The sequence below is a fragment of the Pogoniulus pusillus genome, chromosome 27, assembly GCF_015220805.1.
Source record: "Pogoniulus pusillus isolate bPogPus1 chromosome 27, bPogPus1.pri, whole genome shotgun sequence".
Taxonomy (NCBI): Eukaryota; Metazoa; Chordata; class Aves; order Piciformes; family Lybiidae; genus Pogoniulus; species Pogoniulus pusillus.
The window spans coordinates 18,718,870-19,001,813 of NC_087290.1; the positions used below are offsets into that span (position 1 = coordinate 18,718,870).

The 282,944-nt window shown below is 50.4% G+C and overlaps 1 protein-coding gene across 1 annotated transcript; it reads left to right on the plus strand.

Annotated features, from left to right (window-relative positions):
- The first annotated feature begins 17,984 nt into the window (after positions 1 to 17,984).
- Positions 17,985 to 230,233, plus strand: TRHDE (thyrotropin releasing hormone degrading enzyme). Its single transcript, XM_064166663.1, has 19 exons — positions 17,985 to 19,264; positions 28,265 to 28,538; positions 54,265 to 54,391; positions 94,004 to 94,158; positions 101,635 to 101,748; positions 118,647 to 118,784; positions 134,960 to 135,025; positions 147,482 to 147,547; positions 149,422 to 149,609; positions 170,053 to 170,141; positions 180,565 to 180,698; positions 181,502 to 181,557; positions 197,189 to 197,336; positions 200,780 to 200,877; positions 201,935 to 202,042; positions 216,079 to 216,246; positions 217,540 to 217,680; positions 221,317 to 221,398; positions 224,902 to 230,233. Exons 1-19 carry the CDS (start codon positions 18,447 to 18,449, stop codon positions 225,043 to 225,045), a joined length of 3,114 nt encoding a protein of 1,037 aa, XP_064022733.1. The 5' UTR covers positions 17,985 to 18,446; the 3' UTR covers positions 225,046 to 230,233.
- The last annotated feature ends 52,711 nt before the right edge of the window (positions 230,234 to 282,944 follow it).

Sequence of the window (282,944 nt, forward strand, 5' to 3'; positions counted from 1 at the left end):
TGCCTGACAAGCATCTAATACAGCATCCTCCAGAAGCAATTTCCAGTAAGCTGCATTTGCTTGAAGAGTCTTATTAAAAACCTGAGGAAAGGGGAGAGCATATTTGACAGATAGAATTAAAAGGATGAATGGAAATGGATAATCCACTCAGATATTCAGGAGTGTGTGAAGGACCCAGCACAAAGGCACAGGGGAGGAAACACTTGAATTCAGGGGAAGTGCACGGTGTTGCTGGGTTCCTTTCTTCTTCCCTTGGCATTATGGGCTTACAGAAGTGCATACAGCAGCCCCAAGAAGTCTTAACCAAGACTGGAACCATTTGGTATTAAATGCTTTATCTATATATACTAAATGTGACACAGTCTGAGCCTTCCTTCTCCCTCCTCCCCCCAGATACCCATTCATTCACGGATTCATGCAATGGTTTGGGCACTGCTGGGGCCCTTTGGGCACTGCTGCACCCTCTCTACTAGCCCAGGTTGCTCAAGGCATCCAGGACCTCCCTGGGCAAGGAGCTCATTACCACCACCATTACTCCAAGGTTGCTCAAGGCCTCATCCAACCTGGTGCTAAACACCTCCAGAGAGGGGACATCCACGACCTCTCTGGGCAAGGAGCTCATTACCACCACCATTACTCCAAAGGATTTCTTCCTAATCTCCAGTCTAAATTGACCCTGCCCAAACTGCAGTCCATTCCCTCTAGTCCTATCACTACATGTCCTTGTAAAAACAATTCCTTCTTGGATTTCTTGTAGGTCCCTTTTAGATACTGGAAGGCTGCTAAAAGGTCTCCTAGAGCCTTCTTTTCTCCAGGCTGAACAGCTCCAACTCCTGCAGCCTGTCCTCACAGCAAGGTGCTCCAGTCCTCTGATCATCCTTGTGGCCCTCCTTTGGAGCTGCTCCAGCAGTTCCACATCCCTCTTCTGCTGGGGTCACCAGCGCTGGGGGCACCAGCACTGGGTGCAGTGCTCCAGGCAGGGTCTCCTGAGAGCAGAGTGGAGGAGGAGCATCACCTTCCTTTCCCTGCTGGTCGTGATTCTTTCAATGCAGCCCAGCACACTGCCAGCTCAAGCTGAGTTTTTCATCAGCTGACACCCCCAAGTCCTTCTCCCCAGACCACTTTGGAGCCGTTCCTTGCCCAGCCTATATTTGTGCTTGGGATCGCTCTGACCCAGGCGTAGAATCTTGCACTTGGCCTTGCCAACCGCTTCATGAGCTTATCTTGGGCACACCTCTCCAGCCTAAGTCCTTCTGGATGAGTCCCTTCACTCCATCATGTCAGCTGCACCACACAGCTTGGGGTCATCTGCAAACTTCCTGAGGCTGCCTCAGCCCAACTCTCCGTATCACAGCATCACAGAATGGTTTAGGTTGGAAGGGACCTCAAAGATCATCTAGTTCCAACCCCATGTGTACCATCGATTTGGGGAGTTAGTGCAAGAGGATAACAGCAAAGCAAACCCCACTCTGTGGCATGCCTTAGACATGGCACTGATTATGTGGCTGCAGCTCTTGCATTGTGCCCTTGTTCCTGGCACCCGTTCAAGCTCCTGACAATTATGATGCAGGTTCTTGCTCTTGCCGAGCATCCCCTTTCTATCTGTGTGAAAAGCCTTTGGCTCAGCTGGCTTCTAAACAGGTGCAGCCAGGTTTGGGTTTGTTTGCTGTACCTCATTAGGCACCTTGCCAAGCAGAGGGAGGCTGATTCCACTTCCCTGTCAAACGGTGCTCTTTTAAAACAGCGCCTTTGAGAGTGTGATCCGGTACCTGCTGTGTGCTGGGGCTCAAGTTTGGGACACAGCTTGAGCATTCCTGGGAATCTCAGAAAAGGCATTCTTAGCCTCAGAGATGGCAATGGAACAAACACAGGTCTTTGTTCCTGCATGTCTCACTGAAAGAGATCTATTGTGCTCAACAGCCCTGTGAGGAGAGGCTGAGGGAGCTGGGGGGGTGCAGCCTGCAGCAGAGGAGGCTCAGGGCAGAGCTCATTGCTGTCTGTAACTCCCTGAAGGGAGGTTGTAGCCAGGTGGGGTTGGGCTCTGCTGCCAGGCAACCAGCAACAGAATCAGGGGACACAGCCTCAAGCTGTGCCAGGGCAGGTTCAGGCTGGATGTTAGGAGGAAGTTGGTGGCAGAGAGAGTGATTGGCATTGGAATGGGCTGCCCAGGGAGGTGGCGGAGTTGCCATCCCTGGAGGTGTTGAAGGCAAGCCTGGCTGGGGCACTCAGGGCCATGGTCTGGTTGATTGTTGAGGGCTGGGTGCTGGGTTGGGCTGGCTGAGCTTGGAGCTCTCTGCCAACCTGCTTGAGTCTATGATTCTATGAAATGTGTGGGCCACAAATTCATCAGGGGGTTCATGAAGCCCTCTTATTGCTTTACAGAACCTCCTACTTGTTTCAGTAGGAGTCATCCTGCCAAGCCTGGCTTATGTGACAGCAATCTACAGACAGAAAGGAGAGAAGAAGGCAGTGCTGAAAGGGGGTCCTGATGGTAGGAGCCATAAATGCAAACTGATCAAAACTGAAGATGCTGCACATAAAAGAGAGCCCCAGAGATGGGGGCAATGGTTGCCAACACATAACCACAGATAAAGAAACCTCTCAGAGTTTTCTTTAGAGGGAATTATTCATCAAAAAAAGGAAAACAAAAAGTTCTGCAGGATATGACTTCTGGGTTTGTGTATTTGGGGAAACATTTCCTTAGCAGTGAAAGGGGCTTCAGCCCATGCAGGAGCTGAAAGGGAAAAAAAAGTGTTCATGTCAACAAGGTTATAGCTGATGTGCTTAAGAAAGAGGTCTTTAAGAGGGATATTGAGGTGCTTGAATGTTCTGGAGCCCCCAACACAAGGACGTGGAAGTGTTGGAGCCAGTGCAGAGGAGGCCACCAAGATGCTGAGAGGGCTGCAGCAGCTCTGCTCTGAGCACAGGCTGAGAGAGTTGGGGCTGTGCAGCCCGGAGAAGGCTTGGAGGAGAGCTTGGAGTGGCCTTGCAGGATGTGAAGGGGGCTGCAGGAGGGCTGGGGAGGGACTAGTGACAAGGTCTTGAAATGAGAGGATGAAGAGAAATGGGTTTGAAGTGCAGAGGGGAGCTTGAAAGTGGATGTTAGGAAGAAGTTGTTTGCAGTGAGGATGGTGAGACACTGGCACAGGTTGAGGGTGGTGAGACACTGGCACAGGCTGCCCATTCTGTGCTTCTGTGCTCCACAGCCTCCCTGGAGGTGTTCAGGGGCAGGTTGGATGAGGCCTTGAGTGACCTATTCTAGTGGGAGGTGTCCCTGCCTATGGCACAGGGGGGTTGGAACTGGCTGAGCTTTGAGGTCCCTCCCAACCTAACCCATTCTATGGCTCTGCTCCACTCACTGGAACACACAATGTGGCTGTGCCACTGCAACATCTGCACTGCTACAACCTGCTCTGGATATCCACTGCTTAAAAATTGATCATTTAAATAAAACAAAGGAGGAAAAAATGATAATCCCACAACCTCTTGATGGTGCCAGCTAATGTGGGTCTCTGTCTGGAAAGTGATTCTCTGCACAAGTTACAAAGTGTGCTTGTAAAGGTGATCATTACCCTGCACCCCTTATCAGCATCCATTGATTTGATGTGCATCCTTTCATTGAAACAGTTTTGATTTCCTGTCTGGAAGACAAAAGAGAACATTAATAGCCATTGGTTACTGAATTTACATTAGCTCCTCTGAAATGATCTTGTGCTTATGATGCTTTAAGTATTAATATTTAAAACAGTATTAAGAAGTGCTGGGGAAAAAAAAATAAGGGAATCTGAGGCAGGCAGAGAGTGGATAAATAAATGGCACATTTTATATTAATTCACCCTGTTACTTCCTATCATCCTCTATAAATTGTGTGCCTCTTGCTAAGCCCCCAATGACAATCTCTGTGTGCCAGTTTATTACCTGTATAGATATCATTATTCCCCTGTGGCAGCAAAGTCAAATTCAAGGCATTTTTCATAAACTAGGAAAAATTACCTTCCTGGTGACATATGACACAACCTTCAACTACTAAATGAATCCAGGAGAAAAAACCCTCCTCTGGGAGAAGGCCTTGCAGATGATTTGCCAGCCCTGAAAAATGTGGCTTGGTTTTGGTGGGTTTTTTTTTCTTGAGGAGGAGAAAGTTAATTCTGAGAGGCTTTACAACTGAGCAGTGATTCCCGTTCACATCTGAGCTGTCCTCTGCTGTGCTGCGTTTCAGAATCACAGCCAGAGGTGGGAGGGGGTGGGGGAAAGGGAAAATAAACCCAACCCTAAATTAAAAATTTGCTTTGCTGAATTTTAGCTCTACAAATAGGCCCTCAGGGTGAGGTCTCAGACCTTATTGGAAAGCTCAAGCCAAGATCTTATTTGTAAATGTCAGGCCATGATTTTCCAGCAGCCAGCTCTTCCAGGAGATTGATGCTGCCAGGAGGAGCCTGAGGAATGGAGACTAAAAACTCAGGTGAGATGCCTGGGGATTGACAGGGGAGTTAAAGCAAGATGAAGTGGTTGAGGCAAAAAAGCATCAGCCCTCAGCAGGAGGGGAGGACAAAAGGAGCAGTGTGGGCAGCAGGACACAGGAGGTTCTTCTGCCCCTGTGCTCAGCATTGCTCAGGACACACCTTGAGTGCTGTGTCCAGTTCTGGGCTCCTCAATTCAAGAGAGATGCTGAGGTGCTGGAAGGTGTTTGGAGAAAGGCAGCAAGGCTGGGGAGGGGCCTGGAGCACAGCCCTGTGAGGAGAGGCTGAGGGAGCTGGGGGTGTGCAGCCTGCAGCAGAGGAGGCTCAGGGCAGAGCTCACTGCTGTCTGCAGCTGCCTGAAGGGAGGCTGTAGCCAGGTGGGGTTGGGTTCTGCTGCCAGGCATCCAGCAACAGCTTTCTTGTAGCCCCCTGCAGATCCTGAAAGGCCACAAGAAGGTCCCCTGGGAGCCTTCTCCTCGTGGCCCTTCTCTGGACCCCTTGCAGCACCTCCACAGCCCTCTTGTCCGAGGGGCTCCAGCACTGGATGCAGTACTCCAGGTGGGGTCTCAGCAGTGTGGAGCAGAGGGGCAGGATCCCATTCTGTGCTTCTGTGCTCCACAACCTCCCTGGGCAATCTGTGCCAGTGTCTTACCACTCTCAACCTGTGCAGTGTCTCAAAACCCTCAACCTGTGTCAGTGTCTCACCACCCTCACTGCAAAGAACTTCTTCCTAATATCCAGTTTTAATCTCCCCTCTGCCAGTTTAAACCCATTCCTCCTCATGCTGTCATTACAAGATCTCAGTGTTTCCAGAGGTGTAGCTTCTGCACACCATGCAGCCATTAACAGCTCCTTTTCTGAAAGGTCTGTCCACTGTTTGGAAGGATCAAGCTAGCAAAAGGCTCCAGGAGCAGCAGGGTTGTGGAGCAAGGCTGCGTCTGGGTTGGGAAGTCAGCTGCTGAGATGTTGGCAGCCTGGGGTAGTGAAATACCTGTGGGAGCAGTCTTCCTACTTTGTTCTGCTGGCTTGAAGCAAACTTACTGTGTTTGAACTTCATTCAGACTCAGAGAAACTGCTGGAGACCTATCTAGCTGTTGTTGCTGTGCACATGCCTGGGAGTTTACTGGTTTCATCCTTTGGAAAGAGTTCAGCCTTTGGAAATTTCACTGAGCTCACTGAACTGCACTGCCTGCCGTGGCCTGTGCTCCTCTGCAGCTCCCTGGCCTCTCTCCATCTAAAGAACAGCTGCAGCTGGCCGTGGGAAGCTGCATCCTCTCCTCTCCGACATCCTCTGCCTCTCATTCTGTCCATGTCTTGAGGTGTTGAAGCCAAGCCTGGCTGGGGCACTTAGTGCCATGGTCTGGTTGATTGTTGAGGGCTGGGTGCTAGGTTGGGCTGGATGAGCTTGGAGCTCTCTTCCAACCTGGTTGAGTCTATGATTCTACTTCAGCCCTTACAAATCTCTTTCATTATTTAAGTGGCAACCTGATCAGTTCTATGATTAAATCTCACTTCAGCAAAACCTGAGAGCTGCCATTTACAGTGACCCACTAAAACCTAAGAACTACCACGCAGTAGTACCACCTCTCTCCTTATCAACAGGATTACCTGCTACAGGGCCACTGGATTGGCTCCAAGATATTGTCAGGGGCAGACTTACTTTCCTTTATAAGTCTGTATCTAATAATAGAAAACACAGACAGGAACTGGCCAGATAAAACCCAGAAACTCAGATTGGAGCTTTGGAAGAAGTTCTTCAGCACGAGGGTGGCGAGAGACAGCACAGCTTGCCCAGGGAGCTGGTGGAAGCCCCATCTCTGGAGGAGTTTAAGGGCAGGCTGTATGTGGCTCTGAGCAACCTGATCTAGTGTGAGGTGTGCATTCAGTTTGGGGCTCCTCAGTTGAAAATGGACAGAGATCTGCTGGAGAGGGTCCAAGGGAGGGCTGTGAGGATGATGAGGGGACTGGAGCACTGCCTGGTGAGGAGAGGCTGAGGGACCTGGGGCTGCTTAGGCTGGAGAATGAAAGACAGAGAGGGGATGTAATAAACGTTTATAACTCTCTGAGGGCTGGGGGTCAGGAGGGGGGGACAAGCTCTGCTCACTGCTCCCTGGGATAGGACAAGGAGCAGTGGATGGAAGCTTCAGCACAGCAGGTTCCAGCTCAGCACAAGGGGGAACTTCTTGAGTGTAAGGGTCCCAGAGCCCTGGCACAGGCTGCCCAGAGAGGTTGTGGAGTCTGCTTCTCTGGAGCCTTTGCAGCCCTGTCTGGATGTGTTCCTGTGTGCCCTGAGCTAGATTGTATGGCCCTGCTGTGGCAGAGAGGTTGGACTGGATGATCTCTTTGGGTCCCTTCCAACCTCCAAGCCCTGACATCCTGTGAGCTGTGGTGTTCCTGGCCATGGCAGAGGGGGTGGGAGCTGTATGATCCTTGATGTCCCCTCCAGCCCTGCCAACCCTGTGATTCTGTAATTGTAAGCTTCAGGTGGTTTGTTGTTTTCAGTGTATATGCAGAATAAAATGGAGGAGATCTTTTGTCTAGGGAAAGTACAAACCCTTCTTTCTCCCAGCTTCCAAAGTTGCTGGCATTTAAGAAAAGCCACAAAAGAAGGTTTGTCAGAAGTAGCAGAAAGGTCTCTTTAAAACAAATTAGTAACATCAGCAGCATTGTTTCTGCTCCTTTCAAGAAGACAAACTGAGCACAACTCCACTGTCCACGGTAATGTACGAGGAGATGTCTGTGCGGTTTGTGTGAGGGTAGGGAGGAGCTGACTTATTAATGCTGTGCCCCAGAAGGCGAGCTGTGACCAGGCTCCAGCCCAGCTTCCAGCTCAGCATCCTCTGCACTGCCTCTGCCCCCTGGCACCTGTAATTTTTTATGCACCTTTGGGAGTCTCTGTGCCCTGTCATCGGCAGAATCCAAAGCTGCCATGTGCGACCCCACCCTGGATTCCACAAGCAAGGATGCTAGGATGGTGCTTCTGACCACTCATCTTCTCTGGGAGGGGGGTTAGTGGGAGTGTACAATTAGCTAGCTCTGCTTCTCAAGGAGAGCTCCTGCAAAGCTAATGGCACTACGACGCAGAAGTGTTTTTCTTGTGGCAAAAAACAACAACCATGCAAGTCAGAGCTTGCCACTTACATTTTCCCAGATGAGTTTGATAGTTGTCCTGTAAATGAGCAGTGATGTATCTCTTTTTCCCCTGCAGATCCCATCACTGTCACAGAATCACAGAATCAGTCAGGGCTGGGAGGGACCACAAGGAGCAGCCAGTTCCAACTCCCCTGCCATGCCCAGGGACACCTCACACTAGAGCAGGCTGCCCACAGCCTCAGCCAGCCTGGCCTCAAACACCTCCAGGGATGAGGCTTCCACCACCTCCCTGGGCAACCCCTGCCAGACTCTCACCACCCTCATGCTCAACAACTTCTTCTTAACCTTCAGGCTGACTCTCCCCATTTCCAGCTCTGTTCCATTCCCCCCAGTCTTATCACTCCCTGACACCCTACAAAGTCCCTCCCCAGCTTTCTTGTAGCCCCCTGCAGACACTGCAAGGCCACCAGAAGGTCCCCTGGGAGCCTTCTCCTCTCCAGACTGCACAGCCCCAACTGCCTCAGGCTCTTCTCGCAGCAGAGCAGCTCCAGCCCTCTGCTCATCCTCCTGGCCCTACTCTGGAGCCCTTCCAGCACCTCAATAACTCTCTTGTAACAGCGGCTCCGGCACTGGATGCAGCACTCCAGGCGGGGAGATTGTTCTGTCCTCATGCATACCTATGGTAAATATCGCAAAGATTTCCCGTGCCCAGCGCTGACTTCTTTTGAACTTTAAAATGAAACCAGCCGCCCTGACCCCCCCAGAGCACAGCCTCTCCCTTCCCGGCGCCGCTCCGAGCGCCGGCAGCTGTCGGCAGCGCAGGCGGAGAGGGGTTTGTCATACCCGACGGGGCCACAAGGCGGCAGTAAAGAGAAAAGCGACCGCAAGCGAAGGGCAGCGGCAAACCCGCCCGGGCCGCACCGCCGCTGTCACCGGCAGCGAGTTCGGCTCCGGGCGCTTCGGTTCTGCTGCCTGCGGAGCCTCGAAGACATGCAGCAGCGTGGATGGATCGTGGGAAACAGCCCACATCGAAAGGCGAGTCATAAAGAGAATGAACCACAGGCTCACAGGTTGGAAGGGACCCAAAGAGCTCACCCAGTCCAACCCCCTGCCAGAGCAGGACCACACAACCTAGCTCAGGGCACAGGAACACATCCAGACAGGGCTGCAAAGGCTCCACAGAAGGAGACTCCACAGCCTCTCTGGGCAGCCTGTGCCAGGGCTCTGCCACCCTTCCAGTCAAGAAGTTCCCCCTTGTGTTGAGCTGGAACCTCCTGCACTGCAGCTTCCATCCATTGCTGCAGCTTCCATCCACTGCTGCTTGTCCTGTCCCAGGGAGCAGTGAGCAGAGCCTGTCCCCCCCTCCTGACCCCCAGCCCTCAGATAGTTAGAGACATTGATTCAATCCCCTCTCAGTCTTCTCTTGCCCAGACTAAGCAGCCCCAGGTCCCTCAGCCTCTCCTCACCAGGCAGTGCTCCAGTCCCCTCATCATCCTCACAGCCCTCTGCTGGACCCTCTCCAGCAGATCCCTGTCCCTCTCCAGCTGGGGAGCCCAAAGCTGCACACAGCACTCACGATGTGGTCTCACCAGACATAAGTCATCTGCTCATGGCAGCTTCAGAATCGCAGGAGGGATAACTGTGATCAAAATGAAGTTAATTAATTTTCTTCCCTACGGAAGGAAGGAATCCAGGGGAACTAAAAGCTGAAATCTTCTTTTCCATGATCAGTCATGTTGGGAAGATAAAAGCTGCAGCAGAGGAGGTTCAGCTCAGCACAAGGGGGAACTTCTTAAGTGTAAGGGTGAGAGAGCCCTGGCACAGGCTGCCCAGAGAGGCTGTGGAGTCTCCTCTGGAGCCTTTGCAGCCCTGTCTGGATGTGTTCCTGTGTGCCCTGTGCTGGATTCTCTGCTCCTGCTGTGGCAGGGGGCCTGGACTGGAATATCTCCTTGGGTCCCTTCCAATCCCTAACATCCTGTGAGCCTGTCATATGGCTTGTAATGTTATGAAACTGGTTCTCATCACTGGCACAGTGATCAAAGATCCCATTCTGTGCTTCTGTGCTCTACAACCTCCCTGGGCAACCTGTGCCAGTGTCTCACCACCCTCACTGCAAACAACTTCTTCCTGACATCCACTTTCAATCTCCCCTCTGACAGTTCAAACCCATTCCTCCTCATCCTCTCACTACAAGACCTTGTCAATAGTCCCTCAGCCCTCCTGGAGTCCCTTCAGATCCTGCAAGGCCACTCCAAGGTTGTCTGGAAGCCTGCTCTTCTCCAGATGTGTTAAAATCTGTGGTTTAATCAAGATGTCACTGGAAATAAGCCCTTGCCTTGTTCACTGTACCATGCTCCTTGGGTTTTTTTTCCAGTCAAGAAGGTGCTGAGCTGGCAGATAAGACACTCTCTACATCTGCAAGTGTTTGATTTCTCACACAATCTGGAGTTTCCACAAATTCTCCTTCTCCTTCTTCCCCCTGAGACTAACTTCTTAGCACTAATTGATTTCAATTAGCCAGCTTTAAGTGTAATTATTCAGCAAAAGGAGCAAACAGTATTATATCTGTGCTCTGCATCCCACTCCTAACAACGTGGCATTATTGAGCTGGTGGAATTGAAATGGCTCACACTTGGAAAAAGCCAACTTCAACAGGCTGTGTTTAGAAACACTGAGGAAAAAAACATCCAAACCAATGCACCAAGTCCCTTTGTGAAGAAACTGAAATGCACTTGGAGTAAAATTTGCCAGTGGAGAAGGAGGATACTTGTTTTCTGTTTGAAATTGCTGGCACAAACGAAGGACTGAAAGGAAGAAAAGAGAATAATCAGCTGCTGGAGTAGATCTGGGTAAATACAAAAAGAGGTAACAGAAATAATAATTCTCAGCCACCTGATTTGGAAACTTGAAATACTTAGTTCTCATATGAAAGTTGGCATTTTTAGACTAAAACTTGAGGTAGAAAATGTTTGGTTTTTTTTTTGAGTAGTGTGAGGAGTGGTTGTGATTTAGCAGGACAGTACTGAGTGGTTCTGAAAGGACTGAAATAGATGAAAATGCCACAGCACAGGGTGAATCATAGAACCAGAGAATCAGGCAGGTGGGAAGAGAGATCCAAGCTCATCCAGCCTGACCTAGCACCCAGCCCTGGCCAACCAACCAGACCATGGCACTAAGTGCTCCAGCCAGGCTTGGCTTCAACACCTCCAGGGACAGCCTGCTCCCTGGGCAGCCCATTCCAATGTCAATCACTCTCTCTGCCAGGAACTCCCTCCTAACATCCAGCCTAGACCTGCCCTGGCACAGCTTGAGGCTGTGTCCTCTTGATCTGTCCCTGGGTGCCTGGCAGCAGAGCCCAACCCTACCTGGCTACAAACTCCTCTCAGGTAGCTGCAGACAGCAATGAGCTCTGCCCTGAGCCTCCTCTTTTGCAGGCTGCACACCCCCAGCTCCCTCAGCCTGGGAAGCAGAAAGTGGCTACTGGGGCCCTAAGGCACAAGACTCTATTGATGCCTTCTCAGGTGCTGCTTGCAACTCAAGAGGTGACTCAAAAGTAAGAGGTGATGATTAAAGGAGCTGGTTAACTTGGAACTAGTTTGGTTGGAACACTCTCAAGCTTCCACTGGGTAGGTTTAGAGCAGTGTTAAGGAGGGGGTTTGAGTCTGGGTTAGAAGTGAATTGTAATGAGGCCAATATAAAAGTGGTAAAATAGTTTATTAAATGTAGAAAGAAAATGTCCCCAAAGCTACTTACAATTAGCACAGGCAGATTCTGTCATGTAGTTGGTAAAACTCTTTTTGCAGCACCATGGCCTTTCCTCTTGCATCTCTTCCTTTCTACAAGGAAAATGGCAATGGCCGTGGATGGAGCTGTATCTTGTGATCCATCTACCTCTACAAGGAAAACTAACAATGGCTCAGGATGGAGCTGTATCTTGTGATCCATCCACCTCTAGAAGGAAAATGGCAATGGCCGTGGATGGAGCTGTATCTTGTGATCCATCCACCTCTACAAGGAAAACTAACAATGGCTCAGGATGGAGCTGTATCTTGTGATCCATCCACCTCTAGAAGGAAAATGGCAATGGCCGTGGATGGAGCTGTATCTTGTGATCCATCCACCTCTAGAAGGAAAATGGCAGTGGCCCAGGATGGAGCTGTATGTAGTGATCCATCCACCTCTACAAGGAAAACTAACAATGGCTCAGGATGGAGCTGTATCTTGTGATCCATCCACCTCTAGAAGGAAAATGGCAATGGCCCAGGATGGACCTGTATGTAGTGATCCATCTACCTCTAATTATAAACTAAACAGAAATAGCACTTAATGCCACCGGACTGAAGTGAGAAAGAAGGCAATTTCTGCTGGTGACACGAAGGTGAAGGAGCAGAGAGGGATGGGCAGCAGGTTCCCTTTCTGGGTACACTCAAGGCAGCAGCACAAATCACTGTGTGTCAGCTTGTTTTACAATGTAGTGTTTTGGCTGCCTCGGCTTTTAATTAGAAAGTCTTTCCCTTAGCACTTTCCTTAGCAGCAATTTTTAAACTAAACAGAAGGTGTATTCCCTGGTGCCATATGTTAAACCTAACATGGTACTGAAAATGTCTTCTGGAAAAAAAAACACCACAAAACAAACCCAAACCCACAACAAAACAAAGCCAAACCCGGCTAAAGCGAGGGCCACTGTCCCCATCCACCCCCTCTGGCTCACTTGCAAGCTTCAAGGCACAATGGTCCCCTGCTAGGCAGTGAGACCTCTTTGGAGCATTAGCCACAGACTGCAAAGCTGGGCTGCTGGTTTCCTCTTTGTTTCTCTGGCAACATGTGGTGGTGTGGAAGTAGTCATCACCCAGCTGTCCTCCACTCGGTCTGGTAAGGGGCAGTTAGGTGGCAGCTGGGTATGTGAAAAGTGAGTAATTCGAGGTGCTCTCAGAGGTCACCCTGTTTAGAACACAGAATTAAGCAGCTTAGAAAGGACCTCTAAGATCATCCAGTCCAACCTAGCACCCAGCACCTTCTGATTAACTAACCCATGGCACTAAGTGCCCCAGCCAGCCTCCTTTTAAACACCTCCATGGATTGGGACTCCACCACCTCCCTGGGCAGCCCATTCCAATGCCAATCACTCTCTCTGGGAATAACTTCTTCCTAACATCCAGCCTGAACCTGCCCTGGCACAGCTTGAAGCTGTGTCCCCTTGTTCTGTTGCTGGTTGCCTGGGAGAAGAGCCCAACCCCACCTGGCTACAGCCTCCCTTCAGGCAGCTGCAGGCAGCAATGAGCTCTGCCCTGAGCCTCCTCTGCTGCAGGCTACACACCCCCAGCTCCCTCAGCCTCTCCTCACAGGTCTGTACTCCAGGCCTCTCCCCAGCCTTGCTGCCCTGCTCTGGACACCTTCCAGCACCTCAACATCTTTCTTAAATTGAGTGGCCCAGAACTGGACACAGAACTCAAGATGTGGCCTGAGCAGTGCTGAGTACAGCTCCTGGTACAGGCCAGGATGCAACTGATGCATTTTGACCCACATGTCAGCAGGCTTTGAAGTGTAGTGCAACTCCCATTAACTAGGACGCCCAGATCCTTTTCCCCTCCACTGCCTTCCAGCAGATCAGTCTCCAGGATGAAGGATGGACCACTCATGTCAAAGAGCAGAAGCCAGGCAGCCTTGGCAGAGTGCAGTACGCTGCTCCCCTGTTTGGATGAAGTGCACCCAGCTGCACGATATGCAATAAGGTTGCTCATTCATAGAGGCTTTTCTTCCAGGGCTGTACTGCACTGCTGTGAATACTGAGAGGTGTTTGTGTGCAGTCTCAAAATCACATAAACCACAGCTTTATGGAGGTCCCTCATCAGCTCTTTGCTGGCCACAGTGCCAGCTGCTATAGAAGTGGAAACTGCTCTGCCTGAAGTCGATGCACATTTCTTCTGATGCTTGTCTAGGGAGGGCCATCCCCACAGCAATTCAGTTAAGGTGAGACATGCTCTTTTATTTTGCATGAATGACTGAAATTCTATCCCATGAGCTCATAAAATGAGATTGCATACAAGATGTTGATGGCCTGGGGGAAGTTTTGAACAACTGGGAGTCATTATCAGGGTTTTGCTGGAAAAATGATCCACGATCTGATGTGTTTTCCAAGTGTCTTTGAAGAAAGACGGAAGGAGGTGCAAGTTTTGGAGGTAATATAAACGATGCTGCATCCAGCTCTGGAGCCCCTATTACAAGAGGGATGTGGAGATGCTGGAGTGTGTCCAAAGAATGGCCAGGAGGATGCTCAGAGGGCTGCAGCAGCTCTGCTGTGAGCACAGGCTGAAAGAGTTGGGGTTGCTCTGTCTGCAGAAGAGGAGGCTCCCAGGTGACCTTCTTGTGGCCTGCCAGGATCTGAAGGGGGCTACAAAGAAGCTGTGGAGGGAGTTTTTAGGCTGTCAGGGAGTGACAGGACTGGGGGGAATGGAGCAAAGCTGGAGGTGGGAGAGTCAGATGTGAGAAGGAAGTTGTTGACCATGAGAGTGGTGAGAGGCTGGAATGGGTTGCCCAGGGAGGTGGTTGAGGCCCCATGGCTGGAGGTGTTTGAGGCCAGGCTGGCTGAGGCTGTGGGCAGCCTGCTCTAGGGTAGGGTGTCCCTGGGCATGGTAGGGGGGGTGGAACTGGCTGATCCTTGTGGTCCCTTCCAACCCTGACTGATTCTATGATACCCATGTCTCTGCTCTTAACTGTGGACAAAAGGAAAACAAACCCAACAGTTTTCCCCAAATATACACAAACTGTTTCTTGGGAGCCCTGTGCCTTTGTGATTTCCCATCAAAATGGCTGCACATAGAAACTGGTACACAGAGCTACTTGCAGAGAACAAATTCATAAGTTAATACCTCCCTTGACCTGTTTCTGCACATTTAGAACCCCATCATTACTAATATGAAGAAGAGGTTAATCTAGTGATGTGCAGTTTCAGAGTGATGGATGAGTCGAGGCACATGAGCTATTTAACACAGTACCTAGCAGCACTATTTTATCATAAGTCTCCAGACTGACAAGAAGCCCAAGGAGGGGCAGAGGGGGAGCTGCAAACCTCTCAATGTGTTTTTGAGTAATGGAACCAAAGCTGGAAGTGAGTATAAACAGTCCTAACTCCCATCACTTATGCCTGGCTCCAGCACCTTGACCATGCTATTTCAGCTTGGCTTAAAGGAAGGACATCAAACTGTTGGAGGGAGTCCAGAGGAGGCCACCAAGATGCTGAGAGGGCTGCAGCAGCTCTGCTGTGAGAGTTGGGGCTGTGCAGCCTGGAGAAGAGAAGGCTTGGAGGAGACCTTGGAGTGACCTTGCAGGATCTGAAGGGGGCTACAGGAGGGACTACTGACAAGGTCTTGTAATGACCGGATGAGGAGGAATGGGTTTAAACTGGCAGAGGGGAGACTGAAAGTGGATGTCAGGAAGAAGTTGTTTGCAGTGAGGGTGGTGAGACACTGGCACAGGTTGCCCAGGGAGGCTGTGGAGCACAGAATCACTGATATTCAATCACATTCTGTGCTTCTGTGCTCCACAACCTGCCTGGAAGTGTTGAGGGCCAGATTGGATAAGGCCTTGAGCGACCTATTCTAGTGGGAGGTGTCCCTGTCTATGGCAGGGGAGGGATGGAACTGGATGAACTTTGAGCTCCATTCCAACCTAAACCATTCTATGCTTCTATAGACAGTCCTAACTCCCCTCACTCATGCCTTGCTCCAGCATTTTGACCATGATATTTCAGTCTGGTTTAAAAGGAATTGGCCTCATGGCTTCTTACTAGCATGCATCTTAAATCTTTTACACACCCTCTCCAGTATTGGCCTTTCAATTTCTAGACTGCTATAGTCAAAGCTGACTTGTGGGACTGATTCCCTCAGCTGCCCTGGAACGATCTCAGGCCTTGTACATTGAGAAGGTCAGAATGATGCCCCCTTCCTGGAGGAGTTAAAGGCTAGCTTGGATCAGGCCTTGAGCAACCTGTTCTAGTGGGAGGTGTCCCTGCCTATGGTGGAGGGTTAGAAGTGGCTGAGCTTTGAGCTCCCTCCCAACCTAAACCATCCTATGATTCATTCCATGCCCCTGTGCCATCACATGAAGCTTTATGTCCTTCCTTACACCCGGCAGAGCTGCTGAGCATCCTTCCTTAAACACAGCTGAGCCCAACTGCCTGGCACTCATCGTTCTTCTGAGGAGGCTCCACAAAACCCTTCGGCTGGGAACCTTGGAACCATTCACTTAAAAACGTGATTAAAACTCACAAAACGTTTATAAATGACACAGAAGCTGTCCCACCAGAATCCAGGAGGCTTCCACTCTGGCAGCACCCCTTGGCCTGAACGTCTCCTTGCCTTGCTGATGGGAACAAGCCTAACAAAAACCACGGCAGGGAGGCGACAGAGGGAAACATTGCCTGGTTTACTGATGCCTGATGCTGACAGCCTGCGTACCAAATCCTACCGGCACTCAGGCACGTCCTTCGTGCCCGCTTTTAAAGGGCTTAATGAAACGTACAGAAACTGACATTTTTAACCCCGTAGCTTTGGGTGCTGTTTTTGCAGTGTCAGATTGTTTCCTCTTAATTCCTTCCTCTCCAAATCACACAGCAATGGTTTTCTACCTTTCTGCCTCCAAACTTCAGGCAGCAAATAACGAAGGCTATTTAAGGGTAACAAAATGCTCCTGTTCTTTGGCCTGTTACAACAGGTGGGCAGCCAAATAATGCCACCATAAATACGTGGGAATTCCTGCTGAGGAGTAAGATCTTAGCTCTCCTGGGCCATACAAACACAGCTAACAACTCTATCACCACATAAGTAAGAACAGTTAAGATGAGGAGGCTTTGCTAGACTGTGCTGCAAGATACAAACCAAAAGACTCAGTTCCTCCCACGGAGAGCAGACCTGTATATAAAATCCTTCTATAGGAACATGCAAGGAAATGCAATGACTATGATAAAGAAACTGCTGAATTCCTTAGACTTAAAAAGTGGTATTCCACAAACCAGTTTGTCAGTAAATGAACACTCGCAGTCTGCAACAGCACACAAAGTAACATTTCCAGGAGAGGCACCAGATCGAGGGAAAGCAGAGATCAGGCATTGCTTTGGGAAGTGCAATGGCTAATGTGTTGTATTCCATGGAACACTGCAGCTTTGCTTTGTTTATGAAAATATAGGACTTTTTTTCTCCATCCACTACGGAAAATAAGGCTTTTATTCTGCACAATGTTATGTATGAATTTAACCTGACACATAGCATAGATGCCACGGGACTGAATGCTGTGCATAAACACATCCTCAACTGCCTACGAGACTGAAGCTAAAGAGCTTGAATTAAGAAAAAAGAAAATGACTAGAGTTTCTGAAATGTGCAAGAAGAGTAAAGGGGAGCGGGGATGCTTTCAAACGCTATCTAGATCCTTGCCGTGTGTACCAGTTCTGTGTTTCTGCGGTCCCTGCATGTAAGAGAATCCGAGGGCTCGGATTCCGTAATTCAGTTTTCCAGCCCGGGGATCACTCCTAGGACTACTCAAGCCACGTGTTCGTGTTATTGCCCTGGGCAGCATTTAACACAGCTTTAAATCCCTCGCACCGAGAGGCGGGCTCCAGCACGGGCGGGAGGGAGAAGGCTGTCCTGGGGCCGCGGGTAGCGGCACGGGGGGAGGTGGCTCTGAAAGCCCCAAGGCTTACAGCGCGGTTTTTTCTCCACACGTTACTTGTATCGATTTAAGGCAGTATTTACCCTTTTTTCGGCTCCGTTAGTATGACAGCGCTATTGTCGTCCAAATGCCTGCTCGGCGGCTCTTCATTAAGTCTCTATCAGTGTGATACAGTACTGGCGTTCAATATTTATGTGGAGAGCACACTCGTACGCCTGTAATCCCGGGAAGTCCTGCGGCTCGGAGGATTTGCAGCCGGTAGTCTCCCTGTCCCCAGCGCATCGCGGCTCTCGCTGTCCGCCCGGCCGGCCGGGCCGGGGCTTCCGCCGCTGCCTCAGCGACCTCCCCCGGAGCCGCCGCGTGTGACACACCGGCGAAAATCCTCCCTTGTCCCCGAGTCGCCCCCGCCCCCCGCCCCCGCCCGCTCCCCCGGGGCGCCGCCGTCACCGCCGGCAGTCGGAGCAGCCGCTGAAGCCGAGGGGCGGCGGGGCTTGCCCGCCTCTTCCCCCCTTCCCATCCCTCGCCTCTCTCCGGTGCCTATATATAGCCGCCTCTATCCGAGCCAGCCGGGAGAGCGCTCTGTACCTGCAGGAGACGCAAAAGACAGAAGAGCAGAGCCGCGAGGAGTGACTGTCAGGAGCCGGCCCCGCCAGGAGGAGGAGGACGGGCCCGACCCGGCGCCGCTGTCCGGTGCCGCCGCCCCTGGTGCCGGGCGAGGCCCGCGGGGGCAGCCCGATCTGCGCGGCGGCGCGGGGCGCGCATGGCTGGGGCGCTGCCGGGGCCGGGCGCGGAGCCCGACCCCGGCCCTGGCGGCTCGGGGCGCAGAAGGAGGAGAGCTCCCTGCGGGCGGCGGCGCTAGCGGGGGGGCCGGGGCGGCAGAGCCCTCCCCCTTGGCGCCGAGGTGCGCTCGGCGGCATGTGCTGAAGTGCCCCGCAAAAGCCGCACAAGTTGCCTGCGCGGCACGGCACCGGCGTCCGGGCGGCGGAGAGAGCCAGCAGCCGGCGACTCCTGCCCGATCCCGTCCTGTGTCCCCCCACCCCCGGCCCGGGCGGCGCTCCCCGGCGGGGCTGCCGGCAGCCAGGGTGATGTGGATCTTCGGGAAGTGAGAGGCGGTGTGGCGACGCGTTTCTTCTGGGCCGAGGGCCCCCCTGCCTCGGAGCCTCCCATGCTTTCGAGGCCCCCTCGGGGGGCGACGGCCCCACGGGAGGTGGGGGCGGCGCTACCGTGATGGCCCTGGAGGAGAAGCGGGAGAGACGTCCACCCGTCACCCCCATGATGATCGAGGAGGAGGCCGCCCTGCGGAACGGCAGCCGGGGTCTCACGCCGGGTCCCTGGGCCGAGGCGGCGGGGCCGAGACCCCGCACCACGGAGCGGCACATCGCTGTGCACAAGCGTCTGGTGTTGGGCTTCGCCGTCTCCATCCTGGCGCTGCTGGCGGTGACCATGATTGCCGTGCTGCTCAGCGTCCGCTTCGAGGAGTGCGGCACCGCCGCCGACAGTCCACCGCGGGCCAGCGGCAACGGGAGCTTCCCTGGGGCCGCCCGACAGCCGCCCGATGTAGGGCAGCCCCCCGGCCGGCCAGAGGAGGAAGCGCGGGGCGGGGAAGCGGCGGCGGAGGAGGAGGAGGACGACGAGGAGGAGGAGTGGCAGCGGCGGCGGGAGCTGCCGCCCTGGGCCCGGCCACGGCTGCCGCGACACCTGCGACCGCTTCACTACAACCTGATGCTGAGCGTCTTCATGGAGAACTTCACCTTCAGCGGGGAGGTGAACGTGCAGCTGGAGGTGCTCAACGCCAGCCGCTACATCGTGCTGCACGCCCACCGCATGCACATCGAGGCGGTCCGCGTGGCCGAAGACAAGCCGGCCGGCGGTGTGCGGGTGGCCCGCACCTTCTTCCACCCTCAGACGCAGGTCTTCGTGGTCGTCCTCAACCGCAGCCTGGAGGCGCAGAAAAGTTACAATCTCAAGATCATCTACAACGCCCTAATCGAGAACGAGCTGCTTGGCTTCTTCCGCAGTTCCTACGTCCTTCACGGCGAGAGAAGGTAGCGGGAGCGGCCGCGACACCTCCGCTCGATTCGGGTCCAAGTTGGGCAGCCCCTCCGCGAGCAGCCTGAGCCGAACTTCGGGCGGGGTGGCGCTAGGACCCGACGGGCCGCAGCGCCGCCAGGCGGGAGAGGCCGCGGGCTCCGCGCTGCTCGGCGGCGGCGGTTCCGCTGCGTGCTGCGGAGCGCGGGGCCCGGCCGGCTGCCGCGGGGGGCTGCGTGGGCTGTGCGGAGCGGAGCGGTGAGGGCCGGCCCTCACCCGACAGGTGCGTGAGAGCAGGCCGGGCTGGGCCTCGCCTCCAGCTGCAGCTTGTCTCAGGAATCCCCTCTGCCGTCCGGCTGCTGCCGCCGAGGGCTGGCGCTGGGAGGGCGGAGCTGCGAAGGGTCACGGCTCTCGGGAGCCCTTATCCTCTCCATTCACCGGCGAGGTTCGGTAGAGCAGCCGGATGGGTGGTCGGCGGCGGTGGCTGCAGGGGAGCCAGCGAGGGCAGGCCGGGCGCTGCCGGGGGAGGGCGGAGCTGCCTAGGTTGGTCCGCGCTGCGCGGCTGCATCGGGCTGGGGCCCTGCGGGTGGCTGCTCCGGTCCCTGCCGTGCTGGTGTTCTGCCGGCGCAGCCTCCAGGTGAGCGGAGTGCTTCGGCTGCGCGCCCCGCCCGGAACGGGGAGGGCTGCGGGCTGTGGCCGGCGGGACGGGAGTTGGCTCGGCGGGGCTTGGAGGCAGACGGTGGTAGAGAGTCGATTTCCACGAGTGAAGCGCAGCGTCCGCCCTTGCCCCTGCCGGGGCGATCGCGGAACGGTGATTCTGGGTCTGCTGAACAAACGCCCCCGCTATGTGCGGCTCCGCCGTGTCCTCGTGTGACCGAGCCTTGCCGGGAGACGAGCAGCAGCGTGGCGGGGAGAGGAGCGGCTCCGCCGGTGTGGTGCTGGCGGTTCATTTTTTGCAGTGAGAGCTGGCGGGATGCGGTTTGTTTTTAGGTCATGCGAATGCATTTACACCGCCCGCTCGAACTGAATTGCTGCAGATTTATACCCGGTGACGGGCAGGGCAGATCTGGTCAGTGTTTAGCTTTCACGGAAGGCAAGATTCGATCTTGATCTGTATTTACTCTTCATAGAATCGAGCAGGTTGGAAGAGACCTTCAAGCTCATCCAGTCCAGCCTAGCACCCAGCCCTATGCAATTAACTAGACCATGGCACTAAGTGCCTCATCCAGGCTTTGCTTCAACACCTCCAGGCACAGACTCCACCACCTCCCCGGGCAGCCCATTCCAATGCCAATCACTCTGCCAACAACTTCCTCCTAACATCCAGCCTGTATCTCTCCCGGTACAATTTGAGGCTGTGTCCCCTTGTTCTGTTGCTGGTTGCCTGGAAGAAGAGCCCAACCCCACCTGGCTACAGCCTCCCTTCAGGTAGCAATTTGTTGTTGTAGCCCTTGGGTTCCTGTCCAGGTGCTTGCTCCTGTGGGCAAGTTCACTGTGGAGCCCCCGATTTAGGCACTTACAGAGGTGCTGTGTTTTGTTTTCTTTCTTTCTTGAAGTAATTTTCTAACCAGAATCAGGCTTTGGCATAGAAAAGAAAGATGAGTTTGGCTTCTTGGTAGTTCTGTCTTGGTTTATAATGAATGAATCATAGTGCGGTTTAGGTTGGAATTGAGCTCAGAGATGATCCAGTTGCAGCCTGCTGCCATAACGTTAGAACTAGCTTCCTTCTAAGCTGTCCTGTCTTGCAATGTCTGTTCAGTGACAGGTTTTCTGTTCTTGAATCTTTTGTTCTGCAAAGAGTTCTGTAGTTGGAGGAAGTGGCCAAAAATAGTAAGTTGGGCAGAAAAAAAGAGGGTGCTCACCAACTCAATTTAATCAACAGCCCTTGTATTAAAACATGCTTCCATTACTGTGATTACTTTAAACAGCCTGGTGTTAGAACCACAAGCTTGGCTGAAATTAAGTTTGATTTGTCATTGCAGTGAAATAAAATGGAAATTGGAAAAATCAGGAGGGGAAAAAAGAAAAAACCCAAACCCAACCTTTTAAAATGCCCTTTTTCACGGTGGAGTGAATGTCTGTGGTAATCAGGAGTTCTTGCAGACCTGTATGGAAATGAGCAAATCAGAAAACAAACCAGTGCTGGCAGCAGGGGATGTAATTCACTTGGCAAAGCGAGGAGATTATTTAAGCAAGTTACTGCGTCTTTAGGCTTTGTGTAGGAATAATTGAACTGTCAAATAGGTGTGGCAGTGACATTTCTCCAGACTTACTCTACCGATGCCCTAGTTATTGCTTGAAAAAGTGGCAACAGTAACAACAAAAAGGCCTATTAGCTTTTTGAATCATCGTAGCTTAAGACGCAGGGTAGAAAGTGTCAGCGCTCTTGAGAAGTGAGTTGCTTTGTTTTTAATACACTTGAACACGGGCATGTGGGGTGAGAGCATTACCTGGTGAAAGGTAGCATTGCTGTGTTGAAATCAGTGCCTTTTTTTTCTCCTTATACCAAGTGGCATTTATTTCTTTTATTCAAACATTGGTTTATTAAAGCTCTGCCCTGGTGAGGCCACTTCTGGAGTACTGTGTTTGGTTCTGGGCCCCCCAGTTCAAGAGAGACATAGAACTGCTTGAGAGAGTCCAGCGTGGAGCCACAAAGATGCTGAAGGGAATGGAACATCTCTGTTAGAAGGAGAGCCTGAGGAAGCTGGGACTGTGCTGCTGGGAGAGAGGAGACTGAGAGGGGACCTCAGCAATGGTTATAGGAGGCTGGAGCCAGGCTCTGCTGGGTGATACCCAGTGCCAGCACAAGGGGCAATGGGTGGCAGCTGAGGCATAGAAGTTTCATTTCAAGCTGAGGGAGATATTTTTTTCCCTGTGTGGGTGCCAGAAGCCTGGCACAGGCTGTCCAGGGGGGCTGTGGAGCTATTCCAGAGCTGCCTGGATGTGTTCCTATGTGACCTGCTGTAGGTGACGCTGCTGTAGCAGAGGGGTTCGGCTGGGATGAGCTGTGGAGGTCCCTTCCAGCCCCTGCCATTCTATGATTGATGTATGGTTATGGTCTCAGCTGTTTGGGGCACGTATTGTTTTCAGCTGTCAGGCTTAGTGACTGTCCCAGCTTGGGGCCACGAGCCTCCTCGGGACTGGAGGACAGGAATGAGACTTCCCTCTTTCCAGGAGTAAGGATGATTGGAAGTTCAAAGAGAAATTCTATGTACAGGAGCATGTTAAGGGACACCTGGGATCCCTCAGACTGCCCCAGTGACTCACCATGATGTAAAGCAGCTGGTGCAGCTCCTAAAGCAGAGGAGCCCTGCAGTGAGTTCAGAACGTGCCCTGGCAGTGTAGCAGTTTGTATCTCGGTGAGTAACCCTTTTTTAGAGTAATACACATCACCATTTGTAGCCCTTAGACGGGGACAGTTTCTTCTGTGGTAGACAGGGCTCTTTCCTGCTCTGACAGAACTTGGCTTTCCAGCAGAGCTTTAGCGTTTTGGCATCTTTATACTTGATTAAAATACAGCAGCCTTGCTGGAGCAACAGCTGCTATAAGAAGGGGTCTAAGCCCTCATTTTTCACTGTTGCTGCAGGTGAGAAGTGAGTATCTGGCTGTGAGGCTTCCCAGACATAATATTGCCTTTACTTTATGATTTTATATCCTAAAGTTAGTACATTTCCCTGTGTTCTTCACAGGTGACAGTCATAAATCATCCTGAGACGCTGGTAGTCGTGTGGAAGTGTTTTATCTTCTCACTGAGAGTCTTTGCTGCTGTAATTGAAATGTAAAATGCAAGTGATATGCTGCAGATTTGCTTGGTGTTGTGTGCCAGGATCCACTGGCAGCAACCAACAGGCATTTAATACAGAGCTGCTGCAGAGTACCAGGGGGGTATGCACACCTAAGTGAATGTCCAACTTTGGCACAGGTGAAATGGGGGGGAGTAACTATTGCATCCTGCGGGCTAGACCAAACAGACAGCTGAGATGCCAAAAGAGAGAGGTGGTAGAGGAAACAGGTGTCTGCCTTTAACAGATGAGGTGGAATTAAAACACCTGCTGAGGAGACAGGCTGCAAGGCCTCCATTCCCAGAAGTACAACTATTTTCTGGTGATGGTTTGAGGAACTGGAGATAAAAGTGTCAGTGCTCAGAGGGGTGTGTAGAGAGATGGATGAAATCCTCAGCTTGCTCCTCATGTTTAATATCCTGTAGAAATACAGAACATCCTATAGAAATACATTCTGTCCTATAGAGATATAGAAATGTCTTCAGTACTGTGTCCAGGTCTGGGCTCCTCAACTCAAGAGAGATGTTGAGGTGCTGGAAGGTGTCCACAGGAGGGCGCCAAAGCTGGAGAGGGTCCTGGAGCACAGCCCTGTGAGGAGAGGCTGAGGGAGCTGGGGGGGTGCAGCCTGCAGCAGAGGAGGCTCAGGGCAGAGCTCATTGCTGCCTGCAGCTGCCTGCAGGGAGGCTGTAGCCAGGTGGGGTTGGGCTCTTCTAGGCACCCAGCAACAGAACAAGGGGACAGAGACAGTCTCAAGCTGTGCTGGGAGAGATACAGGCTGGATGTTAGGAGGAAGCTCTTGTGAGAAAGGCTGGCATTGGAATGGGCTGCCCAGCGATGTGGTGGAGTTGCTGTCCCTGGAGGTGTTGAAGCCAAGCCTGGCTGGGGCACTTAGTGCCATGGTCTGGTTGGTTGGGCAGGGCTGGGTGCTAGGTTGGGCTGGATGAGCTTGGAGGTCTCTTCCAACATGCTTGATTCTGTGATTCCATGATCCTACAGAAATATCTTTTTTTCCTAATTTTGCTTCCCAGTTCTAGTGGGAGGTGTCCCTGCCTGGGGCAGGATGTTGGAACTGGCTGAGCTTTGAGCTCCCTTCCAACCTAACCCATTCTGTGATTCTGACACAGACAGACAGTGTTTAGATTTTGCTTTTTTTTTAAGCATGTGTTTGTTTTGCCTCATGGAACCCCAGGCAAATTGTTGCTTGCTCCTAATGCACGTTATAAATATCACAGCTACTGATAGCTGATGTATTTTTAGGGTGGGATATTGACTGCCTAGTGTTTGCTCAGTTGTGTGCACATGGCTGTATCCTTTGTCTTTGAGAATGCAGGAGGTGCAGAATTTATCAGGGTCTGATCTTGGAGGTCTCTTCCAGCGTGGTTGATTCTATGTTTCTGTGGTGAGGGATTGTTTCAATGGCCTAAAACAAGGACAAGGAAGGTTCTTCTTCCCTTGTACTCAGCACTGCTCAGGCCACAGCTTGAGTGCTGTGTCCAGTTCTGGGCTTCCCTATTCAAGAGAGATGCTGAGGTGCTGGAAGGTGTTTGGAGCAGGGCAGCAAGGCTGGGGAGGGGCCTGGAGCAGAGCCCTGTGAGGAGAGGCTGAGGGAGCTGGGGGTGTGCAGCCTGCAGCAGAGGAGGCTCAGGTCAGAGCTCATTGCTGTCTGCAGCTGCCTGCAGGGAGGCTGTAGCCAGGTGGGGTTGGGCTCTGCTGCCAGGCAAGCAGCAACAGAAGAAGGGGACACAGCCTCAAGCTGTGCCAGGGCAGGTTCAGGCTGGATGTTAGGAGGAAGTTGTTGGCAGAGAGAGTGATTGGCATTGGAATGGGCTGCCCAGGGAGGTGGTGGAGTTGCCATCCCTGGAGGTGTTCTTGCCAAGCCTGGCTGGGGCACTTAGTGCCATGGTCTGGTTGATTGGCCAGGGCTGGGTGCTAGGATGGACTGGCTGAGCTTGGAGCTCTCTTCCAACCTGACTGATTCTATAAGAAGTTCCAGAGAATCTGCAAGAAGTGGCCAAAAAAAAAACCCAATTAAATGCTGCCTTATTTAGAGAGTGTCAGGACAGATACAGCATTCCTCAAGTATCTGTGTCTGAGCTCATTAAAATTGTTAATTGCAGAGGAAAGTTCATCATTCTTGCTTTATTAATAAGAGGCCAGTGCAGTTTTCTGTGCTCACTTGAAGCTGCTGTTGATGTCTGTAGCTGTTTACAGTGTGCCTAGAATGCAGAATCAGGTCCACTTGAAATACTTTGCATCTAAATTAAGTTGCTTTGCTTCATTTAGCTGGCTGCTTTGGCTCCAGAGTTCTAGTGTAAATCCACTGATAATGTGGAACTCTGTTGGGCTGACACCACAATACCTGGCACCAACTTTCAACCTTATATAGAACCACAGAATGGGTTAGGTTGGAAGGGAGCTCAAAGCTCAGCCAGTGCCAACCTCCTGCCATAGGCAGGGACACCTCCCACTAGAAGAGGTTGCTCAAGGCCTCATCCAACCTGGCCTTGAACACCTGCAGGGAGGGAGCAGCCACAGCCTCACCAGAATTATGATTCTGGTAATTTGTGTTTTCTAATAAGAATCAATGTGATATTATTAATTCCTTCAGTAGTTACTAGCCAAAGAATTTAGACAAAAGCCCAATGGAAGCTGATTTCATGATGGAAATTTTTTCAAGTGCAAACAATAAAAACCCAAACCACCCTTGTTTAAAAGGGGTGAGAATCACAGGATCACAAATTTAACCAGGCTGGAAAAGACCTCTAGGGTCATCGAGTCCAACTGATCCCCTAACACCTTCTGATTAGCTAACCCATGGCACCAGTGCCTCATCCAGACTCCTTTTAAACACTTCCAGGGATGGGGACTCCACCACCTCCCTGGGCAGCCCATGGGGCCTCCAGAGATCATCCAGTCCACCCCCCCTGCCAAAGCAGCATCACCCAGGGCAGTCCACACAGGAATGCAGCCAGGTGAGGTTGGGAAGGCTCCAGAGAAGGAGACTCCGCAGCCTGCTCCAGGGCTCTGGCACCCTCACTCCAAAGAAGTTTCTCCTCCTGTGGAGCTGAAACCTTCTCTGTTCCAGTTTGCATCCATTGCTGCTTGGCTTATTGCTGTGCACCACCCAAAAGAGCTTGGCCCCCTCCACTTGACCCCCACCCCTCAGCTATTGATAGACATTGCTCAGATCCCCTCTCGGCCTTCTCTTCTGCAGACTAAACAGCTCCAGGGCTCTCAGTCTCTCTCCAGAGGGGAGATGCTCAAGTTCTTCAGTCATCCTCGTGGCTCTCTGCTGGATTCTCTCCAGCTGGTCCCTGTCTCTCTTGAACTGCAGAGCCCAAAACTGGACGCAGTATTGCAGCTGTGGTCTCAGTTGTGCAGAGTAGACAGGGAGAAGAACCTCCCCAGACCTGCTGGATGCACTTCTTCATGCCTCTTAGGATGCCACTGGCTCTCTTGGCCCCAAGGGCACATTGCTGGCCCATGCAGAACTTGCTGCCCACCAGCACTTTAAAGTCATTCTCCACAGAGCTGCTCTCCAGCAGGGCAGCCCCAACCTGTACTGCTGCCTGCTGTTATTCCTCCCCAGATGCAGGACCCTGCACTTGTCCTTGTTGAACTCCATGAGGTTTGCCTTCCCGCAGCTCTCATCCTGTGCAGCTCTGGTTGGATGGCAGCACAGCCTGAGGGGTCTCAGCCACCCCCTAGTTTTGTACCATCAGAGCTTGCTGAGGCTGCTCTCAGTCCTCTTTGTGAGGTTGTTAATAAGGATGGTGACCAAAACCAGCCCCAGCACTGACCCCTGGGGAACACGACTGGCCAGGGGTTTCCCCAGAACACATCTCTCTGGTCCTCTCAGGTGTGAATGCAGTACAGCAAGAGAGAAGTGCAACATTTCAAGACCTTTGGGACACTATTTCCTTCTTTTTAAATGACACAAAGTCTGTGTCAAACCCAAGGAGGTGTAGAAGAAGTAAATGAGGTGTTTGGCTTTCCTGCTGGGCTGCTGATTTTGTTTTCCTCCCTGGGCTTTGGCGAGCATCACATTACAGAGCAATGCTTATGGATTAATTAATAAGAGGTGCCACCATTTTCAGTCTGCCAAATCTCTCCACCCATCCTCTTTCCCTCGAGGAAGGAGAGCTGATTACTCAGCCTCTGAAATCCTGATAGATGTTCACCTGCTCTATGAAATTGCATTGTTATTGCCATCGCTGGGACCTTGGCAAGGGAGGCATGAATCAGTGCGCTCGGGAAGCACAGGCTCTAGCTTCATGGTTACACAGGTGGCTCCTGGTGATGTTCTCAGCCTGTCTGCCTCCAGGGAATATTCCTCTCGAGCCAAATCATTCAGCTTTTTAAGAGGAGCTGCTTCTTTCTGCAGAGAGATCGTTGCACCTGGGTTTACTCCAAGTGTGAAAAGAAGTTTCTGCAGAGAGAAGTTCTTATTCTCTCTCCGGATTCAAATCTCTTTACAGGGAATGGGGACAGATGCCTGATGAGGAGAGGCTGAGGGGCCTGGGGCTGCTTAGTCTGGAAAAGACACAGAGGATTTAATGTTTATAACTGTCTGAGGGCTGGGGGACAGGCTCTGCTCACTGCTCCCTGGGATAGGACAAGGAGCAGTGGATGAAAGCTGCAGCACAGGAGGCTCCAGCTCAGCACCTGGCTCTGGTGAGGCCACACCTCAAGTACTGTGTTCAGTTTTGGGCACCTCATTACAGGAGATCTGTGGAGGTGCTGGAGGCAGTGCAGAGGAGGGCAAGGAAGCTGTGAAGGGCCTGCAGAATAAGTCTGATGAGGAGACACTGAGGGAGCTGGGGATGGTTAGTGTGAAACAGAGGAGGCTGAGGGCAGAGCTCAGCTGCCTGAAGGGACATTGTGCAGAGGCTGCTGCTGGGCTCTGCTCACAGATCATTGGAGACAGAACAAGGGGGAATGGCCTCAAGCTGAGTCTGGGGAGATTTAGATTGGACATTAGGAAGAAGTTTTCCATGGAGAGAGTGGTGAGGGACTGGAATGAGCTGCCCAGGGAGGTGGTGGAGTGACCCAGGCTGGATGTGTTTCAGGGTGGTTTGGCTGTGGTGCTTGGGGCTCTGGTTTAAGGTGAATCTTGTAGAGCAGGGTTCTAGGCTGGAGTTGGTGCTCCTGAGGGGCTGTGGCAGCCTGGGTGTTTGTGTGGTCCTGTGGCTCGAGTGCTGTGCAGAGTTAGTGACCTCTTGGTTTCCTTTCTAGGTTCCTGGCTGTTACACAGTTCTCTCCCACTCACGCCAGAAAAGCCTTCCCCTGCTTCGATGAGCCTATCTACAAGGCCACTTTCAAAATCAGCATCAAGCATCAGGCAACTTACCTGTCTTTGTCCAACATGCCAGTGGAAACTTCTGTTTTTGAAGAAGATGGATGGGTTACAGATCACTTCTCACAGTCCCCTCTCATGTCCACCTATTACCTAGCCTGGGCAGTCTGCAATTTCACCTACCGGGAGAGCGTCACCAAGAGCGGAGTGGTTGTAAGTATCTCTGGTGCCCTGCCAAATGCCTTTCACTGCTTGGAGAGCTCTCACTTTCCATCAGAGATCCTTAGACTCCTCATTCCTCCAACTTGCCAGTGTGTGTGCTGATACTGTATATGGTTTGAGACCTTACCTGAGGGTTTGTCTGAGCCTGCTGTGCTCTTAGCCTGGTAGCTGTGGCTGCCAGTTGAAGGGCTAAGTTTTTCAACATGCCATTTCACTTTGGCTTTCCTTGGGGAGTTTGCTCTTGGTTTCTTTTTCCTGCAGCCTTTTCAGTACTGGTGTTTATGAGGCTGTTTATTGAAAGCAAGCAGTGATACCAGCAGAGCTTTCAGTCTCCTTCCTTCAGTAGTGACATGTCCCTCGCTGTGCTTTGTGCTAGCTCAGGAGGCTGAGAAAGTAATTTCCATCATAGCTCTCTTGCTCAGGAGCAGGACTTTACAACCTGTCAGCTTCTTGTGGAGGGCTGGGTTGATGGAAGCACTAACTTTGCAGAGCTATTGTTCCCAAATATGGCACAGCCCCAAGAGTTATGTCATGATCCAGGGTGAGGTGTCCCTGCCCGTGGCACGGGGGTTGGAACTAGCTGATCTTTGTGGTCCCTTCCAACCCTGACTGGTTCTGTTATTCTATGAAAAAAAAACAACAAACCAAGAGCAACCCCTTTTCTTTATGTCAGCTTTGGTTTGGTTTGCAAGCATCAATCTCAGAACTGTGTAAGAAGCCAAAACATACATGAGAAATGCTGTCAGCTTAATAGGCTATTTCACAGGGCTGTCGCCTTGATTCTTCAGGTGAAGGTAGAGAGAAACCTTCCTGTCTTAGTTACTGTGAGTAACAGAGCCTGGAAGCAGAGGTCTAGGTGGCAGTTTAACCTGTGTGGCTGAGCAAGAGGCATGTTTACCTTAAACTTCTCCTAATGCTCTATGGCTTTGTGCTGCAGCCTGGATGAAAAACTGCAGACCTCTATTCCCTGGCTGCTCAGATCAGCAAATGTCTTCATGGCAATTTTTAGCTGGCCTAAACATTGAGCTGCAGTGGAGGGAGCTGTTACCATCTTCTCTGAGCCAAAGGTCTTCTTTGCTTTCCTTGTGCACAGGATCACAGAATCTTTGATCCACAACCTCCCTGGGCAAGCTGGGGAGGGACTATTGACAAGGTCTTGTAATGAGAGAATGAGGAGGAATGGGTTTGAAGTGGCAGAGGGGAGCTTGAAAGTGGATGTTAGGGAGAAGTTGTTTGCAATGAGGGTGGTGAGACACTGGCACAGGTTGCCCAAGGAGGTTGTGGAACACAGAAGCACAGATCAAAGATCCTATTCTGTGCTTCTGTGCTCCACGACCTCCCTGGAGGTGTTCAAGGCCAGGTTGGACGAGTCCTTGAGCAACCTGTTCTAGTGGGAGGTGTCACTGCTTATAGCAAGGGGTTGGCACTGGCTGAGCTTTGAGCTCCCTTCCAACCTAACCCATTCTGTGATTTTATGATTCCCTCATCTGCATTGCAGTGGTCAGCTGGAGGACACTAAAGAGCTGACTTCCATTAACTGCCTTAAAACACCCCCCAAACCCCAACAATACATCAGGTTGTACAACTGTTCAGACTAACATTTTCCCCAGTGGGTTCCATTATTTGTTAGCTGCTAGGAAAAAAAACCACAGCTAAACCCCATCAGTTCTCTGCAAAATAACTGCAGTTATTATACAGCTCCACTTGTAGCTCTTACAAAATTACTGTGTGTTTGAAGAATGTGTTAATATTTGTATGGAATAGCAGTAAAGCCCTCAAGACCAGGCATTTTCTGTCACTTAATGACTACCTGGGTTAAAGGCCTGAGGCTCTGCTCTTCAGCTCCCAGATTAGCTGCCAGCAAAGCCTCTCCCAGCAGTTATTATTTATTAATCAGTATTGAAGGAATTATTCACCAGGTGATTCTTTGTGGGTGAGCAAATTGGTTACAGCAGAAGGTTTTAGCTATCAAAAGTGGAATTAGTCCTCGATTAAAATGTTCTTCTTCTGCAACCTGACTTTGGTCCAGCCCCAGAGCTGAGCTCTACTTTCTAAGCCCACCCGTACCTGAAAGTTAGCTTTTTGTTAGCCCATTGCTTGCCACTGGGAGGCCACACAGGTACCTGATAGACAGCAGCTGATGCAGGGAGCACCAGGGACAGTTCTGAAGCTTGGTGCGATGCAGACTTGTAGCATTTAATCTTTGTGTGCCCTGAAGTGCTGCTCTGGTAGTGATAATGGGCCAGGCTCACAGGATGTTAAGAGTTGGAAGGGACCTCTGGAGATCAGTCCATCCCCCCTGCCAGAGTGGGAGCAGAGAATCCAGAGTGGGCTAGCAGCTCAGGTATGCCCCCAGAAAAGCTTATCAGACCTCCTGCAGTTGAAAGATTCCTACCAACGATGCAGATCCTGATGAGTTTTTCCTATTCTGTTGTCAACTGCTTCCAAGCCACTTCTTAAACCATGCTTACTGTGTGCTCATCAGATTGATCCTGCACTCAAAAGCACATCCTTATTTTGATGTCCTTCTTTAGCCATGTGGGAGTCCCTTGGATGAATGAGATGAGGTTATTCATAGGGTGGCATGACCAAGTCCTGCAGAAACATATATCCAAGTCACCCTTTCCAGCCTTCCTTCTCCACCCTGTCCAGCCTCACCTTCAGTACCTCCAGGGATGGGGTCTCAAACACCTCCCTGAGCAACACATTCCAGTGTTCTACCACATTCATAGTGCAGAACCTGTTCTAACATCCAATCTCAATCTGCTCTGCCCTAGTTTGAAGCTAAGGCTGGTTCTGCAAGTGCCTTTGTACTCAGTTCAGGGCTTACTTCTGTGGCTGGCTTTAGTTAAGTGGCAAGCTGTACAACAGTACATTAGCAATCCAAAGAAACTAGCTTTTTCAGCCTCACCCCATCAATATTTGCTTGCCCATTCTGTTTCAGGTTTGTATATTGAAAATGACTTCCACTTTATTAATTTTTAAAAGGCAGTGCTCCAAAATATGCTGCAAACAAACAAAGCTCTCTGTGATCAGCATCCATGCTAAACCTAATCTGCCAGGGAATCTGTTAAAGACATGAATTGCAAACTTGCAATCCATGATTATTGATTTCTGGGTGAATTTGCAAATCAAATGCACTAGGAAACCACTGCACATGGGCTTGCTCCTTTAAAAATCTGCTGCCTGTCAGCACTTGTAGTACAAGCAGTATTTAAATGTGGTATTTGTTTTATTAGCAGAAACTCCCAGCTGCACTCTGCAAACACTGTTATTGGGTTGAAAGATTTGAATCATAGAATCAGTCAGGGTTGGAAGGGACCACAAGGAGCAGCCAGTTCCAAGCCCCCTGCCATGCCCAGGGACACCTCACACTAGAGCAGGCTGTCCACAGCCTCATCCAGCCTGGCCTTAAACACCTCCAGGGATGAAGCTTCCAGGCTCTTACCACCCTCGTGCTGAACAAATTCTTCCTAACATCCTGAATCTACCCATTCCTTTGCTCCATTCCCCTCCAGCCTTATCACTCCCTGGCAGCCTAAGAAGTCCCTCCCCAGCTTTCTTGTAGAGCCCCTCAAGATACTGGAAGGTTTGAGTTGTGGGTTTGGCTGAGAAGATCACCTGCAAGCATCTGGTGGCAGTGGTGTGATGAACTTTGAATTGTGCTTTTCAGCAGCCTGCTTGCTGTTAGACAGCTTCTTACTTTGGGGCTGCTGTGTAGGCTTTTGGCTTGCCTGCAGTCATGAAGAGCACAGAGAGGGGGAGCAGGTGTGGTTTGTGGGGTGATGCTTATCAGAGCAGCATTCTGATCAGGTGGTGATAGGAGTAGAGGGAATGGAACCAAGCTGGAAATGGGTAGGTTCAGGCTGGATGTTAGGAAGAAGTTGTTCAGCATGAGGGTGGTGAGAGCCTAGAAGGGGTTGTCCATGGAGGTGGTGGAAGCCTCATCCCTGGAGGTGTTCAAGGCCAGGCTGGATGAGGCTGTGGACAGCCTGATCCAGTGTGAGGTGTCCCTGGCCATGGCAGGGGGATTGGAACTGGATGCTCCTTGTGGTCCCTTCCAGCCCTGGCTGATTCTATGATTGCCATTCTGGACCTTCTGGAGCAGCTCAGCTTCGTCTGGAGTCTCTCCTGAAAGGAAGTCCTGAAGCTTCGTAGTAGTTTGCACTCCTTCCTTGCTCTTTGCTCAGGGGACAGTAGAGTGAAGTCCTTGCAGTTCCTACTCTTTCCCACATTCTAGGCAGGAGAAGGAGGGAGATGGAAGCGGAAAGGCTGTTTCCTTTTTCCTTTCATGTGCTAATGAGCATATGCTTAGTGATAAGGGCTCTGACAAGGGAACTCACTGTGAAGGCTGAACACCGGAGCTGTGCTCAGCTTTCTGTACTACATTCTTTCCTGTCTCCTTATGCCTCTTATGTTCTGCTGTCGTATTTGACCTCATTAACTTACTCCTTAAGGTCTGTGTCCGTGGCATCACCACGGGTTCTGCTTTCTGACACTAAAAAGCAGGGGGAGTCCCTTACTGCATTTCCTGAGAGTCCTGCTCTTGCTACAAGGGCAGAATCCAAGTGCCAAATGATCGGCAGGAGATGTCTCACCCCGGGACAACACAGAGGTGAACACATTCCTCCAGCAGCTTCCACACCTGTCAGTCACAGCAGCCTTATCCCCTGTGCTTAGCACCGCGACTGCACTCCGTGCAGTGCCAGCGGATTACCCAGGCAGGTGGCTTAGCTGGCATCCAGCTGAATGACAGCTACAGTGTTGGGGAGGGAGGAGAGGGATGTGCACTTCTCTTTCTCGACAGACCAGTCTCTGCTCTGGGGTTTATGCAACTTTTAATCATAGTTTCCACAAAGAAGTAGAGCTTATTTGCTGCCAGTTTGAGATTTGCCACGCTTGCCAGCCCCTCCTTATGGAGGCACAGCAGGGGTGAGTTTGGAAAGGAGCTCAAACATCAGAGTTCCAACTCCATGCCATAGGCAGGGACACCTCCCACCAGAACAGGTTGCTCCAGGCCTCATCCAACCTGGCCTGGCCAATCAACCAGACCATGGCACTAAGTGCCTCATCCAGGCTTTGCTTGCACACCTCCAGGGACTGGGACTCCACCACCTCCCTGGGCAGCCCATTCCAATGCCAATCACTCTCTCTGCCAGCAACTTCCTCCTAACATCCAGCCTAGACCTGCCCTGGCACAGCTCGAGGCTGTGTCCCCTTGTTCTGCTGCTGGGTGCCTGGCAGCAGAGCCCAACCCCACCTGGCTACAGCCTCCCTTCAGGGAGCTGCAGGCAGCAATGAGCTCTGCCCTGAGCCTCCTCTGCTGCAGGCTGCACCCCCCCAGCTCCCTCAGCCTCTCCTCACAGGGCTGTGCTCTAGGCCACTCCTCAGCCTTGGTTCCTTTCTCTGGATAAGCAATTCAACATCTTTCTTAAGCTGAGGGGCCCAGTGCTGCACAGAGGACTGAAGGTCCAGCAAGTAGCCCCATCCCCTGGCATCCTTCTAGTGCAGTGAGGTGATGGCAGGTGTCAGAGAAGCAGCTGCAGTGGCCTGGTTGCACTGAACATTACCCTTAGGAGATCCTCCACTGTTCCTGCCTGGCAGCTTTCTGGCTGCTGTGTGCTGTTGAGACATAGCAAGAGCAGGCAGAGATGGGAACTGAGCCTGTTATCTGCTTATTTGGAGCAGTGTAATTTGGAAGCAGATTATGTTTCTCTTTGAAGAGTAAATGACCCTAAAGTCTATTGGAAAAAAAAGGAGTTATCCTACAGTGGATTAGCCTGAAAAATACTTAGTGATGTGTTTTTGTTTCACAGCAGAGCTGTGTGGGAACAGAGAGAGAAGTCAAATACTTTATTTTCTTGAACTTGCTGCAGTGGGGGAAGGTTAAGAAGCAGAAGATAGTTCTGAGCAGTCCCTGGGGGCTCCTCTGGAGATGCCCACACTACATTCCCTCTCTCCTTCCCTCTGAGAGCAGTGCTTGGTTTGGTAGTCTTAGTTTGAGTGCACCCTCAGCAAGTTTGCCAACGACTCCAAGGTGTGTGGTACTGCTGACAGCTGGAGAGAAGGATCCATCCCGAAGGACCTGAACAGGCTGCAGAGGTGGGCACAAGCCAACTTCATGAAGTTCAGCAAGACCAAGGGCAAGGTCCTGCAGTTGGGTCGAGGCAATCCCAAGCACCAATACAGGCTGGGCAGTGAGTGGCTGGAGAGCAGCCCTGAGGAGAGGGACTTGGGGGTGCTGCTGGAGGAGAAGCTCAACAGGAGCCAACAGTGTGCACTTGCAGCCCAGAGAGCAAGCAAAGCCTGGGCTGCAGCCAGAGCAGAGGGGCAGCAGAGCAGGGAAGGGATCCTGCCCCTCTGCTCCATGCTGCTGAGACCCCACCTGGAGTGCTGCATCCAGTGCTGGAGCCCCTGGGACAAGAGGGCTGTGGAGGTGCTGGAAGGGGTCCAGAGAAGGACTACAAGGATGAGCAGAGGGCTAGAACTGCTCTGCTGTGAGGAGAGCCTGAGGCAATTGAGGCTGTGCAGTCTGGAGAGGAGAAGGCTCCCAGGGGACCTTATTGTGGCCTTGAAGTACCTGAAGGGGGCTACAAGAAAGCTGGGGAGGGACTTTTTAGGGTGTGAGGTAATGATAGGACTGGGGGGAATGGAACCAAGCTGGAAATGGGGAGATTCTGGATGCTAGGAAGAAGCTGTTGAGCATGAGGGTGGTGAGAGCCTGGCAGGGGTTGCCCAGGGAGGTAGTGGAAGCCTCCTGCCTGGAGGTGTTTGAGGCCAGGCTGGCTGAGGCTGTGGGCAGCCTGCTCTAGTGTGAGGTATCCCTGGACATGACAGGGGGCTTGGAACTGGCTGATCCTTGTGGTCCCTTCCAACCCTGACAACTGAGTGATCAGAGAGCTCAGGACTCCTTGCTATGAAGCAGCTTTGGGATGCTTCTCTAGCTTGTATGTAAGAGCTGCTTGAGCAGCAGAAAAAGTTGAGTGAAAGCATAATTTAGGTATGGAAATGAAGCCTTGCAATCTGCACGGGTACAATAGGGTGCATTGTAACGTTTGTCTTTACTACAAAACAGTTTGATGAGTCACACATGACTAGGAATGATTATGCTACCATGAAGTATTGTGAGGATAAAAAGGATCAGTGAATCATAGTGCAGCTGGTAGGGGAGAGTTGCCTGCTTTCATAGTTGCATTATTCAGGGGTTGATGGCTAAGCAGCAATATCCTGAGCGCTGTTTTGTGTGTGTGTATCTGCTTTAGCAGCAGTTTCACCTCTTTAAATATATTTAATGACACAACCTACTCCTCTATCTGAACTTTCTCCAGTGTGAGGACCATTTGCAGTATCTACATGAGGTAGTCCAGGGAGGAACAAAATTCATTTCCCTGCAGAATCTGTCTGCTCTGAGAGGTGCTGCTCAGTTGCAGAGGAGGTTGACTGATGCTAGGTTGTGTTCATGCAGTTGCACTGCTGTAACTATTTGCAGGTCAAGGCCAGTGTTCTAACCAAATATAGGCCTATGGGCTGGGGAGGGACTTTTTAGGGTGTCAGGGAGTGACAGGACTGGGGGGAATGGAGTGAAGCTGGAGATGGGTAGGATCAGCCTGGATGTGAGGAGGAAGTTCTTCAGCATGAGGGTGGTGAGAGCCTGGCAGGGGTTGCCCAGGGAGGTGGTTGAGCCCTCATCACTGGAGGTGTTTAAGGCCAGGCTGTGGGCAGCCTGCTGTAGGGTAGCGTGTCCTTGGGCATGGCTGGGGGGTTGGAAGTGCCTGCTCCTTGTGGTCCCTTCCAACCCTGACTGATTCCATGGTTCTATGGAGATGGTTCCTCCAGAGGGTACAAGGAGCTGAGCAGTGCAGCCAGGTGGGTGGACACAGGAAACTCTTATTCCATTCCCACAATGCCTGCATCTCCCCAGCACAAGCTGTGCAGCCTCCTCTGCTCCCTCTCTCTGCCCCTTTCCCAGTGTGGGCTCCCTTATCTTTGCTATGGGGCAGAGTGGGGTGTGGAGCTGGCAAGCTGAGTTTGAGCTGTGTCACTTGGGTTTGGTTTGGGGAGTTAGAGAGGCATGATCAGGGGGGCTGAGTTTTTAGCCTGGTTTGGAGGAAGGTGGTGAGAATTTGGACATTAGGAAAAAGTTCTTCACAGAGAGAGTGGGGAGGGACTGGAATTCCCTGCCCAGGGAGGTGGTGGAGTCCCCAGCTCTGGATGTGTTTAGGGGTGGTTTGGATGTGGTGCTTGGGGCTGTGGTTTAAGGTGACTCTTGCTGAGCAGGGCTATGGGTTGGACTTGGTGCTCCTGAGGTGCTGCATGGTGCTGTGAGAAGCTTTGGCCTAAGGAGGTGTTTTTGGTGAACCATGGCTGAGGTGGGCTGTGGATTCTGTGCATTTTAGATGCTCTGTGCTGTACTATGTAGTTATGAATAGGAACTTGAGCTTTCAGTTCTTGCCAGCCTGGTTTGAGCATGGTCAGGGAGCTCTGTCTCACCCCCATAAAGCCGAGCCACAGTCGACTCCGCTTGGACAAGCTCCCTGGTGCCCACTCGCCTTAACCACAGATTTTCATGCCCTTTTCTTCTTCAGGGGCTACCCTGTGGCACAAAGTCACTTCACACTTGGCTGTTTCCAGCTCCAAGGACCTGCTTTTCGTTCAGCAGACCAAATTCACATGGTGTTGCTAAACCTTAAGGTGCAGCTTAATGCTGCGTGTAACGTGGTGGAGCCCAGAGCTGCTGCCGGAGTGGTTCCCCTCACCCTGGCCTGCTTGCTTCTGCCTTAGCACTTCTGCCAGGCCCAGGGAGCTACAGCAGTAACTTCTTCACTGCAGTGATCCAAAGGGACACTAGCAAAAACCCCAAACAAACAAAAAAACCCCAAACAAACCCCAAACTAAAAAACCAAAACTAAACCAAGCAACCAAACCCTCCCAACCCCCCCAAAAATACCAAACCAAGCAACCAAATCCTAACATAAGCAAACAAACCTTCCCAAAAATACCAAACCAAGCAACCAAACCCCAACATAAACAAACCTCTGCTCAGTGCAGAGGGAGTTGGACTGGATGAGTTTTGGAGGTCCCTTCCAACCCAGACCATTCTGTGATTCTATGAAGTCTGGTCACATTAGGAAGTGTTCATCACAGCAAGAGTGATTGGCATTGGAATGGGCTGCCTGAGGGGGTGGTGGAGTCACCATCCTGTTGGTTCTGATACGTGGAAAGCAGCTTTGGTTTGGTCAGTTTGTGTTTTGTTGTCTTGGTCTGGGAGTTGGGAAGGAGATGCTTTTGAAGGCTCCCTTGAGTGGAGTGAAGACACAAACGAGGCCATAGATCAAGATGAGACTGTTTATAAATGGAGCAAACAAGACAGAGAAAGAAAGAAAAAGGAGAGAGAGAATGGAGAAAGAGAGAGCAGGATTGAGAGTTACCACCCCATGGTCCTTCTTTGGTGGCAGGGGTAGGGAAGAGATGTCCTGGGCTGCTGTTGCCAGCCTGAGGTGTCCCCGGTGATGTTCCCTGGCATAGCTCAGGGCTTCTGTTATGTTTCTGGTTCATTCATCGTAGCTCCTCCTGGCTCACACCTTGGTCACATTCCATTCTTTCTTGTGTGCTTGCAGGGGTGGCCTCTGCCCCACTTGGCTATCCCCTGGGCAGTTTTTGGGTGGGTGGGCAGAGCTGCCACATCAGGCAGATCTGTCAGGCTGGTCTTTGTTGAGACACTGCTCGGTTCCTCACGTAGTCGTCACATCCCCACGCTCAAGAGAGGATTCTCTCATTTGTTAGTGGCAGGAAGATCATTTCTCTGCTTAATGGAGAGCATATTAGAGCCATGACTGAAGTCTCACGTCCTGGTTTGAGCACCTGTCTATGCTAGAGGGGAGCAGACAGTGAAGGACTGAACTGATCATGGCACAGATCATCCCAGAGCTGGACAATGCCAAACAGGCAGCGGCGCTGGGAAGAAAGTTGAACCTTCCAGATGTGGACTTTTAATCTGAAAGAGACTGCCTGTAGTTTTGTGCCATTTTCTGCTCATCAGCATTCAGCAACACTGCAGGATAGAGGAAAAATACAGAAGCATAAGAAAAAAGATAAAAAGAGACTGGGAGCTGAAAAAAGATAAATGACTTTGCCGTCAGTGCAGTATAATGAAAATCAAATCAGTGCCTGGCAATGCGCAGTCGCTTGGCGTGGCCAAGCCCAGCAGTGTTCAGAGTAGAATCCACTGATTGCAGGGGAAATAGATGTCCTGATCCTGTGAAGTCCTGAGAGTGACTGTGCCTTACATGTTTAGTGTCTGTGCAGTTATTGGCTTTGCCAGTAAAGGAGTTTTGTTGTTGACCAAGTGAGGTGCCTGTTACAGCCTCACTTTGCCTTCTTTAGGCTGAGTGGAAACAGATTCCTCAAGTTGGATGCACTCAAAAGTGTAGAACAGTTGTTTGTTTGTGAGACTCCACCTGCAGTCCTGTGGAAGGACAAGAAGGGCATGGAAGTGTTGGAGCCAGTGCAGAGGAGGCCACCAAGATGCTGAGAGGGCTGCAGCAGCTCTGCTGTGAGCACAGGCTGAGAGAGTTGGGGCTGTGCAGCCTGGAGAAGAGAAGGCTTGGAGGAGAGCTTGGAGTGGCCTTGCAGGATCTGAAGGGGGCTGCAGGAGGTCTGGGGAGGGACTATTGACAAGGTCTTGGAATGAGAGGATGAGGAGGAGGAATGTATTTGAAGTGTCAGAGGGGAGCTTGAAAGTGGCTGTTAGGAAGAAGTTGTTTGCAGTGAGGGTGGTGAGACACTGGCACAGGTTGAGGGTGGTGAGACACTGGCACAGGTTGCCCAGGGAGGTTGTGGAGCACAGAAGGGGATCAAAGATCCCATTCTGTGCTTCTGTGCTCCACAACCTCCCTGGAGGTGTTCAGTGCCAGGTTAGATGAAGCCTTGAGCAACCTCATCCTCATAGCCTTCTGTTGAATGCTCTCCAGTAGCATCCTGTTCCAGAGAGGATTGTTAAGCTTTGGTGGTTGGATTTCTGTGACCAAGTTGCACTGTAATGGAAAGCAGTATAAAAACATAACCTTAGCAGAATTCTTTAGCAAAAGAAATAACAAAAGCAAAAAAGAGAGAAGAAAAAAACATTTAATGGTTTATGTTAAAAGAATATTAATATTATTAATATCAATGTTAGAAGTGTTAATAACATAAATATCGATTATAATAATAAATGGTGTGGTAAATATTAATATTAATAATATTGTTTTCAAACCTAGCTGTTTCATTTAAAAGAACTAATAAAAGCCAAAGAAATAACACAAAACTTTTAGCATCTTATTTTCAGAGAATGTGAATGTAGAGAATGTTAATAATATTCATAGTTTCAGGTCTATCCATTTCATTAAAAAAATAATAAACCCCCCAAAGAAATAATAAAAACCTTTTAATGCTCTCTTTTCAATTACTGTTAGTGTAAATAATGTCAATATTAATAATATCTTCACATCTCTCCATTTCATTTTATCAGAAGGAAGAAGAAAAGCAATAGAAATAATGAAAACTTCTGATGTTTTATTTTTCAGGTAACATTAATGTGTGTAATGTTACCATTAATAACATGAATGCTTCCAAGGCTATCCATTTCATTTTATTAAAAGACATAATAAACCCACAAAAGAAGTTGCAACTTTTAATGTTTTGCTTTCAAATAGTATTAATGTATGTAATGTTAATATTAATGCCATTAATATTTTCAAGCCTATCCACTTCACTATATTAAAAGAAAGAATAAAAGCAAGAAAGAATAAACCCCAAAGAAAAAAACCAAGAAAGAATAAAACCCAAAGAGTAAAACCAAGAAAGAATAAAACCCAAAGAGTAAAACCAAGAAAGAATAAAAACCAAAGAAAAAAACCAAGAAAGAATAAAACCCAAAGAATAAAACCAAGAAAGAATAAAAAACAAAGAATAAAACCAATAAAGGATAAAAACCAAAGAATAAAACTAAGAAAGAAGAGACAACTTATGTTTTCCTTTCAAATAATATTAATGTATATAATGTTAATATTAATATCATTAATATTTTCAAGCCTATCCACTTCACTATATTAAAAGAAAGAATAAAAGCAAGAGAGAATAAAACCCAAAGAATAAAACCAAGAAAGAATAAAAAGCTTTTAATGTTTTCTTTTCAAATAATATTAATGTATATAGTGTTAATATTAATAATATTAATTTTTTCAAGCCAATCCACTTCACTATATTAAAAGAAAGAATAAAAAACTTCTAATGTTTTCTATTCAAATACTATTAATGTATATAATGTTCATATTAATAACATTAATATTTTCAAGCCTTTCCACTTCACTGTATTAAAAGGAAGAATAAGACCAAGAAAGAATAAAAAACAAAGAATAAAAGGAAGAAAGAATAAAAACCAACGAATAAAAGTAAAGAAAGAAGTAACAACTTATGTTTTCCTTTCAAATAATATTAATAATATTAAAGCCTGGATGAGGCACTTAGTGCCATGGTCTAGTTGATTGGCTATGGCTGGGTGCTAGGTTGGACTGGATGATCTTGGAAGTCTCTTCCAACCTGGTTGATTCTATGATTCTAAGGTATATAATGTTAATACTAATAATATTAATATTTTCAAGCCTATCCACTTCACTATATTAAAAGAAAGACTAAAACCAAATAAAGAACAAAAAAACTTTAAAAGATTTCTTTTTAAATAATATTAATGTATATAATGTTAACATTAATATTTTCAAGCCTATCCACTTCACTATATTAAAAGGAAGAATAAGACCAAGAAAGAATAAAACCCAAGAAAGAATAAAACCCAAAGAATAAAACCAAGAAAGAATAAAAACCTAAGAATAAACCCAAGAAAGAATAAACCCAAGAAAGAATAAAAACCTAAGAATAAACCCAAGCAAGAATAAAACCAAGAAAGAATAAAAACCTAAGAATAAACCCAAGCAAGAATAAAACCCAAAGAATAAACCCAGGAAAGAATAAAAACCTAAGAATAAACCCAAGCAAGAATAAAACCCAAAGAATAAACCCAAGAAAGAATAAAAACCTAAGAATAAACCCAAGCAAGAATAAAACCCTTTCTTGTTCCCTTATTACGTGGTGGGTGCTTGGGTTGGGGTTTTTGTTCGAGGTTCTTTGGTTTGTTTGTTTCTTTGTTTGTTTTTTTCTTTGCCCTGCCTGATAGGAAGCAGCAGCTTTGAAAACCCTCATGGGAGAAGTGTAGTAGAGATTTTCAGGGTGGCAGCAGCAGCAGCAGCAAAGTCCTTGAGAGCTGTAGGCGAAACTGGGAGCAGGATATTAGTCAGGGATGTTTATACAAGTGTTTTTCTCGAGAGCTTCTAGTAGGGTTTGGTTTAGTTTCATAGGCTGAACTGATGACTGTCAGCTTGTTATTAGTTTGTGTTTTCTCAGCTTGCCTCCTTCAGTTGCCTCCTGTTTGTAGCAGTCAGCACCAGTGAGAGCTTGCCTCTGACCAAAGGCAAATTTTCCTTCCCACTGACACTTGATTAGAGTACCCAAAAGACTACCCACAGTGTTAGAGTACTTTGTTAGAGTCCTGCTCTGGCAGAGGGGTTGAGCTTGATGATATCTTTGGGTCCCTTCCAAGCCATAACATCCTGTGGTGCTGTGTGAGTACCCCAACTGTGGGACAGGATCAGATGCTTTGTGCTTCTCTTCCATTGGCCTGCCAAGGGGAGTGTCAAGCACCAGAAACTGGGGAAAAAGAGTCAGAGAATGGCTTAGGTTGGAAGGGAGCTCAAAGCTCAGCCAGTTCCAATCCCCCATCTTAGGCAGGGGCACCTCCCACTAGATGAGGCTCAAGGCCTTGTCCAGCATGATCCTGAACACCTCCAGGGAGGTTCTGGATCACAGAATCATAGAGCAGTAGGTGCTCTGCTGTGAGCAGAGCCTAAGGCAGTTGGGGCTGTGCAGGCTGGAGAGGAGAAGGCTCCCAGGGGACCTTCTGGTGGCCTTGCAGGATCTGCAGGGGGCTACAAGAGAGCTGGGGAGGGACTTTTGAAGCTGTCAGGCAGTGATAGGACTGGGGGGAATGGAACCAAACTGTAAATGGGGAGATTCAGCCTGGATGTGAGGAAGTTGTTGTTGAGCATGAGGGTGGTGAGAGCCTGGCAGGGGTTGCACAAGGAGTTGGTGGAAGTCTCATCCCTGGAGGTGTTTCAGGCCAGGCTGGCTGAGGCTGTGGGCAGCCTGCTCTAGTGTGAGGTGTCCCTGGACATGGCAGGGGGGTTGGAACTGGATGATCTTTGTGGTCCCTTCCAACCCTGACTGATGCTATGATGATTCTAGACATAGGTTGAGAGCAAATAAAGCCTGCTGCTGCTGCAGAGGTGTACCTTGCACTGTGCAGTCAGGGTGTCCCATGGGAGGGAATGCTACCTTAGACTCTAATAGAGTGTTAAAAAGAGAGAGAAATGAAGCTCTTACCTCGATGTGAATGTCAGCTGGAGGCTAAGCAGGGCAAGAGCTTTCTTCATCAGCTAGGGAAAGAGAAGGAAGAGCTGTTCAAATGACTGCTGCCTGTTCAATGCCAGGAAAGGAACATATCTGTGCAGAGTGCTTTACCTTGCTGCCAGCACAAGAAATGATTGTGGAAGGAGTGCTCCTGTCTTCCTGTCCCCTTAATTGACAGCCCCTATAAACATTTAGTGAGAATTCAAGGCAAGGGAGGGGATTCTGCCCCTTGGCTCTGCTCTCCTCACACCCCACCTGCAGTCCTGGGGGCAGTTCTGCAGCCCCCAGCACAAGCAGCACATGGAAGTGTTGGAGCCAGTGCAGAGGAGGCCACCAAGATGCTGAGAGGGCTGCAGCAGCTCTGCTGTGAGCACAGGCTGAGAGAGTTGGGGCTCTGCAGCCTGGAGAAGAGAAGGCTTGGAGGAGAGCTTGGAGTGGCCTTGCAGGATGTGCAGGGGGCTGCAGGAGGTCTGGGGAGGGACTATTGGCAAGGTCTGGTAATGAGAGGATGATGAGGAGGAATGGGTTTGAAGTGTCAGAGGGGAGATTGAAAGTGGATGTTAGGGAGAAGTTGTTTGCAGTGAGGGTGGTGAGACACTGGCACAGGTTGGGGATGGTGAGACACTGGCACAGGCTGCCCAGGGAGGCTGTGGAGCACAGAATGGAATCTTTGATCGTTAATCCCGTGCGGTGCTTCTGTGCTCCACGACCTCCTTGGAGGTGTTCAGGACCAGGTTGGATGAGTCCTTGAGTGACCTGTTTTAGTGGGAGGTGTCTCTGCCCATGGCAGGGGGGGTGGAACTGGCTGATCCTTGTGGTCCCTTCCAGCCTGCCTGATTGTGTGCAGTGGGAGGTGTAAGCTGAGCAGTCCTGCTTGAATGATGGAATGTGCACAAATGATTTTTGGAGCCATAAACAGCTGAGCATTTCATACCTTGGAAGGGTTTTGATTAACAACCTTGCAGTTAACCACTTTATACTGCTTCATTTAAATGATTCACCTGTTGTGTTATCAGTGTGTGTTCTGCAGAGGAAAACCAGCATGCCACAGCCTCATCCCATTTGTTTGAGTTTGTGTGTGTCAGACTGCTTGAATTTTGCAGCTTCTTCTGTCTCAAGGTGCAGAAATCCTCTGTTGGAAAAATGCTCTCTTTGTCCCTTCAGATCATTTGTGTGTATGTGATCTGCCACTTCTCATCTGTGTCTCCACTGGCTGCTGGTTAGGTGGTTAATCACTTTGATCCCTGCTTCTGGCCTTGTTCTTTTTCAGATGGGACTCCTGAGATGGGAATGATTTTCTAAGTGGTTCAGCCCTTCACCTCTGCTTTCTCTATTTGTAATTGTGAGCAGCCCTTGAATTTATATTTCTTCTCTCATTCTCATGTTCTATGTTGAGATTGGTGTGCTTGGAAAGGGGCTGCAGCCCTTCAAGCCATGCCTTGGAGGTGTTTTTGATAGATGCCTGCATCCTCCCTGCTTCATCTTAGAATCACAGAATCAGCCAGGGTTGGAAGGGACCACACGCATCAGCCAGTTCCAAACTCCCTGCCATGGGAGTTTGGACCACAAGCATCAGCCAGTTCCAGCCATGGGAAGGGACACCTCACACTAGATCAGGCTGTCCAGAGCCTCATCCTGTCCTGGGATAGGACAAGCAGCAATGGATGGAAGCTGCAGCACAGGAGGCTCCAGCTCAACACAAGGGGCAACTTCTTTACTGTAAGGGTCCCAGAGCCCTGGCACAGGCTGCCCAGAGAGGTTGTGGAGTCTCCTTCTGTGGAGCCTTTCCAGCCCTGTCTGGATGTGTTCCTGTGTGCCCTGAGCTAGGTTGTATGGCCCTGCTGTGACAGGGAGTTGGACTGGATGATCTTTTTGTGTCCCTTCCAACCCCTCACACCCTGTGAGCTGTGATCCAGCCTGGCCTTAAACACCTCCACGGATGAGGCTTCCAGCACCAGTCAAAGCTTAAAATGTTGTCTGGTTTAAAGCAGTATAGAATCATAGAATCAGCCAGGTTGGAAGAGACCTCTAAGCTCAGCCAGTCCAACCTAGCACCCAGCCCTGGCCAATCAACCAGACCATGGCACTAAGTGCCCCAGCCAGGCTTGGCTTCAACACCTCCAGGCACAGAGACTCCACCACCTGCCTGGGCAGCCCATTCCAATGCCAATCACTCTCTCTGCCAACAACTTCCTCCTAACACCCAGCCTGAACTTGTCCTGGCACAGCTTGAGGCTGTGTCCCCTTGTTCTGGTGCTGCTTGCCTGGCTCCAGCCTCCCTTCAGGTAGCTGTGGACAGACTTACCTGAGACTGAGGGACATTTGAAGTATTATTTGAGAGCCATGAAGAGAGCTTTGAATGAAGTTTTCTTCGTGGATCTTAGTGTGTGTTCATACACAAAAAACTGGTTTCTTTTCTTGTTTCATGGTTTGTAGATTCTGCTTTCAGTGGCCAAATTGTGTCTCTGCTCCAACAAATTCTTAGCCTGAAGGAGCTCTCACTCTTGATGTGGTTTCTGCTCTTACTGATGTAACCTGTTTGCTGGCTTTGCCATGGACTTAGTGCTGCTCAGAGCACAAAGTGTCCCACCTGCATACTTTTTGCCCTTTTAAGGGCTCAGTACAGTTCTTCAGGAGGAATTGTGGGCTCAGCCCAGTGCCATGCAGAGTTGCCTATGGAATCCTGTTTCCACACTGCTAAGAAATTGGAAGTGGTAGTTGAAGAGGGAGTGCCTTGCACTGCTGATCTTTTCACCAGGTGTCCTGCCAAGCTGACCTGTAGCTCACAAGATACTCTCCCGAGGTCCCTTCCAACCTCTAACATTCTATGACTTTATAAATCTTCCAGAAGGATCCATCTTATCTGTTAGCTGTCTTGCTGCCTTACTTTCCAAACCCACCTGGATGCATTCCTGTGTGGGCTCCCCTCGGTGGCCCTGTTTCAGCAGGGGGTTGGACCAGATGATCTCTGGAGGACCCTTCCAACCTCTGATATCCTGTGATCCTGTGCCAGGGCAGGTCTATCTAAAGGAGGTCACACAGGTGGAGTCACCATCCCTGGAGGTGTTCAGGAAGCATCAGGATGTGGCACTTGGGGACATGGTTTAATGGCCATGATGGTGTTGGGTTGATGTGATTCCGCTCGCTTCAACAAGAGTTCTTCCCAATCTCAGCTGAGTGAGTTCAGCTCACTGTTTCTGCCTAGCTGTAGAACACAAATTCCTAACCTTCTAAAGCATTTTTGGTTCTAATTGTATGCAGAAGAAGGCTGAGTGCAGTGCTGTGTGTGGCTGCCCACTCTGGAGCAGACTCATCTCAGCAATACAGGAGCTCTGCTTTTGGTATGCAGGAAGCACATTTCATTACAGTGCAGTCTCTTTTCAGCTATTGTCCGTGATGAATAATGAATGGGAGAGGCAAACAAGGCATTTTTCTGTCATTTCTTCCCATTATCAGGTTTAACTTTGTTCACTACAGCAGAATTGATACTTCATTACAGTTACCTCTCTCTTCTTCACTCCGCAGTGTTGTAAGACTCAGTGCGTTTGAGCACCCCACTTAGGGGCTGGGCTCACAGACGTCCTTAGTGGGACTTAGCTGGGAGCCTGTTTGCATGTGTGCTGAAGAGTTGTTTCTGTGGAATTGATCACAGTTACAAACTCTTCTGAGCTGCAGTCCCTGCCATGCACATTTCCAAGCTCATCCGAGCTGTTTGCAGGAGTGACCCAGCAGGGCTCACCCCAGGCTGCTGCAGCCAGACACCAATCTGCTGTATTAAATGTGTAATGTGGACATGTATTTTGCCTCTGTCACAAGAAGAAAAGCAATACCTGTGTCTGAAACAAGAGAGTGAGCAAAATAACAATAAGGAGAGCTCAGATGATCAAGGAAACCCTTCCAAATTAAGGGGCAGAGCATGGGGTCTTAGCCCAAGAGTGTCACTTGGTGCAGCAGTGTTATGCAGCACTTTCTGTGCTTCTGTGCTCCACAGCCTCCCTGGAGGTGGAATGGGAAGAGGAATGGGTTTAAATTGGCAGAGGGGAGATTGGAAGTGGATGTTAGGAAGTTGTTTGCAGTGAGGGTGGTGAGACACTGGCACAGGTTGCCCAGGGAGGTGGTGGAGCACAGAAGCACCGAATGGGATCTTTGATCCCATTCGGTGCTTCTGTGCTCCACCACCTCCCTGGAGATGTTCAGCACCAGGTTGGATGAGTCCTTGAAGGACCTGTTGTAGTGGGAGGTGTCCCTGCCTATGGCAGGGGGTTGGAACTGGCTGAGCTTTGAACTCCCTTCCAACCTAAACCACTCTATCATAAAAATTGTGGTCTTCTGGAAGACCTAAAAGCAGGTTAGAGACATCTTTGAAATGAAACATATGCATAAGTGCTTTGCCAAAGGGAGATGCTCAGATCCCTCTGAGTGAGATCCCAGATGTGCCAGTGCTGGGTTGAGCCTGTGGGTATAGGCACACAGAGGGCTGCAGCTAGTTTGGAGCTCCCCCCAGCAAGAACAGTGCTTCAGGTGGAGTCTGCTGGCTTTGAGGGCAGGATTGAAAACCAAGCATTATTCCCAGGGTGGCATTGCTGACACCAGTTGGTGTGCAGAAACATCTGTTTGGCAAGGGGAAAGCAGTTTGAGCTGCTTTAAAACACCTGTCAAAGTTACTTCTAATTCTGCTTGAAGTAGGTGGGAGGGAAAACTGTCCTTAATTGTGAAGTGAATTCCTGCCTTGATACCTGGTTACCTAATCTATGTTTGCCTCAGAAAAGCAGCAAGATTGAAGGTTGTCAGCAGACTTCTCCTCAGTTTCTGTGCCCTTGTTTACTCCCAGCATGTTCAGATTTAGGTACATGAAGTCAAATGGACCAAAGACAGAAAGAAAAAAGGAGGAGGGGAAATCTAGACAGCAGCAAAATAGGTAGGTGCCAGCCTTGGAATGTTAGCCACATTTGCTTGGAAAGATGCCCTAAGAGTGCAAAGCTAAAGGAGAGAGGTCATAGAATGGTTTAGGTTGGAAGGGAACTCAAAGCTCAGCCAGTTCCAACCCCCTGCCATAGGCAGAGACACCTCCAACTAAAACAGGTCTTTAAAGGCTCCATCCAATCTGGTCAGGATCACCTCCAAGGAGGTTGTGGAGCACGGAAGCACAGAATGGGATCTTTGATCCACAACCTCCCTGGGCAACCCGTGCCAGTGTCTCACCACCCTCATTGCAAACAACTTCTTCCTGACATCCACTTTCAAGCTCCCCTCTGCCACTTCAAACCCATTACTCCTTGTCCTCTCATGACCAGACCTTGTCAGTTGTCCCTCCCCAGCCCTCCAGGAGCCCACTTCTGATCCTGGAAGGCCACTCCAGGGTCTCCTGGAAGCCTTCTCTTCTCCAGGCTGCAAAGCCCCAACTCTCTCAGCCTATCCTCATAACAGAGCTGTTGCAGTCCTCTGAGCATCTTCGTGGCCCTGATGTTCAGGTCTCTTGTGATGTGGTAGCATTCAGGGCTGGACATAGGCTCTCTGTGGATGAGAGTACCTTTGGGAGTGGTTTTCTGTGGTCAAATCTGTGACAGTGTCCACAGCACCAGGCAGTTTGAGCCAAAGTCTGGGGTTGTAGCTGCATCTTCTGCCCTGGTCAGCAGCAGAGCTGGCCCTGCTTTAGCTGCTGCTGTGGCAGAGGTGCAGCACTGGGTACCCCTGGGTATGTTCTGCCTCAGAGTGCTCCACAGTGAGGTGCTATTTTGCCTGCTTGCACACAGAGTGTAAAGGTAAGGCCCAGGCAGTGGTCCTGCTTCTCATGATGTGAACTGCTGATGGGTATCATGAGAGTAGTGCTCTTTCTCTCCCCCTTTTTCCCCCCTGTGCACTGCCTAACAAGGAGTTCTGAAGTGGTGATGGAAAAGCATGGATGGCAGACATGGCAGATGCTGTGGGTAAAGGTTGCTTCGGCAGCAGTCTCCCTAGCCCAGGGCCTGGGTTGGTCCTATCTCCTATGAAAGTCTGATTTAAAGCCCTTGTAGTTACCAGGAGCCATTCAGTTCAAGGCAGCAGGTGTTGTATTAGGCCATTAATGACCAATGAGCCATCTGCTTTCATAAACAGAGGTTGGCTTTATTCCCTTGGAACAGTAGTTCTCATGTAGTGAGCTGTGATCCCCCTAGGGCATCAGAGAAAGCAGTGACAGCAGCTGGAGTAGTCTTAAACTGTGGAAAAGATGGCTAAACAAAGCAGAGATGCCTTGCAGAATGAATGCAGACTAACATATGGAGTTATTGTGATCAGCAAACTTTACTGATGCAGTAAATAAGAGAATTAAAGTATGTCTTGATATCATGCAAGCTGAAACTCCCATGAAGAGATACCAACATGCTGAGAAGGAAGGGTTCAGAGGGGATGCACACATGAACCAGAAAGTTGTGTAAGGAATCACAGGCTCACAGGATATTAGGGGTTGGAAGGGACCCAAAGAGATCATTGAGTCCAACCCCCTGCCAGAGCAGGACCACACAACCTAGCTCAGGGCACACAGGAACACATCCAGACAGGCCTGGAAAGGCTCCACAGAAGGAGACTCCACAGCCTCTCTGGGCAGCCTGTGCCAGGGCTCCGTCACTCTTACACTCAAGAAGTTCCCCTTGTGTTGAGCTGCAACCTCCTGTGCTGCAGCTTCCATCCATTGCTGCTTGTCCTATCCCGGGGAGCAGTGAGCAGAGCCTGCCCCCCCCTCCTGACCCCCAGCCCTCAGAGATTTATAGACATTGATTCAATCCCCTCTCAGTCTTCTCTTGCCCAGACTAAGCAGCCCCAGGTCCCTCAGCCTCTCCTCACCAGGCAGTGCTCCAGTCCCCTCATCATCCTTGTAGCTCTCTCTTGGACCTTCTGCCACAGATCCCTGCCCCTCTTCAACTGGGTAGAACACAACTACAGGCAGTACTCAAGATGGGGTCTCCCCAGGGCAGAGCAGAGCGGGAGGAGAGCCTCCCTTGAAGAATAATGTCTTTGAGAGCAGGCTTCAGCTGTGGAAGTGCATGTTTAATTCTGAAGTAAGAGGTAGGCTCTGGTGGAAGGCATGCTTTAGGCTCACGAGCCTTTGCTGTGACATCCTGTTTGCTGCCAGCTTGTCAGCTTCCTGAACTCCTTGGGGAAGCAGGTTGGCAGGCTGTGACACCTCCAGCAAAGGTTGTTGTTGTCTTCCTCTAATGCTAGAGGGAGAACATAACTGTGTGCTTCTTTCTGGTCTTTCTTCATCTTTGGTGAAGTCTGCAGAGGGAGAAGGTTGGATGACAGTGTTCTGGTTTTTGCAATAGACAGATGTAGCTATAGACTGAGGATGAGGAGGTTTTTTTTTTCCCTGTGAGGGTGCCAGAAGCCTGGCACAGGCTGCCCAGGGGGGCTGTGGAGTCTCCCTCTGTGGAGATATTCCAGACCTACCTGGATGTGTGATCTGCTGTAGGTGATGCTGCTCTGGCAGGGGTTGGAGTGGATGAGCTTTGGAGGTCCCATCCAGCCCCTGACACTCTGTGATTCTGTGATATGCAACTCATGGATTTTTACTTCTTATTTCTACATTCAAACTGCTGAATGTGCTCCATATTCCTCCTACCTGTGAAACAGAACTGAACAGAGCCTTCAGTTTGACCTGAAGTGTTTGAGAGAATGTGAAAAAATGAGTGCAGATTTTTACTTCACTTCATTCCTCTCATCCTTGTTTTTAGTTTTTAAAGGTGGACTTTAAATGCCAAAAAAATCCAAACAAACAAAGTGGTTTAAAAACGTTACAATTGAGCAGTTCTACTGTTTTTTTCTGAACCCATTCCCCTGTTTAATAAGTGCTGAAATGATCCCTGGCCAGTACAGTGCAGACGTTTCCAGTGAGCACTCTGCTGAGCAGGAATGGAGATGTTCTCTGCTGTTCAGCTTGCCCTTGTCAGAGCTTGCACACTGTGCCTTGTGGACAGTGGCTAATGCACATTTCACAGAAGCACAGAAAGGGTCAGCTTGGCAAAGCCCCTCAGGAGCACCAAGCCCAACCCAGATCCCTGCTCCACAAGCTGCACCCCAAACCATAGCCCCAAGCTCCTCTCCCAGCAGCACAGCCTCAGCTCTCTCAGGCTCTGCTCCTAACAGAGCTGCTCCATTCCCTTCAGCGTCGTTGTGGCTCTCAAGCAGCTCCCTGTCCTCCTTGAGCTGAGGGGCCCAGAACTGAACACAGTACTCCAGCTGCAGCCTCAGCAAGGCAGAGTAGAGGGACAGGAGAGCCTCTCTCGACCTCTTAACCACAGCCCTTCTAGTCCACCCCAGGATGCCATTGGCCCTCCTGGCCAGCAGAGCACATTGCTGGCTCCTGCTCAACCTCCTATCCACCAGGACCCCCAGGTCCTTTTCCCCTTTGCTGCCTTCTCTGTTCCTGGACTTGGTGGTCTCCAGAGGTCCTTCCCAACCCCTAGCATCCTGTGGTGCTGTGTTGCCTCAAAAGCCCTGAGAGACCTGGGCCAAGGCAGGAGTGGTTTCTGAGCTGTTCTCTAGCTTAGAGCCACCTTAGTGTGAGGCACGGAGCCCTGGCAGCCTGGAGCTGTTCCAGGCAAGAGAGAGGCACCCAGGGAAGCTTCACAGGCAGATTAAAACTGTACAGAGCGTGAGGCAGGTGGCAGATGAAAGCTTGCAGCATTGTGGATTTTGAGCTTTGCCTACCTGGGTTCCAACTTGGACACCATTGGCCAAAAGAGATGTTTTATTGCAGTGAGTTGAACCCTCAGTGCTCTTTGTTTCTACCTGTAGTTTTTCCTTCCCTTCTGTTACCCATTTCTTCTTGTGGACACATTCAGCCACTCTCATAGGCAATGATTATTTTTTTTGCATACTTGGTTGGCTGCCTCTTGTATTCTTTCCTGATTTGCTGATGCAGTCACTTGTGCCAGCAAAGCAATTATGCAAACCTCTGCATAAAGCTTTAAGGACACAAACCAGTGTCCAGCACCAATCTAATCGAGGTCAACAGGAGCCAGCAGTGTGCACTTGCAGCCCAGAAAGCCAACCAGAGCTTGGGCTGCAGCAGGAGAAGTGTGGCCAGCAGGGCCAGGGAGGTGATTCTCCCCCTCTGCTCCACTCTGGTGAGACCCCACCTGGAGTACTGCATCCAGTTCTAGAGGCCCTATTATAGGAGAGTTGTGAAGATGCTGGAGAGTGTCCAGAGCAGGGCCAGGAGGATGCTCAGAGGCTGCAGCAACTCTGCTGTGAGCACAGACTGAAAGAGTTGGGGCTGTGTAGGCTGGAGCAGAGGAGGCTCCCAGGTGACCACCTTGTGGCCTTCCAGCATCTGAAGTGGGCTACAAGAGAGCTGGGGAGGGACTTTTTAGTCTGTCAGGGAGTGCCAGGACTGGGGGGAATGGAGCAAAGCTGGAGGTGGGGAGGAAGTTCTTCAGCACGAGGGTGGTGAGAGGCTGGAATGGGTTGCCCAGGGAGGTGTTTGAGGCCAGGCTGGCTGAGGCTGTGTGCAGCCTGATCTAGGGTAGGGTGTCCCTGGGCATGGCAGGGGGTTTGGAACTGGCTGATTCTTGTGGTCCCTTCCAGCCCTGACTGATTCTGTGATTCTGCTCTTCCCATCCTTTCATGAACTGAGGGTTTGGAGATGTTTGAATTAGGATCCCTGTGGTTCATATCTGTTTAACAAAAAGCAGATTGAGTTCAGCAGCTAAGAGAAGACTTAATGCACATATCCCTGCTAGCTTGGGAAAGAAGCAATAGACAAAAGGTAGGTACTTGGAGGTGTTCAGATAATGGTTTCTGTGCTTTCAGGTGGTGATTAGAAGTCTGCTGTATTACATCTCTCATTTGGTCGTGCTGTGATCTGCTTTACATTAGAAATTACAACTCTCTGTCTATTGTTTTTTTTCAAGAGGGGACAGAAATAAATTGTTTTCCTCTGGAAGGCAGTCAAATGAAAAGGCTCTTGCTGAACTGGAGTGGAGTAGCATCATAGAATCAAGCAGGTTGGAAGAGACCTCCAAGCTCATCCAGTCCAACCTAGCACCCAGCCATATCCAATCAGCTTTTTTCAATACAGGAAATTTATGTTATTTAATGTATTTAAAGATGGACAGGAAAAAGAAATGCAGAATATCTGAATCCTAAGCACCTAATAACTGGCAGAGGGGAGATTGAAAGTGGAAGAAGTTGTTTGCAGTGAGGGTGGTGAGACACTGGCACAGGTTGCCCAGGGAGGTTGTGAAGCACAGAATGAGATCAAAGATCCCATTCTGTGCTCCTCAACCTCCCTGGAGGTGTCCAGGGCCAGGTTGCATGAGTCCCTGAGTGACCTGTTTTGATGGGAGGTGTCCCTGCCTATGGCAGGGAGTTGGAACTGGCTGAGCACTTCCTGATGGCATGGGGAAATTGGGATGGAATTGGAAACTGGGGTGGACTGCTCAGGGCACCAAAGCTGGTGATGGATCTAGAGCACAGCCCTGTAAGGAACGCCTGAGGGATCTGGGCTTGGTTAGACTGGACAAGAGGAGGCTTAGGGCAGAGCTCATTGCTATCTGCAGCTACCTGAAGGGAGGCTGTAGCCAGGTGGGGTTGGGCTCTGCTGCCAGGCAGCCAGCAACAGAACAAGGGGACAGAGTCTCAAGCTGTGCCAGGGCAGGTTGAGGCTGGATGTTGTTAGGAAGTTGTTGTCAGAGAGAGTGATTGGGACTGCAATGGGCTGCCCAGGGAGGTGGTGGAGTGCCCATCCCTGGGAATACTTAAAACCAGGCTGCATGTGGCATTGGTGCCATGGTTTAGCTGATTAGCTGGTGCTGGGTGAGAGGTTGGACTTGATTGATCTCAAAGGACTTTTCCACCCTGGTTAATTTGGTGATTCTGTGGTGGAGTTGCTGTCCCTGGAGGTGTTTCAGGCAAGCTTGGCTGTGGCACTCAGTGCCATGGTCTGATGGCTGTGGTGGTGTTAGGTCCTAGGCTGGGCTGCATGATCTCAGAGCTCTGTTCCAGCCTCAATCATTCTGTGATTCTGTGATCCTCTCAGATTGTGACTTAGAATCTCTGCAGCCTTAATTTCGGAAGCTCTGCTTTTCAGCTGCCAGGTGTTTTGACAAAGGTGTGACTGTCACATTGGGCTCTAAGACAATAATCCTAGAGCCTGACAGCAACCTTTTGTCACTTTTGCAGGCAGGGTAGCTTGGCACTGCAGGTATTGAAACCATCCCTCTTCTGCCTTGTGTTTTCACAGGTGCGGTTGTATGCGAGACCCGATGCAATCCGAAGAGGATCAGGGGACTATGCCCTAAACATTACAAGGAGGCTGATTGAATTTTATGAAGATTATTTTAAAGTGCCCTATTCTCTGCCAAAATTAGGTAAGATTTCCCCTAGAACGTGAAGTTCACCCAGGTTAAGGCTGCTTTTTAGAAGGCAGTTTCAGTCTGGAATGTAGTAGATTTCCAGGTAAGGCAAGTTTGGGTTAATTTAGAAGGATATGAAGTGAGACATTTTCATTTATTCATTTGTTTTCAAGGGAAGCCAAACTGGTCCTTTTCCAGCCTCAGACTGAAAGGAAGAGGAACAAACCAGTGCTTAAATGTGTTAGGCAGTGGGGAGGGAACTTGAGACCTTTCATTGGTGTGTAGGCTTGGGGTGGTTTTTGGATCACATCCATTGTGGTCCCTACTTCCATTAGGCAGGCACTGGGAGATGTTAGTTCTCTAATGATGGCCCAGCCTTAGATGGAGAGCAGAGTTGAAAAGATTAGTAGAAATTTGGAACCTGCTGAAGTGCAAGGCTATATATATATATAGCAGGAGGAAGGACAAAGGCAATCGTAAAAGGGATGAGGTGACAGAAAGCAGTCCTGAGGAAAAGGACTTGGGGGTGCTGGTGGATGAGAAAGTGGACAGGAACAGGCAGTTCTGAGACTGCAGCATAAAAGGCCAAGGGCAGCCACTGCACCAAAGCTGTGTGGCCAGAGATGGAGAGAGAGGATCCTGCCCCACTGCTCTGCTTTGGGGAGACCTCACCTGCAGTGCTGCATCCAGCTCTGAAGCCTTCAACACAGGAAGGACATGGACCTGATGGAGAGGGTCCAGAGGAGAACACAAAAATGGTCAGGGGCTTGGAGCAGCTCTGCTACAAAGGCAGGCTGAGGGAGCTGGGGGTGTGCAGCCTGGAGAAGAGGAGGTTCCAAAGAGACCTCATAGCAGCCTGTCAGTACCTGAAGAGGCTACAAGAAGGCTGCAGAGAGACTGTTTGCAAAGGGCTGCAGGGACAGGATGAGGGCAATGGCTTCAAACCAGAGCAGAGCAGACTGAGACTGGATGTGAGGAACAGGTTCTGCAGCAAGAGGGTGGTGAACACTGCAACAGGCTGCCCAGGGAGGCGTTTGGGCCCCATCCGTGTAGATGTTCAAGATGAGGCTGGACAGGGCTGTGGGCAACCTGATCTAGTTGAGGCTGCTTCTGCTAACTGCAGAGGGGCTTGGGCTGGATGACCTTTAGAGGTCACTTCCAACCCAGAGCATTCTGTGATATATATACATGCATATTTTAATGCTGGCTTCTGTGATTTGTTAATGGTGATTAATTTGGATGCTTAATTGTGCTGGAGCCTTCTGAGAGTGTTGCTGTGAGCTTGTGCTGTTCAAGTGACCGAAATGCAGAAGCTGTCAGTATCTGCTATTTAAACAATCATTTCTTCTCCTCCTCCCTTTCCCCCACAATCAGTTCTCCTAGACAATTGACTGCTTTACACCCTATTATTACACCCTTCCTCCTTTGGAGCATGTTTGATCAAGGTACAAAGGCCTGTTGCTCAGGAGCAGGAAGGGAGCTTGTATTTGGAATGTTAAGAGCTGGAACCACAGGTGATCCTCCCAGGAACTCAGGCTCTATTTCATTAAATCCCTTGCCTGCTGGGTAGCTTTATTAGTCTTACAGCTAACAGTGTAGAAGATAGATCAAATAATTGATGCTGGTAGATGAGGGTGTGTCGTGATTTCACCCCAGCTGGCAAGAGAGCACCCTGCAGCTGCTCACTCAACCCTGCCCCCCACAGCAAGATGGGGAGGAGAAAACACAGCAGAAATGTTGGGAGTGGAGACAAGGATAGAGAGGAATCACTTGGCAGGCATGGTTGTGGGCAAAACAGATGACCTTGAGTGCTGTGCCCAGTTCTGGGCCTCTCAATTCAAGAGAAATGTCGAGGTACTGGAATGTGTCCAGAGAAGGGCACCGAGGCTGGTGAGGGGCTTGGAGCACAGCACTGGATTCTCTGCTCCTGCTATGGCAGTGGGGTTGAACTGGAAGCTCTCCAGAGGTCCCTTCCAACCCCTGATATCCTGTGAGCCTCGGTATGGATCCTGCTTTCAAAGACAGACATGACCCCAAGGGAAGCCTGCAGAAGAGGAGGCTCAGGGCAGAGCTCATTGCTGTCTACAACTACCTGAAGGGAGGCTGCAGCCAGGTGGGTTTGGGCTCTTCTGCCAGGCACCCAGGGACAGAACAAGGGGACACAGCCTCAAGCTGTGCCAGGGCAGGTTCAGGCTGGATGTTGTTAGGAAGTTGTTGGCAGAGAGAGTGATTGGCATTGGAATGGGCTGCCCAGGGAGGTGGTGGAGTCCCCATCTCTGGAGGTGTTCAAGCAAAGCCCAAGTATGGGGGCACTTAGTGCCATGCTCTGGTTGGTTGGGCAGGGCTGGGTGCTAGGTTGGGCTGGATGAGCTTGGAGCTCTCTTCCAACAGGGTTCATTCTATGACCAGGGAGGAGGGAAAATCTGATTTGTTACCAATCAAATTGGAGTAGGATTAAGAGAAATAGCAAACACCTTCCTCTGACCCCTCTCTTCTTCCAGGGCACATCTTTACTCCCAATTTATCTGCCTCTTACCTGCTCATTTGCAGAGGGAGATGGGGAATGATGGTTGCCATCAGGTCATTATGTGTTGACTCTGCTGCTTCTTCCTCCTCCAGTGAACTTCTCCACTGTGACTTCTTCTTGTGGCCTGCAGCTTTTCATGAGCTGCTGCAGTGTGGGACACTTCCATGGGGTGTAGTGATCCTTCATGAGCAGACTCTGCTCCAGTGCAGGCTTCCCTTGAGGTCATGGCTGCCTTTAAGAGCAGATAGTGTACCAAGAATCACAGGGTGTTAGGAGTTGGAAGGGACCTCTGGAGAGCTTCCAGTCCAACCCATCTGCCACAGCAGGAGCAGAGAATGCAGCGCAGATTGCACAGAACACATCCAGACCAGACAGGGCTGGAAAGGCTCCAGAGAAGGAGACTCCACAGCCTCTCTGGGCAGCCTGTGCCAGGGCTCTCTCACTCTTACACTCAAGACGTTCTCCCTCCTGCTGAGCTGGAAGGTGATCCATGCCTTCAGAGCCTTCTCCCAAGTGTTTCTGCTAATGGGCAAAGAATTTCATTTCCAGAATACTTCATGTACTGAAACTGAGAAGCTTGGAAGGTTCCAGTTATGGAAGGCTGACAAAGCTTTCTGTGTGGTGCATGAACTTGTGTGAAGATGTTTGGCTTTCAGGGCCCTGTTTTTCCTCGTCAGCAGCACTAAAGTATTGGTGTGAGTGGGATGCACATCCTGCTTCTCTGAAAACTCCTTTTACAGCTCAATTTATTCTGAGTGCTATATTTAGACACCAAAGTAATTAGTGTAAGCACTGTGAGTTGTGTAAAGGAACTTGAGTGTCTCAAAGGTTAGACACACAGTGCCTAACTCAGGGAAGGGCACTTCACTTGGAGTAATTCAGCTCCAGGTGTTCAACTGCCTGCATTAGCAAGCTGCTTCCACTAGGTTCTGTGTTCGTGAGTGGAGAGCAGATCTTCCTGAGCATAGTTTGACTATTATATGGACAGAGACTCCCTCTGGAGCTGCCTAGGGGAAAGAAATCTGTTTTACTAATCCCTGAGCTTAATTTAAGGGTCGGGGGTTCCACAGCCTCCCTGGGCAACCTGTGCCAGTGTCTCACCACCCTCACTGCAAACAACTTCTTCCTAACAGCCACTTTCAATCTCCCCTCTGCCACTTCAAACCTGTTCCTCCTCATCCTCTCATTTTAAGACCTTGTCAGTAGTCCCTCCCCAGCCCTCCTGCAGCCCCCTTCAGATCCTGCAAGGCCGCTCCAAGCTCTCCTCCAAGCCTTCCCTTCTCCAGGCTGCACAGCCCCAACTCTCTCAGCCTGTGCTCAGAGCAGAGCTGCTGCAGCCCTCTCAGCATCTTGCTGGCCTCCTCTGCACTGGCTCCAACACTTCCAGGTGAGATGCACTCACATAGGGGTATTTATCTACATCTAGTTTATAAAGTTCTGCATCAGAGACAACCTGAAGATCCCATTCTGTGCTTCTGTGCTCCACAATCCCCCTGGGCAACCTGTGCCAGTCTCTCATCACCCTCCCTGCAGACAACTTCTTCCTAACATCCACTTTCAATCTCCCCTCTGCCAGTTCAAACCCATTCCTCCCCATCCTCTCATTACAAGTTAAGTTAACAGAGAGGCTTGGATGAAAGTTACTATTTTTTGTTGGTTTTGCAGGCAGTTCTGTGTTGAAGTCAGTGCCTGTGAATCAAAATTTGACATAGTTTGAAAATGCATGCTCTAAAAAAAGAGTTCTGTACATGGGGAAGTATTTTTTGTTCTGTAGCTGTGCCACAGAGAAAACTTTTAAGTTACATCTGATATATTTTATATATATATTTTCCCCTCTCCCCCCTCCCCTTTTCTTTCAGGTATATTCAAGGCACTAATTACCTGCTTCATGCAAAAAATGGTGGGGTCTTGTTTTCATCATGCAGCATGAACCACTTTGAAGCTGTGAATGCAGAGTCTGAGGAGCTGATTTTCTAAGGGCTGCAGTCGATGTGCTGCACAATGGCAGAGCGAGATTGGAGCATTAACATTTGCTCTTTGGAGTGTTTTTGGAGAACAGGATTCTGGTCTTTAAAGTGTGTCACAGGAAAAAAAAATTAAACTCTTTTTTAGGGTGTGAAAAAATAGCTCAGCCCTGTAAAGAAAGAGTTCAACAGGGAACTGTTCTGGTTTTTAAAGGAAACTCTTCTAGCTCTGCTGCTGACTGCTGGCAGTGAATGCTTCGGTGGCAGAGGCTGCAGCTGCCTTTTGCTTGCTAGATCAAAGTGCTGGCTGGCTGTTGTGGGATGGCCAAGTGGCTTGCTGTGAGCACTAATGATTAACTGCTCCCTCTGATCGAATCTAGTTTAATGTTAGCTTCAGACTTGGACACGTTCCTAGCCTCTTCACTGCAGTGTTGCCTTCTGCCTTGCTTCATCTGCCATCATCTTCATCGGCACTATTTCTGCTGCTGCTGCTTTCTTGCTTCCCCTTCATTTGTCCTTCCTCCTCTCTCTGCTGCTTCTGTTAGGGTGAATTTTCCTATGAGAAGCTCCCCAGGAGCCAGCAGTGCCCTCATAGAATGAACCAGGCTGGAAGAGACGTCCAAGATCATCCAGCCCAACCTAGCACACAGCCCTAGCCAATCAACCAGACTATGCCCCAGCCAGGCTTGGCTTCAACACCTCCAGGCACAGAGACTCCACCACCTCCCTGGGCAGCCCATTCCAATGCCAATCACTCTCTCTGCCAACAACTTCCTCCTAACATCCAGCCTAGACCTCCCCTGGTACAACTTGAGGCTGTGTCCCCATGTTCTGTTGCTGGTTGCCTGACAGCAGAGCCCAACCCCACCTGGCTGCAGCCAGAGGAAGCCACAAAGATGATCCAAGGGCTGGAGCAGCTCTGCTGTGAGGACAGGCTGAAGGAGTTGGGTATGTGCAACCTGGAGAGGAGAAGACTCTGGGTGGACCTTAGAGCTGCTTTCCAGTAGCTGAAAGGATCCTCCAGGAAGGCTGCAGAGCAGCTTTTCATCAGTGTCTAGAGACAGGCCAAGGGGGAATGGTTTGAAGCTGAGGGAGAGCAGGGTTGGACTAGAGCTCAGGAATTTCTTCAGTAGCAGGGTGGTGAAGCTCCAAAGCAGGCTGCCCAGGGAGGATGTGGATGCCTCCTCCCTAGGGGCACTGAAGGCCAGGTTGGATGAGGCCTTGAGCAGCTGCATCTGCTTGAGAGGTGTCCTTCCCATAGCAGGGAGTTTGGAGTAGATGAGCTCTGAGGTCCCTTGAGCTTGAGCCATTCTGTGGTTCTGTATTGCATTCTCTGCTTTAGCTCTGCTCAGTTTTTCACAGTCCTTGCCCTCACACTTTGGCTTCTTAGCAGGGTGACCTCTTTCTGCCATCTGTCCAACTCTGGCTTGGAATTGCTGCATTACAGAAAGCAAGAGAGCTCAGCTTCCTTTTGTAGAGTGAAAGTAATAATTAGCACTTGCTTAGTCTTGTTTTTACAGTAGTTGAAAATGGTAATTATTTTGGTTGCCTCTTGATTAAGAGGTTGCCAGCCTGCAAATGTAAGAAATGCTGATCTGGTCTGATGAAGTTTGTGAGCTTTGTAGGTTTCTGTAGCATCTTCTAGCATCATAGCAGTGAAGGAGGATCCAGAAGGGCTGAGGAGAGACTGCTGACAAGGTCTTGGAATGAGAGGAGGAGGAGGAATGGGTTTGAACTGGCAGAGGGGAGATTGAAAGTGGCTGTTAGGAAGAAGTTGTTTGCAGTGAAGGTGGTGAGACACTGGCACAGGTTGCCCAGGGAGGTCTTCAAGGCCAGGCTGGATGAGACCAGGTTGGAATGTTAGAGTCTGGTAAGTCTGAACCAGTTGTTAGATGTGTGTACTTCTGAACCAGAAAGAAAGAAGCACAGGAAAGGAAATGTCCTGGGGGTGGGACTTGAGGAATGAGAAGGGGTGAGAGAGGAGCTACTAAGCACTTGGCTCAGGGCAGTGAAGCTGGTGAAGGGTGATCTGCTCCATCACCTTCCACAGCACTAAGGGCAGACAGGTTTGTGCTTTAAAATGCCTTGGGGTATAAATCTGATGAGGAGCGACTGAGGGAGCTGGGGATGGTTAGTGTCAAACAGAGGAGGCTGAGGGCAGAGCTCATTGCTGGGCTCTGCTCACAGGGAATTGCAGACAGATCAAGGGGGAATGGCCTCAAGCTGAGGCTGGGCAGGTTTAGGTTGGACATCAGGGGAAAGTATTTCATAGATAGTGTGGTGAGGGAGTGGAATGAGCTGCCCAGGGAGGTGGTGGAGTGACCCAGCCTGGCTGTGTTTCAGGGTGGTTTGGCTGTGCTGCTTGGGGCTATGGCTTAAGGTGAGTCTTGTAGAGCAGGGTTCTAGGCTGGGCTTGGTGCTCCTGAGGGGCTTTGGCAGCCTGCATAGTGCTGTGCTTCTGTGATTCTTAAGCCCCCCAGCTGCTGGCCTGCAGATGAGATTCTGTTGGGCCAGAGGTGAGTGCTCCAAAGGAGTTTATTTAAATCACTCTGAGCATCTCACCTGGGGCTGCCACTCCTGTTTAGGCAATAGAACTGAAACCTGCTGTTTCATTTGCCCAGGTTCTTGAAGCAAGCTTTGCACACAGAGGACTGTTTGTTGACACAGGGCATTGACACAGAATATACTGAGTCGCTTTTAGCCTGACCTTTGAAGCCTCTGTTTGGATTTTGTGGCTTTGTTTCTTCCCTTTTTTTTTAATTTTTTCCCTTTTCTTTCTCTCTTTAAATTTCTGTGCTGTGAACATTTAAACCCAGCAACTGGTCAGGACTCCAGAGAGAAGAAATGCAGCTGTCTGGAAAAGCAAGGCTTTTCTCAGCATAATGCGTTCAAACAGGAGAAAGGACTCTGAGTTACCAAGCTGAGGCAGGCTGCATGGGAATTCATTTCATACTGTGATGTTGAGAAATAAAGGAAATCATAATCTTCACTTAGTGCCCTAAATTATTTTTAATGGTAAATGAATTAATTCCAGTAATTACTATAATATAGCTCACAGTGGGCATTGAGAATGGGTTTGAAAGTGCTCGAGCAGAGAGGTCATCCCTGATTGTCTTCTCCAGGGCTGCTACCTCTTGCCACTCTGTTAGTTTAATCACACTGTTCATGAGCCAAAATGTTGGTTTCTGTGTGGCAGGTGTTTGAGAGCTACTGCTGATTGCTGCTGCAGAACAGCAGTGTTTGAAGCAGGATCCCCTGGAGGTTGCAGTCAGGTGGGTATTGGTCTCTTCTCCCTAGTGTCAAGTGATAGAATGGGAGCAAATGGCCTCAGATTGTGCAAGGAGAGGTCTAGACTGGAGATATTTATTGACTGAAGGAGTGGTCAGGCATTGGAACAGGCGGCCCAGGAAGGCTGTGACCCTGGAGGTGTTCAGCAAATGTGTAGACATGGCAATCTGGGACATGGCTTAATGGTCATGGTCCTGTCAGGTCAGTGGTTGAGCTCTGTCATCTCAAAGGTCTCTCCCAACTGAAACAGTTCTGTGGTTCTGTCATCACTCTGACCAGCAGCTGAAACCTTTTTCACCAGCTGCTCTGGCTTTGTCTTAAAAGAAGAATATGTGGAAGAAACACAAACCCAACCTCGGTCTTGCCCTCACAATGAACTTCATGACATTTGGCCTCCTGCTTGTCATTTGAGAAGTGAAGAGGACTCAGTTTCAGGGCAGATTTAGAAACAAGTTGAAATGATGCTGACAGGAGTTGTGAATGATTACAGCAGACTCTTTCTTCCTGTGTTCTGTGCTAGTGTTGGCTCTGCCTGGCATTCTGCTTGCTGCACCCTGGAGATGCTGCACTAACTCTCCAGTCCTGGCAGACCTCATGTCCTGGCCAAGCCTGGCCTGACCTTTGTTTCAGAAGCATAATTTTATGTTGCTGGAAGCTGACTGAGCAACTCCAGACTGGCCTAGTTCCTTGGTGAAGGCAGGCTAGCAAGGCTTGAAAGACTTTGCTCTTGCTTCTTTGGAGGGCTACAAGGATGCTGAAGGGGCTGCAGCACTGCCTGAGGAGGAGAGGCTGAGAGCCCTGGGGCTGCTTAGGCTGCAGAGGAGAAGGCTGAGAGGGGATCTGAGCAATGTCTGTCAAGAGCTGAGGGCTGGGGGTCAGGGAGAGAGGGACAGGGACAGCCTCTGCTCACCTGTGCCCTGCCACAGGACAAGGGGCAAGGGATGGAAAGTGCAGCACAGGAGGCTCCAGCTCAGCAGGAGGAAGAAGTTCTTGAGTGTAAGGGTGAGAGAGCCCTGGCACAGGCTGCCCAGAGAGGCTGTGGAGTCTCCTTCTCTGGAGCCTTTCCAGCCCTGTCTGGATGTGTTCCTGTGTGTCCTGTGCTGGATCCTCTGCTCCTGCTGTGGCAGGGGAATAGTCTGGAAGCTCTGCAGAGGTCTCTCCCAACCCCTAACATTCTGTGATCTTCCCTTCACTTGAGGCAACTTAGAGCTGTTACAATTTGCCTATTTCCCTCTTTCCTTCTCTTGAAGTAGTTCTGCTGTTCCAGACTTGCTAGCTAAGTGTTTTACACTGCTGGGCTGCAGTTTCAGAGCTCATCTCTTAATTTCTAGCACTTCAGGTCTCTGGATGACAGCTTCCATGCAGAAAGTCTAACAGATGAGACTGAGAGAGCTGAACAATCCCTGAGATGCACTGTTCCACGTGCAGACAGAGCAGGTTTTCACTGCACTTCTGAAGGCACTGCCACCAGGTTTCTGCTGATTAGGACCTTTAGGAATGTGTGATTTAAAGTATTTTTCACATCAGTATCATTGCTAAACTTAGGAGTACCAAATATGTTACTTGTAGAAATAGGGAGCTTCCTAGGCAGAGCTGAAGAGAAAACACTGACCACTGGCTCATTTGAGGAGAGGCTGAGGGAGCTGGGGGGGTGCAGCCTGCAGAAGAGGAGGCTCAGGACAGAGCTCATTGCAGTCTGCAGCTACCTGAAGGGAGGCTGTAGCCAGGTGGGGTTGGGCTCTGCTGCCAGGCAGCCAGGGAGAGAACAAGGGGACACAGCCTCAAGCTGTGCCAGGGCAGGTTCAGGCTGGATGTTAGGAAGAAGTTCTTCCTGGGAAGAGTGATTGGCATTGGAATGGGCTGCTTGGGGAGGTGGTGGAGTCCCCATCCCTGGAGGTGTTTAAAAGGAGGCTGCATGAGGCACTGGGTGCCATGGGTTAGTTAATTAGAAGGTGTTGGATTGGACATGATTGATCTCAGAGGTCTTTTCCAACCTGGTTAATTCTGTGATTTAAACTGCCTTCTGCTTGCTGCTGTGTATTGTCTTACAGCTATTGTGAAATATGCATATTTTTGTATAAGAAATTAGAATCATAGAATCCTGGAATGCTTTAGGTTGGAAGGGAGCTCAAAGCTCAGCCAGTTCCAACCCCTGTGCTTCTGTGCTCCTCGGCAGCCTGTGCCAGTGTCTCACCACCCTCACTGCAAACAACTTCTTAACATCCACTTTCAATCTCCCCTCTGCCACTTCAAACCCATTCCTCCTCATCCTCTTATTCCAAGCCCTTGTCAATAGTCCCTCCCCAGCCCTCCTGTAGTCCCCTTTCAGATACTGGAGACCCCCTTCAGACACTGACCTTTCAAGCTTATTCAACTCCTCAGTTGTCCCTACCAAGAACATTCTTCTTCACTGCGGATCTTTTATGCCAGAAAGAACACAGATGAGGGAAGTACACGGCCAGGAAGAAAGAAAAGAGAAGATACACAATTAATACTCTTATTTCATCATAAATATGCATTACTGGTGCAGTCAGAGTCACAAAAACCCCTAACCACTGACTGATCATGTCCTGGATATTAGAAACAGTGAAGTCTGCATGGAGGTGTATAAAATGAGCTCTGACATCTTTTTTTCTCTGCTTTTAAAAGCCATAGATAGAGACATAAAAAAGATACATTTCCATATATCATCAAAGAGCTTGAGGAGTTTCTTTCAGGAGATTATGACAATGTCTTGAAAAAGATTATAGCATATTAAAGTGGGACTTAAATAGGGCAGGAGATTTCTGTTCATACAAAAGCTGCCAAGAAGTCTGTAACTACAGAGCTGAATAAACCTATTGCTGCTGCCTGGATCCTGCTGGCTTAGTTAGACACCTTCCACCTGTACTAGCTGCCTTCTGTGAGCTACTGAAATTCAGAGGGCTGTGTGTGCTTACATTTATTGCTTGTGCTGAGCATATTGTAAGTGAAAAGATGTCCTAACACAATGGATTGTGCTACATTTGCAGCACCCTGCCTGAAGCAACTCCACTTTTGCGGTAAGGAACCCAATGGTTTCCAGTGCTGAGATGAAAATGTTAACGTGGCTGAATAACTTCTGCACAGCAAGGGAACTGTCACTCTGCATTCACAGGATTAACCAGCTTGGAAAATAGCTCTGAGATAATCAAATCCAACCTATCTAACACCTTCTAATTAACTAACCCATGACACCGAGTGCCTCGTCCAGTCCTCCTCTTAAACATTTCCAGGGATGGGCACCGCCTCCCTGGGCAGCCCATTCCAGTGCCAATCACTCTCTATGACAACAACTTCCTAACAACATCCAGCCTCAACCTGCCCTAGCACAGCATGAGGCTGTGTCCCCTTGGTCTGTCCCTGGCTGCCTGGCAGCAGAGCCCAACCCCACCTGGCTACAGCCTCCCTGCAGGCAGCTGCAGGCAGCAATGAGCTCTGCCCTGAGCCTCCTCTGCTGCAGGCTGCACACCCCCAGCTCCCTCAGCCTCTCCTCACAGGGCTGTGCTCCAGGCCCCTCCCCAGCCTTGCTGCCCTTCTCCAAACACCTTCCAGCACTTCAACATCTCTCTTGAATGGAGGAGCCCAGAACTGGACACAGCACTCCAGGTGTGTCCTGAGCAGTGCTGAGCACAGGGGCACAAGAACCTCCCTTGTCCTGCTGCCCACACTGCTCCTGAGCCAGCCTAGGATGCCATTGGCCTTCTTGGCCACCTGGGCACACTGCTGCCTCCTCTGCAGCTCCTCTCTGCCAGCACCCCCAGCTCCCTCTCTGCCTGGCTGCTCTCAGCCACTCTGGCCCCAGCCTGTAGCACTGCATGGGGTCGTGGTGGCCAAAGTGCAGATCCTGGCACTTGGCCTTGTTCAGACTCTTGGCACTGGACTATGCCCATCTGTGCAGCCTGCCCAGGTCCCTCTTCAGGCCCCACCTGCCCTCTAGCAGATCCACACTTGCTGCCAGCCTGGTGTTGTCTGCAGACTCACTGTTGGTGGACTCAATCCCCTCCTCCAGGTCATCAGTGAAGATATTGGACAGGACTGGGCTGGCTGCGTGCAGGCAAACTTCAGACAACAGTATTTAGCCACTGAACAGAAATAGTGTGAGGCTCTCTGGCACATGCTGCTAAGTTTGCCTTTCCTCTTCTCCCTTGCCATGTGTAACTGCTTTGCTTTTTTTCCTGCTTCTAATTTATTTAAATGCCATCTGCTTGTGTATTTAAAGTGTAACATTTCCAGGCTCGGGATCAGTGCTGTGAAGATTCTCTTTGCCTTGGCTCTCTCTGGTTCTTACCAGGAACACTTCTAACAAGGCTGTCCTCATGAAGATATATATTTGTCATGGTGATAGCACACTTAAGGAACTGTATTAAGCTAAAGCAACTCCCACTGCTCAACTCAAAAATATGTTCCTTGTCATATGCTACTCGTCACAGACATTAAACTCAGGAGATGTTTAAGTTAAGGAGATGCTTAGGAACCACAGAATGGCTTGAGTTGGAAGGGACCTTAAAGATCATCCTCTTCCAGCTCCACTGCCATAGGCAGGGACACCTCCCACGGGACTTACAGCTAAGCATAGATATTCTTCCCCTGTGCTCAGCACTGCTCAGGCCACACCTGGAGTGCTGTGTCCAGTTCTGGACTCCTCCATGGCAGAGAGATGTTGAGGTGCTGGAAGGTGTTTGGAGAAGGGCAGCAAGGCTGGGGAGGGTCCTGGAGCACAGCCCTGTGAGGAGAGGCTGAGGGAGCTGGGGGTGTGCAGCCTGCAGCAGAGGAGGCTCAGGGCAGAGCTCATTGCTGTCTGCAGCTGCCTGCAGGGAGGCTGTAGCCAGGTGGGGTTGGGCTCTGCTGCCAGGCAGCCAGCAACAGAACAAGGGGACACAGCCTCAAGCTGTGCCAGGACAGGTTGAGGCTGGATGTTAGGAGGAAGTTGTTGTCAGAGAGAGTGATTGGCATTGGAATGGGCTGCCCAGGGAGGTGGTGGATTTGCTGTGGCTGGAGGTGTTGAAGCCAATCCTGGCTGGGGCACTTAGTGCCATGGTCTGGTTGGTTGGGCAGGGCTGGGTGCTAGGTTGGCCTGGATGATTTTGGAGGTCTTTTCCAAGCTGCTTGGTTTTATGCCTCTCTGATTCTACAGCAGTGGGCAGTTGAATCCCCGAGAGGATGGGAGCCTGGAGACGAGGGGAAAGATACACAAAGATGGACAGAGCTTTGCAATGTGTTCTGCAGGCTCTGGTGGTAAGTTTATGGATCTCCCTCACAAACCCTTTCAGAGTAACCCCTGAGTTTCATGGAATCATGAATCAGTCAGAATTGGAAGAGACCTCCAGCATCATCCAGTTCCAACCCCCTGCCATGCCCAGGGACACCTCACACTAGAGCAGGCTGTCCAGAGCCTCATCCAGCCTGGCCTTAAACATCTCCAGGGATGAGGCTTCCACCACTTCCCTGGGCAACCCCTGCCAGGCTCTCACCACCCTCATGGTGAAGAGCTTGTTCCTAACATCCACTCCAGCTCCTTCAGCCTCTCCTCTGTTGCCTTCCCCTCCAGTCCCTTCCCCACTCTCATTGCTCTCCTCTGGCCCCGCTCCAGCCCCTCAAGATCTCTCTTGCAGTGAGTGCCCAGAGCTGCACAGAGGTTTGAATTCTCAGACACTGAAGTAGAAAAAAGCTTCCCAAGCCTGGCAGCTGTAACTTGGGTAGGGAGAAAAATGCCATCTATGTCCCTGGCTTCTTTTCTCCGTGTAGCTGAAATGTTTCAGTTTAGGCTCTGTCTGAAGGCAATTGCAGACTGAGCTTTGTGAAGCAGCAGTTGCAGGGTGACAAACAGGTTCATTAGGAATGCAGTTTTATGCTCTCCAGGTATTTCTGTAGAGCCTGTACTGCAGGGTTTAAGCCATTAAAAGGCTCTGAATTGCACAAGCTGTGATTGATACCAGAGCAGTCCTGACCCAGCTCTTAATAAAGGCTTCCAAAGATAAGAATGCTGTCAGGTGGCACCAAAGGAGATCTAGGAATTTCTGGAAGTCATTCAGAGTGACAGCTCTCTGTAATGCTTCTGTTGCATGTGAGGACAGCTGCATGAAAGTCCAGCCCCAAAAGAATTCACTGGGTTTTATCTTGGCTTGCCTATTCCTTCACACAAAAAACGTAGAGAGAAGAAAAAAGAAGAGAAATGGAAGTCTTGTTCTTTGCAGCCTGGAGTGTGGGGATACAGTGCAGAAAAGGGTCAGATCCAGTATGAATCTCTGAGGGCTGGGGGTCAGGAGGGGGGCACAGGCTCTGCTCACTGCTGCCTGGGATAGGACAAGCAGCAATGGATGGAAGCTGCAGCACAGGAGGTTCCAGCTCAACACAAGGGGGAACTTCTTGAGTGTAAGAGTGACGGAGCCCTGGCACAGGCTGCCCAGAGAGGTTGTGGAGTCTCCTTCTCTGGAGCCTTTCCAGGCCTGTCTGGATGTGTTCCTGTGTGCCCTTAGCTGGATTGTGTGGTCCTGCTGTGGCAGGGGGTTGGACTGGATGATCTATGGAGGTCCCTTCCAAGCCCTGACATCCTGTGAGCCTGTGAAATGTAACTGCTCAGCCAAAGCATGATTTGATGTTGCAGTGCTGAAGTGAAGAAAGAAGAGTACAAGTGTCCTGGTGAGATCACACCTAGGATGCTTTGTCCAGGTTTGGACTCCCCAGTTCAGGAGAAACAGGGGCCTGCTGGAGAGAGCCCAGCAGAGAGCCATGAGGATGAGTGGGGAGTTGAGCATCTCCCCTCTGGAGAGAGACTGAGAGCCCTGGGGCTGTTTAGTCTGCAGAAGAGAAGGCTGAGAGGGGATCTGAGCAATGTCTGTCAATAGCTGAGGGGTGGGGGTCAAGTGGAGGGGGCCAAGCTCTTTTGGGTAGTGAACAGCAATAAGCCAAGGAGCAATGGATGCAAACTGGGACAGAGAAGGTGTCAGCTCCACAGGAGGAGAAACTTCTTTGGAGTGAGGGTGCCAGAGCCCTGGAGCAGGCTGCCCAGAGAGGCTGTGGAGTCTCCTTCTCTGGAGCCTTTCCAACCCCACCTGGATGCCTTCCTGTGTGGACTGCCCTGGGTGATGCTGCTTTGGCAGGGGGTTGGACTGGCTGATCTCTGGAGGTCCCTTCCAACCTCTAACATTCAGTGATTTGTATGTAAAGATTCTGGTGTGCTGTATCTGTGTTATCCAAATCAGGCCCTGGGCATCAGAGCACTCCTGTTTGCTGCACGATAGCCAAATGCAGGTGTCAGAGTGAACACACCCAGAGAGAAAGAACCATCCTGTGCTCGGTCACCAGCAACTTGTTCCCATTATTCAAGTAGCCTATAAGTAAAAGCTGACAGAGAGAGAAGCTGTAAAATTGTTTCACTTCAATAATCTTATTTAGGGAGAGGGCTCCTACAGAGAGGTAATAGGACTGGAGATAATATAAATGTCTTTCTTCATATTGAAACTTTTGGCTTGACAAGCAAGCTATTGGATATTTTGGAAGGTAATTCCATGCAGAACCAGGTTTCTGACAGCATATTCTTTGATCTGTGAAAGTGGTGAGCTTCACTAAACCTCATTTTAACAGTCCTAGCTAGGAATTTGCCTTCACTGCACATCCCAGATCAAGGCCTTTTGACCTGAGAATTATCAGCAAGTCCAGGTGGTGCAGTGTTCCTTTTTATTGGTATGAGCACTGCAAATTCCTGATCATCTTGATAGAGGTTCATGGTGGTAAAGTACAGAACTGCTCACCTGGGTGTGTTTAAAAGCTTTTTCAAGTGCCTTTAGCCATCTATCATCACTTACACAGGATAATGCTTTTCTCCTCTTCAGGTTGCCTCTCTGATGCAGACCTTTATAAATTAGATGTAGATAAACACCCCCATGTGAGTGGATCTCACCTGGAGCTGTCTGAGCCTGTCCAGAGGAGGCCACCAAGATGCTGAGAGGGCTGCAGCAGCTCTGCTGTGAGCACAGGCTGAGAGAGTTGGGGCTGTGCAGCCTGGAAAGGAGAAGGCTTGGAGGAGAGCTTGGAGTGGCCTTGCAGGACGTGAAGGGGGCTGCAGGAGGGCTGGGGAGGGACAATTGAGAAGGTCTGGTAATGAGAGGATGGTGAGGAGTGGGTTTGAAGTGGCAGAGGGGGGCTTGAAAGTGGATGTTAGGGAGAAGCTGTTTGCAGTGAGGGTGGTGAGACACTGGCACAGGTTGCCCAGGGAGGCTGTGGAGCACAGAAGCACAGGATGGGATCTTTGATCCCATTCTGTGCTTCTGCGCTCCACAGCCTCCCTGGAGGTGTTCAAGGCCAGGTTGGATGAGGCTTGAGTGACCTGTTCTAGTGGGAGGTGTCCCTGCCTATGGCAGGGGACTGGAACTGGCTGAGCTTTGAGCTCCCTTCCAGCCTAACCCCCTCTGTGATTCTCTGAAGCTCAGGCTGTCTCTTTAAGCTAATCATTGGGCTTTGGTTCAAACTTCCATCTTTGTATTTTCTGCTCTTTGCTTTCCCCAGAGAGGACTGACTGCATGGACTGCTTGGCAGATGTTGCCATTATAGGGGTGATTGCCCCTGCCATGCTTTTCTCCCCTTTCTGGGTGTGCCATTCCAGGGTGGTACCATCTCTGAGCCCAGCTGTTTTCTCCTTTGTACAGCATCCTTTGCTACGCTGTTCAGACACAGGTAACAGGAAGCTGAGGCTGAGTCTTGTCTCTGATTATTTAAAGCTATCATCTGGGAGTTACTTCAGATGTAAAATATGTACTTACTCAAAATGTGAGACAGCTTGGATGGGTTTTAGCAGCATCCTGAGATTTGTGTTCTTTAAGAAGATTCTTTTATTTAACAGTTAAAATAGAGAAGGGGAAAAAAAAGACTTCTTTTCTCTCTGTTTATTTCACCTGAAACCCCAACTCATGACATTCGAGATTAGGGACTTAATTGGATTTTATCTGGAGTGTTTGGCTTGCCAGGTAGACTGAACAGTTGACTCTATGGCTAATATTAGCTTCTCTACATTACTGTCTTGAGTTCTGCATCCCTGCCAACACGATCAGGGTTGGACTTGATGATCTGTGAGGTCTCTTCCAACCCTGATGATACTGTGATACTGTGATTAGGAAGGCAGTGCAGTGGTGAAACTCATAGGATGGTAGGGGTTGGAAGGGACCTCTGGAGACAGAATCATAGAATGGTGAAGGTTGAAAGTGACCTCAAAGATCTTCAGGTCCAACTCCATTGCCAGAGCAGGTCACACAGGAACACATCCAGACAGGGCTGGAAAGGCTCCACAGAAGGAGACTCCACAGCTTCTCTGGGCAGCCTGTGCCAGGGCTCTGGGACCCCTACAGTCAACCCCCTTGTGCTGAGCTGAAACCTCCTGTGCTGCAGCTCCTTGTGCTCTTGCAGGGAGCAGTGAGCAGAGCCTGCCCCCCCCCTCCTGACCCCCAGATAGTTATGAACATTTATTGAATCCCTTCTCAGTTTTCTCTTTTCCAGCTCCCTGTGCTGCAGTTTCCTTCCCTTGCCCCATGTCTTATCCCAGGGCACAGGTAAGCAGAGGCTGTCCCTGTCCCTTCCTTCCTGACCCCCAGCCCTCAGCTATTGATAGACATTGATTAGAACTCAACAGCCAATAAATCACCTTTTGTTTACCTTCTCTGCACTCAGTGTTACATCCACTGGAGTTGTTCTGACACTGAACCCATCTCTCCACCTTTAACCCTGACTCTGCAGCTCTCTCCAACCGTGCCTTGACATTCTCCCCTCATGTTTTTATGCATGGTGACTTTGGGAATCCCGGAGTGTTATTAGCCTAGAAGCTCAGCACGTGGTTGGAGAGCTGCCAGAGGCTGGGGATGAGTTGCAGATTTGAGAATCAATGTGAGCTGCTTGGCTTTTCTTTGTGGGCTGCCAGCTGGCTTTCTTCAGACCTCAGTGTGCATGCTTGATTTATGCTTTAAGTGGGTTTGCACCAAAACATCCACTTTGAAAAGATGATTTCTGACGTGAAGATAATGCTCTGCCTGTTTGATTTAAAACAAGGTGATGTCCCACTGAAGCTTTCCTGGGTTATGAATGTGATGTAAAGAGATTTTATTCTGCTGGATCAGGCTTTATGCACTTCCTTTGTTCTTGGTGTAATTAACAAGAGCTGATTTCTTTTCTTCCTTTCGTACTCTGTACTGATGTAGGCACAAAGCTTTCTGAATGACAAGGATTGGGTTTATTTTGAGCAGGTTTCTGATGTCCTCACCTGGCTTTCTGCTGACATTTCCCATTATTGTGCACTGCAGAACATATTGAGATCAGAGCAGGTTAGATTCTCTTTTTTCACACTCCTCATCATTGATTACTGCACCGTGGCTGCTAATGGCATGTTTGTGGACTGTGGTTACCTCAGCTGGGCTGTAATCCCACCAGCTGTCAGAAATCAGGCAGGGCTAGGCATGAGCAGGGCTTGCATGGAGAGTCTCCTATTGCCACAGTGCTCTTTTAGTTCAGGTGGCCATGCTCTGCCTCCAGCCAGCTCAGTTCTCTTGCAATAGAATCACAGAAGGTCAGGGGCTGGAAGGGACCCTGAAAGATCATCTGGTCCAGTCCCCCTGCCAGAGCAGCATCACCTGCAGCAGATCACACAGCAACACATCCAGATGGTTCTTCAGTATCTCTAGAGAGGGAGACTCCACAACCCTCCTGGGCAGCCTGTGCCAGGCTTCTGGCACCCTCACAGGGAAAAAAAACTTCTTCCTCAGGTCCCCATGGAACCTCCTATGCCTCAGCTTCCACCCATTGCCCATTTGGTGAAATTCCACCCTAGTGTAAAGTGTTTGTGTATGAATGAATCTTCAACATCTCCACTAATCCAAAACAGCTTCACATAATAAGTGAAATGATTAAGTCAGCATTACAATGCTCTCAAAGTTCTCAGCACTCAGTTACCCAACCTAACTTCTGTACTTTCCAGAGTATGAAATGGGTGCTCTTGATTTTCTTCAGTGGAATTGCACTGTAGGGTATTGAATTTATTCTGTGTATTGTCTGTTGAACCTATCTAGAGCACAGGATGTGAAATGCAACTCCTTCATGGTACTAAACATTTCAGCCTCAATTGCATCCCATCTTTATTGTCTTCTGTCAGTGGCTAGGGCTGGAAAGACTTTTGTGACCAGGAATATTTGACATTCGGAAGTATGAGCTGGCATTCTGAAGTGTTGAGTCCAGCATCAGTAAGTTTGCAGATGACACCAAGCTAGGAGCAGCTGTGGAGCTGTTGGAGGGTAGGAGAGCCCTGCAGAGGGACCTGGCCAGGCTGCATGGGTGGGCAGAGGCCAAGGGGATGAGACTGAACAAAGCCAAGTGCAGGGTTCTGCACTTTGGCCACAACAACCCCAAGCAGCACTACAGGCTGGGGACAGAGTGGCTGAGAGCAGCCAGGCAGAGAGGGAGCTGGGGGTGCTGGGAGAGAGGAGCTGCAGAGGAGGCAGCAGTGCCCAGGTGGGCAGCAGAGCCAATGGCATCCTGGGCTGGCTCAGGAGCAGTGTGGGCAGCAGGACAAGGGAGGTTCTTCTGCCCCTGTGCTCAGCACTGCTCAGGCCACAGCTTGAATAGTGTGTCCAGTTCTGGGCTCCTGAATTGCAGAGAGATGTTGAGGTGCTGGAAGGTGTTTGGAGAAGGGCAGCAAGGCTGGGGAGGGGCCTGGAGCAGAGCCCTGTGAGGAGAGGCTGAGGGAGCTGGGGGTGTGCAGCCTGCAGCAGAGGAGGCTCAGGGCAGAGCTCATTGCTGTCTGCAGCTGCCTGCAGGGAGGCTGTAGCCAGGTGGGGTTGGGCTCTGCTGCCAGGCAGCCAGGGACAGACCAAGGGGACAGAGCCTCAGGTTGTGCCAGAGGAGGTCTAGATGGATGTTGTTAGGAAGTTGTTGTCAGAGAGTGATTGGCATTGGAATGAGCTGCCCAGGGAGGTGGTGGAGTGGCTGTGGCTGGAGGTGTTGAAGCCAATCCTGGCTGGGGCACTTAGTGCCATGGTCTGGTTGGTTGGGCAGGGCTGGGTGCTAGGTTGGGCTGGCTGAGCTTGGAGCTCTCTTCCAACCTGTTTGATTCTGTGATTCCATGGTTTTATGGTGGTTAGGAGGTGGTAGGTTTTACAAGCTCTTTGCACTTGCAGATCTGACTTAGAAAACAATTAACAGTGTTGCTGGAGTGCTGTTGTGTTTTTTCTGGGGTAGGCACCACTGGAGTGATACCTAAATGTGTTACAAGCATTGCTGCTGGATTACAACTGGAATAATGTTCCTGGGTTTTTGTGGTTAAAAATCATAGCAGTAAGTTTTGGGTTGGTTTTCATTGTTTTCCACGTAGCAGTTGGCACTTCAGGGAGAAAAGCAAATTTCCAGTGTATCCAGTGGGTTTCTTCAGGCCTATTAAGTGGTGTGTGGAAAAGAGCTGTTGGTTTTTTTTCCTCTGTGAGAACATAATAGGAGAAAAGGAGTTGTGCTGCCCTATACATTGCAATAAATAATGTGCCAGGGGAGATTTGAATGCAGGAGCTATTTCAGCAAGTCCTGGGTTTGAATTTAAGTGCAGGATTATTGTTACTGGCTCAAAGCTAACATGGTTAAGTACATTCTTGCCCTGGACATTTAAATACAGAATCACAGAAACTTGTTCAGGTTGGAACAGCCTCTTAGGATCACCAAGCCCAACCCAGAACCCTACTCTACAAGGTTCACCCTAAGCCATATCCCCATGTCACAGCCTAGAGTGTGGTGTTCAGTTTGGGGCACCTCAGTGCAAGAGAGCTGTGGAGGTGCTGGAGGCAGTGCAGAGGAGGGCAAGGAAGCTGGGGAAGGGCCTGGGGAATAAAGCTGCTGAGGAGAGACTGAGGGAGCTGGGGATGGGCAGTGTGAAACAGAGGAGGCTGAGGGCAGAGCTCATGGCTGTCTGCAGCTACCTGAAGAGAGGTTGTGGAGAGGCTGCTGCTGGGCTCTGCTCACAGGTCATGAGTGATAGAACAAGAGGGAACAGCCTCAAGCTGCCACTGGGTAGGTTTAGACTGGACATTAGGAGCATTTTTTTCCCAGCAAGAGTGGTCAGGCACTGGGATGAGCTGCCCAGAGAGGTGGTGGAGTCCCCAAGCCTGGCTGTGTTTCAGGGGGGTTTGGCTGTGGTGCTTGGGGCTCTGGTTTAGGGTGCAGCTTGCAGAGCAGGGATCTGGGCTTGGGGATCCTGAGGGCCTTTGCCTGCACCTTTCTGTGATCTGCTTTCCAGACTGAGGAAAACTTTTCAGCTGAGCTTTCAGATCTGTGGTCTCTGTGAGTCTGCAAGCCTGTGAAATCTTCCCTGTTGGGTCCTGCCAGGCTGCATTTTGGGGTGTGATCATGGCACAGGTTGGCTTCAGGAGCAATCTGGCTGGTGCAGCTGCTCTGCCCATTGCTGCTGGTTCCTGCTTCCTCCACACATGGGACTATTAGAGGTGTTTATTGGGTACTGCTGTAAGTCAGCTTGCTGAAATGACACAGGTTAAAATCAGCTGCCAGCAAAGATCCCTGTGGACATTTGGGAGTTTCTTTAGAAGACAAACATTGACTTTTTAAAAGATATATTAGGAAAGAAAACACCTTTTCAGCAGATAATTTTCCTCCCCCAGTGCTCGTGGCCTGTGCTGTGAAATGAGGCAGCATCTCAGGGAAGAGTGTCCAGAATCACTTATTCAAAGCACAAAAAGCAATGGGCTGAAGTCAGCAGTTCTCTAAACCAGATTTATAAACATTGTGTTGTTCTTTGTCAGCTCCTTTTTGAGGAGTCATATTTTTCCTCTGACTGCTTTTTCCCCCCTTCCTGCCAACGAAGTGATGTTTTATTTGTTTTCAGATGCTGCTGTGTGCACACTTACCCCTTCTGTGCAAAAGCTTAGGGGGCTGAAAATTGCCTTTCCCTGTGCAAGTGAGCCTGAAGTGAGTCACAGCTTTTCACTGTGCCAAGCAGGTGGCTGAAGGAATGGAAGGGACAGGTTGTTATTGTTGCCAAAAAGTTGTTTATCAGCTCAGTAATGTTCCTCCTGGATGGTTTTGTCATTCTGTGAGACCCAAGTCCAAGTGCCAGGAGCTGCACTTTGGCCACAACAACCCCAAGCAGCACTGCAGGCTGGGGACAGAGTGGCTGAGAGCAGCCAGGCAGAGAGGGAGCTGGGGGTGCTGGCAGAGAGCAGCTGCAGAGGAGGCAGCAGTGCCCAGGTGGGCAGCAGAGCCAATGGCATCCTGGGCTGGCTCAGGAGCAGTGTGGGCAGCAGGACAAGGGAGGTTCTTCTGCCCCTGTGCTCAGCACTGCTCAGGCCACACCTTGAGTGCTGTGTCCAGTTCTGGGCTTCTCCATTGCAGAGAGATGCTGAGGTGCTGGAAGGTGTTTGGAGAAGGGCAGCAAGGCTGTGGAGGGGCCTGGAGCACAGCCCTGTGAGGAGAGGCTGAGGGAGCTGGGGGGGTGCAGCCTGCAGCAGAGGAGGCTCAGGGCAGAGCTCATTGCTGTCTGCAGCTGCCTGCAGGGAGGCTGTAGCCAGGTGGGGTTGGGCTCTGCTGCCAGGCACCCAGCAACAGAAGGTGGTCACACAGTCTCAGGTTGTGCCAGGGCAGGTCTAGGCTGGATGTTGTTAGGAAGTTGTTGTCAGAGACAGTGATTAGCATTGGAATGGGCAGGTGGTGGAGTCCCCATCCCTGGAGGTGTTTCAGAGGAGGCTGCATGAGGCACTTGGTGCCATGGGTTAGTTAATTAGAAGGTGTTAGGTGATAGGTTGGACTGGATAATCTCAGAGGTCTTTCCCAGCCTGGTTAACTCTGATTCTGTGAGCTCTTTCTTCAAGCTCCTGTTGCCATGAAAGCAGTGAAGAAGGTTGTTGAGCAGGATGTGGTTGCAGGCCTTTGGAGAACTTGTGCAGTCCCCTGGACAGTGACATCAGAAGCTCCTCTCTGCTGAGTGACCTGGGTGAAGAGGGGCAGCATCATTTGCCATTGGCTTTTTACTGGCTGAGGAAGCAAATTGACCTTTCTCTCCTGGTGCAGGAACTGTACCTGATTTTGTTAAATGATTTCTGAGATAGAATAAAGGCATCTGGAGGAAATACTGGCAGAGGAAAGCCCAAGGGATAATCTGCAGGTAGATAATTAAGAGCCTTAGCTCTGCAGCCTGGTTTGAAGAGCAGTTCTGTGCCCAGTGGAGTCAATGGGAAAAACCTGAAATGGTTTCCACAGGCAAACCATTCAAAGCTTTGGGACAGCAGAAGCAGAAGGCAGTTTCTTGCAACTGCTCTGTGTAGAAGAAGCTGCACTTCCATCAAGCACTTATATGAAATCTGAATTTCTGCTCCAGCTCTAATGCATCTCTTAAAGCTGGAGTCAGGACCAAAGACTTGTTTGAACGTTGCTGCTTTCCTTTGTGGCTGGGAATGCTCTTTGTTGCAGGACAGCACTACTCAGATCCCTAGAAATAAGCTGTGTCTTTCTGTGTAATGAAGTGAATCAAGGGCAAGGGCAGAGGCTGGCACCTGGGAAAGAACAACCTCTTGGATCAGGATAGGTTGGGGGCTGGCCTGTTAGAGAGCAGTGAAGGTGAAACTGCCCTGGGAGTCCTAGTGGAGGGGAGGGTGAGCATGAGCCAGCAATGTGCTCTGGTGGCCAGGAGGGGCAATGCCATGCTGGGGTGGAGTAGAAGGACTGTGGGTAGGAGGGCAAGAGAGGTTCTCCTGACTCTGCCCTGCTGAGGCTGCAGCTGGAATGTTGTGTCCAGTTCTGGGCCCCTCAGTTCAAGAAGGACCTCAGGGAACTACTTGAGAGAGTCCAGCACAGAGCCACAGCAATGCTGAAGGCAGTGGAAGATCTTCCTTAGGAGGAGAGCCTGAGGGAGCTGGGGCTGTGCTGCTGGGAGAGGAGAGCCTGAGGGGGGACCTCAGCAATGGTTCTGAAGATGTGCAGGTGAGTGGCAGGAGGCTGGAGCCAGGCTCTGCTGGGTGATGCCCAGTGCCAGCACAAGGGGCAATGGGTGGCATCTGAGGCAGAGGAAGTTTCATGGAAACAGGAGGAGGAATTTTTTCAATGTGAGGGTGCCAGAAGCCTGGCAGAGGCTGCCCAGGGGGGCTGTGGAGTCTCCCTCTGTGGAGCTATTGCAGAGCTGCCTGGATGTGCTGCTGTGTGATCTGCTGTAGGTGATGCTGCTGTGGCAGGGGGTTGGAGTGGCTGAGCTGTGGAGGTCCCTTCCAGCCCTGACACTCTGTGGTTCTGCTATATATATATTTAACTGTACAAAGTGATGCTTTGATCTGCCAAACAAGTATATTTGTTTCATTTCAACTTGGTTTAAGGTTGATTTAAAACCACCAAGCTAAGATCATTGTGCTCCCTGTTGCTGGTAATAGCTCCCTGAAATGGGGTATGGGAGGGCTGTATCAATAAAGTGCCCATGTCCTGAATTCAAGGGCAGTAGAAGAGCTGCTTCTCCCTTTAAATGACATTAAACAGTTTGGGATTCATCGATTGGAGAGAAGTATCCCCCAGGGAGCAGTAATAGCAAGGGACTCTGTGGTTGGTAATGGGTGTGTGAAGGGGATGTCTGCACACTGCAGCATGCAGGCTCAGAGTGATTCCTGCAGGTACAGGCCAAAGATAAGTGAAATAGAATACAAATGTGTGCACATGGGAGAGGGAGACAGGGCAAGACCAGGAAAGATCTGCAGTGCTGGAGCTCTTCTTAGAAACAGCAGTGTGCCCAGGTGGGCAGCAGAGCCAATGGCATCCTGGGCTGGCTCAGGAGCAATGTGGGCAGCAGGACAAGGGAGGTTTCTTGTGCCTCTGTGCTCAGCACTGCTCAGGCCACACCTTGAGTGCTGTGTCCAGTTCTGGGCTCCTCCATTGCAGAGAGCTGCTGAGGTGCTGGAAGGTGTTTGGAGCAGGGCAGCAAGGCTGGGGATGGGCCTGGAGCACAGCCCTGTGAGGAGAGGCTGAGGGAGCTGGGGGTGTGCAGCCTGCAGCAGAGGAGTCTCAGGGCAGAGCTCATTGCTGCCTGCAGCTGCCTGCAGGGAGGCTGTAGCCAGGTGGGGTTGGGCTCTGCTGCCAGGCAAGCAGCCAGCAGCAGAACAAGGGGACACAGCCTCAAGCTGTGCCAGGGCAGGTCTAGGCTGGATGTTGTTAGGAAGTTGTTGTCATAGAGAGTGATTGGCATTGGAATGGGCTGCCCAGGGAGGTGGTGGAGTCTCTGTGGCTGGAGGTGTTGAAGCCAATCCTGGCTGGGGCACTTAGTGCCATAGTCTGGTTGGACTGGATGAGCTTGGAGGTCTCTTCCAGCCTGGCTGACTCTGTGAGTTTTTCAGGCTCTAGGGACCTGACTGCATCAACTTACATGTGCCAGGCCTGTTTTGCAGAGGAAGCAACTCTTTCTTTCCTTAAAACTCCCAATGTTTGTCCTTACAGATTATCAGCAGTGACAGAGCACTCCTGAGTTGCCTGCAGGTTTTGCTGTCAGGGAGGAGCCACTGGCAGTTCTGGTTGTTAGAGGATGGAGCTGCTTAAAAAAATAAAAGGAGAAGGAAGGGAAAAGGAAAGCAGAGGGAAGGAGTGGAGGCTTTCCTAGAGGTGGCTTTGGAGTGCCTTCTGCACGCTCTGCACCTGCTGAGAAAGAGGGCTCAAGCTGTGCTCGGTTCCTTATGGCTTCTTGCTGTCAGTCTCTGTTTGGGCAGCCTCTGAGCAAACAGTGTGAACAGCTTTGGTTCTGGTTCTTCTCTCCTGTGCATCTGGTGCTTGCCTCTAGAGGGAGAGGTGTGGCAGCCTCCTTGTGCTGGCAGTGAGGTCAAGCAAATGCTGCTAGCACCTGAGGCCCCTGTAGCTGGCATTGTCTGCAGTATACAGTCATAGGATGGTTTGGGTTGGAAGGCACTGGGCACCACCCAGCAGAGCCTGGCTCCAGCCTCCTGCCACTCACCTGCACATCTTCAGAACCTTTCCTGAGCTCCCCCTCAGGCTCTCCTCTCCCAGCAGCACAGCCCCAGCTCCCTCAGGCTCTCCTCCTAAGGAAGATCTTCCACTGCCTTCAGCACTGCTGTGGCTCTGTGCTGGACTCTCTCAAGCAGTTCCCTGAGGTCTTTTTTGAACTGAGGGGCCCAAAACTGGACACAATACTCCAGCTGCAGCCTCAGCAGGGCAGAGCAGAGGGGCAGGAGAACCTCTCTTGCCCTCCTACCCACAGCCCTTCTACTCCCCCCCAGCATGGCATTGCCCCTCCTGGCCACCAGAGCACATTGCTGGCTGCACTCCCTTAGCCAGTCCTGTTTGTAGGAGCTGATGAAGCCAGGTAAGAAGCTGCCATGAAGCATTTCTAAAGCTGCCTAAACAGAGCTTTCCAAACTTAGTTTGGCTGTGCCTTTTAGCCTTGAATTTCTTTCCCCCCTTGGCTGTACCTTTCAGCAATGAAGGCTGACGTTTTTTTCTCCTTGTTGTAATATTATATCCTAAATGTTGTAAGCTGGACACAAGCAATGAGACCCTTTTTGATTCTGCTGGTTTGTGGTGGATAGGAGGCCAGTGGGGAAGTGTAGTTTGCAACACTGAAGTGATTCAGCTAAGAATTATTCTGAGAGGTGGAATTTAAAACCAATAATTGCCTGGAACTCTCTCCCTTCTTCTCTGCTCTCCCCTATTGTTATCCAAAACTGCTTTGACACTGAGAGTGCAAAATATATTATTGAAGGGGCTCTTCACAGGGTTCATTAAAGGGAAAAGGGAACTGCAAATGAAGTAATGCAAAGCTACAGCTCATCAAATCCTGACAGGGACAGTGCTGCTTGTGGCCCTCATGCAAAGTGGCAGGAGACTGGTTTAAAACAGACCTAGGAAAACACATTTGTGCAGAGCTGCCAGGGAAGTGCAGGGGAGAACTGGTGATTGATCTGCTCCCGTAAGTGACAGGCAGAAAGTTGCCAGCACTCTTAGCACTTTGTGCAGCTGATCCTGCAGTTACCACAAGGATAATTCTTAGTACTTCTGTGGTACAGGAGTGTCTTCTGGAGCTGCCTGTGCCTGCTCCTGGAGGTGCAAATGGCACTTTTTATGTGTTTGTTTATCTCTGCCTGTAGCTCTGCTTGATAGATTTGTGTGATTGGAAAGGAAAGGAACAGCTCTTGGAGTTTCCCAGTGTCATGCTGAAGTAAATCAGCAGTGTCAGTTGGGAGAGTTGTCAAACTGTGATTAGGATGAGTTTTATTGAAGGCTAAGTCGAGCTGGTTGCTAAGCAGGGATGGGACATAATTAATGACAGCCACTTCGAGTCACCTGATAGTGTTTGCCTTTTAACTGTTGATTTATTGGTGGCAAATGGCAGTGAGATAGCAGTGCCTGTGCCACTTGAGCATGTTCAGGTGAGCCATTCAGCCACCCCCAACCTAGCTCCAGTGTGGGCAGGCAGACGCAGCTCTGAGGCAGGTCCCTTCGCTGCCATGGGAAGAGGGATGTAGCCTGGGACTGTGCAGGTGAATCAGAGACCATAGAATGGTTTAGGTTGGAAGGAAACTCAAGGATCATCCAGTTCCAACCTCCTGCCTCAGGCAGGGACACCTCCCACCAGAACAGGTCATTTAAAGCCTCATCCAACCTGGTCTTGAACATCTCCAGGGAGGTTGTGGAGCACAGAAGCACAGAATGGGATCGAAGATCCCATTCTGTGCTTCTGTGCTCCACAACCTCCCTGGGCAACCTGTGCCAGTGTCTCACCACCCTCACTGCAAACAGCTTCTTCCTAACATCCAGTTAGGATGTGAGCTGTGATCCTGTGAAGGTTCCTTGGCTTTCCTCATTAGTAGCTGCAGTCTCCTTCTGCAGTCTGTGCCTTTCTGTGTTTTATGGATTGCACACAGCAAATTCATGGTGTTTGGAAATAGGTTTTCAGCTGAAGGCAACTCATACTGGGAATACACAAAGTGATTAGTAGGAAATCATGAGAGAATGTGGAAAAAAAAGATGAGCATCCAGGACATTAAGTACCAAGTGGATGAATGTGCTCTTCTAGATGTTAAAGTGATGGTTGGGCTTATTAATCTTTTGTCTGCTGCTTAGGGTTTCCATTGGTTATGTAGTACTGAACACTGAAAGGACACTTTATAATCTCACCCTTCAAGACTCTTGTCAAGCTTATTACTCCATTCACTGAAATCTGTCTTGTCCCTGCAGCTCTGAACGTTCACTTGCAAATGCAGTGGCAGTGCCCTGTGCAGCACAGAGCTGTGGCAAGAGACCCGAGTGCCTTTTGATGAAGATGTTTCATGTGCTCTTGCTGGCAGGGTGACTGGAAGCCCTGGGGCACCTCTGTCCATGGCTACCTGTTAGAGCTTTGGGACTATGGTCCTGAGTTGTCAGTGAAAGCTTTCCAGAGAATTCCAGAGAGGGTTCAGAGGGATGGACTCTGCTCTCAAAGGGGCTCAACAAAATCACAGAATCAGAGGATGGTTTACGTTGGAAGGGAGCTCAAAGCTCAGCCAGTTCCAACCCCTTGCCATAGGTAGGGACACCTCCCACTAGAACAGGTTGCTCAAGGCCTCATCCAATATGGTCCTGACCTCCTCCAGGGAGGTGGTGGAGCACAGCAGCACCGAATGGGATCTTCAGTCACATTCTGTGCTGCTGTGCTCCACCACCTCCCTGGGCAACCTGTGCCAGTATCTCACCACCCTCACTGCAAACAACTTCTTCCTAATATCAACTTCCAGTCTTCCCTCTGCCACTTCAAACCCATTCCTCCTCATCCTCTCATTACCAGACCTTGTCAATAGTCCCTCCCCAGACCTCCTAGAGCCCTCTTCAGATCCTGAAAGGCAACTCCAAGGTCTCCTGGCAGCCTTCTCCTCTCCAGGCTGCACAGCCCCAACTCTCTCAGCCTGTGCTCACAGCAGAGCTGCTGCAGCCCTCTCAGCATCTTGGTGGCCTCCTCTGCACTGGCTCCAACACTTCCATGTGCTGCTTGTGCTGGGGGCTGCAGAACTGCCCCCAGGACTGCAGGTGGGGTGTGAGGAGAGCAGAGCCAAGGGGCAGAATCCCCTCCCTTGCCCTGTGCCCACACTGCTCTTGCTGGAGTCCAGCACGGGGTTGTGTCTGGGCTGCACTCACACTGCAGGCTCCTGTGGAGCTTTGCATCAGCCCAGACCCCCAGGGCCTGTTCCCCAGGGCTGCTCTCAGCCATTCCCAACCTAGCCTGGAGCTGTGCTCAGGATTACTCTCACCCAGGTGCGTTGCATTTCTTTTGTACAAAGCTGTTGAATGTTTGAAGAAGAAGAAATTGGGGCTGGAATATCCCTAAAGAGCTAGTGACACCCGTGGGGTTTTATTCCACATAGCCAGAGGATGTTCATTACCCTTCAAGGTATTAAACAGACCCAGCCTGGCTTGGTTTAGCTGTTTCAAATGCAGTCAACACTTGCTAAATGAGAGCACAAAATTGACTTCACAAGTATGATACTTTCTTGAGGAGTATGAAAAGAATAGCATGAAAAAAACCCAACCCAACCTCCTCTTAGGAAACTGCTGTAGTGTTGCTTTCATCCAGAGAAGCCATGAGATAAGGAGAGGTTTCATTCTCGCTGTTTAATTTGAATCAGCAGATTTTAAATGCTTGCACCGGGGAAGAATCCCCAAGTCCTGCTTTGTTTCCCTTCATCCTCCTCTGCATCTCTGGTTTGCATGCTGGGGTGTCAGTGAAGGGCTAGGCTTTGATCTTTCACATGCTTAATCCTTAGCTCTGAGGAAATCCTTGGTCCTGTTGAATCTGCTGTTGCATGTGAACCAGTGCTGCTGTCTGTTGTTCGAGCGCTGGGAAAGGACCAGGAGCCACATGGAGCCTGTGGGTCACTCTGTGGTGCTTCACAGTGTCTCTTTTAGAGAGGGGACATGATGTAAGGGACAACTTGGGTCATGGACTTCAGTCTGAATCTTCAGGGCAAACTTTCAGTGCAGATATTTGGAGTGCAGGCGCAGTAAGTTTGCTGCAGGACTTCACTGAGCCTCTTCATGGTCATTGTTAAGATTTTTCAGAGCACTTCCTTGATGCAGGTGGAGTGATCTGAACTCTGTTGGTGGGAGCCAAAACGACAACATCTGGGCACAGCAGCATGGCCAAGCAGGGCAATGGCATCCTGGCTTGGGTCAGAACCAGGGTGGGCAGCAGGGACAGGAGGGCATCATCCTCCTGTGCTCAGCCAGGGAGGCCACACCTCAAGTGCTGTGTTTAGCTCTGGGCCCCTCACTGCAAGAAGGACATTGAGGGGCTGGAGCCTGTGCAGAGCAGGGCAATGAGGCTGGAGAAGGGCCTGGAGCAGCTGAGCTGTGAGGAGGGGCTGGGGGAGCTGGGGATGTTGAGGCTGGATGAGAAGAGGCTGAGGGCAGAGCTCATTGCTCTCTGCAGCTGCCTGCAGGGAGGTTGGAGCGAGGAGGGAGCAGTCTCTGCTCCTTGGTGGCAAGGGACAGCAGCAGAGGAAATGGTTCCAAGCTGGCCCAGGGGAGGCTCAGGCTGGATGCTAGGAAATATTTCTTGCCAGAGAGTTCTCAGCCACTGGAATGCTCTGCCCAGGGCAGTGCTGCAGTCCCCATCCCTGGAGGTGTTTCAGCAGCCTATGGAGCTGGTGCTTAGGGGCAGGCTTTAGGATCAAGTCTAAACTGGATGGAAGGTTGGAGTGGATCAGCTTGGAGGTCTCTGCCAGCCAGATGTTTTCTGTGGTGTTGTGACTATGTAGATTGATGGGCTGGTAGGTCCTGATCCCATAGCAGTTTTTCTTCTGTGCCTTTCATTCTGCTGAAGATCACAGAATCAGTCAGGGTTGGAAGGAACCACAAAGTTCATCCAGTTCCAACCTCCCTGCCATGAGCAGGGACACCCTACTCTAGATCAGGCTGTCCAGAGTCTCATCCAGCCTGGCCTTAAACACCTCCAGAGCTATCAGGTTGTTCTCTTTCTTCTGACAGACTTTGCAGTACTTATTTTGTGCAAGGTATTCTTACATTTTCTGAAGGGAAAAGCCTTTATGCTTTTATTTTTTGCCATGGTCTTCATCAAATATTACTGATGCAGCACATCCTTAATTGGATTCTTTTTCTTTTAAGTGGAATGATCAGAAATTGTGGGGTTGTTTTTTTTTTTTGGGTGGGTTGGGTTTTTTTTTTTGTGTAAATAATAATGAACAAAGATGGTCTGGGGGAAAAAAAAATTAGTATTCTAAAAGAGAAAAGTCATAAAAGAAACAGGTTTTTCAAATGAAAACTGTATTATTTTAATGTAAATTATTCATAGGTTATCGAGTTGAGATGAGGTTTGTGAACCTAACTTTGTTATCGTTCTTTAATATAACTTTAATATAACTTTAATGTTTAAATCTATGATGCAGAGAATGAGATTTTACTCAGGGAAACCATTCTGATTTCTGTATAATTGGAAAAGTTTATGTGTTCAGCTGGCTAGTGGCACTGAGAGCAGGCATTTGTAACACCACAGTGTAGAGCACGGGGCATAGACCAGAAGCGCTCTTTTAGAAGGGGATGCTGCCTCTTGCTCTGCTCCCTTCCTTGGCGCCAATAAAAAGGCTGATCAGGAAGGTTCTCAGCTTGTTAACCTGCTAGGTGCAATTGGTTGTGCTGAATTTCTGTTTGCCTTCCCTTCATTTGACTCAAATTTGTTTTTTATGGCCTCCTTTTGCAGCTCAGGTTATTTAACTGCTGTTTTGTCCTTCGACATCGGTGATGCCTGTGAGGGTCATTGAGCTCTCTTGGGCTTTGTCTGTGCAGTTTGTTCTTGAATGCAGCTTCCCCATGCAAAGCTGTTCCTGTAGTGATCCTCAAGTTGCAGCTCCCCAGGGTTTTATTCACAGAACCACAGAAGGTCAGGGGCTGGAAGGGACCTCCACAGCTCAGCCAGTCCAACCCCTGCCAGAGCAGCATCACCTACAGCAGATCACACAGCAGCACATCCAGGCAGCTCTGCAATAGCTTCAGAGAAGGAGACTCCACAGCCCCTCTGGGCAGCCTGTGCCAGGGCTCTGGCACCCTTCCAGTCAAGAAGTTCCCCCTTGTGCTGAGCTGGAACCTCCTGTTCTGCAGCTTCCATCCGTTGCTGCTTGTCCTATCCCAGGGAGCAGTGAGCAGAGCCTGTCCCTTCCTCCTGCACCCCAGCCCTCAGAGATTTATGAACATTGATTAAATCCCCTCTCAGTCTTCTCTTGCAGACTAAGCAGCCCCAGGTCCCTCAGCCTCTCCTCATCAGGCAGTGCTCCAGTCCCCTCATCATCCTCACAGCCCTCTGCTGGACCCTCTCCAGCAGATCCCTGTCCCTTTTCAGCTGGAGAGCCCAAAACTGCAGGCAGTGCTCAAGATGAGAACTCCCCAGGGCAGAGTAGAAGCAGAGATGACCCCCCCTGGATCTACTGGCCACACTCTTCCTAATGCCCTCCAGGATCCCATTGGCCCTCTTGGCCACAGAGGCACAATGTGAGTCTATCCATCAGTGTAGCTACATTAGGCACAGCTTTTGGCCAGTCAGTGCCAACTTCTGTAAGCATTTGTTGTGGGTTTGTCTGCTTTGAAAGTTACTGAGCAAATTTGTTGTGATTTTTCAGTTTCATTTGACTTAAATATGATTTAAGGCTCCCAGCATGGGGGATTTGGTACACAAATGTAGCAGTGCCTTATGGTAGAGTGGTTGTGTGTTGGAGAAGTACCCAGGAAGCAATCACTGGAGTTGGTGTTGCTGTCATTGTGCCTCTTGTCACTACAGTCACTCCACTGGTGGAGGGAAGAGATGAATTGCAATACAAGGGAGATATGGAGGTGCTGGAGTGAGTCCAGAGGAGGGCAAGGAAGCTGGGGAAGGGCCTGGGGAGTAAATGTTATGATGAGAAACTGAGGGAGCTGGGGATGGGCAGTGTGAAACAGAGGAGGCTGAGGGCAGAGCTCATGGCTGGCTGCAGCTACCTGAAGGGACATTGTGGAGAGGCTGCTGCTGGGCTCTGCTCACAGGTCATGAGTGATAGAACAAGAGGGAATGGCCTCAAGCTGCCACTGGGAAGGTTTAGATTGGACATCAAGAGAAAGTTTTTCAGGGTGAGAGTGGTGAGGGAGTGGAATGAGCTGCCCAGGGAGGTGGTGGAGTCCCCCAGCCTGGCTGTGTTTCAGGGGGGTTTGGCTGTGGTGCTTGGGGCTATGGTTTAAGGTGACTCTTGCAGAGCAGGGTTCTAGGTTGGGCTTGGTGCTCCTGAGGGTCTCTGCCAGCCTGCATGGTGCTGTGCTCTGTGAATCCTTCATGTTTCCAATATTTCTTCCACTCCACAGAACAGAAGTGCTGCTTGTCTGGGCTGTCACCCTGTGTGCACAGCTCTGCCACTTCTCTCATCTCTGCATAATTCCCTGGTTTCAGCTGCTTTTCCAGTGGGCTGTTGCCTTGTCACTCTTGCTCACTATTTCAGAGGTCTGCCAACTTTGGTCTGGACCAGATGGTTCCTGCTGTTTTTTGCTGTCCCATCTTTGAGTCTCCCAGTAGCCAGTGGTTGAAGCACTTGTCCCAGGGCTGTCACAGTCTCTTCTGGTTTGTAAGATATTTTCATGTTGGGCTTCTACTCTCTGAGTTAATGGAAGCCATTAAATGCTTGAAGTGCCCCTGAAACTGTAGGTGTCAGAAAGAAGGCTACTTTCCAGTTGGTGTCTTTGTCTGTACTGGAACCTGCCACTTCCAGCTGCAGAGCAAAGCACCATTGCCATCACAGAGTCACAGAACCAAGCCGGTTGGAGGAGACCTCTAAGATCACTGAGTCCAACCTATCCCCTAACCCTCCTAACCAGCTAACCCATGGCGCTAAGTGCCTCATGCAGCCTCCTGAATCACCTCCAGGGATGGGGACTCCACCACCTCCCTGGGCAGCCCATTCCAATGCCAGTCACTTCTTCCTCCTAATATCCAGCCTGAATCTGCCCTGGCACAGCTTGAGACTGTGTCCCCTTGTTCTGTTGCTGGGTGCCTGGCACAAGAGTCCTACCCCACCCGGCTGCAGCCTCCCTTCAGGTAGCTGTAGACATCAACAAGGTCTGCCCTGAGCCTCCTCTTCTCTGTGCTGTAATTTTGGCATGAGTCAGTGGTGATGCAAATCCCCTACCTGCCTAGCCCAAATCCCTAGGTCTGCTTTCACTGACAGACTGTGCCCATCACCTGTGAATGCCATCTGAGTTAGCAGCAAAGACAACAGAGGTAAATCTGAGTGTGCTGCTGGAGGCATTCATGCCTTTGTTACTGCCATCCAAATCAGTTTTATGCATGCCAGGTGAAAGATTCATTTTCCCTCCATGTAATTCAGGCATCTCTGGCATTTTCTGCACACCTGCGCCTCTCTGCTTTGCAGTGGAGGGAAGGAAGTGGCTGTGGCTCTCCATCACTTTATTTATGACAGTAGGCATGGTGCAAGTGCTCTGTGATCAGTGGCCTGTTGTTTCCAGCACAGGCTCCTCATGCTCTATTAACTGTGGTGGTAGGAAAATGGCTGTTGGCAATTTTCCATCATGTCAATGCTCTCAGTATTTACGTTAGAAACAGTGCTTATGGAGGCAGCAAAAGTCTGGGCTTTCCTCTCTCCAGACCTTCCCCTGTGAAAGTTGTGTTTTATCGGCTCACAGAATGATAGAATCAAGCAAGGTGGAAGAGACTTCCAAGCTCAGCCAGTCCAACCTAGCACCCAGCCCTGGCCAGTCAACCAGACCATGGTACTAAGTGCCCCAGCCAGGATTGGTTTCAACACCTCCAGGGATGGGGACTCCACCACCTCCCTGGTTCTGTCCCTGGCTGCCTGGCAGCAGAGCCCAACCCCACCTGGCTACAGCCTCCCTGCAGGCAGCTGCAGGCAGCAATGAGCTCTGCCCTGAGCCTCCTCTGCTGCAGGCTGCACACCCCCAGCTCCCTCAGCCTCTCCTCACAGGGCTGTGCTCCAGGCCCCTCCCCAGCCTTGCTGCCCTTCTCCAAACACCTTCCAGCACCTCAACATCTCTCTGCAGTGGAGGAGCCCAGAACTGGACACAGCACTCCAGGGGTGGCCTGAGCAGTGCTGAGCACAGGGGCAGAAGAACCTCCCTTGTCCTGCTGCCCACACTGCTCCTGAGCCAGGCCTGATAGACAGGGCAAATAAAATGGGCAGCTCTCTATTTGACTTTCTGCAGCTGTAAGCTGGCCCTCACCCAGTGTCAAGGCTCAGGCACTTGAAAAGATAGCCAAGTTTCACTTTCTCTATCACTGCTTTACCCTCTCCAGCTTTCTCTCAGCTTTTCCCCCCTCCCACCCCTCAGATCCTTTGGTGTTCACATTGCATTAAGCAGCTGCTATTTATAGCCACCATCGTGGAAATCCATCCCTTGTTTATGTCACTTAATGTTAAGTAATACTTGGTGCAGCAGTAAGAAGCAATAAAACCCCCAGCAATAAAGTGCTGCGTGTCAGTGGCTTCTCCTCAGGCTCTGCAGCAGGCAGCTTGCTTTGACTGAATTAATGGCAAACAGTCTCAGACCTTTGGCATTAACGCTGCAGGCAGAGGTCTGTGTGGGCTGCAAAGTGTCCTGCTTACAGAGGAGCTTGGCAGTGTAGTCCCACAGATAAAAACTAAGGGGTGCCAGAGGAGTCTCAGGGTAAGCAGACAGGCACTGCTCACAGAGTCTGGAATGGATTGCCCAGGGAGGTGGTGGAAGCCTCATCCCTGGAGGTGTTTCAGGCCAGGCTGGATGAGGTTCTGGACAGCCTGATCTAGTGTGAGGTCACAGGATCAAGCAGGTTGGAAGAGAGCTCCAAGCTCATCCAGCCCAACCTAGCACCCAGCCCTGGCCAGTCAACCAGACCATGGCACTAAGTGCCCCAGCCAGGCTTGGCTTCAACACCTCCAGCCACAGCCACTCCACCACCTCCCTGGGCAGCCCATTCCAATGCCAATCACTCTCTCTGCCAACAACTTCCTCCTAACATCCAGCCTAGACCTGCCCTGGCACAGCTTGAGTCTGTGTCCCCTTGTTCTTATCCCGTTCTGTGCTTCTGTGCTCCACAGCCTCCCTGGAGGTGTTCAGTGCCAGGTTGGATGAGTCCTTGAGCAGCCTGTTGTAGTGGGAGGTGTCCCTGCCTGTGGCAGGGGGTTGGAACTGGCTGAGCTTTGAGCTCCCTCCCAGCCTAACCCACTCTGTGATTTCTGTAGCAGGCAGTCTCAAGGAACACTTTTCCTCTGCTTGAGGATATTATTCTCTGCAAGCCATAACAGACAATTCTATTTCCACAGCAATATCCACATAACCAAACATTGACAAGTGCTTTGCAATGAGCTTACTTCAGTGATGTGCAGGGGAGCTGGCTGCAGGATGCACACAGGCTGTGACCTGTGGGGGGGTTCACATTTTGCACCTGAGTGGTGAACGCTTCTGAGCAGCAGGCTGTGAATGATGTTGGTATCGAAACACACAGCAGCAGCCCCCCTTTTGTAGCTTACCCCTTAAAAGTAACACTGAAACAGGAGCAGATGTCACCTGCAGGAGCACAGGAGACCTTCCTAGCTGCTCGAGCAGTGTGATAAACAGAGGCAAATAGAGAGTCTCATGGTGAGGCTTGAAAGCCAAACATTGCTGCTCCGAAATCAAATGGTTACGACTCCCCAGAGTAAGATAGGGATTATTATGGCTTTCACCATGGAGCTGAGTGTGCTTGGAATTTCATTTAGAAGTGGTGGAATCAAGACCAACCACTGAAGAACTGAATCTCTAAATGAACAGCAAGAGTTGGCTTTCTGGGCTGCAGAGAGCATTTGCAGCCCAGGGAGACATCCAGATGCTGGGCTGCGGCAAGAGCAGTGTAGGCACCAGGGCAAGGGAAGTGACCCTGTCCCTCTGCTGCACTCTGGTGAGACCTCACCTGGAGCACTGCATCTGGTTCTGGAGCCACTGTGGCAGAAAAGATCTGGAGGTGCTGGAACATGTCCAGAGAAGGGCCATGAGGATGAGCAGAGGGCTGGAGTTGCTCTGCTGTGAGGAGAGCCTGAGGCAGTTGGGGCTGTGCAGTCTGGAGAGGAGAAGGCTTCCAAGTGACCTTCTTGTGGCCTTGTAGTATCTGAAGGTGACTACAAGAAAGCTGGGGAGGGACTTTTTAGGGTGTTGGGCAGTGATAGGACTGGGGGGAATGGAACAAAAATAGAAGTGGGTAGAATTAGATTGGATGCTAGGAAGAAATTGTTCTGCATGAAGGTGGTAAGAGAACAAGGAGGCTCAGGACTGATTTCATTGTTGTCTGCAGCTACCTGCAGGGAGGCTGTAGCCAGGTGGGGTTGGGCTCTGCTGCCAGGTACCCAGCAACAGAACAAGGGGACACAGCCTCAAGCTGTGCCAGGGCAGGTTCAGGCTGGATGATAGGAGGAAGTTGTTGGCAGAGAGTGATTGGCATTGGAATGGGCTGCCCAGGGAGGTGGTGGAGTGGCTGTGGCTGGAGGTGTTGAAGCCAAGCCTGGCTGGGGCACTTAGTGCCATGGTCTGGTTGATTGGCCAGGGCTGGGTGCTAGGTTGGGCTGGCTGAGCTTGGAGGTCTTTTCTAAGCTCTTTAATTTTGTGATTCTAGTTTAGGGCTCTCTTTACCTGTTGAGATTGGAAGAGATTCCTGCTCAGTGCTAATGAGGATTTAGCACTAACTCCAGTGAATTCAGCCAGTGGCTTTTGTGTCCTGTTTTATCCTTATTCCTTCTCTTTCCAGCAGCCAGGAGTCACTTGTTTTGTCTTTAATTTATAACAAACTGGAGCCATTCCAAAAGTCAGGCCAGTTTGAGCTTCAACTGAAGAAGAAAAGGCAATTCACGTGGTTATGAATTCACTTGCATCCTTGAACCCCACCTTCTGGGGTTTTGCTTTATTTGATGAAGCTCTTCTGCTCTCAGCCTTTAGATAAAATATTTATTCTTTGCCATTTGGAGTGTGCCTCTGTTTACAATTTGGTTGTTTTTCAGTTTGCCTGTAATTGGAAGTAGGTGCTAGACATTCCCTTGTGCTGCTAGTTTCATGCTTCCTGCAGCAAGCTCTTCCTGGCAGTGCTGGGATATAGCCAAGAGCTCCATGCCTGCTATGTCAGTGGCAACTTGCTGTAAATTCTGCACTGGAGCTCCTGCACTCAGGTTGTTCTCTAAACTGAGTTCCATCATCTCTAGCAGCAAGGCAAAGTCATAGAATGGTTTAGATTGGAAGGCTCAAAGCTCAGCCAGTTCCAACGCCCCACCATAGGCAGGGACACCTCCCACTAGAACAGGTTGCTCAAGGACTCATCCAACCTGACCTTGAACACCTTCAGGGAGGTTGTGGAGCACAGAATCACCCAATGTGATCTTTGATCACATTGGGTGATTCTGTGCTCCACAACCTCCCTGGGCAACCTGTGCCAGCGTCTCACCACTCTTAACCTGTGCCAGTGTCTCACCACTCTTAACCTGTGCCAGTGTCTCACCACCCTCACTGCAAACAACTTCTCCCTAACAGCCACTTTCAGTCTCCCCTCAAAATGGACAAACTCGAGGGATGCATCAGTGCTGTCATAACATTTGGAGTATTGTTTAGAACTCACAGGTTAGAACTCTTCTTCTTCAGGTTCTGAAGTCAGCCCAAGACCTTTGGGTTCACTTAGTGAAGTATCACAGAATCATAGAATGTCAGGGGCTGGAAGGGACCTCCACAGCTCAGCCAGTCCAACTCCCCTGCCACAGCAGCATCACCTGCAGCAGATCACACAGCAACACATCCAGGCAGCTCTGCAATAGCTCCACAGAGGGACACTCCACAGCCCCCCTGGGCAGCCTCTGCCAGGCAGCCTGCACCCTCACAGGTTAAAAATCCTTCTTAGGTTTAAATAAAACTTCCTGTGCCTCAGCTGCCACCCATTGCCCCTTGTGCTGGCACTGGGCACCACCCAGCAGAGCCTGGCTCCAGCCTCCTGCCACTCACCTGCACATCTTTAGAACCATTGCTGAGTTTCCCCCCTCAGGCTCCTCCTCTCCCAGCAGCACAGCCCCAGCTCCCTCAGGCTCTCCTCTCCCAGCAGCACAGCCCCAGATGTTCATCAGTGAGTCAATTGAAATGAAAGCTTGTGGTAAAAGTCTGTATCAATCACAGGATCACAGAAGACATCTGCTTGGAAGAGACCTCAAACCTTTCACCGAGAACTGAAGGGTCGACACTAAACCCTGTCCCTAAGTGCCAGCTCCACAGGCTGCATAAACACCTCCAGGGAGGATGACTCCAGCACTGCCCTGGGCAGAGCCATCCTAATACTTGAGAACCCTCTCTGGGAACAAATATTTCCAGCCTGAACCTCCCCAGGGGCAGCTTGGAACCATTTCCTCTGCTCCTGACCTATGCCACCAAGGAGCAGAGGCTGCACCCTCCTTGCTCCAGCCTCCCTTCAGATAGTTGTGGAGAGCCATGAGGTAACACATGGATGCAGCATAGTGAACATGAGAAACAGCAGGAGAACAAGAAGTCAATCAAGGAGGTGTTGTAAATAAGCTGCATTCTGTGCAGAAGGCCCCAACTAGCAGTAGTAAGTACTGTGTTGCAGCAATAGCATAGCAATCATGTGTGAGCAGACAGGAGCAGATGATAAGAAGAGAATATTTTATTGGTTCCTAAATAGCATCACTACAGAGCTGAAATTAAATGTAGCTGTTTGGGTTTTTTTTTTCCACCAGGATGTTGTTGAGAATGCTTTTAATGACCATTTAATGCCTTATTTAAAAGAACTCTTCAGCACAGCATCTCCCACACGCAGTTAACACCTATTTTTTCTGTTTCTAGATCTGTTAGCTGTGCCTAAGCATCCATATGCTGCTATGGAGAACTGGGGACTGAGTGTTTTTGTGGAGCAAAGGATACTGCTAGATCCAAGCATTTCTTCTATATCATACCTACTGGATGTCACCATGGTCATTGTTCATGAGCTGTGCCATCAGGTATTAAAGCTGCTCGGATGTTTGACAGCAGTGTCAGAGGTCATGCCTTCCTTTTGGAGCCTGAAAATGAGTTTGTGTTGTTCACACAGCTGCAACTTGTACTGTAACTGGAGTCACACTGCATCACACAGCTGCCAGGGCTGGAAGGGACCTCCAGGATCAGCCAGTTCCAACCCCCCTGCCGTGGGCAGGGACACCTCACACTAGAGCAGGTTGCTCAAAGCCTCATCCAGCCTGGCCTTAAACACCTCCAGGGATGAGGCTTCTACCATCTCCCTGGGCAACCCCTGCCAGGCTCTCACCACCCTCATGCTGAACAACTTCTTCCTAACATCTAATCTAAATCTCCCCTCCTCTGTCTTGGGTCCATTCCCCCAGTCCTGTTGTTCACTGACACCCCAGCTTTCTTGTAGTCCCCTTCAGACCCTGCAAGGCCATGATAAGGTCCCCTGGGAGCCTTCTCCTCTCCAGACTGCACAGCCCCAACTGCCCCAGGCTCTGCTCACAGCAGAGCAGCTCCAGCCCTCTGCTCATCCTCGTGGTCCTTCTCTGGACACCTTCCAGCACCTCCAGATCTTTCCTGTAACAGTGGCTCCAGAACTGCACACAGTGCTCCAGTGCTGACTTGGAATAATCTGGAGAGGCAGCACTGCAGCAGGCAGGTTTAATATGGGGGTAGAAGAGAAAATGATTAGCATTGAACAGGTTCCTCTCCTTTCTCTGGTTCTGGTCTGCATGCTTGGGAGTGAGTGTTGCTGGTGAGAACCGTGGAGAATGATTTATGGCACAACTATAACAGATTCATGCTGAGCTTCATGTTCATGTCAGAAAATGTTTTGGCCAAAATCCATTTGCCTGTCTTCTTCTGTCACTTAGACACACACATCCACTTGCTTGGCTTTTGGCTTTTTCCTCTTGGGTTTTTCTTTTCTCTCTTTTCTCTTTATTTATGTTTTTTTTTTTCTTTATTTATCTTTTTTTTTCTCTTTATTTATCTTTTTTTTTCCTCTTTATTTATCTTTTTTTTCTCTTTATTTCTCTTTTTTCTCTTTTCCCTTTTCTCTATCCTCTTCTCTTTTCCCTTTTATCTTTACTGTTCTCCTCTCCTCTCTTTTTTTCTTCTCTTTTCTTTTTATCTTTACTGTTCTCCCTTCCCTTCTCCCTTCCCTTCTCCCTTCCCTTCTCCCTTCCCTTCTCCCTTCCCTTCTCCCTTCCCTTCTCCCTTCCCTTCTCCCTTCCCTTCTCCCTTCCCTTCTCCCTTCCCTTCTCCCTTCCCTTCTCCCTTCCCTTCTCCCTTCCCTTCTCCCTTCCCTTCTCCCTTCCCTTCTCCCTTCCCTTCTCCCTTCCCTTCTCCCTTCCCTTCTCCCTTCCCTTCTCCCTTCCCTTCTCCCTTCCCTTCTCCCTTCCCTTCTCCCTTCCCTTCTCCCTTCCCTTCTCCCTTCCCTTCTCCCTTCCCTTCTCCCTTCCCTTCTCCCTTCCCTTCTCCCTTCCCTTCTCCCTTCCCTTCTCCCTTCCCTTCTCCCTTCCCTTCTCCCTTCCCTTCTCCCTTCCCTTCTCCCTTCCCTTCTCCCTTCCCTTCTCCCTTCCCTTCTCCCTTCCCTTCTCCCTTCCCTTCTCCCTTCCCTTCTCCCTTCCCTTCTCCCTTCCCTTCTCCCTTCCCTTCTCCCTTCCCTTCTCCCTTCCCTTCTCCCTTCCCTTCCCTCTTTTCTCTCATGGTGGTTGGGTGTTACCTGCCCCCCTCCCCCACTTTACAAGATCACCCAGACCAGACTCAGCCAGCTCTGGAAGCTGAATAAAGCTTCATCTCTCTCCTTCTCTTTTCTCCTCTTTTATTTTGCCTTCCCTTAACCCTGGTGCTTGGAGCTATGGCTTCAGGTGAGTCTTGTAGAGTAGGGCTCTAGGTTGGGCTTGGTGCTCCCGAGGGGCTGTGGCAGCCTGCATGGTGCTGTGCTCTGTGATTATTGGCTCCTGTCCTGCTTTTTGTCCACTAGTCACCCCAAGCCCTTTTCCAGAGGGCTGCTCTCTATCAGGCCATCCCCCAGCCTGTATTGACAGTGGGGATTGTTCCAAAAACTGTATCTGAGTTTATGGTAGGGCAGCACTGCAGCTTTAGAGTGCTTTTAAGTGACCTGAACACTGCAAATGCAAAGGTTTGTGTGATGTCCATGTCAATATTGCTTACTGCTGCTTGCTTAATGAAGAGTGTTGTCCCCTGCCTGTGCTGCTGCTGTTCCTGTTGCAGTACTGTGTAGATCAAGTCCTGCCTCAGCTGCTTCACTACATAACTAAAAGAGAGAGAAATATTTAGGTGGAAGTAATGCTGTTTACTTTCTAGGGGCAGAATGGAGTCAGAAATGACATGGGTTGTTCATCTGCAAGTGAAGTTTAAAGTTGCCCCTTGTCCTATGGCAGGGCACAGGTGAGCAGAGGCTGTCCCTGTCCCTTCCTTCCTGACCCTCAGCCCCCAGCTCTTGACAGACATTGCTCAGATCCCCTCTCAGCCTTCTCCTCTGCAGCCTAAGCAGCCCCAGGGCTCTCAGCCTCTCCTCCTCAGGCAGTGCTGCAGCCCCTTCAGCATCCTTGTAGCCGTCCCTTGGACTCTCTCCAGTAGATCCCTGTCCCTCCTGAACTAAGGAGCCCAGAACTGGATTCAGTATTCCAAGAGGGGCAGAGTGGAGGGGGAGGAGAATCTCCCTGGATCTGTTGGACACACTCTTCTTAGTAAACCCCAGGACTCTTCTTAATCATAGTCTCACAGAATGTCAGGGGCTGGAAGGGACCTCCACAGCTCAGCCAGTCCAACCCTTGCCAGAGCAGCATCACCTGCAGCAGATCACACAGCAACACATCCAGGCAGCTCTGGAAGAGCTCCAGAGAAGGAGACTCCACAGTCCCCCTGGGCAGCCTCTGCCAGGCTTCTGCCACCCTCACAGGGAAAATTTTCCTGCTCCTGTTTAAATGGAACTTCCTCTGTCTCAGCTGCCACCATTGCCCCTTGTGCTGGCATTGGGCATCCCCCAGCAGAGCCTGGCTCCAGCCTCCTGCCACTCACCTTTACCTCTTTAGAATCATTGCTGAGGTCAAATGCAGCCCATTCCTTGCACTCCTGTTTGAGTTTTGTGAGTTTGTTTATTACTGATCTATTACTGATACAGTAGAAATACTCAGTTCATTGAACCTCGAGGCAGGATTGGTTTACAGGCATGGAAACAGCATCTGGTAGCAATGTGAAAGAGGAAGGAATTTGTTAACTCATCTGAAACAGCGTCAGAGGTGGTTGTGAATGTCAGAGACAGAGCAGTCCCAGGGACTGCAATTCGGGGAGCAAGGAGCTGCTGTCTCCCAAGGTGCTACATGTCTGAGAGGATAGCATTGAGGAAAGCTCTGCCTCTTTTAAGCAACTGTTGCTGTATTTGCTCTGCTCTCCTCCCACCCCACCTGCAGTCCTGGGGGCAGTTCTGCAGCCCCCAGCACAAGCAGCACATGGAAGTGTTGGAGCCAGTGCAGAGGAGGCCACCAAGATGCTGAGAGGGCTGCAGCAGCTCTGCTCTGAGCACAGGCTGAGAGAGTTGGGGCTGTGCAGCCTGGAGAGGAGAAGGCTTGGGGGAGAGCTTGCAGTGGCCTTGCAGGGTGTGAAGGGGGCTGCAGGAGGTCTGGGGAGGGACTATTGAGAAGGTCTGGTAATGAGAGGATGAGGAGGAATGGGTTTGAAGTGGCAGAGGGGAGATTTAAAGTGGCTGTTAGGAAGAAGTTGTTTGCAATGAGGGTGGTGAGACACTGGCACAGGTTGCCCAGGGAGGCTGTGGAGCACAGAAGCACAGAATGGGATCAAAGATCACATTGGGTGCTTCTGTGCTCCACCACCTCCCTGGAGGAGGTCAGGACCAGGTTGGATGAGGCCTTGAGCAACCTGTTCTAGTAGGAGGTGTCCCTGCCTATGTGGGGGGGTTGGAAGTGGCTGAGCTTTGAGCTCCCTTCCAGCCTAACCCATTCTCTGATTCTATTTATTTGTGTATTTAACCTTTATTTAAGTGACTGTTGCTGCATTTATTTGTGTGTTTGGCTGTAGCTCCTGTTTGCCTGGGGTAAGATCATCACTTCTCTCATTTTGAAGGAGAAAATTGGATTGAAATGCATTGATTACAGAAATTCCTCATCCCCCACAAGCCTGCTGGGCATAGGGCCCTGATCTTAGGATGCCCTCAAAGGGGAGTTTTCTCCCTCCTTCCTTTGCAGACTAATTTTTGACGTATTGATCCAGGAATTAATTCCCCTTCTCTTTTCATGCCTCTTTACCTCAATCTGTCACACCAAGTTTGGTGCTCAGGTGGGAAAACTGTGACAAAGAGCTGGGATGGGCAAATTCAAATGGCTCTGTCTTCAAAGGCTGTCCCTGGAGCCCAGGTGTGACATGCAAATAGAGCTGATTGCTGCCTTCATGGAATTGTTCTCACAAATTATGGGAAGTATTTGGAGCTCTCCAGCTGCCTGAGTTAGGGCAAAGGGCAATAAGTACAAACTGCAGGCTCAGTTTCAGGGCAGGTTTAGAAGTGAGCTGCAATGAGCCTGACAGGAGTTGTGGATGGTTACAAAGGACTTGAGTGACCTGTTCTAGAGGGAGGTGTCCCTGCCTATGGCAGGGGTTGGAACTGCCTGAGCTTTGAGCTCCCTTCCAACCTAACCCATTCTATGATTCTATGACTCTTCCCATGTTCTGTGCTAGTGTTGGCTCTGCCCAGCATTCTGCTTGCTGCACCCTGGAGTTGCTGCACTAACTCTCCAGTCCTGGCAGACCTCATGTCCTGTCAGACCTCATGTCCTGGCCAAGCCTGGCCTGACCTTTGTGTCATAAGCACAATTTTATTTTGCTGAGGAACTGGCAGAGCAGCTCCAGGCTGGCCTAGTTCCTTGGTGAAGGCAGGCTAGCATGGCTTGGAAGACTTTGCTCTTGCTTCTTTGGAGGGCTACAAGGATGCTGAAGGGGCTGCAGCACATGCTTGGGGGGAAGGCTTCAGAGGAGAAGGCTGAGAGGGGATCTGAGCAATGTCTGTCAAGAGCTGAGGGCTGGGGGACAGGAAGGAAGGGACAGGGACAGCCTCTGCTCACCTGTGCCCTGCCTCAGGACAAGGGGCAAGGGATGGAAACTGCAGCACAGGAAGCTCCAGCTCAGCAGGACGAAGAAGTTCTTGAGCATAAGGGTGAGAGAGCCCTGGCACAGGCTGCCCAGAGGGGTTGTGGAATCTTCTTCTCTGGAGCTTTTCCAGCCCTGTCTGGATGTGTTCGTGTGCAACCTGCTCTGGATGCTCTGCTCCTGCTGTGGCAGGGGGTTGGACTGGAAGCTCTCCAGAGGTCCCTTCCAACCCCTCACATCCTGTGGTGCTGTGAAATCTCTTGTGACACCTTTAATCAGTGTTACTGATTCTCCTGAGATGCAGGAGGCTTCATTGTGAGCTGCACAACCTTTCTTTTCCTGCGAGTCCCTCTGGGCAGTCACAGTACATCACCACTCTCACTGCTTTCATATTTGGTCAGCAATTGCTCTGTAATTCAAGAAATGAGCTCTGTGCTCTTGGGTTGAGGTTGGATGTCGTTAGAAACCAGTTAGTGAACCTGCTGTAGTTTAACTAGAGCTTTAATGCTCTCCTGGTGGCTTGCTGCTGGAGCATTACAGCTTGTGAAGAGTGCATTTCCTATGCCAGTCTTTTCCCAACGCTGCTTTCTCTCGGCAGAGAAATCTCCTTAAGGTCAGGATCTGTCTCCATTGGTCCTGTAAAGAATTCATTTATTGTCAGTCTTCAGCTAGGTTATCTAATCACTCTGGAGAAGGCTGAGAGGGGATCTGAGCTGAGGGGTGGGGGTCAAGTGGAGGGGGCCAAGCTCTTTTGGGTGGTGCACAGCAATAAGTCAAGGAGCAATGGATGCAAACTGGAACAGAGAAGGTTTCAGCTCCACAGGAGGAGAAAGTTCTTTGGAGTGAGGGTGCCAGAGCCCTGGAGCAGGCTGCCCAGAGAGGCTGTGGAGTCTCCTTCTCTGGAGCCTTTCCAAACCCCCCTGGATGCCTTCCTGTGTGGCCTGCCCTGGGTGATGCTGCTTTGGCAGGGGTTGGACTGGATGATCTCTGGAGGTCCCTTCCAGCCTCTGACATTCTGTGATTCTGTGACTCTCTGACTCCCCTCTCTCATTGCAGTGTCAGCAGCAGCTCCTATGCTCTGACATGAGTCTGCCCCTCTGAAACACTTATTTGCTGCCCCATTCCTCTGTCATTTCAGTGCTTACAACTCCATGAAAGCTCAAACCCATCTCTGTTGATTAGGAATTACAATTCTCATCACACTAAGAAAAAAAAACAGGAGGAGAACTTTACTGAAACAAAGCTTTGGTATTTTTTTTGGCAACATAGGCTACTAGAGAGAGTAAAAATGTGCTTTCCTAATAGTGTGCTTGTTTCTGCTCTTGCTGCTGCTGCTGCTGGCTGATTCTGGCTGTACATGGCCATTACAATAATTTGAATAGGGCCATCCATCAGCAGAGGAATTGAGGACATTTTATTTGCTTTGAATTTTTTGGGCCTCATTTTTCTTCCAGTGCTCATCCCAGCTCTGCCTAAAATTGCTCTGGCACCCACACCTCCTGTGCTCTGACAGCTTTGTGGTTGTTGTTGGCTGCTGAGCAGTGTCTAATGGCCACGTTCTTGCCTTGCCCTCACTTCAGATCCTTCTCCTCTTTTCAGGTGCTGATCTTTGCAGACTCTTTGAGGAGTTTAATATGTATTGGAGATGTCCTTCTTCCTAAATAAGGCTGAAGTCAGTGGGAAAAGGACTTGAGTGACCTGTTCTAGTGGGAGGAAGAAGTTTGCAGTGAGGGTGGTGAGACCCTGGCACAGGTTGCCCAGGGAGGTTGTGCAGCACAGAAGCACCCAATGGGATCAAAGATCCCATTGGGTGCTTCTGTGCTGCACAACCTCCCTGGAGATGTTCAAGGCCAGCTTGGATGAAGCCCTGAGCAACCTGTTCTAGTGGGAAGTGTCCTTGCTTATGGCAGGGGGTTGGAACTGGCTGAGCTTTGAGGTCCTTCCAACCTAACCCATTTTATGCTTCTGTGATTCTATAAACCAAAATGTTGCACAGGGCTCCTCATGAGCTAAATGTGCAGGATGCAGCACCAGAAGATTGATGCATCTTGTAGAGGCATCATTCATTAGTACCTGAAGTTCAAGCCAAGCCTGGATGAGGCACTTAGTGCCATGGTCTGGTTGACTGGCTAGGGCTGGGTGCTAGGTTGGACTGGATGAGCTTGGAGGTCTCTTCCAACCTGCTTGACTCTATGATTCTATGGAAAGGAAATGGTTGTTGAGTTTCACTGGGCAGCTTACAGTGTTTTTTGCTTTACTAAACCCAGTGAAGAAAGTGTTTTGTGTAAGTGAGCTGTATGCAGCCAGGGTTGACTGATGGTTGTTTGTTTGCCCTGTCTTTGCAGTGGTTTGGTGACCTGGTGACTCCAGTCTGGTGGGAGGATGTGTGGTTGAAGGAAGGTTTTGCTCACTACTTTGAGTTTGTTGGGACTGACTACCTCTACCCAGGCTGGAACATGGTAAGTCAGTTTTCTTTTGTTCATTTGGACACTCCACTGCTCTGCATTTGTAGTCCTGCTTTTGTTATGGGCAGGGACTGCTGGAAAATACCAAATGCTGCCTGCAAGTATCAGATGTCCAACGAAGCAAAGTCACCTGGTGTGAAATTATTTGACAGCATTCCAAAAGTGTAGTCTGCAATGGGTTACAAGAGAAATGACCTGGATGAGAGGATTGGGTCCAGCATCACTAAGCTTGCAGCTGACACCAAGCTAGGAGCAGGTGTGGATCTGCTGGAGGGTAGGAGAGCCCTGCAGAGGGACCTGGTCAGGCTGGATGGGCCTCTGCAGAGCTTCCAGTCTAACCCCTGCCACAGCAGGAGCAGAGAATCCAGCACAGGTCACACAGGAGCACATCCAGACAGGGCTGCAAAGGCTCCACAGAAGGAGACTCCACAGCCTCTCTGGGCAGCCTGTGCCAGGGCTCTGCCATCCTTACACTCAAGAACTTCTTCCTCATGCTGAACTGGAACCTCCTGTGCTGCAGTTTCCATCCCTTGCCCCTGTGGCAGGGCACAGGTGAGCAGAGGCTGTCCCTGTCCCTGCCTTCCTGACCCCCAGCCCTCAGCTATTGACAGACATAGCTCAGATCCCCTCTCAGCCTTCTCCTCTGCAGCCTAAGCAGCCCCAGGGCTCTCAGCCTCTCCTCCTCAGGCAGTGCTGCAGTCCCTTCAGCATCCTTGCAGCCCTCCCTTGGACTCTCTCCAGTAGATCCCTGCCCCTCTTGAGCTAGGGAACCAGAACTGGATGCAGTATTCCAGGAGGGGCCTGGCTAGGGCACAGTGAAGGGGGAGGAGAACTTCTCTGGATCTGCTGGAAACTTCTTAATGCCCCCCAGGATCCCTTCTAGCCCACCAGGAGACATTGCTGTGCCATGGATGTTTTCCACCAGCCCTCCCCACAGTGCTGCTCTCCAGCAGTTCACCTCCTAACCTGTGCTGCTGCAGTTGCTCCTTCCCAGATGCAGGATTTATCCTTGCTGCCCCTCATTAGGTTCCCTCTGCCCAGCTCTCAGTCTGTGGCAGCCTCACTGCACAGCCTTCATCTGTCTCAGCCATGCCTCCCAGTTTGGTGTTGTCAATGCCTAGAATCAGCTGTGATCATAAGAAAAAGCAAAGATAGAAGACCTCAGTCCAAGTAGTGGCGTAGGAGACCATGCTGAGGGTTACCAGAGAGATTTTCCTGTCCTGGGCAGAATTGCTTTTCTTTGCTGTCCTCCTGTGCTTAGCCATTGCTTCATTATGTGGCAGAATAGTGGTTGTAAATACAGAATGCCTGGGGGAGATTTGGTGGAGCTTCAGCCCTGCAGGCTCCCTTCTGGTTTAATTTTAGTTTCAGAATGATTTATTGACTGTCCTTAGCCTGTTGGCTTCTGCGTGCCACGAAGAGGAGGTGTTATAATTAGGTGTTTATGCTAATTAAGAAGCAAACCCCAGAGTGGTATGCAGGTGCTCTTGCTTTAGGTCTGCTTTCTGTGGAGCTTGAATTCTTTGTAGTGTTTTAATTCTTTCTTTCTTTCAAGTGTCAGTTTTGGCTTTATAATGGCAGTGTCTGCAGGGGGCTACAAGAGAGCTGGGGAGGGACTTTATAGGCTGTCAGGTAGGGTAGGACTGGGGGGAATGGAACAAAGCTGGAAATGGGGAGAGTCAGCCTGGATGTGAGGAAGAAGTTGTTGAGCATGAGGGTGGTGAGAGCCTGGCAGGAGTTGCTGGTGGAACCTCATCCCTGGGTGCTTTCAAGGACAGACTGGATGTGGCTGTGGGCAACAAGATCAAGTGGAAAGTGCCCACTAGATGATCCTTGATGTGCTTTCCAACCCTGACAATACTGTGATTGTGAAAAGGAAAAGAAATCTGTGTCTGAAATGACATCACTCTTGCATAGAGTCACAGAACCACAGAGTTAACTAGGTTGGAAGAGGCCTCTAGGGTCATCAAGTCCAACCTATCCCCTAACAGCTTCTAATTGACTAAACCAAGTGCCTCATGCAGCCCTCCTCTTAAACACCTGCAGACACAGAGACTCCACCACCTCCCTGGGCAGCCCATTCCAGTGCCAATCACTCTCTCTGACAACAACTTCCTAACAACATCCACCCTAGACCTACCCTGGCACAGCTTGAGGCTGTGTCCCCTTCTTCTGCCCCTGGGTGCCTGGCAGCAGAGCCCAACCCCACCTGGCTACAGCCTCTCTGCAGGCAGCTGCAGGCAGCAATGAGCTCTGCCCTGAGCCTCCTCTGCTGCAGGCTGCACCCCCCCAGCTCCCTCAGCCTCTCCTTGTAGGGTTTGTTGAGCCTACCTGGCTTTAGCTGTATTCAAACTTTCTCTTTTCATCTTTATGAAGAGCACATCCTAAATTACAATGTAATGCTTCTAATTATGAGTGCTATGAAGACTGGCAGCCCTGTGTGATTTTGCTGTAGTGGAATGCCATAGATGACAAATTTATGCACTGGATTTTATCTTCAGATCATCAGTCATTTGTTCTGCACATAATCAGTTTAACAAATCCAGAACAACTTTGCTTTAGAAGTTACTTGGCATATAGAGTGTGTGACTGAGATTTCTGTGGGGTGAATACAGTGTTCAGTGCTAATGCAAATGAAATTCTCATTGAGGAAATGCAGCAAGGGCAAGGGGAGAGTCAGGCACCTGGGAATGAGCAACCACATGGACTAGGGTTGTATGGGGACTACATTCTGTGCTCCACAACCTCCCTGGGCAACTTGTGCCAGTGTCTCACCACCTTCACTGCAGACATCTTCTTCCTATCATCTAGTTTCAACCTCCCCTCTGCCACTTTAAACCCACTCCTCCTCCTCCTGTCATTACCAGACCTTGTCAATAGTCCCTCCCCAGCCCTCCTGCAGCCCCCTTCAGATACTGCAAGGCCACCCCAAGATCTCCTCTAAGTCTTCTCTTCTCCAGGCTGCAGAGAAGCAGAAGACAAGTAGTCAACTCCAAGCAGAGGAGAAATTTTGGCTGGAAATGCACCTTGGGCAGTATTGATACATCTAAATGAAAGGGATCTTTCCACAGCATCCTGCCCAACTTGCTGGGTGCTGGCAGGCTACAGGCTCACCAGCTCTCATCATGAAAACTTTGTAAGCCCCTGAGGCTGTGTGCATATCTGAAAATGCTTTTCTTTAAGTAGATCTGAGCATTTCCCCCATGTCCATGGAGAGGCTGCTGCTGGGATCTCCTCACAGCAATTGGAGACAGAACGAGGGGAAATGGCCTCAAGTTGAGGCTGGGGAGGTTTAGATTGGACATTAAGAAAAGTTTTTTGAGGTAGAGAGTGGTGAGGGAGTGGAATGGGCTGCCCAGGGAGGTGGTGGAGTCCCCATCCCTGGAGGTGTTCAAGCAAAGCCTGGATGAGACACTTAGTGCCATGGTCTGGTTGGGCAGGGCTGGGTGCTAGGTTGGGCTGGATGAGCTTGGAGCTCTCTTCCAACCTGGTGGATTCTGTGATTCTATGATGTGGTGCTTAGGACTATGGTTTAAGGTGAATCTTGTGGACTAGGACTCTAGGTTGGGCTTGGTGCTCCTGAGGGGCTTTGGCAGCCTTCATGGTGCTGTGCTTCTGTGACATTCACAGACTTGGTGTGGCTGAACCTGGGCCTCTTTAGGAGAGCTGCCCCTGGCCATGTTCCCACCTTTATCACTATTAAGCAGAGCACTGACCTTTGTACAAAGGCAGGAGCCCTAAGCTTTATCTGATTTTTTCCCCTTTCCCCCCCTTCTCAGATTTCTTTATCCTGCTTAAACTCTTCTCCCTTCTCTGAAGTTATTGATTTTACCAGTGTTTCTTCAGCTCTTTCATAAGCTCTTCTCTTGCTACAGGAGAGAAGGGTGGACAACAGTACTGACTGAACTGCCATGGGGCAGTGTGGCTGTCCTGAGCCTCTCAGCAGGTCTAGAATGTCTAGTCTTGATCAGGAGATGTTTCCACAGTACATCAGAGTTGTTTAATCTTAATGAGAACATCTCCTGCTCTGGAAGCTTTCCAAACCCACCTGGCTGTGTTCCACTGCAGACTACCCTGGGTGATGCTGCTTTGGCAGGGGGCTTGGACTCGGTGATCTCTGGAGGTCCCTTCCAACCTCTAAGGTTCTGTGATTCTGTGAAACCTAATCCTTGCTGGATCCTTCCCCTCCTTATGTCCTAATTATTTTGAGCAATTACACGTTGGCAAATTAAATGCTGATTTTAATAGTGCTTTAAATGAGTTCATATATTGGGATAGAACCATCTCATAAATAACCTTTAATCACACACACAGAATCACAGAAAGGTTCAGGCTGGCAAAGCTTCTCAGGATCCCCAAGCCCAAACCAGATCCCTGCTCTGCAAGCTGCACCCTAAACCATAGCCCCAAACACCACAGACAAACCACCCTGAAACACAGCCAGGCTGGGGGACTCCACCATCTCCCTGGGCAGCTCATTCCAGTGCCTGACCACTCCTGCCAGGAAAAAATTGTTCCTAATGTCCAGTCTAAACCTACCCAGTGGCAGCTTGAGGCTGCTTCCTCTTGTTCTATCACTAATGACCTGTGAGCAGAGCCCAGCAGCAGCCTCTGCACAGTGTCCCTTCAGGTAGCTGCAGCCAGCCATGAGCTCTGCCCTCAGCCTCCTCTGTTTCACACTACCCATCCCCAGCTCCCTCATTTGCTCCTCATCAAGTTTACTTTCCAGGCCCTTCCCCAGCTCCCTTGCCCCCCTCTGCCCTGGCTCCAGCACCTCCACAGCTCTCTTGTATTGAGGTGCCCAAAACTGGACAGAGTACTGGAGGTAGTCTGTTGAAGGGTTGGGTGAAGCATAGAACAAACAGAGTCCCTCTGGCAGGGATGTCCCTTCTCTGTTGCAGTTAGTATCAAGTAGAGCACAACTCTCCTGAAGAAGTGGTTAAGGTCTTGCTGTTTTTAGAGCAGCTGTTTTCTCTGCTGGGACACTCACACTTCCAACACTGATCCAATTATCCTTCTAAAAATGTGAGTTACTTCAGATCAAAGCTAGGAATTCTCATTTCCTTCCCTCACCTAAAAAGTAAGTCCTTGCACATTACCATTTTCCATCTTGAAGGTGAAACTGCTTTTGATTTTGCTGGGAATGTTCCCTGCTGCACACTCCTCAGACATTTGCCAGGGAAGCCAATCCACCAATCTTCCTGTTTCTTGTGTTGCACATCCCCCAGCTTAAGTGCTTTTGACATTCTTATTCTCAAATATCTCAGATTCTTATTCCTAAATCTCACTGTCCAAGGTCTTGTCAATTCAAACAGTTGTTTTTGTGTTGTCAGGGTGCCTATGGCAGGGGGTTGAAACTAGCTGAGCTTTGAGGACCCTTCCAACCCAAACCATTCTGTGGTTCTATGATTCTAAAAAGGAAGCTGTCACTGAAGGAGGCTCCTCCCAGAGATCAGGGAATTCTGCTTGGTCATGGGGACCTGCATGTGAATTCCCTGCCTGTTGCCTTTCCCTGACTTAGGAAGATTTCTGTTCTAGAGCCTTCCCATGTAACTATTTGTTGTCTCTCAGGACCACAGAATTAACCAGGTTGGAAGAGACCTCTGAGATCATCAAGTCCAACCTATCACTTAGCACCTTCTGATTAACTAAACCATGGCACTAAGTGCCTCATGCAGCCTCCTCTTAAATGCCTCCAGGGACGGTGACTCCACCACCTCCCTGGGCAGCCCATTCCAATGCCAATCACTCTCTCTGCCAGCAACTTCCTCCTAACATCCAGCCTGAACCTGCCCTGGCACAGTTTGAGGCTGTGTCCCCTTCTTCTGCTGCTGCTTGCCTGGCAGCAGAGCCCAACCCCACCTGGCTACAGCCTCCCTGCAGGCAGCTGCAGGCAGCAATGAGCTCTGCCCTGAGCCTCCTCTGCTGCAGGCTGCACACCCCCAGCTCCCTCAGCCTCTCCTCACAGGGCTGTGCTCCAGGACCCTCCCCAGCCTTGCTGCCCTTCTCCAAACACCTTCCAGCACCTCAACATCTTTCTGCATACAGCATAAAAAGCAACAGCAGCCAGATGGGAGTTCTTGTGCTGTAAGATCTTTGAGTCTGACAGACAAATGTTAATCTCACCTCTGTGGAAGCTGCCTTTAGGATGAGAGAAAAGAGAGAATGAGAGCATTAAAATATATGCTGGTGATTTTCCCTTCACAGCCCTGTCTTATCTACCCTGCTCATCTTTGAGCATCCTATTTGCAACTGCATCTTCCATTGCATTCTCTGCTTGTTCCTTGCTTGATCCTGAAGTTCGTTGCCTGTCGCTTTGTAAAGGAAGAAAGTCAATTGGGGCTTACAGAGTCAGGAATTTATTGACTGTTCTTTTGCCTTCTTATTTTCTGGGAGAAGGAGCCATCGTGTTTGTCCTTGAAAGTCTCTGGTGCTGGGGTAAATTCTGAGGCCTGTGACAGCAGGAATTACTGGCATGTAATTTTCCCTTCCATCCGTCAAACGAGCGTCAAATACTTCAGCACGCAGCGCCCAGCTTGGTGCTGAGGAAGCAATTCACAGAGCCCAGCTGCCTGATCCCTTTTCCTTAGGATATTGCAAGCCCAGCTCTGCTGACAGCTGTGTTGGCCAAGGTGCAGCCTGGCAGTGACAGCTTTGGATCCTCTGCCTTTGAAGCTCTGGGAGAAGATCTCCCACTGTTTGTTTCTCTTTTAACCGGTTTCCTAATTAAGGATGGTTGTGTTTGCCAGGAATTTCATGGCATTAAACAATTGGGATTGAAGTATTTGGACTAAGTGTTTGGTCAACAGCTGACTGAACATGAGCCAGCAGTGTGCCCACTTGGCCAAGAAGGCCAATGGCATCCTGGCCTTGATCAGGAATAATGTGGCCAGCAGGGCAGTCCTTCTGCCCTGAACTCAGCACTGCACAGGCCACACCTGGAGTGCTGTGTCCAGTTCTGGGCTCCTCAATTCAAGAGAGATGTTGAGTTGCTGGAAGGTGTTTGGAGCAGGGCAGCAAGGCTGGGGAGGGGCCTGGAGCACAGCCCTGTGAGGAGAGGCTGAGGGAGCTGGGGGGGTGCAGCCTGCAGCAGAGGAGGCTCAGGGCAGAGCTCATTGCTGCCTGCAGCTGCCTGCAGGGAGGCTGTAGCCAGGTGGGGTTGGGCTCTGCTGCCAGGCAGCCAGCAACAGAAGAAAGGGACAGAACCTCAAGCTGTGCCAGGGCAGGTTGAGGCTGGATGTTGTTAGGAAGTTGCTGCCAGAGAGAGTGATTGGCATTGGAATGGGCTGCCCAGGGAGGTGGTGGAGTCTCTGTGTCTGGAGGTGTTTCAGAGGAGGCTGAATGAGGCACTTAGTGCCATGAGTTAGTTAACTATAAGGTGTTAAGTGATGGATTGGACTTGATGATCTCAGAGGTGTTCTCCAGCCTGGTTAACTCTGATTTAAACTGACTTACATTTGCTGCTGTGTATTGTCTTACAGCTATTGTCAAATATGCATATATATGTATTAAGAAATTAGAATCATAGAATCCTGGAATGGGTTAGGTTGGAAGGGAGCTCAAAGCTCAGGCAGTTCCAACCCCCTACCAGAGGCACTAGAACAGGCCACTCAAGGCCTCATCCAACCTGGGTTGGGTTAGGTGATAGAATAGAATAGAATAGAATAGAATAGAATAGAATAGAATAGAATAGAATAGAATAGAATAGAATAGAATAGAATAGAATAGAATAGAATAGAATCAAATCAGCAGGTTGGAAGAGAGCTCCAAGCTCATCCAGCCCAACCTATCCCCCAGCCCTACCCAGTCAACCAGACCATGGCACTAAGGTCCCCAGCCAGGCTTGGTTTGAACTCAGTGATCTCAGAGGTCTTTTCCAAGCTGGCTAATTCTGTGCTCCTGTGACTAGGGGACTGTGTGCAGCTGGAAGAAGGTGATCTGGTCACTGTTACAGGTAGCTGAGGTTGCAGTATCAACATTTCTGTTTTACAAACACAGGCTGCAGGAAATCAGCTCTGCTTTAAAGAGGGTGATAGGAAACCACTGAAGCCACCTGCATTAGGTCAAGTGCTTTGAACAGCCTGCAGCTTGCTGCCCAGATCCTTGGTTAGTGATCTTGCCTGCATTCCTCGTTGGCTGGAGGCAAATGCTAAATGTGGATGTGGCCATTAGACACTTTCTTTGATGTGCTTTGACTCCCATTGCCTCCTACAGCCTTTGTTTCCAGCTGTAAAGCTTTAAAGTAGGCATTGTTTGACTCGGAACCCTCCAGAAAAACCATCACAGGTTTTGAAGCAGACTGGAGACAATGAGGCCTTTTTGAGTGATTTCATTATTATTTTAGCATCTCAGACCTGAGCTGCAGCCTGCTTGATCCTTCTAACCCCACATAAATGCCATGCCCCCTCGGCATTGAGAGAGCTTCAGCCTCTTGCTTCTGAAAGCTGCTTTCATCTCTTCTCTCTTTTTGGTTGAAGGCTCCACATGCTGGTGTAAAGCAAGCCTTTAATTAGCACCACATGGAGTGTTTTTTCCCCCAGTAACTGCTCAGCAAGTCAGGCCTTGTGTGATTTTCTGTTTCAACTGTGGGGAAAGCTTTCAATGTAAACCGAGGTGGAATCTCAACTGTGATTGACTTGGGCAGGAGGAAGGAGATGTGCAAAGGTAAGCTGCAAGATCTTCTGGTTGCTAATTACCAGTCCTTTTAAAGCAGACCAGTTTAGAAATCCCAATACTTCCTTTAGCACATCAGCAAAAGAAAAATAATTCCATCTCCTCATGGCCTTCTCAGCATCATAGCATCAGAGAATGGTTTGGGCTGTAAGGGGCCTCCAAAGCTGATCTACTCCAACCTCCTCTGCAGCCAGCAGGGACATCCTCAGCTAGATAGAATCGTAGAATAGAACCATAGAATCAGTCAGGGTTGGAGGGGACCACAAGGATCAGCCAGTTCCAACCCCCCTGACATGGGCAATCCCTGGAGGTGTTGAAGCCAAGCCTGGCTGGGGCACTTAGTGCCATGATCTGGTTGATTGGCCAGGGCTGGGTGCTAAGGTTGGGCTGGGTGAGCTTGGAGGTCTCCTCCAACCTGCTTGATCCTGTGCCCTCACACTAGAGCAGGCTGTCCAGAACCTCATCCAGCCTGGCCTGAAACACCTCCAGGGATGAGGCTTCCACTACCTCCCTGGGCAACCCATTCCAGGCTCTCACCACCCTCATGCTGAACTTCTTCCTAACCTCCAGTCTGAATCTCCCCATTTTTAGCTTTGCCATTCCCCCCAGTCCTATCACTCCCTGACAGCCTAAAAAGTCCCTCCCCAGCTTTCTTGTAGCCTCCTTAAGACTCTGAAAGGCCACAGTAAGGTCACCCATTTCTAGCTTTGTTCCATTCCCCCTAATCTCATCACTACCTGAGACACTTCTGCTCTGGCAAGGTAGATTAATGTGTGGAATTCTCAGCTTGAAGTAGTTAACTTTTAACATTTAGATATCAGACATCAATGAATCTCAACGTTTAGATGAAACATTTATTCAAGAGATGAAGAGAGAATGTCAGTGTCTCTTCTTCCTTGGTGTCATTATCTGCTCATCTGGAGAGAGCAGCTGAGCTGACACTGTTGATGAGAGCTTTTGGATCATGTGAATTCACATCCCCTGGGTTCAGGGTTTTAGATGAAGCTTTGGTTTCAGGAAGAAACTTGAGGCAGCTGGCTGAATTTCAGAGAAGGTTGAATTGGTAAGCACTTTGTCTTCAGGAAAAACAGGAAAGAAACTTCATGACACCATTTGATTGAGGGCAAGGGCTCACTGCAGGGTAGACCTACTGAAGCAAGAGCACAGCGAGTCAAGTTCAGTGGTAAAACTGTAGCTGAGTATTTTGAGGGCTTCCTTCATGACACCAAACTGTGTAGTGCTGTTGACACACCAGAGGGGTGGGAGGTCAGCCAGAGGGACCTGGACGGGCTGGAGAGGTGGGCACAGGTGAACCTCATGAAGTTCAACAGGAGCAAGTGCAGGGTCCTGCACCTGGGACAGAGCAATCCTCACTCTCAGTACAGGCTGGGGGAGGAGGTGTTAGAGAGCAGCCCTGTGGAAGGGGACTTGGGGGTGCTGGTGGAGGAGAAGCTGGGCATGAGCAGGCAGTGTGAACCTGCAGCACAGAAGGCAAATCCCAGCCTGGGCTGCATCCAAAGAAGTGTGGCCAGCAGATCAGAGAGGGGATTGTGCCACTTTGCTCTGCTCTGCTGAGACCTCACCTGCAGTGCTGCCTCCAGCTCTGGAGCCCTCGATATAGGAAGGACATGGAGCTGATGGAGCAGGTCCAGAGGAGGCCACGAGAATGCTCAGGGGGTTGGAGCAGCTCTGCTACCAAGGCAGGCTGAGGGAGCTGGAGGTGTGCAGCCTGGAGAAGAGGAGGCTCTGGGGAGACCTCATAGCAGCCTGTCAGTGCCTGAAGGGGGATACAGGAAGGATGGAGAGAAGCTGTTTGCAAAGGCCTGCAGGGACAGGATGAGGAGCAATTGGTTCAAGGTTGAGGAGAGCAGATTTAGATTGGTTGTTAGGAGCAGGTTCTTTACTATGAGGCTGGTGGAGCACTGGAATGGGTGGCCCAGGGAGGTGGTTGAGGCCCCATCCTTGGAGACATTCAAGGTTAGGCTTGATAGGACCCTGGGTGACCTGATCTGGTGGGGATGTCCCTGCTGGGGGACAGGACTGGATGAGCTCTAGAGGTCCCTCAGAGCCTTATGGTGCTGTGATTCCTAAAAGACTCTGCTCCTCCTGCATGCTCTGCCACTGCTTGTTTCTGAACTGTGGGCAGTGTGCAGTTGGAGCACAAGCTCCATTCTCCTGGCACTCACCTTTACATATTGATGACCATGGATGAGGTCACCTCTCAGTCTCCTCCTGTCCCAGCAGCACAGCCCCAGCTCCCTCAGGCTCTCCTCCTAACAGAGGTGTTCCATTGCCTTCAGCATCTCTGAGCTTCTCACCCACCAGCACCCCCAGATCCTTCCCCTCAGGGCAGCTCTCACAGCAGTCCCTGCCCAGCCTGCACTGGTTCCTGGGCTTGCCCCAGCCCTGCTGCAGCATCTCCTCTGTGTTCCCTGCAGCTCTGCAGCTGGGAGGGGATAGCTGCAGGAGAGTAACCTGAAGATGTGCACCCCAGGGCTAGGCTTTGCTCCTGGAGATTTCCTCAGTCGTGAAGTGTGTGCCTGGCTGTGCCAGAACAAAGGCAGTGCCTTTAATACTGAGGCCTTTGATCTCTTCTGCTTACTAATTATCACTTTGGGCTTTCATTGTGCTGTTGCTTTTGTTCCACTCTTGGCTGTTCTCCAGTTTGGGTTTTGTTTGGTTTGTGGTTTGTTTTCTTTTATTTTGTTGCCTTTTTTAAATTTTTTTTTTTTAATTCATTTTAGTTCTTTTTTCTGTGCTGTTTCATAGCAAGTTTCAGAAGTTCCTTTTGCATAAATAGCTTTTGTTACTGTGGTATTGAAATGCCAACTTGCACCCCTGCATTTTGCCTCAGTACAATGCTGTACAATCAGCAGCAGTGGAAATTTGCATTTGCCACAACAATTAAATGTAAGCTAAGAAGGGAGCACAGAGCAGGGACAGGTCCCTGGGCAACCTGTGCCAGTGTCTCACCACCCTCACTGCAAACAACTTCTTCCTGGCATCCACTTTCAGTCTCCCCTCTGCCACTTCAAACCCATTCCTCCTCATCCTGTCATGACCAGACCTTGTCAATAGTCCCTCCCCAGCCCTCCTGCAGCCCCCTTCACATCCTGCAAGGCCACTCCAAGCTCTCCTCCAAGCCTTCTCTTCTCCAGGCTGCACAGTCCCAACTCTCTCAGCCTGTGCTCAGAGCAGAGCTGCTGCAGCCCTCTCAGCATCTTGGTGGCCTCCTCTGCTCTGGCTCCAACACTTCCATGTCTATCTCTGCAGTTTAGAGACAAGGCTGTGATGCTGACCAGTAAATGCTTTGCACAGTTCAGGTAGCTGAGATCATTTGCTCCTCCTTTGTCCCCCAGCATGCAGGTGTGCCTGTTGGGAGGCATGCAGCTGTTGCAGCTGTGTCTCAGGGTGATGGGCTGCCATGAATTTCAGGGGAGACTTCCCAGCCAAGGTAGCTTGAGTGAGTGATTGTAAATCTGAAATGCTCCTTTTGAGTCTGCCAGGTGTTGACCAAGGAAACCAACAGACAACCAAAATGTAGCCTGGCATTTCAGTGTTTTTTATATTCTTCTTCCAGCTTCACTGTGTGTTGCTTACATGTTGATTTTCTCAATTACAGCTTCTGCAGTTAAAGTGTTAATTTGTGATTAACAAGGGTCCTTCTAATAAGTTAATTCCAGTGACTGTCTAATCCCACAACTGTCAGCTGTGATACCCAAAGTTGGATTTAGAGACCATTTCCATCACAGATGTGATGAAACTGAGGCTCTGTCCCTGACTAATTAGTGAGTGTGAGTGAGATGTAGCCACAGCATCTACACTGCACTCGTTCACATCTCAGCAATTCTCCCCTGAGTAGGACTGTTGTAGTAATTATCTTCCCACAACTTCTTTCCCCCATAAAAAAAGGGGAGTTACTCTGTGTGCCTAAGAAAAACTGGGAATGAACAACCCTAGAATCACAGCATCACAGAAACATTCAGGCTGGCAAAGCCCCTCAGGATCCCCAAGCCCAGCCCAGATCCCTGCTCTGCAAGCTGCACCCTAAACCATAGCCCCAAGCACCACAGACAAACCACCCTGAAACACAGCCAGGCTTGGGGACTCCACCACCTCCCTGGGCAGCTCATTCCACTCTCTGACCACTCCTGCCAGGAAAAAATTGCTCCTAATGTCCAGTCTAAACCTACCCAGCCTCAGCTTGAGGCTGCTTCCTCTTGTTCTATCACTAATGACCTGTGAGCAGAGCCCAGCAGCAGCCTCTGCACAGTGTCCCTTCAGGTAGCTGCAGCCAGCCATGAGCTCTGCCCTCAGCCTCCTGTTTCACACTACCCATCCCCAGCTCCCTCAGTCTCTCCTCATCAGTTTTATTCTCCAGGCCCTTCTCCAGCTTCCTCCTCTGCCCTGGCTCCAGCACCTCCACAGCTCTCTTGTACTGAGGTGCTCCAATCTGAACACAGCACTCAAGGTGCAGCCTCACCAGAGCAGAGTCCATGGACACAGTCCCCTCCCTGCTCCTGCTGGCCACAGCATTTCTGATCCCAGCCAGGTTGCCATTGGCCTTCTTGGCCATCTGGGCACACTGCTGGCTCACATTCAGCTGCCTGGGCACACTCCTGGCTCACATTCAGCTCCTGTCTGTTACAACCTTCAGGTCCCTTTTTGCCACCAGCTCTCCACCCACACTGCCCCATGCCTGTAGTGCTGCTTGGGATTGTTGTGCCCCAGGTGCAGGACCTGGCACTTGGCCTTGTTGAAGCTCATCCCATTAACACTGGCCATGGATCCAGTCTACCCAAGTCCCTCTGTAGAGGCTCCCTGCCCTCGTGCAGATCAACTCTGCCACCTAAGTTGGTGTCACCTGTGAAGAAAATAATCCCAGCCAGACCTTAACTTTTCCCTTCCCAAAGCTTCACTCAGGCAGCCAGCTGAGGACACTGGCAGCCTGCTGGATAATTGACTTCCCCATCCCTTGCATTTTTAATTGCCTGAATGTACAATCAGCTCAAGGTACATTTCCTGTGCTGTAATGAACTTTAACATAAAGGTTCTTTTTCAGGGGGGTCAGCACTGGGGAAAGCTTTTCTGCTGTCTTCTAAATGCAGTTTAAATGAACACATCGACAGGAAAACTTTGCCACCCAGGAAATTAACCACAGGATTTATTATGCAACTGAGGGGTTATTGTATCTGGGGGCATCAAGGTGGCCTTTGGGAAAGCAGCATTCCCTTAGAGGTTCTTTTATTGTGGCTCTGGGTTGGCAGAAATGCAGGAGCTGTTGTAATTTAGATAAAGGTTGAGATATGTCATTTCAGGGTGGAAAGAAAGAAGCTGATTTAATTAAACCTTCTGTAATTTCTGATTCATTCTTTCCATTTATTTAAGGAATAAATGAGTAAGTGAAGCTTTTCCTTCTGAGTCTTCTGGATTAGAGACATACATATATATATATATATATATATATATATATATCCCATCTAGTTGCAGCATGAAGTCCCAGGTAGTTGCAGCATAAAGTCAGTGCATACAGTATAGATAAGAGTAATTAATCTTGTTCTCAGGGGAAATATGCAGCAATCCATATTTATTTATTTATTTATTTATTTTAACATATTTATTTATTTATTCATGTATTTATATATAGTTATATTTTTATTCTATATACTTGCACTTTTTATATATATTTATATATAAATATATTTATACTTCCATATATTAAAAAATATGTGTTTTATGTATGCTTTAACATAAATATATAATCATAAATATATATATACATACATTTATTTGTTAATACATTTACATGTTTATATCTCTTTATATGCTTATGTGTATTTTTTATATATATATTTATATATTTACATTCTTATAGCTATAAAAGTCATATTTTACCTTACTAAGTAAACCTTACCAGGGCAAATGTACAGTCTGGCACCTGGGAAAGAGCAGCCCCAGAGATCAGGGTTTGGGCACTGTTTGACAGTGCTGTGAGAATTCACAGTATCACAGTATCAACAAGGTTGGAAGAGACCTCATAGATCATCAAGTCCAGGGCAGAGGCTGGCACCTGGGAGAGAACAACCCCAGGGATCAGGATAGGTTGGGGGCTGACCTGTTGGAGAGCAGTGAATGGTAAAAGGCCCTGGGGGTCCTAGTGGATGGGAGGTTGAGCATGAGGCAGCAATGTGCTCTGGGGGCCAGGAAAGCCAATGGCATCCTGGGGTGGGTTAGAAGGGCTGTGGGTAGGAAGTTGAGAGAAGTTCTCCTCCTGCTCTGCTCTGTCCTGCTGAGGCTGCAGCTGAAATATTGTGTCCAGTTCTGAGCCCCTCAGTTCAAGAAGGATCTCAGGGAACTGCTTGAGAGAGTCCAGCACAGAGCCACAGCAGTGCTGAAGGCAGTGGAAGATCTTCCTTAGGAGGAGAGCCTGAGGGAGCTGGGGCAGTGCTGCTGGGAGAGGAGAGCCTGAGGGGGGACCTCAGCAATGGTTCGTGGCAGGAGGCTGGAGCCAGGCTCTGCTGGGTGATGCCCAGTGCCAGCACAATGGGCAATGGGTGGCAGCTGAGGCAGAGGAAGCTCCATGGAAACAGGAGGGAAATGTTTTCCCTGTGAGGGTGGCAGAAGCCTGGCAGAGGCTGCCCAGGGGGGCTGTGGAGTCTCCCTCTGTGGAGCTATTGCAGAGCTGCCTGGATGTGTTGCTGTGTGATCTGCTGTAGGTGATGCTGCTGTGGCAGGGGTTGGAGTGGCTGAGCTCCCTTCCAGCCCCTAACATGCTGTGATTCTGTCCTGTCCAGTACCAACTCACCCTGTCGACTTGGCACTAAGTGCCAGGTGACTTGGACCTCACTGAAGAAATTGTTAGGAATTGTACTTGCCCATCCCTATGCCAAGTTTTGGTGCTTGCATATGCAGTGAGCTGCAGGGTTGGTAGCTTCCCTGTATGTCTGTGATTGGAGACTGTGATTTTCCTGGAGGAAAAGTGGAGGTCCCTTCCAGCCCCTGGTGTTCTGTGGTTAATGTAGTAATCATTTTTCATAGAAAAGATGCCCATCCTTTATGCTGCCTGTATTATATTTGCAGCTCTAAGAAAGAAGCCTGCAGCAGGATTGCTGAAGCAGAGATCCATTTGAACCCTTTTCCACAACACAGTAGCCACAGTCTGAAAGATTTTGTGTGGCCTTAAAAGATTAGAGGAAGTGATTGCATGCTGCAGGTTAGGCTGGATATTAGGAAGTATATCTCTTCTCCCAGACAACCAGCAACAGAACAAGGGGACACAGCCTCAAGCTGTGCCAGGGCAGGTTCAGGCTGGATGTTAGGAGGAAGTTGTTGTCAGAGAGAGTGATTGGCACTGGAATGGGCTGCCCAGGGAGGTGGTGGAGTCACAACCCCTGGAGGTGTTCAAGAATAGACTGGATGAGGCACTTAGTGCCATGGTCTGGTTGCTTGGCCAGGGCTGGGTGCTAGGTTGGACTGGGTGAGCTTGGAGCTCTCTTCCACCCTGGTTGATTCTGTGATTCTATGATTTCTTCCCAGAGGTTTCTCAGACACTGGAATGGTCTGTCCAGGGCAGTGCTGGAGTCTCCACCCCTGGGGTTGTTCAGTCAGTCTGTGGAGCTGGTGCTTAGGGATGTGGTTCAGAGTTGACCCTGATGATCTTTTGAGCTCCCTTCCAGCCCCTAACATGCTGTGATCCTGTCCTGTCCAGTACCAACTCACCCTGTCGACTTGGCACTAAGTGCCAGGTGACTTGGACCTCACTGAAGAAATTGGTAGGAATTGTACTTGCCCATCCCTATGCCAAGTTTTGGTGCTTGCATATGCAGTGAGCTGCAGGGTTGGTAGCCTCCCTGTATGTCTGTGATTGGAGACTGTGATTTTCCTCCTCTCTCCCCACCCCTCCTAGCTGTGGGTGAATAGTTGTAATCAGAATTGCAGTGTGCACTGACAGAGATACTTGATTCATTTAGCTGCCTCTAATGCAATTTCAGTCAACTTCCATTGCAGCAGGGGCTCTCAAGGCAGGGGGATCCCTGCTGCTAGGGTTTCTTCCTACCTGTTCTGTATACTTATTTCAAGACTGTGGGGGTCCTGGTGGCTTGCATTCAAACCAGAGGGTCTGGTTTTAATCAACTGTCACACAGAGGCTGCCTCTGCTCCCTACAGATCACTGCTGTACGTTAGTGAGTGCTGACATTGCCCCTGGTGCTGTCTTTCAGGAGAAGCAGAGATTTCTGACTGATGTCCTCCATGAAGTGATGCTGCTGGATGGCTTGGCCAGTTCACATCCAGTATCCCAGGAGGTGCAGCAAGCCACAGACATCGACAGGGTGTTTGACTGGATCGCCTATAAAAAGGTGAGAGCCATTGCACCTCTCTGTCTCTATTTGTGGGCATGTCAGTAGCTATTAGGAGCTCATGTTGCATCTGTAACACAAGTAAACACTGCAAAAATGCATCCAGCATGGTGATTTCTGGCTCTGTGTGGAATACATTTGGAGTACACCACAGTGACTTTAGCCAATGGCTCCAATGGCTATTAGATGGTGTAAATAAACTCAGGAGCCTGCTGGAACTCAGCACAAAGATTTGAGGTTTCATTCCTGTTTCTGTGTTAGCAGTGTCTGAGCTGTGTGGGATGCTTCAGAAAGCAGAGGGTTGTGTGGTCATTGTGATGGAGCACAGCCCTGTGAGGAGAGGCTGAGGGAGCTGAGGGTGTGCAGCCTGCAGCAGAGGAGGCTCAGGGCAGAGCTCATTGCTGCCTGCAGCTGCCTGCAGGGAGGCTGTAGCCAGGTGGGGTTGGGCTTTGCTGCCAGGCACCCAGGGACAGAACAAGGGGACACAGCCTCAAGCTGCGCCAGGGCAGGTTCAGGCTGGATGTTGTTAGGAAGTTGCTGGCAGAGAGAGTGATTGGCATTGGAATGGGCTGCCCAGGGAGGTGCTGGAGTCGCTGTCCTTGGAGGTGTTGAAGCCAATCCTGGCTGGGGCACTTAGTGCCATGGTCTGGTTGATTGGCCAGGGCTGGGTGCTAGGTTGGACAGGCTGAGCTTGGAGCTCTCTTCCATGCTGTTTGGTTCTGTGATTCTGTGATTTATTTGGGGCAATTAATGAGGCAGGAATTATAAATTATGTAGTTATTTTCTTTCCACAAAGCCCTGCCCACAAACTATCTACACAGCAGTTCCGTTTGGGTTCTAATTCAGTCAGGAAGATCTTCCCAGGCATGCTCATGGGCAACTCAGTAATTTAGGGGAATCAGAAAATTGGCAAAGTTTAGCCACAAAATGGCTCTGCCCCACTTACAAATACAGGGCAGCCTGGAGCCCTGGGGGTGTCTGTGCTACTCATGGTGGTGGGGTAGGAATTCAAGATAGTCCCTGGCTCCTTTGCAGCAGTGTTGGAACTGTTCTGTGTCTTGAGAGCTGTTGAAAGGCCTCCAGATCTTCCCAGGCTCTAGCAGGATGCTGGGAAAGAGGGAAACAATCTCTGACCTGATCCTTATTCCCCTTGGCATGGAGGCTTGCAGAGGTGCAGGCAGGATCTCTTGCAGATGGGCAGAGAGCACAGTGTCGGTGGCACTTCTCACCGTGTCGTGAGGCACTTAATGCCTTCTCCTGGGAAACTTGAGGTTTCCAGGTACTTCAAGCCCAAAACATCAGGGCTAAGCTGGTCTGAGGCACAAGGCAGACCAGAACACATTGTCCAAGCTGAGAGCAGTGAGGCTGAAGCAGAGCAGAACAAGCAGAGCAAAGCAGCACATACTGAGACAGAGGCAGAGCAGTGATGCAGAGGCAGCAGCACAACTGCTTGCAACTTAGCTCTGGTTCTGTTATTTGCCACAGTGCAGTGGCTCTCTTGGCCACAGAGATTCACCAATCAGATGGCATTTGCCACACTGACCATATTAGGTGAACCCAGGGCTTGCTCATCCTTACTTGTGCAAGGCACCAGCAAGTACCTAAACACCTGTGATGAGTACCTGTTTAGCACTTTGGGAGGGGACATAATGCCCCAAGCCTTTTTTTTCCTCCTGCCCTTGCTTCCCCCATCGGCAGAAGGGTGAGGCAAGCCAGGATATCTAATAGGCCTCTTAGCCTTCCAGGGCACTTTGTCCTCTCTAGAGAGCTTGTCAAGTGCCAAAGTAAAATGCACCTTTATTTTTTCCCTTCTTTTTTCCTATGCATGAGAATTTTTCTGTCCCTGGCGAAAGCTCTGAATTCCTCACGGAAGAGTGAGAGTGGAGGAGCTGCCCTGTGAGATGGCAGAGGGATGTGCAGTTCATGGAGGCAGTTTCAAATTGCATTTCAATAACTAGAAAGCCTGAAGGGCTTTTGTGCAGGAGTGGGAGGGCTGCACACTTCCACCTGCTCTGTCGTGTGCCTAGGCTTGATGTCAGCACATGGCCCAAGAGCTGGTGGCCTCCGTCGGACTGGCTGATGGTTCTCTGCTCTGATGTGTGACACCTTGCTTTAGTTTCATGACCAAAGATGTGTGATGCAGAGGCTGCTGCCTGCAGCCTTCTGCTCTGAAGGCTGTGCTGAAGCTGTCTGCTGGCAGTTCAGTCACAAGAGTCTTTTGACTATCAGCCCTTGTCTTTGATAATGACTTTGCTTTATGTCATTAGCTGCCTAGCATCAGCCTGGAGCAAGACAGCAGCAGCATAGTACTGACTTGCCTGTTGAGCCTCCAGCTTATCCAGGGCACATTTTGGGCTGAAAAGAGCTGTGTTCTCCAACACAGTCATCAGTTATTCCCAGTCAGCCTCAGTGTGATCCTCTTCCATGAAAGAAGGCCAATGGCATCTGGGCTTGGATTCAAAATGCTGTGGCCAGCAGGAGCAGGGAGGGGATTGTGGCCTTGGACTTGGCTCTGGGGAGGCCACACCTTGAGTGCTCTGTTCAGTTTTTGGGTACCTCAATACAAGAGAGATGTGGAGGTGCTGGAGCCAGGACAGAGGAGGGCAAGGAAGCTGAGGAAGGGCCTGCAGAATAAATCTGCTGAGGAGTGACTGAGGGAGCTGGGGATGGGCAGTGTGAAACAGAGGAGGCTGAAGGCAGAGCTCATGGCTGGCTGCAGCTACCTGGAAGGAGGTTGTGAAGAGGCTGCTGCTGGGCTCTGCTCACAGGTAACTGGAGACAGAACAAGAGGGAACAGCCTCAAGCTGAGGTTGGAGAGATTTAGATTGGACATTATGAGAAAGTTTTTCAGGGTGAGAGTGGTGAGGGAGTGGAATGAGCTGCCCAGGGAGGTGGTGGAGTCCCCAAGCTTGGATGTGTTGCAGAGTGGTTTGGCTGTGGTTCTTGGGGCTATGGTTGAAGGTGAATCTTGCAGAGTAGGGTTCTAGGTTGGGCTTGCTCCTGAGGGTCTCTGCCAGCCTGCCTGGGGCTGTGCTCTGTGCTTGGAGGCTGTTATGTCTTTAGGGACGGGCAGAGGAGAGCATGGGCACACGTCTGTGCCAGAGGAACGGGATAGAACGTGGCAAGCTCATAACACTGAGGAAACTGTTTTACAGTGCTGGAGTTGCTGAGAAGCCCAAGCAACGATTTGCAAACCCCCTTTGGAAGCATTACTCGTGGTCAATTAAGCTCTAATAGGCAGGAGCTTTGGGCATACTGAACTGTTCTCCTTGTTTTAATGTTCCAGTCGTATATTTCCTGGCGACAGCTGAACCTCGGTAGGTTCAGAGGCTTATCTCACATCAGCATCTTCATATTTCAAGCTAATTATTTTTTCTAATTAATATGGTAATAGTAATATCACACAGTCAACTGCAACACTTGACACTTATCTTTTCATCTTAGGAACACTTGCAAACATTAAGTGATTTTCATTTACATTGAAGTGATAAATAGAACAGTAGGGCACATCTGTGCACTGTCAGCTACTTCATGCAGGCTAACAGGATCACTCTGTTTCCTGTGCAGGTCAGAGTGCAGGCTCCGGTGTGCATCTGTCCATATAAATGTTCCTTTTCCAAAGAATCCCAGACCCTGGAGTGGCCTTGCAGGATCTGAAGGGGGCTCCAGAAGGGCTGGGGATGGACTACTGACAAGGTCTGGTAATTAGAGGATGAGGAGGAAGGGTTTGAGCTGGCAGAGGGGAGATTGAAAGTGGATGTGAGGAAGAAGTTGTCTGCAGTGAGGGTGGTGAGACACTGGCACAGGTTGCCCAGGGAGGCTGTGGAGCACAGAAGCACAGAATGGGATCAAAGATCACATTGGGTGCTTCTGTGCTCCACAACCTCCCCGGAGCTGTTGAAGTCCAGGCTGGATGAGGCCTTTGGGTTGGAGGATTTTTCTACTTCTTAACTTTTGTTGAAAGCATCCACCTTGTGCTCCCTGGGACACCTGGGATTGTCCATGTGATGATCTCTTTCTCTCTCTTCCTGGTTTTCTGCAGGATAATGAAAGGATGAAACTTTCTCCCCTCTGATTTTGGTGCAGTGAAATGACAGTCATAGAATGTTGTTGTCATTTCATTGCCTTTGCTGTCATCAACGTGGCAGAAATCAATTACACACCATTAAAGTGTCCATCCCTGCCAGACAATCAGCTGTCATTTTAAAGATATGCCTCTTTGTCTACACTTCAGAGATGACCATTCAGGCTCTGCTATTTAAATGCCTTGGAGATGAATGTATTTTTCATTTCATAGAAACACAGAACTTTAGAGGTTGGAATGGACCTGCAGAGATCAGCCAGTCCAACCCCCTGCCAAAGCAGCAGCACCCAGGGCAGTCCACACAGGAAGGCATCCAGGTGGGTTTGGAAAGGCTCCAGAGAAGGAGACTCCACAGCCTCTCTGGGCAGCCTGCTCCAGGCCTGTCTGGATGTGTTCCTGTGTGCCCTGAGCCTGGATGGTCCTGCTGTGGCAGGGGAGTTGGACTGGGTGATCTCTTTGGGTCCCTTCCAACCCCTGACATCTTCTGAGCCTGCGATTGCTAAGAAGAGGCTGAGACAGTTGGGGCTCTGCAGCCTGGAGAAGAGAAGGCTTCAAGGAGACCTTGGAGTGGTCTTCCAGTAACTGAAGGGGGCTGCAGGAGGGCTGGGGAGGGACTATTGACAAGGTCTGGTAATGAGAGGATGAGGAGGAATGGGTTTGAACTGACAGAGGGGAGATTGAAAGTGGATGTGAGGAAGAAGTTGTTTGCAGTGAAGGTGGTGAGACACTGGCACAGATTGCCCAGGGAGTTTGTGGAGCACAGAATGGGATCTTTGAATGTGATCAAAGATCCCATTCTGTGCTGCACAACCTCCGTGGAGATGTTCAGGACTAGGCTGGATGAGGCCTTGAGTGACCTGTTCTAGTGGGAGGTGTCCTTGCCTCTGGCTGGGGGTTGGAACTCCATCTGTAAGGTCCCTTCCAACCTAACCCATTCTATGATTCCTAGGGGAGGTGCTGCACTTGGTTGTCCTCAGTGATTGCACACATTAAGACATGTCAAGCCATAACCCCCTGCAGGAGAACATTGAAGGCTTCCATGGGCTGAGTGAAGGAGGTGCTACAGCCCCGCAGCACACAGTGTGTGCCTCTGAAGCTGTTTGCCTTCTCCAAAAGCATCATTCCAGTTGTTCTCCCATAGGAGCATTTCATCCTGCACTAGGGCCACAAATAGGTAGAAAAAGGGGAGAAAAAAAGACTGCTGGTAGATGATTCAAGGCCCTCAAGTTGCATCAGGGGGTGGGTATGTTCTCCCAGTGCAGCTGGAAGTGAGGTGGTGTCCTCCCACGGTGATGGGAAAAGTGGTTTTATCCCAAGTGCAGTAGGAAACACAGCCTGTTGAACACAAGAGAGGATCTGAGAAGTGTTACATCAAAGCAAGAAAAGAAGTCTGACAGCCTTTCCACACCAGAAATTACTGACAGCAGGAATCATAGCTCTGGAGAGCTGCAGCAACAGAGGAGCAGAGAGTGCAGCAAGAGTAACAGGAAGAGCAACAATCAGCAAGCAACGACTGGCAGCATAAAATGGAGAAACAAGGCAGCTGCAGCTCAGAGAGAGCAGCCAGACCCAGGCCAGCATGAGGGAGAGAGATCTCATACACAACTAAGGGAGTCACAGCCTGGGATGAGCAGTCACAGGCAGATAAGGGAAAGGATGAAAGGGCACCAAGGACACTGTAGAGAGGCAGATAATATCTGCAGTAATTTGTGTCAGCCTGCTGCAGGCTTTGAAGTGTGCTGGCTGAAGATGCTGGCAGCAGTCAGAGCAGGCAGGACCAGTGTGATGGAGTGAAGCTATGAAAGTTCCCCTGGTAGAAGATGTGGGAAACAGTAGTCAAAACAAGGGAAAAGGTGAGTGGGATAGAGAAGATTATTCCCATTTTTTGCCTCTCTGTGAGCAGAATGAAGCTCAGCAGCAAGACCAGGCCCTGGCCCTGGCTTTGCCATGTAAACATTTAATCATTTCCTAAAGCTTTGTGGTTTTCATTTCTTTTTCCTTCCTTCCCATGCCACATCTTTCCCTGCTTCCTGAGTCAAGTGGTGGAAGGAAGGTATATGTCTTGTTGGCAGTAAAGGGACACCATGCTCCCTGCCTGCCCCAAAGGCAGTTCTCTGGGTTAGGGAGTGTGTTCAGCTGAGAATTTGCACAAAGAGAAATGCTCTGCAGCCCTGCACTAACAGTCCTGGCACAGCAGGATCCAAGAAATGGCAGCCAGTGACTTGCTCACCCTTTGGAGTGTAGTTCTCTTTGAAGGGTCTCTGCCAGCCAGATGTTTTCTGTGGTGTTGTGATTTCCTCTTTTGAATGAGGTTCCTGTGGCCACCATGTAAACACTTCTACAAGTATCCATGGTACAAGGGAAAAGTCTTTGTGTGTGGTGTGTGTAAGCTGTGGAATTGGAGTTGCTTCTGTGCTTAAAAATACTTCAGTGTGGCCTGGACCAGGACCTTCCAGGTTGAGGCTCATACTGTCACCTTTTGTGTGGATACACTGCCTGGTGTGTGGATATGCTGCCTGGTGCATGCATACCTCTCTCCTTCCTTCCTTCTCTTCATGGCTTTTACTTGGGGTTTCCAAAGGAAAAGCCTCTAGGAATTAATTTAAACTTTGAATGTCTCTGCCACAGGGAGGGAATCAGAGGGACATGTTTAACTCATTGAAAGAAAGATGTTATTTCATGTAATGAAATAAGGAAGCACCCACACTCCTCAAATTCACATGCATTAAGCTTCATTTTTGTTGTAGTATGTGGTGAACACAGAAAATAGCCAAGCTGGTGCCTGCCAGTGCTCAGCTTCTGCAAGCAGAGTAGAGATTTAGTGTGGGTGATTCATGAGAGAGTCTAATTAATTCCCTGAACAAGAATTCCCTCTGCAGTTCCCAGAGATGAGATATTTTGGACACAGGCAGCGGAGTGATTCTAGAGAGGGCTTTGCATTACTTCTGCTCTTACAGCTTGATAGAAGGACAGAGATCTCCCAGGAGCCTGCTGCTGTGCCATGCTCTAGCTGTGTGAGCAGAGCACTCGTGGTCCATGGCTGTGAGAGCAAGTCTGCATGCTGTGAAAGCAGGTTGGGATGACCAAGGTAGGGAGATTAAATCCATTTCAGCATGACATTGTGAGTGGCAGCTGAGGAGTGGCTGAACTTCTCCCCTCAGGGAAAAGGGAGAAAGCAAGCAGAATCAGAGAGTCATGGAATCAGAGCTGGAAGGCACCACAAGGATCAGCCAGTCCCAACCCCCCTGCCATGGGCAGGGACACCCTACCCTAGATCAGGCTGTCCAGAGCCTCACCCAGCCTGGCCTTAAACACCTCCTCTTGAATTAGGAAGCCCAGAAGTAGACAGCACAGTGCTTCAGATGTGTTCTCACCAAGGCAGAGCACAGGGGCAGAACTCCTTCATGCACCCCAGGGCACCGTTGGCCAGGTTTGGAAATAATGAATTTCCAGACCTTTTATGCTCCTCTGTATCTACCTCTGAGCGAATTCTGCAGCTGTGACTTAGTCAAAACACTTTTTGTGTGTGTGTGTGGCTGTGGCTGTGGCTGTGTCTGTTAAATTACTCCAGGATTTGACAGATTTCATTTTGGGTTTTTAATTTTATGCAAGAGTTCTTTTTTAAATGTCACATTTATGCCACGTGTTTGATGCACATTGTTCTTTCATTTCAATTCCTGCTGTGTTTTCCCCAATAAGCTAAATTTCATGGAGCATCCAGCTGTGGTTGCTTAGTACCAACAAAGATGGATTGTTGTGGGGAACGTGACTTGGGTATTTCCTGGGGGGCTACTGCTCACAGCACAAAAACCAGCGAGGCAAGTGGCTGCCTGCTTGTGTGAGTGCTTGGTGATGTGCTCAGCTAGTGTTTGGAGTGAACTCAGAGGCACAGGGTTAGCTGAGTTTTGGAGAAATTAATGATGGTTGTGTCCAGGGACTTTGAGCTGAGCTTACATGAAGTGCCTCAAGATTGATTTAATTGTGGTTAGCCTTAGGAGTCTCTTTGACAGTGCTGTAAGAATTCAGCAAGGGCAAGGGCAGAGGCTGGCACCTGGGAGAGAACAACCCCAGGCAGCAGGATGGGCTGGGGACTGTCCTGTTGGAGAGCAGTGAAGGGGAAAAGGCCCTGGGGGTCCTAGTGGATGGGAGGTGAGCATGAGCCAGCAATGTGCTCTGGGGGCCAAGAAGGCCAATGGCATCCTGGGGTGGATTAGAAGGGCTGTGGGTAGGAGGTCCAGAGAGATTCTCCTCCTGCTCTGCTCTGCCCTGCTGAGGCTGCAGCTGGAATATTGTGTCCAGTTCTGTGCTTCTGTACTCTGCAGCCTCCCTGGGCAACCTGTGCCAGTGTCTCACCACCCTCACTGCAGACAACTTCTTCCTGATGTCCAGTTTCCATCTCCCCTCTGCCATTTCAAACTCATTCCTCATCCTGTCATGACCAGACCTTGTCAATAGTCCCTCCCCAGCCCTCCTGGAGCCCCCTTGAGATCCTGCAAGGCCACTCCAAGCTCTCCTCCAAGCCTTCTCTTCTCCAGGCTGCACAGCCCCAACTCTCTCAGCCTGTGCTCAGAGCAGAGCTGCTGCAGCCCTCTCAGCATCTTGGTGGCCTCCTCTGGACTGGCTCCAGCAGTTCCATGTCCTTCTTGGCCACTCAGAGTTGTAAGGGTGCAGCAGACAAGTGCAGTGAATTGTATGCAATTGATTTTCCTGCTGTAGAATGCATTGACTGCTGTGCTTGGCTGCTGCTTTGTAGCACACAGGTTGCAGGGACTATCAACATGAGGTGGATAGATGGGAAGCATTAACTAAATCAGCTGAGTTAGAAAGCCTACAGAGCTGGGTGGCACCCACCTGCACCTTCTGGAGGTAACCAGCTGGAGAGTTGCAGGACCTGTGTCTATGGGATGTTGAGTGTCCTTCAGAATGGCCACTGTGCCAGAGGATTGTGGGATGAGGTACAGAAAGGGCTCCAGGTACCCACGTCCTGGTGGGCAATGGATTACCCCTGGGGCAGCAATATCCCCTGGTGGCCAAGAAGGCCAATGGGATCCTGGAGTGCATTAAGCAGAGTGTGTCCAGCAGATCCAGGGAGGTTCTCCTCCCCCTCAGCTCTGCCCTGGGGAGACCTCATCGTGACTACTGCCTGCAGTTTGGGGCTCCCCAGTTGAAGAGGGACAAGGATCTGCTGGGGAGGGTCCAGAGGAGGACTACAAGAATATTGAGGGGATTGGAGCACTGCCTGGTGAGGAGAGGCTGAGGGACCTGGGGCTGTTTAGTCTGGAGAAGACTGAGAGTGATCTAATCAATGTCTATAACTATCTAAGGGCTGGGGGTCAGGAGAGGGGGACAGGCTCTGCTCACTGCTGCCTGGGATAGGACAAGCAGCAGTGGATGGAAGCTGCAGCACAGGAGGTTCCAGCTCAGCACAAGGGGGAACTTCTTGACTGGAAGGAGAAACTTATTTAGAGTGAGGGTCCCAGAGCCCTGGCACAGGCTGCCCAGAGAGGCTGTGGAGTCTCCTTCTGTGGAGCCTTTCCAGCCCTGTCTGGATGTGTTGCTGTGTGCCCTGAGCTAGGTTGTGTGGTCCTACTGCGGCAGGGGGGTTGGACTCAGTGGTCTCTTTGGGTCCCTTCCAACCCCTGGCATCCTGTGAGCCTTTGAGCCTGTGATCCTGGGAGCTCTAGGCTGATGAGCTTCACTTTCTTTTCTGGTGAGGAAAACTCTGTAGGATGTAAAGAGTGCATGGAGAAACACCTTGGAACTGCCTGGACATAACTGCTGCAGAGGGAGATTGTTTTTCTCCAGCCAGCTGGAGTCACATGAATAATGTGAATAAAACCTAATGTGATTAGGGCAAAGCACACAGCAGCCAGAGAGAGAGCAACCTTCATCTTCCTCTGCACAGATAGCAGCACACAGCAAAAGAGCTGTTGGGCCTCTCTCTGTGTCCCATTGTGCTGCCACGCAGCCATCCAGGCTGATTTGCAGCTCTCTGCCTAAGCACAGGGGAACGTCAATAAATCAGCTGCGTTCAGGGCTGCCTTCGCTCTGCTGCTTGCTGCTTTGCTCTCTTTCACTGCACTTTAGTTACTTCCTGTTGTTCAGTTTATTTCATTGCTCACATTTCATTAGTTTTATTTTATTTTCTTATTTAAAATGTTTACTTTGTTATTAAATGTAATTTATTTTTATTTCTTATGTGATAATTCACTTTATTTTGTTTTAATTTGCAATTTAATGTTATTATTGAATGTAATTTATTTCTATTCGTTTGATTATTCTATTTGGCAATTTAATATTATTATTAAATGCAATTTATTTTTATTTCTTATTTGATAATTTAGTTCATTATTTTATATTATTATTAGATGTAATTTATTTTTATTTAATTTTGCAATTTAAAATTCCTATTAAATGTAATTTATTTTTATTTATTTGATAACTTATTTTATTTTACAGTTTAATGTCGTTATTAAATGCAATTTTTTTATTTCTTATTTGATAATTTAGTTTATTATTTTATTTTATAATTAAACATAATGTATTTTTATTTTATTTTGCAATTTAAAATTCCTATTGAATGTAATTTATTTTTATTTATTTGATAATTTATTTTATTTTACAATTTAATGTCGTTATGAAATGCAATTTATTTTTATTTTTTATTTGATAATTTAGCTTATCATTTTATTTTATTATTAAATGTAATTTATTTTTATTGCTCATTTGATAATTTATGTTATTATTTTATTTTGCAATGTAGTGTTATTCTTAAATGTAATTTATTTTTATTTATTTGATTATTATTTTATTTTACAAATTAATGTTACTATTTAATGTAATTTATTTTTATTTCTTATTTGATAATTTAGTTTATTTTATTATTTAATTTATTTTTATTTATTTGCTATTTACTTTACAATTTCATTTTATTATTTCATTAATTTTCGTTTCCTGTTTTATAATTTATTTTATTTTATTTTACAATTTTATTTTATTTTATTATTTTATTTTTATTTATTTGATCTTTTATTGTTATTTATTTGATCTTTTATTTTACCATTTTATTCTTTATTTTTATTTCTTATTTGATAATTTATTTTATTATTTTATTTTTCAATTTAATGTTATTTTAAAATGTAATTTATTTTTCTTGCCTATTTGAGACTTTATTTTATTTTATTATTTAATTTCTTTTTATTTCTTATTTGATAATTTATTTTATTTTACAAATTTATTTTATTATTATATTTTTTTTTAAATTATTTTATATTACTATTTTATTACTTTATTTTAATTTCTTATTTGGATAATTTAATTTAGTTTATTTTACAAATTTATTTTATTATTTTATTTTTTATTTATTTGATATTTTATTTTACTCTTTTATTTTTATTTCTTATTTGAGAATTTATTTTATTTTACAAATTTATATTATTATTTTATTTATATTTATTTGATATTTTATTTTACTCTTTTATTATTTTATTTTTATTTATTTGATATTTTATTTTACTCTTTTATTATTTTATTTTTATTTCTTATTTGAGAATTTAATTTATTTTATTTTACAATTTTATTTTATTATTTTATTTTTATTTATTTGATATTTTATTTTCTATTTTATTATTTTATTTGTATTTCTTATTTGAGAATTTATTTTATTTTACCATTTTATTTCATTATTTATTTCCTTTTTCTTTATTTGTTATTTTATTTTACCATTTTATTTCATTATTTAATTTCTTTTTATTGATGTGATATTTTATTTTACCGTTTTATTTTATTATTTAATTTCAGTTTATTTATTTGATATTTTATTTCATCATTTTATTTCATCATTTATTTTTCTTTTTTGATAATGTATTTTATTTTATTTTACCATTTGATTTTATTATTTCATTTATTTTTATTTGTTTGCTATTTTATTTTACCATTTTATTTAATCATTTTTTTTTCCTTATTTGATGACTTTCTTATTTATTTTTAAATTTTATTTTATTGCTTCATTTTGGTTTATTTTATTACTTTATTTTTTTAAATTTGATTTAATTCCCTTTTTTTATTATGACTTCATTTTGGTTTATTTTATTCTTAATTTTAACTTTTCTTTTTTATTTTCTCACTTCTTTTATTTTATAAATATTATTTTTAAATAGTTTTTGTTTTATTTTATTATTTTAGTTTGTTTTGGTTTATTTTATTATTTTTTTGCATTTATTATTTTATTATTGTTTGTTTTTCCGTTTATTTCATTAAACAAACACCATGTATTTTATTTTCCAGTGAAAGAAGCAGCAGCAGAGTGGATGAGTGGAGGTTTGGTGGAGAATGAGCACAGGGCTGGGCGCTAGGCTGGGCTGGCTGAGCTTGGAGGTCTCTTCCCACCTGGCTGACTCTAGGATTCTATCCCCTTAGTTCAGTAACCTGTTTCGTGCTGGCAGCCCAATGAGTCTCTTCCCAGCACCTCTCTCCCTGCTTGCACACACTTTGGCTGCTCTGGTGCTGTTTTCCTGTGCCAGGATGCAGCCTGGGTTTAGTTAGATGTTAGCACCTGATAGATGCTGCTGCACTCTATGGATGGAAAGAGAGAGTGGACTTAGGTCCAGTTCTGGGTGCCTCAGTTCAAGGAGGACCTCAGGGAACTGCTTGAGAGAGCCCAGCACAGAGCCACAGCAGTGCTGAAGGCAGAGGAAGATCTTCCTTAGGAGGGGAGCCTGAGGCAGCTGGGGCTGTGCTGCTGGGAGAGGAGAGCCTGAGGGGGGAGCTCAGCAATGGTTCATGGCAGGAGGCTGGAGCCAGGCTCTGCTGGGTGATGCCCAGTGCCAGCAGAAGGGGCAATGGGTGGCAGCTGAGGCAGAGGAAGCTCCATGGAAACAGGAGGAGGATTTTTTCCCTGTGAGGGTGTCAGAAGCCTGGCAGAGGCTGCCCAGGGGGGCTGTGGAGTCTCCCTCTGTGGAGCTATTGCAGAGCTGCCTGGATGTGTTGCTGTGTGATCTGCTGTAGGTGATGCTGCTGTGACAGGGGCATTGGAGTGGCTGAGCTGTGGAGGTCCCTTCCAGCCCCTGCCACTCTGTGGTTCTGTGAACCAAACTTTAGCTACTTACAGTACCTGGATTCATCCTAGCCTTTTCTAAACAGACCAAGTGAGCTGTGGAGGTCCCTTCCAGCCCCTGGCATTCTGTGATTCTCTGATTCTTAGTGGAACTGTTTGACAAAATGAACATTTGCCCTCTTTTGCCAGAGGCCCAATAAGGACTTGGATTGAGGCAGGTTCAGAAAGTTAATCAAATTGCTTAATTTATGGCCGTGACAGAGGCAGCAGATTCAGGATTGGCAGTGATGAATGCACTGACTGCAAGGCGACCTCAGCACCAATAAATCCTGGGTGACATCTCACACAGTGGAGATGCCAACCTGTGCAGCAGCTCTGACAGCGACTAGAAACAGCAGGAGCAGTGAAACTATTGGAGGTGCAATCCTTACCCAGAAAGGCAACCCTGCCTTTGGAGGAGGAAACAGAGCAGCACAGCCTGCAGGCCAGCCTAGCCTCTGCTTTTCCCTTCCAGCTCCTGCTGCTGGCCTGCACTGCACCCCTGCTGCTGGTGTCCAAGCCCCTGCACACACATCTGCTGCAGCTGCTGCCCTTCTGCCCTAAGAGATCTTCCTCTTGTGGGCTTCACAGTCTGGCCCTGGCTGTGCCTGCCTTCTAGGTGGTGTTCAGCAGGGTTTAGGAGGAGAATTGATTGACATAGTCTGGCAGCTCATAGAATCATGCAGTCAGTCAGGGTTGGAAGGGACCACAAGGAGCAGCCAGTTCCAACCCCCTGCCATGCCCAGGGACACCTCACACTAGAGCAGGCTGCCCACAGCCTCAGCCAGCCTGGCCTGAAACACCTTCAGGGATGAGGCTCCCACCACCTTCCTTGGCAACCCCTGCCAGGCTCTCACCCCCCAGTCCTGTCACTCCCTGACAGCCTAAAAAGTCTCTCCCCATCTTTCTTGTAGCCCCTTTCAGATCCTGCAAGGCCACAATAAGGTCACCTGGGAGCATTCCCCTCTCCATATTGAGCAGCCCCAACTGCCTCAGGCTCTGCTCACAGCAGAGCAGCTCCAGCCCTCTGCTCATCCTCTTGGCCCTTCTCTGGTCCCCTTCCAGCACATCCATAGCCCTCATGTAACAGTGGCTCCAGAGGAGTTAACTTCAGCAGCAAGATTGCAGTTAAGCAGGCAGAGGTCTTCCTCTGGGCCCTCTGGCCCTCAGAATGTGCTTTGAAATTGGGCATTTGTGTTGTTGTGGCCTTACTTTATCAGTTTTAGCTGAAGCAGATCCATCTCCTCTTCACAGGGCTCCCTCCTTTCGGGCACCTGCAGCCCAGCTTCCCAGCTCTTCCTCTAACACACACAGAATCATAGAGTCATACAGTTGTCAGGGCTGGGAGGGACCCCAAGGGTCATCTAGCTCCAGGGATCATCTAGCTCCAACCCCCTGCCATGGGCAGGGACCCCTCACACTGGATCAGGTTGCCCAGAGACACATCCAGCCTGGCCTTAATCTCATGATGTGTTTTATTAGGGCAGCTGGGGGAAAGAGAGGAGCAAACCAAGGGATTTTCACCTTCACAGCCTTTCTGGTGACTCAGGTTTTGTCACCCCAACTGCATCAGCTGACCCCACCAAAACACCAGACCAACAAATGAACAAACCCCAACCCAACCAAGCAAACCCCCCAACCAAACCCAGCAGTGAAACAAACCCACCCCAAACAACAGGCCCCCACCCATGACTAAAGCCTTGGTATTGGAGGGACAAGACTCTTTTCTCCCCTATACTGTATAAAGGTCTCTAACTCTGGCCCTAGGCTGACCCAGCTAACAAGCACTGCTTGCAGAAGTGCAGCTCTGAACTGTGGGATGTGGAAGTGTCATCCAAAAGTACATTTTATTGTCTCTGGTGATTTTGCAAGCTGCTGGTTGCAAGTGGGCTTGGTCCCAAAACACAGCTTGGACCCAGGTTGCCTTCCTGTCCCACAGGCAGACATAGAGTCATAGAATCAACCAGCTTGGAAGAGACCTCTAAGATCATCCCACACTGCTAAAGAGAATTCCTCTGGGCACTTTCTTTTGCATAGGGAATGACTACAGGTGGCACTGGATGATCTTGGAGGTCTCTTCCAACCTGGCTGATTCTATGATTGCAGGATGCAGGTTGGAAAGGAAACAGAAAGTTATTTGTTATTCAGATCTAATGCAAGTGGCTCACTCAGGAAGCCAGGGAATTAAATTAATTGACAGGAGCTGTGACCTGTGTTGATGCCACAGGATCAGAAATGTAGGAGTGGGGCTTTGAAAGTAAGCTTCATTAAACCTGAGATCAAGGCTGCAACCATGTTACTGCACATTGGCATGGAGAGAATTAGGCTGAATGCCTTAACTCTGCATTTTGTAGATTTCAAAGATGAGTTCAGCTCCCATGTAAGTGGATTTTGCTCCTAGGTGTGGATGGTGTTTACCATGCTGGGTGATCTTGGGTGAATGTTTTCATAGAATCATGAATCAAGTAGCTTGGAAGGGACCTCCAAGCTCACCCAGCCCAACCTAGCACCCAGCCCTGGCCAAGCAACCAGACCATGGCACTAAGTGCCCCAGCCAGGCTTGGCTGCAACACCTCCAGGGGTGGTGCCTCCACCACCTCCCTGGGCAGCCCATTCCAATGCCAATCACTCTCTCTGCCAACAACTTCCTCCTAACACCCAGCCTGAACCTGCCCTGGCACAACTTGAGGCTCTGTCCCCTTGTTCTGTCCCTGGCTGCCTGGCAGCAGAGCCCAACCCCACCTGGCTGCTACCTGCCTTCAGTGTGTTTGTGACCTGCACATGGGGCAGGACATTAATATCAGTCTGCTTCCTCATTTTCCTTGTAGTCATTTGCATGATCTCCTTTCTCTTTTTCTTCCAGCACAGCTAAAGATGATAATTAATCACAGATTTCCAAGGAGGCAGGATGGGATGGAAGCTCCTCCTGCAGTTAATTCTGGTGTGATGCTGACCTGCAGAGGTGGTAACTTCTCATTCTCTTTGTTCCCCCCGCAGGGTGCAGCTCTCATTCGAATGCTGGCCAGCTTCATGGGTCACTCTGTGTTTCAGATGGGCTTACAAGTAAGTAAAAGCCTTTCTGTCTCTGTGTGCATTTGTGTCTCTTAGCAGTTTCTCTTGCTCTCTTCCTCTTTATTTTGCCTTGTAAAACCATGTTGGCATCTATCTGGGGGAATGTGTCTTTACCTCAGGACCATTTGAGACACCAACATTTCCTCCAAGCTGAGATGAATAGAGAATGCTGAGCTGTGTTCCACCTGTGGTGGTGTCCCCAGTTCTGCCTGTGCTCCTTGGTGTGTTGAGTGATGCTGCTTCAACTGGCAGCAATGTTATGCACATGTTGTGTCAGTTGCCATTTAAAGGCCATTTTGGCCATGTCACAGCTGTGTGAAGGGCTGCCTGAGGAAAGATGCTCAGAGGGCTGCAGTAGCTCTGCAATGAGGACAGGCTGAGAGAGTTGGGGCTGTGCAGCCTGGAGAAGAGAAGGCTTGGAGGAGAGCTTGGAGTGGCCTTGCAGGATCTCAAGGGGGCTGCAGGAGGGCTGTGGAGGGACTATTGACAAGGTCTGGTAATGACAGGAGGATGAGGAGGAATGGGTTTGAAGTGGCAGAGGGGAGACTGAAAGTGGATGTCAGGAAGAAGTTGTCTGCAGTGAGGGTGGGGAGACACTGGCACAGGTTGCCCAGGGACATTGCAGAGCACAGAAGCACAGAAGATGATCAAAGATCCCATTCTGTGCTTTTGTGCTCCACAGCCTCCTTGGAGGTGTTCAGGGCCAGGTTGGATGAGGCCTTGAGCAACCTGTTCTAGTGGGAGGTGTCCCTGCCTATGGCAGAGGGTTGGAACTGGCTGAGCTTTGATATCCCTTCCAACCTAAACCATTCCATTCTGTTCTTAAAGGAGCCTACAAGAAAGCTGGGGAGAGACTTTTTAGGCTGTCAGGGAGTGATAGCACTGGGGGTAATGGAACAAAGCTGGAAATGGGGAGATTCAGCCTGGAGGTTAGGAAGAAGTTGTTCAGCATGAGAGTGGTGAGAGCCTTGAAGGCATTGCCCAGGGAGGTGGTGGAAGCCTCCTGCCTGGCAGTGTTTAAGGCCAGGCTGGCTGAGGCTCTGGACAGCCTGCCCTAGTGTGAGGTGTCCCTGCCTATGGAAGGGGGCTTGGAACTGGCTGATCCATGTGGTCCCTTCCCACCCTGATTGATTGATTATTCTGTGATTCCTATTAAATGCAGCTTAGGGAGGTAACATTTCTGTACAAAGAGAAAGAAATCCAGCAAGCTGATTACCAAGGATGAACTCTTTTCAGCAATAAATCAGTGCAAATGAGTGTTTTGTATAAACTATTTAGAAACAAACAAGCCAGAGCACAAAAAAACAATGCAGCTCCCCCCATTCCATTGAAATCTGCTCGAGTAAATCATGTTAGGAGCAGCTGTGATTGATGAATTATGTATGATGCAGCCTGCTACTTAGAAGTGTCCTTTAAAGTAAATTGATGTTCACCTGAAACACAATTATGCTGGGCTGGGAAGAGCAATCCATCTTACCTGTTCTCACTAAGGTTTTTCATTTTGAAATTTAAATAAACTGCATCTGGGATCAGGTCATTTTTAACAAAAGAAATTGGAAGATAAAGAAAAAATATTAAGTATATATATGTGTATGTATATAAAGTTAAATAAAGAGATTGATTAGGGCAGGCAGGTGTGCTCCATGCAATAGGCAACCAAAGAATCCTAGGATCATAGAATCAGGCAGGTTGGAAGGGACCTCCAAGATCATCCAGTCCAACCTAGCACCCAGCCCTGGCCAGTCAAAAAGCTGCTGGGGAAATAGAGCTTTGTGGACAGGCTGCAGGACATGCAGGGTGTGCAATGCTTATTTGCAACACCTGTTTTGGGTCACTGTCTGAGTTGTAAGGGCAGGTCAGATCTGTTACATACTGCTCATGGCCAGGTAAAGAACCTTGAAAGCAAACCTTGCAAACAAATCTTGAAAGCAAACCTTGCAAACAAATCTTGAAAGCAAACCTTGCAAACAAATCTTGAAAGCAAACCTTGCAAACAAATCTTGAAAGCAAACCTTGCAAACAAGTCTCGTGCCACAAGCAGCTGGCAGCTGGCACTGGCGATGTGCCCCAGGGATCAGTGCTGGACCTGCTCCTGTTCAGTATCTTTATTGATGATCTGGATGAGGGGACTGAATCCAGCATCAGTAAGTTTGCAGATGACATCATGTTAGGACCAGGTGTTAATCCATAGGGAGGTAGGAGAGCCCTGCAGAGGGACCTGGCCAGGCTGCATGGGTGGACAGAGACCAAAGGGATGAGACTGAGCAAGGCCAAGTGCAGGGTTCTGCACTTTGGCCACAACAACCCCAAGCAGTGCTACAGGCTGGGGACAGAGTGGCTGAGAGCAGCCAGGCAGAGAGGGAGCTGGGGGTGCTGGGAGAGAGGAGCTGAACATGAGCCACAGTGTGCCCAGGAGGGCAGCAGAGCCAATGGCATCCTGGGCTGGCTCAGGAGCAGTGTGGGCAGCAGGACAAGGGAGGTTCTTGTGCCCCTGTGCTCAGCACTGCTCAGGCCACAGCTTGAATAGTGTGTCCAGTTCTGGGCTCCTGAATTGCAGAGAGCTGTTGAGGTGCTGGAAGGTGTTTGGAGAAGGGCAGCAAGGCTGGGGAGGGTCCTGGAGCACAGCCCTGTGAGGAGAGGCTGAGGGAGCTGGGGGTGTGCAGCCTCAAGTTGTGCCAAGGGAGGTCTAGTCTGGATGTTAGGAGGAAGTTGTTGTCAGAGAGAGTGATTGGCATTGGAATGGGCTGCCCAGGGAGGTGGTGGAGTGGCTGTGGCTGGAGGTGTTGAAGCCAAGCCTGGCTGGGGCACTTAGTGCCATGGCCTGGTTGATGGGCAGGGCTGGGCATTTTCTCAGATATTTCAGACTTTCATTAGCAATCCAAAGAGTTTCTCCTTCGAGAAGAAATGGTGAAAAGCAGAAAATGGGAAACTACTCAAGTAAAAAAATAACTACTATCACAGGACATGAGGGGTTGGAAGGGACACTGAGCTGTGTGGTCCAGTGCTTAACAGGCAGAGCACTGTGGGGAGGACACACACAGGCTCACAGGATGTTAGAGGCTGGAAAGGACCTCTGCAGAGCTTCCAGTCCAACCCCTCTGCCATAGCAGGGCCACACAATCTAGCTCAGGTCACACAGGAACACATCCAGACAGGGCTGGAAAGGCTCCACAGAAGGAGACTCCACAACCTCTCTGGGCAAACCTGTTCCAGTGTCTCACCAACTTTATGGTGAGCATTGCCTTGAAACCAGTGTACTGATGGGATCCTGGTGTTCAGCTGAATGGATTTTCTCCAGGGTAGCTGCAGAACCAACTTTTGCTGGTATTTATAAGCCTCTTCACATAATGAGTACTCTGAAAGTGCACTTGGTGGTTCATTCCTCCTGGCTTATCCTAATGGCTTGCTGAGTAACTGACTTCTGAAGGACCTTTGCTTTATCTTATTTTCTTTGTTGCTCATGAGCCTGCAATGCATGGAGCAGAGTGGTGCTGCTGGTGTTATTTCAGTTCTTTTTAGTCTGTTAGGTATGTCACAGATGATGAAAAGAGCATTCCTGTAGTCTTGTTACACTGACATTAAACAAAATGAGTAGCCCTTTACTTGTGGTTGTGCTGAGTATTTGTGGCTTTATCAAATGCAATGCATGAGTCATTATCTAATTAAGAAATGCAGAATTAGAGCTTTTGTGTAAGAGGAGGTCTGTGCTTCTGTGCTCCACAACCTCCCTGCAGCTGTTCAAAGCCAGGTGGGATGAGGCCTTGAGCGACCTGTTCTAGTTGGAGGTGTCCCTGCCTATGTGGGGGGGTTGGAAGTAGAGGAGCTTTGAGGTCCCTTCCAACCTAACCCATTCTATTCTATTCCATTCCATTGTTAAGGGGGCTACAAGAAAACTGGAGAGGGACTTTTTAGGCTGTCAGGGAGTGATAGGACTGGGGAGAATGGAACAGAGCTGGAAATGGGGAGATACAGATTGGATGTGAGGAAGAAGTTCTCCAGCATGAGGGTGGTGAGAGCCTGGCAGAGGTTGCCCAGGGAGGTGGTGGAAGCCTCATGCCTGGATGAGGCTGTGGTCAGCCTGATGTAGTATGAGGTGTCCCTGGGCATGGCAGTGATGTTGGAACTGGCTGATCCTTGAGGTCCCTTCCAACCCTGCCTGATTCTGTGATTCTATGCTTCCGTGACTCTGTTATTTTGTGATTTTATGACTCTGTGACTCTCTGATTCTATGACTATTATTCTATGATTCTCTGCTTCCATGAGTCTGTGATTCTCTGATTCTGTGACTCTATGACTCTGATTCTACGAGTCTCTGATTCTATGACTCTGTGATTCTCTGATTCTATGACTTGTGCAAGGTTTTCATCTCTGGTCTGTTGTTCCAGAGCTGTGTGCTTGAGCTGGATGGGTGCTTCCAGGACTGCTGTCACTGCTTCACATTTCCCAGGAGGTGTTGCCCCTTCCTGGCAGAGCATTCCTTCATGTTAGCAGTGGGGATTTGTGTTTTTCCCTGTTAAAGCCTGGTGATTTGAAGCCCTGCTACTTAAGTGTGTGTAAAGAGGCCCCTTCAGCACTGTGAGCTGTTTTTGCACTGGTTTATTGAAACTTTTCAACTCTTAAATTTGATTATTTTGGGAGCCTCATCTCTATTACTGCCCATTTGGCAGCCCTGCATTTCACTCGCCATGTGGCAGCTCATTGATCACCTAGATCTGGATCCTTTTGAACTTCACTTGCTGCTCTGTGTGTGCTCATCACTCACTCTGATTTAGTGCATCATCAGCACTTGGAATTAGTTACTGCAGGCCTCTCAGCTTCTCTGATAAATTAGCTGCTTTTGTACTTTGAGGCTTCACATTGTGTGTTTGGAAGAAGAACTTCCACAAAGTGCTTTGGCTGTCCTCTGCCTTTTTGCTTTTGATGCTCTTGAGTGGCCACTGCATTCAGCCAAGTTGGTCAACCTTTCAGAGGAGCTGCCTGGGGACACGTGGCTTGCAGGCTGTCAAATGCAGCCAGATTCACCTTTCAGTCACTCTTTACTCTCACAAAGCTGGGCTGGTTAGGCTTGCTCCCACCCGTGCTGCTTGCTGTTCCCTGCTTTTGGGATAGCTCTGCATGCTTGGGTCCTGTATCAGTGTCATGGAAGATGCATAGAATCATGGAAACAGCAACGTTGGAAGAGACCCCCAAGATCATCCAGGCCAACCTATCCCCCAGCCCTATCCACTCAACCAGACCATGGCACTAAGTGCCTCATCCAGGCTTTGCTTCAACACCTCCAGGCACAGTGACTCCACCACCTCCCTGGGCAGCCCATTCCAATGCCAATCACTCTCTCTGCCAACAACTTCCTCCTAACATCCAGCCTGAACCTGCCCTGGCACAGCTTGAGGCTGTGTCCCCTTGTTCTGTTGCTGGGTGCCTGGCAAAAGAGACCACCTCAATTTAAGAAAGATGTTGAGGTGCTGGAAGGTGTTTGGAGCAGGGCAGCAAGGCTGGGGAGGGTCCTGGAGCACAGCCCTGTGAGGAGAGGCTGAGGGAGCTGGGGGGGTGCAGCCTGCAGCAGAGGAGGCTCAGGGCAGAGCTCATTGCTGCCTGCAGCTGCCTGCAGGGAGGCTGTAGCCAGGTGGGGTTGGGCTCTGCTGCCAGGCACCCAGGGACAGAAGAAGGGGACAGGGGACACAGCCTCAGGCTGTGCCAGGGCAGGTTCAGGCTGGCTGTTGTTAGGAAGTTGTTGGCAGAGAGAGTGATTGGCATTGGAATGGGCTGCCCAGGGAGGTGGTGGAGTGGCTGTCCCTGGAGGTGTTGAAGAGGAGGCTGCATGAGGCACCTGGTGCCAGGCTTTAGTTAATTAGAAGGGTTAGGTGCTAGGTTGGACTGGATGATCTTAGAGGTATTTTCCAGCCTGCTTCATTCTGTGACTGTGAGCTGTGGCAGGCGATGGGAAACTCTCCCAGAAGCTTTCTCAGTGCAAAGTGAGTCTCTTGTGCTGCTTTACAGCTTGTTTGCCACTCCTGCCCAAGACTTTGGTAACACAAGAGATGTATTCTGCTGTTCCCACAGCAGTGTTTTATGCTCTTGATGCTCTACATGGTATATTAAGCAGTGTACCCATCTTACCATGCTGCTTTATTGTAGCTTTATTCCCCGGTCACAGCAGTTGGCTGTGTGATGTTTGAAATCAGACATCATTAAAGGCTTCATAATGGTGAAGTCTTTAATGGTGATCAAAGCCTCCTCCCTGGAGGTGTTTAAGGCCAGGCTGAATGAGGCACTGGACAGTCTGGTCTAGTGTGAGATGTCCCTGCCCATGGCAGGGGAGTTGGAAATGGGTGGTTCTTGTGGTCCCTTCCAGCCCTGACCGATTCCAGCATTCCAAGCCAGAGGAGGGTTTGATCATTGTACCTCCTAAGCAGCTTTTTAGTGGGTGTTTGAAAGATGATGGTCGAGCTGTGTTGGGATATTACCTCCTAGAATAAGTTAGTTTTAATGATTTCAGCCTGAAAAAAAAATCATTTCTGGGTGATTCACAGAATCACAGAGTGGCAGGGCTGGAAGGGACCTCCACAGCTCAGCCACTCCAACCCCTGCCACAGCAGCATCACCTACAGCAGATCACACAGCAACACATCCAGGCAGCTCTGCAATAGCTCCACAGAGGGAGACTCCACAGCCCCCCTGGGCAGCCTGTGCCAGGCTTCTGGCACCCTCACAGGGAAAATATTCTTCCTCAGGTTCACATGGAACTTCCTCTGCCTCAGCTGCCACCCATTGCCCCTTGTGCTGGCACTGGGCATCCCCCAGCAGAGCCTGGCTCCAGCCTCCTGCCACTCACCTGCACATCTTTAGAACCATTGTTGAGGTCCCCCCTCAGGCTCTCCTCTCCCAGCAGCACAGCCCCAGCTCCCTCAGGCTCTCCTCTCCCAGCAGCACAGCCCCAGCTCCCTCAGGCTCTCCTCATAAGGAAGATGTTCAAACGGGAGCCCTTCCTGTAGCATCAAGAGGATTTGAGTGTACACTCTGTGGGTAGCAAAATGCTTCTGTCTGAAGAAAAGATGTGATTGAAGATGCAGGATTCACATGTGCAGTTACTGGTAGATGCTGAAGCTATTTCTGTCTTTGCCTTCTTTTCCTTTTTTGTTGTTCTGTCCCATCTATTTGAGCCAGGACTTCAGTTATGCAATTGCCCACTGGTTCTTTTTCCCCCCACTGTGACTTACTGAAGTTCGCTTCCTCAGGACAGGATTGCCCTTTAGGACAAGCTTCCAGTCAGTTACATCACAGATAGAATCAGAGGATCAGAGTCAGTCAAGGTTGGAAGGGGCCACAAGTCTCACAGGCTCACAAGATGGCAGGGGTTGGAAGGGACCCAAAGAGATCATCCAGTCCAGATGGATGGTGCCAGAGCAGGACCACACAATCCAGCTCAGGATACACAGGAACACATCCAGACAGGGCTGGAAAGGCTCCACAGAAGGAGACTCCACAGCCTCTCTGGGCAGCCTGTGCCAGGCTCTGGGACCCTTACACTGAAGAAGTTCCCCCTTGTGCTGAGCTGGAACCTCCTGTGCTGCAGCTTCCATCCACTGCTGCTTGTCCTATCCCAGGGAGCAGTGAGCAGAGCCTGTCCCCCCCTCCTGACCCCCAGCCCTCAGAGATTTACAGACATTGATTCAATCCCCTCTCAGTCTTCTCTTCTGCAGACTAAGCAGCCCCAGGGCCCTCAGCCTCTCCTCACCAGGCAGTGCTCCAGTCCCCTCATCATCCTCCTAGCTCTCTGCTGGACTCTATCCAGCAGATTCCTGTCCCTCTTCAACTGGGGAGCCCAACATTAATGAGTTCCACCCCCCCTACCCTAGATCAGGCTGTCCACAGCCTCAGCCAGCCTGGCCTTAAACACCTCCAGGCATGAGGCTTCCACCACCTCCCTGGGCAACCCCTGCCAGGCTCTCACCACCCTCATGCTGAGCAGCTTCTTGCTCTGTGTGTGTGTGTTCAGGGGCTGTGCTTTCAGCCAGTTCTCTTCCTTTGCTGCATGTGAGATTCAATTATGACTATTTCCCCCTTCATTTTTATTATAGGAATTACTGAGAGGCAGAATGATAGGTATAAATCCTCTGGTCCCCTCAGTGGGCTGAGAGCTGTGTAAGGACATGTTTTCTTTTGCAGTAACACTTACACTGCTCTCCTGCCAGGAGCTCAGCAGCAGCCAAGCCTTTGTTGCTGTGAGGCAGCAGAATGGACTGAACAGGGCACGGGCAGCACTTGGTTTGTGTGAGCAGCTCCGCTGGCCCCAGGCAATCACAACTCCCATTAGCTCCTTAGGAGCCGCTGAGGATGTTTCCTGCGTAAGGACTGCAGGATTGAGCTCGTAGTTAACATTTCATGTAGGTACTTCGTGGCAGAAAGGAAAGAAATCTGCTTCTGTTCAGCCTGTTGTCAAAACTTTCTCCTTCTATCCCTCCTCCTCCTCCTCCTTCTCCTTTTCCTCTCCATCTTATTTTTGCTCTCCCCTCTCCCCTTTCTTCCCTTTCCCCCTCCCTTTTCCTCTCTTCCCCTCCCCCCATTTCCTCCTTTCCCCTCTCCCCATTTCCTTCTTTCCCCTCTCCCCATTTCCCCCTTTCCCCTCTCATCCATTTGCCCCTTTCCCCTCTCACCCATTTGCCCCTTTCCCCTCTCACCCATTTGCCCCTTTCCCCTCTCACCCATTTGCCCCTTTCCCCTCTCACCCATTTGCCCCTTTCCCCTCTCCCCATTTCCCCCTTTCCCCTCTCACCCATTTGCCCCTTTCCCCTCTCCCCTGTTCCCACTTCCTCTGTCTTTCCTTCTCTCTTCCTTTCCCTTTCTCTACACCCCTGAAGCTCAGTTGCTGGAGCCATGTAGGCAGAGTAGCAAACACTCCGATGCAAGCAGTAGCTCTTTTGCCGGTGCCTTGCTTTGGCAGCAGCACCGCAGCACTGGTGGCTGTGTTGTGTGAGGACCCTTTGCACCATGACAAACACTTGCTTAGCTGACAAACAGCAAATGCTTTGCAAGTGCAGAGGAAGCTTCACTGCTGTTGCTTTCCTCTCTGCTGCTGTAGGAGGTCACAGCTCACTTGGATCCAGACACAAGTCATGCAAATCACACTTGGAATGTGTAGTTTTTTGGAGTGATTGATGGTGACCTTTTCATAGTAAAGTAGCATTTGTGGGGAATGGCTGAGAGCAGCCCTGAGGAGCAGGCCCTGGGGGTCTGGGCTGGTGCAAAGCTCCACAGCAGCCTGCAAAGTGAGTGCAGCCCAGACACAACCCTGTGCTGGGCTGCAGCAAGAGCAGTGTGGGCAGCAGGGCAAGGGAGGGGATTCTGCCCCTTGGCTCTGCTCTCCTCACACCCCACCTGCAGTCCTGGGTGCAATTCTGTAGCCCCCAGAACAAGCAGGACATGGAACTGCTGGAGCCAGTGCAGAGGAGGCCACCAAGATGCTGAGAGGGCTGCAGCAGCTCTGCTCTGAGCACAGGCTGAGAGAGTTGGGGCTGTGCAGCCTGGAGAAGAGAAGGCTTGGAGGAGAGCTTGGAGTGGCCTTGCAGGATGTGAAGGGGGCTGCAGGAGGGCTGGGGAGGGACTAGTGACAAGGTCTGGTAATGAGAAGAGGAGGAGGAATGAGTTTGAAGTGGCAGAGGGGAGAGTGAAAGTGGATGTTAGGAAGAAGTTGTTTGCAGTGAGGGTGGTGACACACTGGCACAGGTTGCCCAGGGAGGTGTTCAAGGCCAGGTTGGATGAGGCCTTGAGTGACCTGTTCTAGTGGGAGGTGTCCCTGCCTATGGCAGGGGGGGGTTGGAAGTGGCTGAGCTTTGAGGTCCCTTCCAACCTAAAGCATTCTGTGATTCAGTGATGAAAGAGTGATTGGCGTTGGAATAGGGAGGTGGTGGAGTCCCCACCCCTGGAGGTGTCGAAGAGGAGTCCGGATGAGGCACTTGGTGCCATGGGTTGGTTGATTAGAAGGTGTTAGGTGCTAGGTTGGACTCAGTGCTCTCAGAGCTCTTTTCCAACCTGCTTCATTCTGTGACTCTGTGATTAATTTCTTTCCAGGTCTGGGCTTCTATAGACAAAATGTGTTATGAAGAGGCAGAGCAGAGATATTTTTGCCTGGTTAGCAATCCCTGGGCATAGTTCAAGTTAATGCAGAGGAACGAGCAGCCAACCTGTGGCAATTAGCAGGTGCCATCCCAAATGTCTCTGGAAAACATTCCATCTTTTTGAGTGTGTGTGCACTCCAAATGTATTTATTGAGCAGTATCTGATTGTAGGTTCAGATCTATTGCAGAGCCAAACAAGGCAGAAATAAAATGGATGTTCAAATCCAGTCAAATGTATGCAGCTCAATTTCAAAGAGCACTTTTATTCCTGGAAGATTTGTTCTTAGCTCCACAGCTTAGTACCACTACCAAATAATACATCAAATCCATTTTGCTTTAAAGCCAAGCTTAATATACTAGCAGGTGTCTCAGTGCACAGCAGATAGCATCAGGCTCTGCTAGGCAATAACTCTGCAATCCTCAGAACTGGTCCCTTTAGGCTTCTCATGCAAAATGCTTTGCCACCAGGCTGCCATTGCTGCTGCTTAGAGTGGGACTTCCTTCCTCTTCATATTTAACAAGCTAATAGATCATAGAATCATACAATTAACCAGGGTGGAAGAGACCTCCAAGATCATCCAGTTCCACCCCCCACCACAGGCAGACACCTCCCCCTAGAACAGGCTATAAGCCAGTCTTTTAGTCAGGTTTCCCATCAAAGCAGGATGTGTTTTCAAGCAGCTGGAAACGTGGCAGGTTTTGATCTGGTTTAGATTCACACTGGAGTCATCGAGTTGCACTACAGAAGAGGGATTAAGCAGAGAATTGAGTTTCTTACGCTGCTTTAAGACTTGGGGTCTTTTTAGGGTGGGTCTGGAGAAGAACAGGCTGGGAGAGGATCTGATCAGTGTCCATCAATATCTGAGGGGTGGCTGTCAAGTGGAGAGGGCCAAGCTCCTTTGGGTGGTCTGCAGCAGTGAAACAAGAAGCAATGGATGCAACTTGCAGAGACCTCATCTTGAGTGCTGCATTCAGTTTTGAGAACTTCTTCCTCACTTCCAGGCTGAATCTCCCCATTTTCAGCTTTATTCCATCCCCCCAGTCCTATCACTCCCTGGTAGCCTAAAAAGTCCCTCCCCAGCTTTCTTGTAGCCCCCTGCAGGTCCTGCAAGGCCACAAGAAGGTCCTCTGGGAGCCTTCTCCTCTCCAGACTGCACAGCCCCAACTGTTTCACTCTCTCCTCACAGCAAAGCAGTCCCTGCCCAGCCTGTATTGGTGCTTGGGATTACCTCAACCTAGATGCAGAACCTTGCCCTTGGTCATGTTGAATTTCATGAGGTTGGCCAATTCCCAGCCCAGATTTTCCTACTGAAATCAGTGCTGAACACTGTATTGCCTCAGTATAACTCCAGCAACATCAGTCCTGCTGGCCTGGTTGCTGGTAGAGCATGCAGCAGCTTTATGAATTACAAAGGAAAAAGGACAAAGTAAAACACTATAATTATGTGGTGTGTTCAGCATTATTTGCTCCAGAGAAAATGAAGATTTATTTCCACACATGGTTCCAGTCTCACTCTTCCTAATGAGTAGTTATGGCTTGCTGTTTGGATATAATGATTTAATTGCAGCTATGACATGTTGATGGTGGGGATTTTCCACTGGCTGCTGATTGCAAGCATTGTATCACTGCCACAAAAAGAATCATCTAAATATACCTTTCTGAGGACAAAAGGGATGGAATTCCAGCTGCTCTGCATTGGTGAGGTCCCACTGGTTCCCACTTCCTTAGGATATCAGCCCAAAGAGGAGGCAAAACACAGCTGAAGTGAGTCCTGGCTTGATACTGGATAGGGCTGGGTGCTAGGTTGGGCTGGATGATCTTAGAAGTCTCTTCCAACCTGGTTGATTCTATGATTTCTATGATTCTATGATGCTTCTGAAGGATGATTAATATCATGGAGCAGATCCTTCTGGATCAGAGTCTTACAGAATGTCAGGGGGTGGAAGGGACCCAAAGAGATCATTGAGTCCAAACCCCCCTGCATTGTGAGCTGTAATTGAAATGTTTAGCAACTTTTTTTTTCCCTTGTGAGCTGTAAATGAAGTTTTCAGCAAGAATTTTTTTGCATTGTAAGCTCTAAGTGGAATTTTTATCAACAATTTCTGCAATGTGAGCTGTAAATGACATTTTTTAGCCACAATTCCTGTGTTGTGAGCCAGCTTAAGGAACTGTTCTTGACTCCCTTAGGGTGAAGTGCTCTGTGTTTCTAGGTTCCCAGTGAATGCAAGCATTGATGTGGTTGAACTTCTCTGAGCAGAGCTTCACAGCGCTGGGTGTTTGGCTTGCAATATAGTAACACTGCTTTCTGTTTTGCTTCTCTCTCCATAGGACTATTTAACCATTCACAAGTATGGCAATGCAGCCAGAAATGATCTCTGGAACACACTCTCAAAGGTAAAATGCTTTAATGCACAGCACAGAGCAGGAACTTGCTGTGGCTTTTTGGTTTTGTGCTCTTGGTGAGGTTAGCAATGAGTGGTGCACACTGAGCTCTGCACATCCCAGGACAGGTATGAAACAACTGATGCAAAGGAATTCCATTTGAGCTAAAATAGGGTTTTTTTGCAGCATTTCTGTTCTTTGGGATGTTAGAGTCTATTTCCTTGCTTGTGCTTTGTCACTGGTGTGCAGTAAAAGAAGGAGTCCAGAGCAGAGCCACAGCAATGCTGAAGGCAGTGGAAGATCTTCCTTAGGAGGAGAGCCTGAGGCAGCTGGGGCTGTGCTGCTGGGAGAGGAGCAGCCTGAGGGGGGACCTCAGCAATGGTTCTAAAGATGTGCAGGTGAGTGGCAGGAGGCTGGAGCCAGGCTCTGCTGGGTGATGCCCAGTGCCAGCACAAGGGGCAATGGGTGGCAGCTGAGGCAGAGGAGGTTCTATGGAAACACCTGTGAGGGTGCCAGAAGCCTGGCAGAGACTGCCCAGGGGGACTGTGTTGTCTCCCTCTGTGGAGCTATTGCAGAGCTGCCTGGATGTGTTGCTGTGTGATCTGCTGTAGGTGATGCTGCTGTGGCAGGGGGATTGGAGTGGCTGAGCTGTGGAGGTCCCTTCCAGCCCCTGGCACTCTGTGACTCTGTAGAACATCATTTCATTGATCTTCTCTGTGTTATGACAGGTGCAGATCATGGACATGGCAATGTCTTGGTGTGCATGGTCTCACTTTGGACACTTCAAATAAGCGGTCCTTTGATTTTCAGGCGAGAGAAGCTCTGTGCCTTTAGAAATCAGGCTTTTTGCATGTGCTTTGTTATAGCTGCCCTAGATCCATTTACACAGAGCTGGTCAGAAATGTCCTTTGGAGACAGCCACCCAGCGTTTGAGTGGCTCTTGTTAGAACCTTGTGAAGCAGACTGGTTCTTCTGTTGCAGCAGAAGTGCCTGGATGGTGTGGGAAACAGAACTTTCGGAGTGGTGCTCTCCTCTCTGCAAGATTACTTGGAGCTTCTATTTAGGATACAGAGAGACTTTTGGTTAAGTGATGTATTGTATGTGCCCTGCTGGCCGAGATGGCCAGTGGGATCCTGGGGTGCATTGAGAAAAGTGTGACCAGCAGAATGAGGGAGGTTCTTCTCCACCTCTACTCTACCCTAGTGAGGCCCCACCTGAAATATTGCATCTAGTTCTGGACTCCTCAGGTCAAGAGGGACAGAGAGCTACTGGAGAGAGTCCAAGGGAGGGCTAAAAGGAGGCTGAAGGGACTGCAGCACTGCCTGATGAGAGGAGGCTGAGAGCCCTGGGGCTGCTTAGGCTGCAGAGGAGAAGGCTGAGAGGGGATCTGAGCCAAGTCACATTCTGTGCTTCTGTGCTCCACAACCTCCCTGGGCAACCTGTGCCAGTGTCACCACCCTCACTGCAAACAACTTCTTCCTAACATCCACTTTCACTCTCCCCTCTGCCACTTCAAACCCATTCCTCCTCATCCTCTCATTACCAGACCTTGTCAGTAGTCAATCCCCAGCCCTCCTGGAGCCCCCTTCAGATCCTGCAAGGCCACTCCAAGGTCTCCTCCAAGCCTTCTCCAGGCTGCACAGCCCCAACTCTCTCAGCCTGTGCTCAAAGCAGAGCTGCTGCAGCCCTCTCAGCATCTTGATGGCCTCCTCTGGACTGGCTCCAGCAGTTCCATGTCCTGCTTGTGCTGGGACAGCAGAACTGCAGAGGGCTGCAGGGGGCTCTCAGAAGAGCCCCAGAGGAGCCTGCTGCGTTGTCTGCTGCTGTTGCTTCCACATGCTGAAACTCTTCTATTTGTTTTCTTTCTTTCTTTCTTTCTCTGAAAGGCTTTAAAAAGGGTTGGAAAGTCTGTGAATATCCAAGAAGTGATGGACCAGTGGACCCTGCAGATGGGCTACCCTGTGCTCACTGTGCTGGGGAACGAAAGCACAGACAGCGCCGTCGTGATCTGCCAGCAGCGCTTCGTTTACGACCGCGACGCTAAGCCCAAGGATGCTGCTCCCACAGACAACAGGTACTTGTATTTGCCAATCCCTGTCCTTCCAGAGGGTGTAGCTGTTTGAAGCACTGTCTTAGGTGTGTGGTTTTTTGTGTAGAGATCTAGAAATCCCTGACCTTTGCTTGGTATCAATAGCATGTGGTGATCCTTCTCTCTGAACTGTAGCAGCGATGAGTTAGGCAAACGAATTGAAACGAACCTTTAGAGTAAGAAAAGAGAAGGGTAAGGCTCTCAGTGTGGCCCTTTGCACCCTGGCACTGCTCTTACAGCATACATCTGTTTGCTCTCCCCCTCCTTTGAGTTTGACTTGCTCCTTGAAGGAGTTTGGGCTGTGGTTGGAAGGGCTGATGCTTACAGGGTCGTTTTTTGGAGTGGGGTCTCCATGCCTGTCCTTTGGGTAGGCAGCTGTAAGTGTGTGCAGAGAATGCACCTGAGCAACTGAGGGAGCTGGGGATGGGCAGTGTGAAACAGAGGAGGCTGAGGGCAGAGCTCATGGCTGGCTGCAGCTACCTGAAGGGACATTGTGGAGAGGCTGCTGCTGGGCTCTGCTCACAGGGGATTGCAGACAGAACAAGGGGGAATGGCCTCAAGCTGAGGCTGGGAAGGTTTAGACTGGACATTAGGGCAAAGTTTTTCCTGGAGAGAGTAGTCAGGAAGTGGAATGAGCTGCCCAGGGAGGTGGTGGAGTCCCCCAGCCTGGCTGTGTTTCAGGGGGGTTTGTCTGTGGTGCTTGGGGCTCTGGTTTAAGGTGAGTCTTGCAGAGTAGGACTTGGTGCTCCTGAGGGGCTGTGCCAGCCTGCATGGTGCTGTGACTGTGTGTCAGACACAAAGCTCCCTCGATGTGGGAGGCAGTCAGAAGCTGCCCTCTACATCTGTGCAAGGCAGGGAGCTGCAGCTCTTCAGGTTTTGAAGCCAGCCAGACTGGGTGTGCAGGAAGTGCTACACTGGCTGGACTCAAGAGGCACTTACAAATCTCTGCCTACCCTTTTGCCACTTCTTAGACTGTTTCCTTCCTGCTCCCAACGCACTCCATAGAGACAAGCTGACATTCCTGGCTGACTCCAGGGAATCCTCTTCTTGTTAAAAGCAGCTCTGGTGTCAGGGGAGAGTGCTGAGACTGGGGTAAGGACTGGAGGGGAAGGCTGCTGAGGAGAGGCTGAGGGAGCTGGGCTGGGTTAGCCTGGAGAAGAGGAGACTCAGGGGTGACCTCAGCTCACTCTGCAGCTACCTGAGGGGAAGATGAAGTCAAGTAGGGGTCATGCTCTGCTGCCAGGCAACTCGTGCCAGGACGGGAGGGCATGGCCTGAAGCTGTGCCAGGGCAGGGTTAGGTTGGATCAATCAAGGTAATATCTCATGAATTATTAGATAACATCACATTAATGTGATTGCCTCTGCTCACTGCTTTCACAATAACTGAAGCAAAAGCTTTTCTTCCAATCAAAAAACAACCAACCAAACCCCACCATAGATCCTGAAAGACATCCAGGTGATTGTTGGCAGAAAGATGAAATTCATTTTCTCTATGTCACTCTTGCTTTTCTGCTTAGCTTGATGGCATGGCAGGATACTTAATGCCCCAGAGCCACACAGCACACCCACAAAGCAGTATCAGGGTAGGCTGGGAACTGACTTGATGCCCAGTGCCAGCACAAGGGGCAATGGGTGGCAGCTGAGGCATAGCAGGTTCCATGGAAACAGGAGGAGGAATTTTTTCAGTGTGAGGGTGCCAGAAGCCTGGCAGAGGCTGCCCAGGGGGGCTGTGGAGTCTCCCTCTGTGGAGCTATTGCAGAGCTACCTGGATGTGTTGCTGTGTGATCTGCTGTAGGTGATGCTGCTCTGGCAGGGGTTGGAGTGGCTGAGCTGTGGAGGTCCCTTCCAGCCCCTGCCACTCTGATTCTGTGAACTCTGAAGTCTCTACAACATACCACATAAAACAGTAAATAGTTACCTCTTTACACCACATTTTAAAGCCTTAATGATGTTGTCATGGCCCCTTGCAGCCCCTAACCTTCTGTGGCTGTGTGCAGATGCCCTCTCTGGCTGGCTCTGCAAGTGTCTCTGCTCAGGATCTGGCAGGGGTTTGCTGACTTTCAGTGGGCCAGGGAGCACAGTTCCATGTGTGGCAGGCACAGAGGTGTGGTGATGCTGCAGGCTTTGGGGGTGTTCCTTAGCAGTGGCCTCATCCACAGCACAGTAAAGTTGGTGCTTCTCTCTCCTGTGGGACCCATGGGTTAGGCATGGGATGTGTGGCTCCCTGGGGAGCCATCAGAGGCACTGTAGATAACAGGGAGCTAATGGTATTTGTGCCACCCTGGAGGCCATGCTCTGGCAGGGCAGGCAGCGTTGGGCTCTCGCAGGGCAGTGAATCAGTGCATTAATCGTCAGCATCCTTTTAAACACTCTGAGGAGCAGAGGTGCACAGAACACAGCAGAAAAACGTCTGGGCCCAGGCCTTCCCAGGGCTTTATCATCTAAACTGACACTACAATATGCACAGGAAGGCACCAGGGAGGGCTCCTAAAGCATCCACCTGCCACATAGGCTTTATTTATCCGGAGGTTTGGCACAGCACAACATCAGCTGTCAGCTCTGCTGCCTTCACCATGAGGAGCTGCAGCTTCTGCTTCAGGCCCTCTCTGGGCAGATCTAACTTGGCCTCACTTTGCAAAGAGTTCTTCAGAACAGGACTTGCAGCTGCAGCTCCTGCCTAAGAAATGTTAGATAAAGTCATAGAATCAGCCAGGCTGGAAGAGAGCTCCAAGCTCAGCCAGCCCAGCCTAGCACCCAGCCCTGGCCAGTCAACCAGACCATGGCAGAGTGCCCCAGCCAGGCTTGGCTTCAGCACCTCCAGGGATATGGACTCCACCACCTCCCTGGGCAGCCCATTCCAATGCCAATCACTCTCTCTGACAACAACTTCCTCCTAACATCCAGCCTGAGCCTGCCCTGGCACAGCTTGAGGCTGTGTCCTCTCATTCTCTGAAGAGGCAGTTGAGTGCCTCAGTAGCACTCCGGTTGTATAAAATGCCTGTGCTATAGAGCCATAGAATCATAGAATCAGTCAGGGCTGGAAGGGGCCACAAGGATCAGCCAGTTCCAACCCTCCTGCCATGCCCAGGGACACCTCACACTAGAGCAGGCTGCCCACAGCCTCGTCCAGCTTGGCCTGAAACGCCTCCAGGGATAAGACTTCCACCACCTCCCTGGGCAACCCCTGCCAGGCTCTCACCACCCTCAGCTGAACAACTTCTTCCTCACATGCAGGCTGACTCTCCCCATTTCCAGCTCTCTTCCATTCCCCCCAGTCCTGTCGCGCCCTGACAGCCTCAAAAGTCCCTCCCCAGCTTTCTTGTGGCCCCCTGCAGACCCTGCAAGGCCACCAGAAGGTCCCCTGGGAGCCTTCTCCTCTCCAGCCTGCACAGCCCCAACTGCCTCAGGCTCTGCTCACAGCAGAGCAGCTCCAGCCCTCTGCTCATCCTCCTGGCCCTGCTCTGGACCCCTTCCAGCACCTCCACAGCCCTCTTGTCCCAGGGGCTCCAGCACTGGATGCAGTATCCAGGTGGGGTCTCAGCAGTGCGGAGCAGAGGGGCAGGATCCCTTCCCTGCCCTCCATGTGTGCAGCAATTCAGTGTCCCAGGTGCAGTGTGTTGTGGCATGTTGAGCTTCCCCTGTGACCATAGGGGGGAATTCAGAAGCAGGAAGCAGGTTCTGAGTGCTGAGCAGGAAAAGTGAAATCCTTTGGGCAGTGGTTTGCCTCTGCTCTTGCCTCACCCATTACTGATAGTGACTTTTATAGGGCTGCAGAAGGCAGTGCTTACATGGAGCTGACCTTCCCATCTCGTGTGTGGCTGGACTGGTTTCTCTCTGCATCTGCAGACAGATGTGTCCCAGGGGCCGTCCAGAGAGGGGCTGTGACTGAGCTGTGGGCACTGAGTGGCCTGTGTGGTGTGCCCAGCTCCAGCTTTGCCCTGCAGCCGCAGCAGGCAGACACGTTCCCCACTGTCTGCAGAGCAAACACAGGCTCTGCTCCCTGCCTCTGCCTCCCTCCCCATGATTTATCGTTCTCATTTTCTGAGAGGATAAAACTAACCATGACAAACTCCCTTCCTGGGAGCAGCAGCCCTCAGAAGGGCCCAAATCCCCAGCGCTGATGATCCGAATGTCGAAGCCTCTGCTTGGGACAATCTTTCAGCAGCAATTTCAGCTGATCCAAGCAGAAGTTTGCAACTCCTGTAATGACTCTGTGGAGTTCAGACTCTTCCTCCCCAAATAGCAGTCCTGTGGTGAGGTGTGGGCTCAGTCCCAGGCTCCTGTATACCCTTGTGAGAGCAGATTATGCCCTGCCGTCGTAAGGCTGGGGGGGAGGAGGTGAGATTCCATCCGACAGGGTTCAGTGGGTTCCCTGCTGGCAGGGAAAGTGATGATTTTAAGGCCCCAGCTCCCATCCATCATTACAAGAATTGCTCACAGATATGACAAGAAATGTTATGAAAAATAAGCTGTGGTCTAGACAATAAACTAATCAGTTTTGATGAAATCCATAAAGCTCTTCTATGGTGTAGTGAGGAGCAGAGCAAAGCTTGGTTAGGAGTTCTGCCTTTTGGAAGTACAGAGAGGCAGCTGCCAGTGCCTGAAGGGGCTACAAGAAGGCTGCAGAGAGACTGTTTGCAAAGGGCTGCAGGGACAGGACGAGGGCAATGGCTTCAAACCAGAGCAGAGCAGATTGAGATTGGATGTGAGGAACAAGTTCTGCTCCATGAGGGTGCTGGAACACTGCAAGACGTTGCCCAGGGAGGTGTTTGTCACTTGATGTTGGTAATGAGGTGATGCTTGTGGGAAAAAGAGCCCTCACTTGGATGCTGAGTGGTGAGGTGTGAAGAAACTGCCTCTGCTACCAAGGCAGGCTGAGGGAGCTGGGGGTGAGCAGCCTGGAGAAGAGGAGGCTCTGGGGAGACCTAACAGCAGCCTGTCAGTACCTGAAGGGGGCTACAAGAAGGCTGCAGAGAGACTGTTTGCAAAGGGCTGCAGGGACAGGACGAGGGCAATGGCTTCAAACCAGAGCAGAGCAGATTGAGATTGGATGTGAGGAACAAGTTCTGCTCCATGAGGGTGCTGGAACACTGCAAGACGTTGCCCAGGGAGGTGTTTGTCACTTGATGTTGGTAATGAGGTGATGCTTGTGGGAAAAAGAGCCCTCACTTGGATGCTGAGTGGTGAGGTGTGAAGAAACTGCCTCTGCTACCAAGGCAGGCTGAGGGAGCTGGGGGTGAGCAGCCTGGAGAAGAGGAGGCTCTGGGGAGACCTAACAGCAGCCTGTCAGTACCTGAAGGGGCTACAAGAAGGCTGCAGAGAGACTGTTTGCAAAGGGCTGCAGGGACAGGATGAGGGCAATGGCTTCAAACCAGAGCAGAGCAGAGTGAGATTGGATGTGAGGAACAGGTTCTGCAGCAGGAGGGTGCTGGAACACTGCAACAGGCTGCCCAGGGAGGTGGTTGTGGCCCCATCCCTGGAGATACTGAAGGTGAGGCTGGACAGGGCTGTGGGCAGCCTGATCTAGCTGAAGATGTCCCTGCTGAGTGTAGAAGGGCTTGGACTGAGTGAGCTTTGGAGGTGCCTTCCAAGCCTGAGCATGCTGTGATCTGTGACTTTGACCCTGGAGCAGGAGGAATCTTCCCAGTGCTGGCATGAAATTAAATGCCTGTCACCGAGGCAGCGCTGACTTGTACAATGTCCTTATCATGCATGCAGGTCCTGGAGCTAATCTTTGCTTGTTCCTGATAATTTCCTCAAGGGAAATGTCTTGCTAGGTGTTGAACACAGCCAGCTGTGAGGAGAGAGAAGAAAGGAAGAGCTACACTTTAGGATACAGACAGAGTATTATAGAGCCATAGAATGGCCTGGGCAGGAAGGGACCCCCAGAGCTCATCCAGTCCAACCCACCCTGCACTCAGCAAGGACATCCTCAACTAGATCAGCTTGCTCACAGCCTCACCTTGAATATTCTGAGCTTCTGTGCTCCACAACCTCCCTGGGCAGCCTGTGCCAGTGTCTCACCACCCTCACTGCAAACAACTTCTTCCTAACATCCACTTTCAATCTCCCCTCTGCCACTTCAAACCCATTCCTCCTCCTCCTCTTCTCATCACCAGACCTTGTCAATAGTCCCTCCCCAGCCCTCCTGCAGCCCCCTTCACATCCTGCAAGGCCACTCCAAGCTCTCCTCCTTCTCTTCTCCAGGCTGCACAGCCCCAACTCTCTCAGCCTGTGCTCACAGCAGAGCTGCTGCAGCCCTCTCAGCATCTTGGTGGCCTCCTCTGCACTGGCTCCAACACTTCCATGTGCTGCTTGTGCTGGGGGCTGCAGAACTGCCCCCAGGACTGCAGGTGGGGTGTGAGGAGAGCAGAGCCAAGGGGCAGAATCCCCTCCCTTGCCCTGTGCTCACACTGCTCTTGCTGCACCCAGCACAGGGTTGTGTCTGGGCTGCACTCACACTGCAGGCTCCTGTGGAGCTTTGCATCAGCCCAGACACTCAGGGCCTGTTCCTCAGGGCTGCTCTCAACCATTCCCCACCCAGCCCTGAGTTGTGCTTGGAATTGCACCCACCCAGGTGCAGGACCTTCCACTTGGCCTTGTTGAATGCCATGAGGTTGGCCTGGGCACAGCTGTGCAGCCTGTCCAGGTCCCTCTGGATGGATCCCTGCCCCCTAGCAAGTTGCCTGTGCCACACAGCTTGGTGCCATCTGCAGATCTGCTGAGGGTGCACTGATTGCTCTGCCCATGGCACTGACAAAGATGTTCAACAGCAATTCCAGGATGAACACAACTGCAAAATTCATCTCCTTTCAAGTCTCCTCTGAATTTCCTCCACAAAGCTGATTTATTCAGGCTTTACACACCAAAGGGCTCTGCGTTGTCCCTTTACTGATAATGATTTGCATGACAAAAGCATGGCTGTATTTGGACATTGCCCTGCCTACTCTCTGCTTATTTGTATGACAATATCACTTTAGCAGTGAAGAGGAACTTGCTCTGTCTATTCTCTGTAAGTTTGCAGCTGACACCAAGCTAGCATCACATGTGGGTCGGTTGGAGGATAGGAGAGCCCTGCAGAGGGACCTGGCCAGGCTGCATGGGTGGGCAGAGGCCAAGGGGATGAGACTGAACAAGACCAAGTGCAGGGTTCTGCACTTTGGCCACAACAACCCCAAGCAGCACTACAGGCTGGGGCCAGAGTGGCTGAGAGCAGCCAGGCAGAGAGGGAGCTGGGGGTGCTGGGAGAGAGGAGCTGAAGCTGAGGCAGCAGTGCCCAGGTGGGCAGCAGAGCCAATGGCATCCTGGGCTGGCTCAGGAGCAGTGTGGGCAGCAGGACAAGGGAGGTTCTTGTGCCCCTGTGCTCAGCACTGCTCAGGCCACACCTTGAGTGCTGTGTCCAGTTCTGGGCTCCTGAATTGCAGAGAGCTGCTGAGGTGCTGGAAGGTGTTTGGAGCAGGGTAGCAAGGCTGGGGAGGGGCCTGGAGCACAGCCCTGTGAGGAGAGGCTGAGGGAGCTGGGGGTGTGCAGCCTGCAGCAGAGGAGGCTCAGGGCAGAGCTCATTGCTGTCTCCAGCTGCCTTCAGGGAGGCTGTAGCCAGGTGGGGTTGGGCTCTGCTGCCAGGCAGCCAGGGACAGACCAAGGGGACACAGCCTCAAGTTGTGCCAGGGCAGGTTCAGGCTGGATGTTGTTAGGAAGTTGTTGGCAGAGAGAGTGATTGGCATTGGAATGGGCTGCCCAGGGAGGTGGTGGAGTCCCCATCCCTGGAGGTGTTGCAGCCAAGCCTGGCTGGGGCACTTAGTGCCATGGTCTGGTTGATTGGTCAGGGCTGGGTGCTAGGTTGGGCTGGCTGAGCTTGGAGCTCCCTTCCAGCCTGGCTGACTCTGTGGTTCTATGGTTTTATGATGTGATGGTTCCAGGAGGGGCTGGTTAAGGAGGAAGGAAATGCTCAGAGCACAAGGGGAATGCTGATAAGCATCTTAGAGCTCTTCTTGGAGCAGTTGTGGATTAGTGTAGCAGATGTGGTGTTAATTATGCAATAAAGGGGATGATAATGTGGACAAATACTGTTCCCTCAGCTGAGGCAATGGGGCTAGCAAAAGTAAACAGGGAAAGAAGCACTCCTTTACCTGCCTGGCTCTGGGAAACATCCTCTCATCTTCCATTTCCTTGTGTCCTCTGTTTTCTTCTTACACCTTCCACCTTTACTGTACCTGAAAGGTTGTGCTTGCATCAGCGTTTCTGCTGGAAGCCTGGGACAGAGCAATCCTCACTCTCAGTACAGGCTGGGGGAGGAGGTGTTAGAGAGCAGCCCTGTGGAAAGGCACTTGGGGGTGCTGGTGGAGGAGAAGCTGGGCATGAGCAGGCAGTGTGAGCCTGCAGCACAGAAGGCTAATCCCAGCCTGGGCTGCATCCAAAGAAGTGTGGCCAGCAGATCAGAGAGGGGATTGTGCCACTTTGCTCTGCTCTGCTGAGACCTCACCTGCAGTGCTGCCTCCAGCTCTGGAGCCCTCGATATAGGAAGGACATGGAGCTGATGGAGCAGGTCCAGAGGAGGCCATGAGAATGCTCAGGGGGTTGGAGCAGCTCTGCTCCAAAGGCAGGCTGAGGGAGCTGGGGGTGTGCAGCCTGGAGAAGAGGAGGCTCTGGGGAGACCTCATAGCAGCCTGTCAGTGCCTGAAGGGGACTACAAGAAGGCTGCAGAGAGTCTGTTTGCAAAGGGCTGCAGGGACAGGATGAGGAGCAATTGGTTCAAGGTTGAGAAGAGCAGATGGAGATTGGATGTTAAGAGCAGGTTCTTTACTCTGGGGCTGGTGGAGCACTGGAACAGGTTGCCCAGGGAGGTAATTGAGGCCCTGCTGAATGAAGACATTCAAGGTGAGGCTTGACTGGGCCCTGGGTGACCTGGTCTGGTGGGGATGTCCCTGCTGACTGTGGGGGGGCAGGACTGGATGAGCTCTAGAGGTCCCTTCTGGCCTGGAACATTCTATGATGGGCTGTCCAGAGAGGGGATGCAGTCTCCATCCCTGGAGGTGTTCAAAAAAAGACTGCATGAGGCACTTAGTGCCATGGTCTGGTTGATTGGATAGCTCACCCAGCCCAGCCTAGCAACCAGACCATGGCACTAAGTGCCCCAGCCAGGCTTGGCAAGAACACCTCCAGGCACAGCCACTCCACCACCTCCCTGGGCAGCCCATTCCAGTGCCAATCACTCTCTCTGACAACAACTTCTCCTAACATCCAGCCTGGATGGCTCTGCCACCAGCAGCAGGACTCTCAGCTGCCCAGATCTGTGGGGACACTGCTGGGGCTTGTCAGCCACCCCTCCAAGAAGGGAAGGCAGCCTGCAAGAAGGGCTGCTCAGCCTGGAGAGGAGAAGGCTGCAAGGAGACCTCATGGCAGCCTTCCAACAGCTGAAGGGGGCTACAAGAAAGCTGCAGAGGGACTGCCAGCAGTGGCAGGGCAAGGGGCAGTGGTTTGAAACTACAGAAGAACAGATTTGGTTTGGATGTGAGGAGCAAATTCTGCACCATGAGGGTGGTGCAGCACTGAAACAGGTTGCCCATAGAGGTGTTTGGGGCCCCATCCCTGGAGGTACTCAAAGTGAGGCTCAACAAGGCTGTGGGCAGGCTGATCTAGCTGAGTGCAGGGAGGTTGGAGTAGATGAGCTCTGGAGGTCCCTTCCAGCCTGGGTTATGCTCTGACTCTTTGGCTGCTAACAGAGACCTCAGAAGTGCCAGCTGTAATTTAATGCTTTCATTTCCAAGACCATTTCACAACTCCTGTTTGGGAGAAATGCTTCTCAGTAGGCAAACTGCCAGGAGGCTCTCGTGGGCAGCTTTCAGCATTGGAATGTGCAGGATGCTGAAGCAGACAGAATTGGTGCATCTGTGTCGTTGCTTCCTGTGTGGTGGCAGCACTCACGTCCTGGCAGGGAGTCAGGCAGACAGGGAGAAGCTGCTGCTGCTGCTGCTGCATTTGATTCCTGCTGCAGACTGCCACTTTCCTCGTCTGCCTTGCTGATGCTAATGCTCAGCAATCGCCCAGACTAGTTAATTAATCTCACATTAGTTAAATCAGTTTCATGGTGATGCTGCTGGGGCTGGTAAGTTTGAAACAGAGGAGGGCAGACCTCATGGCTGTCTGCAGCTACCCAAAAGGAGGCTGTGGAAAGGCTGCTCTGGAAAGCCCCAGCAGCTTTGTCAGAGCCAAGGGCAATGGGAGGCATGAAAGTGGATAAGTGTTGTCTTTTGTTGGCTTTGTGAGAGGCAGAGGTGTGGATTCCCCACTGCAGATCAGAGAACCAAGCTCCCAACGGGCTGCCTTTTTTGCCTCTCTTCCTTCTGCTTGCAGTTGGTGACAATGGGTTTCTTGTCCTTATCTCTGTGAGCCTGCATGCCCAACGACAGCATCTCAGATTCTCTGGAGCAGATCCTTTGGTGGCAGACTCTCAGGGCAGTTCACTGAGGACAGAGAAGCTGCCAGGAATGACATTTTAATCTTGCTGAAATTCAGAAGATCCTGTGGCACAGTTGGAACCCAGCACTGGATGCACTGCAAACCACTTGGCACTGAGTTCCTGAGAGCATCCTGGCAGAGTGCAGGCACAGCTAAAGTGCTCCTCTTGATCCCTGTTAGGACACTTAAATAATGTGATCAGCTCTGGGCCACTCGCCACAAGAAGGACATCGAGGGGCTGGAGCCTGTGCAGAGCAGGGCAAGGAGGCTGGAGAGGGATCTGGAGCAGCTGGGCTGTGAGGAGGGGCTGAGGGAGCTGGGGGTGCTGAGGCTGAGGAAGAGGAGGCTGAGGGCAGAGCTCATTGCTCTCTGCAGCTGCCTGCAGGGAGGTTGGAGCGAGGAGGGAGCAGCCTCTGCTCCTTGGTGCCAAGGGACAGCAGCAGAGGAAATGGTTCCAAGCTGGCCCAGGGGAGGCTCAGGCTGGATGCTAGGAAATATTTCTTGCCAGAGAGTTCTCAGCCACTGGAATGGTCTGCCCAGGGCAGTGCTGCAGTCCCCATCCCTGGAGGTGTTTCAGCAGCCTGAAGAACTTCTTCCTAGCATCCAGTCTGAACCTACCCATTTCTAGCCTTGTTCTGTTCCCCTCCAGTCCTGACAGCTAAAAAGTCCCTCCCCAGCTTTCTTGTAGGACCCTTAAGGTGCTGAAAGGCCACAGTAAGGTCACCTGGGAGGCTTCTCCTCTCCAGACTGAGTGTAAATAGTTTTCCCTGGTTTAGGTCTCTGACTTATTGCTGATTCCAAAGTTCCTTGTAAACTCGAGGCAGAATTAGGACCATAGCAAATGAAGTCTGCATCTGTCATCCAGTGCTGTTAAACATGCTAATCACTCTCCTGACTGCAGGTTAATTACAGTGTCAGTGGTTGTGGTGAAATACCTGCCTCTGAAATATGTCCCAGCAAGACAGTATTGGCATGGGAAATGTGCTCCCCTTGGTGTCCCTGTGGTTACATTCATACAGAGTTAGAACTCAAATCATCTCTCTTAGAAAGGTTTGGGTCAGAAGGGACCTCCAAAGGTCCAACCCCACTGCAGTGAGCAAGGACATCCTTTTTAGGCTGTCAGGGAGTGATAGGGCTGGGGGGAATGGAACAGAGCTGGAAATGGGGAGAGTCAGTCTGGATGTGAGGAAGAAATTGGTGAGCAACTTCTGAGGGTAGTGAGGGCCTGGCAGAGGTTGCCCAGGGAGGTGGTGGAAGTCTCATGCCTGGAGGTGTTTAAGCTGGATGAGGCTGTGGACAGCCTGCTCTAGTGTGAGGTGTCCCTGGGCATGACAGGGAGATTGGAATCATAGGATCATAGAATCAAGCAGGTTGGAAGAGACCTCCAAGTTCATCCAGTCCAACCTATCCCCAGCCCTGTCCAGTCAACCAGACCATGGCACCAAGTGCCTCATACAGTCTCTTCTTGAACACCTCCAGCCACAGAGACTCCACCACCTCCCTGGGCAGCCCATTCCAATGCCAATCACTCTCTCTGACAACAACTTCCTCCTGACATGCAGCCTGAACCTGCCCTGGCACAGCTTGAGGCTGTGACCCCTTCTTCTGTTGCTGGGTGCCTGGCAGCAGAGCCCAACCCCACCTGGCTACAGCCTCCCTGCAGGCAGCTGCAGACAGCAATGAGCTCTGCCCTGAGCCTCCTCTGCTGCAGGCTGCACCCCCCAGCTCCCTCAGCCTCTCCTCACAGGGCTGTGCCCCAGGCTCCTCCCCAGCCTTGCTGCCCTGCTCCAAACACCTTCCAGCACCTCAACATCTCTCTTGAATGGAGGAGCCCAGAACTGGACACAGCACTCCAGGGCTGGCCTGAGCAGTGCTGAGCTCTGGCTGCTCCTTGTGGTCCCTTCTAGCCCTGACTGATTCTGTGAATCTCTTTCTGTAGTAGGGAGCCCTAAAGCTCTTGTGCTGTTCCAGCAACCCCCACTGCTTTCCCCCCTTGCCACCTGAAGTCTGCTGGTGCTCTCAGCCTAGAGATAAAGCCTGCCAGGTGTCATGGCAACCAGAGCCACAGGTGTGTAGGTTAGCTGATTATACTTCCAGGCTGTCCATGAACAATTTATCTTTGAACTTTCCACTCTTTCCATATTCAAACACTGCTGAAAACAAAGACCTTCTTTTGCAGTTCTCTCCACGAGGAGAAGAAGTGAGGGATCTGTACTGATGTGATGGCCCAACTTGACACCAACCTTTAGTCAGTTCATGGTAGCAACTTTCTGTGCCCTTTATTTGATACAAAGCTTTCAGTGTTACCCAAAACACTTTTGCAAGCAGAGAGCTTAATGCTTGGCCATTATTTGTGTGTCTCTGCCTGTCAGCCAAGCACAGGACTGAAGTAAAAGCACAAATCTCTAATTCTGAGGTTTTCTTTTGTTCTCTAAGACCTGCTTTCTTCCAGAAGGTCAGCACTTTCTCATTGCTTTTGTCTGTGAGGTCCCAGCACCAGGAGTTCTTCTGGATGGCTCGTAGCCAGGTATGCACAGAATCACAGAGTTAAGCAGGTTGGAAGAGACCTCTGAGATCATCCAGTCCAACCTAGCACCTAACACCTAATTAACTAACCCATGGCACCAAGTGCCTCATGCAGCCTCCTCTTAAACACCTCCAGAGATGGGGACTCCACCACCTCCCTGGGCAGCCCATTCCAATGCCAATCACTCTCTCTGCCAACAACTTCCTAACAACATCCAGCCTGAACCTGCCCTGGCACAGCTTGAGACTGTGTCCCCTTGTTCTGTCCCTGGGTGCCTGGCAGAAGAGCCCGACCCCAGATGTCTACAGGCTCCCTTCAGGTAGCTGTAGAGAGCAATGAGCTCTGCCCTGAGCCTCCTTTTATCCAGGCTGATCAAGAAATGCCCCTGTCAGCATCCTACCATAACCAAGGAATCATCCCTGCTGACAAGGGCCACGTCTGGGAGGTGTCTCCTTTGCAGACTCAGTGCCTCTTCCCCAAGGATATGTCTCTGTGGGGAGGGACTATTGACAAGGTCTGGTAGTGACAGGAGGAGGAGGAATGGGTTTGAAGTGGCAGAAGGGAGACTGAAAGTGGATGTTAGGAAGAAGTTGTCTGCAGGGAGGGTGGTGAGAGACTGGCACAGGTTGAGGGTGGTGAGACACTGGCACAGGTTGCCCAGGGAGGTGTTCAGGACCAGGTTGGATGAGGCCTTGAGCAACCTGTTCTAGTGAGAGGTGTCCCTGCCTATGGCAGGGGTTTGGAAGTGGCTGAGCTTTGAGCTCCCTTCCAACCTAACCCATTCTGTGGCACTATGAGATTTCAGCATTGCCCACCTGGAGAGCTGGGAGCGGCCACGTCCCTGGTCCTCAGCTCCAGCCACTCTGGGTGTAGCAGACTTCCATCTTTAACTGAGGAGGCAGAGTCAGTGGTTTAGGTAGGAGGTTCTGGTGCTTAGAAGGAGGAGAGAAGTGATCTAACCACTTAGTTTTTTACTCTTGGATTGTCTTTTTTGTCCTCGCTTTGCAATTATTTTTACTCCTTGCATTATCTCTGTCTTAAAGAGCTTTAATCATATCCTGCAGTGAGATCCTCTGAGGTTGTTAAGGCTCTCAAAACACTCCACAAAGATGAGCAAGTGGTTCAGATTGAAGAAGAAGAAATGGATTCCCATCCCACGGAGACTTTCAGCATATCAAAACATTTCCCTCTACTGAATCAGGGCAAAATTCAAAGCAAAAAGTTTTGTGGAGGAGGGGAGGAAATTGGTTTAGAAAAATTCATCTCAATTCTGTAATTTCAGTGCTTCACATTTCAGTTTCACTCAACTCCTCCCCTCAATTAGCCTGTGTCTCCAGCTGAAATTCACTTGGAATCAGCAAAATGGAAGTTTCTTACATAGTAGTGATAAAATGTTTCAGCAGTTCTGGTTTTCAGTGCTGGATTTGACTCTCTGTGCTGAAGCATTTTTCTTCCCAGCAGCCTGGGTTTGAAGAATTGAATTTGGCCTTTAGAAGTGGAAAGTTTCTTTGGGCAACTCCTGTGTAGTCATGGAAGGCATCACTGGTAGCACTGAGGGAGTGCAGGAACTCATTCTGCTTGCACACAGGGACTGGTGCCAGTGGAGGTGCCCTCGGTTGTGTTACTTGGCCTGGTGCTGCACCACACAGGCAGGAGCATCCCTAAGTGCTCTGCCACATCTTATGGCCCATGGCAGATGTCTCAAGCACCCTACAGTGGCTCACCAAGTTGGGAGCCAGTGTGGATCTGTTAGAGGACAGGAGGGCTCTGCAGAGGGACCTGGACAGGCTGCACAGATGGGCACAGTCCAGTGCCAGGAGGCTGAACAAGTGCAGGGTTCTAACTTTAGCCACAACAACCCCAAGCAGCACTACAGGCTGGGGAAAGAGTGGCTGAGAGCAGCCAGGCAGAGAGGGAGCTGGGGGTGCTGGGAGAGAGGAGCTGCAGAGGAGGCAGCAGTGCCCAGGTGGGCAGCAGAGCCAATGGCATCCTGGGCTGGCTCAGGAGCAGTGTGGGCAGCAGGACAAGGGAGGTTCTTCTGCTCCTGTGCTCAGCACTGCTCAGGCCACACCTTGAGTGCTGTGTCCAGTTCTGGGCTCCTCCATTCAAGAGAGATGTTGAGGCACTGGAAGGAACTCAGCACAAAGATTTGAGGTTTCATTCCTGTTTCTGTGTTATCAGTGTCTGAATTGTGTGGGATGCTTCAGAAAGCAGAGGGTTGTGTGGTCATTGTGATGGAGCAGAGCCCTGTGAGGAGAGGCTGAGGGAGCTGGGGGTGTGCAGCCTGCAGCAGAGGAGGCTCAGGGCAGAGCTCATTGCTGCCTGCAGGGAGGCTGTAGCCAGGTGGGGTTGGGCTCTTCTGCCAGGCCCCCAGAGACAGAAGAAGGGGTCACAGCCTCAAGCTGTGCCAGGGCAGGTTCAGGCTGGATGTTAGGAAGAGGTTTTTCCCGTTGGCATTGGAATGGGCTGCCCAGGGAGGTGGTGGAAGTGTTTAAGAGGAGGCTAGAAGAGGCAGCTGTTGCCATGGGTTAGTTAATTAGAAGGTATTAGATGATAGGTTGGACTGGATGATCCCAGAGGTCTTTTCCAACCTGGATGATTCTGTGTTTCTGTGATTTGATACCACCTTGCACAAATGAATTTAGCCCAGAGAAACTGAGCCACAGAAGAATGCTGTCTGAGATTTCACTGCTGCCAGCTGAGGGTCACATATTGATTTTTCCAGTCTGGGATAACTTAGACAACTGAGAGTTTAATTTCTCTTTGGAGATGCATACAGCTTTGGGTGTTCAGCTTTTCTGGAAGTGTTTCTGTAAGTGCTTGCAGGTGAAGAGATTTCAGGGACAGAAAAAAAGAGGTGGCAAACCATTCAGGAGCAAAATCAGAGATGGCAAAGCATTGAGGGACACAGTCAGATGGCAAATCACTCAGGGACAAAATAAGATGGGAAATCACTCAGGGACAAAATGAGATGGGAAATCATTCAGGAACACAATCAGATGACAAAGCATTGAGGAGCACAGTCAGATGACAAAGCATTCAGGAGCACAATGAGATGACAAAGCATTGAGGAGCACAGTCAGATGACAAAGCATTGAGGAGCACAGTCAGATGACAAAGCATTGAGGAGCACAATCAGATGACAAAGCATTCAGGAGCACAATCAGATGACAAAGCATTCAGGAGCACAATGAGATGACAAAGCATTCAGGAGCACAATGAGATGACAAAGCATTGAGGAGCACAGTCAGATGACAAAGCATTGAGGAGCACAGTCAGATGACAAAGCATTGAGGAGCACAATCAGATGACAAAGCATTGAGGAGCACAATCAGATGACAAAGCATTCAGGAGCACAGTCAGATGACAAAGCATTGAGGAGCACAGCCAGATGACAAAGCATTCAGGAGCACAATCAGATGACAAAGCATTGAGGAGCACAGTCAGATGACAAAGCATTGAGGAGCACAGTCAGATGACAAAGCATTGAGGAGCACAATGAGATGACAAAGCATTGAGGAGCACAGTCAGATGACAAAGCATTGAGGAGCACAGTCAGATGACAAAGCATTGAGGAACACAATCAGATGACAAAGCATTGAGGAGCACAGTCAGATGACAAAGCATTGAGGAGCACAATCAGATGACAAAGCATTGAGGAGCACAATCAGATGACAAAGCATTGAGGAGCACAGTCAGATGACAAAGCATTGAGGAGCACAATCAGATGACAAAGCATTGAGGAGCACAGTCAGATGACAAAGCATTGAGGAGCACAGTCAGATGACAAAGCATTGAGGAGCACAGTCAGATGACAAAGCATTGAGGAGCACAGTCAGATGACAAAGCATTGAGGAGCACAATGAGATGACAAAGCATTGAGGAGCACAATCAGATGACAAAGCATTGAGGAGCACAGTCAGATGACAAAGCATTGAGGAGCACAATCAGATGACAAAGCATTGAGGAGCACAGTCAGATGACAAAGCATTGAGGAGCACAGTCAGATGACAAAGCATTGAGGAGCACAGCCAGATGACAAAGCATTCAGGAGCACAATCAGATGACAAAGCATTGAGGAGCACAGCCAGATGACAAAGCATTCAGGAGCACAATCAGATGACAAAGCATTGAGGAGCACAATCAGATGACAAAGCATTGAGGAACAAATTCAGATGGGAACTCATTGAGGCACAGAATCAGATGGGAACTCATTGAGGCACAGAACCAGATGGGAATCACTCAGGAACAAATTCAGATGGCAAATCATTTGCCACTTGTGACTCTACTGACTGTGTGATGCCACTCAGTGTGCAGCCTGTGTATCTTCCTCACATTCCATATGTTGCCTACCATCAAGCTACTTCCCTGTGCTGTAAGCACATCTGAGCTGTGTCTCCTGAGCTCTCTTCCCACCTGATTCACTTGATGATTGCCACTACACTTGAAAATAATTATGCTTCTTGCATGCTGCTAAGAGGCAGGTCACTTCATTTGTTTCTGTGGAAGGCATTTTCCTTTTGTCTCTTGTGTTAGGTGCACAGAGGTCTGTAGTAGGACGTAGAGAGGTCTGCTGTTGATTGGGCAGGGCTGGGTGCTAGGTTGGGCTGGATGATCTTGGAGGTCTCTTCCAGCTGGGTTGATTGCATGTTCTGTGGTAGGCAGCTCTCATTCTCTCTTCTGTTGCAGTGTGACTTTTCCAGTAGGAGCTGAACTCCAGACTTACACATTCACCATGCAGATGCAGTTCTTGTTCTTCCTTTAATTTTCAAAGTGCCTGTTTTACAAAGAACTTCCGAGCTTTGTGCATCACTGTGCCTCCTTTTTCTGCATCACAGCATCTTCTTCCTTCTGGAGAGCCATGTGTTGGAGCTGGTTGTGTTTGTAGAGATGCTCTGTTTCCTAGAAGCTCTCTTGGACAGACTCTAAAACACTTGTGGGTGTCTAGTGAGTGAGGAGCTATTTACAAGAGCAGTGAATGTTCTCCAGTGCATCACTTCACAGCATCTTCTGACTGCCCTTGCCTGTTGAACCCAGATGCAGCAGGACACAATCCAGAGTGTTAGTGAAACCAGCAGTGGAAACCACTGTGTGTGAAGACCCCAGGCTGCTGCTCAGAAACTGATTCACCATTGGGCTTCCTCTTCTGCTGGCTGTGCTGTGGGGGGTGGTAATGCCAGCACAAGGAGTGGGCAGCCTCAGAAAGGCAGCAGCAGCTCCAAATGCCACAGCTTAGTTATCCCAAGTGTCTGCTAGAGCCTGTGCTCCTGCGGAGTGCACTCAGCATGAGCCAGCAGTGTGCACAGGTGGCCAAGAAGGCCAATGGCATCCTGGCCTCTATCAGGAGCAGTGTGGCCAGCAGGACCAGGGTAGCCCTTCTGTCCCTGTGCTCAGCACTGCTCAGGCCACACCTGGAGTGCTGTGTCCAGTTCTGGGCCACTCAATTCAAGAGAGGTGTTGAGGTGCTGGAAGGTGTTTGGAGAAGGGCAGCAAGGCTGGGGAGGGGCCTGGAGCACAGCCCTGTGAGGAGAGGCTGAGGGAGCTGGGGGTGTGCAGCCTGCAGCAGAGGAGGCTCAGGGCAGAGCTCATTGCTGTCTGCAGCTGCCTGCAGGGAGGCTGTAGCCAGGTGGGGTTGGGCTCTGCTGCCAGGCAAGCAGCAGCAGAAGAAGGGGACACAGCCTCAAGTTGTGCCAGGGCAGGTTGAGGCTGGATGTTGTTAGGAAGTTGTTGTCATAGAGAGTGATTGGCATTGGAATGGGCTGCCCAGGGAGGTGGTGGAGTTGCCATCCCTGGAAGTGTTTCAGAGGAGGCTGCATTAGGCACTTCGTGCCAGGGTTTGGTTCGGTGATAGGTTGGGCTCAGCGATCTGAGAGGCCTTTTTCAGCCTGCTTGGTTCTGTGGTTCTGTGCAATTCAGTGCATGAGCAGACCTAATAATTTTCCCAGTATGTCCTGACAGCAGCAGTCAGAGTCCAGAAATCGCATGGGTGGGGAGCTGGGACCTGGCAGGGCAGGGATCTCCTCCACCCTCAGCCTCCAGGTCAGGCAGGCTCTGCGAGCCACAGTATCTCTGCTTCAGTCGTGGCACTTCTGAGTAGTGTTTGTAGTTCAGTGGAGCAGACTTCTGGGTGAGAGGAAAGGAGCAAACCTGACTTCTTTTCAGTACCATAGGCTCAGTTTTGCAGTGCTGTGCACTAGTGGGGGAGAAGCTGATGCAGACATCAGCAACTTGCCCATGGTCATCCTTCATCATCCTAATGCAGTCAATCTGCACTGCTACACAGATTTGCTGTCCAAGTGGTAGTGTAAGGTGAGGGCTCAGAAATATGGGGCTAGAAATGCATTCGTGCTGCCTTAAGAGGAAGTTGGGGTCTGAGAAACAATTTGTGCTACCCTATTGAGGAAGCTGGGGTCTAAGAAATAAATCTGTGCTACCCTCTGAGGAAGTTGGGGTCAAAGAAACAATTTGTGCTACCCTATTGAGGAAGTTGGGGTCTAGGAAATAAATCTGTGCTACCCTATTGAGGAAGTTGGGGTCTAAGAAGTAATTTGTGCTACCCTGTTGAGGAAGTTGGGGTCTAAGAAATAAATCTGTGCTACCCTCTGAGGAAGTTGGGGTCTAAGAAATAAATCTCTGCTACCCTCTGAGGAAGTTGGGGTCTAAGAAGTAATTTGTGCTACCCTGTTGAGGAATTTGGGGTCTAAGAAATAAATCTGTGCTACCCTATTGAGGAAGGTGGGGTCTAAGAAGTAAATTGTGCCACTATGTGAGGAAGTTGGGGTCTGGTTCTAGCAGCTTGCCTCCAAATCCAGCTGCTGTCTCCAATTTGGGTGCATGGGAGTGTCAATAAATGGTTGAAGGAAGTGGAGATCCATCCCATCGATTTTGTTCCCTAAAGCAGCAGCTCCAAAGCCTGTAACAGCTGCTGAAGACGTTGCTGGCAAAGTCTGTTGTTTTTAAGCTCTAGAATCTGTGAATCTAAGCATGTTTTACCTGGAGTTCTCTCTTTTTCTGAGTAAATGGGTCTGGAGTAAAGTAAATGGGAAGGGGGGAGAAAACCCCAGCCAAATGTGTTGTTCTGCTAGGAAGTGGTGATTTCCTCTTGTGAATCACCTTGTTACAGCAGGAGAGCCTGGCAAGGGAAGTGCTGGGGGCTGAGAAATGTGAACTATCATCTGGGATGTCCTTTCCTTTCAAAGATGAATGACTTTCTCATTGCCTTAATTGCTAACAGCAAACGCGTTCCTCACCCCCTTCCCCCACCTGCAATAAAAACCCAGAGTAACCTGTTAGAATCCAACCTCTTTATTCTTCTGCTGAAATTGTGTTTTGATTTCTTTGACATGCTTCCCTGATTGCTGTAAGAAGAAATCAGTTTGGTGGTTTTCTTTCTTTCTTTCTTTTCTTTTTTGTTCTTAGATTCCCCCTCCTTTGTCTTGCAGCTACTTGTGGCAGATTCCATTAACAATTGCAGTAGGAAATTCGAGCCACATCTCATCAGAGGCAATTATATGGGTGTCTAACAAATCAGGTAAAAATAAACTTTCCTCCCAGTGGAATCTCATAAAGCCTACTTTTGTGTTTTACCTCGACTGTTTCTTTGGAATTGATCCTGGATAATTGTTTCGTTGCTCTCCACCCACCTTGAGCTCTGTGAAATGAATTACAGCAACAACAACAACAGCAACCCAAAAAAAAGAGAATAAGACAGTTGGGAAGGGAGGGAGGAGGGATGAAGGATGAGCAAGGAGCAGGATTTGTAATTACTGAAGAAGTTAGACAGCCTCACTGCAAATCTTTTAGGTAGAAAATGTGTTGCTAAGTGCTGTGTGGTTTGTGTTTAGCAACTCACAGCAGATCATTGATCAAATCATCCTGAATGCAGTTCACTTTATTGATTGGGGGATGTTAACTGTAATATTTTCTATGGCAAAGCAGCTGATGAGCATCACTTAGTGAATGCAAAGTGTTCAGTGTTCTGGCCTTTGGAATGGGTAGCCCAGGGAGGTTGTGGAGCAGAGAAGCACAGAATGGGATCTTTGATCACATTGGGTGCTTCTCTGCTCCACAACCTCCATGGAGATGTTCAAGGCCAGGTTGGATGAGGTCTTGAGTGACCTGTTCTAGTGGGAGGTCTTTGATCCCATTCTGTGCTTCTGTGCTCTGCAACCTCCCTGGGTAGCCTGTGCCAAGGTCTCATCACTGTAAAGAGCTTCCTCCTAATAGTCATGGAGGGCTTAGCAGCCTGCAGGAGTGCCAATGAGTGGTGCATAAGCAGTGGGTGATCTGAGTGTCCCAACCTTCTGGAAGCTGTAGGTAATGATCTAGAAATACACCTGTGACCAAGGCACTTCTCAGGCCTAGGAAGCATCCTCTAGTCAGAGCACACAGGGCTCTTTAGCTTGGAGAAGAGCAGCCTGAGGAGGGACCTCAGGAATGGTTCTAAGGATGTGCAGGTGAGTGGCAGGAGGCTGGAGCCAGGCTCTGCTGGGTGATGCCCAGTGCCAGCACAAGGGGCAATGGGTGGCACCTGAGGCAGAGGAAGTTTCATTTAAACATGAGGAGGAATTTTTTCCCTGTGAGGGTGGCAGAAGCCTGGCAGAGGCTGCCCAGGGGGGCTGTGGAGTCTCCCTCTGTGGAGCTATTGCAGAGCTGCCTGGATGTGCTGCTGTGTGATCTGCTGTAGGTGACGCTGCTGTGGCAGGGGTTGGAGTGGCTGAGCTGTGGAGGTCCCTCCCAGCCCCTGCCATTCCATGGTTCTGTGCTGCCTCACTCTCCAGAAGTAGATGGCTGTGGCTATACTTTTTAATGTTAACACTTCCAGCATCCTTCAAAACCTGTTTCTGCTTTCACAGTCTGCCTTAATGACCTGCTCTACTTTTGTCCTTTAGGGCTTGATTGAACTCTCCTTGAAGTTAATAGGAAGATTCCCACTGACTTCAGAGAGTTGATCATCTCATCACATCTCATCTCATCTCATTAGGTTGTACATCCATGCCTCCTTCCCTTCACCCCTGCCTGGGAAGTTCATATCGCTCTTATCTGCATTCTTGCTTCCTCATTGCCTTTTATTTGCAGAGCAGTGTAGAGGAACAAGCCCATAAAAAGGCTACCTGCTCTTTTGAGATCTGCTGCTGCCATTGGAATGCCTCCCAGAAAGCAGCAAACGAATGCAGGCCACTGTGAGCAATGCTTTTGGGGTGGCTGCTGTGTAGGAATGGAAGAGAAACCTTTCAGTGCCATCAGCTTCCTGTGCAGTGAATCAGTTCCACTGCCATCTGTTCCCATTGGCCTTCTCCTTCCTCACTGCTTTGTCTCCCACTCACTTGTTGTACCTCATTGAAAAAGAAACTGTAAGCTTCTGACTACAGCAAGGATGTCCTCTTCCTTCTGCTCATTCTTACCTAGATCAGCTGGGGAGTTCCAAACAAATTCCTCTGCTCTGCCCTGGCCAGGCCACATCTGCAGCACTGTGTCCAGTTCAAGAGGGACATAGAACTGCTGCAGAGAGTTCAGAGCCACAAAGATAATGAAGGCAGAGGAAGATCTTCCTTAGGAGGAGAGCCCGAGGGAGCTGGGGCTGTGCTGCTGGGAGAGAGGATCAGCCTGAGGGGGACCTCAGGAAAGGTTCTAAAGATGTGCAGGTGAGTGGCAGGAGGCTGGAGCCAGGCTCTGCTGGGTGGTGCCCAGTGCCAGCACAAGGGACAATGGGTGGCAGCTGAGGCAGAGGAAGCTCCATGGAAATAGGAGGATTTTTTTTCCCTGTGAAGGTGGCAGAAGCCTGGCAGAGGCTACCCAGGGGGGCTGTGGAGTCTCCCTCTGTGGAGCTATTGCAGAGCTGCCTGGCTGTGTTGCTGTGTGATCTGCTGTAGGTGATGCTGCTCTGGCAGGGTTGGAGTGGCTGAGCTGTGGAGGTCCCTTCCAGCCCCTGGTGTTCTGTGATTCTGTGGTTCCTTCTTGTTGACTAAACTGCTGTGCTGAGGAAGCTTCCAGTGTGCACAGGAGATGTTGAAGATCTGTCTATTGCCTGTCCTGTAGTACTGATCACAGGCCAGTAATGAAGAGGGTCAAAGACCATGGCTACCACTGTGGTGACTTGGCATATCACTTAAATGGTACAACAAAATTAACCATGGCACCTTTTTAGTGATGGTAGATTAAATAACAGTTTGCCAGGGGCAGCACACAGCCTGCCTTGCCCTGGAGCTCACCAGGGTTGTTAGTTTGCCAGTGGAAGAGTCACTTTGTGTGCATCCAGAAGGACCAGAGAGCACTACTGATTCTTGCATCCTTTTGCCTACTGTCTGTGACCTCACCAAGGTATTGGAGGTTTCTAAGTGGCATTTTCATGGGCAGGGGATGCTGAGAGCCATTTAATGCCAGATGCTTGGGTTGTTGTTCTGTACTGATAGAACCATAGGATGATCTAGTGTGAGGTGTCCCTGGGCATGGCAGGAGGATTGGAACTGGCTGATCCTTGTGGTCCTTTCCAGCCCTGACTGATTCTGTGGTTCTGTGTTTCTGTGATTCTATGGTTCTGTGTTTCTGTGACTATGCTTGTGTGTTTCAATGGTTCTATGGTTCTGTGATCCTATCATTCTATGGTCCTGTGAGTCTGTTTCTTTGATTCTGTGATTCTGTGGTCCTGTGATTCTGTGTTTCTGTGCTTCTCTGATTCTGTGTTTCTGTGATTCTCTGATTCTGTGGCTCTGTGATTCTCTCATTCTGTGCTTCTGTGATTCTCTGATTCTGTGGCTCTGTGATTCTCTGATTCTGTGTTTCTGTGCTTCTCTCATTCTGTGCTGTGTTTCTGCAAACCCAGAAGTGACCCTACCCTTGGGTAAGGAGGTTAAGTTAGCAGCCATTTCAAACAGCTGAGCAAGACTTGGCTGATTTATGATGTCCCTGGGAATTATACCTCTGGCAGGCTCCTCTGCCTCTGCTGAAGTGACTCTGTGACTCCTCTGTGTCTCCACAGGGTTGCTGTGAAACTGGGGATTAAAGTTCAACAGCAAAGTTGCCTTCCAAGCAGGAAGTCCCAACTTCCAGCATTGTGCTGTCTCCTTCTGCATAAGATAATCTCTGCTTTGACTGTGAGACCCTTGACAGTCTGATTCTTCTCTGTCAAGTGTTTTGTAGAAGACAGCTCCTTTTGGGCTGGACTTTGCTGGCTGCCCACTAAAGAACAGAGCATTAGAAAAATGCCCTTCTGTGCCTTGATGAGGCTCAGCTGCCAAGCCTGACTCATGTTGCTGCCAGACTCCAGCCTTTTATCCTTCAAAACTGGGAGGAAGGGAAGCATTGTGAAGTGAAATAAATGTATAGGTCCTGCTTTGCAGTTTTAGCCAACTGCCATACAAGACCTGCAGTCCTGGCATAGTTTTGACAGTGAGGCAGAACCACAGAGTCATGGAGTCAGAGAATCAGGGTTAGAAGGGACCACAAGGATCATCCAGGTCAAACCCCCAGCCACAGGCAGGGACCTCATCCAACCTGGCCTTGAGCACCTCCCTTGGCAACCTGTGCCAGTGTCTCACCACCCTCCCTCCAGACAACTTCTTCCTAACATCCACTTTCAGTCTCCCCTCTGCCACTTCAAACCCATTCCTCCTCATCCTCTCATTACAGTAGTCCTTCCCCAGCCCTCCTGGAGCCCCCTTCAGATCCTGCAAGGCCACTCCAAGCTCTCCTCCAAGCCTTCTCCTCTCCAGGCTGCACAGCCCCAACTCTCTCAGCCTGTGCTCACAGCAGAGCTGCTGCAGCCCTCTCAGCATCTTGGTGGCCTCCTCTGGACTAGCTCCAACACTTCCATGTGCTGCTTGTGTTAGGGGCTCCAGAACACCTCCCTTAGCAAACATCCTAGCAGAAGACTGCTGCTTACTGTCTGCATCATCTTTGATGTTAGCAGTTTCATCATACAGGAGTGTTAATGGATGGAGGAGCAGACTGAGTTAAGAAGGTGTGAGGCAGAAATGATCATGTTTACTGACGTGTTCCATTTCCTGTGGGGCTCACTTTACCAAAGCATAGTTTTCAGCATGGACCTGTGCCAACGTGGCCAAGTGTTGCCTACCTGAGACTGGGCAGGTTTAGACTGGACATTAGGAAGAAGTTTTCCATGGAGAGAGTGGTGAGGAACTGGAATGAGCTGTCCAGGGAGGTGGTGGAGTCCCCCAGCCTGGATGTGTTTAAGGGTGGTTTGGCTGTGGTGCTTGAGGCTCTGGTTTAAGGTGAATCTTGTTATAGTTATAGATAGAGTTATAGAATGTCAGGGGCTGGAAGGGACCTCCACAGCTCAGCCACTCCAACCCCTGCCACAGCAGCATCACCTACAGCAGATCACACAGCAACACACCCAGGCAGCTCTGCAATAGCTCCACAGAGGGAGAATCCACAGCCCCCCTGGGCAGCCTCTGCCAGGCTTCTGCCACCCTCACAGGGGAAAAAAATCCTCCTCTTCTTTAAATGAAACTTCCTCTGCCTCAGCTACCACCATTGCCCCTTGTGCTGGCACTGGGCATCACCCAGCAGAGCCTGGCTCCAGCCTCCTGCCACTCACCTACACATCTTTAGAACCATTGCTGAGGTCAATGTTGAGTAGGGTTCTAGGTTGGACTTGCTGAGTAGGGTTCTGGGTTGGGCTGGTTGAGTAGGGTTGTAAGTTGGACTTGTTGAATAGGGTTCTAGGTTGTGCTTGTTAGGGTTATAAGGTTGGACTGGTTGAGTAGAGTTATAAGTTGGACTTGTCAAGTAGTGTTTATAGATTGGACTTGCTGAGTGGGGTTGTAAGTAGGAGTTGATGACCCTGAGGGTCTTTTCCAACCTGAATGTTTCTGTGTCTCTGTGATTCTGTGAAGTGAGATTTAAAGAAGTTTGGTTTTTTCTTTCCCTGGTTTGCCTTCTCCCCATATTAAAAGTTCCTTGTAGAAGGATGAGCAGGCTTTAGTTGGAGCTCACCTCCTTCTGCAAAGTACTCTGATGGAATTCCTCAGGGAGCACTTTCTTTGTCAGAAAGATGTCACTTGGCTGGCATGAAATTGTGCTACACTTGTTCAGTTACTTTTGCAGGAGAATGGAGCCAGTTCTCCCAGCAGGAGTTCTACCAGCATAAACCAATTCCCTGGTATGCTTGGGGGGGGGTGTGTGATAAAAGGAGGAGTTAAAATAACAGCTGTGAGTCTGAACACTTGAAATAGTAGAGCTGTGTTTAGCCCACGCTGCTGTCAGCGCTGGAGTGGCGCAGTGCAGAGCTCTGCCCTCAACTCAGCCCTCCCTCGCAAGCTGCCCACGGAGCAGGCTTCCATCAGCACTGCTGCCTGTGATGGAGCTGGGAGAGCTCAGGGCTTCAAGCCATGTGCAGGCAGCACCAGCTGGAGGAATGTCTCTCACTTCACACAATCACAGAGTGCCAGGGGCTGGAAGAGACCTCCACAGCTCAGCCACTCCAACCCCCCTGCCAGAGCAGCATCACCTACAGCAGATCACACAGCAACACATCCAGGCAGCTCTGCAATAGCTCCACAGAGGGAGACTCCACAGCCCCCCTGGGCAGCCTCTGCCAGGCTTCTGCCACCCTCACACTGAAAAAATTCCTCCTGAAACTTCATCTGCCTCAGCTGCCACCCATTGCCCCTTGTGCTGGCACTGGGCATCACCCAGCAGAGCCTGGCTCCAGCCTCCTGCCACTCACCTGCACATCTTCAGAACCATTGCTGAGGTCCCCCCTCAGGCTCTCCTCTCCCAGCAGCACAGCCCCAGCTGCCTCAGGCTCTGCTCCTAAGGAAGATCTTCCACTGCCTTCAGCATTGCTGTGGCTCTGTGCTGGGCTCTCTCAAGCTGTTCCCTGAGGTCCTTCTTGAACTAAGGGGCCCAGAACTGGACACAGTTTTCCAGCTGCAGCCTCAGCAGGGCAGAGCAGAGGATAAGGAGAACCTCTCTTGACTTACCACAGCCTTTCTAATCCACCCCAGGATGCCATTGCCCCTCTTGGTCCCCAGAGCACATTGCTGGCTCATGCTCAGCCTCCCATCCCCCAGGACCTCCAAGGCCTTTTCCTTCACTGCCTTCCAGCAGGTCAGATGACGATGGTGAGATTGCAGGCAGGAATCAGACCCTAACTGATGTTCTTAGTCCAAAACAGATGTGAAGTTGAACCATTTGCTCCCAAGTATCTTCTGCATGTATGTGGCAAAAGGGAAGCTTTCTGAGGGAAGCAGGCAAAGCATGGACAAGCACTTTCTGGTGGGAGAAGGTTAAAACTGCCTCCCTGTGATATCAAATGCAGCTGGATATGTTTTGGATTGAATCTCGAGGTGTGAACCAAGACCACTGCAGATTGATTTCTTCCCAAGTAAAACCCTTGCTGTTGTTTAGAAAGCCATGGAATGGGTTAATGCAGGGTTTAACTCTGAATGACTGCCTTTCCCCTAATACTTTTAACAGGAAACTAATAAATTTGATTGTGGCAAGTGCAGAAATTACCCTGGTGTTAGAGAAATTTCAGTGCTGCAATCAGCCAGAGAAAGAATTTCTTTCCTAGGAAAACAGGGGAGTTGACAGACTCAACCATCCCATTCCAGCAAATTATATAGGAGGGTGTGAAGCACATGCATCAGGCAGTCCCTTCAAATAACTACCTGCTGATTGGAGCTGGAAAGGCTTGAAAGATTCCTGTCCTCTGTTGCAGGAGGAGGTCAACAAGAGTGGTTTGATCAAAAAAAACCCCAATAATAGCAAGGGGCTGTGGTTGGGTTTAAACTGACCCAACCAGCAATAATGCCATGGGGTTTTGAAGAGGGAGTGTTCTCCATCAGAGTAATAGGAGCTGGAGGTGTTGCACAGCTGTTGCATGGCTTTGAGCTGCTCAGATTTGCCTGGCAAGTAGCACTCAGTTCTGGATTAAAGCAGAGAGGATTTCTTTGATTCAGAGATCAAAACTGAATGCAAATAGTCCAGGGAGGGAAAAACTGGGCTGGCTTAGAGCTGTCGATGACAGCTGATGCTGAAGGTTTCATTTAACCTGCTCATCTGCCCAGACAGTGATTAATGTGTGCCCAGAGCCCACCTGGGACACTGTTGGGAATGGCAGAGGTGCAGGGGTTAACCAGCTGCACATAATTGCTTCCAGGGATGGTGGCATTTAGAGGTTAGTTTGCAGGAGAAGAGCATGGGTGAGAAGCAGTGCACAGTGGCCTGCTGGAGAGCAGCTCCATGGAGAAAGACCTTGGAGTGCTGGTGGGCAGCAAGTTCTGCATGGGCCAGCAGTGTGCCCTCTGGAGCTATTGCAGAGCTGCCTGAATGTGCTGCTGTGTGATCTGCTGTAGGTGATGCTGCTGTGGCAGGGGTTGGAGTGGCTGAGCTGTGGAGGTCGCCTCCAGCCTCTCTGTGACTCCGAAGGACACCTTGGCTCCTACAGGCTGTGTCTCCTCAGTGATTCATCACAGATAACCCAGTGGGTGTAATCAGTCCTTGCCCTAAGCCCAGGGCTATTTGTTTTTCTCCACTCCTCATGTACGACTGAACTGAAATGGTGTAACTCAGGCACTGCCTAAGAGCAGCAACAGCTGAAGAGGCCACAACTGAGGTATTCTGGGCATGATGCTTCTGAAAAGTCTGCTTTTAAGAGATTTTTCATGTTGCCAGAGCTAGGTGGGCCAGAAGAGGACTCTTCTTCCCTGATCCTGCAGCTTTTGGTCTGAATTTGTGTGCCTTGTGCAAGTGGATGAGTTTGAAGTTAAGCATCTAATGAGGTGGCTTTAGGATTAGGCTCTTGATGATCTTTGTGGGTTTTATGCACCTTCAAATGATAGTTTTTATTGTGTGTTTGCTGCAGAGATGTGTCACTAGAGGAGCATAACTTTTATCTCTTAGCCTTAGTCATCTACTGTTTCCCCAGAAATTACCTCTGTTTTACAAGTGAGGCTGCAGCAGAAGCATTTCTTCAGTGAGTCTGGCTACTAGGTCGTGTCTCTGGATTGTTAAACCATATCCTTAGCTTCCCCCCTCCCCCATTCATTACTTAGAGGAGCTCCAAGCACACCAAACAATTCCCAGGTGGAATTATTGTAAAGCACATTTATGTATTCACAGAACCACAGAGTGTCAGGGCTGGGAGGGACCTCCACAGCTCAGCCAGTCCAGCCCCCTGCCACAGCAGCATCACCTACAGCAGATCACACAGCAACACAGCCAGGCAGCTCTGCAATAGCTCCACAGAGGGAGACTCCACAGCCCCCCTGGGCAGCCTGTGCCAGGCTTCTGCCACCCTCACACTGAAAAAATTCCTCCTCCTGTTTCCATGGAACTTCCTCTGCCTCAGCTGCCACCCATTGCCCCTTGTGCTGGCACTGGGCATCACCCAGCAGAGCCTGGCTCCAGCCTCCTGCCACTCACCTGCACATCTTCAGAACTACTGCTGAGGTCCTCCCCTCAGGCTGCTCCTCCCCCAGCAGCACAGACCCAGCTGCCTCAGGCTCTCCTCCTAAGGAAGATCTTCCACTGCCTTCAGCACTGCTGTGGCTCTGTGCTGGGCTCTCTGCAGCAGTTCTGTGTCGTTCTTGAACTGAGGGGCCCAGAACTGGCCACAGTACTGCAGGTGTGTCCTCAGCAAGGAGAGTAGAGAGGGAGGAGAACCTCTCTGGACCTCCTAACCACAGCCCTTCCAACCTACCCCAGAATGCCAGTGGCCTTCTTGGCCTCCAGAGCACATTGCTGGCTCACTGGCAGCCTTCCATCCACCAGGACCTCCACTGTCTTTACCCCTTCACTGCCTTAGAAAAGGTGCAGCCACAGCAGGAGCGGGGAAGTGCTTGCAGCACCTCAAATACTGTGCTCAGTTTGGGGCCCCTCACTGCATGAAAGACACTGAGGTGCTGGAGCATGTCCAGAGAAGAGCAGCAGAGCTGGGGAAGGGTCTGGAGAGCAGGCCTTACAAAGAGCAGCTGGGAGAACTGGCATCATTTAGTCTGGAGAAGAGGAGGCTGAGGGCAGACCCCTTTGCTGTCTACCATGAGCTCTCTTCCCACTAGCATCGGGTCACAGGATGAGAGGAGATGCCTGAAACTCTGCCAGGGGAGGTTCAGATGTGGAGATCAGGAAAATGTCTTTGCAGAAAGAAGGGTGAGGCTGCCTGGGGAGCTGGTGGAGGCAGTGTCTGTGGAGGTGCTCAGGAAGCAGCTTGGACATGGCTGTCTGGGGCACAGTTTCATGGCCATGCTGGTGCTAGGTTGACTCAGTGATCTTAGAGCTCTTTCCTGCCTGAAACAGTTCCGTGCTTCAAAATATGTGCTCTTGACTGCAAGGAGGCTCCCAGGTCCTGAAGAGTTGTGGACTGGGCTGGCTGTACAGATGCTGGAAGAAATTCAGGCTGTCAGCCACAAAGTGGTCACTTAAAGAGAGAGGGAAAGAGCAAGAACTGCTCAGCTGGCACAAGCTTGGCTTCTCTAGCTCTAAAGGGAGCTGTCTCAGTCATTAGTAGCTAGAAGCTGTACAGCTAGAAACAGTGGAATCTAAAGCCCAGTGTAAAAGCTTCACCAACTGCATGCAGAAACCCTTCAGAACTTCTCTTTCTTCCTTTTCAGCCTGGGCTTAGTTTTCTCTCTCTGGGATGTCCATCGAATTATTGGAGTTGTCATTTAGCATGACTAGAATGAAGGTGCCAGATTTAAACCAGGTACCTCTGGGGCAAATACTGCCTGCAGGGACAAAACCCCACACCTTGGGAGTTGTGTGTGGGTGAAAGGCAGCTCACAGGGATGTCAGCTGCTGCCCCCCTCCATCAGGACGGCTAAAGGCAGTGATGAACCAAACACAATGGCTTTGTTAGTCTTGGTGCCCTCATGGCTATGTGAAAGAGCAGAGAGTTTAACACATCTGTTAGCATTTTGGGTTCACTACAGCGTTTTACACATGGAAAACCCAAGTCCCCTCCTTCCCACCTCCTTCTTTGTTTCCAGAGCACCACAGAATTCCTGCTTTGGAAGAGGCAAGTTGGTTGCTGGGGAACATCAACCAGACTGGATACTTCAGAGTCAATTACGATACTAGGAACTGGAGGCTGCTAATTAATCAGCTAACAAGGAACCACGAGGTGAGCTTCTCATCCCTAAAATCTCCTATGAGGACAGGAGATCAGCGTAGTCTGGAGAAGAGGAGAGCTTGGAGTGGCCTTGCAGTATCTAAGGGGGCTACAGGAGGGCTGGGGAGGGACTCTACTATGAAAACAGGCTGAGGGAGTTGGGGCTCTGCAGCCTGGGGAAAGAAGGCTTTAAGGAAACTTTGGAGTGACCTTCCAGTATCTGAAGGGGGCTGCAGGAGGGCTGGGGAGGGACTATTTATAGGAAGGCTGGGAAGGGACTCTGCTATGAGGACAGGCTGAGAGAGTTGGGGCTCTGCAGCCTGGGGAAGAGAAGGCTTCCAGAAGACTTTGGAGTGGCCTTGCAGTATCTGAAGAGAGCTCCAGGAGGGCTGGGGAGGGACTATTGATAAGGTCTTGTAATGAGAATAGGAATGGGTTTGAAGTGGCAGAAGGGAGATTGAAAGTGGATGTTAGGAAGAAGTTGTTTGCAGTGAGGGTGGTGAGACACTGGCACAGGTTGCCCAGGGAAGTTGTGGAGCACAGAAGCACCCAATGTGATCAAAGATCCCATTCTGTGCTTCTGTGCTCCACAACCTCCCTGCCCTGGAGTTGTTCAAGTCCAGGTTGGATGAGGCTTGAGTGACCTGTTCTAGTGGGAGGTGTCCCTGCCTATGTCAGGGGGTTGGAGCTGGCTGAGCTTTGAGCTCCCTTCCAACCTAACCCATTCTGTGCTTCTATGAAAATCTGCTTTGCCTGGTGAGCCTTTGCTGCTTCATCCCCCCAAAGGGTCTCATTTTTGTGCTTGCCCCTCACAGGTTATCTCTGTCAGCAATCGAGCAGGCTTGATCGATGACGCGTTCAATCTAGCCAGGTATGCTCTCCTCGGGGTAATCTGTCCTCATCCCCCGTGCTGCAATAACTCAGGCAGTCATTAAGGCAGCAGTGGAGTGTGTCTCCAAGTTAGATGTGTTTTAAATGCACTTTGCTCCCTTTCCTCTCCCTTTTCTCTTCCCCATCCGGCACAAGGCTGTGCTCTGCGGCGCATTCGCCGCCCCTGATCGATCACTGCCGTGGGGCACTGCCGAGGCTGGAGAGGTCTGATCAATGTTCCTCCAGTTCAATAGAACACTTTGCAGATAAAGAATCTCCTTTCCCCCCCCCCTTTCTCTACTGAGTGAGGGTTTTTTCCATCTTTTTCTCCCTAATGCCCCACCTCTTCTTTTCCTTTGTGCCTGACCCTGGCACTGTATTTCACTGGTGATGGGAGGCACCTTCAAGCTTCAGTGACTTTCTTCCCTCTAGGTAGTTTTGCAATATATAGATATATATGTGTGGAGTTTTTCCTTTGTGATCTGCTAAAACAGATCGTGGTGGAGTCTCCTTCTCTGGAGATGTTCAAGGCCCTGTCTGGATGTGTTCCTGTGTGACCTGAGCTAGACTGTATGTCCCTGCTCTGTTGGATGGAAAGCAGCCAGGAAGAAAGGGAGCTGGGGGTGCTGGGAGAGAGGAGCTGCAGAGGAGGCAGCAGTGCCCAGGTGGGCAGCAGAGCCAATGGCATCCTGGGCTGGCTCAGGAGCAGTGTGGGCAGCAGGACAAGGGAGGTTCTTGTGCCCCTGTGCTCAGCACTGCTCGGGCCACACCTTGAGTGCTGTGTCCAGCTCTGGGCTCCTCCATTCAAGAGAGATGTTGAGGTGCTGGAAGGTGTTTGGAGCAGGGCAGCAAGTCTGGGGAGGGGCCTGGAGCACAGCCCTGTGAGGAGAGGCTGAGGGAGCTGGGAGTGTGCAGCCTGCAGCAGAGGAGGCTCAGGGCAGAGCTCATTGCTGTCTGCAGCTGCCTGCAGGGAGGCTGTAGCCAGGTGGGGTTGGGCTCTGCTGCCAGGCAACCAGGGACAGAACAAGGGGACACAGCCTCAAGCTGTGCCAGGGCAGGTCTAGGCTGGATGTTGTTAGGAAGTTGTTGTCAGAGAGAGTGATTGGCATTGGAATGGGCTGCCCAGGGAGGTGGTGGGGTCCCCATCCCTGGAGGTGTTCAGTGCCAGGTTGGATGAGTCCTTGAGTGACCTGTTCTACTGGGAGGTGTCCCTGCCTGTGGCAGGGGTTTGGACCTGGCTGAGCTTTGAGCTCCCTTCCAACCTAACCCATTCTGTGCTTCTGTGCCGCTGTGGAACAGTGCTGTGGTTGGGATGTTGCCAGCCTCAAGGGTGCAGTGCTGATTGTCTAAGCCTTGGCTGCACAGGATCTGCTTTTGCAGCCTCAATAATGTGCCATGATGGGAGGATTAAGCACATCTCATAGTTTCAGCCTGTGGTAGGAGAAAAGGTGAATAACCTCATTGACCAGACACAGGGGTCGTAAATGGCAGTTTAGAGCTGACTTCTGAGAAGCCTGGATGTATTTATGGGTAATTCACTCCTCCATTCTGGTCTCCAGTTGCTCTGATGTGTTATTTTATTATCTATAACCATAAACACACACATTTTGAGACAGAGAGCTGTGCAAGGCAGACTTTTATTTTAATCCCTTGCTGTTACTTGCAGTGATAAATTAATAGCAAAATGAAAAGAGGATTTCTTGGATTCATGCTGGTCCCTTTCAAAACAATCTCTGCATTACCACTACTTCTGCTGCACTAAAGAGGCTCTATTTCTTCCAAACTGGTGCTGAAGGGACTGTGTACTGCCTGAGGAGGAGAGGCTGAGAGCCCTGGGGCTGCTTAGGCTGCAGAGGAGAAGGCTGAGAGGGGATCTGAGCAATGTCTGTCAAGAGCTGAGGGCTGGGGATCAGGAAGGAAGGCACAGGGACAGCCTCTGCTCACCTGTGCCCTGCCACAGGACAAGGGGCAAGGGATGGAAACTGCAGCACAGGAAGCTCCAGCTCAGCAGGAGGAAGAAGTTCTTGAGCATAAGGATGAGAGAGCCCTGGCACAGGCTGCCCAGAGAGGCTGTGGAGTCTCCTTCTCTGGAGCCTTTCCAGCCCTGTCTGGATGTGTTCCTGTGTGACCTGTGCTGGATTCTCTGCTCCTGCTGTGGCAGGGGTTGGACTGGAAGCTCTCCAGAGGTCCCTTCCAACCAGTAATATCCTGTGAACCTCCTTAGAAACTTATCAAGTAATCCTTGGTGTGTTGCACATGACACAGACAACGTCCTTTGCACATTCTAGAATCACAGAATCAAGCAGGTTGGAAGAGAGCTCCAAGCTCAGCCAGCCCAACCTAGCACCCAGCCCTGCCCAACCAACCAGACCATGGCACTAAGTGCCCCAGCCAGGCTTGGCTTCAACACCTCCAGGCACAGCCACTCCACCACCTCCCTGGGCAGCCCATTCCAATGCCAATCACTCTCTCTGACAACAACTTCCTCCTAACATCCATCTAGACCTCCTCTGGCACAACCTGAGGCTGTGTCCCCTTGTTCTGTTGCTGGGTGCCTGGCAGCAGAGCCCAACCCCACCTGGCTACAGCCTCCCTGCAGGCAGCTGCAGGCAGCAATGAGCTCTGCCCTGAGCCTCCTCTGCTGCAGGCTGCACCCCCCCAGCTCCCTCAGCCTCTCCTCACAGGGCTGTGCTCCAGGCCCCTCCCCAGCCTTGCTGCCCTGCTCTGGACACCTCAACATCTCTCTTGAATGGAGGAGCCCAGAACTGGACACAGCACTCCAGGTGTGTCCTGAGCAGTGCTGGGCACAGGGCAGTAGAACCTCCCTTGTCCTGCTGGAACAGAAGGAGCTGCCTCAGTTTTCCCACTCTCCTAATATGCTGTGTCCTGCTAAGATATTTCTGTGCAGTTTTACTGCCAATTGATTTTATGTCTGCAACAAGTACAGGTATTATCTTGACTAAAATTTCATAATTAGATTTGGACATGGGGAAGAGAAAAAGGAGCTCAGAGAACTCCTTGTGGAGCACCACATTTTATGGTACTTCTACACAGAAATGCAATTTCATTTTTTAATCTAATAAAAAGCTTTCTTTTCTTTAATTCCTCCCAAATACTTATTGGCCTTTTATTGTCCAGCACAATGATGGCTGAAAAACAAACAACATAAATGAAATGATACTTCCAAGGAGCAGTTTTTAAGGTCCATAACTTTGATTTCATCATCATGTTTTGCCCACTTTATACACGGTAATATATTCCCTCTGCTTTCTTCTTGGTGTATTTTGGTTCCATAAAATTAATCAAGCAGTGTTGAATTGGGTCATAACAATAAAAGGAAGCTGCAGCTTGCCCACTGCATTTGAATCCTCACAAGCTTGGTGGGGTTTCAGGTGGCTGAGGTTAGCTCTGTTCTCAGCTCTAGTACACACACAGTGAGTGTCTGGAGAGCTGTAGCCTTGGCAGTGACACAGCTTGCAGAGTATCACAGTCTCACAGTATCATCAGGGTTGGAAGAGACCTCACAGATCATCAAGTCCAACCCTTTACCACAGAGCTCAAGGCCAGACCATGGCACCAAGTGCCACGTCCAGTCCTGCCTTGAACAGCTCCAGGGACGGCGACTCCACCACCTCCCCGGGCAGCCCATTCCAGTGTCCAATGACTCTCTCAAGGAAGAACTTTCTCCTCACCTCCAGCCTAAATCTCCCCTGGCACAGCCTGAGGCTGTGTCCTCTCGTTCTGGTGCTGGCCACCTGAGAGAAGAGAGCAACCTCCTCCTGGCCACAACCTCCCCTCAGGTAGTTGTAGACAGCAATGAGGTCTCCCCTGAGCCTCCTCTTCTCCAGGCTAACCAATCCCAGCTCCCTCAGCCTCTCCTCGTAGGGCTGTGCTCAAGGCCTCTCCCCAGCCTCGTTGCCCTTCTCTGGACACACTCAAGCATCTCAATGTCCCTCCTAAACTGGGGGGCCCGAACTGAACACAGCACTCAAGGTGTGGTCTAGCCAGTGCAGAGTACAGGGGCAGAATGACCTCCCTGCTCCTGCTGGCCACACCATTCCTGATGCAGGCCAGGATGCCACTGGCTCTCGTGGCCACCTGGGCACACTGCTGGCTCATGTTCAGGCAGGTATCAATCAGCACCCCCAGATCCCTCTCTGTCTGGCTGCTCTCCAGCCACTCCGACCCCAGCCTGTATCTCTGCATGGGGTTGTTGTAGCCAAAGTGCAGCACCCTGGGGTACCTGCCCCTAGTTCTTGAGCAAGAGTAGCACCTTGGCAGTCTCCTTTCTCTTTTCTTGAAGGTGCTTTCTCTTCTGGGAGTGCTTTGTATCCAGTGTCACTACTGTCATGGGAGATACACATCCTGGCTTGCCCAGGCATGGTCCCATTGGCCTCTTCCCTCTGCTGGGGCTGGGGGGGAAAGCTGAGCACAGGGAGAAGACGAAAGTCTTGGGCTACAAATACCTCAAGAGAGGTTGTAGCCAGGTGGGGTTGGTCTCTTCTCCCAGGCAACCAGCAGCAGAACAAGGGGACACAGTGTGAAGTGCCTGTGGGACAAGGGAGGTTCTGCCCCTGTGCTCAGCACTGCTCAGGCCAGCCCTTGAGTGGTGTGTCCAGTTCTGAGCCCCTCAATTGCAGAGAGATGTTGAGGTGCTGGAAGGTGTTTGGAGAGAAGGGCAGCAAGGCTGGGGAGGGGCCTGGAGCACAGCCCTGTGAGGAGAGGCTGAGGGAGCTGGGGGGGTGCAGCCTGCAGCAGAGGAGGCTCAGGGCAGAGCTCATTGCTGCCTGCAGCTGCCTGCAGGGAGGCTGTAGCCAGGTGGGGTTGGGCTCTGCTGCCAGGCAGTCAGGGACAGAAGAAGGGGACACAGCCTCAAGCTTAATGGCTCTGCTCCAGGCCCCTCCAGCCTTGCTGCTCTCCTCTGGACATGTTCCAGTAGCTCTCTTGAATTGAGGTCTCCAGAACTGGAGACAGTAATTTTCCCAGTAAGTCTCATTTAACCAGGTATGTCCTTTGGGACCTGGCAGTGATGTCCTTAGCACACCTTGGCTTATTAATTGTTTTCTTGCTCAAAGCCAGCACTGCTCTTGCTGCTGAAGTGAGTGCCTGGAGCCTTGCCACGCAGGCAAAACACATCTTGGCCAGTCACTACTTGTGGCAGCACTGCCCCTTCCAGTGCTTCACTGATCTTGCTCCTGGAAGCTGAGAGCTGTCTTGTAACTAAGCCTCTGCTTAAATGGAGACAGAACAAGGGGGAATGGCCTCAAGCTGAGGCTGAGCAGGTTTAGATCGGACATTAGGACAAAGCTTTTCCTGGAAAGAATGGTGAGGGAGTGGAATGAGCTGCCCAGGGAGGTGGTGGAGTGACCCAGCCTGGCTGTGTTTCAGGGGGGTTTGGCTGTGGTGCTTGGGGCTATGGTTTAAGGTGAATCTTGCAGAGCAGGGCTCTAGGTTGGGCTTGGTGCTGTGGTTCTGTGTTTCTACTCTGCCATATCAGATGCACAGTCACTAGCAGTAAATTGAAAGAGTGTGTTCCTGAAGTCTGTGGTGGAAGTACATGGCTAACAGAACAGATGTGTTGGGTGAAGTGATCTGCATTGTTGTTTTGCTCCTGCAGAGGTTAATGTTTCATTAATTACAGCATTTAAAGCATCCTGCTCCTTCTGGGCTAATTGGCTCCACGTTATGCTTGTTCGTGTTCCTTAAAGCCCTCTTCAGTGTAATGTCAGGACAAGCCAAGGCATTGGAGGGCCCATCTAAAGTTTTGGGGCTGGATAACAGGCAGGTGACAGAGGTGAAAGTTCTCATCCAGCCCAATTAATGCACTTCAGACCGCTTTGACAGTTCAGCAGCCACAGGCAGGGTCTTTGACCTTGTTTTGCTTAGGTCCTCATAAACAACCACAGAGGCTGCATTTAAATGACTAAACTGCAGTCTAACTCCCTCCTCCCTTATTGCTCCTGATTGCATTTGCCCAGAGTTCAACTCAGAGGCAGTCAACAGATATGCTAATTAGTGCCTTTGAGTAAGGGCTTAAGGGAGGCAGTATTAGATTGATAGTTTGTATCAGACTTGATTAATGGTGGTATGGATGTAGTGTTTTAATGAATGGGATCTCTTCTGAGCTGCTTCAGCAGGTGCCAGAGTAGCTCTTTCACTGCTGGGCAGTTTTTGGTGATGGTTGAGCAGCAATTGCTTCAGACACAGCTTCCAACAGCAGCTGTTGCATTTCCTTTGACGTGAATACTCTCTCAGTGCACCAAAAGAAGGGTAAGAACCCTCTCATACTCTGCTCTCCTCACACCCCACCTGCAGTCCTGGGGGCAGTTCTGCAGCCCCCAGCACAAGCAGCACATGGAAGTGTTTGAGCCAGTCCAGAAGAGGCCACCAAGATGCTGAGAGGGCTGCAGCAGCTCTGCTCTGAGCTGAGAGAGTTGGGGCTGTGCAGCCTGGAGAAGAGAAGGCTTGGAGGAGACCTTGGAGTGGCCTTGCAGGATGTGAAGGGGGCTGCAGGAGGGCTGGGGAGAGACTATTGTCACTCTTGTCATGACAGGATGAGGAGGAATGGGTTTAAAGTTGCAGAGGGGACATTGGAAATGGATGTTAGGAAGAAGTTGTTTGCAGTGAGGGTGGTGAGACACTGGCACAGGATGAGGGTGGTGAGACACTGGCACAGGTTGAGGGTGGTGAGACACTGGCACAGGTTGAGGGTGGTGAGACACTGGCACAGGTTGCCCAGGGAGGTGTTCAAGGCCAGCTTGGATGAGGCTTGAGTGACCTGTTCTAGTGGGAGGTGTCCCTGCCTTTGGTGGGGAGGTTGGAACTGGCTGAGCTTTGATTTCTCTTCAGTTAGTACAAAAGAGACACTGTGGATTGGAGTTTAGTGCAGGCTGGTAGATCTTTGCCTGCTTTACCTCTATCCTGTATAACTGTGCAAGGTTATTAATGCACAGGCCCACAAAATCTGCCTGTGATTCAATTATTTCTGGTGCTTATAAATTATTACAGCAGTGAATGAATTTTCTGTTGTATCCTGTACATTACATTAACTCTATTCTTAGCCAGAATAAACTCTCAGTAATGCATGACTGATTTCAAGGGCTTAAAAGATTTGTATTTATCTAATTGTTCATATCCCATTGTCTTTTTACCTCATTTTCCTGGTCTGTTAAAGAATCACAGAATCACAGCATCATAGAATCAACCGGGTTGGAAGAGACCTCCAAGCTCATCCAGTCCAACCTAGCACCCAGTCCTGGCCAATCAACCAGACCATGGCACTAAGGTCCTCTGCCAGCAGCCACGAATCCTTGACTGCTCTAACTGCTCCAGAGACATTGCTCAGGGTCCTCCCCATCTCTTTTTAAACTGTAATGGATGGGAGGCTGAGCATGAGCCAGCAATGTGCTCTGGTGGCCAAGAAGGCCAGTGGTATCCTGGGGTGGGTTAGAAGGGCTCTGTGTAGGAGGTTGAGAGAGGTTCTCTTGCTTCTCTACTCTGCCCTGCTGAGGCTGCAGCTGGAATGTTGTGTCCAGTTCTGGGCCCTTCAGTTCAACAAGGACCTCAGGGAACTGCTGGAGAGAGTCCAGCACAGAGCCACAGCAATGCTGAAGGCAGTGGAAGGTCTTCCTTAGGAGGAGAGCCTGAGGGAGCTGGGGCTGTGCTGCTGGGAGAGGAGAGCCTGAGGGGGGACCTCAGCAATGGTTCTGAAGATGTGCAGGTGAGTGGCAGGAGGCTGGAGCCAGGCTCTGCTGGGTGATGCCCAGTGCCAGCACAAGGGGCAATGGGTGGCAGCTGAGGCAGAGGAAGTTCCGTGGAAACAGGAGGAGGAATTTTTCCCCTGTGAGGGTGGCAGAAGCCTGGCAGAGGCTGCCCAGGGGGGCTGTGGAGTCTCCCTCTGTGGAGCTATTGCAGAGCTGCCTGGATGTGTTGCTGTGTGATCTGCTGCAGGTGATGCTGCTCTGGCAGGGGCTGGAGTGGCTGAGCTGTGGAGGTCCCTTCCAGCCCCTGGCACTCTGTGGTTCTGTGACTCTGTTGCCATGTGATGAGTGAGGCTCTGTGCAGTGCAAGAAGTGAGACCTGAGATGCTGTTTCTGCCAAGGCCTTGCCAGGTGCTCCCAGTGAAATAACTTTCACTCTTGGTGCCTTTTTTATGGAGATAAGAGAGTAGGCCAAAGTTCCTCCCAATTCCAGAGTCCTCCATTAGAAACACAATGATGGGGAACTGCTTTCCCAGAAAGAATGCAGAGCTGTGTGGCTGTTCTGGCAAACACAGTTCAGACTCTGATGTGCATTGTCAAGATCAGACTTCTTCTCTTTCCCTGTGAAGTTTCCAGCTTCTAAACACATCCCACTTGAGTGGCTTCAATGCAAATTACAAACATTAGAACAGCAAAAGAGAGAGATGTGAAAAAGTGTTCTGCATCAAAATAAATGAATTCAGTTTTGAGTTTGCTCAGGCCTGCTCCTGTAGGTACTGGAGTGTGCTCAGACATGCTCCTGTAGATACTGCTGCCTGCTAAGGACCTAAGGAATCACAGAATCAACAAAACTAAGCAGGTTAGAAAAGACCTCTAATTTAAGGTAGAATTGCACAACAAAGTTCTGTTCAATGTATCATAGAATCACAGAATCAACCAGGCTGGAATCATAGAATCATAGAATCAACCAGGTTGGAAGAGACCTCCAAGCTCATCCAGTCCAACCTAGCACCTAACACCTTCTAATTAACTAACCTCATGCAGCCTCCTCTTAAACACCTTCAGGGATGGGGACTCCACCACCTCCCTGGGCAGCCCATTCCAATGCCAATCACTCTCTCTGCCAACAACTTCCTCCTAACATCCAGGCCAGGCCTCCTCTGGCACAGCTTCTCAAAGAGAAGATTACAAAAACAGGGAATTGCAGAACATTAGAGGCTGGAAGGGACCTCCAGAGAGCATCCAGTCCAACCCCCTGCCAAAGCAGCATCCCCCAGGGCAGTCCACACAGGAATGCATCCAGGTGGGGTTGGGAAGGCTCCAGGGAAGGGGACTCCACAGCCTCTCTGGGCAGCCTGCTCCAGGGCTCTGGCACCCTCACTCCAAAGAAATTTCTCCTCCTGTGGAGCTGAAACCTTCTCTGTTCCAGTTTGCATCCATTGCTGCTTGGCTTCTTGTTGTGCACCACCCAAAAGAGCTTGGCCCCCTCCACTTGACCCCCACCCCTCAGGTATTTATAGCCATTGCTCAGATCCCCTCTCAGCCTTCTCCTCTGCAGACTAAACAGCCCCAGGGCTCTCAGGCTCTCTCCAGAGGGGAGATGCTCACATCCCCCACTCATCCTCTTGGCTCTCTGCTGACCTCTCTCCAGCAGGTCCCTGTCTCTCTTGAACTGGGGACTCCAAACTGGGCACATACCAGGTGAGGACAGAGTATAATAGGAGGAGCAGAACCTCCCTAGACCCTCTGGATGTGCATTCCTGTCATGTTTACATGGAAGTCCACAGGCAGCCACAAATGACAATGCCTCCAGTAAGTCTCTCTGGATCTCTTAGGGCAGACTTACCCATTCCAGTCAGCCCAGCCCTGGGGGTGGAGGCTGAGGTCAATACTTCCATACTAAAGATCACAGAGCCTCTTTTGGAGCCTGCCCTCTCTTTTTCTATGAGAGAAGATTATTCTCAGCTTGCATTGTTGCAGATGAATGCCAGTCATCAGTCTGGCAAGGATGGAAGGTGAAACCTGTGATTAGCAGAGGTCATTTTCATGCTGCATAGGTTGCCTTGCTCAGAGCTTTTGTTTTCTTACGTGACAGGGTTCAACATGCCTGGTTTTACTGAGCTACCAAGGAACTACCTTAAAGCACTGAGGGAGAGAATATCCTGAATGCATCAGTAGGGACTCCTGGCCTTGGTAGGTCCAGTAAATGGTAGGTCCAAGGAATTAACAGGGCTAGGGAAACAAAGCAGCTGAAGTGTGATGTGTATGTTAACAGGCAGTAAAATGTGAATGCTAATGTGGGTTATTCTAATCTACACACTTGACTTTGGAGATAAAAGAGTGTCCAGTTCTGGGCTCCTCAATTCAAGAGAGCTGTTGAGGTGCTGGAAGGTGTTTGGAGAAGGGCAGCAAGGCTGGGGAGGGGCCTGGAGCACAGCCCTGTGAGGAGAGGCTGAGGGAGCTGGGGGGGTGCAGCCTGCAGCAGAGGAGGCTCAGGGCAGAGCTCATTGCTGCCTGCAGCTGCCTGCAGGGAGGCTGTAGCCAGGTGGGGTTGGGCTCTTCTGCCAGGCAGCCAGCAACAGAACAAGGGGACACAGCCTCAAGCTGTGCCAGGGCAGGTTCAGGCTGGATGTCAGGAGGAAGTTGTTGTCAGAGAGAGTGATTGGCACTGGAATGGGCTGCCCAGGGAGGTGGTGGAGTGGCTGTGCCTGGAGGTGTTGAAGCCAAGCCTGGCTGGGGCACTTAGTGCCATGGTCTGGTTGATTGGGCAGGGCTGGGTGCTAGGTTGGGCTGGGTGAGCTTGGAGCTCTCTTCCAACCTGGCTGATTCTGTGATTCTAATGCACACAGTTGACTTTGGAGGTGAAAGAGTTGAATCAGTGAATAAGGATGCTAACTGCTTTTAAACTCTCCCTCTGTGGGTTAATAAGCATAATCTACTTACTCAGACACTGCACATGCACAGAAACAGAAGTGAAGTTAATCTGATGTGCCTGTCAGTGTTCTCAAGAGCTACATTTCCTCCCTCCACCCCCCTTCAAACTTCCCCAGACAAAAGGCTAATCATGTTGTACATATTTCATAAGAAACAGATGATGCAGGGTGAGCTTTAAACCAGCAGCAAGTAAATCACCTCATTTCCACTGGTTCAACAGCACAGAGCAGGCTGCTGCCAGCTTGGGGTTCCTAATTTTGATTTAAACACATGACTTCTAGTGACTTTGTGGGGTGGTGAGGCTAAGGGATTTATGGGGCCCTGGTATGTGGGGCTCTCATCACTCCCTGGCAAGCCTGGCTTACTTGGGAGCAGAGTCTGTTGGACTGGTGCTGGATTTATGGCAGAAATAATTCAGGAAGGAGCAATCATTTTCCCTTGGCAATTACACTACCATTTGGTACTTTGTCCCTAAGGGGAAAATGAATGTGCTGGGATCTGTCCATAAGTTCAGCAGCTCGATGCAAAGAACAAGCCAAGGTCAGAATGCAGCTGCATGCAGGCTGCTGTTTCGTAACGCTGCCTCCGTCTGACTCATTAGAAGCTCCTCTCAGTTAAAGATGGGCTTTGATGGCTGCAAGATTTTTTTGCCATGAGTTCTGCGAGGGATATTTCATTTTCACACAGAGCCCTTTTTGCTTCTCTTCACTGCCTCCTTTTTCTGAAGCCATGGCCCCTCCAGTCGATTCTTCAGCAAATTTAAACTAGGTATCAGGCCACCAAGGTGCTCAGAGGGCTGCAGCAGCTCTGCTCTCAGGACTGGCTGAGAGAGTTGGGGCTCTGCAGCCTGGAGGAGAGAAGGCTTCCAGGCGAAGCCTTCCTCATCTACCCCTGAAGTCTCTCCCCTGCAGGGAGAGGTCTTTTGGTGGAGGGTGAAAGAATGGAACAACATGCTTCTGTGCTCCACAGTCCCCCTGGGCAGCCTGTGCCAGTGTCTCACCACCCTCACTGCAAACAACTTCTTCCTAACAGCCACTTTCAATCTCTTCTCTGCTGCTTGTTTAGAAACACCTGGAAAAACACAGAGTTTATGGGAGAAATGCTGGGACATTTCAGCTTGGAGAAGAGAAGGCTTTGAGGACACCTTGGAGTGGCCTTCCATTATCTGAAGGGGGCTCCAGGAGGGCTGGAGAGAGACTGTTGCAAGGTCTTGTCATGAGAGGGTGAGGACAAATGGGTTTAAACCTCCTTCAGGTACTGCAAGGCCACTCCAAGGTCTCCTCGAAGCCTTATCACTCAGCACTGTTTGATTTAACTCTTCTGTATTAAGATACTTGCCCAGACCATTCCTCTGTGAAGTTCTTCACAGAGAGTGATTGGCATTGGAATGGGCTGCCCAGGGAGGTGGTGGAGTCCCCATCCCTGGAGGTGTTGAAGCCAAGCCTGGCTGGGGCACTTAGTGCCATGGTCTGGTTGGTTGGGCAGGGCTGGGTGCTAGGTTGGGCTGGCTGAGCTTGAGGCCCCTTCCAGCCTGCTTGATTCTGTGATTCTATGATTGTGCAGAGGCTGCTGCTGGGCTTTTCTTGCAGCTAATTGCAGACAGAACAAGGGGGAATGGCCTCAAACTGAGGCTGGGCAGGTTTAGATTGGACATTAGGAAAAGTTTTTCCATGGAGAGAGTGGTGAGGGAGTGGAATGAGCTGCCCAGGGAGGTGGTGGAGTCCCCCAGCCTGACTGTGTTTCAGGGGAGTTTGGCTGTGGTGCTTGGGGCTGTGGTTTCAGGTGAATCCTGTAGAGCAGGGATCTAGGTTGGGCTTGGTGGTCCTGGGGGGCTTTGGCAGCCTGCATGGTGCTGTGATTTGAGTTCTCCTTTCTCCAAGGAACTGCTTCTGTCTTAACTGCCACTGCAAGAGATTTTAGATGTGTCTCTGCTCAAGGTCCCTCGGAGGCGCAGCCTGGCAGCTGCACTCAAAGCACATCTGCCCAGGGTCTGCTGACAGAGATTTTAACGTTGATGTTTCTGTGATTCAGTGAAAAAGAGAAGGAAGATGAAGAGTAAACAGGAAAAGCTCAGCCTGTGCCACAGCCTGGTTTGGTGAGAGGGAACATAGCCTTGGGGAAGCAACAGGGAAAGCAGGGGACTGGAGGAGAGGCAGGCAGAAATGCTTGGGCTGATCAGTTTGGAAGGCAGGAGCAGTGAGTGATGAGAGTAGCAGTTTCTGTTGCTCACAGGGTGAGTATCATCAGCTGAGACCCAGGACTTTGAGGCTGATGAGGAAGGCAAAGACCTGAGGGGTATGAGGTCAATGTCTCAGAGTTCCCTTCTCATGTGTCTGCATGGAGAAGGTGAAGCTCAGGCAGAAGTCATCTGTTTGGTTTGCACCCAGCACAGAGATCTCACTCCAGAAGCAGGATGCTGAATGTCCATTAGTGCAGCTCCAACGAGCACTGATCTGTTTATTCCCCAAGCAGCATGTTTCCCTGAGCTATCCCTCCTCATCCTTGCCCCATGCTTCCCTCATGCCAATCAAATTATCAGTAACAACCATCACAAATCCCACTAGGAGCTAATTACATAGCCACAGCTTCCAGTTACTTTACCTCTTTGCTCACGTTAGCTGCAAGAGTTTTAGCTGCAGTCAAAATGCAGCTTGCTTCTGGCTCCACTAAGGAGGTCTGCACACCTGGGCAGTGTGAGGGCCTGGAACTCATCTTAGTGGTGTTCAGCAGTAAGACAGACCTGTAAACATGGAGAGCTAGAACCCACCTCAGTGATATTCTACTGCTTCAGAAATAAGAGAGATGTAAAAATGGAGACCTAGAACTCACCTCAGTGATATTCTACTGCCTCATCAATCAGACAGAGAAGTAAAAATGAAGACCTAGAACTCAGTGATATTCTGCTGCTTCAGCAGTAACACAGACCTGTAAAAATGAACTTCCTCTGACTTCAGATGCGTTGAGCACCACCTGCTACCAAGCCCAGAAGCTGCACCATTCTGTTTTGGCTCTGCTCAGTTGCTGAGTAACACAGTGAGGTCATTTTTTCTCTTTGTTTCTTCCCATTCTGTGCTTCTCTGCTCCACAGCCTCCCTGGGCAACCTGTGCCAGTGTCTCACCACCCTCACTGCAAACAACTTCTTCCTAACATCCACTTTCAGTCTCCCCTCTGCCACTTCAAACCCATTCCTCCTCCTCCTCTCATTACCAGATCTTGTCAGTAGTCCCTCCCCAGCCCTCCTGGAACTCCTTCAGATCCTGCAAGGCCACTCCAAGGTGTCCTCAAAGCCTTCTCTTCTCCAGTCTGATATGTCCCAGCACTTCCCCCATAAACTATGTGTTTTTCCAGGTGTTTCTAAACAAGCAGCAGAGAAGAGATTGAAAGTGGATGTTAGGAAGAAGTTGTTTGCAGTGAAGGTGGTGTGAGACTGGCACAGGTTGAGGGTGGTGAGACACTGGCACAGGTTGCCTAGGGAGGTTGTGCAGCACAGAAGCACCCAATGTGATCAAAGATCCCATTCTGTGTTTCTGTGCTCCACAACCACCCTGGAGATGTTCAAGGCCAGATTGGATGAGTCCTTGACCAACATGTTCTAGTGGGAGGTGTCCCTGCTCATCCAGTCCAACCCCTGCCAGAGCAGCATCACCTACAGCAGATCACACAGCAACACATCCAAGCAGCTCTGGAATAGCTCCACAGAGGGAGACTCCACAGCCCCCCTGGGCAAACTGCAAGGTTCCAGAGCTGCTTTTCCAGCCTGAGTGCAGTGAGCAGCAAGCTTCAGAATCTGCCCTCCTTTTCTTTCTTAGAGCAGCTCTTGTTCCTAGCTCTCCAGACTGCAGAAATGAAGCACTACCCTGTGGGTGTGAACCTTCCAGAAACACACAGGCCTATTCTTCTCCTGCTGCATGTTTAAAACCCAGAGGAGTTCTCTACCTGCCTAGAGAGCAGATAATTATTCTGTTTTCATTAAACACTTGAAGTCAGCAAGTTAGATTCCACCAGCTTCAATTTAACAGAGGCTCCATTAGGATACATCTCCACAGACTGTTTCTGCTTCCTTGCTGGTTGCAAATATTTCCCTTAATTTCCATCACTGTCTGGGGAGGAGATGCATGCACAGAGCAAACACAATTACTATGGAAATGAACCAAAACACACAGGTTGGTGTCAATATTTTTTGTCAGTTGTAACAGCATCTAAAACTGTTTTGCTGAAAGGTGGAAGTGGAAGGTCCTGCAGCTGGGGTGGCACAATCCCAAGCAGAGCTGGGTCTGGAATGGCTGAGAGCAGCCCTGAGGAAAAGGACCTGGATGTCCTGGGGGGGAGTTGTCATCCTCAATCCCATTCTGTGCTTCTGCGCTCCACAGCCTCCCTGGAGGTGTTCAAGGCCAGCTTGGATGAGGCTTGAGTGACCTGTTCTAGTGGGAGGTGCCTATGGCAGGGGTTGGGACTGGCTGAGCCAAATTTGAGCTCCCTTCCCACCTTAACCAAAGTGATGTCACCAGAAGCCACTTCAGTTCAATGAAATGTGCCATTCTGAAGTGGCTTAAGGTGGATAGAAAGAAAGCAGCTTTAATGGAGAAGGAAAAAAAACATTGGCAGAGAGAGTGATTGGCATTGGAATGGGCTGCCCAGGGAGGTGGAGGAGTCCCCATCCCTGGAGGTGTTCAAGAGCAGTCAGGATGAGACACTTGGTGCCATGGTTCAGTTAATTAGAAGGTGTTAGGTGCTAGGTTGCTTTCAGTGATCCTAGAGGTCTTTTCCAACCTGCTTAATTCTGTGATTCTGTGACTTTTGTGTCACTGTAGTGTGAGGAGTTTGTCACAGAATCATAGAATGAACCAGGTTGGAAGAGGCCTCCAAGGTCACCCAGTCTGACCTCTCACCTGCCATGGCTGCCTGCCTTTTAGTCTCCCTTGGGAAAGAAGTTCCTTTTGGCCTCATCATGTGCCTTCTGCAGAACTCACTCACTGCTAACCCCTCTCGTTTTGCAGAGCTGGTTATTTACCTCAGAACATCCCTTTGGAGCTTATCAGATACCTTTCAGAGGAGAAGGACTTCCTGCCCTGGCACGCCGCCAGCCGAGCGCTCTACCCGCTGGACAAGCTGTTGGACCGCACAGACAACTACAACATCTTCAATGTGAGGGAGAAGCCTTCCTCCCTTTCTCCCCTGTCCTGCTTGCCTCCCCTGCCCCCACCTCCCACACCTCCACAAGCACCCTGCTTGCTTGCTTCTTTCCTCCTTTTCTTCTCTCCCTCCTTCCTGCCCTCCCTCTTCATTTCCTCCCTTCCTCCTTGATTTCTTCCCTCCCTTCTTCATTCCCTTCCTCCTTCATTTCCTTCCTCTCTTCTTCATTTTCTCCCTTCTTCATTTCCTCTCTCCCTTTTTCATTTCCTCCTTCTCTTCTTCATTTCCTCCCTCCTTCACTTCCTTCCTCTCTCCTTCATTTTCTCCCTCCTTCGTTTCCTCCCTCTCCTCCTTCACTTCCTCCCTCCCTTTTTCATTTCGTCCTTCCCTTTTCATTTCCTCCCTTTCCTCTTCCCTTCTTCCTTCACTTTCTCCCTCCCTCCTTCCTTTCCTCCCTCCAGTCCACCCTCCCTTCCTCCTTCACTTCCTCCCTCCTTCATTTCCTACTCCCCTCCTTCCTTCACGCCCTGCCTTTCTTTCTCTCACTCTCTTTCCTCACTGCCAGCAAGTGAACTGTTCCCCAGCCAGCTCCTGTAAATGACCTGGGGGATATTAACTTGCTTCCTAATTACTCTTTATTTAACCAGAGCTGTGGTTAATTTGCATCTGAACTCTGATAGCTCTTGTTTGAGGCATGTGTGATTAGTGGAAGGACAGGTAATTATCCCTCCTTTGAAATACTCTCCCAAACAAGGCATTTCACTCAAAAGAGCCAGGTTGATGCAGTTCCAGCTTTGCTCTTTCGAGGAGCCCTGTGGCAGTATTTAGTTTGCTGCCCAAACTCAGCAGGGACACCAAACAGAGGCAGGAACTCAACAGGAAGCAGGCAGCCGAAGCAAAGATTTGTGGCCATTATTTCCTCCAAAGCACCCTGGTAGAACTCAGTGCAGTTCCATTAATTAACAAGGATTAGATCATCACTGACTCAAAAGCCCATTCATAATTGGGTCCGAAGGGAGAGCAGCAGCAGCCAGCAGCAGATGATGAAGACAGACATGGCCAACAGTAGCTAATCTTACCTGAAACCAAAGAAATAAACCCAAGCAGCAGAGCAGCATCACATCCAGCCTAGACCTGCCCTGGCACAGCTTGAGCCTGTGTCCCCTTGTTCAGTCCCTGGGTGCCTGGCAGCAGAGCCCAACTCCACCTGGCACACCCCCAGCTCCCTCAGCCTCTCCTCACAGGGCTGTGCTCCAGGCCCCTCCCCAGCCTTGCTGCCCTGCTGCAAACATCTTCCAGCACCTCAACATCTCTCTTGAGTTGAGGAGCCCAGAACTGGACACAGCACTCCAGGTGTGTCCTGAGCAGTGCTGAGCACAGGGGCAGAAGAACCTCCCTTGTCCTGCTGCCCACGCTGCTCCTGAGCCAGCCCAGGAGAACATTTGCTCTCTTGAGGGGGTTTATTCACTCTGAATTTGAGGTAGTCTGCATGTTTTTCAGTGGCCAGCATGCTGCAGTTGGTAGAGCCTTCACCTGAGGGAACTCTCAAAAGCCTGAGATGCTTTAAGCTGCCTTTGCTTTCCTAAACATGTGTTTGCTAAGTAAGGTTTGGTGGCTGTGGTGGTGTTAGGTGCTAGGCTGGGCTGGATGATCCCAGAGCTCTATTCCAGCCTGTGATTCTGCAGTTGGCAGGTTTGGTCTGCTGCTAACTGGCCAGAAGCCTTGCACATCTGACATGGCTACTTCACTTTTAAGCATGGCTGTGTAACTTTAATGAGTAGACCCAGTAAAATGCATGGCTGAGTTGTCTTGTGTCACTGCTGGTGAGAGTGGTGGAAGCAGAGGTGATGGCAGGGGAACTAAGAAGTGCTTTCAGTCACATATCTGCTAGGGCAAGTTGCTCCATGGAGCTCACCTTGTGTTGCCATCATGCACACACACCTGTGCATGCACAAGAATGAAACAGATGCTCTCCTGTGCAGCTCCTTTCTGTCTCAGTTCTCTTTCCAATCAGTGACTTCCACTGGCAGGAGATTATGCTGAGTACAACAGCAGTGCTTTGCTTCACAGCTGGTCAGAATGTGTAAATATGTCTCCTGCTGAAAAAGTGAAACTCAAATGGATCTTGGACTTGGTTTTGTTCTTTAAGCACACAAAGAATCTAAACTTAAAGGATAATGTCATGAAATGTACCAAGCTTCTTTGTGGCCACATTGTTCTGACTTCTGAACTGAACTGGCTGTGCTGACAGAGTTTGTTTGGCTGTTGCTGTGGATAATCCAACAATATCCTGTAAGAGGTGAACGTACAAGAGGTAGTCAGCATTTGCCACAGTGTAGGAGCAAAGCTGTTGACACTCTTGCAGGCTCACAGGATCTTAGGGGCTGGAAGGGACCTCTGGAGAGCTTCCAGTCCAAGCCCCCTGCCACAGCAGGAGCAGAGAATCCAGCAGAGGTCACACAGGAACACATCCAGACAGGGCTGGAAAGGCTCCACAGAAGGAGACTCCACAGCCTCTCTGGGCAGCCTGTGCCAGGGCTCTCTCACCCTTACACTCAAGAACTTCTTCCTCATACTGAGCTGGAACTTCCTGTGCTGCAGTTTCCATCCCTTACCCCTTGTCCTGTGGCAGGGCACAGGTGAGCAGAGGCTGTCCCTGTCCCTCTCTCCCTGTCCCCCAGCCCTCAGCTCTTGACAGACATTGCTCAGATCTCCTCTCAGCCTTCTCCTCTGCAGGCTAAGCAGCCCCAGGGCTCTCAGCCTCTCCTCCTCAGGCAGTGCTGCAGTCCCTGCAGCATCCCTGTAGAATCATCAAATCATAGAATTAACCAGGTTGGAAGAGACCTCCAAGATCATCCAGTCCAACCTTGTAGCCCTCCCTTGGTCTCTCTCCAGCAGATTCTCATCCTTTTTGAACTGGGGATCCCAGAACTGGATGCAGTACTCCAGGTGAGGTCTCACCAGGGCAGAGTAGAGAGGGAAGAGAGCCTGCCTTGCTCTGCTGGACACCCTCCTCTGCATGGCCCCCAGGACCCTATTGGTGTCCTTGCCCACCAGGGCACATTGCTGTGCCATGCAGAACTTGCTGCCCAACATCTCTCCCAGGTCCTTCTCCAGAAGGTTGCTCTCCAGCAGACCACCTCCCAACCTGCACTGCTGCAGTTAAGCTTCTCAGCTTCATTCTGTGCATCCAGAAGAGCATGTGGGAAGCTCCTGGAGTCGATGTGCTTCTGGAGTGAGTTTTCTTACAGCAGGCACCAAACAGCTGCTCTACAGACTCCTTACAGCGCCGAAGCAGGATTAGGAGCAGACAGAATTGCTTCACCAGATGCACATCAAAACTTGTGGAGAGGCAGACATCATTTGAGGGACACAAGCTCAGTGGTCAGCAGGTGTTTCCATGTACAGTGTGAAATAACTGCTAACCTAAACCCTCTTTTTCTTTCCTCTCCCAGGAGTACATTTTACAGCAAGTCGCATCGATGTACCTCAAGCTTGGATGGCCAACGAATAACTTAAACAAGTCCCTTGTTCAGGCTTCCTACCAGCATGAGTACTGCTCTGTCTCTTCTCTACTGTTTGTTCAGGGGATGTAGTTACAACAAGACATTCTCCTCACATCTGCTGTCACCAGCAGCAGTCTCTGTGCTCTCCTTGCTCTCTTGCCCTGGCTTTCCTTTCTGGGTCAAGAGGGAGAGCACTGAGATGCTGAGAGATTAAATCCCTTCTGCCTGAAATTGGGAAGGTTTGGATTCCTCAACCTTCATTTAGTGTTTGCATGCACAATCCTGGATTGGTATGAGCCCAGTGGTCAGGAAGAGTGCATAAGTGTAAGTGGGGGCTGGGTTTGCTCCACAGCCTTCCTTTCTTTGGTGCAGCAGCTTCAGGCTGAGGATTGTGCAGCTGGGTGAGGCACTGGGAGCCATGGGTTAGTTAATTAGAAGGTTCTTTACAGTGAGAGTGGTGAGACACTGGAACAGGTTGCCCAGGGAGGTTGTGGGTGCTCCCTCCGTAGAGGTGTTCAAGCCTGGAGAAGAGAAGGCTTGGAGGAGAGCTTGGAGTGGCCTTGCAGGATGTGAAGGGGGCTGCAGGAGGGCTGGGGAGGGACTACTGAGAAGGTTTTGTAAAGAGAGGATGAGGAGGAGTGGGTTGAAAGTGGCAGAGGGGAGCTTGAAAGTGGCTGTTAGGGAGAAGTTGTTTGCAGTGAGGGTGGTGAGACACTGGCACAGGTTGCCCAGGGAGGCTGTGGAGCACAGAAGCACAGAATGGGATCTTTGATCCTGGAAGTGTTCAAGGCCAGGTTGGATGAGGCCTTGAGTGACCTGTTGTAGTGGGAGGTGTCCCTGCCTATGGCAGGGGTTGGAACTGGATGATCCTTGAGCTCCCTTCCAACCTAACCCATTCTGTGATTCTGTGACTCTAAGAAGCTAGGTTGGACTCGATGATCTCAGAGGTCTTTTCCAACCTGCTTCATTCTGTGACTGTGTGGATTGTCTGTGCTGCTTCCTCCCCTGTCAGTTGCTGTCTCTGCTACACTAAGCAGTGTCTTGCAGAGGTTCAGATGCCTCCATTCGTTAATGCAGCCCTCTTGCTGTCTCTGGTCTGGCCAGGGAGCTGCGCCGGGAGGTGATCATGCTGGCCTGCAGCTTTGGGAACAAGCACTGTCACCAGCAGGCTGCCACCCTCATCTCTGACTGGATTTCCAGCAACAGGAACAGGTGAGTGAGACTGAAAACTTGCATCTCCTCTTCCTCTGTGCCGTGCTTTGAGGGGTTCCAGGTTATCCCAGATTTCCCAAGAAGACCCCTCTTGGGGATGTGGGAGACCTTACATCCAGACACAACCCTGTGCTGGGCTGCAGCAGGAGCAGTGTGGGCAGCAGGGCAAGGGAGGGGATTCTGCCCCTTGGCTCTGCTCTCCTCACACCCCACCTGCAGTCCTGGGGGCAGTTCTGCAGCCCCCAGCACAAGCAGGACATGGAAGTGTTGGAGCCAGTGCAGAGGAGGCCACCAAGATGCTGAGAGGGCTGCAGCAGCTCTGCTGTGAGCACAGGCTGAGAGAGTTGGGGCTGTGCAGCCTGGAGAAGAGAAGGCTTGGAGGAGAGCTTGGAGTGGCCTTGCAGTGTCTGCAGGGGGCTGCAGGAGGGCTGGGGAGGGACTACTGACAAGGTCTGGTAATGAGAGGATGAGGAGGAATGGGTTTGAACTGGCAGTAGGAAGACTGAAAGTGGATGTTAGGAAGAAGTTGTTTGCAGTGAGGGTGGTGAGACACTGGCACAGGTTGCCCAGGGAGGTTGGAGGAGATATTGATTGACCTGTTCTAGTGGGAGGTGTCCCTGCCAATGGCAGGGTCTTGGAACTGGCTGAGCTTTGAGCTCCCTTCCAACCGGAACCATTCTGTGATTCTGTGACTCAGACCCATCCCAGGGGATGAACTGCTCCTCCCAGATAGCAGGAGTATGTTGTTCACTCCCATAATCCTGCAAACACTTTAAAAGTAAGCAGCAAGTTCAGTTTGCTCTTTTCTCTGAGCCTTTCAGCTCTTCAGAGGGCTGGCAGGCTCACAGGGGTTGGAAGGAACCCAAAGAGATCATCCAGTCTGACCCCCCTGCCCCAGCAGGACCATACAATGTAGCTCAGGCTGCACAGGAACACATCCAGACAGGGCTGGAAAGTCTATAGAGAGACACAGGCATGTAGCATTTTAAAGACACCTTGGGACAGTCAGACGTTAGCTTGCAATCAGAATAAGTCTGTCTGTCTGTCTGTCTGTCTTGGCAGTCTTCACAGGCATACCCAGTTACAGAAGCACCCAAGTGTCTTTTAAACCCAGCTGGGGAATGAGCATGAATGGAAGGACTCTGAAAACAACCCTAATAGTCAGCTTGAAACTAGGACTTTGTACCTGGAAATCTGATGTGTTTCAGGGGGGAATGTACCTTTAAATCTCATGTGTGTGAGGGGGAAGGGTACCTTGAAATCTGATGTGTGTGTGGGGGGAAGGGTACCTTGAAATCTGATGTGTGTGTGAGGGGGAAGGAGTTTCCTTGTGTAAGAAATGCTGGGAAATACATACCCTAGGGTTCTATAGGAATTCCTATCATCAGCAGCAACAATCAGTGTGAAACTATTCAAAGAGGAGATTGAAGAGAAAGCATCGTTGGAAATAGGCTGCAGAAGTAATTTGCTTGGATATCCATTTGCAAAATTAGTTAATCAAAGCTAGTGCCATCTATTAGCAGGCACTGCAGCAGATTGTTCAGTGCTTAAAAACCTGCCACCCTGCTCTTAGCCTCTGTCTTCATCCTTCCCAACCAGACTGAAGAAGGAGGCATCAGAAAACCAAGAATCAAATAATAAATGCTTAATGTTTTACTAACAATAGCAAGAGAAGAAAAGGCTAAGTTCAAGGAGCCAGCTTAAGGTTGATATTAGCCTTTCTGTTGGGCTCTTGGTGGGAGCATGAGATTGTAGTTGCCAGCACAGGACAAGTGTTACAATGAAAGCATCACAGCAGGTCAGAGGAAGAGAACAGCTCCAGAAGCACTGCACAGCTCTGAGAAGCAACTGCAGCCAATATTGCCATTGCACAGGGCAGACTGAGAGGCAGCTGAGAAGGGCTGCAGCTTGGAAAGACAGAGGGTTTTATTTCTTCCTGGGGATTAGGGAATTTGTTCAGTTCCCCATCCCAGATTTTGCCACTTGCTATTCTCAGGGCAGTTTCATTGCACTGTGTCTTGTGCTACAGGCTGGGCACAGAGTGGCTGAATGCTGCCAGGCACAGAGGGACCTGGGGGTGCTGGGAGAGAGGAGCTGAAGGAGGAGCCAGTAGTGTGCCCAGGTGGGCAGCAGAGCCAATGGCACCCTGGGCTCAGGAGCAGTGTGGCAGGACAAGGGAGGTTCTTCTCCATCAGGCTGGATGTTAGGAGGAAGTTGTTGGCAGAGAGAGTGATTGGCACTGGAATGGGCTGCCCAGGGAGGTGGTCGAATGCCCACTGTGGAGGTGTTGCAGCCAAGCCTGGCTGGGGCACTTAGTGCCATGGTCTGGTTGGTTGGCCAGGGCTGGGTGCTAGGTTGGGCTGGCTGAGCTTGGAGCTCTCTTCCAACCTGCTTGGTTCTGTGATTCTATGTTCATATGGCACAGAGCCTGCAGGACAGGTAACATTAAGATCTCCAGATTAGCACAGGGTCTTATCATTGCATTGCTGGGCTCTAAGGCAAATCTGTTCTTCTCCTTAGTACTGAGGTTTTAGAAGAGTTGATTTGCCTTTGTTCCCATTCTGTGCTCCTCTGCTCCACAACCTCCCTGGAGGTGTTCAGGGCCAGGTTGGATGAGGCCTTGGGCAACCTGTTCTAGTGGGAGGTGTCCCTGCCTATGTTTGGGGGTTGGAACTGGCTGAGCTTTGAGCTCCCTTCTGACCTAAACCATTCTCTGGTTCTCTGACTGTCTGACTGCACAACGAGGCTGTGGAATGAGGCTTGTTTCCCAGGCTTGCAATCTCCACCAGATGAGGGTAGGACTGCATTAATTGGTGGTATTAAATAACAGATAAATACAAAGCAGTTAACCGTGCGAAGGAGGAGGCTGATTCCCTGGCAGCAGTTGCTGCAGCTGAAGCTTAAATAAGCATATCAGAGGATGTGCAATTAATAACCCTGCAGAAAGGCTGCAATTCCTGAACTGTCTTAGCTCTGTTGTTAATCTGTGGCTTTTTAGAAGTCCTTCTGAAGTGCTCTGGGTTTTTTTCTCTCCCTCTTGTAGCATTTAATGATGGATAAAACGTTGGGTAATAACCAAATACAGGAGCACCTAACTCTGTTGGTATCAGCAGAAGCCTGTGCAGTTGCTTTGGTTTTTCAGTCAGTGTATTTTGTCTGGGAGGTCCAGAAATTAATTACCATCTACTCTGCACTGTAGGGGATTGAAATAATCATCATAATCAGTTGCTGTTGGTAATTACATGTTCTCTACTCGGCAAGTCATTTGCCACTGCTCACCAAGGAAAATAATGGTCAGCCACAGCATAAATCTGGAGATTCTCTTCAGATTTCCAGCACTGTGTGGGGAAAAAAAAAGCCATTAGGTTTGTGACTGCAGCACTGCAGATTTCCTTACGGGATTAGGAACAGAAACCAACCAAAACCCCAACACATCTATCAGCATCGTTTGCCTCTGCTGCGGCTGCTGGCTGGAGTGGCCTTCCTGGGTCTGAAAGGGGCTCCAGGAGGGATGGAGAGGGACTATGGACAAGGTCTGGGCATGACAGGAGGAGGAGGAATGGGTTTGAAGTGGCAGAAGGGAGATTGAAAGTGGATGCCAGGAAGAAGTTGTTTGCAGTGAGGGTGGTGAGACACTGGCACAGGCTGCTCAGGGAGATTGAGGAGCACAGAAGCACCCAATGTGATCAAAGATTGATTCTGTGCTCCACAACCTCCCTGGAGTTGTTCAAGGCCAGGTTGGATGAGGGCCTGAGGGACCTGTTCTAGTGGGAGGTGTCCCTGCCTATGGCAGGGGGTTGGAACTGGCTCAGGTTTGAGGTCCCTTCCAACCTAACCCATTCTATGGTTCCATGACCTTCAGTGGTATTTTCCACTACCACTACTGCTGCAGCACAGGAGGTTGCAGCTCAACACAAGGGGGAACTTCTTGACTGGAAGGGTCCCAGAGCCCTGGCACAGGCCCCCCAGAAAGGTTATGGAGTCTCCTTCTCTGTAGGCTTTCTAGCCCTGTCTGGATGTGTTCCTGTGTGTCCTGAGCTAGGTTGTGTGCTCCTGCTGTGGCAGGGGGGTTGGACTGGATGATCAATTTGGGTCCCTTCCAACCCCTGGCATCCTGTGACAATATGCTGCTAAAGCAAGGAACAGAAGTCTGAAGAGCCAAGTCTGGCTCTGCAAGGAGCAAAGCAAACATGTGTGGAAGAGGCTTTAGATAGATATCAGCTTATGGTGGTCTAGGGATTGACACAGTATTTGAAATCCCTGCCACTGTTTAAAGACAAATTGTTATTTATTTCAGACTGCCCTGCAGCAGAGGAGGCTCAGGGCAGAGCTCATTGCTGCCTGCAGCTGCCTGCAGGGAGGCTGTAGCCAGGTGGGGTTGGGCTCTTCTGCCAGGCAACCAGCAGCAGAGCAAGGGGACACAGCCTCAAGCTGTGCCAGGGCAGGTTGAGGCTGATGTTAGTAGGAAGTTGTTGTCAGAGAGAGTGATTGGCATTGGAATGGGCTGCCCAGGGAGGTGGTGGAGTTGCCATGCCTGGAGGTGTTGCAGCCAATCCCAGCTGGGGCACTTAGTGCCATGGTCTGGTTGCTTGGGCAGGGCTGGGTGCTAGGTTGGCCTGGTCTCTTCCAGCCTGGCTGATCCTATGATTAAAGGCTGAGGTTGGACTTCAAGGTGTGTCACAGTCCTTTGACTCAATGAATTGAAGTAATTTTGCTCTCTGTAGGTGCCTGATGGTCCTGCACAGTTTGCTTGAAAGCCTCCATTGACTTCTGACTTGTTCGCTGCTGCAAAGGCAAACATTTCCACTCTGCTTAGCTGGGATATCTGCTGCTTGGAGCAGGGACAACCCTTGAAACCTCCAATATTAGTATGGGGTAGAAACCCAGGCAAGAAGATGTAAGCACATTAAAATTTCCCTCTCAGTTTGAGGATGTTCAGTTAGCAGGAGTCAGTGAACAGCAGAATGTGGTGCCAGGGAGGCTACTGTTGGCTGAAAATTAAGATGTTTTCTTCTGCCTTCATTTCACTGAGCTCATCCCTGTGAAGCTCTTTCATGTGTGAAGAAATACATTATTCACAGTCCTTAGACAGAACAGTGTTGTGGTTCAGCCTAAAAAATTAACAGAATTACCATACAATGCCTGCCTGAGCTGGGGACTCAGCCTCGTTAACCCCTTTGACCTTGGCTGCAGGTCTGCTCTGAAGGAAAAAAACACAGCCCTGTTTGGAGAGGGTTTTGTCAGGTTTCTGCCTTGGGTACACTGAGGAAACAATCACAGACTCACAGAAGAGACCTCCACAGCTCAGCCAGTCCAACCCCTGCCACAGCAGCATCACCTACAGCAGATCACACAGCAACACAGCCAGGCAGCTCTGCAATAGCTCCACAGAGGGAGACTCCACAGCCCCCCTGGGCAGCCTCTGCCAGGCTTCTGCCACCCTCACAGGGAAAAAAATCCTCCTGAAACTTCCTCTGCCTCAGCTGCCACCCATTGCCCCTTGTGCTGGCACTGGGCATCACCCAGCAGAGCCTGGCTCCAGCCTCCTGCCACTCACCTGCACATCTTTAGAACCATTGCTGAGGTCCCCCCTCAGGCTGTCCTCTCCCAGCAGCACAGCCCCAGCTGCCTCGGGCTCTGCTCCTAAGGAAGATCTTCCACTGCCTTCAGCATTGCTGTGGCTCTGCTGGACTCTCTGCAGCAGTTCTATGTGCCTCTTGAGCTGAAGGGCCCAGAACTGGACACAATATTCCAGCTGCAGCCTCGGCAGGGCAGAAGAGCAGGAGAACCTCTCTCAACCTCCTACCCACAGCCCTTCTAATCCACCCCAGGATGCCATTGGCCTTCTTGGCCACCAGAGCACATTGCTGGCTCATGCTCAGCCTCCCATCCACTAGGACCCCCAGAGCCTTTTCCTCTTCACTGCCAGTCCCCAAACTGTCTTGAAAGGAAGGCTGTAGCCAGGTGGGGTTGGGCTCTGCTGCCAGGCAAGCAGCAACAGAAGAAGGGGACACAGCCTCAAGCTGTGCCAGGGCAGGTTCAGGCTGGATGTTGTTAGGAAGTTGTTGTCAGAGAGAGTGATTGGCATTGGAATGGGCTGCCCAGGGAGGTGGTGGAGTTGCCATTGCTGGAGGTGTTGAAGCCAAGCCTGGCTGGGGCACTTAGTGCCATGGTCTGGGTGGTTGTTGAGGGCTGGGGGATAGGTTGGGCTGGCTGAGCTTGGAGCTCTCTCCCAGCCTGACTGATTCTGTGATTCTGTGATCTCAGTTTCTCTCAGCTGCAGGGGAGATTCTGTGTTACTGGGCAGCCCCTGGCAAGTCACAGCCACTTCAGCTTGCTCTTTCCTTCCTTAGCAGTGTAACCCTTGCTGTCTGCTGCTTGTTTGTTGTCTTTAAATGGAAACAAAGTGCCTTGATTAATTGCCTCAGTGCCTCTGGGAAACGTCCAGGAAATAAGTTTGATTGATCTGGGCTGCACATCACTTGGGGGTCGTTTTAGCTGTACTGCAGGTTTGTGCTGTTTTCACTGCTGCTCTTCTGCCCCAAGCACTCTGACCTTAATTGCAGTGCTGCCTTGTAGATACCAATTGAAAGGGAAGAAAGAAAGAGGAGGGAAATCCAATATCTCCCCAAGTGGAACTGGTGTAAAGTGAGGATTTTGTTCTGATGTGGGCAGATTTGGTGCCTCTTATCCTTGTCACTGTTCTGCTGGCTTGTTGGTTGGTAGCAACCTCCTCATCTTTGGTCAGCAGAGTTAAGCTCACTGTACTGTTTGATGTGTAGGGCTGCTGTTCAGCACTTGGCTTCTTTCTGCTTTTTCTGATGTTGTTTTTGGGGTGGATTGGTTGTTTTTCACCATTCTGGGTCTTTAACACAAGCCATAGAAAGGTTTGGGGGTCTCTTTTTTGTTCTTTTCCTGCTTTAAGGCAAGCAGTGCTCAGATTTTATCATGGAATCAGGCAGGTTGGAAGAGACTTCCAAACTCACCCAGTCCAACCCAGCCCTGGCCAATCAGCCAGACCATGGCACTAAGTGCCTCATGGTGAAGTTTCCTGCTGCTGTCTGTAAGGAGGAAGTCACCACAACAAATTGCCCTGAACAGGAGGCATGTTGTGTGGTGCCAATGTGGCACAGAGCCACAGAGGAGCCTTGAGCTGTTTCCAGTAGTGTTGCTTCCTTGCCCTCCTCTGCCCTGGCTCCAGCACCTCCACATCTCTCTTGTATTGAGGTGCCCAAAACTGCACACAACAGTTGATGTTGAACAGAGCTGAGTCCAAGGGGACAGTCCCCTCTCTGCTCCAGCTGGACACAGCATTTCTGCTCCAAGCTGGATGACATTGGCTTTCTTGGCTGCCTGGGCACACTGCTGGCTCACACTCAGCTCCGTGGGCACACTGCTGGCTCACACTCAGCTCCCTGGGCACACTGCTGGCTCACTCTCAGCTGCCTGGGCACACTGCTGGCTCACTCTCAGCTGCTTGTTAATTACAGCTCCCAGGTCCCTATCTGCCAGCAGCTCTCCTGCACTGCCCCAGGCCTGTAGCATTGCTTGAGGTTGTTGTGACCCAGGCTCAGGACCTGGCACCTGGCCTTGAACGTGGCATGGGTTTTGCTGTTCAGTCTGTGAGCTTCAGGTCAGAACACATCAGTGTGTCATTCTGCAGTGCAGATGAGCTGCTTTGGTCACTGAAAGCTGAGATTGTGTTCTTGGATGGTTGCACTGCAGCACTCAGTGAGCTCGTTTAAGACTTGTTGCTGTAATGTTGTGCCAGTGGAGTTCTCCTCTGCTTCTGCTGGCTGCTTCAGAGCCTTCTCACACCCTGCTGAGGCTGTTAGGAGCATTTGTTCCTTTGATCAGTCTTAGGAGAGGCACAAATAAGGAAGATGACTCTCCCTTTGTACAGCGAACAAAGCAGGTCTGGGAGTGCTCCATCTCCATGCCTGATTATGCAGGATCTGTGCTCCCTCTGCAAGCAGCCATGGATTCCTGTCCATCCACCCACTGCAATTGGCATTGTGCTTACAGGGATGGACCTTCAGCTCTTCAGCTGAAATGCCACCGGAGGAACAAATCACCTCTAAGGCTGTGCAGGGTACTGTAACAAGTCTATAAATGAGAGTCTCCGTGGATCTGAGGGAGCAGTAAATAACAAGTTCCCAGTCATTGACTGAGATAATGTCAATGGAGTCTGGTTTAGGTGAGAGAAAATCAAACGATTCTCCAAACAAAGCATTCTTCCTTTCTCCCTTCTCCTTTATTTCTGTCCCTAAAAAGAGTATGTCCAGCAGAGCAAGGGAGCTTCTTCCCCTTCCACTCTGCCCTAGTGAGGCCACACCTGGAACACTGCAGCCAGTTCTGGGCTGCCCAGGTCAAGAGGGGCAGGGATCTGCTGGAGAGAGTCCAAGGGAAGGCTGCAAGGATGCTGAAGGGGCTGCAGCACTGCCTGAGGAGGAGAGGCTGAGAGCCCTGGGGCTGCTTAGGCTGCAGAGGAGAAGGCTGAGAGGGGATCTGAGCAATGTCTGTCAAAAGCTGAGGGCTGGGGGTCAGGAAGGAAGGGGCAGGGACAGCCTCTGCTCACCTGTGCCCTGCCACAGGACAAGGGGCAAGGGATGAAACTGCAGCACAGGAGGTTCCAGCTCAGTATGAGGAAGAAGTTCTTGAGTGTAAGGGTGAGAGAGCCCTGGCACAGGCTGCCCAGAGAGGCTGTGGAGTCTCCTTCTGTGGAGCCTTTCCAGCCCTGTCTGGATGTGTTCCTGTGTGACCTGTGCTGGATTCTCTGCTCCTGCTGTTGCAGGGGTTAGACTGGTATCTTTCCAGAGGTCCCTTCCAACCCCTCACATCCTGTGGGCCTGTCTTGCCTTGAGGTAAATGGTTGTGCTGCTTTATTTGCCATGAGCACACACCAGAGCTACAGCAAGGATTTCTGAATACACTTAAGCTCCACCACCTCCCTGAGTATCTGTGGCAGTGTGGCCAACAGGTTAATTATTTGTGTGAGTTGCTTGGAAGAGGCTTAGCTGTTCTCACAAGCTGGATGCCCAGCAGCTATTTCTGGACATCATTAGCAACAGAAATGATTAAAGAAAAATATAGAAGTTATTTTCATGTTTTTTTTCCTCCCCACACTTGAATGTCTGCTAAATGTAAAGCCATAAGCAACGAAGCTGGTGAGAGACCTGGAGCACAGCCCTGTGAGGGGAGGCTGAGGGAGCTGGGGGTGTGCAGCCTGCAGCAGAGGAGGCTCAGGGCAGAGCTCATTGCTGCCTGCAGCTGCCTGCAGGGAGGCTGTAGCCAGGTGGGGTTGGGCTCTGCTGCCAGGCACCCAGGGGCAGAAGAAGGGGACACAGCCTCAAGCTGGTCTAGGCTGGATGTTAGGAGGAAGCTCCTGGCAGAGAGAGTGATTGGCACTGGAATGGGCTGCCCAGAGAGGTGGTGGAGTCTCTGTGCCTGGAGGTGTTGAAGCCAAGCCTGGCTGGGGCACTTAGTGCCATGGTCTGGTTGGCTGGGCAGGGCTGGGTGCCTCCATCCCTGGAGGCATTTAAAAGGAGGCTGCATGAGGCACTTGGTGCCAGGGTTTAGTCGAGTAAAAGGTGCCAGGGGATAGGTGGGACTTGATGATGTCAGAGGTCTTTTCCAAGCTGGTCGATTGTGTGATTCTGTGAACACAATGAACTGACCCATTCATAGGTGAGCAGTAATTCTCTGCAGGCTGAGCAAGTTAAATAGATTCATCTTCTGATGTCCTCAGTCAGGAATGGTGTTTTCGCTCCAGGATCAGGGGCTTGGAGCAGCTCTGCTACAAAGGCAGGCTGAGGGAGCTGGGGGTGAGCAGTCTGGAGAAGAGGAGGCTTTGGGGACACCTCATAGCACCCTGCCAGTGCCTGAAGGGGCTACAAGAAGGCTGCAGAGAGAGTTTGCAAAGGGCTGCAGGGACAGGACGAGGGTAATGGCTTCAAAATACTGAGACTGGATGTGAGGAACAGGTTCTGCACCATGAGGGTAGTGGAAAACTGGAATAGGTTGTCCAGGGAGATGGTTGTGGCCCCATCCCTGGAGATATTGAAGGTGAGGCTGGACAGGGCTGAGCCAACCTGATCTAGTTGAGGATGTTCCTGCTGACTGCAGAGGGGGTTGGACTGGCTGAGCTTTGGAGGTCCCTTCCAAGGCAGAGCATTGTATGGTTCTGCCAACAAAGTGCCAATCCTTCCTTGTTGCTTCTTATCTGAGCCTTCTAACCTATTAACCAAGACTCTAAATAGAGTCATCAAGAGAAAGAGGCTTACGTGAGATGCTAAATGGCTGCAGAAATGAAGCTTGCTCCTGATTAATTCCCTTTGTCAAACAGCCCCCCTAAACTGCACTGGAATTTGTCACTTCATCAGGGAACTGTCTGAGCTGTGTGCAATTACATTTAGCAAAAAAATTAAACCCCAATTTGCCCAGAAGATAAATAATCACAGCCCAGTTTTATAAGTGTATCTCCAGTTGTGAGAGCAGCCTTTAAATAGGAGCAAGGATGTAGCAATTAATTATGGCTGGGCAAGATTATTCTTAGCTCATTGTGGAGCTTTATTATGCAGTCTTGGAAAGAAAAAATACATCCAACAAAACCCTGTAAAGGCACAGAGTGATTTTAATTAATTTTTTTTGTCCTCACTATTTCATTTGTAACTTTTTTTTTTCTAATTCTTTTTTTGCCTCTCTCCCCCCCCCCCCCCCCAAAAAAGTTTCATTTTTAAACATGAGCTCTGCCAGCTACAGATTTCATTCTCTGCAGCACATCTGTTAAAGCAAGGGGAAGGAAGTTAAATGAATTGGGTTAGGATTCAAATCAAAGCCATTTTGAAGCCAGGCTTTCAGAAAAGTTAATCTTGATCTTTATTCCTCTGAAGTGTCCATCAGTGCAGTCAGCTCTTTCGAAAGGAGGCAGCCTTGAAGGCCCAGGTGAGGTAAGGAGGGAATGTGTTCAGCAGCTCTTGAGGAGAAGGACCTGGGGGTCTGCAGATGGCACCAAGGTGTGTGGCACAGTCACTTGCTAGAGGGCAGGGATCCATCCAGAGGGACCTGGACAGGCTGCAGAGCTGTGCCCAGGCCAACCTCATGGCATTCAACAAGGCCAAGTGGAAGGTCCTGCACCTGGGTGGGTGCAAGCCCAAGCACAGCTCCAGGCTGGGTGGGGAATGGCTGAGAGCAGCCCTGAGGAACAGGCCCTGGGGGTCTGGGCTGATGCAAAGCTCCACAGGAGCCTGCAGTGTGAGTGCAGCCCAGACACAACCCTGTGCTGGGTGCAGCAAGAGCAGTGTGGGCACAGGGCAAGGGAGGGGATTCTGCCCCTTGGCTCTGCTCTCCTCAGGCCCCACCTGCAGTCCTGGGGGCAGTTCTGGAGCCCCCAGCACAAGCAGGACATGGAAGTGTTGGAGCCAGTGCAGAGGAGGCCACCAAGATGCTGAGAGGGCTGCAGCAGCTCTGCTGTGAGCACAGGCTGAGAGAGTTGGGGCTGTGCAGCCTGGAGAAGAGAAGGCTTGGAGGAGACCTTGGAGTGGCCTTGCAGGATGTGAAGGGGGCTCCAGGAGGACTGGGGAGGGACTATTGACAAGGTCTGGTGATGAGAGGATACAGAGAAATGGGTTTAAAGTGTCAGAGGGGAGATTGAAAGTGGATGTTAGGACAAAGTTGTTTGCAGTGAGCGTGGTGAGACACTGGCACAGGTTGAGGATGGTGAGACACTGGCACAGGTTGCCCAGGGAGGTGTTCAGGATCAGGTTGGATGAGTCCTTGAGTGACCTGTTCTAGCAGGAGGTGTCCCTGCCTATAGCAGGGAGTTGGAGCTGTCTGAGCTTTGAGCTTCCTTCCAACCTAACCCATTCTATGATTCTTAGAATCATAGAATCACAGAATCAACCAGGTTGGAAGAGTCCTCCAAGATCATCCAGTCCAGGATCATCTAGTCCAGGATGATCCAGGCCAACATCATCCAGTCCAGGATGATCCAGTCCAGTTCTGCAGTGCTTCTCCCCAGGCGCTGCTGACCCAACCATAGTCGCATCCACTCGGTTCAGTTAAAGCAGAGGCCAAGCACTCCACGTGCAGATCTGCTGCCTTAAAACTGCAATTGTGGAGCAGTATTTTTTCCCCTGAAGCTGTAAAATTGAAAAATCTGTAGTCTGGGGAGATTTTTACATGTTTAGATAATGATGAAATACGGAGCCATAACAAGTGGAGGAGAGGGAGAGCAGCAGTCCTGGCGGACGGAGGCAGTTCAATTAGAGGGCTCTCTGTTGCAGCAGTAGGGAAGCAGAAATTGCTCTGGGAGACAGCCACATTTTCATACACCATTTTCTTTTCCACCAGAAGAACTTGTCTGTCTACAAGGCCTGATTACAAGGCTCTCACAGGAGTAATTTGTTGCTTTTCATAGCCCTAACTTTGGTAGTTTCTGGAGCTTTGAAATCAGTGTTTTGTTTTCCTGTCCTGCTTCGTAGGGGCTGAGCTTTCCCTCACATGCTCTAAGTGACTTAACTGGTAGATAGAGACCTGAAACCTTCCCTGGAGCAGCTGCTTGGATCCTTCTGAGGAGGTGTGCTGCAGCACTACAAGTGTTCTCACACTGATTTGGTGTCAGTGTAGGTGACATATAGGCTACAGGCATAGAGTCGGTGCCAAGACAAGTCTGGTGCCAAGACAAATCCTCCTTCCTTCCCAGAGCATGCAAATGCTGCTGTGCTTCATCACTGATCCAGGGAGGTTCTCCTCCCCCTCTACTCAGACCTGCTGAGGCCACACCTGGAATACTGCAGCCAGTTCTGGGCTCCCCAGTTCAGGAGGGACAGGGATCTGCTGGAGAGAGTCCAAGGGAGGGCTACAAGGATGCTGAAGGGGCTGCAGCACTGCCTGAGGAGGAGAGGCTGAGAACCCTGGGGCTGCTTAGGCTGCAGAGGAGAAGGCTGAGAGGGGATCTGAGCAATGTCTATCAAGAGCTGAGGGCTGGGGGTCAAGTGGAGGGGACAAAATGATGAAGGGTTACCAGGATGCCATTGGCCTTCTTGGTCACCAGAGCACATTGCTGGCTCATAATCAGTCTCCCATCCATTAGGACCTCCAGGGCCTTTTCCCCTTCACTGCCTTCAAACAGATCTTGCATATGAAGCCCCAGAGGTGTTTCAAGCCAGCTGTTAGTAAGGAAAGCACTGCATTTTGGTGGCATTTGTATACTCAGACAAAGGAAGGCAGACCAGAAACAGCAGAGGCTGGGGGCCTGGGGTGCTGCAAAGCTCAGCATGAGCCTGCAGAGTGAGTGCAGCCCAGACAGCAACCCTGTGCTGGGCTGCAGCAAGAGCAGTGTGGGCAGCAGGGCAAAGGAGGGGATTCTGCCCCTTGGCTCTGCTCTCCTCACACCCCACCTGCAGTCCTGGGGGCAGTTCTGCAGCCCCCAGCACAAGCAGGACATGGAAGTGTTGGAGCCAGTGCAGAGGAGGCCACCAAGATGCTGAGAGGGCTGCAGCAGCTCTGCTGTGAGCACAGGCTGAGAGAGTTGGGGCTGTGCAGCCTGGAGAAGAGAAGGCTTGGAGGAGAGCTTGCAGTGGCCTTGCAGGGTGTGAAGGGGGCTCCAGGAGGTCTGGGGAGGGACTATTGAGAAGGTCTGGTAATGAGAGGATGAGGAGGAATGGGTTTGAAGTGGCAGAGGGGAGATTGAAAATGGATGTTAAGGAGAAGTTGTTTGCAGTGAGGGTGGTGAGACACTGGCACAGGTTGCCCAGGGAGGTTGTGGAGCACAGAATCACCCTTTGATCACATTGGGTGCTTCTGTGCTCCACCACCTCCCTGGAGATGCTCAAGGCCAGGTTGGATGAGTCCCTGAGCCACCTGTTCCAGTGGGAGGTGTCCCACCAGAGATGCAAATGTGTTCAAAAAACAGAAGAGACGACTGTTGCAGTTTAATTTGGAGTCTCAGGAGCAGAGTGATGCTCCTCCCTTGTTTCCAAGCAGTTCAGGAGGCTGAGTGCTTACCACACTGCTCTCACTGATGTCTGTTGCAGGATCCCACTCAACGTGAGAGACATTGTCTACTGCACTGGTGTCTCGCTGATGGATGAGGATGTCTGGGAGTTCATTTGGATGAAGTTTCACTCCACCACAGCTGTGTCTGAGAAGAAAATACTCTTAGAAGCCTTAACTTGCAGTGATGACAGAAACTTGCTTAACAGGTACAAAAATAATGAGGTGCCAGCACGTGGCTGTGGCAGATCATCACTTCTTTATTTAGGGATCTTAGAACCAGAGAATGGGTTAGGTTGGGAGGGAGCTCAAAGCTCAACCAGTTCCAACCCCCTGCCATAGGCAGGGACACCTCCCACTAGAACAGTTCATAGAGTCATAGAATCACAGAATCAAGCAGGTTGGAAGAGAGCTCCAAGCTCATCCAGCCCAACCTAGCACCCAGCCCTGGCCAATCAACCAGACCATGGCACTAAGTGCCTCAGCCAGGCTTGGCTTCAACACCTCCAGGCACAGAGACTCCACCACCTCCCTGGGCAGCCCATTCCAGTGCCAATCACTCTCTCTGACAACAACTTCCTCCTCACATCAGCGTGAACCTGCCCTGGCACAACTTGAGACTATGTCCTCTTGTTCTGTTGCTGCTTGCCTGGGAGCAGAGCCCAACCCCACCTGGCTATAACCTCCCTTCAAGCAGTTGTAGAGAGCAATGAGCTCTGCCCTGAGCCTCCTCTTCTCCAGGCTTCTCCCTCCCCAGCCTTGCTGCCCTTCTCTGGACACCTTCCAGCACCTCAACATCTCTCTTGAACTGAGGAGCCCAGAACTGGACACAGCACTGCAGGGGTGGCCTGAGCAGTGCTGAGCACAGGGGCAGAAGAACCTCCCTTGTCCTGCTGCCCACACTGCTCCTGAGCCAGCCCAGGATGCCATTGGCTCTGCTGCCCACCTGGGCACTGCTGCCTCCTCTGCAGCTCCTCTCTCCCAGCACCCCCAGCTCCCTCTCTGCCTGGCTGCTCTCAGCCACTCTGGCCCCAGCCTGTAGTGCTGCTTGGGGTTGTTGTGGCCAAAGTGCAGAACCCTGCACTTGGTCTTGTTCAGTCTCATCCCCTTGGCCTCTGCCCACCCATGCAGCCTGGCCAGGTCCCTCTGCAGGGCTCTCCTGACCTCCCATGGATTGACACCTGGTCGTAATGTGGTGTCAGCTGTGAACTTACTGGTGCTGGACTCAATCTCCTGGTCCAGATCATCAGTAAAGATACTGAACAGAACTGGGCCCAGCACTTATCCTTGACTCATCCAACCTGGCCTTGAACACCTCCAGGGAGGTTGTGGAGCACAGAATCACAGAATGTGACCAAAGATCTTGTGGTCCCTTCTAACCCTGACTGATTCTGTGGTTCTGTGATCTCTAAGGTCCTTCCCAACCTGAGCCATCCTATGTTTCCATGGGTTGCTGAAACTAAACAGCTTCTTTTTTTCCACCCCTTCATTTCCCCCACCAGGCTTCTGAATTTGTCTCTCAACTCAGAAGTTGTCCTGGATCAGGATGCAATTGATGTGATAATCCATGTAGCTCGAAATCCACATGGGAGGGATCTTGCCTGGAAGTTTTTCAGAGAGAAATGGAAAATCCTAAATTCCAGGTAAGGATTAAGAGCCTGCATTTATCCTCATCTTCTATTCTGACATCATTTGTGTCAAGTATTGTGTATGTACATAGTTGTGTAAGCTCCTAAATGTAGTCCCTGCTCTTTTAATCCATAAAGAGATGTCTCCAAATCTGAAATGCACACCTATGATTCATAAGTGCATTGATTCATGGATTAGCACCACATGTGCACAGCAGCATTCATCTCTCAGCCATCCTCTGGAAATCTATTAGTGCATTGTGTCTGCCTTTCTGATAACAGATCCTCTCTGCGTGCCAAGTGCTGCAGTTCTACATCTACACAGATAAAAAAGCAGCAGTTCCCAAAGGAATTGGACTGATTTTAAGCCTGATAGGAAAAGAATCTTTACACAGAATCACAGTGGCAGGGGCTGGAAGGGACCTCCACAGCTCAGCCACTCCAACCCCTGCCACAGCAGCATCACCTACAGCAGATCATACAGCAACACAGCCAGGCAGCTCTGCAATAGCTCCAGAGAGGGAGACTCCACAGCCCCCCTGGGCAGCCTGTGCCAGGCTTCTGCCACCCTCACAGGGAAAAAATTCCTTCTGTTTCTATGGAACTTCCTCTGCCTCAGCTGCCACCCATTGCCCCTTGTGCTGGCACTGGGCATCACCCAGCAGAGCCTGGCTCCAGCCTCCTGCCACTCACTTTAACATATTGATAACTATTGCTGAGGTCCCTTCTCAGTCTCCTCTCTCCCAGCAGCACAGCCCCAGCTCCCTCAGGCTCTCCTCCTAACAGGGATGTTCCACTGCCTTCAGCATCTTTGTGGCTCTGTGCTGGACTCTCTCCAGCAGTTCCATGTCCCTCTTGAATGGATCCAAGGTAGACGAGGGGAGATGTAGAGTAGATGTTAGGAAGAAGTTGTTCAGCATGAGGGTGGTGAGAGCCTGGGACAGATTGAAGGTAAGCCTAAGAGGGGATTTAATCAATGTCTATAAATGTTCTGGAGCTGGGGGTCAGGAGGTAGGGGACAGGCTCTGCTCACTGCTCCCTGGGACAGGAGCAGGAGCAATGGATGGAAGCTGCAGCACAGGAGGTTCCAGCTCAGCACAAGAGGAACTTCTTGACTGGAAGTGTCGAAGGGTCCCAGAGCCTGGCACAGGCTGCCCAGAGAGGCTGTGGAATCTCCTTCTGTGGAGCCTTTCCAGGCCTGTCTGGATGTGTTGCTGTGTGCCCTGAGCTAGATTGTGTGGCCCTGCTGTGGCAGGGGGTTGGACTGGATGAGCTCTTTGGGCCCCTTCCAACCCCTGCCATCCTCTGATGCTGTGAGCCTGTGACCCCACTCCCTTTCTGTTTGTTCTTGTGTTTCACAGCTGTTTTGTGAGGTGTCTTTTCCAGACTGCTGCCAGCAGAGCCCATTCAGAAATGAGTGGTGGTGGTGGTGGCATAACGGGCACTAATCAGCACAGGTACTACTGAAGGTCACTCAGGAGATATTCATTCATCTGCCAGGGAAGGATTTCTGCTGCTTCTTGTTTGCAGTGGAGCTGCAGTGCAGACTGCAAGAAAAAAAAGTCCTCTCTTTCTTTTCCCTTCTTTTTATGAGGTCACTTCTGTAAAGTGGATTGGTGACCTTGTCAAAAGACCCCTTCAAGGCAGCTCCCAATTTTCCAAGCAGTCAATTATCAGGCTAAGCTGAGACTGTAACATTAAAGGGCTTTGTTAGGAAGCCTAAACATGCTTAAAGGACCATGAAATGCACACTTCCTGGAGGAAGCAGAAATGTCTGTGTAGGGCAGTGTGACTGAAGCCTGGGCAAAAGAGATGTGCTTGCTGAAACACCCGTGAGGGATTCAGGTATTAGTGCTCAGGGAGGAAGATTTTTGATACCTCTAAGCACATTTCCCCTCACAGAAGCTCAAGGCAGGGAGCAAGGCAGTGTGCACCTTCCCCAGAGCAGCCTTCTCAGAGCAAACCCAGTTCTCCTCCCTTGCTCTCTTTCTATGCCTCTCCTTGGGGCTAACCAAGTGGGCTTGGGCTCTGCTGCCAGGCACCCAGGGACAGACAAGGGGACACAGCCTCAAGCCGTGCCAGGGCAGGATCAGGCTGGATGTTAGGAGGAAGTTGTTGTCAGAGAGAGTGAATGGCATTGGAATGGGCTGCCCAGGGAGGTGCTGGAGTCCCCATCCCTGGAGGTGTTTAAGAGGAGGCTGCATGAGGCACTTGGTGCCATGGGTCAGTTAATTAGGAGGGTTAGGGGATAGGTTGGACTGGATGAGCTCGGAGGTGTCTTCCAGCCTGGTCGATTCTATGATATACTGAACAGAACTTTTCTGCCTTCAATTAGAGATCTTTGCTGACCTGCTTAGTTTTGTCATTCTGTGAACCTCAAATGGAAGAATCACAGAATTAAGCAGGTTGGGAAAGTCCTCTGAGATCATCCAGTCCAATCTGTCCCCTGACACCTTCTAATCAACTAACCCATGGCACCAAGTGCCTCACCCAGCTTTCTTCAGAAGTAGAGTGGTAGTAGTAGGGATAGAGATGTTTCAGCTGGACCAGATAAGACAAGGAGCAGAATGTTCAGGAAAGGACTGAGTGAAGCACTTAGTGCCATGGTCTGGTTGGTTGGCCAGGGCTGGGTACTGGGTTGGGCTGGCTGAGCTTGGAGCTCTCTTCCAACCTGCTTGGTTCTGTGATTCTCTGATGTTATATTTGAATGGCCAATTTCAAAGCACCTCCCTGAAGAAGGTCATTGCCAATGGGTGCTGAGCAGCCTACCCTTTCAGCATTCCCTGCCTAGGCTTTCAGATTGTCATTCCAGGTGGGTTCTTTGAAGATGCTACAGCATGGCCCAGGGGAGTGTTTTAGCAGCATTGTCCTCTATCAGTATTATTTATTTTAATTATCAGGTGCTGGAACAAGAAGATTTGATTCACTTCACTTATCCAGAGGCTATCTGCAATGCAGATGGGGTGGATGAATACAAAATGAAGAGAGGGTTGCAGCACTAAAGAAGAAGTCTGATGGCACAGCTAAGAAGGGTTCCTCAGAATACTTAGAACCATAGAATAGGTTAGGTTAGAAGGGAACTCAAAGCTCAGCCAGTTCCAACCCCCACACCTCCTACTAGAACAGGTCGCTGAAGGTCTCATCCAACCTGGTCCTGAACACCTCCAGGGAGGTTGTGGAGCACAGAAGCACAGAATGGGATCTTTGATCCCATTCTGTGCTTCTGTGCTCTACAACCTCCCTGGGCAACCTGTGCCAGTGTCTCACCACCCTCAACCTGTGCCAGTGTCTCCCAGTTAGTCCTCTTGTCCTTCTTTGGTGCCTGTGGGTTTGGCTGACTGCTGTCATGACAGGACAAATGATTTGCTAACCATGAGGTGGTGGTGTGGCTTGGTCCTCTCCTCCTCCAGAGCTCTCACCTGTGGCTGCAGTTAAGCACATTCTGCTAAGTAGCAGCCAAGTGCAGTTCAGATTGGAAGAAGGGCTCAGTCCAGGTGTTTAGCATGAAGCTGGGGTATGAGTGTCCATTTCCAGTGCTGTTGCTTTGGATGCCCAGCACAGGTCCTGTGCCTTGCAGAAGACTACTTCCTGATTTCCAGCTGGGCTGGTGCTTGAACTGCCTCTCTAAACATTTTCCTTCTGCCCCTGCAGGTATGGAGAAGCATTATTTATGAATTCAAAGCTTATCAGTGGAGTCACAGAGTTCCTCAATACTGGAGAAGAGCTGAGAGAGGTAATTTCCCAATGGATCTTGGCACATGAGACTGCATCTGTTGTAAACGGGGAGCAGGGCAGCAGCAATGAGGTGTCAGTTCTCTGGGAGGCCTGGTTGTCCAATTTTGGGCTCCCCAGTTCAAGAGAGACAGCAACCTGATGGAAAGAGTCCAGCAGAGAGCCACAGGATGAGTGGGGGACATGAGCATCTCTCCTGCTTTTTAGGGTGTCAGGTAGTGATAAGACTTGGGGGGGAATGGATCCAAGCTAGAGGAGGGGAGATTCAGATTGGATGTTAGGAAGAAGTTCTACACCACGAAGATGAGTGGGGGGCTTGAGCATCTCCCCTCTGGAGAGAGCCTGAGAGCCCTGGGGCTGTTCAGTCTGCAGAAGAGAAGGCTGAGAGGGGATCTGAGCAATGTCTATCAATAGCTGAGGGGTGGGGGCCAAGTGGAGGAGGCCAAAGCTCTTTTGGGTGATGCACAGCAATAAGCCAAGGAGCAATGGATGCAAACTGGAACAGAGAAGGTTTCAGCTCCACAGAGGAGAAACTTCTTTGGAGTGAGGGTGCCAGAGCCCTGGAGCAGGCTGCCCAGAGAGGCTGTGGAGTCTCCTTCTCTGGAGCCTTTCCACCCCGCCCTGGATTCATTCCTGTGTGGACTGTGCTGGGTGATGCTGCCTTGGCAGGGGATGATCTCTGGAGGTCTCTTCCAATCTCTGTGGTTCTGTGGTTCTCTTGGAGCCAGAGGGCAGTGCCACAGCTGGGTGTGCAGAGCTGCTGTCAGGAGCTGGGTAGCACAGGCGCTTCTCTCTGCTCAGCTGGGTGGGTAGGTTGGCTACCAGGATCAACTGAACTCTGATTGTGCTGTGATGTTTCATCCCAAACAAATTGTCTACACTCATGTTTGGTGGCCTCAGGAGCTTAGGGCAGAGCCACAGCTGGTGTCCTACCCAAGTGGGAAGAAAGGTGCTGAGTGCCTGCCACACAACAAGAAAGCCTTCTCTAGCCTTAGTTTCACAGAGTCACAGAGTGTCTGGGGCTGGAAGGGACCTCCAAAGTTCAGCCACTCCAACCCCCTGCCACAGCAGCATCACCTACAGCAGATCACACAGCAACACATCCAGGCAGCTCTGCAATAGCTCCACAGAGGGAGACTCCACAGCCCCCCTGGGCAGCCTCTGCCAGGCTTCTGCCACCCTCACAGGGAAAAAATTCCTCCTCCTGTTTCCATGGAACTTCCTCTGCCTCAACTCCTACCCATTGCCCCTTGTGCTGGCACTGGGCATCACCCAGCAGAGCCTGGCTCCAGCCTCCTGCCACTCACCTTTACAACTTTTTCACCATTGCTGAGGTCCCCCCTCAGGCTGCTCAGTTTCCACCTCCATGGTAGTGTTGGCAGGGAGCCTGTTTGTCATTCTCCTCACAGAAGCAGGCCTTATAAACGTTTCAGTATGAAAAGGGCAGAGATCAGGTAAAATCTGACTTTAGTACCTTCCAGGTCCTTCCTGTGCTTGTAGCTGTGGTGGGAAGGAGACCTTTGCAGGATCAGCCTTTTCAGTTTGGAGCCCATGCAGCAAAGAGGTGTGGCCAGGAGTTAAGATTTCAATAAACAAGGTGAATTTGGTGCCACCAGGAAGCCAAAATTAACTAGTCGTGAGTAAGTGCTGCTGAAACCACCTAATTTTACAGGAGTCAACATAACAGCTGCCTGCTGTACAGATCAGCCCTGCAGTCCTCACTTCAAAGAGAACAGCGATTCAAAGCACCCCAGCAGATCCACTGTGATAACCCAGGTGGAGGTGCTGTGATTTGAGGCACAAAAGAACAGAGCTGAGGCCTTTTCAGCCTGCTGAATAAAGAGCAAAGTTTGCTCTTAGGGGAAGGAATCTGTTTGAGGCATTCACAGATCACCAAGTGAGTGCCCACTTCTGCCTTGCCCTTCATACTGCTGCCATCCCTTCCTTCCCCAAACAGCTGACTGCATTGGCTCATCAAAGGGCTTCTGCAGATCAGAATGGAGGTATCTTTTTCTTTGGAGCTTGGCAAAACCAAATATCACCAGGGCTGCCTTCTGCTGCTTGGTACTTGCGTTTAAACCTGATGTAGAAGCATTTGCAGTGCTCCCAGTTTGGTTCCTTAGGTAGGAATAAGCATTGAGGAGGCTGAGGGCACAGCTCATGGCTGTGTGCAGCTACCCGAAGGGACGTTGTGGAGAGGCTGCTGCTGGGCTCTGCTCACAGGGGGTTGGAGGCAGAACAAGGGGGAATGGCCTCAAGCAGAGGCTGGGCAGATTTAGATTGGACATCAGGACAAAGATTTCCATGGAGAGAGTGGTGAGGGAGTGGAATGAGCTGCCCAGGGAGGTGGTGGAGTCCCCCAGCCTGGCTGTGTTTCAGGGGGGTTTGGCTGTGATGCTTGGGGCTATGGTTTAAGGTGAATCTTGCAGAGTAGGGCTCTAGGTTGGGCTTGGTGCTCCTGAGGGGCTTTGCCAGCCTGCATGGTGCTGTGATTCTGTGAGAGTGGCACAGCTTTTTGGGTAGTGCAGCAGCTGAGCTGCAGGAGAGAAGGAAGTAATGCTACTGAGGTGAGGTGGCACTGACATGTGCATCCCAGCTAATTGACAGGCTGCTGTCTTACTGTATTTCCTATTAAATCTTTCTACAGGATGCCACATATCCTTCAGCAGTGACTGTGGAAGTTGGCTCTAAGTGCCTGATTTGTTTGTGCACTGGGAATATTTCCTTTCCCTAGTTCCTGCAGATTCACAGGCTCACAGGATGTCAGGGCTTGGAAGGGACACAAAGAGGTCATCCTGACCAACCCCCCTGCCACAACAGGACCATACAATCTAGCTCAGGGCACACAGGAACACATCCAGACAGGGCTGGAAAGGCTCCACAGAAGGAGACTCCACTGCCTCTCTGGACAGCCTGTGCCAGGGCTCTGGGACCCTCCCAGGCAAGAAGTTCCCCCTTGTGCTGAGCTGGAACCTGCTGTGCTGCAGCTTCCATCCATTGCTGCTTGTCCTATCCCAGGGAGCAGTGAGCAGAGCCTGTCCCCCCCTCCTGACCCCCAGCCCTCAGATAGTTATAGACATTGCTTAAATCCTCTGTCAGCCTTCTCTTCTGCAGACTAAGCAGCCCCAGGTTCCTCAGCCTCTCCTCATAAGATCCAGGCAGAGGGTACATGCAGCAGGTGCTGGTTGGTATCCTGCCTCACCAGGCAGGTGTTTTGCTCAGATTCATAGCATCACAGAATGGTTTAGGTTGGAAGGGACCTCAAAGCTCATCCACAGACAATGTCATCAAAGATTATTCTGTGCTTCTGTGCTCCACAGCCTCCCTGGGGGTGTTCAAGGCCAGGTTGGATGAGTCCTTGAGTGACCTGTTCTAGTGGGAGCTGTCCTGCCTATGGCAGGGGCTTGGAAGTGGCTGAGCTTTGAGTTCCCTTCCAACCTAACCCATTCTGTGATCCCACTGGGATGCATCCAGACAACTGAACCTGTTCCTTTGTGTTTGCAGCTGAAGAACTTCATGAAGAGCTACGAGGGGGTTGCTGCTGCCTCTTTCTCCCGTGCTGTGGAAACAGTGGAAGCCAACGTGCGGTGGCAGAGGCTTTACAAGGAGGAACTCTTCCAGTGGCTGAGGAAGTCCTTGACACATTAATCTGCCTTTCCAGCCACCCCTGTGACACCATGCTCTGCGAGGGGGAGGAGGAGAAGGCATTTTTGGCAGCATTGAATGTGAAGACAAGATCAGATTGCAGGGATAAAGGAATTTTTTCCCCTTTCCATTTTCCTTTGGGGTTTTTTTAATTGTTGGGATTTATTTGTTTCTATTTTTTTTAACACTGAGCTCTTGCAAAACTGTCAAGAAGCTTTTCAGAAAGAGAAGACCACGAATTCTTGTCCAACCCCAGTCCTCAGTGTGTGCACTGCCAACCCTGATATTAAGTGGTGCATGTCAGTGTTGAAGAGAAACAAACCAAACCCTTCCAAGACTCCTTTGTGCATGCTTGTGCCGTCCCTGCCTGTATTCTAGCATGCTTATGTATAACAGCCACATTCGGGATGTGAGTTGCAGTTGCATCAGATATGGGCATTAGACAAAGCACAAAGACTCACCTATGACAATCAGCATTTGCCATGGACCACCTGAAAGCCAGGACGAGGGAACGCAGAAGGCTTCCAGCCTGGGGCAGTGTGAGATGTGAATCACCTCTCCCGCTAGCTGCCGGTTAGTCTGGCACTCGGATTGGCTCCTGGTCTCGCTTCTTTGGGTTGCTGGTTTTACCTGCAAGTCTCCACATTCCTGTATTTAAAGAGAGAGAGAGAGAGGAGAAAGGCAAATGGGTGAGGAAGGAGGTGGGGAGAGAGAAACCAAGAAGGGCATCAGCTGTACACTGTTATCAGTGCACCGTGGAACAGCGTAGCTCTAGCTGTGAGCATCGCGGCTGTTGGAGGGGGACTTGGCACCGACTGCACAGAGTCCATGAGCCACCTCTGCTTGGCTGTGGTACAGGGCAGTGGTACTCAGGAGGGGGTTGTGGGGTCGCCTGACCTGTGCTGTCGTAACTTATGCAGCTGACAGTGCACAAATACTAGAAACAAACACACGAGTCAGATGGAACCAGCCAGAAGGGAGCAAATCTCGCATGCAACCACCTGGAGTCACCTGGGAGGGCTGTCTGGCGTGTGGTAGAGCAGCCTCTCCAGCAACTGATTGTGCTGGACAGGTCACCTTCTCCATGTGGACAGCACTTTGCTAATATGGCATGTCCTTGTGCAATTATGGGCTGTACCAATGATGTCAACTTAGGTGCAACAGGGGCAAGGAGAGGATGTGTGTGTTGGTTGGTGCTAGCCAATACCAAGAACGCTCTTTCCTGTCTCCCTGTGCCCACATCTGCTGCTGTAGATGGGTGCTGCTTTCCTTTACCATGTGTTTGCTTTTACTTTCTCAGTCCTTAACCCAAAACCTCAGTGACACAGTGGACCTGCTGCTGCTTGTACAGTCAGTGTGCACCATTGGTGCTAAGTGTTGAGGGTAAAACAGGCAGAGGCCAAATACTCTCCCGTGCCTACACCCTGGACAAAAAGCTCCACAGAACGACAGAGACAGACTGCAGCAGCTTCAGAGAGGGAACTTGGACGTGCAGCTGTGTTTCTTTGTCCCATCCCAGCCTGTGACAACCACCTGAGCACATGATGGCCCTGTGCATGGGGAGCGTGCGGGCAGCCAGAGCAGAGAGCAGCCAGACAAGGTGCGGCAGCCACCAGCACGCTTCACAGCTGCCTACCCCCTCTAGCTTGTGAGTGCAGCCTCAGTGCCAAAAGAAAGAGACACTTCCAGCTTCAGCTGTCCTCAGCATTGTGTGGACACACATCTTTCCCTGGGCTCTCAATCCCACAGTACTCTGCTTCTCAAGACCTGGCAGAGCCACCCCATCAGTAAGCTGTGGTACCCACTGTGACCCAGTCATTTGGTGTCTTTCCTGTGTTTGTGGGTTAGGCACACCTCGGGTGGGAATTTGCTCCACTCTTGGGGGAGTGTTGCTCCACTACTCTTGGTGCTGTGTAGATCCACATATAAGCAAAAGAAGAGGGAATCCTGTGCCCTTGTGCTGTTACCTTCACAGAATTAACCAGGGTGGAAAAGAGCTCCGAAATCAGCGAGGCTTTGCCTTGCAGGGAGCCCTAAACCCTTGTGCTCCATGCGATGCTACCTGAGCCCATGGCCCGTGTCGAAGCAGAGCGAAATCCTCCTCCTGTGTCTTTTACCTACCTCACAGGGGTGTTGTGGGGCTTGCCTAGCATCAGCAAAGCACTTGGCTCTCCTCTGGTGAAAGGCATTGGAATGTGCAGTGTTACTCTGTGTGGTGGATCAAACGCCAGCCTCAGTGCCAGGAGTGTAGCGTCGCAGTTTGAGCTTCTGCTGAAGGAAATCACCTGAAGAACAACCACCTGCAGCTGTGTTAACACAGAAAGGCAAGCCAAGGGATGTCTGGGAGAGCCACTGCCCTCTAATGAAGGCCAAATTTATGCTACCCAAAGAGTGTGCAGGAGCCCAGGCTCTCAAACATGAGGTGTTCAGAGTGTTTGTCCCTTTGCAGGTTTATTCAAGGCTGTCAGCACAGAATTGCAGTCAGCCAGGCTGGGAGAGACCTCCAAGCTCAGCCAGCCCAACCTATCCCTTAACCCTCCTAATTATCTAACTCATGGCACCAGTGCCTCATGCAGCCTCCTCTTAAACACCTCCAGGGATGGGGACTCCACCACCTCCCTGGGCAGCCCATTCCAATGCCAATCACTCTTCCCAGGAAGAACTTCCTCCTAACACCCAGCCTGAACCTGCCCTGGCACAGCTTGAGGCTCTGTCCCCTTCTTCTGTTGCTGGCTGCCTGGCAGCAGAGCCCAACCCCACCTGGCTACAGCCTCCCTGCAGGCAGCTGCAGACAGCAATGAGCTCTGCCCTGAGCCTCCTCTGCTGCAGGCTGCACACCCCCAGCTCCCTCAGCCTCTCCTCACAGGGCTGTGCTCCAGGCCCCTCCCCAGCCTCGCTGCTCTTCTCCAAACACCTTCCAGCACCATCCCTTCCTTTTCTCTTCAGCACCACAGATTAAAGCACATATCTCCAGGGCACAGCCAGCAGTTGCTGCTCTCTGCACTGATAAAGGGCAGGCTACCAATCCCTGTTCCAAAGTCCAAGTTGCTTTCACTCCCTCTGTTCTGCACAGCACTCAGACATTTCCAGCATTGCTCATTTGAAGCTCTTGCACATTTAGCTGCTGTTGGATGTAAATGGACGTTTCAGTGGCCTTGACAAATGGCCTGCAACAGGAATCAAGCCCTAAATGTACCTATCACACACAGCTATTGCTGTACCACTTAGAACTGTTGTGCTGTGGCTCTGCTGCAGCGGAGGTGGAGCTGCCCTCCCCGTGACAATTCTGCCCCTCCTCTAGGCCTGGTATTTTGTGTTTTGCTGTTTCTCATCGACTCAGGATTAAATTGAAATGGATTAAATGCAACAGAGCTATCACTTTTTGTTCCTACACTCTCCACCCCCCTTGGATTTAATTATGTACCTTTAGAAACCTTTTTTTTTTCTCTCCTTCACTAACTTCCACACTGCTGTGAGTTAAGGAATAGTTGATACCTTGTGGGAAACTCTAAAGCAATGTGTTTAGAAAAACCTCTTTGTCTTACTGATTTTCTTCTCTTCCTCTGTCCCTAGGGAAAGTCCAGCCTTGTTTCTGTAATTGGGATTGTGACTAGGAAGCCTGGAATCCACTCTTGGCATTATTTCTTTGGATCTAGGAGTTAACTTTGTCCTGTCTAATGAGAGGAGGTGCTGCAAAGTGCGGATCTAGCCTGGACATGGACCTCACTCAGTCCTGGGCAGTGCTTTGTAGAGGTTTGGTGGGGCCAGCATCTCTAATCGGCCTTTGTGTGAGTCAGCATCTTCTGCAGTTATTAATTGATGTGGCTTAGTAAGTCATGTAGGAGCTCCTCTTCTTTGAGAGAGTCAGAGTTACTCGGTTTGGAGAGGAGAAGGCACCCAGGAGACCTTATTGTGGCCTTCCAGTATCTGTAGGAGGCTACAAGAATGTTGGGGAGGGACTTTTTAAGGTGTCAGGTAGTGACAAGACTGGAGAGAATGGATCCAAGCTAGAGGAGGGGAGATTCAGATTGGATGTTAGGAAGAAGTTCTGCACCATGAAGATGAATGGGGGGCTTGAGCATCTCCCCTCTGGAGAGAGCCTGAGAGCCCTGGGGCTGTTCAGTCTGCAGGAGAGAAGGCTGAGAGGGGATCTGAGCAATGTCTATCAATAGCTGAGGTGAAGTGGAGGGGGCCAAGCTCTTGTGGGTGGTGCACAGCAAGAAGCCAAGCAGCAATGGATGCAAACTGGAACAGAGAAGGTTTCAGCTCCACAGAGGAGAAAGTTCTTTGGAGTGAGGGTGCCAGAGCCCTGGAGCAGGCTGCCCAGAGAGGCTGTGGAGTCTCCTTTGTAGAGCCTTTCCAAACCTCCCTGGACTACCCCAGGGAATCCTGCTTTGACAGGGGGGTTGGACTCAGAGATCCCTGGAGGTCCCTTCCAACCTCTGTGATTCTGTGATGAGACACTGGCACAGCTTGCCCAAGGAGGTGGTGGAAGTATCATCCCTGGAGGTGTTTAAGGCCATGCTGGATGTGGCTCTGGGCTCTGTAAGGTGTCCCTGCCAATGGCAGGGGGGTTGGAACTGAATGATCCTTTTGGTCCCTTCTGGCCCTGCCAATTGTGTGACTCTTTGATCAGCCTTTGTATGGCTCAGGATCTTTGGCAGCTATGAATTGCTGTGGCTTTATTAAACCAACTGAGGAAGACACATGAATAATCCTCATTTTATCTCTGTTGCAAAAATACCTTCTGCATTCTTATGCCATTTGCTCCCTGCAACAGTCTCAGGCTATGCCTTTGGAGCTGGCAGAACTATTCATGGACCCTGTGCTAATATTTGTCCAAGTGATTGTGTCTGGGGCAGAACAATGTGAAAACACTCTGCCCAAATTAAATGTCACTTCTGCTATTACTGCCTGGACTTGGGCATTGATTTTGATGAACAAAAAAAAAACCAACCACCTTCAGGTGTCCTAAAGCACCTCCAAATTTATGACTTTTAATTATCTCTGCAGTGTGTGCAGCCAGAAATCCTGATGCTGTGTTGGAAACTGAAGATGGCTTTTGGGCTGTTGTGTTTCAGTGAGCTTTGTGGTGTCGAAGTATCTCCAGTGATGGGGAAGGAGGAGGCTGCTTTTAGAGCAGAGATGGTGAACCTTGCAATTAAATCCTGCTTAGTAATGAATTAAATAAGTACTTTTATGTCTTTTATGTCTCATAGCTCATATATTGATCTACAAAGGATTCCTCACATAACTATGTATATATTCATGTATATATATCTGCATATATACATAGAGAATGGCTTAGGTTGGAAGGGAGCTCAAAGCTCAGCCAGTTCCAATCCCCCTGCCATAGGCTGGGACACCTCCCACTAGAACAGGTTGCTAAAATCCTCACCCAGCCTGGCCTTGAACACCTCCAGGGAGGCTGTGGAGCACAGGATCCGCTGGCGCGGGGCGAGGTGGATCCCTTGGCGTGAGTGATGCACACTGCAGCCGAGGATCTACCCCACTGCTCTCCCAGCAGCCCTCTGAGGCGATGGCAGGGCTGGCACAGGCTGCTCTGTGGCTGTGTTCCGGGAGCACATCTTGGAGGAGAAATGGCTTCTGTTGTCCTTTTGGGTTGTGGGATTTAGTTGTTGTTGGGGTTTTTGGTTGGTGGGCTCTTTTGGGTGCTTTGGGGCTTGTTGGTTGGTTGGTAGGTGGGTTTGGGGTTCTCTGGTGGTGGTTGGTTGGTTGGTTTGGGGTTCTTTTTTGGTGTTTTTTTTTGTTGGTTGGTTTGGGGTTCTTTTGTCATTTGGTTTGGGGTTCTTTGGTTGATTTGGGGTTCTTTTTTTGGTGTTTTTTTGTTGCTTGGTTTGTTGTTCTTTTTTGGGTTTTTTTTGTTGGTAATTGGTTGGTTTGGGGTTGTATTGTTGGTTGGTTCAGGGTTCTTTTGTTGGTTAGTTTGGGGTTCTTTTTTGGTGGGTTTTTTCTTGGTTTGGGTTCTTTTTTGGTGTTTTTTTGTTGTTGTTGGTTTGGGTTATTTTTTGGTTTTTTTTTGGTGGTTGGTTTGTTTGGGTTCTTTTTTGGTGCTTTTTTTGGTGATTGGTTGGTTTTGGGTTGTGTTGTTGGTTGGTTCAGGGTTCTTTTGTTGGTTAGTTCAGGGTTCTTTTGTTGGTTAGTTCAGGGTTCTTTTGTTGGTTAGTTCAGGGTTCTTTTGTTGGTTAGTTCAGGGTTCTTTTGCTTCTTAGTTTGGGGTTCTTTTTTGGTGGTTTTTTTTTTTGTTGGTTTGGGTTCTTTTTTGGTGTTTTTCTTTGTTGGTTTGGGTTCTTTTTTGGTGTTTTTTTTTGTTGGTTTGGGTTCTTTTTTGGTGGGTTTTTTTGTTTTGGTGGTTGGTTGGTTTGGAGTTCTTTTTAAGTGTTTTTTTTGGGGGGGGTTGTCTGGTTTGTTGGGGGCTTGTTGGGTTTGGGGTTTTATTGCTGGTTTATTTGGTTGGTTTGGAGGTTGGGTTTTTGTTTGGTAGGTTGATGGGGTTTGGTTTTCTTTTCTTGGTGAGTTTCTTGTTGGTTGGTTTGGAGGTTGGTTTTGGTTGGATGGTGAGTTGGATGGGTTTTGGTTGTTATTTTGTTGGGGGTTTTGTTTTGTTGGTTTGGGGTGGGGTTTTTTGGTTGTTTGGTGTTTTTTCTGTTTTTTGTTTGGTTTGAGGGTTTTTTGTTGTTGTTTGGGCTTAGTTTGGGGCTCTTTGTTGTTGCTGTGAGCGTTTGTTTGCTAGGATAACATTCTGCAATCCATTCCAACGTCACAAAGCTCTGTAACACGTTTGGAGAGCAGCAGAAAGCTCTGCTGTGAAGAGTGTGGCTTCTGCTCTCTCTCTCTCTCTTCTTTTTCCTGCACAGATTTCAGCAGAGACAGACTTCCCCTGGACATAACACCCTGTGGAAAACAAAACCCAACAAAGCAAACATGAATAGCTTTGCTGTGACAGTTTCTAATGGAAACATCACTGTAATTACTGTATAACTACCCTGTACAAAGACAGCTTTATTTCACGTGTCAAAGTCACTTTTGCTCTGTTGTTTTTATGTTTGAGGCCCAAAGAGCTTTGGTGTGGCTGAGATGTCTGAGCCTTATGAAACAAAACCCAAACCCAGAGGTTGTAGCTCCCTGTCTGGTGTTTCACTGCAAGCTGTTGGGTTGCTCTGTTTCTGCAGAGGGCAAATCAAGGCAGTCCTAATGACATACTGATGGCATACATGGGTTACACTGCTGAGAATAAAGGAGCAAGAGGCAATTGCTTCATTGCCTCAAGAGACTCCACATGTGAGAGCTTTTGACACCTCAACAGCTCCTGCAGCCGTTAATGCTTGGTGTAAGGACTGGTTAAAATGATTTGTTCTGCCGTTGGAATGGGCTGCCCAGGCAGGTGGTGTTCACCATCCCTGGAGGTGTTCAAGACAAGCCTGGATGAGGCATTTAGTGCCATGGTCTGGTTGACTGGATAGGGCTGGGTGCTAGCTTGGGCTGGATGAGCTTGGAGCTCTCTTCCAACCTGGCTGATTCTATGATTCTAAGTTGTGCCAGGGCAGGTTCAGGCTGGATGTTGTTAGGGGGAAGTTGTTGTCAGAGAGAGTGATTGGCATTGGAATGGGCTGCCCAGGGAGGTGGTGGAGTCTCTGTGCCTGGAGGTGCTGAAGCCAAGCCTGGCTGGGGCACTTAGTGCCATGGTCTGGTTGGTTGGGCAGGGCTGGGTGCTAGGTTAGGGTTGGTTGAGCTTGGAGGTCTCCTCCAATCTGCTTGATTCTATGATTCTATGATAAAAACTGCTCCACAACTGTGGCAACTCTCTGTGTTCAACATCAGATTTTCCTTCTGCTCTAAGGACTTGACTAAAAGGATAATTTTTCCCCCTTTTTTCCTCTGTCCCTTTTTGACTAAGGAACTTTTATCTTCTGTATTCTGAGCAGAACAAATTGGATTTTTTTTGTCCCTGAGAATAAATTTTTATGTACAGCAAAGTGCAATTCATCACTCTCTTAATTCTCTTGACGTGCAGACGTGGCTAAGATAAACAATGCCCAGCCTTTTCATTTGTGTTCCCATTTCAGTTGAGATAAGAGTTTAATAATGCCAGATAGCTACACCCAGCTTTGACAGTGCAAAATGTGCAAGAGGAAGTTTGGGTTTTGGTTTGGTTTTGGTGGATTTTTTTGGACAGGAGGAATTTTTCAAAGCAGATTTCAATGCTGGGGTGAGTAGAAAGAAGAGAAAATGCAAAGTGCTTGGAAATGCTCTTTAAGAACTCCTTCTCTGGAGACTTTCCAAACCCACCTGGATGCATTCCTCTGTGGTGATCCTGCTTTGGCAGAGGAGTTGGGCTCAATGGTCTCTGGAGGTCCCTTCCAGCCTTTAAGGTTCTGTGCTTCTGTGGGGAGACACTGGCATAGGTTACCCAGGGAGATGGTGGAAGCTTTATCCCTGGATGTTTTTAAGGCCAGGCTGGATGTGGCTCTGAGCAACCTGATTTAGTCTGAGGTATCCCTGCCAATGGCAGGAGGGTTGGAACTGGATGATCCATTTGGTCCCTTCCAGCCCTGACAATTCTGTGGTTCTGTGACTAACAAGACAGAGGCTGGCACAGAGAGCAAAGTCTGTCTTTTGTGCTTTTAGAATCAGAGAAGCACAGAATCATAGAGGCTGAGGAGCACAGTCATAGAGGCAGAGGAGCACAGAATCATAGAGGCAGAGAATCACAGAATCATAGAGGCAGAGGAGCAGAGAATCATAGAGGAGAGGAGCACAGAATCAGAGGAGAGGAGCACAGAATCATAGAGGAGAGGAGCGCAGAATCATAGAGGAGAGGAGCACAGAATCATAGAGGAGCACAGAATCATAGAGGAGAGGAGCACAGAATCAGAGAGGAGCACAGAATCATAGAGGAGAGGAGCACAGAATCAGAGAGGAGCACAGAATCATAGAGGAGAGGAGCACAGAATCAGAGAGGAGCACAGAATCATAGAGGAGAGGAGCACAGAATCAGAGAGGAGCACAGAATCATAGAGGAGAGGAGCACAGAATCAGAGAGGAGCACAGAATCATAGAGGAGAGGAGCACAGAATCAGAGAGGAGCACAGAATCATAGAGGAGAGGAGCACAGAATCACAGAGGAGAGGAGCACAGAATCAGAGAGGAGCACAGAATCATAGAGGAGAGGAGCACAGAATCAGAGAGGAGCACAGAATCATAGAGGAGAGGAGCACAGAATCAGAGAGGAGCACAGAATCATAGAGGAGAGGAGCACAGAATCAGAGAGGAGCACAGAATCATAGAGGAGAGGAGCACAGAATCAGAGAGGAGAGGAGCACATAATCATAGAGGAAAGGAGCACAGAATCACAGAGGAGAGGAGCACAGAATCATAGAGGAGAGGAGCACAGAATCATAGAGGAGCACAGAATCATAGAGGAGAGGAGCACAGAATCAGAGAGGAGCACAGAATCATAGAGGAGAGGAGCACAGAATCAGAGAGGAGAGGAGCACATAATCATAGAGGAGAGGAGCACAGAATCACAGAGGAGAGGAGCACAGAATCATAGAGGAGCACAGAATCATAGAGGCAGAGAATCACAGAATCATAGAGGCAGAGGAGCAGAGAATCATAGAGGCAGAGGAGCAGAGAATCATAGAGGAGAGGAGCACAGAATCATAGAGGAGAGGAGCACAGAATCATAGAGGAGCACAGAATCATAGAGGCAGAGAAGCACAGAATCAAAGAGTCATGAAATCAGTGTTGGAAAGGGCCACAAGGATCATTCAGTTGCAACCACCCCTGCCATGCCCAGGGACACCTCACACTAGAGCAGGCTGCACACAGCATCAGCCAGCCTGGCCTGAAACACCTCCAGCTGTGAGGCTTCCAACACCTCCCTGGGCAACCTCTTCCAGACTCTCACCCCCCTCATGCTCAACAACTTCTTCCTCACATCCAAGCTGACTCTCCCCATTTTCAGTTCTGTTCCATTCCCCCCAGTCCTATCGCTCCCTGACACCCTCAAAAGTCCCTCCCCAGCCCTTTTGTAGCCTCCCTCAGGAACAAAATGGAATAGAATAGAACTGAAAGGCCACAATGAGGTCACCTGAGAGCCTTCTCCTCTCCAGCCTCCTCCTCTAAGGATGCAAATGTTGAATGAGCCAAAGGATCCTTCCCCTGGGAAGTGCTTCCAACTGGCATGCAGAGCAGATGACTTTTTACCAGAGGCCTCCAAGCCAGGCTGTTATTTTTCCTTTGCCTTGAAGAACACCCTGCTTTCAGTAGCAATGGGATGTGAAGTGTGTGCAGTTATTTACCCACTGGATACAATCATGTTCCCCCTGGAGTCAGTTGGAGCTTTGACACTGACATCTCTGGGAGTAAAAGCCAAGCCTGTGTTTTGCAAACTACACCTTTCAGTGCCAGAATATCCTTTTTATCCTCCCCTCCCCCTTTCCCTTCCCTTTAACCACACAAAGGTGTTTTGTTCTGTGCTGCACATCTTAACCTGCTGGAAAAGCTGAGGGGAATTGTTATGGTCCTGATTTTGTAAGGCACAGCAGGCAGCACTGATGCTTCGAGCACAGAGGAGCAGAGCTGGGGCTATAGTGAGTATATTTGCACTCAATATACTCAGTTTATGCTCAGTGTAGCACTTCACTGTCTTAGACTGAGTGCAGGATGAGTGTAGCTCTGTTACACTGGGGCTGGTGGTTTACTCACTTTACACTCAGTATGACACCTCACTGCACTTCACTGTTTACTCACTTTGTACTCAGTGTAACACTCCATTGTGTTGCACTGGGGCTGGTGGTTCACTCACTTTATGCTCTGCACTCACCAACACTGCCCTGTGTTACACTGGGGCTGGTGGTTCACTCACTTTATGCTCTGCACTCACCAACACTGCCCTGTGTTACACTGGGGCTGGTGGTTCACTCACTTTATGCTCTGCACTCAGACCAACACTGCCCTGTGTTACACTGGGGCTGGTGGTTCACTCACTTTATGCTCTGCACTCACCAACACTGCCCTGTGTTACACTGGGGCTGGTGGTTCACTCACTTTATGCTTTGCACTCACCAACACTGCCCTGTGTTACACTGGGGCTGGTGGTTCACTCACTTTATGCTCTGTACTCACCAACACTGCCCTGTGTTACACTGGGGCTGGTGGTTCACTCACTTTATGCTCTGTACTCACCAACACTGCCCTGTGTTACACTGGGGCTGGTGGTTCACTCACTTTATGCTCTGTACTCACCAACACTGCCCTGTGTTATGCTGGGGCTGGTGGTTCACTCACTTTATGCTCTGTACTCACCAACACTGCCCTGTGTTATGCTGGGGCTGGTGGTTCACTCACTTTATGCTCTGTACTCACCAACACTGCCCTGTGTTACACTGGGCTGGTGGATTTGTCACTTTATGCTCTGTACTCACCAACACTGCCCTGTGTTACACTGGGGCTGGTGGTTCACTCACTTTATGCTCTGTACTCACCAACACTGCCCTGTGTTACACTGGGCTGGTGGATTTGTCACTTTATGCTCTGTACTCACCAACACTGCCCTGTGTTACACTGGGGCTGGTGGTTCACTCACTTTATGCTCTGTACTCACCAACACTGCCCTGTGTTACACTGGGCTGGTGGATTTGTCACTTTATGCTCTGTACTCACCAACACTGCCCTGTGTTACACTGGGGCTGGTGGTTCACTCACTTTATGCTCTGCACTCACCAACACTGCCCTGTGTTATGCTGGGGCTGGTGGATTTGTCACTTTATGCTCTGTACTCACCAACACTGCCCTGTGTTATGCTGGGGCTGGTGCTCTGCCTGTGCTCTGTGTGTGCCAGCATAGCTATCACAGCTCCTTGTCCTGAGCAGGAGTTCAGGAAGCCTGAGAAGGTAGCTTGGGAGCCCAGGAGGAAGCTTTGCTGTTGAGAGGGAGCACTGGGGTGTGGGATGAGCCGTGGCTAGGATGTGCTGCCCCTAGAAGGGGTCTTGTGTGTCCCTTTTCTCCAGGAGCCTCTCCAGGAGCATTGGACTGGCTGAGACTAAGTGCACGGCTCCCTTGGGTGCATCCCTGAGAGAAGAGGCAGGGTGTGAGGAGGGGGAATGGCTGTGCCCTGACATCCCAGGCGCCGAGCATCTCCTGATCGCACATCAGAAGGAACATTCCCGTGCCGTCCCCGGCGCGGCCGCAGCGCTCAGCAGCAGCGGCTCAGAGCCTGAGCTGCTTTCAAGCCGAGCGCTGTCGTACAAGCCCCAGTGAAGAGCTGTTTGTGTGCTCTCAGCTCTGCACAAAGAGCAGAGCTTTAAAGGCACCCATTTGCTTTGAAAGCTCTGCAGCTGAGCTGGAGGGAGTAGGAGGGAGAGAAGTTGGAGCCTTTGGTTTGTAAATTACCGCAGGGGTGTTTGCTATCCTAACAACAGAAACTGCCTCTGCTGCTGCCTGCTTCCTCCTGCGCCGCGGGAATCAGCTCCTTCACTGGAGCTGCGGCGCAGGAGCCACCGCTGCTGCCGGAGGCACCCTGACGCCTGCATGCTGCAAGGACCAGGGTCTCAGGAGTGGAAAGAAAGGGTTCAGCGAGCTAGTGATGACCCTGCCTTGCCTGAGGATCCAGCACACAGAGCCCGTGTTGTAGGAAGAGCCTTCTCACTGCTCCCTGGGATAGGACAAGCAGCACTGGATGGAAGCTGCAGCACAGGAGGTTCCAGCTCAACACAAGGGGGAACTTCTTGAGTGTAAGGGTGCCAGAGCCTGGCACAGGCTGCCCAGAGAGGCTGTGGAGTCTCCTTCTGTGGAGCCTTTCAAGGCCTGTCTGGATGTGTTCCTGTGTGCCCTGATCTGGATTGTGTGGTCCTGCTGTGGCAGGGAGTTGGACTGGATGAGCTTGGAATGGGCTGCCCAGGGAGGTGGTGGAGTCTCTGTGCCTGGAGGTGTTGAAGCCAAGCCTGGCTGGGGCACTTAGTGCCATGGTCTGGTTGATTGGGCAGGGCTGGGTGCTAGGTTGGGCTGGCTGAGCTTGGAGCTCTCTTCCAACCTGGCCAATTCTATTCTATTCCATTCTATTCTATTCTGTGCTGTTCTGTTGCTTTGGGTCCCTTCCAGCCCCTTGACATTCTATGAGTCTATGATCTCTTTGGGTCCCTTCCAGCCCCTAACATCCTGTGATGTTAATTACTCATTGTGCTGCCATAGCATTACTCTTAGCAAGCATCTTTGTGCTTCTTGAACTTGACTCAGGAATTGCTTTTGCCTTTTGTGCTTGCCATCATTTTTGACCTGCTCATGGCAGAAGGCTAAGAAAAAGAAAGGATGAAGAGAGGGAGGATAATAAGATGCTATTACCTGACATGTCTATTACAGTAATTCATTTCATTTGGCATGGTACTGGTGCCAGTGATAGATGCATGTTCCTGCTACAATTATGAGATGTACCTTGAACTTACCAGCAATAAAACTGTCAAGAGGTTGCAATAAGCACAGGCAGAAATGTGAACCTGTCCCTTACAGAGACAAAACAGCACAGCAGTCTGGTTTTAATAAAAGGTAATATTTGCAGTGATGCACTTTTAGACACATTAACATTTCAGAGTTAACACCAAAAGTGTAGCTTGATCCTGCTCTGCCATCAGAGAGGTAGCACATTTCACAGAAACATAGAGTCAGAGAATCAAGCAGGTTGGAAGAGAGCTCCAAGCTCAGCCAGCCCAACCTAGCACCCAGCCCTGCCCAACCAACCAGACCATGGCACTAAGTGCCCCAGCCAGGCTTGGCTTCAACACCTCCAGGCACAGCGACTCCACCACCTCCCTGGGCAGCCCATTCCAATGCCAATCACTCTCTCTGACAACAACTTCCTAACAACATCCAGCCTAGACCTGCCCTGGCACAGCTTCAGGCTCTGTCCCCTTGTTCTGTTGCTGGCTGCCTGGCAGCAGAGCCCAACCTCACCTGGCTACAGCCTCCCTGCAGGCAGCTGCAGACAGCAATGAGCTCTGCCCTGAGCCTCTTCTTGTGCAGGCTGCACCCCCCCAGCTCCCTCAGCCTCTCCTCACAGGACTTATGCACTTGAAAACAGCCCTGCTGTAGCTGCCAACAACTGTAACAAAAGCTACTTCTAATTTAGGTGGTGACCACTGCAAGAAAAGCTGTTTCTGATGAAGGTGTTTACCACTGTGGTAACCAGCAGGAGAAGGGAGGTGATTGTGTCCTTGGACTCGGCTCTGGTGAAGCCAGACCTTGAGTACTGTGTTCAGTTTTGGACATCTCAACACAAGAGAGCTGTGGATGTGCTGGAGCAGGTCCAAAGGAGGTCAAGGAAGCTGTGAAGGGCCTGGAGAATAAATCTGCTGAGGAGAGACTGAGGGAGCTGGGGATGGGCAGTGTGAAACAGAGGAGGCTGAGGGCAGAGCTCATGGCTGGCTGCAGCTACCTGAAAGGAGGTTGTGGAGAGGTTGGTGCTGGGCTCTGCTCACAGGTCATGAGTGATGGAACGAGAGGGAACAGCCTGAAGCTGCACTGGGTAGGTTTAGACTGGACATTAGGAATCATTTTGTCATAGCAAGAGTGAGATTGGAATGAGCTGCCCAGGGAGGTGGTGGAGTCCCCAAGCCTGGCTGTGTTTCAGGGGGGTTTGGCTGTGGTGCTTGGGGCTCTGGTTTAGGGTGCAGCTTGCAGAGCAGGGATCTGGGTTGGGCTTGGGGATCCTGAGGGGCTTTGCCAGCCTGAATGTTTCTGTGATGCTGTGATTCAAAGCATGAGTGAAGCACATAGGAGACTGAAGAGTGCATCTTATCCAAGGAGCCATTAGTAGGCAAAGGGGATGGAAGGAAGCTTCAGTGGAACCTGCGGCTGAGTGGGGATCTGGGTTGGGCTTGGAGATCCTGAGGGGCTTGGCCAACCTGAACCTTTCTGTGATCCTGTGTGTGGTGGGGTGGGAAGCAGTAGAAGATGAAGACTTCCATGAGGACTCATCATGACTGATCTAGGCCAGTGGGTCAGGAGCCCGTGGGTGAGGATTGCACCAGGGCTGCTGTGCAGCTGCAGATTCCCCTTGCGGCTCAAGGCAGTGCCAGCTCTAAGCCGTACCAGGTCTGCATAGTGCTTGCACCACATTAAAACCCAGGAGCTGCTTGGAGAAGCTCTGGCTCGGCCTAAGATCAGTTCACAGAGTGCAGCAGCAGGTAAATGGTTTGACTTAGGAATTTCTTTCCTTTGCTCTGTTTAAATCTCCTTGTCACTAAGAGCACTTCTCAGTAACTCGTGCTCCAGCCTGGGAAAAACAACAGCCAGATGACTGAAAACCTAAAGGACACAAACATCAGGACCATGGTTCACAGAAGCTGCCTCTGCATCTCCCTTTTACATAACTGAGCCTTCTGTGACCTTGCCCAGTGCCGGCATTTCAAAGGCATTTGCTATTCCTGTGTGCAGAGTGTGAGGCTCAAGTAAAAGGGGCAAATATTTAACTGGGGCAGCTGCATGGACTTGCTGCAGGGGCTGAGCACTTAGAATTGCACCTGTAGTACAAGGGGAGATGAAGGTGATGGGTGTAAAATTAGGTGTGCAGTGGCAGTTATGGCTTTGCAAGCACTGCACTGGTGTGCAGCAGTGCTGCTTTGTCATGGGCTCTGGAATGGTGCTGCAGCTTTGAAGTGCCTGAGTGTGGCTTAGGCTAGGCAGGGACAGAGGTCTGCTGCTTCCTTCCCCCCCCAGGCTGACCTTGCAGCTTCTGCCCTGCAAGCACAGAGGTGCAAAATGCCAATTGTGCTGCCATGGGAAAGCTGAGCAAATAATGAGAATTGACTCTGCAACCTTCAGCAAGTTAAGTACAGACATATACAGACAAGGGGGGACACCTTAGCACCTGAAGGGAAGGAGTAGTCAGGTGGGGGTCAGGCTCTGCTGCCAGGCAGCTTGTGACAGGACCAGAGGGCACAGCCTGAAGCTTCACTCTTGCTGTCAAGACCTTCTTCCTAACATCCAGCCTGAACCTGCCCTGGCACAGCTTGAGGCTGTGCCCTCTTGTTCTGCCCCTGGTTGCCTGACAGTAGAGCCCAACCCCAACTGGTTACAGCCTCCCTGCAGGTAGTTGCAGACAGCAATGAGGTCACCTGTCAGAAGAGACAGTGCCCATCTCATACATACTCTCCCTGGGATACCTTGTGCCCCTTCTGGGACAGCAATGTGCTCTTGTGGTCAGTGGGACCCCGGGGGGCATTAAAAGGAGGGTAAGTAGATGAAGGGAGGTTCTCCTCTCCCTCTACTCTGCCCTGATGAGACCTCACCTGGAATGCTGCATCCAGTTCTGGGCTGCCCAGGCCAAGAGGGACAGGGATCTGCTGGATAGAGTCCAAGGGAAGGCTACAAGGATGCTGAAGGGGCTGCAGCACTGCCTGAGGAGGAGAGGCTGAGAGCCCTGGGGCTGCTTAGGCTGCAGAGGAGATCTGAGCTGAGGGCTGGGGGTCAGGAAGGAAGGGACAGGGACAGCCTCTGCTCACCTGTGCCCTGCCACAGGACAAGGGGCAAGGGATGGAAACTGCAGCACAGGAGGTTCTAGCTCAGCAGGAGGAAGAAGTTCTTGAGTGTAAGGGTGAGAGAGCCCTGGCACAGGCTGCCCAGAGAGGTTGTGGAGCCTCCTTCTGTAAAGCCTTTCCAGCCCTGTCTGGATGTGTTCCTGTGTGACCTGTGCTGGATTCTCTGCTCCTGCTGTGGCAGGGGGGGTTGGACTCAATGATGCATGGAGGTCCCTTCCAACCCCTCACATCCTGTGATCTGTGATCTAACACAAGCAAGAGAGGCCTTTGTAAAGTAAAGGAGGGGGGACTATTAAAACAAAAAGCCCTGCTGAGACTCTCTTGCTCTGATGATTACTTTTTTACATCCAAGGTCTGCCAAATTCCCTGAGCTGGGCTTCAGTTGCTAATTTAATTCACAGCAGATGGAGTCAGTTTGCCCAACAAGTTCATCATTCACCCCAGTTTGTGCCTTAAAACTTCCCATGCCCATGGAATACATTATCCTACTCCTGAAATTCATTATGTTCCCTTCTTCCATCCACCTTCCTGCATTAGTTGAATATTTTATGATGTGATTTATTGTTTTTTTCTTTCCCCCCTCCATATTCACTAAGGGATCCTTGACAAGCAGCTCAGATGCAGCCATCTCTCCAGCAGACAACTCAACTTAGCAAGTCTGACACACATTGTGGGGACCAGGCTCTCTGGCAGCAGTGTGCTGCACTGCTTTGTCTCATCTGTCCAAACCTCTCTGGCTTTGCTAAAGTCAGCCTGGAGAATGCACTGCCAGCAGGGCACAAGGGAGCCCCAGCACAGCTCTGCTTGCAGACCACTGGGATGGCATTCTCCTGTCACCAGCTCTGGTACAGATTAGAAGCTGCACATAGTGGAGAAAGTGAACAACTGCTTGGTAGCAAGACAGATCTGGTCCTGTCCTGCTGAAAGTGAGGCAGCTCCCTTTCACAGAATCACTCAATTATTGAGGCTGCAATTGACCTCTGAGCTCACCAAGTCCAGCCTAGGACCTAACTGCTTGAGACTCCAGCACAGAGCCAGAGCAATGCTGAAGGCAGTGGAAAATCTTCCTTGGGAGGAGAGCCTGAGGGAGCTGGGGCTGTGCTGCTGGGAGAGGAGAGCCTGAGGGGGGACCTCAGGAAAAGGTTCTAAAGATGTGCTGGTGAGTGGCAGGAGGCTGGAGCCAGGCTCTGCTGAGTGATGCCCAGTGCCAGCACAAGGGGCAATGGGTGGAAGCTGAGGCAGAGGAAGCTTCAGGATTTTTTCCCCTGTGAGAGTGCCAGAAGCCTGGCAGAGGCTGCCCAGGGGGGCTGTGGAGTCTCCCTCTGTGGAGCTATTGCAGAGCTGCTTGGATGTGTTGCTGTGTGATCTGCTGTAGGTGATGCTGCTGTGGCAGGGGGGTTGGAGTGGCTGAGCTGTGGAGGTCCCTTCCAGTCCCTGCCACTCTGTGATGCTGTGACACCACCACAGCCACCAGACCATGGCACTAAGTGCCACAGCCAAGCTTGCCTTAACACCTCCAGTGATGGTGACTCCACCATCTCCCTGGGCAATCCATTCCAGACTCTAGCTCCCCTTTCCATCAGGAAGTGCTTCCTAACATCCAACCTAACCCTCCCCTGGCACATGTTGATTAGCCAGGGTTGGGTGCTAGGTTGGACTGGATGAGCTTGATTCCATGATCCTGTGCCAGTCCTCTAGTAGCAGGTAATTGCTGCAAGGCTGATAAATCAATTCTTTCTTATATCTTAATGTAAACCCAGGTTGTTTTTTTTGTCCCCACACCACATGTGGGCTATCAGCTTTTGTTCACTTAATTAGCACTTAGGGTTTGGCTGCTCCCTGATGGCACTGCTCAAGCACAGCTGTGGCTTAGTGCTTTTGGCTACACACAGCTTGGCTCCTCAAGTACTCCAAGGGAAGGGGGAAGATGTATTCTCTGAGCAAGGCTCTGGTTTCTTTTATTCATGAGTAATATAATTTCTTCCTTTGCCATAGCAGGGGAGATATTGTCTGCTCTAAAATAAACAACCCAACTTTCTCCTCGCTGCCTCTTCTCTGTTCGTGGTGTCTTACGTCATGGAAACAGCTCTAAGCACTAAGTAGTGGTACACATAAGGGGGTGCAATGATTGCTTTCACAGAGCATCACTCACAGAACCTTAGAGGTTGGAAGAGAGCTCCACACATCCAGTCTACCCCCTGCCAAAGCAGCATCACCCAGGGCAGTCCACACAGGAATGCATCCAGGTGGGGTTGGAAAGGCTCCAGAGAAGGAGACTCCACAGCCTCTCTGGGCAGCCTGCTCCAGGGCTCTGGCACCCTCACTCCAAAGAAGTTTCTCCTCCTGTGGAGCTGAAACCTTCTCTGTTCCAGTTTGTGTCCATTGCTGCTTGGCTTATTGCTGTGCACCACCCACAAGAGCTTGGCCCCCTCCACCTGACTCCCACCCCTCAGCCTTCTCTTCTGCAGACTGAACAGCCCCAGGGCTCTCAGTCTCTCTCCATAGAGGACATGGTCAAGTCCCCCACTCATCCTCACAGATGCTTCTCCAGCAGATCCCTGTCCCTCTTAAACTGGGGAGCCCAAAACTGCAGGCAGTACTCAAGATGAGGTCTCCCCAGGGCAGAGTAGAAGGGAAGGAGAACCTCCCTGCATCTGCTGGACACACTCTGCTTAATGCCCCCCAAGACCCCAGTGGTCTTCTTGGTCACCAGGGCACATTGCTGTGCCATGGATGTTCTCCACCAGCACTGCCAGGTCCCTCTCCACAGGGCTGCTCTCCAGCAGTCACCTCCCAGCCTGTCCTGCTGCAGTTTGTTATCCCTCCCCAGGTCCTTGTTGAACCTCATCAGGTTCCTCTGTGCCCAGCTCTGTCTGTCCAAGTCTCTCTGGATGGCAGCACAGCCTGCAGCTGTCTCAGCCAAGCCTCCCAGTTTGGTGTCATCAGCAAACCTGCTGAGCAGACTCTGTCTGTCTGTGCCCTTATCAATGTCATTGATAAGAACAGCACCGGACCCAGCACTGATCCCTGGCAGACTGCGCTGGTTACAGCTCTCCAGCTGGACCTGGCACCAGTGATCACCACTCTTTGTCATGTAACCAGTTCCTAACCCACCTCACTGCCTGCTCTGCCATCCCACACTTGCTGAGCTTGCTCACCAGGATGTCATGGGAGACAGTGTCGCAGTGGAATAAAAGTGCTCATAGCCTTGAGTGAAGGTCCTGGACTGAGCTGGATTAACACAGCACTTTGGGACAAGAAAAAAGCAGCAGAGAGCTGAGTGCTTAGTGAAGACACTGAGAGAGAAGTATGGGAGTGTGAGAGTCCAGCCTCCATCATCTGGAAACTAGGTACATTGCTGTCTACCACTACCTGCAGGGAGGCTGTAGCCAGGTGGGGTTGGGCTGGGGCACTTAGTGCCATGGTCTGGTTGGTTGGGCAGGGCTGGGTGCTAGGTTGGGCTGGCTGAGCTTGGAGCTCTCTTCCAACCTGCTTGATTCTATGATTCTGTGATTCTAAGTGGAAGCCCTTTGGGCTTCTTGAGCACTGAGCTTTTGAAGCAGGGATGGGTGGAGAGCCAGGCTGCAGCGCTGCCCGGGGAGAGCGCCAGGGAGTCCTCGCTGGCTGCCTGTGACGTAGCACAGCCATTAAATGCAGATTATCTTGGGAAGGAGAGGCAGAGATTAATGAGTCAAATGGAAATGATGAATTAAATGAGCCTGATCAGACACACTTACAAAATTAGGTAGCAAAGAGCTCCGTGGAATTGAAAAATACTAGGAGCAGATTGCCCAGACCCAATTTAGAGTGGAGTAGCAGTGCCTGTGAGCACACATTACACACTGCAGTGTGCTTGCTGTGGTCTGCCTTAGCTTCCCCCTGCCAGATGCATAATGCAAAGGCATTGCAGGCCTTACCCCACAGGCAGTACCTTGGGCAAGGAAAAGGGGGGGACTGCTCTCTTCTAGGTGGAGAAGTGACTCAGGCTGCTGGGTTCTGAGCCTGCACTGTCTCTGTCTGCAGTGGGGATGGAGACTGCAGTGGGAGCTCCGCGGGACTTCAGGAGTCTTCCTTTGCAGTCAGGGCAGATCAGGCATAAATCAAAGGCACTGATGTGCTCCGTGTCTTTAGGCAAAGCATTTATCCTCAGCAGAGCACAAGTCGTTTAGTCTTTGCATAGTAATACTTTCCCCTCGAGGGGTAGTGCTGGGTCTGAGTACTGCAGGAAGGGGAAAGTTTGGAGAGCCTGTGGTAGAAGTTAAACAAGTTGCTTTGATTTTTGCAGGAGGGGACTGACTGAAATGGTCAGGGGGCTGGAGCAGCTCTGCTGCAAAGCCAGGCCAAGGGGGCTGGGGTTGGAGCAGCTCTGCTACCAAGGCAGGCTGAGGGAGCTGGGGGTGTGCAGCTTGGAGAAGAGGAGGCTCTGGGAAGACCTAACAGCAGCCTGCCAGGACTTAAAGTGGGCTACAAGAAGGCTGCAGAGAGACTGCAAAGGGCTGCAGGGACAGGATGAGGGCAATGGCTTCAAACTAGAGCAGAGCAGATTGAGATTGGATGTTAGGAACAGGTTCTGCAGCAGGAGGGTGGTGGAACACTGCAACAGGTTGCCCAGGGAGGTGGTTGTGGCCCCATCCCTGGAGATATTGAAGGTGAGGCCAGACAGGGCAGTGGGCAGCCTGATCTAGTGGGGGATGTCCCTGCTGAGTGCAGAGGGGGTTGGACTGGGTGAGCTTTGGAGGTCTGTCCCAACCCTGTGTAATCAGGTTGTCAGTTTAAGAGCTGCACTGTGCAGAAGTGGCTTCTTGGCTGTCCCAGCCTCACTAACAGAGGTAAGTGCCAATCTGAACTCACCTGGAGGGCTTTTCTGCCTGCAATCTCAGAGATATATTCCTCCCTCCCCCACACACCTCTCAGTAGGTCAAATCAAAGATGCATTTCTGCCTACCAGCTTTGCAGAGCCTTCACAGACAACCCTGGCTGCAGAAACAGTGCCTCTGCAAAACTGTACCCACTGTGTACTCAGTGAAGGCTGCCAGGCTGCCTTGCTGACACCGCTTTAATTACCACATCAGCTGATAAATGACTGCACAGCTCTGTGAGATCCCTTTGCTGAGGGACATCAAGACACTGTCTCCACTAGACTGAGTACAACCTCTCCACTTAATTTATGTAAATCTCTGCAATCAGTCATATCCCCAGTATATGTTTCTGGGACTCCATCCATCACCGTCAGCGTGCCTCTATCTGCTGATGCTAATGCTGCTCTTTCTAACCTGAAAGCTGAAAGAAGATGTGAAAATTGATGGGGAGAGGAATAGCTGCTACCCTGGAGATTTCTTACTGGCCTGATAGGTATGTAGTGAATGAATTGAACAACGTCCTGATTGTGTTTGTAATTACACTCCCCCTCCTTACTGTTATAATAATTCAGTATTTAGCATCGCTGTTCCCAAGTCTTGTTGTAAGGGGGCTGTGATCTATGGCACTCCCAGCAGAGCTGCAGCCACAAGCTATATATTTGCTGGAAACTGTGCAGCAGAAATCACTGGAGAAAATGAAATGACTTCAGATGCTTCAGAGGCACTGGCCTTGGAGAAGGCAGCTGCAGCCAAAGAGGAAGGCACAAGATAGATGTGTGGCAGTGCTGACTGCGGCACTCGCTAATTAACTCCTGCAGCTGGGGCCAGGCAATGCCAAGCACCAGCACAGCCTGGGCAGGGACTGGCTTGAGAGCAGCCTTGAGGTGAGGCATTTGGGGGTTCTAGTGGAGGAGAAGCTCAGTCTGAGCTGTCAGTGTGCTCTGGCAGCCCAGAGAGCAGCCAGAGCCTGGGCTGCAGCCAGAGCAGTGTGGGCAGCAGGGTGAGGGAGGTGATCCTGCCCCTCTGCTCCACACTGCTGAGACCCCACCTGGAGGCTCAAGGCCTCATCCAACCTGGCCCAGAATGTGATCTTCAATCTCTGATCGCATTCTGTGCTCCACAGCCTCCCTGGAGGTGTTCAGGGCCAGGTTGGATGAGACCCTGAGGGACCTGTTGTAGTGAGAGGTGTCCCTGCCTATGGCAGGGGGTTGGAACTGGCTGAGCTTTGAGCTCCCTTCCAACCTAACCCATTCTATGAATCCCAGGAGCTGGACTCTACAGCAGCCTGAGAAAGAGACCAGTGTGGGGGTACCTACCACATCTCTGTACATTTTCCCTTCTGGAAGATGAGGATGGAGTGCACTAAAAGGAGTGTGTCCAGCTGGGCAAGGGAGATGCTCCTCCTTGTCTGCTCTGCCCTGCTGAGACCTCAGCTTGAGTGCTGCCTGCAGTTCTATGCCCCCTCAGTTGAAGAGGGACAGGGAGAGGGTCCAAGGGAGGGTTGTGAGGATGATGAGGGGACTGCAGCACTGCCTGCTGAAGAGGGGCTGAGGGACCTGGGGCTGCTTAGGCTGCAGAGGAGAAGACTGAGAGGGGATTTGATAAATGTTCATAACTCTCTGAGGGCTGGGGGTCAGGAGGGGGGGACAGGCTCTGCTCACTGCTCCCTGGGATAGGACAAGCAGCAATGGATGGAAGCTGCAGCACAGCAGGTTCCAGCTCAGCACAAGGGGGAACTTCTTGAGTGTAAGAGTCCCAGAGCCTGGCACAGGCTGCCCAGAGAGGTTGTGGAGTCTCCTTCTGTGGAGCCTTTCCAGCCCTGTCTGGATGTGTTCCTGTGTGCCCTGAGCTAGATTGTATGCTCCTGCTGTGGCAGGGGAGTTGGGCTGGATGATCTCTTTGGGTCCCTTCCAACCTGTGAGCCTGTGACAAAGCAAGGCAAGAGCAGAGCAACTCTTCCAGGCTCCTGGTGCTGTGCTTCCAGCCAGGCTATCTCTGCAGAGCAGCAATCACTTCCTTGGCTCGTGGTCTCGTGGGAAGTGCAGCGCTGCCTGATCAGAGGAGCACTTCAAAGCACTATCAAAATTATGATAATTCCTTCATTTAAGAACTCTTCCTGGCTCCCTATCAAAGGGGCTGCTCACACTGCTGCCATACAAGTGTTATTAGAGATAGCTTCAAGCTTGCACAATAGCACAAATAAGCTGATGCTTTTCTGCATGCTGCCTCTGAACCAGGGAACTTCTGATACTGCTCACAGGCACTTCTCCTGTGGTGTTTACAATCTTCAGCTCCTATTTCTGCTCTAATGCAGCCTGACTTCATGGTGTGGTCATTTTGAAGTTCTTAATTGAATATTTCTTGTTCCAGAGCCTCTGTGAAAGACTCGTGGCTGGAAATCACTCTCCTCAAGGACTCACATGCAAGCAGCACCAATGAATACTGCTTCTGCTTCATGGCAAAGTCACAGCTGTGTGCTCTGGGCTAACATTCAAGGACACCTTGAGTGCTGTGTCCAGTTCTGGGCTCCTCCATTGCAGAGAGATGTTGAGGTGCTGGAAGGTGTTTGGAGAAGGGCAGCAAGGCTGGGGAGGGGCCTGGAGCACAGCCCTGTGAGGAGAGGCTGAGGGAGCTGGGGGTGTGCAGCCTGCAGCAGAGGAGGCTCAGGGCAGAGCTCATTGCTGCCTGCAGCTGCCTGCAGGGAGGCTGTAGCCAGGTGGGGTTGGGCTCTGCTGCCAGGCACCCAGCAGCAGAAGAAGGGGACACAGCCTGAAGCTGTGCCAGAGGAGGTTCAGGCTGGATGTTGTCAGGAAGTTCCTGGCAGAGAGAGTGATTGGCATTGGAATGGGCTGCCCAGGGAGGTGGTGGAGTCACCGTCCCTGGAGGTGTTGAAGCCAAGCCTGGCTGGGACATTTAGTGCCATGGTCTGGTTGGTTGGCCAGGCCTGGGTGCTAGGTTGGACCCAGGTGGTTGAGGCCCCATCCCTGGAGATGTTTCAGGCCAGGCTGGACAAGGCTCTGGACAGTGTGAGGTGTCCCTGCCCATGGCAGGGGGGTTGGAACTGGATGATCCTTGTGGTCCCTTCCAACCCTGATTCTATGATTCTAGGTGCAGGACCTTCCACTTGAGCTTGTTGAATGCCATGAGGTTGGCCTGGGCACAGCTCTGCAGTCTGCCCAGGTCTCCCTGGATGGATTCCTGCCCTCTAGCAAGTCGCCTGTGCCACACAGCTTGGTGCCATCTGCAGGCTTGCTGAGGGTGCACTGATTACTCTGCCCATGGCACTGCAATGTTGCTCACACATTCCAGCAGCTCTAAGAGCACACCTTGCACCATTTCCCCCCCACAGGATCCATTATTCTCTCCTCTTTCTTTGTCTCTGCAACCGTGGGGCTCTACCAGACCGATTTTCATAGAGATTGCTCTCTGCATCTCCTGGGGCAAAGCAATGATGATTTTTACAAGAGCTCCCTGGGCATTGCCCTGATTTCTTCCCCCTTAATTGTAAATTTCTCTTTATGCTCTGGAAGCAGAGGCACACTGAGCTGCTGCCATCTGAGTTCATTTGTTGTGCCCTGGCTTTGGTGGGTTCTGTGCATCTTGCCCGATCGATGTTTATTAAATGATCAGGCCTAACAATGAAGTGTGGTCAGGAGAAGTGGTGGGGCTGAAATGCAACAGTTTTGATTGCTGGAGATGTAATCAATTGAAGAAAAACAGTCAGGAGAAAAAAAATAATGAGTGGTTGAAATACTGCTGCTGAATCAGTTTAACAGCCTGATTACACCAGAAGCAACAACTGAGCCCTGGCCAAGCTGGTCTGCAGGAAAATGCTGCCCTGCTGGGACTCAAGAGTCAAGCTCCACATTCTCCATCATGTGGTGCAGGAGGAAGCAAGTGAGATAAATCACAGCCTGGAGTGCCAAAGGGAGGTGCTTGGAGGCTAAATGCACCTACAGGCTGTCAAAATACTGCACTGGGCATCAACAGCACACACCAGGAGAGAGGGAGCAGTGTAAGCTGGCAGAAGGAGCTCACAGAATCACAGAATCAGTCAGGGTTGGCAGGGACCACAAGGAGCAGCCAGTCCCAACCCTCCTGCCATGCCCAGGGACACCATGCCCTAGAGCAGGCTGCCCACAGCCTCACACAGCCTGGCCTCAAACACTTCCAGCCATGGGACCTCAGCCACCTCCCTGGGCAACCCCTGCCAGGCTCTTACCACTCTCCTGCTCAACAACTTCCTCCTCACCTCCAGCCTCACTCTCCCCACTTCCAGCTTTGCTCCATTCCCCCCAGTCCTGTCACTCCCTGATATCCTGAAAAGTCCCTCCCCAGCTTTTTTGTAGCCCCCTTCAGATCCTGGAAGGCCACAAGAAGGTCCCCTGGGAGCCTCCTCTTCTCCAGCCTGCACAGCCCCAACTCTTTCAGTCTGTCCCCATAGCTGAGGTGCTGCAGCCTCTGAGCATCCTCCTGGCCCTGCTCTGGACACAATAGAGAAGAAACAGAAGCACAGAATGTCAGGGGCTGGATGGGACCTCCAAAGCTCATCCATTTTCTTGCTGTCTAGGATAAAGTCTGCTCCATGGACAATTTCCTTCTCTTTGCCTCTGCCTCCTGCTCCTGACTCTCACCCTTCACTCCTCCACCCTGACTGACTTCTGCACTAACCTTGGCTGAACTGGTAACAGTTCACAGAACCATAAAACCACAGAGTGTCAGGGGCTGGAAGGGACCTCCACAGCTCAGCCACTCCAGCCCCTGCCACAGCAGCATCACCTACAGCAGATCACACAGCAACACATCCAGGCAGCTCTGCAATAGCTCCACAGAGGGAGACTCCACAGCCCCCCTGGGCAGCCTGTGCCAGGCTTCTGCCACCCTCACAGGGAAAAAAATTCCTCCTGAGGTTCACATGGAACCTCCTCTGCCTCTGCTGCCACCCATTACCCCTTGTGCTGCTCTGGGCATCACCCAACAGAGCCTGGCTCCAGCCTCCTGCCACTCACCCTTCCATCTTTGTGGATCCATGAGGTCATGAGCTTGGAGATCTCTTCCAACCTGGTTGATTCTATGACTCTATGATTCCCTCAGCTCGTAGAACCACAGAATGGTTTAGGTTGGAAAGGACCTCAAAGCACCTCCAGTTCCCACCCCCCTCTATAGGCAGGGACACATTCCACTAGAAGCACTTGAAATGAGGCTTGCAAAGTGCTGAGGGAGTTCTTTGCTGTTACCTGCTGGTCATTTCAAGCAGCAACACGAGCAGTGGTTGCCTTTATTTTGATGGAGTTAGGAATAAGGTTGTCTCTGTTGCTTGAGTCTTCAAGAAACAGCAATATACACCCAAGAAAAATTACCTGGGTTTTATTTGTTTGCCTCACAGGGGAAAAAAAAGTGTGTGCTTTTGCCATGGCAACCTCACTTTCTTCAGCAACACTTTGGCACATCTTCCAGCTACTAATCTTAATGGAATATATTTACTCATTTAAGCTATGAATGCAGGGAAAATTGCATCAGGCACAGGATAGGGCACTGAATCAAGGTGAGACACTCAGCTGCTGCCTCCATCTTCCCCCACTAATAGCCTGGCTGTTTCTTTCCAATAAAATAATAGCACTGAGCCTCTGCTTCTTGCCCTCTCATTTCTCTCTCTCCCCTCATCAGATGGTGGTTTTGGTGGGGGTAGGGACTTCAGCTCACTCTGGTGCTCACGCAGCTCCTGCCAGGATGGGATCCAGCTACTGTGTGCAGTTCTGCAGCCCCCAGCACAAGCAGGACATGGAAGTGTTGGAGCCAGATGGCCACCAAGATGGTGTTGGCCACCAAGATGCTGAGAGGGCTGCAGCAGCTCTGCTCTGAGCACAGGCTGAGAGAGTTGGGGCTGTGCAGCCTGGAGAGGAGAAAGCTTGGAGGAGAGCTTGGAGTGGCCTTGCAGGATGTGAAGGGGGCTGGAGAGGGACTATTGACAAGGTCTGGTAATGAGAGGAGGAGGAGGAATGGGTTTGAAGTGTCAGAGGGGAGCTTGAAAGTGGATGTTAGGAAGAAGTTGTTTGCAGTGAGGGTGGTGAGACACTGGCACAGGTTGCCCAGGGAGGCTGTGGAGCACAGAAGGCTGAGGGAGCTGGGCTGGATTAGCCTGGAGCAGAGGAGACTCAGGGGGGACCTTAGCACACTCTGCAGCTACCTGAAGGGAAGGAGTAGTTTGGTGGGGGTCAGGCTCTGCTGCCAGGCAACTTGTGCCAGGATGAGAGGGCATGGCCTGAAGCTGTGCCAGGGGAGGGTTAGGTTGGATGTTAGGAAGCACTTTCTGATGGAAAGGGGAATTAGAGCCTGGAATGGGCTGCCCAGGGAGGTGGTGGAGTTGCTGTGCCTGGAGGTGCTTCAGGCAAGCTTGGCTGTGGCACTCAGTGCCATGGTCTGGTGGCTGTGGTGGGGTTAGGTGCCAGGCTGGACTCAATGATCCCAGAGCTCTATTCCAGCCTGAATCATTCTGTGACTGCATGTGTCAAGCAAGACCTCTGGATTGTACAAGGGCTAATCAGCTTTAGAGCTAGCAGTGAATGTAATTTCCAAAGAGAGCAAACACCATAAACAAACTGATAAAGCAAAAGGTTAACTCAGTCTCATTGTAAATGAGCAAAGAGAAAGCTGTGTACAAACAGCTACAGAAGGAGGCAGAAGTTTCCCCAAAGGGTCTGTGAGAGGGAGTGAAAGCAATACAGATTAGGCAGGGTTTGTAATTCTATTAGTGTGTGCATTTCTGCGTGTGTTAATGAGAGGGTAAGAAGGATGCTGGTTGAGATAGGATCACATTTTCCCTGTGGAATGAGGAATTATGACCACAGCTCTTTCACTTGCTGCCCTCAGGAGCTGTGGGTTTAAGCCCTCTTGCCGTGGCATGAGTGGTGCTACACAGAGAAGGAGGTGAAGGAGACAAGGTGGTGAGGGGGGGCTGTATTTCTAATTTGAATACAATACTCCACTGTGTCTGAGGCAGGACAGACCTGCTGGGAGAGGCCAATGAGATGTATAACGTTTCTGTGCATTATTTTGGGCACAGACCTTAGCATCCCATTAAAATACTGTGCCTGCTACACTGTGCTCTTGCGTGGGTTAGGCAGTGACAGCTCCCTGTCAAAGACTGCATCTTAGCAGGAAGTTAGCACTCAGTTTCTGGCCTGCAGGTTGATAGAATCACAGAATCAGGCAGGTTGGAAGAGAGCTCCAAGCTCACCCAGCCCAACTCAGCACCCAGCCCTGCCCAACCAACCAGACCATGGCACTCAGTGCCCCAGCCAGGCTTGGCTTCAACACCTCCAGGCACAGCCACTCCACCACCTCCCTGGGCAGCCCATTCCAATGCCAATCACTCTCTGACAACAACTTCCTCCTAACATCCAGCCTGAACCTGCCCTGGCACAGCTGGAGGCTGTGTCCCCTTGCTCTGTTGCTGGCTGCCTGGCAGCAGAGCCCAACCCCACCTGGCTACAGCCTCCCTGCAGACAGCTGCAGACAGCAATGAGCTCTGCCCTGAGCCTGTAGTTTGTTGTTGTTTTATACATACATATATTTAAATAAGTTGCATGATCAAACATAACTTCATCTTTCACTGCCTCACCTGGAATCAGTCTGAGGGGTTTCCCAGCCTTTTCTCTGCAATGGCCTTTTCCCAACACCCCCCAGAACGTTTGTATATATTGTCTGACTCACAGCATCACAGATGTCAGGGGCTGGAAGGGACCTCCACAGCTCAGCCACTCCAGCCCCTGCCACAGCAGCATCACCTACAGCAGATCACACAGCAACACACCCAGGCAGCTCTGCAATAGCTCCACAGAGGGAGACTCCACAGCCCCCCTGGGCAGCCTGTGCCAGGCTTCTGCCACCCTCACAGGGACAAAACCTCTTTCTCCTCATGTTTAAAAGAAACCTCCTCTGCCTCAGCTGCCACCCATTGCCCTGTGTTCTGTGATTCCACTAGAACAGGTCACTCAAGGCCTCATCCAGCCTGGCCTTGAACACCTCCAGGGAGGTGGTGGAGCACAGAAGCACAGAATGGGATCTTTGATCCCATCCTCTTTCAATCTCCCCTCTTTAAACCCACTCCTCCTTGTCCTGTCCTTACAAGGCCTTGTCAATAGTCTCTCCCCTGCCCTCCTGGAGCGCCCTTCAGATCCTGGAAGGCCACTCCAAGGTCTCCTCCAAGCCTTCTCTTCTCTATGGCCACAGAGCACAAGGCACAGGCGGGATTTGGCTCTGGGAGCGTTTTGCCAATGCAGCTCTGCAGTGGTCACTCTGATAGAGAAATTGAGAGGGGGAAAAAAAAACCCAAGTGGAAGAGAGAGAATTAATTCATGGTACAGCAGAGCAGAAAACTCACATCTGTCCTTTACACAAGCCAGTACACCCCATTTATTAATGCTGCTCTCCGCGCTGCCGAGTCGAGGCAATTAACTTCCCCTGACTGGCTTCCCTAGTGTGAGGAGAGATAGGCAGTGTGTTTATCATGGGAACATATTGATTCCTGGGCTTCAGAATTCCCAAGTAAATAGCATAATTTTCAGCAGGTTACAGACTGGAAGATAAATACCTGCTCAGTGGCAATTATTAAGGGATGAGCTGAACGCTCTGAAGTCCGGGGCTGAAACGCCCCTTGAAAGGTAAACAAAGGAAAGGCACTTCTGGGGAAGCCAAGCTTTGGTTCCTCCTGCAGCATGCAAAGTAAAGGCTCATTTCAACCCCCCCAGGGCACTTCTGTACCCCAGAATGAAGGCAAAAAGAGAAAAAGAAAAGACAAAAAAGGAGAAGTTATCCCTTCACATGTGCAAGCTTCAGGGGCATCAGATTGTCTGAGCTGGACAGCCACGTGCAGAGCACATCTGAGATCAAAATCCACTGGCCCTAAGGCACCTATTTGTAACAAGGAAAGGGGGAAAAAAGATATTTAGGTCATTTCAGTGCCCATTCTATGTGTTTTGATGTGGAAAAATATGTAACAGTAGTTTTTATGTAAAGCCCATGCCTCTGAGTTAACTCTCCCCCCTCCCTCCTGGAGCCACACAGAATCAAGCAGGTTGGGAAAGACCTCTGAGATCACAGAGTCCAGCCCAGCCCCTAACACCTTCTCATTAACTGACCCATGGGGAAAAGAGAAGGTCAGGACTATTCTTTTACCTTGTTCCAAATGCTTCCTTTCAGTAATGAACATTTGGTGCTCATTTTAATCAGAGAATCATAGAACCATCCAGGTTGGGAGAGAGCTCCAAGCTCAGCCAGCCTAACCCAGCACCCAGCCCTGCCCAACCAACCAGACCATGGCACTCAGTGCCCCAGCCAGGATTGGCTTCAACACCTCCAGGCACAGCCACTCCACCACCTCCCTGGGCAGCCCATTCCAATGCCAATCACTCTCTCTGCCAGCAACTTCCTCCTAACATCCAGCCTAGACCTGCCCTGGCACAGCTTGAGGCTGTGTCCCCTTCTTCTGTCCCTGGGTGCCTGGCAGCAGAGCCCAACCCCACCTGGCTACAGCCTCCCTGCAGGCAGCTGCAGACAGCAATGAGCTCTGCCCTGAGCCTCCTCTGCTGCAGGCTGCACCCCCCCAGGTCCCTCAGCCTCTCCTCACAGGGCTGTGCTCCAGGCCCCTCCCCAGCCTTGCTGCCCTCCCCTGCACATGCTCAAGGACCAAGTCTCACATCTGCTGTTGTCTAAACTGGAAGGACAGAAAGAGCTGGGAATGAAGGCCTGGCAAAGCTTCCACAGCAAAGGCTGTGCTCAGCACACTGCAAATTGGATGATTAAGATGCGTTGTCACCTCCAACGTTCCAGAAAGATTTGGCCTGTGTACTTTGAGCCTCCTTACCCAAATTTTATCCACCCTGACATTTCCCACTTTGAGCAGATGGTGAATCAACCTTCTGAGTGCAAGGCTGGCTGGGCTGCTCCAAAAGGCTCTAACAGAATAAATAAGAGGATGGGTAAAGTGCAGCAGCACGGAGAGGCTGCAGGAGCAAATACAGAGCGCAGCTGAGGCTACACATAGGCAAGTGGAGAAGGCTCCAAGGTGACCTCACTGTGGCCTTTCAGCATCCTAAGGGGGCTGCAAGAAAGGTGGGCAGGGATTATTGACAAGGTCTTGGAATGGCATGGTGAGAAGGAATGGGTTAAAGTAGCAGAGGGGAGACTGAAAGTGGATGTGAGGGAGAAGTTGTTTGCAGTGAGGGTGGTGAGACACTGGCACAGGTTGCCCAGGGAGGTTGTGGAGCACAGAAGCACAGAATGGGATCAAAGAACACCTCCCTGGAGGTGTTCAAGGCCAGGTTGCATGAAGCCTCTGAGGGACCTCTTCTAGTGGGAGGTGTCCCTGCCTATGGCAAGGGGTTGAAACTGGATGGGCTTTGAGGTCCCTTCCCACCTAACCCATTCCGTGATTCTATGACTTCTGAGGCTGTCAGGCAGTGATAGGACTGGGGGGAATGGAACAAAGCTGGAAATGAGGATATTCAGACTGGATGAGAGGAAGAAGTTGTTCAGCATGAGGGTGGTGAGAGCCTGGCAGGGGTTGCCCAGGGAGGTGTTGGAAGCCTCATGCCTGGAGGTGTTTAAGGCCAGGCTGGCTGAGGCTGTGTGCAGCCTGCTCTAGTGTGAGGTGTCCCTGGGCGTGGCAGGGGAGTTGGAAGTGGCTGCTCCTTGTGGTCCCTTCCAACCCTGATTGATTCTATGACTCTATGAGTCCAAGGAGAAGCTGAATCTGTCAGGAGCAAGGAAGAAGCCAAAGTAAAACATCACAGGTGCTTGCATCTTGACTCTGCCAACCACTCTGACACTCCATGGTGCCTTACCCTGCAGGCTGCCACTGGAGGCAGGAGTCAGAGGCTTGCCAACAGCAGTAAGGTGGCAGGGCACTTCTGCCAAGCTGCAGCAGCAGGGACAGCCCTGCAGGGCTGATCTGTGCAGGAGCAGGCAACCTGCAGAGTGCTTGTCCATCACTTTGGGCTTTGATCAGATCCAGGTGGCCTTGCTTTGCTCAAGAACTTCTCCGGGGCTTGCAGAATTCAGCTGAGGACATCAGAACTGCAAATGCCATTTGAATGAAAGAGGTAATTTGGGATCAAAGTCGGGAGGAAATGTTGCTCTTGAGGGCGAGAGTGGCAATCTGCAGAGCAAGCTCAGGCTGATGGAAATGGAAAATGAAAGGGTAGAGGCAAGAGGAGCAAACTGAAATTAAAAAAGAGGCAAAGCAAGTGGAGAGTCTCAAAGCAAAATAGCAGGCAAGGAAATGAGAACAAAAATCTTGGAGGAAATGGCCTCTGAGGAGAATGTCACAAAGATGTGGAGCTAAACAAGGGGACATCAACAGAAGGCAAGAACTGGCTAAAGCAGATGCAACCTGGAAGCAGCAAGCTCAGAGGTGGAAATGACCATCTCTGGAAACACAGGCACATGCAATTAGAGGCAGAGTCAGCACTGGCTGTGTAATAGTGGTGGTGGGAAGCTGTAGCAGACCCTGGCACCAGAGAGCCCCTGTAAGGTCTGGGCCCTGCGCTGCTCCCAGCTCCAGCTCTCGATGCACCCAGGAAATGCACTGCCAAGGTGGGCTGGCAGGCAGCTCCTCAGGCTAAACTCTGACAGCTGGATGGGGCTTGAAGGAGCAGTGCTGTTGGGCGCTCAGCGGGGGGATGCTTCCGAGGAATCAGTCAGCCAAGAAAAAGGAGCACAGGCAGGAGTCTGAGAGCACAAATGCTGCCAGACAGAAAGCTCTGGCTGATTTCGAGCTGCCTGTCCTTGTGCTCCAGGTGGCTGTGTGCTCGGGGGGGTGGGCAGAAGGCAGCAGACCAGTCCCACTGCCTGGCTCAGCTCTGAGCAGCCTGGAGACCACAGCAGCACCAGAAAGCAGGGTGGCCACGGAGCAAGGGGACACAGCCTCAAGCTGTGCCAGGGCAGGTCCAGGCTGGATGTGAGGAGGAAGCTGTTGTCAGAGAGAGTGATTGGCATTGGAATGGGCTGCCCAGGGAGGTGGTGGAGTGGCTGTGCCTGGAGGTGTTGAAGCCAAGCCTGGCTGGGGCACTTAGTGCCATGGTCTGGTTGCTTGGCCAGGGCTGGGTGCTAGGTTGGGCTGGCTGAGCTTGGAGCTCTCTTCCAACCTGCCTGATTCTATGATTCTGTGATTCTGTGAACTCAGGCAGAAAGCTCCTGATAGGTCCATCTCTGGAAGTGTGAGCCTGCTGCTCACAGTTACCTGCTCTGTCTCTCTGCCAAAGGTGGCTGGCATTAAGCTGTCAGGCTGTGAACTCCAGAGGCCAAGGTACAGGCTCAGTTTAATCAAGCCTGATCGGCAATCCCCGGTGAAGTGCCGAGTTAAGCAGTGATTAAGATGGTCTTAAACCACCTCAGCTATTAGCCTGGTTGCAAGTGAGGCAGAGCTTTCACAGAGCCATTGACCCTCTGCATACTTTAAATAATTGAAATCCATCCCCACTGGAACCACACCAACAGGAGCTAATAAATAACCCCTGCAAGGAGCTGCCCTGAGAGAGACTAACCTAAGGCTCATGAGCATGGAAACTACTCTCACAGGGCACTCGAGTCAATATGTAGCAGCTTGTACCACTCTCTGCACAGAATCACTAAAACAAAGAACCCAGCCCCAAATCTTTCACATCTGCATTGTAACTTGGTGCTTGCTGACTGTAGCAGCATTAGCAGCAGGTTGCAAGGAAATCATTCGAAAGGCAGGGACCTGCTGGAGAGAGTCCAACAGAGAGCCACAAGGGTGGCTGGGGAAGTTGAGCATCTGCCCTCTGGGGAGAGACTGAGAGCCCTGGGGCTGTTTAGTCTGCAGAAGAGAAGGCTGAGAGGGGATCTGAGCAATGTGAACAAATAGCTGAGGGCTGGGGGTCACAGAATCACAGAATCAACCAGGTTGGAAAAGACCTCTAGGATCATTGAGTCCAACCTATGTCAAGTCCAGCATATGTCAAGTGGAAGGGGCCAAGCTCTTTTGGGTGGTGCACAGCAAGAAGCCAAGCAGCAATGGATGCAAACTGGAACAGAGAAGGTTTCAGCTCAGCCTGAGGAGAAACTTCACAGTGAGGGTGCCAGAGCCCTGGAGCAGGCTGCCCAGGGAGGCTGTGGAGTCTCCTTCTCTGGAGCCTTTGCAACCCTCCTGGATGCATTCCTGTGTGGACTGCTTTGGAAGGAGTGGATGATCTCTGGAGGTCCCTGCCAACCTCAAAAGTTTATGTATTTGTGTTATTTGTGTTCTTTCTGATTCAGGGCAGAGAAAAACGGTTCCAAGTGACAGGAAAATCCTCAGGATGCAAACAGCTCAGGATTTCAGGGCTGGGCTAGTCTGCTGTTACAGACAGCCTCCCAGTAATCAAACTGAGTTTGTAGTGCATCTGTTTGACTCTTCATTCTTAGAGATGGATGTGGCAGAACAACTTTCCATCTTCTGGGCAATGTTACTCTCCCTCCTTTGGCTCTTTGTGCTTTGCTGCTTCTATTCATTTCACGCTTCTCTTTTTCCCCCATCAGTCCCTTTCTTCTCTGTAGTCATTTCTCTTCCTTCTGTTCTCCTTTCAGCAACTTCTCTTTCTTCTTTGCAGTGACTCTCTCTTCATCACAAGAGGAACCTGGGAGAAAAATAGTGAGGAGTGTTTTCTCTGCCTCTCTAGCAGAAAGTGGCTGACACAGTGGCCCATCCTTCACAGGGACAGAGTGGAGCTCCTGAGGTGCTCACTGACTTGCTTTTGCTGTTACATGTTGTCACATTACAGAATTCCTTGGTTTATTTGCACCCCTCCAGCCAGCCTTAGCGTTAGGATTTATCTCCTCCTTCCCTGCATGTCTTCTTTAACACCTTCTCTATGCCTTTTTATAGCCATACTCACAGAGAGTATCTCCCTCAGGTTGTTCCCTGACACTACTCTTTGGGTTTGAGATGTGAGAGCCTCTTCCAGCTGTGAGCTTGCACCTCTGGTGCTGGATGTTTTGGCATAGCTGCACATAGGAATCAGCTGACAGGAATGGATGGATCCATAGATGGATGCAGTGCTGAAGGGAGAGGAAGATCTTCGTTAGGAGGAGAGCCTGAGGGAGCTGGGGCTGTGCTGCTGGGAGAGGAGGAGACTGAGAGGGGACCTCAGCAATGGTTACCAATGTGTTAAAGTGAGTGGCAGGAGGCTGGAGCCAGGCTCTGCTGGGTGGTGCCCAGTGCCAGCACAAGGGCCAATGGGTGGCAGCTGAGGCAGAGGAAGTTCTATTTAAACATGAGGAGGATTTTTTTCCCTGTGAGGGTGGCAGAAGCCTGGCAGAGGCTGCCCAGGGGGGCTGTGGAGTCTCCCTTTGTGGAGCTATTGCAGAGCTGCCTGGATGTGTTGCTGTGTGATCTGCTGTAGGTGATGCTGCTGTGGCAGGGGTTGGAGTGGCTGAGCTGTGGAGGTCCCTACCAGCCCCTGACATTCTGTAGTTCTGCAAATAAAATACCATCACCACAGCAAAACTCCCTAAGCTCAGATCAATCCCAACCCCACGACTTTTTTGGGTTTAAGTATTTTGAGATCAATTCCAAGTGCATGCTGCAGTGTAGCTGCCCATGGCTACTACATGTTTCTTCCACCACAGGCCTGTGAAACGCAGATCAATGCCACAGAGGGGCTGTAATCAACATGTAGATTAATGACCGAGGCTCAATCCACCAGGGAAGGGGAGAACAAAGACCACTTGTGCAATTTAATTGCTGAGTTGCTACTAAACCTCAGCTTTCCATCAATCTTTCCCCTTATAACTTTTGATGCATGGCAGACGTGAGGAAGGAAACCATAACACAGGCGTTCAGAAGCGCCTGGGGTCTGAGCAAGCTGAGGACCTTCACCACACAACAGACCCAAAGAAAAGATCAGGAGTATTTTTTTTACCTTTCAGCCTGATCCCAGAGAGCATTTCAAATGCTTTCCTTTCCTTTCCTAGTGCCATGGTCTGGCTGCTTGGCCAGGGCTGGGTGCTAGGTTGGGCTGGATGAGCTTGGAGCTCTCTTCATAGAACTTCATAGAACTTCATAGAACTTCATAGAATCAACCAGGTTGGAAGAGACCTCCAAGATCATCCAGTCCAACCTATCACCTAGCCCTAACCAATCAACTAGACCATGGCACCAAGTGCCTCATCCAGTCTTCTCTTGAAGACCCCCAGGGACGGTGCCTCCACCTGCTTGGTTCTATGATTCTTTTGGTAATGATCTTTTGGTACTCGTTTTAATCACAGAATCACAGAATCAGGCAGGTTGGAAGAGAGCTCCAAGTTCACCCAGCCCAACCCAGCACCCAGCCCTGCCCAACCAACCAGACCATGGCACTAAGTGCCCCAGCCAGGCTTGGCTGCAACACCTCCAGACACAGCAACTCCACCACCTCCCTGGGCAGCCCATTCCAATGCCAATCACTCTCTCTGACAACAACTTCCTAACAACATCCAGCCTGAGCCTGCCCTGGCACAGCTTCAGGCTGTGTAGCCCTGTTCTGTTGCTGCCTGCCTGGCAGCAGAGCCCAACCCCACCTGGCTACAGCCTCCCTTCAGGTAGCAGTTTTGCTCAGTGACCCTAGTAAAGCAAATTAATAGTGGAGCAAACCCTTCCTGCACCAATCTGAAGTCGATCTGTTTCCAGGAGGTGCCTGAGTGAGAGTTCAAACCTTCCATTAATTCCATTGAGAGAAATGCTGTAGACAATTAGTGGTGGAAATGACCTCTGGATATGTGTTGCTTAGCTTTGCTACCTGCAATCAAAGTTCATTAGCTCCATCAGGTTGTGTTTTAAGGGTTTTCCTTGGAGCTCTGTATAGACAAATGGCTGAGCAGTTCCTGGAGGTGCTTCTTTTCATAGCTTCTACTTGTGGGACACTTCCTCACAATGAGGCACTTAGTGCCATGGTCTGGTCCACCTCCAGGGGTGGTGCCTCCACCACCTCCCTGGGCAGCCCATTCCAATGCCAATCACTCTCTCTGACAACAACTTCCTCCTAACATCCAGCCTGAACCTGCCCTGGCACTGCTTGAGGCTGTGTCCTCTTGTTCTGTCCCCGAGTGCCTGGCAGCAGAGCCCAACCCCACCTGGCTACAGCCTCCTTTTTTGTGTGGTTCTTTGCTGCCACTGCCTCTCAGTGTTTTTATTAACCATTAGCAGAGAAAGCCACAGACTTCTGCTGGATCCATTTAACTGAATTTTGGCACTTGTGAACAGCTGCATGTGAAAAATATGCTCAGCTTCACTACAGTTTTGCTGCTTTCCTAACCACCACTCTGCAGGTTCTGCATCACCCAAGGTTTGAAAACCACATAGGAATTTCTGCTCAGCCTGGAGCAAGCCTCATCTTGCCTGCTCTGTTCCTGTGTCTTGGGCAGTCTGGAGAGGAGAAGACTCTCAGGGGACCTTACTGTGGCCTTGAAGGATCTGAAGGGGGCTACAAGAAAGCTGAGGTGTCAGGTAGTGATAGGACTGGGGGGAATGAAACAGAGCTGGAAATGGAGAGATTCAGCCTGGATGTGAGGAAGAAGTTGTTCAGAATGAGGGTGGTGAGAGCCTGGCAGGGGTTACCCAGGGAGGTGGTGGAAGCCTCCTGCCTGGAGGTGTTTCAGGCCAGGCTGGCTGAGGCTGTGGGCAGCCTGCTCTAGTGTGAGGTGTCCCTGGGCTTGGCAGGGGGTTGGAACTGGCTGATCCTTGTGGTCCCTTTCAACACTTACTGATTCTATGATGCTATGATGCAATGAATCTATGATCATGCCCAGGAGGCTTTTGCTGGTAGTTCCTTGTATCTTATTGTAGAGCATTCCCCTCTCATGCTTCTCAAAGTTAAAGTTGAGTGCAATAGAAAACTTCTGCTGAAGTGTTTAAAAGAGTCATCTGCCATCTGCCACCAAGATGCTGAGAGGGCTGCAGCAGCTCTGCTCTGAGCACAGGCTGAGAGAGTTGGGGCTGTGCAGCCTGGAGAAGAGAAGGCTTGGAGGAGACCTTGGAGTGGCCTTGCAGTATCTGAAGGGGGCTGGGGAGTGACTATTGACAAGGTCTGGCAATGAGAGGATGAGGAGGAATGGGTTTGAAGTGGCAGAGGGGAGATTGAAAGTGGATGTCAGGAAGAAGTCGTTTGCAGTGAGGGTGGTGAGACACTGGCACAGGTTGCCCAGGGAGGTTGTGGAGCACAGAAGCACAGCACCATGCAGGCTGCCAAAGCCCCTCAGGAGCACCAAGCCCAGCCTAGAACCCTACTCTACAAGACTCACCTTAAACCATAGCCCCAAGCATCACAGCCAAACCCCCCTGAAACACAGCCAGGCTGGGGGACTCCACCACCTCCCTGGGCAGCTCATTCCACTCCCTCACCACTCTCTCCATGAAAAACTTGTTCCTAATGTCCAATCTGAACCTGCCCAGTCTCAGCTTGAGGCCATTCCCCCTTGTCCTGTCTCCAATCCCCTGTGAGCAGAGCCCAGCAGCAGCCTCTCCACGATGTCCCCCCAGGTAGCTGCAGACAGTCATTTCCCTCTCAAGGTGGCTGAGTCCCTCCTGCCTCTCTACAGTCAGAGGCTTGCAGGGTGAACAGAAATTCCTCAGCCCTCTTCAGAGCATCCTTTGACCTTCTTGTCACAGCTCCTGTCCTGGCACCCGCACAGCAAGATGCCATCCTGCTCCCTCTAACTGGGTCACAGATGGCCCAAGCCACATCCTTCTCTTCCTCACTGAAGGAACATCCCTGAGATGAAGCAGAGCAGATGCACAGCAACTTCTTCGCTCGGCATTTAGCCGCCCTCTGCTCTAATTAATCCTGACGTTGTGACCATCATACTAAGAGCTGCATGGAAGGAATGAAGCAGCAGATTGGCCCTTCTGTGCCAAAGATGCTCATTTTCCCTTCTAGTGAGACATCATTTTTGCCTTGCTGTGAGACAAGCTATTATTTCCTCCTGCTCTCTCTGAGCTTGTAACAATGAGACACAACATTACGGAGCCTTAACACTGAGGTCTGATTAAATTTCCATGAAGGGGAGATGCATCTAAGGGAAAAAAGTAGATTAAAAGGTTTACTTTTACTCATCTCTCTTGATACAGAATTCCATAGCAGGCTGGGCAAGGACTATTGACAAGGTCTTGGAATGGCAGGAGGAGGAGGAATGGGTTTAAAGTGGCAGAGAGGACATTGAAAGAGGATGCTAGGAAGAAGTTGTTTGCAGTGAGGGTGGTGAGACACTGGCACAGGTGGTGAGACACTGAACCCTGGCACAGGTTGCCCAGGGAGGTTGTGGATCTTTGATCCCATTCTGTGCTTCTGTGCTTCCACAACCTCCCTGAAGGTGTTCAAGACCAGGTTCTGGAGCCCCCAGCACAAGAAGGACATGGAAGTGTTGGAGCCAGTCCAGAGGAGGCCACCAAGATGCTCAGAGCAACTCTGCTGTGAGCACAGGCTAAGAGAGTTGGGACTCTGCAGCCTGCAGAAGAGTAGGCTTGGAGGAGACCTTGGAGTGGCCTTGCAGTGTCTGAAGGGGGCTGGAAGAAGGCTGGGGAGGGACTATTGACAAGGTCTGGTAATGAGAGGATGAGGAGGAATGGGTTAAAGTGTCAGAGGGGAGACTGAAAGTGGATGTCAGGAAGAAGTTGTTTGCAGTGAGGGTGGTGAGACAGTGGCACAAGTTGCCCAGGGAGGTTGTGGAGCACAGAAGCACAGAAGGTGATCTTTGGTCCCATTCTGTGCTTCTGTGCTCCACAACCTCCCTGGAGGTGTTGAAAGTCAGATTGGATGAGGCCTTGAGTGGCCTGCTCTAGTGGGAGGTGTCCCTGCCTATGGCAGGGAGTTGGAGCTGGCTGAGCTTTGAGCTCCCTTCCCACCTATCCCATTCTCTGATTCTCTGAACTCCTGCTTGTGTTGGGTTTGTTTTTTTTTCTTCTGGTGCTAAGGTGCCATGCTAAGAGTTTTGGGTACCTCTTAATAATATATGTGGCAGTTATACATATTTTATAGTAAAGTCTGTCTTAAAAGCTCCATCTTTATAGATAATAACCTGCTTAGGAGAAAAAAAACCCCAACACACCCTTGAATTATTTATACTTATTTGGAACAACAAAATCAACTAACTTTTTATAAGGTCAGGTACCAAGCCAGAGCCATTAATAATATAGTTACATATCCTGGGACTAAGGTGGCTTAATATTTATCTTTTACTCACACAGCAAAGACAGGTTGCTGCAATAGAACTAACCAAGCAAGACTTTGTCTATAAAGCATTCTAATGTGACTCCATAGGTTAATAGAAAAGTTGCTGGAAGGAAAAGTCTCTGAGAATGCTTTCAACACACAGAGAGTGGAGGGGAAAGGAAAGAGGAGTGAGTTTTATGAGAACTCAGCTCTTCCCAGGAGAGCTTGGGAAAATGCTGACCAACAAGATGTTGGTTGCAAAAATTCACAGAGGTCCATCCACATTTGGGTCAGTGGTGCCAAGGGGCAGCACTGGACTGAAAGGGGCAAGAAGAAATCTGTCTAAAATTGGACAGCACTGAACTGAAAAGAGGAGGAAGAAATCTGTCCAAAATTGGGCAGCACTGGATTGAAAGGGACAAGATTGAATCTGTCCAAAATTGGGCAGCCCTGGACTGAAAGGGGCAAGATGAAATCTGTCCAAACTTTAGCCTCAGAGAGAGAACCAAATGAGCAGGAGACTTGGCTACATGGACAGCACTGAGTGCAGCAGCCCTGAGTCCTACCTCCCTCTGCACCATAGGCAGAAGAGTTAATATGGCAGCAGGCAGCCACAGACTGACCTTATCTTTAATCATAGAATCATAGAATGGCTTAGGTTGGAAGGAGCTTAAAGCCTATCTGGTTCCAATCCCCTGCCATAGGCAGGGCCACCTCTCACTAGAGCAGAATCATAGAACCACAGAATCAACCAGGTTGGAGGTGTTGCAGCCAAGCCTGGCTGGGGCACTTAGTGCCATGGTCTGGTTGCTTGGGCAGGGCTGGGTTGGGCTGGCTGAGCTTGGAGCTCTCTTCCAAGCTGTTTGGTTCTGTGATTCTGTGATTCTCCTGCCAGTCCTCAGAGAGTGGTGCAGGCCCCTGTGTGCTGTGTGCTCCTGCAGTGCAGATGACTGCCCATAGCAGGCTGGCTGCATGCTTGGCTAGCTAATGCTATATTTCTTCCATAACTGCTTGGTTTGTATTATGTCAAAGTGATGGCAAGAAGCTATTGCTCCTGCTGTTCCCTTTCATTCTTATTGTGAAAAACAAAGAAGAAGAAGAAAACAGAGAGGAATATTCACTGAGATGGATCTTCAGTGCTATTTCCTCTTGTGTTTGATTTTGTTCTTATCTGGGGTGGGTGCAACCTTTTAACAGGAGACAGGTATTAATGGAACTGCTGTTGCAGAGAAATCAGCACTCTGTGAAGCAAGCTGCTGCCTCCCCATCTGAGGAGGAAGAAAGCCTCAAATGTTCTGGTCTTTTGACTGCAATCTTGCTACAAACTTGGGTGGAAATAGATTGTTGCTGTCATTCATATGAGAGCTGAGACAAAACCCTGAGCTAGGACTCTGATTGCACCACAGGGGAAGAGCTGGATCAGGTTTAACCCTTAACTAGCACTCATCAGATGGCTCCAGTCGTGCTCTGCTGGGTGCTGGGCAGTGGTTTCTGATTTCTTTTCAGTCAACCATTTAAAGGTGTGCCAAGAATCTTCTGGCTGCCAGTGATCATGGCAACAGTAGAAAAAGGCTTTGCTGGCCAACTTCAGGACAGAGAAGAGAAGGTGGTTGACATGGAGCAAAACAAGAAGAGGGTAGATTCAGGTTGGATGTAAGGAAGAAGCTCTTCAGCATGAGGGTGGTGAGAATCTGGCACAGGTTGTCCAGGGAGGTTGTGGATTCTTCATCCCTGGATGTTTTTAAGGCCAGGCTGGATGTGGCTGTGGGCAACCTGATCTGGAATGAGAATCATGGAATCACAGAATCAGTCAGGGTTGGAAAGGACCACAAGGATCATCCAGTTGCAACCCCTCTGCGTGGGCAGAGACACCTCACACTAGATCAGGCTGCCCAGACTCTAAATTGTGTGCTCTTAATCTGTCAGTGCAAGAACAGGCTATGAAAGTTTGGGCTCTGCAGCCTGGAGAGGAGAAGGCTTGGAGGAGAGCTTGGAGTGGCCTTGCAGGATCTGAAGGGGGCTGGAGGAGGGCTGGGGAGGGACTATTGACAAAGTCTGGTAATGAGAAGATGATGAGGAGGAATGGGTTTGAAGTGTCAGAGGGGAGACTGAAAGTGGATATTAGGAGGAAGGTCTTGGCAGTGAGGGTGGTGAGACACTGGCACAGGTTGCCCAGGGAGGTGGTGGAGGTCAGGTTGAATGAGTCCTTGAGCAACCTGTTGTAGTGGGAGGTGTCCCTGCCTATGAACTGGCTGAGCTTCGAGCTCCCTTCCCACCTAAACCATTCTGTGACTCTGATTCTAAGTCCCAGCTGAAGTGGCTGAGCTGTGGAGCTCATCCTTTGCACATCCTCAGCAGGGAACATTCTGCACTACATGCAGCTGCTTTATCTGGGACTTTGGGAAGACAGTGACCCTCAGCAGGGTTTGGAGAGCACAGGATCTCCTCATGGACCACAGCCCTCAACCACTGCCTGCTGACAGAAGCAGCACAGTTCATTTTGGACTGTTGCAGTTCAGTTGGTTTGTGTTCACTGCCTTCCTGGCTGACAGCTTTTAAAGCAGGAGGTAGAAAGGATCAAGAGGCAGCAGTGAGAGACTCTCAACTTCTATTTAATGTCTAAAAACATACCCACAAAAACCTGAAAAACATCACTGGTCATATCCCAGTGGCTTCTTAACAACCTGTGTGACACTCACATCACATTTTGCAGTGGAGTGAAGTCAACCCATCTGGGGATGGATCTGGGTAACCAGACTCTGCCTTTCCATTATTCATCTCCATCAGATCCTGAAATACTTCTTTCTGAAAGGAAACAAAGAAACCCAGGGAAAGATCCAAGTCCTTATCATCTGAAGGCAGACTAACTGGAGGCAAGGGAGGAAAGGAAAACATCACATGGATGCTTTCTTCCAAGTTAAACAATCTGTCTCCTCTTTTTTAAGGGCTCTGCTCTGGTGAGAACTCCACTTGGAGCAGTATGCCCAGTTCTGGAACCTCTGTTACAGGAAAGATCTGGGGTTGCTGGAAGGTGTCCAGAGAAGGGCCATGAGGATGAGCAGAGGGCTGGAGCTGTTCTGCTGTGAGCAACCTGTTCTAGTGGGAGGTGTCCTTGGCTATGATGGGGGCTTGGAACTGGCTGAGCTTTGATGTCCCTTCCAACCTAATCCATTCTGTGATTCTATGATTCTACTGACAGGCTGAGAGAGTTGGGATTGTTCAGTCTGGAGAGGAGAAGGCTCCCAGGAGACCTTCTTGAGGCCTTGCAGGATCTGAAGAGGGCTACAAGAAAGCTGAGGAGGGAGTTCTTAGGGTGTCAGGTAGTGCTAGGACAGGGGGAATGGATCCAAGCTAGAGGAGGGGAGATTTAGACTGGATGTTAGGAAGAAGTTGTTCAGCATGAGGGTGGAGAGGGCCTGGAACAGGTTGCTCAGGGAGGTGGTGGAAGCCTCATCCCTGGAGGTGTTTCAGGCCAGGCTGGCTGAGGCTGTGGGCAGCCTGCTCTAGTGTGAGGTGTCCCTGGGCATGGCAGGGGGGTTGGAACTGGCTGATCCTTGAGGTCCTTTGCAGCCCTGACTGATTCTGTGCCTCCTTTTCCCTTTTCTTTTCCTTCCATCCACCCTGCACCTGTCCAGGCAGCCAAAGGCAGCAGAGCAGCAGCAGGCAGCAGCAGCAACTTTAATGAGAATGAAGCATTTCCTCTGCACTGCTCCCTTTATTCACCTGCTCGTGGATCCTTATTCCAGGCCTTTCTTAGTGCCAGTGGCTGCTTGCTTTTCACCATGCTTTGCCTATTGTGATGGTGCCATTATTATTACTACACTTTAGAGAGACTGAATTACAGCTAAGTTGGAAATGTGTTTTGGCTTAAGGACTCAAAGGCCACTTTTGCCCCAGAAGCAGCTCTCAGAGTGATTGTGCCTGTCTCAGGCATGTTATGTATTACAGCAGGTTTGTTGATGTAGCTAAGCTGGCAGAGTTCTAGTGGCAAATACTTCTTCTGTGGAGACAGAAGGTGCCAGGAAAGGGCAGTGGGGTGCTGGAATTTATGTCATTTCCTCCAATAAAATAAACTATACTGGCAAAACCATTATTTTTTCCCCCTTCTCCTTTCAAACACAGCTGCTATAAAGCAGCAGTGCAGTGCTGTGAGAATCCTCAGCAAGGCACAGCACTGGCACAAAGTGACTCTGGGTGCACTAGAGCTGGAAGAGGATGAAATACACTGCCCACAGAAGCCTAAGGTCCTAGAACATGGGCTGCTTTTACTGACACTCTTGCTGAGGAAGATTTCTTTCCCTTGGCTGGGACAGCTCTGCTAGGGAAACCACTTCTGCATGGGCTGGTGGTGACAAGCTCAAATGTGATGTGTGAAAGCAGGCTTTATCCTCCTGTTCTGGGTGACACAGCCCAAAAGCAGGGTTTATCCTCCTGTTCTGGGTGACACAACCCAAAAGCAGGGTTTATCCTCCTGTTCTGGGTGACACAACCCAAAAGCAGGGTTTATCCTCCTGTTCTGGGTGACACAACCCAAAAGCAGGGTTTATCCTCCTGTTCTGGGTGACACAACCCAAAAGCAGGGTTTATACTCCTGTTCTGGATGGTAGAACATAAAAGTAGGGTTTATACTCCTGTTTTGGGTGATATAACCCAAAAGCAGGGTTTATACTGAACACAGTATTCAAAGTGTGGCCTCACCAATGCCTAGTACAGGAGGAGAATCACTTCTCTGCTCCTGCTGGACACAGCATTTCTAATCCCAGCCAGGATGCCAATGGCTTTCTTGGCCACCTGGGCATACTGCTGGCTCCTATTCAGCTGCCTGGGCACACTGCTGGCTCCTATTCAGCTGCCTGAGCACACTGCTGGCTCACACTCAGCTGCCTGGGCACACTGCTGGCTCCTATTCAGCTGCCTGAGCACACTGCTGGCTCACACTCATCTCCCTGGGCACACTACTGGCTCTTATTCAGCTGCCTGGCACACTGCTGGCTCACAATGAGCTGCTTGTCCATTACAACTCTCAGGTCCCTTTCTGCCAGCAGCTTTCCAGCCACACTGCCCCAGGCCTGCAGCACTGCTTGGGGCTGTTGTGGCCCAAGTGCAGGAGCTGATGCTTGGCCTTGCTGAAGCAAACTTTGTTTTGTGATGGCTGTGGCTGCTGGAATTGTGGTGGGAAGCAGAAGACCATTGGAATAATAAAACCCTTTGCACCCTGGATGAAAGCTTTTGAATTGCCTTGACTGGTTGCTGCTATTTTTTCTGCACTGCTTCTCTCTTTCTCTCTAAATGGTGTGAAAAGGAACTGAGGAGCATTTCACTGTCTCCATGTAAGACATCACTTCCTAAAGCTGTTTGGTACAGATCCCTTTTCTTTCCCCCCTGGCCATCCAGCTCCTACAGAGCTGGATTTGGGATGCTCTGTCCTACGGTGCAGCAGGATGTAAAAGATTCTTTGAAGCTCTTCTCATTGGACCAACTGAGCTGGTAGAAATTAGCAATATTATCATATCATGAAAGCTAGAGAAGCAAAGCAAGGGTGCTGTGTTTAGAGAAGAGACAGGGCCTTTTTGCTGACTGCTGTGTGAGGATTAGCAGCATTTGTCAGCAAAGCTTATCCTGCTCTTTGTGAAGAAATTGTCTCTGTACTGCTCCTACAGAAAGCTGACTTAATTCCTTGGGCTCAGCAGCCTGTCTCCACTTGGCCAAAAGAACAAAACCAACCCCAAGACTATTCTCTTCTTGAATGAATCTTGTCTGGCTCGGCCCAGAGAGTGGCAGTGAATGGAGCCACATCCAGCTGGGGCCAGTCGTGAGTGCTGTGCCCCAGGGATCAGTGCTGGGCACAGTCCTGTTTAATATCCATGCTGATGATCTGGATGAGGGAGTTGAGTCCTCCAGCAGTAAGTTTGCAGATGGCACCAAGTTGGGAGCAAGTGTGGATCTGTTAGAGGGCAGGAAGGCTCTGCAGAGGGACCTGAGCAGCCTGCATGAGTGGGCAGAGGCGAATGAGGATGGGGACTCCACCACCTCCCTGGGCAGCCCATTCCAATGCCAATCACTCTTGCTGGGAAAAACTTCCTCCTAGCACCCAGCCTGAACCTGCCCTGGCACAGCTTGAGACTGTACCACCTTGTTTTGTCCCTGGGTGCCTGGCAGAAGAGCCCAACCCCATCTGGCTACAGCCTCCCTTCAGGGAGCTGTAGAGAGCAATGAGCTCTGCCCTGAGCCTTCCCTTCTCCATGTGAAGCTCCCAGAGGCATACAGAGTGGTGATGATTTGAGGAATAAGGTCATGGCAACAATGTCACAGGAGAAGATCCTTCCATAAGTCAGGATACTCAGGGCTGGAAACTCTTGTATTGATTTGGGTTGGAACCAAATCCAAGGGTCTTTAAGGTCCCTTCCAACCGAGAGCATCTGATGAGTCTGTGATTTATAGATCATCATTCTATCCCAATGAACATCTGCAATATCCATCCTGTTCCCTTCCTCCTCTACCTCCCTTTTCCCTCTTATTTTCATTTTGTCCATTTTACACTGGAGGAATAATTCAGCTGTCTCACAAATACTCCTGTTCTGAAGTGATTTCTGGGGGATGAAGGAGCTTTGAAGTTCTGACTTAAATTATACATACACCTGATCAATGTTTCCTGAGAGATACCTCTCTGAAGGCTTGCAAGGTACAAACATCAAAGTTTTCCTACATGCTCACACCCTGCCAGATCATGGAATGATTGTTGGAACTTATTGGCCTAAGCAATTTCTATTTAGTTGTATGATAATTGCTGACAAACTTCAGAAGCCTTCCTGATTTTCTTCCTTGGGGTATGAGCTTCCCAGGAGGGGCAGGAGACAAAGAATGGTGAGCTTGCTTCTTGGGGAGTCTTGAGGGCTCAGGAGAAATGCTCCCCTGAGGCTTGAAAACTCTACCAGAGCTGCTCAGGATGATCTTTTCTTGATGCTTGAGAAGCTACAGATGTGCCAGAAGTAAGTGCAAGAACTCCTGGGGTCGTGTCAAACCGAGCTGATGTGTTGGCAGGCTGCAGGCACTCAGACCACAGGAGGCAGGGAGCAACTGAGATGGTCTTTGACTCTCAGGTAGATTTAAAGGCTTCTACTCATAGGAAAGCAGATTGTTTATGTGATCTTTAATGTGTAGATGTGAATTTTTGTGTCTATAATTTCTACATGGGTTTTGATGTGTATATACTTCAGAGAGAGACCATTCACAGGCCTTACTCTAGCCTCTTTCTCCCCAAGCAACGCTACAGGCTTGGGACAGTGAGGCTGGAGAGCTGCTGGCAGAAAGGGGTCTGGGGGTTGTAATAGACAGGAGCTGAGAGTGAGCCAGCAGTGTGCCCAGGCAGCCAAGAAGGCCAATGGCATCCTGGCTGGGATTAGAAATGCTGTGTCCAGCAGGAGCAGGGAGGGGATTGTCCTCTTGGACTCAGCTCTGGTGAGTCTCAGCTCGAGAGTTGTGTTGTTTTGGGCAATACAAGAGAGATGTGGAGGTGCTGGAGCAAAGGAGGGCAAGGAAGCTGGGAAAGTGCTTGGGAAGTAAATCTGATGAGAGACTGAAGGAGCTGGGGATGGGTAGTGTGAGGAAGAAGAGGCTGAGGGGAGACCTCATTGCTGTGTGCTTGGGATATTCACTGTCCAGGAGAGAGACTTTTTCATCCTCAATGCATTGCTCTATGGTTGGGATATTTGCTGTCCAGGAGAGAGTCTTTTTCATCCTCAATGCATTGCTGTGTGCTTGGGATATTTGCTGTCCAGGAGAGAGTCTTTTTCATCTTCAATGCATTGCTGTGTGCTTGGGATATTTGCTGTCCAGGAGAGAGACTTTTTCATCCTCAATGCATTGCTGTGTGCTTGGGATATTCACTGTCCAGGAGAGAGACTTTTTCATCCTCAATGCATTGCTGTGTGCTTGGGATATTTGCTGTCCAGGAGAGAGTCTTTTTCATCCTCAATGCATTGCTGTGTGCTTGGGATATTCACTGTCCAGGAGAGAGTCTTTTTCATCCTCAATGCATTGCTGTGTGCTTGGGATATTCACTGTCCAGGAGAGAGCCTTTTTCATCCTCAATGCATTGCTGTGTGCTTGGGATATTCACTGTCCAGGAGAGAGCCTTTTTCATCCTCAATGCATTGCTGTGTGCTTGGGATATTCACTGTCCAGGAGAGAGCCTTTTTCATCCTCAATGCATTGCTGTGTGCTTGGAATATTCGCTGTCCAGGAGAGAGTCTTTTTCATCTTCAATGCATTGCTGTGTGCTTGGGATATTCGCTGTCCAGGAAACTGAGAGGTGCTCTTTACAATTAAGAGTAGTAGCAAAAAGCCAGGTGGAATTTGAGCACAAGCTGGCAAGTTAATATTTGCTCAAACATGGGGAAAAAAAACCACCAAACCCCAAACATTTTAAAGTGTTTTTAGTTTGGGTTTGTTGGGTTTTTTTTGTGACTGATGAACAAAGGACCATGAAAAAAATCATGAGAGCAAAAGGAACCTGAGCCATCAACCACCCAGTGCAGGCTGCTGGATTCTAGACTGCAGCACAGCACACAGCTGTGAAGCATCTAATGGTCTTCATTTTATGTATCTATCTATCTATATATTTACTTTTAGAGACTAATCACCAGCTTGTAAATAGCAATTACAGGGCAGAGTGAACACATGGAGAAGACAATGATTTTTTTTTTTATCTCCTGTTTGGTTCAGGACCAATAGACTGTTTCAGATGGAAAATCCATCACAAAGAGCTGTGCAATAGAAACATAAAATCCATCTGTGACTAAAGGTCTCTAAATGCATAATTAAAATTCCTAATAAATAAGCCCAGGCTGATTTACAACAGGAAGAAAAGAGTGGATTTGCAATTTAATGTAGCTAAACTCAGGTCATTGCAAAAATCAGGCTTCCTTCCAGCCCTTGCACTGCAGGGCTTTCCCTCAAGCAGCACAGGATTGTCAGGGTTGGAAGGGGCCTCAAGGACAAAAACCCTGCCAGAATATACCAAAAAGAAGGAGGCATTTTGGCTGAAAGCTTCACTGAGGCTGAGGGAGCTGGGGGGGTGCAGCCTGCAGCAGAGGAGGCTCAGGGCAGAGCTCATTGCTGCCTGCAGCTCCCTGCAAGGAGGCTGTAGCCAGGTGGGGTTGGGCTCTGCTGCCAGGCACCCAGCAGCAGAAGAAGGGGACACAGCCTCAAGCTGTGCCAGGGCAGGTTCAGGCTGGATGTTAGGAGGAAGTTGTTGGCAGAGAGAGTGATTGGCATTGGAATGGGCTGCCCAGGGAGGTGGTGGAGTTGCCGTGGCTGGAGGTGTTGAAGCCAAGCCTGGTTGGGGCACTTAGTGCCATGGTCTGGTTGGTTGGGCAGGGCTGGGTGCTGGGTTGGGCTGGCTGAGCTTGGAGCTCTCTTCCAACCTGCCTGATTCTGTGATTCTCTGAATTCTGACAGACTACTCATTTTTATGCCAAAAAACTCCACCTATCCATCCTCACCTGAAAACCCAGAGACCATTGCTGTTGCTAACTTCTAAGAATGACCTGCAGCAGAGGAGCTTTGGTCCTCTGGGACAGGAAGAGAAAATGGCCAGAGACATCTAAAAGGTGAATCACTCCATGTGGGAATCTTCACTTTCAGTCACAGCTGCCTCTTGTTTCTCTGAATCATAGAATCACAGAATGGGTTAGGTTGGAAGACACCTCAAAGTCCATCCAGTTCCAACCCCCTGCCATAGGCAGGGACACCTCCCACTAAGTGCCCCAGCCAGGCTTGGCTTCAACACCTCCAGCCACAGCCACTCCACCACCTCCCTGGGCAGCCCATTCCAATGCCAATCACTCTCTCTGCCAACAGCTTCCTCCTAACATCCAGTCACTACCACCACCTTACTGCTGTCCTGATTGCAGGTTGGCTTGAGGAATCTGTTTGTTTGTTTGCCTGGGTCCCATTCTGCTCAAGTTGCAGCACTTTGCAAAGTGCAGCTGAAATATTTGTTTCTGCTTAAATATTTACTGGCTCTTTTCCAGTCTGAGCAAAACAGAGCTATCTGAAAATCAATGTGGCCTCAGGGCTTCTGCTAGAATCACAGAACCATGGAATGGCAGGGGCTGGATGGGACCTTGAAAGATCATCTGGTCCAACCCCACCCCTGCCAGAGCAGCATCACCTGCGGCAGATCACACAGCAACACATCCAGGCAGCTCTGGAGTAGCTCCAGAGAGGGAGCCCCCTGGGCAGCCTGTGCCTGGCTTCTGTCACCCTCACAGGGGAAAAAATCCTCCTCATGTTTCCATGGAACTTCCTATGCCTCAACTACAACATTTTGTTGTCTCTACATCAACTACTTCATGTTCCCAGACAAGCCACATCCCTGACAAGAGAAAGTGGAGAATCATAGAACCATAGAAGGTTGCCAGATTGTTTCAATAGGGAAGAAGAGGTTGGAGAAGACTCCAAGGAGACCTTCTTGTGGCCTTCTAGTGCCTGCAGGGGGCTACAAGAAAGCTGGGAGGGACTGTTTAAGGTATGAGGCAGTGATAGGACCGGGGTGGGGGGGAATGAGTCACTTAGTGCCATGGTTTAGTTGCCTGGGTAGGGCTGGGGGATAGGTTGGGCTGGATGATCTCGGAGGTCTCTTCCAACCTGGTTGATTCTATGATTCTATGCATCCAAGCTAGAGATACATTCAAACACTACATAAGTCCTGCAGCTTAGAAGAAGTTTTGTTTTGCTTTGTTTTTTTTTGCAATGGGTTAGGTTGGAAGGGACCTCAAGGATCATTCAATTCCAAGCCCTTGCCATAGGGAGGGACATGTCCCACTAGAACAGGTTGCTCAAGGCTTCATCCAACCTGGTTTTCAACACCTTCAGGGAGGTTGTGCAGCACAGAAGCACCCAATGAGATCAAAGATCTCATTGGGTGCTTCTGTGCTGCACAACCTCCCTGGGCAACCTGTGCCAGTGTCTCACCACCCTCAACCTGTGCCAGTCTCTCACCACCCTCACTGCAAACAACTTCCTAACATCCACTTTCAATCTCCCCTCTGCCACTTTCTTGTATGAATTGCAGACTTAAACTTTCCCTTCCAAACTTCCTTTCTGCAATGAATTCATTAACTTTTAGAAATGCAAACTACTTCTCCTCAAAAACCAGAGGCAAAAAAAAACCCCAAACCATCAGGACCAAGATATTTCATATCCCTGCTGAGGCAGTGCAGTGCTAATATTCAGGGCTACAGCCCTTCTTGGCAGTCGTTTCTCCTCAGAGGCATGATGTACTGCTGAATCTCCTCCTCATTTTTATACAGCTCATCACTCCATTTCAGTGCTGGGACACTCCCCAGGAATGCTAATTACTGCATTCTGTGGAGCTGCCTTTGCTGCTAGGGCCATGTTCAAGATCATCACATCTCACAGAACCAGAGAAGCAGGCAGGGTTGGAAGGGAACACAAGGAGCAGCCAGTTCCAGCCATGCCCAGGGACACCTCACACTAGAGCAGGCTGCCCACAGCCTCAGCCAGCCTGGCCTGAAACACCTCCAGGCAGGAGGCTTCCACCACCTCCCTGGGCAACCCCTGCCAGGCTCTCACCAACCTCATGCTCAACAACTTCTTCCTAACATCCAATCTGACTCCTACTCACTTCTACTGTTGCTCCAATCCACTTGCCTAAGATTGATTTGCAATCAATTGTAACCATGTCAGTCGATTTTCTCTCTTTCAATAAAGTAAAGGGGATTCTGCCCCTTGGCTCTGCTCTCCTCACACCCCACCTGCAGTCCTGGGGGCAGTTCTGGAGCCCCCAGCACAAGCAGGACATGGAAGTGTTTGAGCCAGTCCAGAGGAAGCCACCAAGATGCTGAGAGGGCTGCAGCAGCTCTGCTGTGAGCACAGGCTGAGAGAGTTGGGGCTGTGCAGCCTGGAGAGGAGAAGGCTTGGAGGAGAGCTTGGAGTGGTCTTGCAGGGTCTGAAAGAGTTCCAGAAAGGCTGGGGAGGGACCATTGACAAGGTCTGGTAATGAGAGGAGGAGGAGGAGGAATGGGTTTGAAGTGTCAGAGGGGAGATTGAAAGTGGATGTTAGGGAGAAGTTGTTTGCAGTGAGGGTGGTGAGACACTGGCACAGGTTGCCCAGGGAGGCTGTGGAGCACAGAAGGAGAGTGTAATCTTTGATCACCTTCTATGCTTCTGTGCTCCACAACCTCCCTGGAGTTGTTCAAGGCCAGGCTGGATGAGGCCTTGAGCAACCTGTTCTAGTGGGAGGTGTCCCTGCCTGTGGCAGGGGGTTGGAGCTGGCTGAGCTTTGAGCTGCCTCCCAGCCTAACCCTGGCTGTGATGCTGGTTCCTCTGTGAGCTGTGTTCCAACAGAAGAATGGGTGGTAAAGATCCCTGCCAGAACTGTGCTGTTAGATGAATACTCTACTGAAGAGGACCAGGAAATCACAGGTACCACTAGAAAATGACATTTCTTTTCCTCCAACGTGTTCCTTTAGAAATTCAGTGTTTAGTGTCAGCATAAATCCACCCAAATCACCTTCCCTCTCCCCTGCAGAACCAACTACCGCTACTAGTACCTATGTCCTGGAGCAACTTTGCCTGCAGTGCCTCCTGGAAACTGATGCTGCAGTGACTCAGGTGCTCAGCCCTCTCCTGACCCACTCAGGCTGGGCTCCCTGCTCTGTTTCCCACAGGCACTGCAGTGGGAGTCTGTCTTGCTGCTTGAACCTTGCTATGAAGTGTGGCTGGTGGACAGCGGTGCCGTGCAGACGTCTGCTTTTGGAGTGCTTTAGGTTGTCAGGAGGAATGGATTTCCATGGAAACAAAGCTATTTGGGGAAACTCAATTAGTCAAAAATCCCATTTACAATAACAATATAGTTTTGATGAAAATGGTTTGGCTTTGGGTTGGTTTGTTTTGTTTTAGTTTTGATGTGGTAGTAATTAACAGTGCAGCAATGCAAATGATTCCTGCTAGCAGCCAGAGAAACACAGGCCTGGGGGAGGGCTGCAGCTGCCTATGGCTTTGAGAGTTATCTCCCTACAGAATGCACAGAGCACAGCACCATGCAGGCTGCCAAAGCCCCTCAGGAGCACCAAGCCCAACCTAGAACCCTGCTCTGCAAGAGTCGCCTGAAATCATAGCCCCAAGCACCACAGCCAAACCCCCCTGAAACACAGCCAGGCTGGGGGACTCCACCACCTCCCTGAGCAGCTCATTCCACTCCCTCACCACTCTCTCCATGGAAAACTTGTTCCTAATGTCCAATATGAGCCTGCCCAGCCTCATCTTGAGGCCATTCCCCTTTGTTCTGTCTCCAATTCCCTCTGAGCAGAGCCCAGCAGCAGCCTCTCCACAATGTCCCTTCAGGTAGCTGCAGCCAGCCATGAGCTCTGCCCTCAACCTCCTCTGTTTCACACTGCCCATCCCCAGCTCCCTCAGTCTCTCCTCTTCAGATTTATTCCCCAGGCCCTTCCCCAGCTTCCTTGCCCTCCTCTGCACTGGCTCCAGCACCTCCACAGCTCTCTTGTATTGTACTGCCCAAAACTGAACACAACACTCAAGGTGTGGTCTTAACAGAGCAGAGTCCAAGGACACAATCCCCTCCCTGCTCCTGCTGGACACAGCATTTTTAATCCCAGCCAGGATGCCATTGGCCTTTTTGGCCACCTGGGCACACTGCTGGCTCACATTCAGCTGCCTGGGCACACTGCTGGCTCACACTCAGCTCCTGCCTATTACAACCTGCAAACCCCTTTCTGCCAGCAGCTCTCCACCCACACTGCCCCAAGCCTTTAGCATTGCTTGGAGTTGTTGTGCCCCAAGTGCAGGACCTGGCATTTGGCCTTGTTGAAACCCATCCCATCAATGCTCACACACTGGTCCAAGCCTGTCCAAGCCCCTCTGCAGAGCCACTCTGCCCTCATTCAAACAACACTGCCCCCTAACTTGGTGTCGCCTGCAGACTCTGCTGAGTGAGTTCTCTGTGCCTGGTCAAAGTTGTCAATTAAGATGCTAAACAGAAGTGGTCCCAGCACAGATCCCTGAGGAACACCACCAGTGCCTGGAAACTCAGCAAACATCTCACTGATATTAGGAACCTCCCCAAGAGCTTGACCTTGCTGTTGCTGGCTTCAGTGGGAAGGAGGCTGGAGCATAGGGGAACTTCTGAGCTCACTGTTAGTTAGCTTAAACTAATTACCCACCTTCTACCCTCCAGCAGGAGCTGCTGTTAGCAATCTCCTTTCACCTTCTGACTCGAAATTACAGCAATGCTAAAGCATTTAACTCTGCCTCTTATGTATGACACTGCTATCTAACAGGAATGCTCTCCTGGCCTTCCTTCATCACAGCTCTCCCTGCCTTTCATTCCATTTTCATTATCTTTATGGTGGCTCTATTTCATATTTATCACAGTGGTTAAAACTGCATCAGTCACAATCAGCACTTATATCCATTACTGGAATGTTTATTGATCTGTCTGCAACAGGTACAGTGCATTAAAGAAAGATAATTGCTTCCCAAAGGATGTAGGAAATTAATTCAGGCATTTTGGAAATAGGCAAAAAAAAAAGAGCCCTGTTCTTGTGGTGAGGATGTTCATTTATTAAGCAATAAATCTTTTCCTTAACTGGTCAATATTGATCATGTGCAGCAGCTATGACTGCAGCTGTAGGGAATGGACCAGCAGGGGAGAAACCCTGCCAGGGAATCACAGAACCACAGCAGTGTGCAGGCTGGCAAAGCCCCTCAGGATCACCAACTCCAGCCCAGAACCCTACTCCACAAGATGCACCTTAGACCACAGCACTTCCAACCCAGAGCCCTACTCCACAAGATGCACCTTAGACCACAGCACTTCCAACCCAGAGCCCTACTCCACAAGATGCACCTTAGACCACAGCACTTCCAACCCAGAGCCCTACTCCACAAGATGCACCTTAGACCACAGCACTTCCAACCCAGAGCCCTACTCCACAAGATGCACCTTAGACCACAGCACTTCCAACCCAGAGCCCTACTCCACAAGATGCACCTTAGACCACAGCACTTCCAACCCAGAGCCCTACTCCACAAGATGCACCTTAAACCACAGCACTTCCAACTCAGAACCCTACTCCACAAGATGCACCTTAAACCACAGCACTTCCAACCCAAAGCCCTACCCCACAAGATGCACCTTAAACCACAGCACTTAAACCTAAGCAGTGCATCCAACTGATCACATCCCACTGGAAAACAGAGCAGAGGTGATTGGTGGTCACCAGTAGTGGTTTCACCAAGGGCAAATCCTGCCTGACAAATTGAGTGGCTTTTTTATGATGAGGTCACAGCAACAGTGGACAAGGGAAGGGCAACTGACATCATCTGCCTGGGCCTGAGTAAGGCTTTTGACTCTGTCCCACAGGACATCCTGATCCTCAAGCTGGACAAACACAGACTGACATAGGAAGTTTCATTTAAAGAAGAGGAAGAATTTTTGACCCTGTGAGGGTGGCAGAAGCCTGGCAGAGGCTGCCCAGGGGGGCTGTGGAGTCTCCCTCTGTGGAGCTATTGCAGAGCTGCCTGGATGTGTTGCTGTGTGATCTGCTGTAGGTGATGCTGCTCTGGCAGGGGTTGGGCTGGCTAAGCTGTGGAGGTCCTTTCCAGCCCCTGCCACTCTGTGATTCAAATAGAATCTGTGCAGTGTCCTTGTCTTGACAGCTGAGATGAAGTCCTCCTGCTGTGGTCTTTCCTTCTTTTGGCAAATATGCCATTAGCAGAGAGAAAGTGTCTTAGGTGAAAGAGTGGAGCCCACTGGAGCTGTCTGGGACTCCCTCATGCCATTACTCAGTGTTTCCAGCTTCACTCTTCTGGCCCTTTGAGACAGCAACATAACAAATGAGCTAAATGATCCTGGCTTTTGTAGGGCAATGCTTGAGGCTGTGTCCTGGCCAGGAGGCTCACAAGGATTGCTGTGGCCAGAACAGGTGAGGAAAAATTCAGAGTGATAGAGGGAAGGAGCAGAGTAATCAATGGGTGATGAGGTAGCAGTTGTAGGTAGGGAATAGGTGGGGAATATTCTACCTTGGAAGTAAACTGCTGGAGATTGCTGGCTCAGACCCCTGGCTCTCTTGAGCTCTGCAAACCACACTGTTTCTGACCATGATATAAACTGTGATGCAGATTTTCAAGCCCTTACAAAGTTAGTTGCCAAACAGTTAGTGTCTCTGGCAGCACTTCAGCTCCTGCACTCTGTCCTATGACATGAAAAGTCTCTTGTCATGCCTTGCTGGAGCCTTCCCCCATGTAGAAAGTTTGACCTTCTTACTATGTGGGTGAGCTTTGGGGGTCACAGTCTGTGGTTCTGTGAAACCACAGTGCTTGACCTACAAATGCTACTACTTCAGGTACTGACCTCTGTGAAAGTATTTTTCTCCTTGAGGAAAAGTAACTTTTTTGCTTGGAGATAAATCCTTTGGAGATGTCATTAGAAACTTGAAAGGAGATGCCCAAATAGGAGAGTTTTATGATGCCACTAAGAGAATGAAACATGAGTTACTGCTCTGCAGAAGTGAGGCAATTGGATTGGATTCTTGTTATAATATTAATAGAGTGATTATTTTGCAGAAGACATAAATCAGCTATGAATGCTTAGCTGGAAATTCATGGAAGATAGGACCATTGAAATATCTAAGTTGAGCTGCCCAGACCTGAGCTTGTGTCTTGCCCTACTTCTGTAAAGTAAAGCCTGGCTGGGGCACATAGTGCCATGGTCTGGTTGGTTGGCCAGGACTGGGTGCTAGGTTGGGCTGGATGAGCTTGGAGCTCTCTTCCAACCTCATTGATTCTACAACTCTGTGATTAAAGCCATGTGCATTTCTACATCTTGAATCATCCTGAAACCCCCATTCACATGATACTTGCAGTCAGGACTGAACTTTTGTTTGCCTGAGACTGAAGATTTTCACTTCCTTCCTTCCTTCCTTCCTTCCTTCCTTCCTTCCTTCCTTCCTTCCTTCCTTCCTTCCTTCCTTCCTTCCTTCCTTCCTTCCTTCCTTCCTTCCTTCCTCCCTTCCCTCCCTTCATCCCTTCCTCCCTCCTTTGTTCCTCCTTTTCTTCTCCCTTCCCTTCCCTTCCCTTCCCTTCCCTTCCCTTCCCTTCCCTTCCCTTCCCTTCCCTTCCCTTCCCTTCCCTTCCCTTCCCTTCCCTTCCCTTCCCTTCCCTTCCCTTCCCTTCCCTTCCCTTCCCTTCCCTTCCCTTCCCTTCCCTTCCCTTCCCTTCCCTTCCCTTCCCTTCCCTTCCCTTCCCTTCCCTTCCCT

What these genes read in the sequence shown, in the direction of transcription:
- TRHDE (XM_064166663.1), top strand. Translation starts at nt 18,447, where the DNA reads ATGGCCCTGGAGGAGAAGCGGGAGAGACGTCCACCCGTCACCCCCATG. An exon ending in GACAGAAACTTGCTTAACAG is followed by an intron (nt 216,247 to 217,539) that starts GTACAAAAATAA and finishes TTCCCCCACCAG; the next exon opens with GCTTCTGAATTTGTCTCTCA. An exon ending in TGGAAAATCCTAAATTCCAG is followed by an intron (nt 217,681 to 221,316) that starts GTAAGGATTAAG and finishes CTGCCCCTGCAG; the next exon opens with GTATGGAGAAGCATTATTTA.